Source organism: Cuculus canorus, chromosome 6, assembly GCF_017976375.1.
Source record: "Cuculus canorus isolate bCucCan1 chromosome 6, bCucCan1.pri, whole genome shotgun sequence".
NCBI classification, from domain to species: Eukaryota; Metazoa; Chordata; class Aves; order Cuculiformes; family Cuculidae; genus Cuculus; species Cuculus canorus.
This window is the reverse complement of record NC_071406.1, coordinates 19,073,413-19,361,770: the sequence shown is the minus strand read 5'-3', so window position 1 is coordinate 19,361,770 and position 288,358 is coordinate 19,073,413. Positions and strand designations below refer to the sequence as shown.

Here is a 288,358-nt window from a genome sequence, read left to right as displayed (position 1 = left end):
AAGCCCTCAGAGGAGCAACTAGAACAAGTAAGCATAATGACCCAGCTAGAAGATATAAAAAGAAAAACTGGTCTTGCGCAGATTGTACTTTGGCATAAGTACAGCAGATCAAAATGTAAGTTGACAATTTTGAACAGCAGGTTGATATGGCACAAAGCAGAAAACCATCAAAAACCTAAACGAAACAGCAGCAATACCAAACAACCTTTCCACATCTCTGTTAACACGCACAGAAATAGAATAAAGTGAGAATGGCTCCACAGTTAAGCTGAAGTCTGTTGTAACTGTTTTTAAAGCCAAAGCCCCAGATATCTTGATAAAGCCCCTTTTGGGTCAAATTGTGTTCCTATTATAAATCATATAAATTGCCTTAAATAAGGCTTTCTCAGCCTACAGTTACATGATTTTTGGATGTCTTCCATTAACCTTCTGATCTTGTTTCCTGGAATATCTTTTTGGGGATCAGATGGATCCAGACAGCATCTATTGGGTTCTTCATAGAACTAACACAAATCTCTTACAAATAAATGCATGTGAAAAAAGCAGGAAAGCTCCATCTGAGAAGCGATTCACAGACATGGGAACACAAATATCTTGATCAGGAGAAATTAAAATTGCAAAATCCCTACATGTGTAAGCATAGGTTCTAAAATCAAATACATACTACTGTTCATCTGCACTAAGAAGTAGCTTGCTGCCTCAATAGTTTGCAGCAAGACCACATCCCAGAGGAAATGGTGCCAGATAGCCTTCAGGAAAATCAAGAGCAAATCTCATGGAAATAATCCTGTGATAGACGTTGCATTTGTTAGATGACTGAACAGGTCTTCAACATCTTTGGTTTTGTGGTATAAAATAGTTAACTAAGTACATTCAAGACTATTTTAGATAGTATTTAATACATCGTCCATCATGAAGTTCCATGTGGAGAGGCAGTGAAGCTGGCACAGACGTGCCTTCTATGGCTCTGACATTTGAAGGGCCCCCTTTAAAACATAGCACAGTTCACCACACACAAACCAAAAATATCCAACTGGATGTTTTTGACACAATTTTTTGCAGTACTTCTAATCAGTTTTATTTCCTTTTTTTTGCATTTGCATCAGTTATCCATCTTTTCTCTATGACGTTTGTATAAAATGGAGAGAGTTGAGTAGAAGCCCCAGCCAGAAAAAAACAAAGCAAAATTTTACTTATTACATTTATCAACACTATTTCATAGTATTTTCACAGATATTTCTCCTTGAACAAATAACAGTTAAAGCTGTACCATGTAGGTAACAATATTAGGGGAATTTCTCTATCGCTAAAGCAAAAGGATGACTACTTTTTGTCTTGAACAATACAAGAAACTGTAAAGTAGGTGAACACAAAGTCTCAGTAATAAATCTTTTGAAAACTCTGATATTAAAATACAGTTAAAATCACCTGAAACAGCTTTCCAGAAACTGATGTTCATAAAAAATAAGGAAGAACACTTCCACTGTGCAGATTCTTGAATGACTATACATAGGGAGGGAGAGGAAGAGGTGGGACAGAGATCTAATGTGAATAATATCTATTAACAAAACTCCTTCCAGGTCTAAAAAAGTGACTCATGAAGTATATCTTGGCCCATGGGGCACATGCACACTGCCAGTCTGGGGCAGCACTCGTTTTGTTCTCCTTTCCTAATCTCTTGATTTCTGCACTGGATACCTGTTTGTGAGAATTATTTCACAGATTTCCTGTAGGTTTAATATTCACCCATCATTCAAAATAACATTGACATTAGATCTTTGCCTACAATGTATAGGATAGAGTAGAGGAAAATTGCAGCTGATGGCAATATGAAGTCCAAATGAAGACACACGTACATGTGAAATCCTGTTCTGTTGTCATGGACTCCGGTGTAAATCTGAAAGAACATAACCAAATTTCTGGATCAGAAATCATTCTCCTTTTTCTTAGCTCTACTTTGCTTTAGATGAAGGATCTCTTTATTATTTTATACCTGAAAATATACAAATTTATTCCATCATTCATTTACACAGTATGACTTTAATCATGGTATTACAAAAAAACAATCAAACAGAAAAACCCAAACAAAACCTGAACAGAACCCTCACCCAGATGCATAGCCTTAATTTGCTATTGGAGTAAATAACTATGGTCTCACTGATGCCACTGATTTACCTTATCTTGTGGTCTGTTTCTCCACCTTTATAGAAATATCATGGAGGGAGAAATAAAAGAGTGAGAAAACAGATGAGATGGTCATGTGGGCAACAAGGGTTTTCTGAGTTTAATACACTGTGTAGATGAATCGACCATTTTAAAGCTATGAAGAAATAAAATGAGGGTTGGCATGGTCTGGTTGCTTGAGATCCAGCTGAGAGCTGGATCTCTGCAGCTCAGGCAAGCCCTGCCAAACAGGTTCGCTCGAAGATTAGGAAATCAGAGAATAACTCCAGGTGCCTCCAAGCTTCATCAGACTCCTACCGTCACTCCAGTGAGAATGCAAAACAACAGATACTGCTCCACAAAGAGAGAACATTTCAAGAAATAAAATTCTGAGGTGGAAAATCTCTACCAGCTGGGAGCAATGAGGGAGCAAAGAGCAAAAGAGAAAATGTGGTTTCAAATTGCATGTGTCTGAAAATAGAGCAAACGTGTGTAAGAACAATTAGCTTACTGCAAGTTGTGTTGGAAGCACAGCTCAGGGCCAGTGCATCTCTACTCATATTTGGGCAGCTGGCCAGAGACTACAGAAGTGACTTTCCTTTAATTATTTTCTCTCTCTCATTAAACTGTTGTTTAGGGCACCACAAAATAACTCTCTACATTTTCTCTACATTTTTCTTCGGCACATACCCTTTGCTCCCAGCATAAGAATAATCTCTCCTGGCAAACAAAGCAGGTCTCCATTAATTCTCTCTCTCTCTTCCCTCCTGCAGCTTCACTTGTAGGAATACTGCCATGACTATGGGCTGTTTGCCAAGAGGCCTTACACATGCTTTTTTCATTATTAGACTACTATAAAATTTAACCATATAAGTCTCCTGCGCCGTACCCTCCTGATGATGCCAACAGCCATTCTAAAATAGACTACTTAAGAGAGTATAGAGACCAGGCCTTTTTGCAACTCATTAAACTGTGGTTTATTTTTGCCTTGTTAGTAGATGTGTTCCTGCTCCGGCTGATAGCCACTGGAGTAGGCTCATTTCTTATATGAGCATTTTAAAAAGCATCAGACCATGTCATGCTCAGTGCTTACACAAAAATTCATTTAACTAAGTGGGAATTTTGCATGTCAGTAAGGGCTACAATACAGTAAGGGATAGATTTTGACATTTGGCATTAAAGGATTTTGGTTTGAATTACTGGAAAAATAATGGTGTGCAAAGATAGAGCTTGCTTTTCATTTTCCTGTCAAGTCACAGAGCTTAATGGTTCTACAAATACAAAATTGTAAGGAAAAAATATTGATCCTGAAATAGTACATTTTATCAATAGTCACAAAGTACTTTGCAGTGGAGTGTGATACTATTTCCACTGGTAAAATAGTCTTATTCAGGCTTTGATCATTTTAGTTTAATCATAACAAGCAATCTTTTACTTGCTGTCATTCATTTCCCATCAATGGTAAAGAATCCACCTCAGAAGAAACACAGCCTGTTTTTCCAGTGTGTGAAGACAACACACATGGTAGAGACACTGGAATTTATTCTCTCAGTGCAGCAAAAGATAGAGTAAATAACACTGTCCCTAATTCAACTTTCAGGAATGTCAGCCAGAGCAGTCAGGGAAGGGCACCAGCTGCCTGTCCTCTCATTTTGATCTATTGCAGTGGAGAGGCAATAGTCTCCAACAGAAAGGGAAAACCCTAAGCTCTCACGCACGACAGTAAACACCCATCAAGATTAGGATTCAAGCTTTGCACCAATTACAAAGAAGCAACAGTAACATCGTAAACATGACTTTGATAAAATCAGGAAAAGAATGATGGTTTGCATATGCTTGCTAACATGTCACTTCATTTATTTTCATGTGTCACTTAATATCTAGGTTATACTAAATTTAACTGAACATACTGAGTTTAACAGCTTTAAAAAAATGATTAAGAGTCATCATCCTTGGCTAACATGTTTCTAGAAGCTTATGTCTATAGTAAGCTCTCAGTGCTGTTAGTGTACACACAGCCATAGCTGCTAGGGAAGAAACACAGAAACATATGCTGTTGCCCATTTAGCAAACCAGCAGTGTCTGCATTATCTCCAGCATCGTGCAGAAGTTGCACACAGGCCCCTTCATTAAAGAAAATATTTTCTGGTGGAATGGAGTAAAAAAACTTGCACAGCTATGTTAGTTTCCTGTCTTGTTGGCAGTGGTACAAAAATTCAGTAACTTTAGGTTGAAGAAGGAATAAAAATAAACTGACTACAACTGCACAAGGGCACAGACACCCTGTACCCATTGCCTGTGTTTCCCCATCATCCATGCATTGCCTAAGGATGTATAGCTCAGCACAGATGGCCTTACATGATTGTCTAAATATGCTGATAGAGTCATTATTTCAATGTCACTGGGAGTTATTTTCCTCTCTTGAATCTCTTTCTTGCTTTATCTCTCTGGAGATTCCCTGTCTTCTGTCTTGAGACAGCTGCCCACAGCTTCCCACAAATTCCAGTGCAGCTGAGCAGAGCAGGACCCAGATTTCCTGGAAACCAGTGGAGAATCATTAACACTATTGTTTTGAAATTAGGTGTTACTTTCTCCCAAGGTGTTTTACCTAGGAAGGAAGGAAGCAAGCAAGCCAGCAAGCAGAGCTGTTTTTCTCATTTCTGTTCCACAATTAAATCAATGAAACCCATGTTTTCAGCCTTACTCTCCCAAATATTTTCCTCCGGAAAATATCTGTAGAGGACCACTCCAGTGCTCAGCAGGTGAAGACACTGCACCTTGCTAAGGCTGAGCAGAAGGACTTTTCCTCCAAGAAAAGAGTGCAGCGCACTCATCCTGTTCACAGTGCAATGAAGATGTCCTTGCTGTGCTGCCAGAAGAGAGACTGCTGGCAGGTCCTCCCACCCAAACTTTTGGAGAAAAACAAAAATTTCATGAGCTACCAGACCTACCACGACTCTCCTTAAGCTTTCTTCTAAGAGAACAGCGACAAGTAGGTCCATACTCCTGCCAAAAATTAGTACTGGAAGGTTTCAGAAGATTAACAGAGGACTAAAGAGAACATGCAGAATGTTAGAAGGTCAATAGATTGACGAGACAGGCAAAGGAAGGGCCAACTCTCACACTCACCCTGGGAGCAGCCAGCAGGGCTGGGGTGTGCCTTGCTGAGCAAACAGGTCCCTTTACTGGGCCAAGCTCCATCTGAACAAACACACCTTACAGGAAAGCACAACAGCTTTAAACACTTGCTCCTGTGTTGTACCTGTCATCTGTGCATGGACAGCAGTGCCAGAGAGCAGCCCCAAGGGCTTAAGGGATGTTCAGGGCAAGGCCCCGGGCCAGCAGCCCTCCGCGATAGGCAGGGCTGTTCTCGCTGGGTGCTGGCCAGAGGCACAACACAAATTGTTCCTGTGCTGAAGTGCTGGGAAGGTAGGGACCAGTTTTTCCTTTAGGCAGCACAAATACTTTTGCAGGGCTTGTAGGAAGACAAGGGTGGCTATCTCAGCAAGATGGTCTAACAGAAAAGATTAGTGATGAAGAGCAATCCCCACAATAACATTTTGTAATTCCAAGGCCACATAACTGCAGGCAGAAACCCCTACCTAAGCGGCTACTCGGGTCCTCACCCAAAAACAGATAGACACGGACTGGACTGAATTGAACTTTTCTATTGATTTTTGGCAGTGTTCCTCAGAATCCAAGACCCTATCAGTCCCACTAACCCCAATAGCGTATTTAAATACATTATGAAAGAATTAGTCAGCTCGGATATTATCTCACAGTATGCTGCATCATCTACACACACACACTCCAAAGAAAGAAATCCGTCTTCCTTGTCGGTTTATCCACAACAGATTCTGCTGTATTAAAAAATAATGCTGTGCAGATTCAGCCACAACGTCACAAGCAGCATCTTTCAATGAGAATTTAAAGAAAAGCAATGCTATTACCCATATATCCCTTAAGCCAAATCTGTTATGTGAGTAGAACCATTCATGTCAGCAGGGATATGAAGTGAGCAGGATTTAATTCATGTTTAGTAATAAAACCTTATCAAGGAGATGAAACTGGACTTGGTGTAATGTAACAGGAGGGACTGGAAGCCACAGTGGCACTACGTGGACAATCCGTACCATACTACAGTTCGAGAACTATAAAGCAGGTAGTCTTACAGCTCTGTTGTAAGACTTTACTGGAGATGATGTTAATGAGCAATGACTGTCTGGTGCCAGTGTTACTTCAAAATGCTATTTTAATACAGCTTACATCAACAGCAGCACTGACAAACATAATCAAAATGGCAGTCCGTTCAAGTACAAGACAGAAACACTGTCCTCACTTGAAAAAGAAAAATAAAGCAAGAGAGATGGAATACTGAAAAAGGAAAAATACTGAAAGAATAAAGAACCAGTATCATTTGGAGTTAAATAAGTATACAGTGGTTACAATGTGTAGTAATCAGTACATAGACACTGTGTGCAATAGCATGGATACAGTCATTAGAATTTTATTTTCTTGATTTTTGTAGAGCAATGAGATCAATATTCACCACAATGCAGGAAAAGCACTGCCACAAATGAGTTCCTACTGTATATTTTCGGAGACTATAGTCTTGATTTTGAGCACGACATTAATTCAGCTTCCCCTTTCCCTTCCGACCCCATCAGGTTCTCATTATGCCATCTAAAACCTTGATTCAGCCAAGCACTTCTGTATGTGTTTTGTTGGAACATGTAATTACTTCCCATTAAAGTCAAGGACTAAGTAGCATGGTTAAGTGCTTTGCTGAATCGGAGCCTAAATGATGTCAGCTGTGCCAGTAAGTTACAGGTGCAAAAAGAAGACCATGTTTTTAAAAGTCTGACCTTTTAAAAGAAAACATTCATAATGGGCCGATTTGTGATTTTCTTGTGGACTTTACTTAGTTGGTGGATGATGTTATGTTAATTTTTACTTTTCATCTCTCTCAAATGTTACCACGCTAGTCTTCACTGAGTCTCTAGAAAACAGACTAATCTTTAGAGAAAAGAAAAATATGGTACTGAGATGACAAACATTACTCCAGTTTGTTAAATGTAAACAGAAGAATGCACACAGTTGTGTGACCTCGAAATTTTGTAACGTGACAGACTGAGACAAGGGAAAATGCGCATTAATCTCTGAAAAAAAAAACAAACAACCAAATACACCCCAACCACCCACAGAAGTCTTCTGAGCCAGCTTATTCAGGAAAAGCTTATGTTGCATTTGTGGCTCTCTTTTAACAGTACCAGACTTAAACACAGATGTGTGCAGCATGGGCAGTGATGAAAAGCAGCGAACTGCTCCCCATCTCAGCCAAGAACAACAAACAATTCCAATCTGTCCCAAAGTCCTCACAGGTAACCCCTAAAACTGTTTACCCAAATAACTTTCTCCCAGAGGCAGCTTCACGGTGTCATGGTACCTTAAGCAAAGGTACCTTAAACACACTAGTAAGGATGCTCTTCCTCAGTGTTCCAGCTAAAACCTTGTTTTGTGAAACTTGGCGTGATGCCTGCTTGTATTTGCAGCAGCAGTTCTGAAGTATGGCAAAAACACTGTCATAAGTTAATTAGGCAGAACTTATTTCAGATAAAATATGTGTTTAACATGCAAAATATATCACTGACAGGACCTGAAAGTCTTTGAGAAGCAGCAGGGAAAATAAATCAAAGACAAAATTCATGAATATATGTAGCTGTCGGCAAAACCACTTTTAGTTTGTTCTGTTTCAGTCCTGATGCTGTGAACACAGCTTTGGTCCCTGAATACCTAGGTATCATATTCAAGAGTCTAACACGGAAAATCTTATCTATGAGGAAGCAACGTCATGAGTTCCACATGACACGAAACTGATGGATGCACCCATATCACAGAGGTGACACAGGGGACAAACTGAAACACAAAGGAGTGGATCAATGGGATCAAAATGACATGTTTGAAAGTGGACAAATAGCTGTTGGTAAATAGCCAATAGTGGCCTAACAAGTAGGAATGCCAATAAGAAATTAACTGTCACCCCAAAATTTCAGCCACAAGCCACATAGGCACAAGACAGATATAACACAGCTGACATGGGAATGAATATCTTTAAAATATCCAGGCAAACTCAGGGGTAATATTACATGAGTTTAACCTTTAATCACTATTTCCAGACCAAAATAGGTTAAGTGGCTTTTCAAAAAACCTCCAGTTGAATAACTTAACATATATTCTATTATTTATTCTATTTATTTCTTCAGATTTCAAAATGTGCCTCTCCAAAGATCTAGGGAAAATATACAGATCATTTAAAATTACACACAAAATTCCAGCTAATCCAATGGACACAATAAAATACCTTCCCAGAACCCTGACCCTAACCCTTCTCAGAAAAGAATCCCACCTTTTGAACTCAGTCACCACCACTCAGTCTGTTTCTGAAGAAAAAGCTTGGGAAAATAGCTGGATTCTTCCACTACCAACCAAAGGTTAGCAATTGGCCCACATCTACCATCTAAGGCCACAACATGCAGTGACAAAAATTATTCCTGACAATCAACTTTCTTTTCTCATCCTCTCTCAGGCATTTCTGCTTTATCTGCAAGTTTCTTTTGACAAATGATTTTTATCAGCTGTTTGCCTTCAACCCTTGGTGCTCCTTGAGACCTGCAAAATACATCCCTGGAGGTAAGAAGACCACCATCCTCTTCCATTTCCAGTCCTTGCCTTTTTCTTCTTTGATCCCCAGGAATTCCACATGATGAACTAAGCAGAAACACTGAACATCATAGTGGTTTTCAGAGCCATAATTAAACTTGCTTGATTCCTTTCAACTAATAGTGTGCCCATTTTATAATGCATTTAGACAGAATAAGAGTTAGACAGAAATGGAGTCAGCAGAAGAACTTCAAACATAATGCGGGTCTCATTTCCCTTCCCTTTGGCTGGGGGATTGAACTAAACAATAAAAAATACACAGTATCTCCAAGACAGCCATTTTCATACCAAAGGTAAAACCGGGGGCGTATATCTGAAGAGATTTTTTGCCCCTCCTTCAGTCAGTGCAAAAGAGACAGGAACACATAAGGCATAAAATGTTAAAATGAAGGTGGAGGGTCAGTTTTCTTTCCATGCTGAGCAGCAGATACACTAGCGTTATGCTTAGATGAGTTATCATAGACTTTCTGGATGGCAGACTGCAAATAATTAGAGAATCCTGTAACTGAATGCTTATAATTCCATTACTGACTTTTAATTCATAATCCGTACCTTACTGAACTGAGCAGACATGCTATGTATTTAATACACATTTCATGACAGTCCACTCTTTCCAAAACTTCATTTGTAATGGGATCTGCAGCTCTTAGCTGCAGTAATTTATAAACATAAGAAGTAAATAGTACCTATAACTGGTGCTATTTACTGCATGTAAAACCTGAGTTGGAAATTTCACATTTTAGGCCAATATCAGACACAGTTATCACAGAGAAGGATTTCTTCTTTACCTAAGTTTGATAGATTTAGGGAGAGACTGAGGGCAGAATTTCATTGCAAAAGGCAGCAGGCAGGTCTGTGTTTCGAAGGAAGCATTAACTTACTTTAGGCAGCAGTTCACGGTCTGTACATTGCCCCAAGGAGGAAAAAAATAATTCAAGCCTTCCATACTCAATAGCTAAAGTGAAATGTTTTTTCCACTTCATTTCTCCAGATTTACTGAAACAAATTACCAGCAGGTTATTTGGACTTTTACACGCTTAGTAATTTATGCCCAATGTAGAGTTTACACTGAAGTCCATGGTGCTGCTGAGCACTTGTCCTCTGATGCCTGCTCTCAGGCCTTGTCACTTGTACTGTTCTTGAAGGACCCAGTCCTGCAGCCTTTGCATTTTCTCTTTTCACTCATCGTCCCTTTCTATTGCCTCTTCAGAAAGCCAATCTGATTCCACTCTTGATCACTTCTAAACTAACCAGTAGGAAATCTATGAATCCCCACTTTGGAAGATAGACATTCCTGCCTATGAATTAAGACTACTTTAAGCAATTTGCTATCAGGCCATATGTGTGTACTCTTTATCTCACTCCCTCTCTCTCTCTCCTCCCTGATGTACTTTGACTATTTTTCCACATGAAAATTCCCTCATTCTTATTGCCTAGAGGTCAGAACAATTTAAAGCAGATTTCCTGCTTTCTGAGGACATAATCTGACCAGTGGGCTATGGTAAAGAAAGCGGAAGAAAATTCTTTCCCATTCTCCCATGCTCGCTGCTGAAGACACAAGTAGGCACAGGCATACACAGGGAATTTGTTAGATGCTTCTGGCACATGGAAGTGTCCATTTTATCTCTATTTGCAAAAGGGCTAGCTGCATTCCTAAGTTTCTACACACGTACAGACACTTAACAAACCTTAAGTATCAAGATGGAAGGCAATGCTGATTTTGAGGCTCAGTTACAGCACTCCCAGTAACTTAGAAGCCTAAATCTTCCCCAATTCCCAAATTACACAAACTTCTGTATATGGCTCCCTGAATCTCATCCTGAGTTCTAGAATTGCAAGATCAGTAGAAGAAACAGTAATGGCTTACACTAACTGACGTCGACATAGAATCATAGAATCATAGAATAGTTAGGCTTGGAAGGGACCTTAAAGATCATCTTGTTCCAACCCCCCCTGCCATAGGCAGGGACATCCCACTAAAGCAGACTGCCCAAGGCCCCATCCAACCTCACCTTGAACACCTTCAGGGATGGGGCAGCCACAACCTCCCTGGCCAATCTATTCCAGTGTCTCACCACTATCATAGTGAAGAAATTCTTCCTAATGTCTCGTCTAAATCTGTTCCTCTCCAGTTTATAGCCATTCCTCCTGGTCCTATCCCCACAAGCCTTTACGAATAGCCCCTCTCCAGCTTTCCTCTAGGCCCCCTTCAGGTACTGGAAGGTCGCTATAAGATCTTCTCTGAGCCTTCTCTTCTCCAGGCTGAACAAGCCCAACTCTCTCAGCCTGTCCTCGAAGGGAAGGTGCTCCAGCCCTCCAATCATCTTTGTAGCCCTCCATTCCAGCAGCTCCATGTCCTTCTTATGTTGACGATTCCAGAACTGGACACAGTATCCCAGATGAGGTCTCACAAAAGAGGAATAGAGGGGCAGAATCACTTCCTTCAACCTTCTGGCCAAGCTTCTTTTGATGCAGCCCAGAATACGGTTGGCCTTCTGGGCTGCGAGCGCACATTGTCAGCTCATGTCAAGCTTCTCATCAACCAGCATCTCCAAGTCCTTCTCTGCAGGGCTGCTCTCAAGCACATCATCCCTCATCGTGTACTGAAAATGGGGATTGCCCTGACCCAGATGTCCAACCTTTAAAAAAAATTGGCTGGGTGCTTGGCAGCCAGAAGGCCGAGAGCCCCCCTAGGGGCTCGCCCCCCGCCTCACCAGGCTAATGTGAAAAAACGATCAGAGTAGTGGTATTTCACCAGGCGGCCGGGACGCCTGGCAGGGCGGGTCGCCCCGCTGCGCCAGCGCGCGCGCCCTGGCCTCCCACTTATTCTACACCTCTCATGTCTCTTCACAGCGCCTAGACTAGAGTCAAGCTCAACAGGGTCTTCTTTCCCCGCTGATTCCGCCAAGCCCGTTCCCTTGGCTGTGGTTTCGCTGGACAGTAGGTAGGGACAGTGGGAATCTCGTTCATCCATTCATGCGCGTCACTAATTAGATGACGAGGCATTTGGCTATTTATCAAATGCATATAGAAATTCATCCCTTTTCTGAGTTAAGTGAGATGGCTCATCCACCTGCAGTCGGGTCCAGAATAACTATGTCATGTTCAAGTAATCATTACGAGATCCCAATCTGTATACCTAGCTGCTCAATTAGCCGAATTATATTTATTACAAACTGTGAAGTACATGAAAAGATACAATTAAATTAGATACAATAAAGGATACACCAGCAAAAAATGAGTAACAATATCAAAGGAGAGTAGGGCCAATTTAGCTTTTTCACAATAATCTCTCTGGGAATGGGAGAATTCCATTTCGGATCTTCTCAATCATGGACTCTCCTTAGATGATCAACTCATCCCGATATTGTCACAGTCTGTGTCCCACAATATGGACAAGATGGATTTCTGTCCGGAACTTAGACCACTGCTTTAGTTCAGTGGAAAGCTCATTGTGTGAACACAGAGTAGATACAGGTGGTGTGGGACAAGAATACACCACAATCCCAGGCAATAAGTATACCTCATCTTCCCTGTCCTTAGCCACTATTGGCGAGGTCTGATGGCATTGCTCATGAGATCAGGAGTTCAGAGGGCCCCATACGTCTCGGAAAACATGGCAAATTCATCTGGACCAATGGATGGATGGTATCCCTCTTCGACCAACTGAGTTGAGAACTCCAAACTTCTTATTCTCCTTTCCTCATCCATTGATTGTTAGTGGTCAGTGTTGGAGGTCGAGACCACATTTTCATGTCAGTCATCAAGTCATGTCCAAGTGGCCACTGATAGGAAATTAATCTGTATCTGACGGCTCATTATTCCAAGTCCATGTGAGGGATGAAGTTACCTGGTCTCGACCCTCACGATAGCCAGGTATTGTCCAACTAACCACCTGTGGGTGAGGGATAGGGCTTGAAAATATTTCAAAGCCAAATTTGTGTTTCATCTAAAAAAGTACTATCGAGCAGGCAGTGAATTTGCTCTTTAGGGAGGAAGCAACCATGATTCTGTTAAATTGGGGTGGAGGTCAACTCAGTTACCCCAAAGGGCATCTGGCGGGACCACGAGGAGGTGTGACCTCTGCAACAAAGCCCAGTTGGTAACTACAGTCCTGTCTGAAGAGAGTCATAGTTACTCCCACCATTTACCTGTGCTTCATTGAATTTCTTCACTTTGACTCAGCACTGGGCAGAAATCACATCACATCAACACCTGCCGCAGGCCTTCATGGTCCCAATGGTCCAGACACCAGAGATAATAGGAATATAAAGCCTGAAAATATTTCTCTTCTTGAAAAGCAAATGTTTCCTCTCACTTCCCTCAAAATTTACAGGCACTGAAGTCTTTCCAGCATCTGCTCAATGGCTAGGTGCACTTTCAAATACCTGTAACAGTGGATGGTCTTTGGGGAAAATGCTAGATTTATCATTATAGTATGGGAACATAAGAAAAATAAATATCTATTTCTCCTCACTGTAGATGGAAATGAGAATATAACACTGGCAGACTGCTACCGTGAAAGAGCTTTCTATGGGTTCTTGACTCCCATGCCAGGTAAATAAACAAACTAAACTAAAGAGAGCAGTTGTACATAAAAGAGGATCATTTCCTATGCAGACACAGTACCTTTCTCTTTTGGAGCAAACATTGAAAGTGGAGGATGATACATAACTACACTTGTTAGAATGAAAAACTGATTAAACAGATCTGCAGCAGAAACATCTCAATATTGGTTTTGTTCTCACTCTGTCCTATGTTATTATGTGCCATAATTACTTTTTTACTAACTAATGATTTGCATATTGTTTTATCTCTCTAATTATCAAAGTAAAGCAATGCACAAAGTCCTTATGAACTACTTAATCAAAGAAGGGTGTCTCCCAAGATTTGCCATCCCTGAAGGAATACTGCAAGCTTCATGACAGTGATCATGCCATGATAGACTTAAGGTCCCTCTAGCTCAGAAATTAATTGTTTTTATTGGCCAGTAGCAGATGTCTAAGAAAGAGTGTAAAAATAGTCAATTAGTGTTTCAGAACACTGAACACAAGGACTGTATCTAAACCATGATTTTAATGGTAACTAACTACCCTTCATGAATTTGTCCAAATTCTTTTTGAACCCATTTACACTTCTGTCAAAGAGTATTCCGATTTAATTGAACATCTCATGGCGAGTACTTTATTTTTTTGTAGAGTTGCTGCTGGGCATTCTTATTCTGTTTCAGTCATAAGAAAAAATGACCTTTTTTTTCCACTCTCTTCATCTTGTCTAGGACATGCATAGTTTTACACGCCATTGTCCTCCTTCAGTCATCTATTTTCAAAGATGCAATGCTTATTTAGCCTCTCCTTACAGGCTTCATTCCCCATCTTTTTTTTTTTTTTTTTAATCTAGCTTTATTGAAGTCTTCTCAAATAAGATGATCGGAATCATTTGTAGTTATCAAATTCTCAAGATATGGGAGCACCATTGATTTATCCTGTTTCATAATGATTCTTTTCCAGTTTGTCATGATTCTCCTTCCTGATAATTCTTAGTATTCTATTTATCTTTTTCTTTCTGCTGTGAACAATGATATGTTTACTGAGAAATAACCTCATTGACACCAAAATCTTTTATGAACAGTAAGTTAGACCCCCACTATTTATTTGCATTTATAAATGTTTTTTTCCATGTGTATTGTTTTGCATTTATCAGAATTGATCTCCACCTGACAGATTATCACACAATTATGGGAAATTTCTGCAATTTACAGTCAGTGTTAGATTCTCCTATTAGACTTCTGCCCATTCTTTTCATATTATAGAAGGAATGAATGAAAAAAATTGAACTTGGGATACAAATATCAGTAGGATCATATATGTAATCTCTCCTTTAGGCAAAAACTATCACTATCCTCTATCTTCTAGTTTTTAACTCAGTATTAATCCACAAAAGGATCTTCCCTTTTATCTCATGACAGTTTAATTGCCTGAACAGCCTGTTTTTGTCAAACCTGCATGTGCCATTTTGACCAGATGATCCACAAGACAACCAATTAGGACATTAACAGGAGCTGATTCCACAAAAATAATCCTTCATTAAATAACAAGGAATTATGCAGATTTGGTTCTGAAATGCAAATTCTTCATTAATGTTGTGATAGCAGAAGAACTAAGACAGGCTTACTGGAATCAACAAGAGCCATGCAGATAACTGGAATGAGAAAAGAGGCAGCGGTGCTTTGAATCATTCTCATTAACACCCTCTTTATAGGTTCATTACATACGGGATATCAGTCTAACACTCATGGGCAATATCTAGAAAACACCTTGACAAGTTTCTGCTATGAACACATGCACACAGCTCAGCTCTGCTCTTGTTAGTCCAACAACTGGTGTCAACAAATGGTGCAAGTGTAAATGGAGCTTTACTGCCCTCCATACACAATTAAACTAAGTGTCCATTGCACTAATCAGTACAGTTTTCTTTCTTTGGGCTTCCAATAACTTGTGAGTCTGAGCCCCATTTTTGACTACAGAAGTAGAATGTCCCTAGTATGACATCAGGTGTTAGAGTTCTCCAGATTTTTTTGCCCTACATCAAGATTCCTCACTGAAAATCTCACTTTTTGCATATTCTAAATTTTTATTTATATAGGAAGGAACAGAACATCATGTTTAAGATTGTCTCTGATACCTCACAGGTTCAAGTCTTACAGCCTTCCTTATTTAGCAGCAGTTTTGTAAAAGCTTAGAGAAGACACATCATTTACAAAGCAAGGAAAGCAAAAATACAACTCTATGAAACAGCATCTTTGCCATGAACAATATCCTCTACAAACCAAAGAAATAGCACAAAATATTGAACTTCAACACAACAGTGGTCTAATTTTTGGAGATTTGTGTTTAATTTTTTTCATTGTTTGTATAATAATAGCCGCTAGGAGGCTTCTGTGTTAATTGGGAGGGAGTAAGAAATTCTCACATAAAGGTGAACTGCAAGGTGCAGTATGAAAATACACCTTGCCAAGGTTATTAATTTTATTGCAAAGAAATTCACCAACACAATAGGATCAACTACACTGGTAATTACACAAGCAAATACATTTCTTGTGGTCTTACATCTGAGTGTTTAAATACTGAAGTCTGAGGAGTCCTGGTGTTAACCATAGCTTAGACAAAGGAAATTACTAAGAAATAGCAAATTATTAAAAGTTAAATAATGTTCAAGTGCATGTTTGTAGCCCTCAGAAATTAAAAGGCAATCTTAGTTCTTGGCCCACTTTTGGTGCACCATAGGCTAATCTAAATGTGTTTAAAATTTACTGTGTGTCAGTCGGTGAAGTATTTTGTTCATGCTTCTGGGCCTTAATATGTAGATTTCTTCTTTTAGGGATACCATTTAAAATTTAAAACCAAAACAAAATCCCACCCAGCCACTAAAGATTTTCTTTAATTGTAGAGAATAAATAGCATTTTTAGTGGCTTGTTCCTTCCTTGGCATATTGAATGGAGTTCTAGCTATATTTACCACATTAGTATATAAAACTGTCCTGTCATCACTCTCCAGTCCTGCTTTTAAATAAAGCTTACATAAAGTACAGCCATTTTATAATTTTGGCAGATCAATACAGACAAGAAAACAGCAGCCACATCTTTCTGGTAGCAATTGCTAAGATTATATTACTGCTGTTTAGTGCATTTAGGCTATTAGAACATCAATTCTTATATTTTATATAGGTGGGGCTGGTAATGCCAGCTATTAGTAAGATTGCTTAACAGTTCCTATTTTAAGACCCTGTTTTTAATTTTTTAGTCGCTCATAACTTTGAAAACTTTCTTCTAGTCTAGACTGGAATTTTCCACCATAGATATTCCACAGAAATATCATAATGATTTGACTGCCTCAAAAATTGAGGTATGGTCTTTTGCCGTGTTAAAAAATGAACGCACTATCATCCAACTTGTCTCAGAAATGTGTTAGAGTATCCAAGATTTTGAACAATAATTTGAAATTTCATATGCAAAGGGCTTGATAAATTCTGCTCCAATTCAGTAGAGATTTCTTAGTTTTCAGGTGCAGTTGTTCAAGGAAGAGGTCTACCACAACACTAAAGCCAGATATAGAAACTTAAGAGCACATACCCTGTGTCTTCATGTATCTCAGTGAGCCATTGCCATATCCAGATGCAGAAAAGACAAGAGAAAGGGGAAAGAAGATGAGATAACAGGGAAATGGGGCTGGAATTCATTAAAATGAAAATAGGGACTGATGTGCAACACACAGACTGGGGCTAGCCCTGAGGAAAAGGGAGAAAAAGACCAAGAATTCAAAAAGCAGGAGGCACGAGAAGAGATATATTTGATAAGACACTAACGTGCAAAGGAAGAACTGTGAGTTACTGGGGCAAAAAAATGGTACCAGAAAAAGGACCACAGTCCCTGGGGCTGTATGAGGTTCTCCACAGGAATTTAACCAAACAGACAGAGGGAAAAACGCAAACACCAAAAACCAGATAAATGGGTGAAAAACACAAGGAGTGAGACTGGATAGTGAGAACACATGAATTAAATGTTAGACAGAAGAAAGGGGCTGGGGAGCTGGTGTTTAAAAAGTACTGAGTAATCCAATCATCAGAGCAGAGTTCAAATTGATGAAGAATGCCAGCACATGGTGGAGAGTGGGGTGGGAAAAATACCATCTAGCAGCTGTCTCCACAGGCACAGTTCTACCTGTGGTTTAATTGATGTAGGAAAACCATGGAGTTACAGGTCAGATAAAATCTGCACAGGATGTTTCCAGAGATCAGCTTTGCATCGGTATAAATGTTCTTTGAATAATACTTCTGTGAGTGTGCATGTCCATATGCTGTTAAATACACACATAAGAATATTTTTTTCTGTCTTTGAAAGCAAGTAAAACAAAACCAATCATTTTTAAGCTTTGTGATTGAAACACTCTTTCCCACACCCCTAACATCCTTGAAACCCCACTTGAAACATAAGAAACCAAAAATATACCATATTAATCTCTGACAAAGTGTCAATCCACATTTCGAATTCAAGAACCCTTCTCAGTCCATTAAATTAGTGCCACTCACTTTTCAGAGCACAAATCATCTTAAAAATCATCTAGTTCCAATCGCCCTGTCATGGACAGGGACATATTCCACTAGAAAAAGTTGGAAAACATCTGAGATTACTGTCCTGTGCAGCCCCTTTTGATGTATGCTCAAGAACACAATGGACACAAAGAGGTTAATTCATGCCCCAATGTTAATAGGCTATACAGATTGTAGCTTTACAGCAGCTGAGTAAATACTTCTGATAAATAATGTTACTGTTAGATTTGACAACGGATTAAGCCTTTCCAGTTTCAAAGCTGTTCTACTATTGAGTGAAATGTAGCAAAAGGAAAGAGACATTTACTTAAAATTTTTATTTATCATAATTTCTGCATCTCAATCTTCTCTCTGACATAACAAACAAAAGACAATTTTTTTCTAGGATTATCCTTAGTTATCTTTATCCATCCATCATGTTATCCTTAGTCCATCATACATTACACTATCAGACCTCGGGCTCAAAGTGTATGAATAAGACAGACAATTTTAAATTAATCGGAGGTTCCTTTTATAGGTTCTATACAGATCATCTGTACTACATCAGTTCTGCAAGTCAATCCATTTGCCAGTAGATCTGAATAGGATCTGTATTTTATTAGCTTCTCTATAACACAAAGTGAATAAAAAGAAAACCCTTAGATTTTGCCAGCATTTTGCTTCCCATTTCTTAGATGTGGTAACCTTTTGTTCTGGTGTTTTTATCCTTGGTTGGTCTTTTGTATATTTTCTATTCCAGGGCCAGTAAGGCAAGAGTGGGACTTGGTAAATGTGTTCTGAAACTTGACTGTCTGGCTTGACTATTGCAATTCTGATTAGGAAAAGTACATTTAGATTATATAGCAATGTCATTTGTGTTAAAGAATAAGAGAATAAGGCACTGAGGCTTAGATTTCTTAGGTTAAATACTTACACTGCTGTTAATTAACATTGTGGAAAATTGGTATGTATCAAATTCAGAACATTACCTACATGATTTATAAATAATTAAAAATCAATAGGTGCTGGAATAAGTAAAGAGTTATTAACAATTTTTTGAAATATCTAAGATTCATAAGGGATATCAACCCTTATGTTTTGAAAGTACAGACCTGTTCCTGATATCAGGGAAAAAAGGAGTTACTTCCAGTTAACTCTATGAGAGTGATTGGCAACAATCTACATTATAAAACCAGTTACACTTTCTGAGAAGGTGGTTATCTAACAGTTGCCAGTTCTGGAGAGTTAAAAAAGTGCTATTTAAAGAGAAAATAAATTAAAATAAAAAATGTAGAAGATTGAGAAAGATATACTCATCAGGTATCGAAATCTTTGCTTTCAACTTCTTGCCTTTCAGAGTAGAATCTAAAATCTTGAGTTAGTGGAGTTATCTGCTTCTGTTTAAGATTTCTGAGACAAAGCTGATATAGGGCAGCCCTACACTGTACACCATATCTACACAATGACAGTAAATCCAGACCATGCAGAGCACAAACCGTTCACAAACACCACATGCAGAAGCAGCTATTTGCCTTTGTGACCCACGTTTCTGGAGATACCAAATAAATGGACCATGTCTTCTCGTTTATGTCTGGGGAAAACTTCTGTTGGAAAGAGGATCCAGTGAGACTGACAATCCTCCAGGAAGACAATACACCCAAATATCTTCACTCAGCAGGAAAGCTGTAGAACTACTAAATCCTACTCTTTTTTTTCTCCTGTCATCATTTTTTGTTTGTTTGGTTTGGTTTGGTTTGGGGTTTTTGGTGAGTTGTTTTCTCCCTCCTCCTCTTTAAGGCAGAAGGAAATAGAGTTGAGACAGGGTTGAATTTTGAGACCAATAACCCCGTCTCTCATTCATCCACTTTATTGTATGTTGGGACTATTTGTATGCCTTGCAGAGATGCATTCTGTACATTTTCAGGAACCATTTCTAGATTTTTGAGCTATGAAATTTAGGCAGAAATGGGGGAGGTCTGTAGGGATGTGAGCATCATTAATTTAGGGAGCTTGCACTGTGAGGAAGAAAATAAGTCTAGTTTTCTTATACTAATTTTGGATTTCTCTCTTAAAGTCCATTTGTACCTTGGTTTAAGGGCCTACGTCCTTTTCAGACTATCAAGTCATTTAAATTACTCATATGTTTTCAGCATTAACAAATATGATTTCAAACCCTGGCCCTGACATGATCTTAATGGACCTAATCTAGGTTTGGAAACTCCTCCTTGACTTATGCCCTGTTCATCCTTCTCTAATTAGCAGTGCAGTCACGCTGCTGCTGCAAAGGAGGTTCTTTCTGCATGAGAAGACCATCTGGTCTTGCCAGCACACCACTATTCCTATCCCAGATGGCAACTCCTTGGTAAGGCTAAGAGCTGTGATTATTCGGTTGTTCCATAATCAGACACACACTTCACTTAGTTATTGGTGATTAAGATTCAGTAGTGTTGCTGCTATTTACTGTTTCATTTGTCAAGACATTCTATGCCATCTTTGCAATCATTGCAGTATTAAGACGCAACAAGTTTGTTGTGCTGGTTAAACATTTTAAAACACAGAGCATAAAGGGTTTTATCAACTCAGGAACTCAGGAAGTCAAATTAATTGCTGTCTAAGTATTAACTAGTCACAGTATAATGGCAGACACTTGATTGTCTATCACTACGAACAGGGCTTGAATTCTCTGTTTGAAAGTAAGGTTGTCTTGAGAAGAGAGTTCTAACAAAGCTTAGCAAACATTTGTGGGAGTCATGCAATTAATAAGAAAGGGTGAAGCAGATCCAAATGAGGTCTAGAAGGAGTAAAATTCAAACTATTTCTACTTCAAATAGATGTTTAATCCACTCTAGCATCACTCTCACACAGCCAGAGTATTAGTCAATGTATTTTTGAGAAGAGGAAAAATAGCCACTGCCTTATTACTTTTTATGTTCTCTTACATCTCCCCTCTTCACAGTTAGCCTGAGCTGCCATTTACTTTTTTCTGTGAGGTTAGGAAAGACAGCCAAATCCCTGCTCAGCGCTACAGTAGGTGGCCACAGATGCACAAGGACCCTGTAAATAATTTAAACATTCATAAGGAAAAGAAAGAAAATACCCCAGAACTATAGAAATCTACTACATTGTCACAGTTTTGAAGAAGGTTTATAGTTCAGCAGGAGTGAACAGTATTGCTGCTTGCCACCATGTGACACTGGTAAAACAGAAAGGTGAAGGATTTGAGAGATTTATAAAGTTCTTGTGGGGACAGACCCCACTACCCTCTGGGTAAGAGCTGCCACACACAGAGACACAGCTCTTGGAGGGATTTCTCTCATTCAGGTAACTTAGAGGGGTTTGTGCAATCTGCTCTATCTTCTATTTTCCCCTCTTTTAGGATTACCATTACTTCGTTCTAAAACCTGATGTTATTTCTGTTTTGAGGCTACACATGCCTCCTGTTGATTTCATTTTTGTAGAGTAATAAACAGGCTGCAACCCTGGGTGACTAATTAGGGCTCTTCATCCATGCAGTCTGCTCTCAGACAGACCTGCCAAGCTAGAATGTATTTTAGTGAGGACTGCCTGCATGTAGCTGAAGATAAAACCTGGTCATACGAACAACAGGAATGGCCTAAGATTGTTTTGTACGGATTTGTTAAGGCACAAGAGTGAAGAGCTAAGAGGGCTGAACTCTCCACCACTACTCTCATCAGCTACACAGCATGTGTTGCCATATCACATTACACAGTAGTATAGCTCATTTGTTCAGACTAGAACTGAATTTTCCCTGACGGCTAAGGGAACAGTAAATACTTGACTTTTCAAGTGTCGGCCTTCTAAATACTAAAAAAAACCCCAAAATTTTATTGTAAAATTATTTATATTTCTACTATATATTAACCTTGCCAGAGATTTACTTATAAATTACAGGTAAATTCATAACAACATAAACATTAATTTATTCAAACACTATGTGTAAAGAATATTGAGACTGAAACATAGACTCAGTTCCCCCAAAGGAAAGATTGATAAACCTGTGGCTGCCAATGTAACTTTTATTCAGGCTTCTTGTGCTACTCTTTATGATACAGTCTTTAACTGAGTGATTGTTGGTTTTACAGCTGTTTTTAAAGCAGAAATTACTTCAGTGGGCTCATTGCTATTCATCATTTGTTTTAGTTCCACCATTGGCTCTGTGTTAGTGTATACTTCCCAAATACCAGTTTGGATACAGGAGGTGGGAGTTTCTCCTTGCTTGCTGTGTGGATCTTAGTCCCCAGAAAAAAGTTTAAATCTGACAAAAAAAATATATATTTTTAGGCTTATTCTCAAAGCCCAAATGAAAAAAAAAAAACCAACCACAAATGCTACCATGCTACCGCTAGGTAAAGATCATGTTGTAAACATAACCTTAAATTTCAAAACTGGGACTCCTTAACTTTTTTAAATGCAGATGGTGGGTTATAAACAGACTTAGAAGAAATTAAACATAAAATTGAACAGAAGTTTCATCCTGCAAAAGACCTACATAAAACCCCACAAAATCCTAACTACAGACATCAATCTCTGCCTCAAACAGATACACACACAAATAATGCATCTAGATTTACAACAGTGACTTTGTGTTTTAAAACTATGTATAGACAGCTATATGATTTACACTATGAAACCCACAGATTATTCCTTAGTATTCTCTTAGAGGCTTAAATCAATAAACATTATAGCCATTTTTAGGAGCTACCAATATTTATTAAACCTCCCAGTGGGAGAGAATAGATGTTTATGATGGCTCCTATCAGTCTGTGCACTATTTATACTACTGATGGACAAGGAAGACTGGCAGAACTTGCAGTCATCCAAAGACAGTTTTCTTTCTATTATTTGTTGATAGCAGATTATTCTCACTTAACCAATTCTGTGATGCATTCTTAGCTACTAGACTTAGCTGCTGGACCAGACAGCCTCTGGGCCTGGTGTCGTTCTTTTGCTTGCTTCTTCTAAGTCATCCATTACTGTTTGTTTGAGCTATCAGTTGCAAGAGGGTTTGTCTCCCCTCTTTGCTCAAAGAGCTTGTCATGAGGACTGTCAGAAGACAAATGTCCTTGCATCCTGATACACTATTTCTGGCACAGAGGCCACACGAAGCCACTGCTTTGGGGAAAAAACAGGGAAACTGCAAGGAAAGATCACTAAATCCAAATTCCTTCTCTAGATCTTTAGGCCTCTCAAAGTTTCTGTGACCTAACTGATCCTTGTTAGTCCCATTCCAGGTTCTCTCCCTCTATCTTTTATCAGCATAAATATGGGTTTCTCTTTAGAGGTACTCACTTGCCCCACCCTTGATACATACTGGTACCCCCATATACTCAAGCACATACCATGGAGATTGCTTACAATGTTTGTCCTTTGAGCTTGGTATTAGAAAGTCGTGACCTACCCATTTGGCCAGATTCCCTGATCTCCTGTAAGAAGGAAATCTGATGCATACTTATGATAATTTACAGTTAATATTTCCTATATAGATTACTTCTTAAATCCACAAGGTAATGACAGAAGTTGTTTCATAATTTTGCAGGAAGTAATTTCTGTGGCAATTTAGAAGATAATCAGCAGTGCTTAAAGAATTGGACTTAATGGTGCTATTCAACCAATGGGAACAAGTAGTCTATCACAAAGCTGAGGGTTTTTAAAAATCATCTTTGTTTGAAGGTTTCTGAGAGCCATAATAGTAATAAAAATAAGCCCCAGAGACTGAGATCCTTCTTTCCTTCAAAAAGTAGAGTCCAAGGGAGCAGAGCCCTGCACAGCTCATGACCTCCGTTTCTGCAGGCCTGGTCATTCCAGTCACAGCATAGGTGGAACTGACTACAAAGCAGAGTAAGCAGGACAACAACAAAGCACTATTCATTGTCAGAACTCTACTAAATCATTATGGCACATAAAAGAGAGACAAGAAACCACTGTTATTCCCTTTCATAACTGTAAACACAGGGTGAAATATACCTTTAAAGTGAAGATATAATAATCACTCAGTCATCTCCTAAAGATGTGTCCCAGCAAAATGCAGAGGCTATCAGTGTCCTATCGTAGTGTGTTTACAGGGAGGAGGGGTAAAGACTCTCCTTGTTCTGTGGGTTTGGACTTAGAGATAGAAGGCACCTCCCATCCTGCTGAGCTCAGCTGCTGCAACAGCAGAAAGTTGTTCTAAACAACATGTTCTCATAATGTATTGTTTCTTTTTCCTAAATGTATTACTTGTTGCTATCTAATTTCTCCCTTTTACCATCCTTTTGAATATCAAACTTCCCTCCAACATCCATGATCTTGTGTGATCTTTCTCACTTGCATAGGGTGAGTGTAAAATGTTATTCCATGAGAACGGCAGCATTTTTCAGCGCTTACTGCCAACTACTGGAGTAAAGAGAGGGGCAGATGAAGGGATTTATCGTGCTTTTAAAGCAGGAATACAGCAAAACGCAAAACTGAGACAACACAGCAAAACTCTTGTTACCCTTAGCGTATCCTGGCTTTTAAAGGAAGGCCATGGCATTAGGACTGCCAGGAATGAGAGGTGTTACAGGAGACACTTGCTCTTGTCTGTGCCGTGCATGTCTGCTAGGCTGCACTATCAGGGTATTTTCCATGGCCAAAATACATATGAAGCTCTTGTTTTTCCCACTTAGTATTAATTCTTAATTTTCCTTCCTTTAACAGACGTTTGCAGGTTTTCTGCAAATAACTGGGCCTGACAACGTTGTATTTAAAGTATGTTTACTTAGAAGGGAAGCTAAATAACTGGGAAAAGCTGTACCTTGCCCACCTACACCTGTTCTGTTTTTGTCTCGGCATATTTATCCCTTTCATTTTTTTCCGTTTCCCAAATAAGCACTGCCAAGTGCCTGCCTCTGTAAAAGTCCTCCCTGTTCTATATTTGTCTGTCTTGAAGTGTCATTGTCTTCCATGGATTTTAGCTAATCTAAGTCTGTAAACAGTTGGTAACAGTGTTCTTCTTTATTTGCAGCTTCAACGATCTATAATATTATCTATATGTGATTCTTGGTTTTCCTTTCTTATTTTCTTTCATTTCTCCAAGCCAATTTTTTTTTTTTATTCTATAAACCTGCAGAACTCTGCTAAAATGACCCAAAGTAAAAATAGCATGATAAAATTCCCGCTCAGTCTTTGCAGTGTTCCTTATGTGCTCTCTATATTTACAGTAACTACAGAATACCTGGAATAACTTTCTCCAGTTCACATAGGGTTTTTGTTATAGGCTCCAGCCTTGTCCTGCTCTACTTGCCTGCAAGGCAGCTCTCAGCCCAAGGCTGCAACTGGCCCTGTAGCACCTGCTCTCCAGCATCGCCACAGCCTCCCCTTAAAGCAGAAAAACGAAATTACAACTGCAGAGCTGAAAATAAAAATTTTGTATATCCAAAAAGAGAATGATGGTTTCATTAGTTGGAAACTGAATAGCTTCAAAGATTTTTAATTTTTTTTAATTCCACCTCATTAGCAATAAATGTGATTCCAATGACAATTTAAATTATTTTTATTTTATTTCAATAGCTATCTTCACTTTCTTTTTACAGAAACTTTGGGTATGTTAGAATGCCTCAAAAGGAAAAAGTATACAGTTTTGCAACTTACAGATATATGAAAGCATTTCATCCCAAGCAAGGAACAAAATTGTATGCAAATCCGCTGCTGGGTGGGAAGGAAAAACAGGAAAAGAAAAGTCGAACATCTAGAAATATTCTATAGAAACATAACCAAGAAGTTAGTTGCTACAAACTGAATTTTTTTCTTAAAGGCTCAGAGGAGGAGATCCAGAGTATACCAGGAGGTCTAGCTATGCAGGAGGATTGACCCATTTACTGATTAGTTAAGTGACAACATACAAACTTTGGCCCATGCTTTCTTTCGAGGTCACCTCGTCCTTAAGGCTTCCCTGCCAGGGACACACACAGAAATACTCCGACAGGGGAACTGCAGCTAATAAAACCCACATCTCTCACCTCCTGGTTAAAATAATCCGTACCTGTATATTAGCTTTTCATCTCCTTGTGAAGACTAACACCTGAGCAATGGCACAGCGTTGAGCACAGCCTTGGCCTGTTTCCCAGGGCGGCTAAGCTGGTTTGAAAATCATGTGAAGAACAGGGGCAAAGGCATAGCACACACGGGCTTGCCAACTAGGAGTTTCATATTCAGCAACAGAAAACATTTTCGTTACCTAGCTAAAAAATGCTGGTTTGGAAGCAGAAGAAAGTCATATCATATTCTTCAGTAGAATAAATTCCTTATGATTACAGTTCAAGTAAATAGACCAATGCCTTTCACTGAATTAATAAAAATGTAAAACAAAACACCAAAATCATGCCTCACAAAATACTTTGTTCTCACTATGTGGAAAGCAGGTTAATCTCTCTCATGTATTATACAAAAGCTATAAATTTTGCCAAGTGTTCTCAAATGCTATGGAACAACATCCTGGGAACCAAATAAATTAGTCCTATCAGTACCAAATAAGTCAGTCAGTTCTCCATCATCAGGGATGGGGAGAGGAAGATGTCTCAGATCCAGGCACCTGTGGGTGCAGAGCTGGGGCAGCACAGGCCAGCTGCAGAGCTCAGAGGCTGACACATAACCCTGGCTCTCCCAAGCTGACTCCGTGCTTCACCCCATTGCCGATGAATCTCCCTGTGCTTAAACGAACGGGGAAACCTGGATCACTCTACAGCAGCTGCTCTTCGTCTGGAAGTAAGCCTTATCTATTATTCAGATAATGGATAGCTTGCTAAAGACTAGATCAACCAGAAGAAGAGGAGTGGTCCGTCAGCACTTTGAAATGTTTTTTTAACTGTTGTGCCATAACAAAAAATATTTTTGGAAGCAAGAAATTTTTTTACCCTTTGTACTGTTACTAGAAATAGATTTTTTACCGCTGTGCAGTAACAAAAAGTTATTTTTGGAAGCTGGAATTTTACTGCTTACCTTTACCTGTTAGTTATAAGGACTGTGTAATATAATTTTATTATGGTTTTACTGACCCCAAACTGTCTTCTATTTAGAAAGAAAAATATTTTAAGTATATATACATAAAATAAATAAATCAAAATGACAGTAAACTGGTAAATTATGAATGAGATTTAATCATTAATATTCACTGAACTAAATGGATCTATACCCTGAGAATGTAATAATTTGGTGTTGAGCATTTCTATATGACAGGCTTTTATTTACCTGTGTATTTGTATTTGTGCCTCCAGATCCCAGCTGAGTTGTGGGTGTTTTGCTGCTCTAGGGAATGAATAAAGACACTGTAAAAGACAGTGTCTCTTTCAGGGAGGTTACAGTCTGAAAAAATATATCAAGTGCAGAACAGAGGTGCCTAGTGTGCTCTCGTGCCTTTCCAGCATATGAAGAGTATCTAAGAATTTAGCTGGAAAACAGCATGAAGGTTTGAAAAGCATCCAGTATGCCACAGGGAGCATTTCTGCAAGACAGCTGTTCGCTGAAACTGGTAGCAACCAGAGGAACCAATGATTACAGCCACAACACCTCTGCCGATCTCTCCCTTGTCACATGTATAGGATCCGTTGCAGATGAGTGCAGGGACTCAGCTGGCTATACAACCAGATGAAAACATGGATGATGCTGTAAACACTAAATGGAGATAGAATTTCTCTTAGAAGTCTTGGTTACTAATGAAATTTGAAATATATCCATAATTATCTTGCAGGCATTTGGAGAAAGTAAATGACTCAAACAACTTTATTTTCCTGAAATGGCTTTTCTGATCCCAAGTAAATACACGTAGTTTTGTAAAAGTTATGCCTAATCAGTACTTTTAATTACACTTATTACCTCTAATTACATTCAAGATTCATACTCTGAATAAAACACTGCTTTTCCTTTCTAAGCCATAGTTTATACACTATTTATGTTTAAATCTAGTTCTTCTGGCATTCTAGTAAATGCTATGTAAAATGAACATAATAAAGTATCAATATCAAGTGGGTTTCTTAACAGTTTACACAATATTTCAAAGTAGCTTTGCCAAAATTTTTAGTAACCCTCTATTCAGTAACATTGAAGTTGTAAATGTATCATAAGGGCAGCATTATCAAAGACATAAATGGGCTCAAAAGGCACACAATAAAGGAAATCTAATTACAACCCCAAATCTCTTGATACTTGTTCATTGAAACTCTGAAAGTCCAGAACTCAAAAAGCTGTTGCTAGTATCTAGATTCAGAATGCTACCCAAGAGAATAATACTCCTCTTCAATGCTTCTATTTACACAGACATTTTGTGAATATAAACTTGTTTTCACCCTCTATGTTTTTAGCATTACTTTTTAAACAACACAAAATGGGAAGCAAAAATAAATCTGGTTCCATTATGCAGCAAATGTAGGCAGACCTTTAACTTGAGCATGACTCCATAACAAAAGCTGTCCACTGGTGCCCCTATGCAGCCCTTTTTGCACAATCAGGCTTAAATTAATAAAGACATATGATGCATTAAGTCATGCATATTACACTGCTCAGGCTTGAAAGTGCCTAATGTTGAATAAAGTTTCCCACCAGCTGTTTTTGTGTTATTTGGTTTGTGCTCTCATTTGAACTGTTACATAATGTGTTGAAATGAAAAATTGGCACAGAAAGGTACAACTTTTTTTTTCTGAAGAAAAAGCAGTGTACCATTCGATTTCATAGACACAGAATATAACAGATCTTTAATTCAAATTGAAAAACAAAGAGATGGGCCAAAATGGTAAATGGCAGTGTAGCATCATCACTTTTAGGAAGTATTCTTATACTGTGAAGACAGGTCTTTATCACACAGGTGTCATAATTAATGATGTATCTAAATCAACATTTTTCTGCCTGAATTATCATAGACCGAAGCCATTGTGTACCCTGACTTATTGCAACACATAAGAATGGAGGGCAGAAAAATGATAACTGATATGTCACATACCACTTTTTATTCCAAAGATATCCAGTGAATGGTATAAAATGTGTGAAATACTGAATCAGAGAAATTAAATGATTGTGCATGCATAACACATAGAATTTATTGCCAGAGCACTAACATTTTGCCCATTGCACACTTGTGCACACACAGAAATGCAGTCTCCTTTCAGACAGAAAAGGGAAGGATAGCAATTAGTATGCATGACAAATATCCCAGTCATTAGGCTCTCACTGAGTTATTGACAAAACAGGATGCGGTACCATCAGCTGGTTTTGAAAACCTTTGCTGGTGTTTGGGAAAAGGGCTGAACATCGCCTTTCAGGAGAAAACCTGGGACTAAGACAGCATCAGTAAGTCCATTAAGTTTCTGGGAAAGAATTCTTAAATGTCTTTCTGAAGCACTACCTCAAGTGAGTTCCTCCTCACTTCACTGCCAGATTCTGCGAATCCGCCTTCCTTCTCTGCTTTGTGAAGAGAACATCAGTGTCAAACTCCACTGTTACTAAATTCACTAGCAGCTCAGCCTTACGAGGCAGCAGACTTTCATATCAGGAAGTGTTAGCTGCACAACTAAACCATGCCATGAACTGTGCAACTGCCACACTGACCCAGTCATAAAGATGAAAACAAAGTCTTAATCTGGCATTACTTGAGCCATTTTTCAGGAAGACACGGGAGTTGTCAGCCTTTGGTCACTGCAATGGGACTTGCTCTACCATCTCCATGGCAGACAGGTCACATGCAGGATGAAAACAAAATCTGTTTTTTAATAAGAGGTAAGTCTAAGAGCTAGGTCCTTTAATAGGTAGAAAAGCCTAAGGGAACAGAGCTGCTGTGATAAATTAATCTTACCACGTGGTAAGTGAAAAAAATAACCTTTTTTTTTAATAATGCTGCCTAATCATAGCATGAATGGGTTTTGCCTAGAGGTAAATGTGGTTTGGTCTCATATTCTAATTCTTAGTGCATGTACATAACAGACTTTTTGAACAGGCAGAGGCAATGAAGTCATCCAGAAGTTACAGTGGGACACAAAGCAAGACCTTGAATGAGACCCTTGGATCTGGGCAGGAAAGATGAATTCACTGCCCACCCACATTCATCTGAAAATAAATTTTGAAGTGAAACAAAACCAGTGGTTTCATTTCATTCCCTCCCTCCCAGATAAGGTAGTAAAATGATCTATGTGGTTCGTATTTGTGTGTAGTGCTACCAATCTTCAGCTTAACTAAAACCAGTCACCAGTGGGAAGCATCTATTCAGATTCAGTGGAGAAACATTATCCAAGCAGAAACTATCTGTAACCTCATTTCCAGGGAGTTATATTTTGTTTCAAATCTTTGAGCACTGGTGGGGGTGAGAGCACTCAGAATCAGGCAGAGGGAGATGACACTTTTTTAAAATAAAGGGGTCAGAAATTCTTCAACATCATTTTCCATGTACTCAACACCCTCTTTTCTATTTTTAAGCACCAGTCAGGCAGGCACTTTTACTGGTAACACGTCCACACAGGTTTGCTTGGCATCCCTCAAATCCTGGCAGCACTACTATATGTGAATGCTGCGCTTTTCCATCAATGGACAAACTACTCTGCTTCCACTTCTTGTAATATTACACCCTCAGAAAACACTTCTGTTGACTGACAGACTTCTCTTTCTTCTTCTCCTTCCTTGAACTGCTCTGGGACTGGAAGCCTGCATCTCATGCGGGTTAATATTTCTGATTTCTCCACTTACACAATTAAAGAACAGTCCCATGGAACTGGCTTAAAAATACAAAATCCTGGGAAAGAGGAATGTGCAGAAGTACTTCAGCACCTTAGTTTAAATTCAGCCCTGTAAAAGCTCACATGAAATATTTATACTTTAATGTCCACAAAGTAGTTTAATCTGATCTGCAGAATCACAACTCTGCAGTATAATATGTCCCATGGCCATACAAAATGCTGAAGTGAGCAGAACGTGTCCATATTCCTCTGCCAGAAAAATTCTGACCTGCAGGCTCTGGTGCAAAGCACTCACTAAACACACTGTATAACTATTTAATATGTGTACCCTTTGGAAACGCTGAAGGCTTTGCTCCTTAGGTGCCCGCCTCTCATCCTAGCAACGAACACTGTTTCTTTGTTCGGTGACCTCATGAACAGAAGCACTGAGATCCAGAATAATTGCTAGCAGCATCACAGAATTCAGCGAAGGCCAATGGTTCTCCAGATATTACCCTAAACAGAATTCTGTGGAGAAATCCAACTACAGAACTTCTGAGTTTCTCAGAACACTTCGTCTGTCATTACTCCATTGAACCAACACTATTTATTTGCTTTCTAAAACAACTCTAATTGATTTATCTGTTGCTCGGAATAAGACCATGATAAATAAATTATCACTTAAACACAATGGATTACTAACATTTCCTTTTCTAATTATGTTTATGATATATTACTAGGTCTTGCCTTGTTTAAAAGCTTACATACGTTCTCCTCATCTCTGTAATCTAATCTAAGGTGAAAAGCCTGGATTTGTGCCAGTAAAGCCCTTTGCTAATATACTGCTGCACTAGAAGATTCCATCTGGAGTTACTGTTCTGCTTGATGTCACATGGCAGATCATACCTGCACGGAAGATGAAAGGGCATACAAGGCACATATCTAAGGATGACAGTTTTCTTTGTGAAGAACCACAGAGTCACAGCTTGTTAAGTAAGACTGTGACAGTGATAAAAGACAAAGCCATCATTTTATAGCAGAATATGGCCTATCTGTACACGACCAGCCATACTATCTCTGCTCACACACGCTAACATCTCATAACGCATTCTCCCAAGTGCCAGACAGAAATAGTCCCTGAAGACAGCACCACTACAAAGTAATAGTATACTGCTTATCTACGAGCACACAAATGGAAAAAAAAACTGAAGTGTACAATGTGTCCCTATTAACATCACAGATAAGGGGAGCTCTCAGTTTGAAGTGTTTTCTGTTTTCATTAGAGGTTCAGTATGTTTAAAATCAAACAATAAGGGCAATTCAGTTCCCCTAATTGTAAATTATTTTGAATCTTTCAATTTTTTTTTTTTTTTAATGTTGAGGTAAATTTACATAAATCTTTTGGGAGCCCTCCATACTGTGTGTGCAGAGTCTTTGGCTGTACTTAACATTCTTTGCACTTGACAGCTTCCCAGACCGTCCAAACATCGCTAGCTGGTATTCACAGGCTCCCAAGCTGCCCTTCAGGGTGAAAGCCCATGGGAAAGTAGGCATGACAAGTGGTTAAGTGTTGGGCACCTCCCAGAGCAGGTGGCATCGGGGAACAGGGAGAGGACACTGTTGCCAGAAGTAGCAGTGGGGAATATGACACTGGTGCCTTCCTTGGGGGCATGGGAAGGTTTCCTGTGAACAAGAGATCAGGGAAGAGCCATCATGAAGAAAATGATTTAGCATGAAAGAAGATGGGAATATGCAAAAGGGCGATAAACCAGCAGGGGAGCTTAAGGAAAGAGGAAATTCCTTTTTCCTCTAAGGGTACTTCTCAATGAAGTTGGGCCCTTCTCTTAGTTATAGCCCAAGCCTTTTTATAAGGCACACACAAAAGTCTTAATGATATATTGACTCTGCTGTTGGTGTAAAATTGCAGCCAACCTGAATCTGGGCAGAATTTAATTCATTTGATGTAGTGATCCATGTGAAAACCTCTAGCTTCCTACAATTTTCAAGGACAGAGTAGCTCTCCCACAAGTGCAGCTCACAGCAGGGAAGAACAGTGTGACATCTTAAAGAGATAGGCCAAGAGATAACCCTTGGTGGCTGCAAAATTAGTGATGATCCCATGATGTAAGAGCTGCTTATCAGCAAGATGCTGAAAATGAGGTTAGTGTGGGCATTCAGACTGAGTACCATTCACATGGGCTAACTCGAGAAGTGCGTCAAGTGCTGTTGTACATTTGAGACGCATTGGCCAGGGGTTGTAAGTTTTCAGAAGTGACAGTGAAAACCTGTCTGCCACTCTCAAGTTGCAAAGTGCCACACATCTCTCTTTCCTACCATACATGCAGTCGTCACCCTTACTGAATCCTTCCACCTCACACAGCCAAAAATCCTGTTCTCACTTTCAGCGTAACCCATACATAAATACCTGCAAAAGTCACTGGTTAATCACCTTCAAAATTTTCCTCAGTGACTACAAAATGTCGACAAGGGTCAAATAACCCATGTCTTAGGACTGCTGCCTATCATGCTGACCAGCATTGCTTTTTCAGTTTGCTTGTACCCTCCTCACCTGTTGATCATTTTTGTCTTCATACATAAACATTAAATTCTTTAGTATAGGTGTAATATAAGTAATTAAAATTTATGACAGCAACATTAATCAAAATATTCAATAGTAAGCTTTGTGATGGCCATTTATATGGCTATTATAGTTAGCTCAGCATTTCTGATTTGTGTCATAACTTTAATTATGTAGATTTATTGATTATTTTTCCCCCATAGTTGTTGACATAGTCAAATAGACACTTTTTCAAATTTTCCCTCTTCTTGGCTCTGGACTTTAAATTCTACATTGTCATTAAGATCTCAGTACCTTTATCTCCATTTAGATATTTATAGGGCCTTCCTTAATTGTCCTCCTGAATATTTCCTGAAGCATACTCTTTCCATTTTCATTTCTATGCATTTCTTTATGGGGCTTCTCAGACCTGGAACCTCTCTGCCCCTCCTCTCGTTGTTTTGCAGAAATCTCTCCCTGCTAAATGAAACAGTGAAATTATATCCAATGACAGAATGTTTCAGAAACAAACGGTCCCTAAAATGTTTCAGGCACTTCGCTTAATATTTGACCCCTTATATTTGAGTTACACAGAACATGTATACATGACATAAAGGATGTGGTACACAGAGTTGTCAAGATAACAGATTAGAAACTCACATCGTATAGCGCTGTTGCAGCTGGAGTCCTACTATCGGCTACACCTCAGTTAATAAAAGCTGTGTCTCACCTTCATATAAGCTTGGACAGGCATTTTCCAGATCTAGGCCTACCACCACTAATCGGTATTTCCACTCCTTCATCGGTGCAGTAGAGATACAGCCATAGTGTAGTCTGATGAAGGTGTCTATCCTGTAAAGTCTTAGTTATTCATTTACCTGACTATTAAGGATACACAAAGTTTTAGCTCTTCTAATTTTACTACAGGTAATGGCCATATTTTCGGAATTTTTTAATCCTCAAGTTATGTGATTATGTGAAAGTTCCAGTTTGCATTTGAAGAGAAACTCTTTAACCTTTAAAGAAAAACATTCAAATTGAATTACTACAAAGAGAATTCACTTTTTCTTGCTCTTATTTTTTCCTGATTTTCAGCCTTTCTAATGATTTTTGGCTTTTGAAGCTTTAAAATTGGAATTTGCTCTACTAAAGTACTTTTCTGACTTGAAGCAGACTGAATTTTTAGCATGTAAACTCATTACAAATATTCTTCTTATTCACACATTCTGAGTATAGGTATAAATAACAAAAGCGTCTTCCAGATATTACGTTCTCAAGAATATGAGGTTTTTGATAACTCATTTTGAAATGTTATAGATTATCTGTTGTTTTGGGTTTTTTTAGCCAAGGACCCTATGATTTTGAAATTGGAACGAACAAATTGTTTTATGAAGACATTGTTTCACCTGAATAAGAGCTTACTTCACCAAGCACAGCTAGCTTTTCCATGGAGTTTTTAAGCTTTCTGCATGTCATGGTTCCAGTCTGGATTACAGATTCTAAAATGCCACAAAGACTGTTTCCTCAGTATTCTTGTCTTCGTAAGACACAGAAACTGCTGAAGATTTTGTAAGGAAGAAAAGCTATAGTGAGAATTCTCACTTTTAAATCAAAAAAGCTGCTTAAGCAGAGTTTTGGGGAAGTTTTTCAAATTGAATTGATGCTATAAATACACTGAATTTTGCTAACTGGTTTAGTTAACTGATTGAATACTGCCTCGTGTGTGATCAATTTCGATATTTTGGGAGGCCTTTGTGTATATTTAGAATCAGCCTGAAGCCTAAACCTGCCCTCGATGACCCTTGCTGTTGGGCGAGTATAAACACAGAGAAAAAATGCCTATTGACAGTGATCCCTTCTATTGCCATTGTTGGAAGCTATATATGTTTCAAGCAGCTCCTAAAGTTACACCAGAGAGTGACAAAAGTTAGAGGTGTTTCCTATGACGGGCAGGAGCTCCAGGCCTTTTCTGTGTCTCTTAGTGAGGCAGAGGCTGCCACGGTGGCCAAGCTTTCCTCTATCCATTATAACATAGACTTGGGGGTTCTGAATTTGCCACAGCGCACCTTCTGTGGGAGGGCACAAAGAAGAAGTCTGCAATAGCAGAACGCTTTGTTTTACAGAGACATAGGATGAAAGAAAAGCTTGTAGTAGAAGCAGTAAAGGACTAGGGTCAGTTGCCCAAATCAATATAATATTTCCCACTTTTTTGTTGTTTCAGGTTCACTGCCAACCTGGAGCAGGAGCAATGCTGAATCTCAGGGAGACTTGCCGCATGCCTCGGGAGCAACCACTGAAATACATTTAAGGGGACTCTGGTTACTCCTTTATCTTGATCCTGATCACACAGACTTTCTTCCAAAACATGCCTCAGTACTTCAAAATGCACACAAGGGTTTTTTCACACAGCAACTTTGATCAGGGCTTGAGAATTTGCAACACACTAGTTACTCATGTAGGCGCTTAATGCATAGTGAATGTGTGATAACCTCCTCCATGTCAAAAGCTAAGGTGTGAATTTGCGGATGCTTTTCAGAAGTAGAGTAAATTACTTCATGTTTATGGCTAGCTAAGAGAATCCTCAAAAGGAGTTAGTATGAAGTAGCTCATAAGATTTAAATTCACTCGATTATTTTTTTTTTCCTCTGTGGTAACTTTTCATTTAGAGAAACATTCAGACATTTTGCTTTTGAGAGTCTTAGTTCAAAAATCGTTCCACCTTTACAAAAAGGTAATGTAGTGCTCCTGTATTTTTCTTCTGTAAACCCTCTCCTCCATAAACTGAATTATACACTTTGCATGTAGTTCTGATACAAGACAACAAATGCAAATAACACATAGAGGTAATAAGATGAGACTTGAAAAATACACAGTGTTAATGTGAATCGTTGGCATATATTACAGAAAAATTAAATATAAAGAAAGCTTAGTGTTAGTATATTAACAATATTGAAAGTCTTAAGTAACTTCTTATAGTTTGGATCTTGCCTCTTGGTCAGCATCCTGCCTGGCTTCCAACCTATAATAAGTTCAAAACCAAGTTCATTTAAAAAGCTCAAGTAGATAGTGAACTTACCAACCTTTTTGATCCGAAATGTGCTGAAGCACAAGGGAAGTGATGCTTACGTAGAGAAAGTGTCCTGGGCTAGAAAGGACAAGTCGTAGTAAACTAGGTAAACCAAGAATCTTTCAGGTTCTGCAGAGGATCAACAAGAAGGTACCTGTATCATTTTCCACAACATCCTAATACAGTGTGTTTTACCCAAAATTCCAGGATTTCTGGTAGCAATAATCTTCCTGTAAAAATAATTTCTATGGACACAGATATCGGTGAAAGAGGTAAATGATCAGCCAGTTCAATAGAGCTCAATGACTCTAAGTAGTATACAAGAAACAAAACACAGTAAAAAAAATTACCTTGAATTTCCTGTAGTTCTTTCAATTGCAGCGCTGTATTAGATTGCTACAGGTATGAAATCCTTTGAATATTATCACATAGAACATGATTTGAGGTGTTTAACTGAACATTTATCAACTGATATTCTTTTAAAAAACATTCTTTGTGAGTTCAGCTTTCTTACTTGATACCTGATTTTCCAAAGTGCTGAGCACCTGCAGCTTGCACTGACTTCATTTGCAGTTACCCAAGAAATCAGGTCAGATCACGCTTGTGCTCACATGGCAAGGCCACAGTTTTCAGGGTAAAACTGTACATTTTGACGACTAGGGTGTTTTTTACTTTGCTACACCTTCTGCTAAGAAGTGTCTATTTATCCACAACAGATACTGTGGACAAATTTTTAAGCTGCCAACATCCCAGGTCAGTTCCTGAGCTCATCTCATTAGAGAAGAATGAGTGTTGTTGTGCTGGGAAGTAGGGAAACAGCTTAAAAATAGGGATCTGGTGCAGGGCCTAACCCTGGCTCCCCATTTATTCCCTTCTGTAAGACCATAGCAAGAAAAAATAAAATGTGAACAGATGCTTGTTCCTGCTGTGCTCTGGCTTCTGGCCAGACAGTCTGAGAAGGTGTAATATAAGCAGCCACTCCTTTCTAGAGGTACAGGCACTTATTCACAGGAACAGGGGAATGAGAGAGAAGAGCTAAACAAATTAAGACTCTGAAAAGAACAATTTCTTAGAGCTGCCTACAAGGTGACACAACTTTTCACCTACCCATATGCAGAGACACCATCTGAAAATCTGTACTTGTGCTACATAATCAGAGGCATTTGGACAAATCAGGGTAATGCAAAGAGGTCTTTGTTTCAGTGACTCTGCAGTGCATAACTGGAGATTAGAAAAATAATTATACATTGCAAAAAGAGCATATATGGCATTAATTAAGATTATAAAAAGCTAACTACTTCTGGGGCTACAAAATGGTGTCATCACAAATTCTCATTAATAGCATCCAATTACTCTCTGTGGTTATGTAACTGTTCAACCCACTATGTGGCCACTTATTGCTGAAGTCTGTTGCAGCTCAGCATAAATTGCGCAGAGCACACTGTATAAAAGCCGTAATAGCATTTATTTTGCAGTGTAAGTATAAACAAAACCATAGTCTGAAACAAAATTAAAATGGGGGAGGAGTTATTCCAAGTGAATTTTGTCAGTGTTGTAAAATTAGCTCAGTTTTAGGTTTCTATCAAAAACTTACGACCGTCACTGATAGAAAAGAAAGTAAATGTTTTCAGGTTTAAATGTGCAGTAAAAACCAGTATGCTGTCCCATAAAACATTACACTAATTTTAGAGGTTTAGACGTTTTTTTCCCCTGAATGCAATAAAAACCAGACAACCTTACAGAGACTGAAGTGTGCATTATTAGAACACAGGAAGTTTTGCTGAGAAGTCTCTGTGTGGGCACTGACCAAACAAAATGTCAATGAGCCTCTGCTGATGAGAATGAGCAGAGAAAAAGTAGGCAGAAAGATCTGTGAGTCGGTAAATATTGCAAACAACGATCATAGCAGGTCAGGCAATTAACAGAAAAAGAAGAAAGCAGATAAGTCTGGCAAATAAAATATGATCCCCTCAAAAGCCTTGGACACGGGAGGGAATGGCAATAGACTAGTGCTGGAGTTCACAGGATATTAATCCTACTGAATGGAGGGCTGGTGATTGCTGTGATGTCAGATCCAACAAAAAAACTGTTTGTACAGCAAAATACTATTTCCTCTGTATAAAGGAAAACAGTGTTTGAGTAGTAAGTCTACTGTGAGAATCAAGGAGGCAAAATCAATGAGCCAAAACTTGAGGGAACAGTTGCAAACTGAAACAATAAACAGAAGAGTTATGAAAGACTAAAACCATAAACTGAAGCATAGGGAGAAAAAAAAAAGAATAGGCTTTAATGATTTCTGAGAGGATGTAATTTTCCTTTCCATCATGGTTAAAGGTGCGATTTCATTGACCTCTGATGGAGGAGTATCAGGCTTCTTAAGATGGAACAAAAAAATGGCTGAAAAAGGACAAAAAGTAGAACAAGTAGTGAAAGATTCAGTATGAATAAAAAGACTCAATAAATAACTAATTTTTCCTCCATTATAGGCAGAATTTCTGCCTGTGTTGGAATGGTGATTTTAATTTGCTTTATCTTCTGAAAAATAACAATGGAACAAGAAGTCACCACAAAAAAAGAACAAAAGACTCATAATAATAACAGTTCTTAATCCACAACACACTATCTGCAGTCTAAAAGTACACGGCTAATCCTCAGCCTCTTTGGAAGTGTTTGCAAAGCAGAAACTCCTTCCCAGAAGGAGTTTATGTAGTTCATAAAGCTAATCCTTAGGAAACAGACATTATAATATAATGCCGGTATCTGCCAACACTGAGCTTAACTTCTGAAGTTAGCTACATAAAGAAAAAAAACAAACACCTCCTGCTTTATGAAAATGAGCATATATCATGAGTAATAATAAACAGATAGTCAAACTGAGTTTTCTGGAAACAACCCAGACACTATCTTAATCAAAGTATTCATTTGATGAGCCCTGACAAAGTAATAACACAGCTTACTGGGATAAAAGCAGTATTCTAAAATCAGAGTTAAGCCTTGTAAATTAACTGCTACTCTGTTTTATCCAACAGAGCCCCAATGCATAAGTTCAGTCTTTTTCATCAAATCTTCAACACATGTCTTTCAAAACACTTATTAGCTTTAACAAGTACACTGTGTTGTAAGCCATATTCAACCAGTGCTTGCAAACAATGGCTTTTATCAACATTGGTTTTTCTCCTGATAGAATTACAAAATCAATAGAGGGAAGTGAGCCAGTAGATTTAATACATTTAAATTTATAATATATTTATATTTAAATGTTAGAAAGCCCTTTAAAAGCACCTCAGTTTGTATTACACAGAAAATGACTTGAGGAGGCTTGCACTAGAAGATTCTTATAGATTAAAGTCATAAGTGAGGATTATAAATAGGTGTAAATACATCAGAACAGTGTAAAAGGTTAGCTAGAAATGAAGACATTTATTAATAAAACAATTATGATTAAATTCTCAAGAAAAACAGTTTCAAAAATATTTCAGAAAAAAGAGAAATCTGTGAAGACAGATACTTATGGCAAAACTAAGTAACAACTCAAACATAAATATTTAGTGTAATACAAGGATAAAACAAACAGGTACATACTGCTCCATTTCTGTTAAAACTCAATACCAGGTAGATGTACAAAGGTAAGAAATAGCCCAGAAAAAGATGTCTAAACATGATCAAAGGCTCAAAAAGAAATAACTGATGTGAAATGCTAGCTGAAATTTTCAGAAAAAAAATAATTAAAATACAAATCCAACTAGAACTTAAAAAGAAAAGAAAGAAAATATTTCTCATATGACTTGCTCCTCAACTTACAGTTACCTTCTTAAAGTCTGAGATATTTCAAGAGGAAAAATACAATTAGTATGGGCAAGAAGCTAGACTAATTCAAGGACACAGACAAACCACATGGATATCAAATATACATTTTGGGTTCCTGAGACTTACAATAGGCCCCCAAATTCACATATTTCTTCCTTTGGCTTCTGCACGTAAAATGTCACAATGATTTGTAGATGCTCCATCTCGAATTTTGCAAGCTGCAGCATGGCATTGTCTCCTTGGCCAGAGACCCTGAAGCTCCACGCCACAGAGCAGCACACTTGCAACTGAAGGTACAAGAGTTTCTCCTCTCTTTGCTGAAGATGAGGCTAATGGCCTGAATATCGGAGAAAGCACTTTTCTTTGAGATGGAAGCTTTATGTTTAATGCTCTCTGACTGAGGAAGAAACTGAACTCAGATTCCAATTTAGGAGCTGGTGAACTCCAGGATCTGATAAAAAAAGTGAAGAGCATCGTCATTTTGTCCTTTAAATTAAACAAAAGAATACTGCAGATAGAGGCAGTCTGTGTCAGTAGAAGTGCTCTTGGCATGCTACAAAGAAATTTTTCAGATTAAGTCTCAGAGCAGATGCAAGCAAAAGAATGTCTGCTTCTGGGTTTCCAGTTATATTTAGGAGGAAAATAAGTAATAAGAGGACTACATCGATACCATCTATTCTGAGAATCCACAGAAGGTGGATCAAATTTAGACTCTCCAAAGGTTAAATAGTGGTTGAATAGATTTAGATAATAGGTATCTACCCAAATGTTGTTGTCCTTGCCTGGATCTCATCCAGGAGAGAGCAGAGTGTTGTGCAGTTATGTCGTCTGCTTTTACAGAAAATCAGTGCCTAACTTCCATATTTTCATTTAGAAGATCCTCCCCCAGTATTTGTATAGCTTGCCACTGTACAACTAATTGGAAGTATTATACATGCTTAAAGATATCAAAGGGTGTTAAAAAGGAGGAAAATGCAATTAAGTCTATAACAAGAGCGTATGAAAATCAGAAGAAAATTCAGATCTGTAGGAATTACTTGAGAGTGAGCTGCGTTCGGGTAAGGAACACTCTCCTTACTAAAATGGAAGAAGCTTCAGCATTTCTGTTATTTGAAACAAGATCAAACACAGCACTGGTAAGTAGAAGAAACATGGTACTGATCGGCAGGCTGATGTAGTGTCTCATATCTTCCTCTAATTGATGTCACTCTATGAAATCAGCTCTTTTCCATTTTGACCATATGATTTTGGAGCAATTATTGACTATCAGGGAAGCCTGGGGGAACATGACCTGGCATGGGGTTGCTTTTTGCTTGCCAATAACTTCTGAATTGCCAGTTTTTTACTCATTTGATCCAGGGTGATAAATCTCTGTCTGGGACCTCCTGAAGTTAATATTTTTCTCAAAAGTAAATAGAAGAATGAACATAGAACTAGATGAGGAAACAGCTGTTTTTGCAAAACAGTGATAAACCCTACTAGACAATCAACAGCACAAATGCTTTAAAAGGGTACATCCAGTATCCTGTCTGTAAGGTCCAAGGGAGAGGAAATGTGGAGCACCAGTGGTCTTCAGAAACATTTATTCTTATCCTGATAAGGTTTTACAATACTGCAGGTTGACTACCAAGCACAAAATTGTTCTGTGCTCTGAAGTTCTCATTACACAGCTCGGAAAGCTCTGTCCTTTCTGCAGGGACAATACTTCACCCATGGAAAGCAAATCACTGTGGTCTTGTTCACTGTGGAATTTCATTTTCTTTCTTTCTCTGTGAGATGAAGGAGAATAAGGGCTTCTGGATTGAGGCTTCTGACTCCAGGAAAGAGACGTGACAAACATAGGACAGAAAAATTATCATGTGAACAGGGAAAGTCACTCACCTCTGGAAATGCATATTATTTTCTTCAGGGTAAGTTCTTCTTAAGGAAGTTATGCTACAGTCAGTTTGTACAGCAAAGCAAATGCATTTGAGAAGAATACATTTGTATATTTAGATACAAAGACCAACAAGAATGTAAGGAAACATATAATTGGCAGCGATTAAATAGAAAGATGGCTGACCTATTTGACTCAAAATATCTTCCCTAACAAACAACATTTTTGATGAAAAATAAAAGATATTAATGTCATTAAGACTTTTCAATTCCCATTTTCCCCATATTTTCTTCAACAAATCTAACATAATTTTGAAATTTTCATTTATTAAAAGCCTCATCTTTTACTGAACTATATGGTGTTTCATTAAATGAAAACTAAAAACTTGTATTGATAATATAGAAAATGGAAAGAAAAGTGGGGAATGGGTTGATCTTGCATTCCATGAAATGAAAAGAGCTTTAAAATGCCAGAACACCAGATGTATTTTGACAGGCAAACATAGTTAACCATATTAGTACTGAAAAGTTCAATGTATAGACTTCCAAAAAGATAAGCAAATAAAAAAAATTAAACTGTTTTCCTCTTAATTTTTCTACTTTATTTTTTTAAGACAAACTTACCTTTTTGTGGATCCTGACTCAGTTTCTTTGAATGTTTGGAGATGGGCAAGCTGTAACCAGTTTTCATGTCAGATATGGAGATCACCGTAACTCTGATAATAAATTCTATAATAATAAATTATTTAAATGAAAATTAGGCACCTGGTGAATACAAGCTTACAGTCAAGCATTTAAGGTTTCTATTTATTCTATTGGAATAAAGGCTTTGAAAAACATTGAATAATAGTAGCCAAAAATATTGATTCATTGTACTTGTATATTTATAGTATCAATAGATTACTAAGCAGTAGAAAGGATGCCATTTCCTTTGTAGAGCCCACTAAAAGACATCAAATCACGTCCTGACGGCAATACAGATTCACTTTCAGACAGGGATTATTTCACTTGAAAGATACCATATTAATTTTACAGGTAATTATCAAACTTCTAGGGAAAAAAAAGATCAAATAACCTCTAGGTTTTGCACAGTCGTCTTAAATGGGATATCTGAATGCCTCCTTAGTTTTCAAACACATTTATTTTACTAATGGGAAAGAGAGACTCACAGAAACAAAAGTGTCCTTTGCTTCACTGGCTTTGAACAGTTGAATGCAGGTCTGCCAGATCCAAAGCTTACATCTTAAGAGGCCCAGACACAGCTGCAATACAAATGGAAGGGTGCACAGCAGCACAGCCACTCCCTTCACGTTATATATTGCGTGTCCTCTATCAGAAAAGTTCAGGTGTGATGACTACATCTTCTTCACCCATTCCATGCCATCTTTCTTCTAAAGGCAGTGGTTATTGTAAGCAGACTCCTTCCCCTTAGAGGTGGAAGAGCATTTGACAGCGAGGTGACTGGCAGACTGCATAGTAAATACACACTGGAGATGAGTTATATATAAAGATAATAACGCAATCTGTTTCTCGATCTCATCATGTTTCTTTTTCAAGATTAATGGGAGGAGGACCGAGGTCTGCGCCTATAAACAGTATTGTTTCCTGCTCTTGCCATGTCATTAAGTAATAAAGATTTCCCAAACAAAACATTAGATGGGTAAATAAATGCCTGGTAGCTGATTCCTCTGAAAAAAAGAATAAAAAGGAGCAAGCTGGATTTGAGACACGAGAGCATCTATGGCTGCAGAAGCTCTGCTCAGATGCTCCTGTGCTCAGAGGGCCAGTGCAGTTGGAATTAGATACGTCCCAAAGCAATGAGAACATAAACTTCCACTTGGAGAACAATCTATCTCATGAAGCTTTGTTGTTATCATAAGCACGACATGTCTGTACTTCTTTATTGCTGAATAAATGTGTTTCCTAATGAGTTTTGAATATATTACATAAATTTACATGAATTCTGGCAATTTCTAGGGGACTGAGTTCACTGTAATATCCCATATCTCATGACAGATATAAGATTCTGCATAAATCACACATTATCTGAACCAGTGCCCTACAAAAAAAAAGAGTTAAGAAAAAAAATCAGACCTCTTTGGACTGGAAACCAAATATCTTGGGGTTTATATCTATACACGTTTCTATTTTTGTCTTCATGGCTAAAGATAGCTTATTCTGCTAGTGATAACCAAGGCTATTGAAAGAGTATTCATGATCTGCCAGAACCAGTCAAATAAAAATGCCCATTAATACAATCAGTACATATATCCCCCATCAATCACTAAGTAAACTATTTGTAATTTCTCTACGTTCTCTAAATTCACTGTACATAATAGTCAGCAAACAAAAAAAAGAATTAAGATCTTTTTCTAACAATCTCAGATAAATTATCCACAAATATTTGTGTAATTAACCAACTCTACTACCTGTCATATCTCCAAGCACACATTAAGTACTCCCCTGTCTCCTTTCCTAAGCAAATGAATAACTACTTGTAGGTTTTTTTTCTGTATGCCACAGTTATATGATTTTAATCTCACTTCCTTACCTGAGGTCAGGTACTGGTTCAGAGTGGGTGATCTGCAGTGGCATTTCTTTATTCTTACCCAGATAAACTTTCTCCTGCCACAAACAGAGAATTGTTTCTATTCTTTCCTTAGTTCTCTTCTAGATTCATTCCTATTAAAAATATCAGTTGTAAGCATACCTTGCAAGGCAGAAAATACCCCAGAAACCTGATCAGTTCAACTTTCTGTCTGATGGGTTATTAACTTTCTTTGCTCAAAGGTGTTTAAGAAGTATTTTCCAACAAGTAGTATTGCTATTTTATGTGCAGTCCTTTAAAGACAATGATCTAAAATCTGTTTTCAAGCCTAAAACAGTCAGGATTAGGTTGAATTAGCTCAGGATATTCTCTGCCATATTTTTAGCTCCTAATCCAGGCAGGACCTCTTTGCCATATTGTTGTGATAAAGGCAGGGAGAATTCATCCTTTCCCATAAATGCATGGGCATTTTTATTCTTTCTAAAAGAATACAAAACCTTTTTTTTGAGGAACTGAAGGGAAGAAAGAAGCGTTTCAGGTTCTAGCAGATACAGGAGCTCAGGGAGTCAGGGAAAAAGGAGGACAGGTGAGGCTTTTCACATACTTGAAACACAACAGATAGTACCCTCCATTGGGCTGGTAATAGCAGGGCTTCCCAGTGTCTTACTCGCATTTCTTAAGTAGGATGGTTGGTTTAAGCATAACATAGCCTGGCATTCTTGCTAAATCAGAAAGTTTTGTCCTCCACCATCTCTTTTTCTAGTTTGATTTCAACCTGGACTGTGAGTATACGAACACTTGTGCTGGCATTCGGGAGTAGGGAGCACGGGAGAAAAACAAGGAAACAAAGATGGGAAAAGGCAGATTTTTTGGAAGCACATTAGTGCCATCTTCTGAAGCCATGATGTCAAAGTCAGAACCTCAAGGCCGTGGTGCCCTGGAATCATCTCTTAAAGCTACAACGTAAAAGTGTCATCCAACGTGGGACAGGTGAGAAGCATAGTCAGGACCTTAAATTTCAGGAAAGCAGACTTCCAGCTCTTTAAGGAGTTAGTCAGTAGGACCCCCCGGGAAATGGTCCCTAAGGACAAGGGAGCAGAACAGAACAAATATTTAAGAATGCTTTCTGTGGAGCGCAAGATATAGGAAATCAGGCAGGGAAGGGAAGAGACCAGTGTGGCTGAGCTGGGACCTGCTGGTCAAACTGAAGAGCAAGAGAGAACTGCACAGGCAGTGCAAGCATGAACAGGTAACCTGTGGAGAGTATAGTGATACTGCCCAGTTGTGTAGGAAGGCCAAGGTGCAGCTGAAGGTGAACTTGGCAAGAGAAGGGCTTCTATAGGTATGTCAACCAGAAAAGGAAGGTTAAAGAAAGTGTACCCCAACTGATGAATGAAAATGGTGACCTCATATCAACAGACAAGGAAAAGACTGCAGTACTCAACAACTTTTTTGCCTCAGTCTTCACTGACAACCGCTTTCCTCATCCATTCTGCATCAATGGACAACAAGATGGGATGAGAGGGATATAGCCCCTCCCACTGCAGGGGAAGATCAGGTTTGTGACCACCTGAGGCACCTGAACATATATACATCCATGGGACCTCATGAGACACATCTCAAAGTCCTGAGGGAATTGGCTGATGCAGTTGCCAAGCCACTCTCCTTGATATCTGAGAAGTCACAGCAGTCAGGGGCAGCCTCTGGTGACTGGAAGAAGGACAATATTGTGCCCATCGCTAAAAAAGGTAGAAAAGATGACACTGGGAACTACTGACCCGTCAGCCTCACCTCTGTGCCTGGGAAGATCATGGAACAGATCCCCCTAGAAGCACATGGAGGACAGGGAGGTGATTTGAGACAGCCAGCGTGGTTTCACCAAGGGCAAGTCCTGTGTACCCAACCTAGTGGCTTTTATGATGGGGTGACCACATCAGTGGACACAGGAAAAGCAATGGATTAATCTGTGTGAACTTCTCTAAAGACTTTGACACAGTCCACCAAAACATCTTTCTCTCTATATTGGAGAGATACGGATTTGATGATTGGACTGTTCAGTGGATAAGGCATTGTTTGGATGGTTGCATTCAGAGAGTAGTGGTCAACAGCTTGATATCCATAAGGAGATCCATGACTAGTGGTGTCCCTCAGAGGTCTGTACTGGGATCAGTGCTGTTTAATATTTTCATTTACGATATAGCCAGCAAGATCAAGTGCAACCTCAGCAAGTTTGCAGATGGCACCAAATTTTGTGGTGCAGTTCTGACACCAGAAGGATGGAATGGGGGATGATGTGATGAGAGCAGCCCTGCAGAGAGGGACTTGGGGGTGCTCATTGATGAGAAGCTTGATTTGCGTTGGCAATGTGCACTAGCAGCCCAGAAGGCCTACAGCATACTGGGCTACATCAAAAGAAGCGTGGTCAGCAGGTTGAAGGAGGCGGTTCTCCCACTCTATTCTGCTCTCCTAAGACACCACCTGGAGTCTTGTGTCCAGTTCTGGAATCCTCAACATAAGAAGGATATGGAACTGTTGGAGTGAGTGACCACAAAGATGATCAGAGGCTGAGAGAATGATCAGAGGAATGAGAGAGTTGGGGTAGTTCAGCCTGGAGAAGAGAAGACTCTGGGCCTTCCAGTATCTGAAGGGGGCCTAAAAGGAAACTGAGGAGGGACTTTTTACCACGGCGTGTAGTGATAGGATGAGGGAGAATTGCTATGAATTGGTAGGGGGAAGATTTAGATTAGACATTGAGAATAAATTCTTCGCAATAAGGGTGGTGAGACATTGGAACAGGTTGTTCAGGGAAGTTGTGGATGTCCCCTCCCTAGAACTGTTCAAGGCTAGGTTGGATGGGGCGTTGAGCAGCCTGATCTAGTGGGAGGTGTCCCTGCCGATGGCAGGAGAGTTGGAACCAGATGATCTTTAAGGTCCCTTCCAACCCAAACCATTCTATGATTCTATGAACTCGGTAATTAACTTTGTTTTACTATCATAAGAAATAAATGCTTAAGCTGATTTAATGAAGGATGTGACACTTAAGTACTCTTAGACTTTCCCAAATCTGATGATCATGGGAAAAATCTAGAATTCATAGAATCATAGAATCACTAGGTTGGAAGGGACCCACTGGGTCATTGAGTCCAACCATTCCTAACACTCCCTGAACCATGCCCCTCAGCACCTCTTCCACCTGTCCCTTAAACACCTCCAGAGAAGGTGATTCAACCACCTCCCTGGGCAGCCTATGCCAGTGCCCAACGACCCTTTCCGTGAAAATTTTTTCCCTGATGTCCAGCCTGAACATCCCCTGGTGGAGCTTGAGGCCATTCCCCCTTGTCCTGTCCTGTTACTTGGGAGAAAAGGCCAGCTCCCTCCTCTGCACAACCTCCTTTCAGGTAGTTGTAGGGAGCGATAAGGTCTCCCTTCAGCCTCCTGTTCTCCAGGCTAAACAACCCCAGATCTCTCAGCTGCTCCTCATAAGACTTGTTCTCCAGCCCCCTCACCAGCTTCGTTGCTCTTCTGGACACACTCCAGAGCCTCAACATCCTTCTTGTGGTGAGGGGCCCAGAAATTAACACAGTACTCAAGGTGCGGTCTCACCAGTGCTGAGTACATAGGGAGAATAACCTCCCTGCACCTGCTGGTCACACCATTTCTGATACAAGCCAAGATGCCACTGGCCTTCTTGGCCACCTGGGCACACTGCTGGCTCACGTTCAGTCGACTGTTAGCCAGCACCCCCAGGTCCTTCTCCTCCAGGCAGCTCTCTAGCCAGACTTCTCCTAGTCTGTAGCACTGCATAGGGTTGTTGTGCCCCAAGTGCAGGACCCGGCATTTGGCCTTGTTAAACTTCATGCCATTGGTCTCGGCCCAGCAGTCCAGCCTGTTCAGATCCCTTTGCAGAGCCTCCCTACCCTCCAGCAGATCCACGCTTCCACCCAGCTTAGTGTCATCTGCAAACTTGCTGAGGGTGCACTCAATGCCTTCATCCAGGTCATTGATAAAGACATTGAACAGGGCTGGAGCCAGTACCGAGCCCTGAGGAACCCCACTTGTAACTGGCCTCCAGCTGGAGTTAACTCCATTGACCACCACTCTCTGGGCCTGGCCATCCAACCAGTTTTCAACCCAGGAGAGTGTGCGCCTGTCCAGGCCAGAGGCTGAGGGTTTCTGAAGCAGAATGCTGTGAGAAACTCTGTCAAAGGCTTTACTGAAGTCCAAGAAGACTACATCCACAGCCTTTCCCCCATCCAGTAGTTGAGTCACTATTGAATTGCTTTGCCTTAATCCAAACCTGGATACAATAAAGACACTGTTGCTATGATCTGACTGGAATCACTTATATTCATTGTCAATACAGATTTTAATCTTCTGATGCTTCATATGGGAGGTGTAAGCCTATGTATCTTAGGTCACTGACTTATTCGAATGTCTTCACGAGAGTCAACACTAGTTTTCATGTGGCCACATTTATGAAGTTTTATTTTTCAACTCCGATTAAAGAATTGGATAGCATATTAGAATAATAAAAAGTGGCAAATCCCTGTTGAAATCAGCACATCCATGATCTTTTATTCCAGACAAGGATGCACTTTATAAAATTATTCTTTAAATATCCTGTGAAGTTTAGGGATGAGATGAATTTTATGTCATATTGGGTGGCCAGAGAGGAAATATATGTATAATGCTTCTAATCTCTTTAAATCCTTAATTGGTTACAGTTTTCTACTGTTTGTTACTGTCTTAGACATACAAGGAGTATCTGATGCCACTGATAGCACTGAATTGTTTAGAACTTAAGCCAGATTGATACAAAAAGTCACTTGATTTGTTACCTGCCCACACGCATGATATTCCTTCCAGCAACTTTTATTCTTTTTTCCTCATATTCTTCTCACATACCCAGGGAATTCCCATATTGTTCATTTTTATCCAGTGTGTTTCTATGCTTCCTTTGTGTGAGATGTTCTAACTGCACAGTTTAGCTTTGACTTATTCAATTGCTACACATTCATTCAAAGATCAAAGTTGAATTCTATCTATTTTGCCTATATTTTTAAACTAATGCTAGCTAATATTTAACTATACTGGTCAGATAAAACTTTCCTGTTTAATTATGGTGTGACTATAAGAAAATTCAGATGATAGGGAATATGCCTTTATGAGAAGTGTCTTAGTCATATTCCACTTTGCAGTTTACAGTAGTATTTTCATAGTTGTTAGCATGATTTAGGTGAAAGTTCCTTGAGAACTCACAGTGTTCTGATGGAAAATTGAGTATTTAATCAATGTCTTTAAGGATTTTCATAGAATAAAATATAATTAACGCCATAGAATAGCATTTTCATAGGCCTAACTCTTTGTACTCTTTACATAGTAATGTATAATTTTATCTTAAAAATAATTTTCAAGTTGTTACCTATTTGAATACCCAATGATTTTTCCATTCTAAAATAAAAAAAAAAAGAAGTTATTTTCCAATTTGCTCTATGCTGATATGAGCCAAGAACAAAGGCAGTAGTAACATATTAAAAAAAAAAAAAAAAGAGAATAAATCTGGGTCATACATAATTGCATGGTAACAAGGACCTGAAAGTTTTAATTTATGCTCATCCAAGTGAGTGGTAGATATAACCTGGCTAGCCTTACTGGCTGGCCTTTAATTTTTCTTGATTATTTAAATAATGGGAACAATGACATGAAATCTAAACTACGCACAGCCTATACAGCAGTATCCTTCTTGTTACGGCTATTTGTTTAGTGAGTCTGTTCACAAGTAAGAGGAATATAAAAATTAAATTCTTCACATTTGCTATTTATTCATTCCTGTTTATTTCTAATGCCTTTGGTGGGTAACTGACTCAATTGGCAACAGCCTTGCTTTTAAGTGCAGTTCCTATGCAATTCATTCCAAAATGTTAAATTATCGCCACTTGGTTTCTTTTTCGTTTCCTGGGTACATGCCATTTAAGAATGTAAACACCCAGCAGACATGATGTAAACACACAAGGATTTTAGCCAACACACTCTTTGGGATTCTCTTCACATTAGCAAGGACTGCACAGACAACTGCCAGCTCCAATTGTTTAGATCTTTTAAAATCTGTGACACATATGCAGGAAAACTACATTTCTCTTTAAATTAACACTTTCTGTTAGAGCTTTCTTACCCAGACTTGTATAGCACATTTATTTCCCTGGGTCATTTTCCATTTTACATTAGGAATCTGATAGCAGCTTTTCCCTCCATCAATAGTATTTCTATTTAAAGATGAGGACTTGAAATCAGTGTTGAAGGTACATGTTGTCTCTTCACAGTGGAGTCGGTGTACCTGGACATAACTCATCACCTCTGTTAGTTTAGTAAGGCTGAGTTTAAAATTAAAGGAAATCTGGCTCTGCAGGTATGGCTCCAGAGCTGCACTCAAAGCCAGCTCTGCTGTCTGACCATATGATTTGCCTAGAGGAACGCTGTTGGCACCAGCACTGTGGGTCTACCTGTGGGTCATCCTCACTGTATGTTGAGAAGACAAGGATCTTCCATGACATTCTTGAGCTTAAGTCATCATTCCAAGATAAAAATCTAACGAAAGTTGACTAAAAAAGGACACACATGGAATTGCTGCCTCTATTCAGGTTGTTTGAGCCCTAGATACCTCTGGAAGGCAAAACTGTCACACTTTTTTTGCCTCTTTCCCCCCCCTCCCCCCCATTCTTGTTCTCCAACTTTGTCTTGGACTTCTCTGTTAGAAAAACAAATCTCAGTTAAGCTCGTTAACAGGTATGGATATATGTCTGTACCTGCAGTGGTTAACAGTACAGCAGTAAATTAGTCAAGCATGAGTTGGCACCAAGATCTGAAAGTGACGGAAACTTCCTTTCTTTCTAGGAAGGTAAATTTTCAACCAGAGAAATAAAAGAACGAGTATATGAATTTGAAAATGCAACCATCATGCCTGGCTTATGTTATTGTCACTATCACCATTTTTAAAAGTTTCCAGTTTGCGGCCACTTCTCACCATCAGACCTGCTAGAGTTACTAACTACAAAATACATACAAAGTGCAATTACTATCATAAAATACATTGAAGTACAATTTAATTTCTCTGATAAAACTTCATATTCTCCTTCCTGACATTCTTGATTTATTGATCTAAATTATGTAGCCTTCACATTATTTTAGATTAGAGATTCTACTTTACTATTGTAAGAGATTGTATTTAGGTTCCAGACCTGCAAAGATTGTTGCACATATTGCATTTCAAGATATGATTTAAATTCAGGTTATTTAAAGTTAAATTTTGGCATGGGAGATTGTAGAACTCAGTGGGAACTTGTAGTGAAATCTACATGAAATATTTGAGACCTGCACTTAAATAAAAATGAACAGTTTATTTTAATACAAAAAAAAACTTTAAAAAAAAACAGCAGAGAGATGAATTGATGCAGCTGATAGGCTTTCATGGCCATGGGAAGCCCCTATAAATCAGTTATGAACTAGAGTAGTAAAAAAGGACAGAGGAATATTTATATTGCTTCTAATCTTTCTCCTTCTGTTCTGTAAATAAAGAGAAACCACCATTTTTTTTTTCACTTCTCAACCTAGAGTGATCATTTTATTAAGAAAAGGGGTATGTAGAGAAGACTATAACTATGCTGGCCAGTTACACTATAGTATAGGTATGCAAGTATTAAGCATTTATATACATATATACATTATTATAGTGTAGTATACACAGCAGATACACGTATATTTATGCATGCACTAGTATATATATAATGTAAGTGGAAGTCCATACACTCTCCTTCAGAAGGATTAGTTATTTTGTCAGTAGGATACATTAGGGCCCATCGACTTAGGCAAATGTTTTGGTGGGGGTAGAAATCTTTACTGTGGCCACATTTATATGCTTAGCATACAGCCATGTGCAAAATGTAAGAGGAAAACACAAAAAGCTGGCCAAGCTTGAATGAATAGCCTGTCTGAGCCGTGATTCGTGACCTTCAGTAGCTGCCATGGGCCTTCATGGATGATTTCTGTTGAACAGAGCTGAGAGTAATTACATTCTTGAAGATTACTTGTTCCTGTGATCAGAATTATAGGTATTCTGACATTCAAGTATTAATTACTGTGTAACTTGCAGGTTTTTCGCTTTTATGATACAGTCAGTTTGGAAGCAAATACAAATATAATATTGACATTGTAATTATGGGGACATTGAATAACCATGCAATTATTTATCCAAAAGTTGGCACAATTTACACAGAAAATACTGCCCTTGAGGCACACATCTGTATCAAGCTAAAATGTTCAATGTTTGGGTTATAGAAGTAGAGGGCTGGGACTGCTTTTAATAACCTGCTTATTTGTTTCAACTAATTACAAATGAAAATATTGAACAAATTGAATATGTAGCTAATCCAAGAAAAAATGGATCAAACCAGAACATTTAGGTCTTATTAACCTTTTTCGTCAGCCTCTCACTGCCACCTTAGATGGGTTCTTTCACTTTTTTCTCCATCTCATTTTAAAGATAGAAATAGACTTCCCTTTAGTGGAGAATCATTTCACTGCAATTGCTAAGTGTCTAATAAATAGGTATGGAATCATTGCTACCAAGACCTTTGGTAAAACTCGCTGATGCTTTAACATTAGAAGGTAAAAGCTTTAGAAACTGGGCTAGATGTCAGAAATCTTACTTTATGTAAATCCAGATGCCTAATTACTGCTTCAAGCTAGAAGAAAACATTTTTGGTATCTTTTTATTAACTTGGTATGTATAAACCTGTTAATATCTAATCTCATGGCACCTTTTCATTTCACCAGAGGGTCAGGCAACAATTGTTGCCCTTTATGACCCTAATTCTATACTGTATGGCAGCATTGAGCTCTCTAGAGAATGAGTGTAATAAGGTCCCTTAAAAATTTTTAGATGTGAGACAGTAATGTGAGCTTCTTTAAACCTGCTGATTTGCTGTATTGAGATGTTTTAGTAGCAGTAAGTTGCAGGGAAGTCTATCATCATGTACTGCTTATCTTTTAGGCATTATTCTGCTGTAAGCACATGTTTGCTGAGGATTTTTTTGACAGGGAAGTATAAATTACATTAATATAGGATAATGTTTATGAGTGAGAATGAGAAAAAAAACTGACATCAAGAAAATCATGTTAGTAGCTCCTATCTAAAAACAAATGCAGTCTGCAAAAGGCTACACAAACAAACTACCCGAAAATTGGAATGGTGCTTGTTAGAATCTGACTAATGCATCAAATGCACAACTAGAAGGATATTTATCCATGGGATGTTAAGAGTTCTGGAAAGATTTATAATTATCATATCGCTTGATCTCCCTCAACTATTTCGTGTGAACTATTTCAGTAGGATTTAAATGCTGTATACATACATAGATTCATAAATTGATAAAGTTTCCCAAGACCCACAGCTGTCCAATTTCTTGTGGGGTAAAAAATTACATGTAATTTTTTTGGCTAAGTATATATGTTCTCCTAACTGGTATTAACTGGCTTGCCTGAAATTCACCCAAGAAAGCGTGTGCATAGCAGCAGCAGCAGCTGTAAGTCTGTTAATCTAAAAGAGCATATTTATAATTCCTGTGTCCCTTTTTCTTTTCCTTTTTCACTTTCAGGGGTTCTTTCTGGCAGTAAAATGTTCACTAGAAGACCAAAAGGAAAGACTGTAACATACAAAAACACAATGCTGAGGTTAATCAGGTCTAAAGCAAGTGACACAAATAAGACATTCATGCCAGGAGGTAATGGATGACAGAAGCTGGATCTTAAATTAGTTCAAGGAAGTGATATGAATAAATTGCTCCCCTATGACTATTTAGCCTTGTAAACATGACCATTCCAATACAAATTATTGAGACGCACGCTTTGGCTATCACTTGTCCACATGCCCATCTTCTTTGAGCACTGGCTGGTGCGCTTGCCTTCACAGTCTGTCATAGAAACTGAACTAGAACTACGTTAGTTTATTGTCCTTCGTCAGAATTCATCAACAGTAGCATTTTAATTTTTTCACTTTAAGATTGGGGAAGGCCAATTAAAACTGTAGAAGGCAGACAATGCTGAATTGTTCCAGGTAATAAGATCTGCCTTATACTTGCCATCTGCACAGTGATTCTACTGCTCCCTATTAAATTACATTTCATGTAATAAAATTAAAACAAAATTAAATCAAATTCCTTGTGTCTTTATCTCTAGAGCGGTTATTCGTATTACCCTGCTCACATGGCTACTAGAAAGGAAACTATGTCAGTGATGCAGACAGAGGGACTCAGTAAAAAGGGAGAAGGAAATCTGGTAGCCAAGCAATGATACCACAAACTTCTCCCTGTGAGAAAGATCAGCAAAGTTCCTGTGTTATGCTAACACAAGGGAGCTATGGAAGAAGTCTTATCCCTGAACACAAGGAAAGAATTATAGAACTGGAAATACTTTGTGGCAGATTAATGAATAACACTGGGAAGCATCTAACTCTCATTAGTGAAAATGAGTGCTGATACAAAGTAGTTCTGAGAGCCAGGAGAAATGAAGCTTCTGTCCAGAGAGATAAGAAAGAAATACAAAGGCACAGGCTGTGTTTTTTTTATTTAATGTTTAGTCTAGAAAGGCTTCAGATATCACAGACCAGTATTCTGCTAGCACATATGTGTATGACAGCTTATTAAAATGTCAATAATGTATCATTTACAGAACATCTCAAGCCCCAGGAATTATACCATTGATAACTTCAGTTAATGGTAAAAATGGATCCACATGTTTCAGGGAGTCATACAAGGCCAGCACAAAGATATTAAAGGCAGAAAGCACGAGTAGCAGAATTTATAATTCATCTGCACATTCTGGATAATCAGAAATCAAGACTCAGTACATCTGAAAATATCAAACATAGAGTCTTAGGAGCCATACAATAATACAGTTATGAGTGTCCTCAGGAGGTATCTGGTGGAACTTCCTGCACAAAGCAGCATCAGAGATGAGTTGTGAGACCACCTTGCTTAGGGCTTGCTCCAGTTTGCTCTTAAGAACTTCCAAGGAAGGAGACCATGCTGCTTCTCCGGGCAATTATCATGTCTATGCAGGATTAGCAGAGAAAGAATAATGGCAGCACTAAACAAGATCATATTTTTAGCCTCAAAGGATGCATATACCTGGACTGGGACCTTTGACATGGTCTGATAATGCATGTTCATTTTCAAGTGAATCACAGCAGTCCTGAATTTTCAGGAGCAAGTGCAATGAAATCACTGTTTGAGATGATCACAATTTCTCCCTTAGAACAGCATTCTGATTTTGAATATTCAATTCTCCAAATGTCAGTATTCCCCAGGAAATAAAAAACCCAAAATTATGTCTCACTAAGAAAATTTTTTAAAAAAGCATTGGGAAATATTTCCTATCAATATTCAATATAAATTCACGGGTTTGGTTTTTTCATGATAAATTAGGACTGAAGATAAAAATAAAGCCTATGTTTTCAGCAGAAGAGTTTTGCATCTCAATCTGTCCTTGTATCTACCAAGATGTGGAAGTTTGGGAAGTCTATACGCTGGTTGCATAGGAAGTCGTCAGACTTGCATATTACTGTCCTAACTTGACACAAGAACATGGTGCATTTTTAAATCCCAGATGTGCTTTCTCTATAGGCATTGACCCAGCACATGAGGAAAATGGGTAAATGAATATTTATCTAGCTCAGATGGCATAAAAAATAGTGTATGTTCACACTGATCTTTTTTTTCAAGAGTTGTGAAACTAGGCTTTCAAAAACCCCAGTGAATAGCATGATTACTAAGCTAAACCATAGTTTCTGAGTGACTGCTTTGGTTGCTACATAATATACAGAAAAAATCCTCTTTCAAAAACCATACCAAAATAGTTTGGCTATGATATTGTGAAAATTAGTACTGTATAATTAGGAAAAAATGTTCATGATCATAAACAGAATGAATATCTATAATGTGATCTAATATACACCTGTGTTAAATAAATTAACAAAGAATGATAAATAGGATATATGAAAAATAAATTGAGGAAATCTTTCTATTTCTTAATATATTTTGGAGTGCAGCAGTGCTTTTATTACACTTTATAGGTAAAAATTTTGACTTTCATCGGAAATTATTATTCATCCTATTCATATTATATCATATTATTCAGCCAGACAACTTGCAATGGATGGTAGAAAAGTGCTGGAAAAAAGAAGGGGAAGACCAACAACTCATATCTAACTTGTATGGCAATGAAGTAGACAAAATGACAGAGATAGGAAATACAGGAGAGATTATTTAAATAAATTCAATTTTAGGCAGCAAAAGACCCTTTCAGAAAACAACATATGTCATTTGAGTACTTCTTTCTGTCACCATAGATTATGAGCAAAACTCTCACTTGCTAAGTACCTGCAGTTCATATTGGCTTCAGCAGGGTTGTTGAATACAGTTTGCAGCACTGATGAAAAATCTAACCATTCATTTGCAGCTGCATCAACATAATTCTGGAGAATCTAGCTTCAGAGAGGCACCTGGGGTTGAAAATGTGGCCTATATTACATGCATTTTATTTGCAGACATAGCAGATCAGCTCATACACTGCCTTTGTGGTGGTGAAAAATGCTGCTCCAGGATATGGGTATCTCTTCAAATTAATTAGACTAACACCAGTTTTTGTAATATAAATGGCCACGATCTCGTGCTATAATATTATGAAAGAAAAGTGGGAATATTGAAAGAGAAATATGTGACTTGGATATATGCACATTATCATTGACAGCAATGTGAACAATAGCACTGGTAAATGCAGTGTCAGGAATAATTATTCTACACGATGCTGGACTCTACACAGTTACAGAGAAATGTTATTACTTTGAGAATAACACTGAAAAAATAAATGTGGAAAAATACAGTTGTAAGGAGAAAATATACATGCCAGGTGGAGAAAGCTTCACCTACAGAACTGAGTGTTAGAATATGCTAATATTAAAATTGTTAATGACTAAGTGAGTGCAGCGTAGAAACTGCAGTTACCTTATTTAGACAAAGTGACTGTGTAAAATATGCTATCAGCATGCAGAAAGAGCAAAGAAGGTATAGAACACTAAAAGTGAAAAAGCGTACACTGCTTGCGAGGGCTTTCTCATTAACCTAGAAACACAAGGTACTACTACTAAGATATTTATGGGAAAAGAATATCACCTTCATCAAACCAGTATGAAGCCATCAGCACTAAAGGCTCATACTATTTTGGTGGTTTTTTTCTTCTGAGTGAAATAGGAAATTATGTGCTGTGCTGCATTCTGGGACACCATATCCAAATTTATCAAGGTTACTGCTCTCTACAAAGTCTTTGGGTATATATAGCAATCGTTCTTATGAACAGTGGAAACACCAGTCTGAGGAAACACTTAAACTGGACTAAGCATCTGAAACTGAGGTTTGTGGTGGAAGTAAAATTCTTCTGATTTTTTAAAAAAACACTGTTAGAATTTACATTTAATTTTGACTACTAAAGTTTGCTGCAAGTTATAATTTCTGACCAGTTTCTGTCTCTTCTCTTGTACTCTTTGATCCTGGCTTATAAAACCAACTCTCCACATCACTTCTTTAGATCAGGCAATTTCTGATCCATTTATACTTCCAACTACCTGTTCTCTCTCTGTCTCTGAGACTGAAAACCACAAATAAATAACTATAACCAGTAGATAAGAGACAGACAGGGAAGACAGAAAGCTGAAATAGATAGGAAACATCAGCACAAAGTGTTCTAGGTAGAAGGGAATGAAATGTATCCAAAATTGTAACAGATCAGCCCAAGAAAAGGAAGCAAAACAGAACCGATATTACTGATTAAAACAAATAATCTGCTAAGATTATTTGTACTGCCAGGCCACTGATGCCCAAAAGGAATTACTTTATATGCTTCAAAAGTGAATTTTAATGATCTTAAAGTGAACCTGTGGTGGGAATAAATTTACATGTTATTAGTCATCAAAAACCCATTTGATCCAATATTGTCCATAGAAGACCGAAGGTCTCACTGCCTTGTGGTCAGTTGCAGGAAAAATGTCTAAGATGAACCAAGCTCCTTCAGAGCAGCTGCTGTCCTTTTTGCCCCTCCAGCTGTTCAGCAATGCCTCACTGTCAGTTGCTGCATGGCAGAGGAAAGAAAATAGGAGCTCTGGCTACCTATGGCTTGCTAAGCTAGCAGCATATGGAAACACTATAGAGCAGGAATTCAGCTGCTATGGCCGGATCTAGAGAAAAAGGCTGTGGAATACAAATAACCTTTTTCATCTTGTGACCTCTCTGAAGTTAACCCCACCAGCAAAGAGGTACCATGTCTACAGAGCCAGCTAAGAACAGTGATTCCACTTTGTGAAATATTTTGATATGGCATGTTCTTATTTATTACTGCTTAGAAATGTATCAATTTCAAATTCTCTGTGAAAAGAAATTGCTACTGCACAGAATGTGGTGGAGCTATGCACTCTGAAGATCCTAGTTCAGGCTAGCTTACCTCATGTTTTTTTTCTGAGGACAAGCCCTGAAACCCTCCTGCAGTTGACTAGGAGGAACCAGAAAGCTCACTGCTGCGGGAAGGTGTGCGTTACTGCTGTACCTTTCACTGGCATTAGGATGAGAGCCAAGAACCACCAGAAACCTGCTCCAAATACAAAGTGCACTTTTTCATTATTATTGATAAAAACACATGCAGAATGTGCAGATGTAGACAAAGAAACCTTAACTGCGCAGCTTACTCAAGGGAGAAGCTAAGAAAAGGTATGAACTTCACCTGCCTAATGGCAATGCTATCACCTAATGTTTGAATACACTATGGGGCAGGCAGTGGGAACTTGGGTGCAAAGAGAACGAGTTTTATAAGCAATGAATGCAGACAGATCAGAATTTGCTCATTTTCCAGCTTGCTTCGTATTTATTAGGCATCCACTTTTGAAAAGACTAAACTTAAGATACGTGATCCAGTCATAATAATTCTTACATAAACTATTATTCTAAAATATTATCCCTGAATTTCTGTCAATGGAATGATGGAAGACATTACAGAGAATGCACGTATTTATCTTCAATTACATTCCCGATGGTACAAAATTACTCACAAATATGTGGAGAGGGGTACAAATTTTGTATACCATTAAAATTCATCTATATATAGCATGAGGAAAAGAATAAATTAATAGAAATATGTTTCATGTCTTGCCTAATTATAATCAGCATTCTTTCTGGAATGATGGCTGCCAGAATGACAGACATAGCACTGTAATCTAGCTGGAAAACCTCTGAGAGGCACTGCACATGCTGGAGTAATTTCTGTCACTCTTAATTGGCCAGAGGGGGTCAGCAAGGAGGCACTCATTACTGGCCAAGAACCCAGGGAGACAAGATGAGAGTCTAAATACTCTAAACCACCAAAACAAGAGCCCACACCAAAACTGTGGCTCAATATGAGGGAATGAAACCTGTAGTGAGACAGAGCGATATTAACAGAGTCTCTGAGAGGAAGAAGTGGAAGCCTCATTTGCCTGAATAATTTAAATCCTAAATGAATAATACAAATGCAAATATACTGACGGGAAACATCTACTGGCAGGGGCAGGACATTGAGTGGATGGATATATTGAAGGGTTTTGTAATTCTGTTTTCATGACTTGTACATACTACCTCCAAACTGATCCTAAGCTGTGAGGTTTTGAATCCCCTAAGCTTTCTAACGTAACACATAATAATGGCAAAGTAATTATAACAAATATAAATTTTTATGAAACTTTCTAGAAGAAGTTAAGTTGCCTGCTGTCTTACTGTTTTGCCATATGATCTTACCTTTATCAGCCTAGGAAGATTAGCTCACAGAAGTTCTGCTATTATAGATTTTGCATTTATAATTCATATTCCTGTCACCAAATTACAGTCCCTCAGAAAGAATTACAGGTAAAACATACACTGATCAAAACTCAAAATAAGTATAAAATAACTTTTTTTTCTTTTGCACTACTGAGGCATTATCCTAGCTGTAAATTTAACTAGAAATTTACAATTACCTTTAGAGCATAACTCGGTGTGGACACTTCTTTTGTACTTTTGTGATACTACAATATTTGATAACCTTTCTCCCACTGAGATAATCTGAAGTTCTGAATACACCCAGGCACAACAACAAAGTACACTTTAAGGCCAACAATAGTTACATCCATGCAATCTCATGGCATCAGTGATCTTGCCAGAAATAATAGCATTTTACAGAGGGCAAAACTTAAACACAAAATAACCATAACAGGACTAATTCAAGGTGAATTTTGTAACAATGATAACAAAGTATTCCCTGTTTGCTATATAGGCAACTGTGTGGCTGTAGGATTAAGAGACTTACCATCAACACAGCCCAAGCAGACAAGTTACTGCTAGAAAGAGGCAGCTCTGGCAGCAGCAATTGTCACCCTTCACACCCTCTGCTTCCCTCAGAGATTTCCCAGCAGAGATTTTCTGTTTGGCTCTTCATAATGTTCGAACAGCTGATTTCTGTCTTCTCCAAAAGAGGTAATTCGGCCGTCTGTTGACCCAGGTAACTGCATACTTTGCCTGTGCCTAAAGCCCAGCCACTCTTAATTTAATTGATGATCATCATTGTAAAGGATTAAAACAAAATCTAGAGCTATAACTGGAAATTTTGGAAAGACATTAAGGAGAAAAAAGACAAGGAAGCAAGGGTGATGAAAACCAAAACGTGATGATTAAGAGGCTGTTGAGGAATCACGAAGGCCATCTTAGCATAAAATGGGATTTGAAATAAAGTTTCAAAATTTCACTTGACAAATCTGAAGATACTCCAGCCTTATTCAAAACTGGGAGCACATATACAGCATAGATAACAGGGCACATGGTATATACATGGTAAAGAAGGAAAACCCCAAGAAATATTAAGACTTAACAGTATATTGCTCCAGTATAAAAAATCTTTATTCAAATGGGAAATCACTAGTAAACTTCTGTCTACAGGAGGGCAAACCATAGGAGCATGAAAATAATGAAATGGAAAACACAGGACCTTGAAAAGTAACAGCACATGATTAAAGATTATTTAAGCTGGAAGAAGAAAGACATTTCTCTTAGCGATAGTCGCCTGGAGCATTAAAGAGTAAAAGGCATAGTCAAGTATGATAAGAATGTTGGACTAAAACTGACTGTCTCCTATATATTTTTTTCACCAAAAACACAATGGACAATATGATTAGAGCTATTTCCTCAGAGCTATATTTTCCTAATGATAACATGTTTAATTGCTAAATGCCAAGATGTTGAAACAAATCAATAATAGATCTCCAGGCACATATTCCTCTAAATTATTTTAAGCAACCTGAGAAGGAAGTAGTTAAAATGTCAGCAAAAAAACTTGAAATCACTATTTCAAAATCAGCTGCTATCCTTGAGGCCAGGAAATGCCATATATAATTATGTTGCAGAGCACCAGGGTTCACCGGGGAGCCATTGCTGGGCTGTAGGGAGGGCAGGGCCATGAGGGGCAATACCGCAAGGGGGTAAAGGACAAGATTTCAGTTGCGCTGGATGGATTTTAGCTCCAGAGACACGCTCCCTCGATATTTTTGTTTCTTGCGGAACTGGCAACTGTACAACTTTATAGATCTCCATGGCATTCTCCCTTTCTTTCATCACACTACAGAGGCATATTTATGATGTTTTCAAACTTTTCCACTTACATGCATATTTTCCCAATCAAATGCAAATTCTCTCACATTACTTTGTGTTAATGGTAAATTGTCCAGCTTTAATATATTTTCCTCTTGCACTTCTCTCACTATTAGCTTAATAAAGAAAATTGTAAAGCATTACTCATAATGAATATTAAGCACCCTAGGAGATAAAGATCATCTGCAAGGCTGCAGGGGTGGAAATCACTGAGAAGAAAGATTTTCTGATGCCACCTATTGCTCATGTAGTTACTACACCCCAGAATTCTTGTGAATTCATCCTCTGCTAAAAAAAACACCTCTCCAAACCAGTCTTTCAGCAGCAGTTATCTTGGTTTGACTGGAGTTGTTTTGATCAAGCTCTATAGTAACCAAGGTTACTATAGAGTAAAATGGACTTTCCTTAATATATATTCACATAATCAACAGCTAATTTTTAGTTATCATCAGGAGACAGAACCAAAACCAACTTCCAGAGTCATAGAGTTCTGGCCCCTGCTTTTTCAGGATTTCAGGCAAGCATAGTGTGCCTCTCAAACTTAATATGAAAAGACAGGGCTTCGGTGAATTCTCAATATATTCTTTTTTCTAACCAGTCACCTAAAACACTGGGCTCTGGGCTCTACTCGTATACAGTTTATTTGGTTTGCTACTAACAGTTGAATACTAGAAACAAACACTGGTTGTTCGGCACAGACCACAATTTTATTGTTATTTTCTATTGCTATTATAGAAATATCAAAGTGTTGTTTTTTAATGTAAAAATGAGAATAAAGTAATTGTTGACCATTATGACTTGACTAGATGTTAGGTATTACATAAAGTGCTAAATATGCTCCTCTCACTTTATGTACATGAGTTCTACTTCCAGCTTCTATATTTTCAGGGCAATATATAGGTGGTCTTGGTGAAGAGAAAGAGCAGAAAGAGAAAAATTCAAATTGTAACCTCATCCGCTGTCCAAATGACAAGAAAAGTAAATAAAAATATTATAGGAGGTTTATTCCCCCGGGGTGATCAGTCACAATGATGTGCCTCTGCAAATATTATGATTACAAAGAATATATGGCTATTATTGCTTTGATTCCCACCATAGAGTACAGATTATACCATTTGCTTCTGTAAATAAGCAACATTCACTTCCTAAGACTGATTATGTACCTGATTACATGCCAATTAATGTAGCTGAGGTTTTGTACTTAATATACAGTCAATTACTATGCAGCCTTCTAAATATAATTTATGTCTATATAAATTATATTTTCAGACATCATTTGCAGTTGTGTAAATCCAGAATGATTCCACGGAGATTAAATTAAATTAGTCCGGAAAGGTACCCAAATATTCAACAGACTGTGTCCCTCCTCTGATAAATATAGAGGATGACACATGGTAAGAGCGAAACAAAGGCCACACCTGAGAAAAGCCCACGGGAAAAAGGAAACACCTGTTTGTGTTGAGGAAGAACAGGTGGGAGGCGGTGCTTTGCCGGCTCAATATCCTGTGCTTGTGATTACAAAGAGCTGCGAGCAGGTGCCTCTCTTTCTTTCCCCATGAGTTTATTAAGAAGCCGCCGCTGCTTTCCACTACCCAGGAGATGCCTTTCCAGCATCGCACGGCTTCCCCCCGGCATCGCTCGCCGCGCCTGTGCCGAACGCACACCGTTCTGCCCGCTGGGTAGTGCAGAAAGCCTAAATTACAGCCTGACGATAATACTCGCTTCCCCCGGGAGCTTCCCGAGTTATTCCCGTGGGGTGGGAGAATCTGAGAGGGGCGAGGCGCGGAGGAGCCCGAGCCGCCGTGCGCACGGGTGGGGCGGCTTCAGCACCACGGCCAGCTCCGCGCGGACCCCGCGCCCCGATGCCGCCCCGGCCGAGGCAGGCGCGGTGCCCGCCAGGTCCCCGCCCCGGGCCGGGCGCGGGCTGCGTGCCGGAGCTCCCCCGCGCCCTCGCGGCCCCCGAGCGGAAGCTCGCACCTGCTCGGCACCCGGAGAGCGGCTCCCGGCGCCGGGGGATCCCCCCGCCTCGGCGGGAGGGGCGCGTGGGGCGAGGGGAAGCCGCCGCCTGGGTCACGCTGCGGGAGGAGGGGGAGATCCCCTCCATCCGGGCGGGGAAGGATGCCGAGGGCGCCGGTGGTCCCTTCCCTCCCCGCTCCCCCCGTCGCTCAAAATCGACCCCCACTCGCGCCTCCCCCTCCAGACGGGGCGTGTACAAAGCTGCCTCCCTCCCTCCCTGCCTCCCTCCCTCCGTTCGCCGGCCCCGGCAGCGCCTGGGGCTCCCCGGCGGGCCACGCTCGGGCGCGGCGAAAGGGAGGGCGGAGAAGCCGCGGCGGGCGGAGGCGGCGGCTCCCCCCGCGGTGCCCGCTGCCCCCCTCGCAGCCGCAGCGGTGCGGGATGTGGCACGTCGCGGTGCTGCCGGGGTGCAGCTCCTTCCGGACGCCGCTGTTTGTCGCTGAGTTTTGAAGAGATTTATTGGCTGGCTTTTGCTAAACCACGCTTGAGTAATCCGAGCTGCTGCGCGCCGTGGTGGAGCCCGGAGCGGGGGAACGTCACACCCTCTAGCAGAGGAGCAACATTAGTCTTCCAGCCCTTTAACCATCACTACAGCGTCGGAAACCGCCGGGTCCCAGCCGTTTGCTTTGGAAAATTGGCGATGTTTGGTGCTAGGGATCGATTACCCTCGTAATCTTTCCCCGTTTCCTCCTGCTTACCCCAACCCTACCCCTGCCAGACAATAGCGGCCGCGATCCTCCAGGAAAAAAAAAAACAAAACAGAAAAGAAAACGAGGGGGGGGAAAAAAAAGAAAAAGAAAAAAGAAAGAAACTGGGGGATGGATCCGACTCCAATAGGAAAAGCGTGTATCTAGAAGTGGTGCTAATGAGAAGAGATTTCCGATCTCCAGAGGACGATGATGTGTCACAAAGGGTAGCTGGCTCGATGCTTTGGGCTGGAGCCGTGTAGGATCCTTGGAGAAGTCATTGTGCACAGAAAACCGAAGACCTGTACAAACATGCCTGTTCGCAGAGGTCATGTGGCACCACAAAATACATTTTTGGGTACAATCATACGAAAATTTGAAGGGCAAAGTAAGTTGTCTCTTTCTATCTGTTTTGCTACAGTAGTTTGATTCTGCTCGTGACTAAATGGACAGCAGCTCCAGACTATTTTAAGTTTATAGCTTGGAAAGAAACCCTCAGAGATAAGAAGAGGATCCTTGGCAGGACTAGCATTGTTTTTGATATAGAATACAGATTACTGACTTGAATTATTGCTTGTGTGGTTTTTTTTTGTCCCACTGTTTTAAGGAATAGTTTTTTACTGTATCCATATTGTATAGCTATAGAACTTATATCTCTTACCTTCTTTGGAACCGGTGAGATGGCTCTAAAAAGCTGAGTGTACAATCCTGCTGCCTGTGCAATGTCTGAAAAATAAGATAGATTTATTATTGTTATTGTTATTCATTACCGTTGTCTTTTCAAAACAGAACAGTCAGACTTTGATTTAGAGGAAAGTGGTAATCTGCAGGGGAGTTATTAAAGGGAAAATACTCTTACCTGGTTGTTGTGACTGCATTTTAATATAGCTGTCAAATATTTCTGCTTATTTTGTGGAAGCCTAAAATATCTATCAAACCATAGCAAATGCATCCTTAGGGAAAGTCGGTGATATCCAATGCAGCAGCTGACTACCTGTCAAGGAGACTGAAACTGAAGCGTTTTTCCCAGTCAGAACTCTGGTTTACTGTTAACAGTAACAAGGAACACTTGATGCTTAAAATGAGTTTAATTTAGAAACAGTAGGGTTTAGATATGTACATTTATTTAAATATTTAGCATAATTTTAGTATTGATGTGATGCAAACCCTTACAGCTAACTCTGGTTTATACACTTCCTTACAGTTAAACCCATGTTACCAATTTAGTACTTCATTATTTGAGGAAAAAAAAAAAAGTTATGTTTGTAGTCCTAATTTATCTAACTGCTAAATTAGTGTTGCTACTCAAGTAAAGTTTTAATCCAGTGAAGTGCATATATTTTGAAGAGAATAAAGCACTGTTTACTACATAAGCAACTGATAGTGAAAGTACAACGTAACTGAAGGACAGTAGAAAACGCAGGAATTAAACTATGTTTTTCTCTCCAAATATTTCACTGTGTTAAAAGACTTGTATTGCTAAAATAATTGATGTCGCATACAAAGTCTCTTATAAAGTAAGAGACCTATTAGTGTGATTAAATTAGCAGAAATTAATGTTATTAACAGTAAATGTATCAAAGCCACACATTTGTAATTCCCGTGGGGATAGTGTGTAATAGTGGTAAACAGAAACAAATGAAGTAACAGTTGAAAACTTTTGTACCTTTCTGCCAGGTGAGAGTTTGGGAAAGGATGATGGACTGAGGCACAGAACTTCAGTAGACTGTGAAAAATGTAAAAATGTTTCCAACACCAGAGTATTTGGTTTTCACCTATCTTCATATTCCTTTTTTTTTTTTTAACTAGGAAGTATTTTCTTTTGTAAATGTAAGTCCTTAAAAAGAAATCATGTACTTTTATAGATGGTTTTGTTAACATTCTGACTATAAACTTACTGTCATTCATCTCAATGAAAATCCCTGCAGAGTAGATTGAACTGGTTGGACCTTATTCCAGGAAGCCCTTTACCTGAGCTGAGCCCCCCTCCTGAGGCCCCACTTCCTCCAAGAAGGAGCTGCTAACTTTCCGTGGACTTCCCTGGAGTTATGGCTAACAGGATGGTCCTTATCACCTCTGTTTCAGTGAGGATAAGAGACAAAATTTTGAAGTCCCAAGGACTTTTGCGAAAGACTTGATTAATCTGGTTTATTTCCTTAAAATACAACTATCCTAATCATGAATGTATTCTAAATCTATAGCCATTTGTTTAAAAACTATGGATCAAATTAGCTACATTAAATGACTGAAAATCTTTGCACTTCAGGTATACCAGTGAAAAGAAGGGTTGTTTAGCATCCATCCATGCAACGGACACTTTATGAGAAGTTGAAAGAGTGCTAAAAATGCATTACTTTATTTTATTGCAGATAAAAAATTCATCATTGCTAATGCTAGAGTGCAGAACTGTGCTATCATCTACTGCAATGATGGGTTCTGTGAGATGACCGGGTTCTCCAGACCAGATGTGATGCAGAAACCTTGCACCTGTGATTTTCTTCACGGTCCAGAGACCAAAAGACATCATATTGCCCAAATTGCTCAAGCGCTGTTGGGGTCCGAAGAAAGGAAAGTAGAAGTCACCTATTATCACAAAGACGGTAAAGTCTGGTTTTCTTTTCAAGATTTTTTGTGTGTTTGGTTATTAGCTGATTGATGAAAGCGTGTATGATATTTGCTGGAGCAGTATTGTAATTTCTCTGAAGTTCAGTGAAGTACTGAACCAGTAAGGGAAGTATACCAGTAAGAGAATCTGCCCTGAAAACAGAGGGTGTATAGAGTATATCACAGTACGCTGCCTCTAACAGCTGAGTGAACACTGTGTTTACAACTGTTGAACAAAAGTTCTCCTCTCGTCTGGTTTAAAGCAGATGTAAATCTTCTAAAGTAAACAGCCCTACAACAATGGACAGGTAACACAAGCAGAGTAGAGGGGACATCCCATGAATGTTAATTTTTATCAACTGTTTTGTCTCACAGGACATGGGAATGGCATATCAATTTCAGGGAGCTTAGCTCTGCCAGTCTGATGCAGTTGGAACAGTACCTTGATTTAAATACGATATTTTACTGGAAAAAGTACAACAAGGTTAAAATAGCAAAAAAAATGGCCTGTCAGGGAGAAAGCATTAGTGTATAAAGAAAGGGACAAGTCTTTTTTCAGAGATATTTTGAAGTTGGTCTACCTACAACTAAACCACAGGAGTTGTCCTAGAATTAAATTTTGAAATGGCTAAACTATGAAGAGTTTCCCTATTATTCAGTGAAGACTCGGTATGTACCCGAGTACCTTGTTCATAGAAGGAAGAATAGCTATATCTGCTATGCTTTTTGCCTGTTAAGAGCATAAAATGAATAAATGACTGTATTTGCATATGAAAAAATACATATGCATGAAAATGAATTATGATACATAATAGCTTTATATAAGGGTTTGTTGGTTGTATTTTTTTCTGATTACCCAGGGTTATTTACAGAAACATCTGTCTTTCAAACAAATCCAAGTCATGGATAAGTGGTGTACCTTATTCTGTCTCTTGCTGTATACACCCTCGAGAGAAGGAAAAGGAAAATCATATTCAAATGCTGAGCTTAAATTAGTTCTGGAGAAGTGCCAGTGTGTTGTTTGCATCAATTTTAGAATCACATGCAATGAATGCTATCACATTTTAAAGTCATAGAATTAAACCCTGTTCTTAGTAATTCTGTTGTTATCTCGGAGGGGCTTAAGTAATATTATTTTTAGCTTAGGCTGGTATAATTCAGATAGGACTCAGGCCAACCATTCTACCCACGCTACCAATATTTAAGCATACTCTCTTAGCACATTCTCAGTTAAGTCTTTTATTCTTAGATCTGGTTCGATGGTCTGGAGCAGATTTCGGTCAAGATTTGTTGTTGAAGCTGTGCCTTGAACATAGATTTCTCAGAAGGCCTGACACTGTGTGTCTTTTGCACATCTACCCTGTATTTGTGTTAACTCGGCGTGTGTTAAAAATAATATTGCAAAAGGAGAATGTCATTGCTAACTTTCACAGCCAACAGCCTGGAGCACTGTTTTGAGATCTACTCATTTAAAAGTGCTTCATACTCCCAAGATATTAGGAGGGAGGGAAAGGCCCTTAACTGAAGTACCGCTTATCTGTCAATTATCATAAATATGTATTTCTCGTAAATGCTGGATTCTGGCATCATGCAGCACACAATCATCTGTTTTAGGCAAACCAATGTCAAACTGTCTGTAAAAACTGACATCTTTTGTAAATAGTTTTGAATTTTGAAGCACGTTATAAGTGAAAGTTATGGATTGTTCAGTGTAAACAATCTTATGCATAATGATTTTCAGTAACTTCACTTCTGTGAATAGTTTCTTGAAATTTCTTATGTTTGAAGATTAAGAAATTTTAAAAGCTACAGAAACTAATCTAGATGGATTGAATTCCTTAAAAATTTACTGGTCAAAATGTGAACAGGCCTTACCACTTGCACAATATGCACTGCTAATTTAAACAAAACCAGGTAGATTATTTTGAATTGTAAGTATAATCTTAAATATCAAGTCACCTATTACAGGCAAAAATTGACAAAATACAAGATAGGTTTGAGACTCAAATGCATAACTCTGTGACAGCTTTATCATTTGTATATAGTTTTTTTTTTTTGTTTCATTCTACATAATGCTCAGTTTCTTTATAAAATACAGTAAAAATCTCTGAAGTTTATGTGGGATCATAAAATTGAAACTACCTATATGATGGATATAATAAATGTGAGTAAAAATGTTCCACAGTTATTCTAAATTACTGAAAATACAAACTTCACTTTTAATCCTCAGTTACTTCACTTCTTCAAATTTCCAAATTTTTTATTGCAATAACATGTGTTTATATATATATACACACACACTATATATATATAATATATTCTGTATGTTATAACAATATAGGTTCTGAAGCAAATTAAAGGTAAATAATTTTGTAAAAATTTGAGAATTTAGTGCCTGCTTATTTCCCACTATGTGTCATGATGAATACCAGAATATTTTAAGAGGTCAATATTAGCAGTTAGAGCTGTAACTTTCTCCATGTGAGCAACCCAAGTTACTCCAATGAATCACACACTGCTTGGAAGTTTGATTTTATATTTTGTAGCCACCCATTGTATAACATTTAGCAAAATACTAAGCATAGGGAGGGGGAAGACAGCTCAGAAGGTGTTAACTGCTTAAGGTTCCACTGACAGGGGTTTGTGAAGACCATATTACATGCTTCTAAATAAATGTCTGATGAATTGCAAGTAAAACCTATTCCACATCACAGTATTATTTACCCTACATAAGATACTGATTGTATTTAAATATTTTAATATTTCAACGGAAAGCAAATGTCAGTGGAATCATATATCCTCTCACTTATAAAACTAATCTGTCATCAGAAGTCCAGCAATGCAGGTATCGGTAAGGGAATCACTCTGTAACTAACATTTTTTTCTTTTTAGTTCTAAATACCCCCTCACATAGTTTTAAAATGTCATAGCTTTAAAGTTCAACTTAAAAGGAAATTCTTGCACTGGAAAAATAGTATTTCACAGGGACTGGGAATTAGGATCCTGGTGTTGTGTACTGGTCTATAGTTGACTTTTCCAGATGAAAGAAATTGCCAGATTGTTTAGTTTTAAATATCTTGATGATGCCAAACAATGCTGCTGTTTGTTCACTGCATTAATCCTTAGGCCAGATCACACACTTGAAGAAAAGGGGACAGAAGGATGGGAAGAGTTTTGCAATAGGTTGGTTTTCAGAAAATAGCAGTTGTTTGAAGCTACGCTACCTTAAACAGGGCAGACAGAAGATACAGTGTATCAAAGGAGAACCCAAATTGGATCTATCATTGTTTTATGAATGCCATACCTTACCTTAGACTGACCACTGTGCAGTGTGGGGAGGGTGCAGAGGAGAGGGGGAGCATACTTGTGTTAGCTTTGTTTAGATGGTATGGGGGTGGGATGCCTGCATTACTTACGCACCCCGCAGGCCCTGTCCCAACGACACTGGTTCCCTGTCTTCACAGAAATTTTTAATGTTTGCAGCTAAAAGCCTTACTAGCTCCTCTTGCAGTATTTCTATCAGGATAAGATTGTTAATAGAGCCTACATTTGGTTTAAATTTCTCCTCGCTTCTTTTTCCTTTCTGAAGAGTATTTACACAATCCAGGTAAACTCTGTCCTGTTAGAGTGGAGCCACAGTAGGCAATTACATAGTTATCCAAAGAATTAATTACTAGTGAGAAAAATGGTTAACAGGAACAGACGGATGCTAAAAGTAAGGGTCTGAATTTATAGGTTCTCATCATACAAGAATCTCCACAAACATCACTGGATGCACTCGTGGGACTGAAGACTCAGTAGATTTCTTTTTTAATAGAAATATCCCTTTTTAAAAAAAGAACAATAGATAAATACAGACAAATCACAAGAACTGTTATTTTGAAATAGATGTTTTAAAAAAAGTCTTGCCAATTAGGCATTAATATCTGATTAATTAAAAAAGTGTGCTCTGATATCTAACTAGCAGTATAGAATATTCCTCAGTATCTCACAACTACAATTTCCACAAATCACATAGCTGTATGATTTGTAGTTGAAGGTAAGACATTGTTTATACAGAATATCAATTCTTATTTTAATTAAGTTATTTGTGGTGAAAATGTTTGACAGCTTTTTCTTTGAAGACTCCATTTTGCAGTTTAAGTCATTATTGCATAAATCATTCTTGACAGCTGTAAAATATTGCTTGAGGTGGTAAAGCTGTACAGCTTTTGACATAAAAAGTATAATTATTTTGGGATTGAGAATGGATAGATGATAATCAGAAGGGATTGTATCACACAATACTATTTTTACTACTACTGTGCTCTGTGGACAACAGTGGGCTATATCTAAGCTTAGAGAGTATATCCATTAAAGGGAGGTAAGGAGATCACTTAACCTTACCCTATATGCATCAGATAAACTAGGTATAAGAAGCACTATACAGGAGAATATAGGTCTGAGCAAAGATAAGACTAAGCAATTATTTGCAGTGTTTACAAACCTCACAAATTACTTGCCACTTACCCAGTTTGTGAAATGTGATTTGCTACAATTGACTACAAATTAAATGTATCTGTATTTTCAAAATGCATTAAGATTCCAAACTAATATTTTAAGGCCTGTTTGTGTTCTATAAATGCTGTGAATCTACCAGTCAATTAAAAATACAACTGAAAAGAGAGACCTTCACTTGTCTGTCAAGTCCCCTTAGACTAACTCTAACATGAGGGTCAGCAAATGCAGTTTTGACTATAAATTCAATACCTTAATCGGAGCTAATGAGAAAGGTCTATTAATCAAGTTGCTAATACTGTGCTGCTGTAGGAGTTCTTGGTTTCAGAGATACTATCTGACTGCATTTTGATAAAGGAAGTGTTAGCCCCATCAAAAAAAGCCATCTGAAAACCTATTTTAATGCATTTTTTTTTTCTAAACATCCTTAAAAAATGCCCATTGCATCAAAGCTCTAATGTTATGGTGCTGAACTACTAGAAATGGATGACCTTTTCCTATGTCTGTAGTGTAACGTTTCTACTTCAGGCCTTAATAGTTACCCTGAGACAAGACTGTCCCTTATCCCATTCAGTACTGCTGTTTTTGCGATAGCGAGCCGATACCTCAATGAACAGATTATCTCATTTACCTATCCCTGTTCAGTTATGGCTCCCATGCCTGCCCAGAACTATGAGTCACTTCTTATTCACATTTCACATGGGACACCTAATGGTTATGATAAAGCAGCTCTCAGATATATTAAGTTGGTTTATTTATGAACCAATTTCAACTATACTTTTTAATTCCTTGGCTTTGCACTATTTTTCCCCCTCCGATTAAGATGATTTTATTTTCTATAAGAAGGGGTTTTTTATTGGATCATTTTTTCCCATTCATGTATTTCTGCTAATGAGAGCTAGTATCTGAATAAAAGGAACAAAAACGAATTGCCTTTAAAATTATGCTCGTTGTCATTTTTAGGGTTAGAAACATATGATTAGATATAAGTAAATTTAACAAATAATGAAGAATACAACTGCTACTACTATAGCTACCACATCTTTTGAAAAGAAGATCTTGCAGTGGTAAGAAAGGTGCCATGTTCTAGAGTCAAATGGCACAAGAAGATTACAATATAATGCACATACTCAATGGTTTCCTAAGCTGTTTATAATGATAACCTATCATTATATAGAGAAAAATTTCACCTTTTACTTGGTGGATGAAAAGCTGGGCATGAGCCAGTGATGTGGCTTGCAGCCCAGAAGGCCAATTGTATCCTGGGCTGTCTCAAAAGAAGCATGGCCAGCAGGTCAAGGGAGACAATCCTGCCCCTCTGTTCCTCTCTGGTGATGCCCCACCTGGAGTGCTACATCCAGCTCTGGAGCCGTCATCACAGGAAAGACATGGAACTGTTGGGGTGGGTCCAGAGGAGAACCACTGAAATAATCAGAAGGATGGAGCACCTCTCCTATGAAGGAAGGCTGAGAGAGTTGGGGTTGTTCAGCCTGGAGAAGGGCCCAGGAGACATTATTGCGGCCTTTCAGTACTTAAACGGGGCCTGCAAGAATGATGGGGACAAACTTCTTAGCAGAACCTGTTGTGATAGGACAAAGGGTAATAGTTTTAAAATAAAAGAGGGTAGATCTAGACTAGATACAAGGAAGAACTTTTTCTACAATGAGGGTGGTGAAACACTGGAACAGGTTGCCCAGACTGGTGGTAGAAGCCCATCCCTGGAAAAAATTCAAGGTCAGTCTGGATGGCGCTCTGTGCAACCTGATCTAGATGAAGATGTCCCTGCTCCTGCAGGGCAGTTGGACTAGATGATCTTAAAGGCCCCTTCCAGCACAGGCCATTCTATAATTACCCAATAAAGTTTTTTTATCTGCATTGAATATGCTCCTTTCAGTTTTAGTGAAAGCTATTTCTGTTTTGGCTTTTTGTTCTTTTTGGCAAAAAGAACAGAAGCTGTTAGTCTATTTTTTTGGTGTGGTTTCGTGTGATCTTATTGCATCCTCTTTCCATCTTCAGCGTGCATCCTTTCTAATGTTACATTCAGATAAGAGAGTTATTCCATACTCTGAATTTGCATTATCGATTGGCTCTTTCTTTTTTTTTACCAAATTGGCTCATATATCAAAAAGAGATGCAGAGACTGAATCAGATATCACACCTGGCAAGATATATGGGGGAAGAGCAACTGCTTTTCTAACAGGAGTCTTATGTGTATTTGTTAAACAAAATTCAGAACACTGCACTTTCCAATAGTCCCAGTGTTGACGTTGATGCTGTTCTCTCTGGTTTCAAGCAATGGAAAGAGAATCGTGGTGTGGATTAGATATTATTTCAGGGGTTTCAAGTCCAGTTTTAAACTGTTTCCTATGTATCTGAGTTAGTTTATGACTCAATCTATGTGCTAGACAGTCCATATTCTTCTCAGCTTCCTAGCCTAGTACGGAAAAACTTAATCAAGCAGTGTGGGATTCAAAGCAGCAAGACCAAGCTGACTATGGAAATTGCTAACTCACTCTGGAAACTGCATGTCTCAAAAGCAGTCAGAACTGTAGCTGTGAACCTAGATCTAGGCAGAGCAGATGCATGACAATGACAGTGGGGTGATGTGGCTCTCTAGTTACAACTGGTTTCATGCAGGCTACATCTCTGACATTTCACATCTGAGGTGAGAAGTATTGCTGCTATAATTTTGTATAGGTTGAATTTATAGAATTTTCATCTTAAATGAAATTACATACATATTTGAATAATTTCTTAGAAATTATATTTCATTTGGAAAGCAGAATTACAGCCATAACTAGTTAAAAAATGCATTTTTGACCTCCAGCATTTCCACAGATACCTCGTTTTAAGCTCCCCCATTCCTGGTACAATATAACCTTTTCATTTCTGCTTTTCTAAATTCTTCAATTCTGTAATCATAGTGAAATCTCATCACTAAAGATCACCACAAAGAATACCAACATTTAGTGTAAATAATGAAGTCAAAGTAAACAGTATAAAGGGAAGGTCCTGTTGTCTTTTCCCATTTCACTAACCAGACTGTAGTTGTAGATCTCATTATACCTACTTTCAATAATGCTTTTTATTAGCATTGAAACGTTATCCTCCAAAATAATATACTCCAGTTTCATTGTTAACAGAGAGACATCATATCATCAAAACCTAAAGACAGTGTTTAAATATCAACAATAGTAACTATTTCATTGCTGACAGTTGAGTGAGTGGAAATGACCAGAAGATAGATTAGGCCAGAAATCACAACTGCCTTCAGTACATCCCTGCCTGCTGAAATGTTTTGCTTTCCTGTCCTTGTTCCTCCGTAGTACCATAGTCAATAAAAATACTTGTTTTTTTCACATTCTGTCATGAGCTCATTTAAATCCCTGATTTGCTACATTAGACTGCAGTGGAAACCAGAAAGTCTTGCCTAAATGTTCAGTTTCGTTCAGAGAAACACAACAAGAGTTTACTTCAAATACCAGGAAATTAGGATTTATCACAATAAACAAATACATTGATCTTTGACAATATGAGCTTATGAAATGCTGTCCTCTTTAGAGCAAATGCATGGGACTATCTAGTAACTGAGTGTTTCTGCTCCCAGTTTCTGCTCCCAGAAACACTCTTAAAGGACTGCGAGCAAGATATGAACACCTAGAAATACAGGACTTGGCTGGTGCACCCACAGCTTTCACAGATTTAAACTGTAAAGTTTAATTTTTGCAGCAGTAAAAATCCTGATCTTTAGGCATTAGTGCAGTGCTGGTAGAGCCATATTATGCCATTGCTATACTAGTATTGGCTGTATCTGAGTTGCTGTGTACAAAGACCACAAGTTATGAAAGAAACATGCATAACACAGACAAAACCCTCCTCCATTTTAATCTGCAGGGTAGAGAGGCAGAGATCACTTCTGAACAGGGGTGGATATATATTAGGGGTTTTGTCTTTGTATTACACCTAAGCTGCTTGAAAAGCAGTTAATCATCACGTAAATATGTTTCGTCACTAACACACATGTTATAAAATGCTTATTCCCAGCTGTTCTGAGACCTTGAAGCCTGTGCCCTTTTAGATTAGTTATTTCTTAGAGCATTCTCTGCTGATTTTCATTCAAATCAATGCAAGTGTATCTCTGAAAATAGCTTGCAAATTTCCTCCTTTCAAAACTCATTTGTGCCAATCTGCTTTAGTACTTCCTCTCTGGAAAAAATGCCAGATAATCTCATTAGTATTTTGCATGTTTATGGCTGTTGTACAGGAAAGAATTTCTTTTTCTACTTTCAAAACTCATGAGACTCAGTGGTCCATAAATCCTGTTGTCATGATATTTAAGGTAAAATACTGTGGCAGTTCTGTCTACTTGCTTGAAAACTAACTTTCAGTCCACAAATGGGAAAGAAAGAAAGAAAACCTAAAGTCCATGTCATTTTAAATAATGGTAATAGAAGAAAAGGCAATATGTTCCTTTTTTTCATCATAAGTACACAGTATTATTTTTAATAAAATATACCAGGAATCAATTTAACACCAAAGTCTATCCAACAGAAATAATAATGCTTTCGAAAAGGACTATTTCTGGAGTCATGGACAACGTACCATATTATGTGAGAGAATAACAGCCTTGAAGTACAAAACCAGACGTCTATAAATCCATACCTGCACCTTCTCTGTGGATTAACGGAGTGCCTCATGAATTGGTGTGAATATGTATAATATCAGTCCTGAGCCAATCCATGCTGGTCCACAGTACAGAGCACCTTAGTGCTTCTGTAAGTTATACTGATTGCCTTTGGCAATAAGAATGTGAGGTGGCACAGATGTGGCTTTAGTGTTTCACCCACAGAATTTCAAAGAAAAGTTTTGTAGAGTGATAAGGCAGAGTTTGAGTATTGTTTGTGGGTGACTATAGAACTGTGTTAAGACATCATTCCTCTTTCTCCTAAAACTTGCTAATCCCTTCTGTCTTGTCAAGGTTAGAAGTGGGGTCTAAGGAGTCGCTCCCAAATGCTTAAAAATTTAATTAAAAACTACTAACTACTACTGCAAGGTACAAGCAGTTAATGTGTGATATGTGTAATGTTTGTAGATCAGGCACTAGGTGCAGGTGGCATTCCCCGTCTCTGGTTACTGTTTATTTAAAGAGGGGAAAAAAGGAAGGAATACATGGTGCATAGGCAACTCTTCTTCCTGACAGCTGACAGGTACGTAATTTTATTTTATGACAACAACTTCACAAAACAAGAATATTACAGCTCAGGAAACTTTTCAATAAATTCTTCAATTCTCACTGTCTTTTGACTTATACAAAAAGACCCAGATCATGCAGAAGCAGAATTGGCAGTAGCGCCACTGTCTCTGTAGAACTTGAGTAAGCAACACATAATTATTAACCAGATAAATATATTCTTTGTAGCTGCTTGTATTTCAAACATGATTTCTCTCACATCTGAATGTGCAAGAGCATTTGTCCATGCATCATGAGAACGGAGTCAACTCTTTCCCTTTTAAGTAATATTTTGGTCTTAATCCCTTTTCCTTTCACCTTGGTATCATTTTTCCTGTATATAAATAAATTGTGAATAAAGCACTTAATTTCCATTTTCTGAGAAATTTAAGGAACTATATGAACTGGGTTTGGAAATTATGGAGAAACAATTCTACATGTTTAACCTGGATTGTTACCTAGAATGTAGATTATCCTAATTTGCCTTTGCCCCTTAGGGGCCACGGACACTAAAATATCAGACATAACTGAAGTACTATCGTTAGGAGGTTCAGTTACTCCAAGGGAAGTGACTGATCTGCAATTTTGCATATAAAAGCAAATTTAGAACTAGATTTTCAAATATATGTATTGTGTCACATAAATATATAATGACAGGACATTTCTCCCTCTCATGAGGTCTAACAACCAGTTTGAGGAGCTGCGAAAATTACCTCCTACTCCATCATAGAATACAAGCTGATATTCTATAGTTCACAATAATTTACTAATAAAGCAATATTCATATTAAATACATTCAATCACAGGAAGTCTGACCTGAACAGCAATTTAAACTTATTCCTAATGCGCTGATTGACTAATGCAGTGAGTGTCTCACCTTGAAAGACAGATTTTTCTCAAAAACCTCACACTTCCAAACCATCAGTCTCTCCTTATTTTTGCACTATGCTTCCTCTCTTTTCTAAGACAGTACACCAAGGCTGCATTGTAACATTTCCCAGAAGAGACAAAAGCATTGTGCATATATAAATAAATGCCTCAAAAAGCCCACAACCCCAACATGAACCAGTCCAACAAATGGAAAACAGAGCGAGAGTGTGGAATTGTAGTCTCTAATAGTCTAGACAATCTTTATAGGAATTGTGCTGAATAGGACTTATTCTTAAATAAGTATCTCATACCACAGGCCAGGTCTGATAAAAGAGACATCCTAGGATGATGCAGCTGTAAGCATATCTCTGTCCTGTCTGTAATAAAGGATAATTACTAGAGAAATTACATCTTCTGTTAGAGAGGATGCACACTACTGATCCTGAAGTGCTAGAACGAGGTTAGAGACAGCTGGAGTTATTCTGAACAGCAGGCGGGGCCAAACTGTTTCCTTCTCTTGCCACAGGGTTAAAGAAAGTGTAGTGGAATCAAGTGCTGTTCAGTTTTTTCAAATGTAAGCCTGGTATCAAGTTCAGCCCTCAGGGTTTCCAAATTTTATACAGAAAATAGAACTGCCAAAGAAATGACAAAGAAAAAATATAGGAGGTGTGGTTAAGAAATTTCAGTGGCTGCTAAGCTCACAATTTTTCCAAACAAGAAAAAATTACCATTTGCAAGTCTCACATTGGATCTTGTTGTAATAGTTGTAGCACTTTTTCAGGAGAAACATAAAGAGACTATGCATTATTCTTAAATTTTAAATTACAAGAAAGCTAAACTGTATCTTATCTGAGCATTATCTGTCTTTAACTGGTGCTGCATGTATCATATAATGACCAAAGCTTTATTTGCTCCCCAAAATAAAAAAAACCTCTCACTCTCCAGACATTCAGATAACTGAAATGTCATCAGACTCTTAACTTGATTCAGCTTTTTAGGTGTGTATAATGGAATCTGTCCTCCATTATCCTGAATATTTGTGAGAGTTACATAAACTTTCTAATGGGAAAACGCAAATTTCTGCAGGATATAGTGCATCTGTTCAGATTCAACTAGCTCATCTCTAAACTTGACATATCAACCAGGGATATTCTCATAACATAGTTTAGATTGTAACTTTTTCTTCTCTTGGATTTCACCCTTTGTTTGTATCTTGTTTTTTAGAAACTGGCACAATCTGTATAACAAGTAATGCTTTGTTTCACATGGGAATCTTTAAATAGCAATCACTCAGTCTTGTTTGCTTTTGGAATGCATTCTGTTAGCATGGTACATATTCTAACTAATATATAACATTTTACCATTCCAGTATAACAAAGAAGTCCTTTTGTTAGATCTTATAGACATCATATTTTCAGAGAATGAAAATAATTTAGGTCAGGAGGAGGCTCAGGAGATTGTCCAGTCAAGCCTCATGCTGAAAACGGGAGCAGCACAGTATTTGGTTACTTAAGGTTAGACCAGTTGGGAGCCAGGATGAAGACCACACAGTCTCTCTGAGAAACATCTTCCAGTGTTCAGTTATGCTCATACTGGAACTGGTTTCTCCTTATACCATGTCAGGACCTCTCCCATTTTTAATTAAAGCATTATTTATCATTCTTCTGCCATGATTCTCAGTAAAGAAACTCCCTCCATCTCCGGGTAGTTTCCTTACAGCTTCTGAAAGGCTGTTATTATATCCCTTGGCCTCTCCTCAAAGGATAAATGCTCTAAGATCATATCCATCTTGGTGGTCTCTGCTGCTGTCTCTTGTACTAGAGATACAAAGCTGGATGCAGTATTCCAGGTGTAACCTAATGAGCACTGAGGAAAGTATTACTTTCTTCAATCTACTGACTACGCTTCTGATGGTACAATCCAGTATGCTTTATCCTTGTCACAGTTGGACTCAAATGTCTCAAGAGAACCCTGACTCAACCTTCTTCCACTACCTTGAGCCCCGTCTTCCTTGAGCCTTGTCTCAAGATTCAGATGTTTCCCAGACTGAGGTAGTGAATGTTTAGTGTACCTCAGCTTTATCTGCATCCACTGCCACAAGATCACCCTCCTCACTCAGCAGCAACCTCACATTGTATTTGTTTATTCTTTTACTAACATAGCCAGCAACACAAGCTCTCCTTGTTGCCTTTGATATCCCTGGATTTTCAAGTCTAGCTCAGCTTTTCCGTTCCCAAGACCATCCCAGTGTGCCTGGGCAGTGTTTCTGTATTCTTTTGTAGCCTGCTCTTGTTCCCATTTCCTTTATGTGTCTTTTTTTGCACTGGAGCTCAGTTGTGAAAGCTCCCTGCCAAGCCAGCTGGTATTCAGATACATCTACTCATTTTTCTGAGTATTTGGGTGGACAGCTAATGCGCTTGAGGGAGCGTGTTTGAGCTATATCTTCTGGAAAGTCTGAAGAACTAATGAGTTAATTACTAATTTTTTTCTTTTTTTTTTTTTTTCTTAGTTTGGTAGCCCATTTGTAGGTACTTTACACAATTGGCATTCTGTACTACTTTTATAGATTTCTTTTCCTTGTATGTTCAATATTCTGTTGAGTTTTATACACCACGTTTTATGTAACTTAAGCATAGTTATACATGTATTAGGAAATCGTGGTTACATTATACATTAAAGATGGTTGAAATTGCAACCTAGATATTGTTTGCCAGATCTTTTCCAAATGTCATTACTAATGTGCAGCGTAGTATAAATTTCATGTTGCTACCCACTTTACTATGAGGAACTACATGCTCACTGTTTTCTTGTAGTGCATGTCAGTCTGCCTGGCCGGTTAGGCATCTGCCTTGTTTTCTTTGGGAGATCTTTTATGTAAACATGTGTTTGAGTTAAGAAGAAAACAGACATTCTGATGCTTATTTTGCCATGGATTACAGTCATCTGAACAGCTTAACACTAAAGATAATGACAATGGGGGTCATCTTGTAAGTTTTAGAAGCAGACAGTAGTCTTATACTGGGAGATAAATGCAACTGCCACTGGCAAACAACTAGGACATCCCCGGCACACATAATTCCGCACTTCTTTCCCATCATTAAAGATGTGCAGAAAACAGATCTTCTAAGATAGAAATATTTTTAACATCACGTGGAATTCTTGTAGCGGCTTTTAGTAGTGAGGTAATCTCATTGAAATGCTGTCTCATGTCAGAAGAAAAAGTTTGTTGCTAACATTTCCTTATATAGGTCATGGCAAAAGACAGCACTTTCTTCTCCATTTCTCTTCTACCACTTTTTAATTCATATTTTCTTCAGAAGATGATAGATACAGTAAATTGCCCTATGCTCTTTCTTCTAGGTTAGTGACTAGGGGAGATAGAAATCTGCTGTTTCCCTCAAGGGTTAATACTGCCCTTTTTCATTAGGCCAATGCCAACTACCCTTCCCCAGCCCATCAAATACCATGATCAATATCAGAAGGGTGCCGACTACCTCCTGACAGGAGCTCAGCACATCTGGCTGCCAGTACCCTGGTGCACTCAGCACCCTGCTGGGGCTGGTCCCTAATACACGGAGCATTGGGAATCCTGCAGCTTTTGTGGTACTGCAGTAATGTCAGATCCATGGTTTTAGGTAATGCCCCTTCAAATACCCATCATTTAGGGATGTGATTCCATCTGAGGATATTAAAAAAGATAACTGAGACATGGTATCACTTGTTTAAGTCAACCCAGTTGAGTGGCCTGACAGCGTATTCGGATTTGTAACCCATTCCATGTTTTCTTTCAGTTCTTTCTATATAGACAAAGGCTGTTAAACAAACACAGTGTGGCAATTAAAGCATATTTAAAGAATATTATTAATGATTAGTTCAGCTGCTGTTTGAAGGTGTTGATAAGCTTCATTAAATATATTTCTAATGACTAAACCAGCAAGGGTAATATTTTAAACATTATTAAAAAAAAACAAAAATACTTTTGTTATTAAAATAGTTTTTCTCCCTACTGCTTGCATATTTGACACTTACAAATCTGTTTCATGCTGAATTTTATTTTTAATCATCCTAATGCAATGTTTAAAAGTTCATCAATAAAACCTGCTTTCCTGACTGTCTAAAAGAAACTGTCTTTTATTCTCTTCCTATGTGACAGATAAAAGTATCTTGGTGGTGTAGAACAACAGTTCCTGGCTTTACGTAATGCATGCTGGTTGTCCCTACAATTAATTAATTTGATGATGCAGAAGAGAACATATCTAGCATATGCAATAGAATGTGGTATTATAAGGATTTCTGATTTGGTAATTTCTTTTTTTGTGTGTTTTTTTATTTCAAGTCAGATGCATATTGACAGTATTATTGCAGTTATTTCTTAATGTAAAGATATAGTGTAGTATTCATGGTAGCCACTTGTTTGTGCTTCATTTCTGCATAGGGTTAATTCAGCATGCACAGCACTGTGGCATATGTCTTATTTTTAATTTAAAGGAATGAGAATATGCAAATCATTTCTCATTCTTGGACTGGTCCAATTGTCATTGTCAGATTGCCCATTAATAGCCAACTGCAAATGTTGACTTGTTTTTGTCAAGAATGGTTAAAGTCCTAGCAGGCTCATGTAAGGTCAGAATATGACCAAGAACCAAAGCTTTTCTAAGCTGTTTTTCTGATACTGTGCTTTGCAGAGAAATACAGTTATCTTTACAAACAGGTACTACAAAACAACTTACCCTTACAACTAACACAAGTTAAAAACTGGTGTTTACTTATGGTCTTCATCTGTAAGACTGTAAACCCAATCTCCCAAACCAGGTTTCATTTCTAAGAAGGTTTTTGAATAACTGAAAAGCTTATCTGTTTTTAATTGGATTTTAAAGGCTTGAAAATATTTCATAGTTACATATTTGATGTTTAGGTATTTAATAAAGGTTTGACAAGTATATGCTTTTTTTGAGACCTTGTTGAACATATGCTCCCTTCTTTCATTCTTTTTTTGGATATACAATATATTATACTGTACAATTTGCCAGCAATTATGAGAGCAAACTAACTTAATGGTATTTCAAAACTGAAGTAATTTCATACTAACTACAGCCCTAATCTGTAGGGTTATGGCATTTTTATTCTTTGATATTACCATTTTCTCCCTGGAACCCAAGATAATCAAAGGGAATATAATAGGAAATTTCAGACATCAGGGCAACGAGTTCAACTATGGAACTGCCCAGGTCTGGTTACTGGGAAAAAGAAGTACATTATTTTAAAGTGGTAATGCTAAATATAAACCTTTTTTTGAGTACAGGATTGACAATTCCATTAAGCCTACCTAATCGGCCTCTCTGAAGTGCAGCAAAAAGGGTAAGCAAAATGTCTGGCTAAAGGGTACTTTGCATCACCCCAAATTGCTCTTTCCAAAGCCTGCAAGGATAAATTCAGCTTTCCTTTCAATATTTTAGGCAGTATAGAGGCCTTCATGCATACCTGTGTTGGAGGTTGATAATATCTTACTTTGTTATCAGAGTAAAATACCAGAACTGTAATGCTGAACCCAGATCAGGGATCAAAGTTAACATGCTATCTTTTAGATATTATCTGCAAAGGAAACTTTCCAAAAGGGGTTGAAGAATCATAAAGGTAGTTCATTGTTACCTGCCATGCACATACCAGCTATATATTGTAGAAGAAAAAAAAATACTAAAGAAAAATAAACAGAAAACAATAAAAAAAAAAGTTTCTTGAGTCTGTCCTCTTCTGCAGTGCTACCAATACTTAGAGGAAGCTGACAATGTTCTTATGCAACAGCAGTGTACAAAGGAAAAATGTAGTAGGATTGAATGAAGTTGAGATCTGGTTTAATTCTGCAAAGTGTATCAGCCTTAGGTCAGCGGTGGTCAAATAAATTCTATTTTGAGAAATTTTAGGATCTCAAGGCTACAGTCTTAGAGTCATTGAGAAGTTTATCTATTTAAGCAAGTGGAAGAAAAGATGCAGAAACCTGCTGGAGAAGTTCCTAGTTAGCTCTATCCATAAAGCTCGTTTCACCTTTAATATTACTACAGCGTTCAGTGGAGAGAGTAAAAGAAATGTGGATTCCCAAGTATACATGGAATTACTTTTTTTTTTTCTTTTGTTTAAATTCTCTTTCAATCCCACGTTAAGTAAAACAGATTGCATTGTCATATGCTGAACATGAATCAGCTGAGCACACCTGGAAAGTGGCTGTTTACTCAATTCTGTAGTTTGCCACTTAGTGGGAATAGTGGGAATGCCAGTGTCTTTCTTTACAACGGTGCCCACAGTTCTTTCAGATTACTGTATATTCATATTTCCTTCAGGCCAGGCATTACAATGTATGACCAGATTTTCAAGAAAAGTTTACTGAATTAGAATACTCAGCTCTTTGTTCTGTGAGATTTGATTTTCATTGATTATGGAGTATGAAAATAAAGGCCTGCATTCTGTGCTTAAGTGAGAGCTGGTCTTTTCTGAAAATCCACCCTGAGCTGCAAATTTAGGGAAGTTGTAAATCTGATTTCCTGAATACTTAACTGTTGTTTTTATCTTCATTATGTCAAAGAGAATCTATGTTTTGCAATTTTAAAGCTCAGTGTTAATACTGCATCCAGTAATATCTACAAATGATAATAGATATAACTATAGTATTCATATCGTCTTTTTCTTGCACATCTTTTTCATGTTACCATGAAAATAAATATCATAGGTATAGTAGAACAGATGGAAAAAACTACAGATTCACTACTATTCTACAAATTATTTCTTCAGAGCAATGGGCAATATCCAGCAGTAAATGCTTATTGGGTTTGGTATCAATGTTGATTTTGATCTTTAGTACAGTTTATGGGAAATATAGTAAATAGCTTAAGATATATATTTACTGTGGTGGTTATAATTACTCATAATTATATAATTATACTTAACTTGGATACCTTACACAGTTTATGAAACAAGGATATAGTCAATACTATTATATGAAATTGGCTTGGCTCTGCATTAAAATGCAAAACTCAAACAGAAAGCTTGATGTAGCACTTGAATTGTTCAGACTTCAAGAGTGAGGATCCTCTGCAGAAGCCATGTATTACAGACAATTCCAGAACGGGAAGAAAGCAAATATAAGCATTGTTAGAAATATATAAGCACAAGGAGAAAGCATGTGCATAAATGACTGTTTGAGACGGCATGAAATGTTTTAGTACTTGGCAGAACTGTGGGGATAGCAACAACAGAAATATTTCCCTTTGGGCTCTACCCTACTACTAACTTTTCATGTCATGTTTCAACTGAGTCATTTCTGCAAATGATGAATTTCTCTGTACCCAGCTTTAAAATAGCTGAATTCGAAAACAGGAAGACTGGCTTGGACATTTTTACTCTACCATAGGAAATTTAGATCTGAGGTCTGTTGGAAATCCAAATACTAATATCTTCAAAATTAAACTTTCAGGGTTTTTGAGGGCTTGTGCCAGTAAACAGCATCTTCATTGCAATCATTATCCCAAACATACAAGACTTGTAACCTACTTACAAAATAGTGTAAAGCAGGCAGAAAGTATACAAAATGGCCACACCAGCAAATCCCATGGCATGTATCCACTAGGTGGAAAAAGAGCAGGAACAGGGAGCACAGACTTTATGGTAAAATTAACACATAGATTCCATGGGAATTGTTGCAAATACCATCATCTAGGTTGGAGCTGGTTTTGTCTTTATCTAGGCTTAGAAGAAAAGTAGGAAGGTGAGCTAACATCCTTGTCCTTCATCTACCTTAAATGAAACAAACATACACTAGGCAGAGCAGAGGATAAAGTCAAGACTCCTTCTTGGAAGCATTTTAAACAGTTTTTCTTTGAACCTTGACAGAAGTATGGTTATTTACAGGGTAGAAAAATATCAGATTAATTATTTTTTCTGTAGTAAAGATATAAGATGTGAAGCAGTGTGGTGAGATGATGTATGTAGAGTTTTCTCTAGCAACAATGCTAGGTTTTCTTGATGTGCTTTAGTTTCGCTGTATTTAATCTGTCTTCTAACGTAACCAGTCAGAAAAAATAATGTGATTAAAATAACTGGAGAGAAATTACACAGGTTTTTTTGATGCTAGCTAGTTCTGTATTTCTGAAGGTCTGATTTATGACACATACAGTGCAGAGAGACTGTAATTTCAGGCAGGGGTTTTATTTACTCAGTTTAACTACACTATACTAAATTACCAGGTCAGTACTGTTTTTGTTGAATGCTCAGACATCTCTTTCTGTATGAAAAGATCATGTAACAATAACAAACACTTCTGCAGGAAGCCAGGGAATGGTCTCTGTGGACAACTATACTTTCCCAGCCATAAAAAAATACTCACCAAACAAGGTCCAAGGTTTTCTAGGGCCAAGAATGAAAGGCAGCATAGCGAGTAATGCCTGAAAATTCAGTTCCATTCAGAGGACACTTCTTGATCTTCTCTTTCCTGCTCCTTCTTCTTAATCACGAGAAGGACACTGTTCATCATCTTTGGTACAGGACAGGGACTACCAGGAGAGGCTAAAGCAAGGTGCGTTGGAGAGCATGCTAACAGCTGGTTTGGGAATGTGCTGTAAATTTCACAGCTGGTTTTTTGAACCAGCCTGAACTACTTTGAGTTGTGCCTTTGGCTGTGCAGCTGTATCCACCGCACACAGGTGCTAATATGACCCAAATCCCCAGCACAAATTCATACACATAGATGTGAACGTGAAGGACTATATCTGAGTTAACACAGCTGCAGTAAACTTAAATCCTAACCACTCACATTACTGTTTAGAAAATTATAGTTTCCAGTTTGTGGCACTGGAAAGAGGAACTTGCAGCAGCCTGTGCCCAAGGAAACTCAGAGATTTCAAGAGTCTCAGACCCAGTGTTAAACCTCAGGTCTTCTGAAAGAAGGTCTTCTAGAAGATGGTCAGAGCCTCACAGTGCTCCTAAGAGAAAAAGCAGTCTTGCTTCACTATTCCTGTCAGCACAACCTGAGAACAAGTCCGTGGAAAATCTCCAAAAGAGCTTTTAACCCTTCTCACCATACTCACCTCAAGGGTATTCTGTTAGGGAAGATCTTTCACTAAGATATCATTTTAATTCTTCATATTAAAAACAAACTATATTTTCCTATCATCCCTCTGATAAAGATGTTCATTTGATGTAGATTGAAGAGTACCTCTTCTTTTGGATTGCTTGTAAGTGCAAAATAGCTATTCTTACAGTCACCAACATAACCAAATTATTTCCAGATACTTGTTAAAATAAAGTTTTGACTGTTCCTATTTAGAGGACTTATTTCTTCCTGTTTGTTAATGGTACACCTTCATTGGCCATACGTTATTTACAAACTTCCTTCAAGTACAGGTATTACCTAACTGAGGTACATAATTCCATACGGTACCTAAGGCAGGTCCTGCAAAGAGAGCTGTATCTGCCTTTCTTCCCCAGAGATACCTTTCTGGTTTTATAATTCCTCAATGCCTAGGCTGTATTTAAAAATTCGTTTATCTAAGTGAAGGTACTGATACTCACTATTTCTAAAGGCATTGTTAGTGCTGCAAACAGGAGATCAATTTCTGACTACCTTTCCTAGTTCACTGTGCTCTGTTTAACATTCGTCCCTCCAGTCTGTCTTTTATTCTTGTCATTTGGTTAGCTGTGTTTTGTTTTAATCCCAGATGGAAATGCCAGGATTTTCCTAACTGTACAACTATACAGGCTAGCACAGGGCAAAATTAAAATATTTGAATTTCATGGAAAACTGGACTACAATTCCCATTGTAAAAGTATTTTTTACTGCTTAAAGTGGTATTTCTTCCACTGCTCCTTAAGTGTATCCTCCCAGGAGCAGTATAAATTAGTCTATCATGTAAGCAGAAGCTCCAGACAAATCTCTGATTTTTCAATTGATACCAAAGATATCAATTGGTCCTTGCACAGCTTTTCCCTATGAGCTGTGGAAACCAAACATATCAAGACAAACAGTTAAGTTATGATCAGCTGTCACACTTGTTTCAAGGTTATGTACAGAAACCAAAGACTGATCACAGATTCCTATGGAGAAGCTTTTCTTCCAAACTTAAAAAAAAAAAAGTAAATTAAAAAAAAACAACAGTTTTTGCACATATCCTTCTTATTACAAAATTTCAGAAACAATTGTTCAGTAACAACTAAAAAGAGGTAAAGTGTAGTTCCAACAAATTTATTTAGAAATCAAGTTACCCATTATGCCCTAAATTATTTCATGTCATAGTTAGGCAAGCAGGTTGTGGAAGTTGAGCAAACAGCAGATTAAGAAGCAAGGTCCCTATGAAGCATTCAGATACTTCATGGATCAGAGCGAAATCTAACTAGGTACCTCTATACATGTTAATTGCTTTTTCCAGTCTTCCACTCATGTAAAATGAGTAGATGGAAAATTCAAGAATCTTTATCCTTTGTAGTTCTTTATGCAAAGAGTTTGTGGATGGTAATACAAGCTTGCCTATTTATCGTGACAGTGTTACGTGTTGTACCCATTTAAAAGATGGGAAAGCTTTTATTGCAGTGCCCCAGATCACCAGAACTCTTTTTAACAGTTGCTTCAGTGCACATTTTGTCTTAAAAACTCTACAGCCCAAAGAGAGTGTTAGAAGTGCAAAACTAGAATGTGACCTGATACATTCATGCTCATCTCTAAGTAGTTCCCAAAATAGTGACGTACCTATCTGATGTGTAAAAGAACAACTACTATGTGCTCACTAACAGCTTGTAAGAGAATTTTTAAATATTGAGTAGGAGGAGAAATGACAGCTGACCAGGGAATAAGGTTATGATACGTTCTTTTATAAAAAGCATCATTCTGAACCAGTTCCACAAAAGTCAAGGTTAATGAAGCAAACACAAGCTTAACATTTTATCCTAAATAATGAACACCTAATGCAGTATTATTGCTAATACTGCATTGCAGTGTCACTTCTGGGTTTCTGTCAAAGTCATGGTGTGGGACTTGAACTCGTGGCTTCCTGGACAGCTTAGAAACTTTTTATGAACGTAACTATAAAGGCTTTCACTGTGCTTTGAATTATGCAGCAAAATACATACTACTAAAACGCAAGTAATAGAGATGTTTTATAAGTAATCAAGGGCCTAAATAGTACAGAGAGACAATTAAAGACTGAGATATACTGCATTAAGTATTTTCTTTTTCTCTTAAAAATATTTGTGGTATTCCTGCAACAATATAAATATATACTAAATTACAGTGGACCAGATTCTTATTTATCCTGTTTTCAGATTAGTATAACACTTAGGCAATTTTTTCCTGCCTATTCCAGAAATAGGACTAGACCCATTAAGCTTAAGTTACTAATCGTGTTATTGAAATTGTATTACTAATACTTAATTTAATGCTTCTTTTAAAATGCAGCAGCTCTCCTTCAAGAGCTAAATACTGGTGTGGATAGCATAACTAACATGTTGCCCTAGGATTTCAATTGTGTGTGTGGCTAATAATGCTCTATTTGTAGTAAAGGTAACTATTTTGAATTCTACAGATGCTGTTATGACTGCTAACAGCTACTTAAATCTGGAGGTATAATTTGGCTCTGCATCCCAGCATCTAGATGAAAATGAGAGAGAAATCTGAGGAATCCATTTTTTTACAAAGGTTACAGATATCATAGTGGCTCTGTTGAGCATGGTCTGGGAACACAGAGGGCCCGGAATAGCTGACGAAGCAGCAGCACAAACTAATGCCAGCTTAGTGTGCCATTTCTCACAACAGCTAGCGTTGGCAACTCTCATCATTAGTCCTATTTGGAAGCTGTCCCAGATGTGGAAGCTGTCCCAGATGTGGAAGCCACAACCAAAAGCTTCTTCACATGGAAATGTCAGAGAAACACCCTACTTCTACTGGATACCATTTAAGTGCCAGTCACTCAAAATAAATGGAGTAAAGGTCACAAGGTACAAAGGCATTGTAGCAGCAGAAGAAATCAATTGCTAAACAGGTAAAAAGAGAGCTTGGGAAGTTTTTATCTTGAAACCTTCTCTCCTTTTCCGAAGCTTTCTCAGGTAGAAGGATATGGTGTAGTTTGCTTTCATTTGCATTCCTGCCTGGTTTCAGACTCATGCACACAAGAATGGAAAGCATTTGTTGGCTTTCACTGTGAATGAGTGTGAAGAATGATGTGAGCCACTATTTGGTGTTTCTTCTACTTGGTGAACTGAAAACTGGAGAGAAAAAAAAAGCTGCTTAGAGGCATAAGGTTCAGTACAGTGAATATGACAAAAAAAAATCCAAAACTACTGCCTCAAGGTGGGGAAGTGGAAAACCTTTTGGCCACAAAACACCTCATCAGTGGTGCAATTCACAATTGCACACCACGAAGCTGTCTAAAGAAAATTTACTAACTTTTTTAAATTCACATCCACTCTCTTTGGATGAAAATTTCCCCAAATCAATCCAAAGTCATAAATAGTTTCTGGTTTGCTTTTGCTTCCATTGCAAATTTACTGTTTCTTTTGAAAAGAATAGATATCTTGAGTTTAGTTTAAAAGATATTTACATTGAACCTTAGAAATATCTTTGGCTTAAGTGCTACAATTACTGTTGGTAATTATATATCTATATTTTTATAATACCAAAACAAACAACTTGATAGTTTTTCCTCGTTTGAAGGTCTGGGAGCTCTAGGTGCAACAAATATGAATGCAGTAGGCCTCTCTTCCAATGTATTTGGCAAAAATTGAAATTACAGAGCTACTTGTAATGTTGTTATAATTGACAGGAGCAGTTTGGACAAGACAGTATGAATGCCTTGTATTATGCACATAGAAAGTGCTGGACATGAAAGAGAAGTGGAACAGCTGGATACCAGGTTTCTGGCAGCTCCGAGAGTCAGAGCAGTCCCCGATATAACCCTGATATAAGATTAAAGCAGTGCTTGAGGAATCTGTAGGGATAATACATTTGTACAAATGCACAAATTCCCATAGTTAAACTCCTGACTTAACTGTCTGTTTTCTTGCTAATTCTGACCAATGTTTTTTAACTAGGTCTTTAGATATGAGGATTGTAAATGCAAAGTGTTAGGGCTGTTACGTCAGCAGGCAGTCAGGAAGATCAGAGGAATAACAGCCAAACTACTTCCATGTAGAAGTTTTGTTCTTTACTCACTAACTACAACTGTGATTGAAATTACTTGTCTTGAACAAATCTCTTCACATTTCTTCTTTTTGATTTTCCTGGAAGAACTGTTTCATAACAGACTTTGTTAGGTGAAGGAACACACGCAACTGGAGTCTAATTTCTAGGCTTACGAAAGGATTAGCCTCATCCAACACAGATTCAAGTCACTTAGGCGAGAGGCCTTTCACTATGACAGGATAAACTCAGAATACAACTTCAAATGCCTTCCAAGCTTTTAAGCAGGAGTTCAAAAGCAGCTTCTATCTGTTCCAGTCCAAGCCTGCAAAGTCCTGTTTATTTTATTTCAAATGATAGAACATATTTTAAATAGTCGTCTGCGATCTAACCCCAAACCTAAAGATATCCAAGTGTAGGCCTATTTCAGTCAGCATTTCTCTGATTTGAATGTACCTCTGCAGTAACTCCACTTCACTTGTTCCAGTTATGTGCATCAATTTAACTGGAATTAGCGCTTGGGCTGAAAACTGCATACAAGTACATTTTAAGTTAACCCAGATGGGTATTTAAAGTCAGAGATATGGCTCAGGAGAGGGCTTGCCACAATGGAGGCTGATACATTTCTTCTTTGCTTTTAAGTCCGGGATTTGAAAAATAAAGGAGATGCTTTGGTTTGAAATTGCCATATTTGCTTTTGCTTATCAAAAAGGAAAAGTGTAACTAATTAAAAAGAAAATAAACTCTTACAGTATCTACACTTCTTTCCTTTGCTGATGTTGCTGGTTAATTTTAAGCTAGAATAGTAATTACTTGAACCTTTGTATAAGTTTATGGTACAGTGCACTGATGAAATACATTCCCTGTATTCAGATTTTTAAAATAATTCTGGTTTACTTTGTAGTGAAGGATTTGGGGGCAATGAAAATAAATTGCTGTGGTAATCTTTAAGCATCTAAAAATATGACAGGAAATAAACATGTTGATGGAATATTTAAATATTCAAGACAGTTTGAATTCAAGGAAATTGTAGCAAGAAACTCATGTTATACCTTCTATTTTAATGGTATAGGTTCCTAGTTACATCATCTATAATAGTTTCTTGTGCTGTTATAATAACCATAGCTATATGTTTTCCTTTATGTTGCCCAGTTACAGAAAAGTTACTTTTTTAACTGCAGCATAATTGTATTGCCTAATGAATAAATTATATAACACATTTAATCCTGATTGATATTGCAGTAAAGCACAAATTATTCCTGCTACTAATTAATGAGCACTTCTGTATCTACAAAAGATGATTTAACTAATCCAATGTATAGATTTTCTGGAGGCTAATTGTTCAGTTTAATGAACCAGATATCTCCCACTAAAGCAAGTGTCATGTGCCCTTAGAGAAGCTAAAAGAGTTGTAAATCCTCTTGCACAATAGCAGTAGTTACGGGTTAAAGTCTGTTCTGAACTGTCTTCTCCTTTTGCAGTCTCCTTGACTTTAATGGGAATGTGCATGCAGAAAAAAGCCGAGTTTTCTACTATATTTTGACTTGAGATTTGATTTTTTTTCTTAATTTGTGTTCTGTTCAACTTTACATCACTTCAAGTACCAAAACTAAAATAAATAGAATGAGAAAGCTCAGCTATGAAAGAGTCTGTCTGAAAAAAACCAAACCCAAATAGATAGGAAGGCACTAGTGAGGATCTGTTAGAGTGAACACATGGATCACTGGCTAGCAAGCAGAATCACAATAAAAGCCTTTTGGATACAGAATATCTGTGGATCTTTCACATTTGGAGCCACTAACAAATTTAGCAGGAAAGAAATCCACTAGAAAAAACAAAATTCAGCAAAGCAATTGAATACAACTGCAGTCTCAGACACACTTAATTTCAGTTGCCCTTATTGACACGTGGGACAGGATGAGTTAAAGATAGTGAATTGTAATGACATTGTGGAATGGGGTAGAGGAGCTCATCCACGAACAGCAGAGCGAATGCAAGATCAAAAGAGCAGTTATTTGCTTAGTCATTTTTTGCTTCTCATTACTCACTGGAGTGTCAGATCATCCTCTTACAGATGTTAGTTATGACATTCAGTTTTTTTCTAGATCTTAAATCAAAATGTCAGACATCTGATGGAGGGGAAAGGGAGGGGAGAACCCCTAAAAAACCAAAATCAAACCAAATAAAAAAATCACACAACCAAAAAGCAAAAATACCTCCCCAAAAGTAAGCAGACTAATTTGAAATAAAATATCATGCCTGGAAAAGTGACAAGTTAAAAATCTAAGGTTACAAATTAGTGATTTATTATGACAGTTATGTTTGGAGGATTCCCTGTCATCTGTTTGCCTCTCATCTCGTAAAGATGCCACATAACTTCTCATCTGTGCCACCATCATTAGCAACAGTGTTAATCAGAAGGGAATATAATGAATCTTTTTACTTAAGTCTTTGGCTAAAAACCCTGTTGAAATTTACAGATTTTTTCTCTTGGCATCAACAGAGTCTTAACTTGGGGAATTTGTACTTTCTAGACTATAATTTGTTGTTGGATACATTTTTATTTAGATTCACTGCTTCTAATTTTTTAAAAGCATTCCAGGTACATTCAAAAGACGTTTCTGCAACTATGAAATTCTTCCTTATGTCTAGTCTAAATCCACACTCTCCAGTTCATACCCACTGCCCCTCGTTCTATCGCCACAAGCCTTTGTAAACAGTCCCTCCCCTGCTTTCTTGTAGCCCCTTCAGGTACTGGAAGGTCACTATAAGGTCTCCTCAGAGCCTTCTCCAGGCTGAACAACCCCAACTCTCTCAGCCTGTCCTCATACAGGAGATGCTCCAGCCCTCTGATCATCTTTGTAGCCCTCCTCTGGACCGGTTCCAACAGCTCCATATCCTTCTTATGTTGAGGATTTTAGAACTGGACACAACACTTCAGATAAGGCTCTCCTGCCATCCAAGAATCTCTGCTAATTTTGGTATATTACCCTGATATATCTGACTCCTCTGAACCACCTGGAAAAAAATGACAGCATTCTTACTCTTCCCAAAGTCTTCTCTCTTGCCTGTGTTAAAGATGTTCCCTGGTTATCCAATAGTAGCTTTACATATGTATAAAACTTGTCTTTCTAGTAAGTGTGAAGTCAAGATCTTTCCTTAAATTTGTGTACTTTCATTGATAGATTTTCTCATCTCTACCTCCTCTGGATTACAGACCTTTAATAAATTATTAAAAATGGATAAAGTGTTTGATATTAAACAACTGGCGTAGCAGCCTGTGGTCTTTGCTAGACCTTGGAAAGTAAGTCACAAGTTTGTGGCAATCTAAGCACAATGAAATGCAAAATCTAACTTTATATCCAAAAGCTTTTATTTAGTGGACAGAAAGTCAACCAAACACATTTTCTCAATAACAGCTGATGAATTTTGATATTCACATACTGCGTCTGCAGTGCTTTCCCTCTCATCCACGTATTGTTACATGAGATAGTTTACCTTTGCCTTAATGTAGAGCTTAACATTGATGAACTCAGCCCATGTACCTTCTTCATCCTGAGTAATAGCACTCTTGCATCATAGTCCAACTTCCCAAAAACTTGCCATATGATATAGTAAACTGAGATATCACAATGTTAATGAAAGCTTTGAGCTCTGCCAGCACTATGGTTACTACTGACTTACTAGAACAATATAGGGCCAGCAGGCTGGATCCTTCAAAGACCTTAACTAGATTATCTTCATTCAATTCAGAAGGCCATTCTGACCTACCTGATCTGCTAACCTTTTATTTCTGTTTAGCTGTACTACTAACAGATTTGTAATGCAACCTGGCAGTGTGGCAATGTGACTTTTCTTTAGCAAAATATACATTTCCCGTGTACTCTGTTACATTCAAATAACCATATTGCAGTGGGTGAATTGCTTGTAAATAGCATTTTAGGGTGGGCGTGATAAGATTGGTTCCAGGCTGTCATGCCATACTGTTTCCTTGTGAACAGCTTTTCAGTATCTATGTGCAGCAGACTTCACCTTTCAGATCCCAACGGCTTCACAGCAATTGACTTTTCATAAACGAAGTGGTATCAGAGCTATTCCTATGGCTCACTGCTTGTCATTGCCTTCCTGTCTATGATGCACACATTTCACTTCAAAACTGTGTTGCTTTTCCTACAATTTCTCCTGTATGTTTGCTGCTCCTGCATTACTGTTCCTTTTTGTGTACCACTCATTCTCACTTAGCAGGATCATAGATATTCCTCCCACTGTCTCAATATTATCTTCTCTAAATTGAAAAAAGTAAATTCTTGACCAATCATACTTATAGTTAAACTACTAAGCAAGGGTCATTTGGAAGATGTTTAGAAATGTTTTGAATACTTATGCCCAAGTTCAGCATTAGTGGATGTTATTTTTGGTCACAGAGGCTATTTTTCTTTCTCTTTCCCTCTCCCATGTATTCTTCCCTGAACCTGCAGTAACGGTGTCAGCAGTTTCTGTTTTAGCTCCATTTTCAGTACATTTGATTTTTGAGCCAAGTGGAAAATAGGAGAGTAGGAGGAGTTTTATTTAAAAATATGTAAGACATGATCTTTTCAATGAGCCACTAGTTTCTTTTACAACTACTACAGTGAAGTATACTTCCATGCATAAAAATAAATTTATTCAGAGAATTATGGCAGCACTTATAAATGTTTAATGAAACTCTAGGTTGCTCTTTCTTCTATGTCTTCCAGTTTATGTTTGATAAAGTATGAAGCAAGAGAGTTCTTTTAGTGATCTTGTTTGTTCACAAATGTCTGTCACTCTGGAATTAGGATCAGGTGTAAAACACAGTAAATTTTCAAGTTCAAAAAAAATCTGTCTGGGATATATCAGGGGGAGAGGAAAGAATGTTATAATTATGTTTTGAAGTATTCTCTTCTCTACAATCTCAGTGCCTTAAAACGTAGTGACACAAAAGATAAGATCAAGCTTGGTACCTCGCCCAAATTTTTTTCATGCATTTCCTTATTTACCCTGGGAGCAGCTTTTCAGACAGAGGTTGCTCTGCAGGCAGAGTCAGGAAAAAAAAAAAGTGTTTTGACAGATTGTCGAAGGGTGATATATTTGGCATTCTTATCTGAAGTCTGCACTTAGAAGAAAGGCAGCAAGAGCAGGTGGTTTCCCCACACTGCTTCAAACACAGGCGATACAAGTTAAATAGGTCAAAATACATTCAATACTCACATCTAGGTACACTAAAAGTTTTTTTTAAGCAAACATCTAGTCTCCATCCCCCACTGTCCTTTTTAAGGATTGCTAGGACCACAACCTAGTTACAGTCAGCTGAGTAAAACAAACTGTGTACTGACTATGCTAAGTGTTATTTAAGATAGTGTTCACTGCAGGTGGAAATAACAGCTGTATCTTCTGGGAACTGTACAGCAAATTATGTACGCAAGAAATTGGTTGGGTCCCTAGCTAATTGTATCAAATCCCAAATCAATTAGTGATTGTGGCATTCACACACTTAAAGTCAAAATTGGGCAGAAAATTGAGACATTGGCAATGTGAGTTTTCTTTGCTATCTGTGGTGATATACTAGCTGATTTTTTCCATCCAGGCACTAATTAGCATTACCTTAGCACATAAAGTAAGGAGATAAAAGCAAGAGAAATAACAGAGTCCTGATGTTCCTTCAGGATAAGACAGTCAGCCTTTTAACCAATGAAATATGTATAAAATGGTCTTTGAACATTGTAACCTTCCCCTTGTGACATGACCTGCATCTGATCCATTGCCACTTTTTCCAGTCATCAAACCATTCAGAAAATTAGTCAGAACTAGCCTCGTTTAGCAGAGGAGAAGCCAAGTGGATTTCTAGAAGGTCACAGTACCCAGCACTGCCCTCTCTTCATACTACACTAGAACCGCAAACATCTTCACAACAGAGGCATAACCCAACATGCTATTTCAAGCATGTGCGCATGGGCTGCAGCACTCAGGGCAATTGTGTGCTTTATATGTCCTCATAATCTATTTTTGGATCTTTGTATGATTACTGCAAAGACCTCACTGTTTTCCCGTGTTAAATATTTGTTTATGCAACCTTCCCCCTGCAGGCAATTGGGTTCATATGATCCTTACTTTATATGGAATTTCAGTCCCATATGTTGCTCCTGGCACTTTTTGCTGCTTTACTGGCACCTCCGCTACTTGCCCTTTAACTGAAGTGACAATTAAATCATAGAGAAACAAATCTTAAGCTGTAATAGAAATATCTCCAAGCCGGAGGCTAAAGAAACGAAGACCCCTTGTAGATAGTATTTAAAAGTTACAGACTGCATCTGGCCACATGACAATAATGCTATAATTCCCTAAATTCCATCAGAATTTCAATACTGACTTCCCACAGTTCAAGGAAAGCAGGTTTTTCGTGATGTACAGAATTGCTTTGATGTTAACACAAGTGCAAAACCTTCAAGATTAATTAGAGCTCAAAGTATAAATGCAACAAAGGGAATTCCCTTCCCTTCTGTTCTTTCCCCATGGAAGGAGGGAATTCCCTTCCCCTTCTGTCTTGTCTCTGTGCAGTGAGGGAATCCCTTTGCTATTCTTACTCATGATGACGCTACTTTTCTGTTCCCTAGAGCAACAGGAAGTTCATTTTTTTCCTTGTTCCCCTTTTCCCAAAAGAGGATTGAAGACTCCCCTTTCTTCCCATCATCTCTCTCCCAGAGGTGAAGAGGGATTCCTTTGCCTGCTATTTTCTGCCCTCACTGTACCAGTTTTCTGCTTTAATGTTTCAGTATGAGAAGTACTTTATTTCCATTTTTTTTTCCTCTCTGAGTGCAGCATTTTATCCTACAAAATTATGAAACCAGACACCCGCTTTAAATTTGGTTACTGGCAACTGTTATCTAAATATAACCATAACCACTTAGTACTGCTCTCTCCACATTTAAATGCTAATTAATAATTAATATAGGGAATGGAGTTTAAAAGCAAAGCAGAAATGTAGAATCCATATTTCATTAAAGGGCTTTCTCTTCAGTCTAAAGGACACCCTTTACAGTTTTTAGGGCAAGAATTTGCATTTGCACTAGAACTAACTGGGATAATTTGCCCCCCCAGGAATTACCGTATACCATGAAATAGCAAATTATTTTAAATTCACTTTGGTCAAGGGTGATGGCCCAAAGACATCACCAGTAAGGAAAGGATTAAGCTCCATTTCAGTTGTTTGCCTCTGAAGCAACCTTTGTGTTTCCTTTCACAGCGTAATGAGTTTCACCTGTGTGATTAAAAACAAAGAATAATGGATGATGGTGTGAACTTAGTTCACTTACTATAGTACTTGTTGTTGGGTTTAAATAATGTAGAATATTGCAGATAATCACTGTTCTGTGATACCTTTGGTAAAAAATAATGAGGTATTATTAATGTGAAACCTTATTGTAACATATGCCCTGGGTTAATCTTTCTTTGGTAGGATGTGGCAGGTACATTCTCATGAGTTATCCTTTCCAAAAAATTAAGTGAGCTGCTAAAGAACTAGTGATAGTAGAATGCATTTTCTCTGGTTTTAACTTTTTTTTCCTAACTAGTTTTCAATATCAAGGGCGCACTCAATACATTTTAAGGGGGGATTTCTAAAACCGAAGCAAAGTAATAATTGAAAGTAAAAGGAGTAATTAAGGAAAATAACTTTAAACCCATAGATAATCAGAAGTAAGAGACAGCTTTTTTTTCCTCAAAGTTTTCTTCTCCTGACTGACTCTTCCCTGTTTCTTTCTGTAGCCATGGAAAAGCCTGTGATATTACTAAAAATATCATTAATATTTCACTCTAAATATTTATAGGAGAAGATAGTCTCTTAGGAGCAAATCCTTATTTAACTAAAATTAAAAGCCTGTTGATTCTATCCACTTTCTGCCTGGATTAGTTGATTAGGGTGTCCAGTCTCATAGATGAAGCACCACTAGTGTCACAAAACCTCTGCTATATAGTCCTTATGCTTTAAGGACTTTTAACAGAAACAAACAAAAAACCGTGACAATGTTGTCTTTGGATATGTTGACATCAGCTACTCTTTCATCTGATATCTTCAGAAAGGCACTATAGGAGGGGTATCACAAATACAGCAAGAGCAGGTTAATGAAACAAGTAGAGTAAATGTAACCAGACTATTTTGAACAGTCTCATCTTAAAAATATGTCATATTCTAATTTAATTTAAGGTAAATAGATATAAATCTTGCACAGATTGGTCAATTGTCCAGGTTCAGCAAAACCAGTGATCTCAAAATGACAGCAAGCACCATCAAAGAGAGCAAGACAGGAGCCACGTAAGTCTGAGTGGTAGCTTTTCCTCTGGCAGCTTACTGATTTTGACTTTCACGGTTTCAGTTCTTCCACCTGAGACAGAGATCAATATGAACTCCTCAGTACATTTTAAGCATCTGCCTCAGCCAGTCTCAGCTGGCTAGAATTTAAAGTTCAAATGATTTCATTTGTGAGTAGGCTATCTGAGTCAATGTATTACTCAAAGAAGTTAGGATTGTGCAGTAAAACCTTGGATAAATTACCATCTTTCACTGCACTGTTACCTTCACATTTATGAGATCTCAAGCATTTGTACAGCTGGAACAGTATCGCTTCAGTAAAGTCATAGTCTATCCTTCTCTACCATAATTGATTATAATGAAGTCATACTAGGGAATATTTAATGCAATTTTAACTTGGCTTACTAGTTTTGTTCTTGAAAATGAGAAGAATCCCAAATGTTATTATTTGGGCTTTCTATTTAATGCTAAGATTCCATGGCTTTAAAAGGCTTTTATTTAAACAAACATTCATAATCTGTATTTCTTTTGTAAAGTCCACAGAGTTTCCCATTGCTGTCTCCAGCCCTTAAAACTCAGCAAAATCAAGGATCATTCTTTTTTTTTTTTTTTTTCTTTTCTTCTGGTGCTTCATACACTGAAGAAAAGGTGAAAATATGGGAAGGTCACATGGATGTTGCGTCTCTAGAGAAACCTGGTTAAAGTTGTGCAAATATTGTACATGCAAATATTGTACATGCAAATATACCATAAATTTTCAGTCTGACTGTTCAGCAAAATAAGTATCATTATCAGCCCTTTACAGGCTGCTTTAGAGCTTTTAGGGCTGCAGAACTAACTGCAATGCTTTGTTTTCAAAGACTATTACAAGAAAAAGACCATCTCAGCTAAAAACTAATTTGATATGCATTTGTTTGCTTCTTTTAATCATCTGTTTATATATCCAGATTTTCTTAGGAAAGCACTCTGGCAACTGATACAGGTAGAAGTTATGACAGGGCACTCAACCTGTGATGACCATCCTCAACTCCGCCTTCAAGAACAGCTCTGCAAGGCCTGTACCAATGTAAATTAGCTGAATAGTCATGTTTTTATGAACAAATATTTGTGGGTTTTTTCTTACTATTCAGCTGTTCTTAAATTATGTGGATGGTAGGATGAAACAGGCTGAAATAAAGACATGGTGTTTTCAGAGACATTCACAGAATGAGGAGATGTCATATTACATTCTGTCGCTAACCCAAAAGGTGAGCAGCATCTGTAACAGTGCCCGAAGAGAGAGTGATCCTTGAGCATAGGTTCTGGTTCTCAAAGTCAGATGAGCGATGACTGGACGTTAGGAAGATTTTCTTCACCATGAGAGTGGTGAGGCTCTGCCTCACGTTGCCCAGGGAGGTTGTGGCTGCCCCATCCCTAGGGGTGTTCAAGGCCAGGCTGGATGGGGCCTTGGGCAGCCTGATCCGGTGGAAGGTGACCGTGCCCACGGCAGGGGGGTTGGAGGTGGATGATCTCTGAGGTCCCTTCCAACCCAAACTGTTCTATGATTCCACGATTCTATGAACCCAAACCATCTGGCACGCAAACAGACAAACCCAGAAAGAGCACTACTGTTTCAGACTGCATTCTGTTTCTTATAACAAAGACTCGCTATCTCGTATCAGAGGTATCCTTAGGAACTGATCTCCAGCAATCACACCTCCAAGAGAAAACCCACCCCGCGAAGGCCGCAGAGCGCCCAGAGCGGCCGCGGGTGAGCTCAGCCCCCCCTCCCGCAGCCCGCCAAGGAGGCAGCTGCTCTCACTATGTACAAACAACAGCGCCGGTTCCCGTAGCAACACGGCACCTCACGGAGGCTCCCGGCTCGCCGCGCTCCTCCCCCCGGGCCCCTTCGCCCCCGCCTCCCGCGGGGCTCGCTGAGCGCCGCATCCCCTTTTGGACAACGGGCTCCGGGACGTGCACCGATATAGCCCGGCACGGGGAGCCCGCGGGGATGATGGATGCGCGCGGCCGGCCAAGCGGCGGCCCAGAGCTGCTGCTCCGAACGTGCCCAGCGGCGGGGGGCGCCGGGATAGGGAGATTTTGCATGAACAGTAGTGAAGCAAATAGCAATTTACTTGGTGATGCAGAATTATAGCAATTAAACTAAATAATAAACTATATACTAAAGCTAAATAATAGAACTAATAAAGGGAGATGAACTGCAGACAACAGCGCGTGTGAGTTTTAAAGACAACACCGTGTGCGAGTTTTAAAGACAACAAACGAGTTTTAATCTTTTCCTTTTTTTTTTTTTATATCCAGTGTCTGCCAGTTAGGTTTTGTCCACAAGCTTGTTTCTTTCCTGAGTGGAAATAAACTATCAGCACAGCGTTCCTCAATCCATGAGAGCTAATATTTGTGTCAGCTTTTATTGGCAAGAAGCCACAAAGAGAGAAACGTTTCATTTATTGACATTGACAGATATGTACAACCAACAAAAAAGATCCTCTCAGACTGAAAATTCAAAAAAGTTTTTTTTTAATTTGAATTATTATAAGCAGATTATTCAGATGGTTATTGTAGTTAGCATTAGGGATTTCATACGTGAAATGTATATTTGCATGAATCACGTTAAAAACCAGAAGAATGTGCTTAATTTTTATAAACTTGGAGGACAATGTTTTGAACAAGATAATCGAGACCGATTTCATGTGCAGAATTGGATTCTCACAGCTAAGCGGAAATCCCACAATATACTCTTCGTTCATTGCAAACAGATAATGTTTTGATGTCCCTGACAAGAAATATTTTAATTGATTTTCTCCTTTAAACTGATAGTTCTTATCAGCGACAACCTCACGTAAAAATATTCAGAATCAGGGTTCACCATATATTACTTCATTATGCTAGTGTTACCACACGGGACAGATTGTAGGTTTTACTGAACAATTTTTTTCACAACATATCAAGACAGAAATATTGCACAAAAAGAAAAAGATGATAACACTTTCGCTGACATTTAAAAGTTTGTCCAGACCATCATGAGAGACCATTTTGTAGGAAAGACTGCTAATACCATATGAAAACTTGGCATATAGGAAAACCGATACTCTGGGCAATGTACACATTTTCATTGTGCTACTTTAGACTGGCCTCGGACTGGCTGGCTCTGCTTATCAGCAAGAACTGAAGGAAAAATGGGTATTATCAATGGAGTATTAGTGAGTCCTTCTCTGTACCAGCATTGTTCAAGAACTCATGTTCTCATGTACTCAGTCATGATATTCTTTTAGACTTTCATTGTGTCTGACATCTTGAGCAAGAAATTAGATGCTTAGCCTCTAATGAAAGACAACAATAGATGTATGTCTTACTTTTTAAGTACCAGCCTTTGCTTATAAAATACATCCTCAAATGTAGTTAGTTCCAATTTGGTTAAACAGTATACTACTACAGCAAGTGCTTCCACAGAATTTTTTCACATTGCTTAGCCATCCAAACTTCCTTCAACCCTTTGACTTTCTTCTCAACACAGAGCAAGATAAAATTTAGATCATTAATTATCCTTACCATCAGGATCAGTTTCAGCAATTTGTCCTCAATTGTGTAACAAACAACATCCTAGCCTGTCTCTCTACATCACTAGAAAGCTTTTAGCTCTACTATTGCCTTATGTTTAACCCTAAAATCAAGATATATGACATACAACCTGGCTGCCCATATTAAGTACAAGGCACCATAAATGCTTCATTTTATTATGCATCAGTACATTTAATCTAAGGGGTCATTGACCTATTTCCTTTAGACATAAATTACAGTGCTCACGGAAAATTACACTGAATTCATATCCTTTCAGTGCATTTGAAGACCTGAATGTAATGGATCTGCAGGAACAGAGAAACCTTTTAATTGTTTCATATAGACCATGAACTAATCACCAGACTGGAAGAGAATTCGGTTACTACCATCCTGGCTAGATGTAAACCAATGAACTAGAACTGAATGCTCCAATTTTTCCATTGCTGTTCTCCTGAGTTATGTAACCACTCTGCTAGGGATCTGATGAAATTAATTTCATTCTCATACTTTCCAATAGTCCCTTTCCTGAGAAATCTTTGTAGGCTGAAAAACTCTTCTAAAATTTCAGAGCAGGATTCAATGCCTTCAAGTGGAATCAGAGCTAGTTTGCATTCAGCTTTCAGCTGCCACTCTTAACGTTTTCTTGGATAGTTTTTTCATCAGCTAAACGCCACAACAGAGTAGCTTCACTAGAAATAAAATGATAAAGGTTGACTTTATACTTAGCTATGCTTCATAAGTAAATTACATATATATACTATATTGAAAAAAAAGAAAGAAGAGAGACCATGATTTTAATAACCCTATTAATTAGACAGCATTAGCTTCTCTATCACCTTCTTGAGTTTAGAACAGATCTGGGTCATGGAACTGTAATTTTAGAGAGCATGAAGGTTATGGAGAGCACTAAGGCTATGCAGCCTCCTGAGCCTTTAAAATATATTTATAAGATTCATAGATGCAGATTCAGCTTTGTGATCTGTGAATATACAGCCACCAGACACCTTTTCTAAGCATGACATCAGTGATGGCATCTCTAGCTAGATATCAAAGCTTGCTTTTCAGTGAGATGCATTTCTAACTTTAGACTCTATATCAGTAAGTTCTCTAAAAATATGACATATTCCAAACACACATAGAATGAATACAGAAATATGGAATGCATATGGAGAATAGCATAAGCATACTGGAGAAACCTTAAACTTTGCATTGCTACTTTGGGTACTGTAAACTGTAACTAATTTAGGGGTCTTATGGTGCCTAAACTGAACTTCTCCCAAAATAGACCATCATGTCATTTATTCTTATTCATAATACCACCTTGTCAAGACTTACAAAGTACACATCAGCTTCCTACAGTGAAGCTTACAGTGGATCAGTGACCACACTTTCCCACTCGTGCTCTGTAAGTGGCCAACCAAAGAGGTGAGAGATGCTTCGATGGTGCGTTGGCTAGATCAGGATGTTTGACTGTGGCCAAGGATTTGCTTAAAGTCAAATATAAAACAGTGTTCACCCAAACAAATAAGAGATGAATATAATTCCAATCTGGAAAAATCTCATAATCATCTAGATTAACAGAGCTTCAGAAGAGCTTCCTAACATTTGTCCTGTTGTATTATCGCAGACTACTACCAAGGAAACATTTTTAAAAAGTGAAAGATGTAGTACTTTTTACAATTTACTTTCACATGTTTAAATTCTGTGGTAATTATCATAAAGGATCACCTCAGCTGAAAAGACAGGGTGTTCCCTTGATATAATGATGTTCAGAAAGAATGGCTTGACTTTGTGCTTACTCCTGTGGGCTCAGGGGAACATTGCTCACAAGGAAGCCTCTCATTACATTAGAAAGAATATCACCCATTTCTGGTTTTAGAACATATTAATGCTCTAAATCGGGAGAAATCAGGAGCCTCATTCTGCCCTTATACTCTACAGTTCCTTTTGGTGCTAGGCTTATGTTACAGTCATGGTGAGCTCCATTTCTCTTGTTAAGGTAAATCAAATATTTTTAGTGAGTCTTGTAATGCCATGTGCTAATCCCTCTATGGAAGCTTCTCTCTCTGGAGACATTTTAAATGTGTTTATTAGGAAGACCATATTTATATCTTCAGGGAAGCCTGTATATAAAAGGAAAAACCTTGTAGGGCAGATGTTGCAGTTGGCTAAAAGATTGAAACTGAGCTTTGTTTTATGCAAACTAGAGCGTGAACATTTATCATGTAACTAGAATTTAAAGGAGCAGGATGAAATAATAAAAGGATAAAATTTGAACACCTCTTTATGCCCTAGTACTACATTATGAAAGCGTTGAGGATGTAACAGTTGATTATTTCCCAATACATTTTATTCTTGCTGGTCAATGACAGCTTTTAAATGCTTCTCCAAAAGCTGGGTCAGCAAACTATATTTAAACTTATTATTCAACAGCACACATGAACATTTCACCTACGTTAAATGTCATGAAACTGTACTTTGTCCAATATGACTAGAATAATCAATCACATTCATTCAGCTAGTGTGGCCTGCAGGACAATGGTCACTCTGTTGTTGGAACTTAATGTACACATAGATAAAATGTAAAATGCTAGCATGTCACTAATATATTCTCTAGATAACCTAATGTTATATCCCACGTTGTGTGAAAGACTTTTGAGCCTTCACTTTGGAAACAGGGGTGGCCCAATAAATTTTAAAGCCCTGGCAAAAAAATTAATTCCTTTTTATAGTTTAACATAGCAGGACTTTCTAAATTTCAACTATCATTTTCCAGGTATGGTGGACCCACCCATTTGTAATGGCTACGAAGCTAACAGCTTTCTGGTGTGGGAGAAGAGCGAAGACAAAACAAGTGAATATAAGTGTTTCACACAAAACTGACCCCTTTGATGGCATCAGCAAGATTTTGCAGAATTGCAGCCACCCAGCTTTCACTTCAGTGAAAGGAAGGGTGAAAGTAAAATAGAGGGTTCTCTGAATCTACAAGACCTAAGACAATAAGGCCCACACAGCCACTACTAGCTCAGAGTGAGTTTCTTGTTTATCCAGTGGAGGAAAACTGTTAAACATTACTGCCAATCAGCATAATATATTTATCACTGTAAACTATATGCAGCTGTGTAGCTTCATACTAAGGTTAGAAATGCACCTGCTCTTAACTTCATATCCCTGTTGCAGGCCTTTTCTTCATCGGTGAGACAGAGGGAAAGGAGATTGTTTTTATTATTCTGTCATCATTCATCACACCCTAGCTGTGTAGTGAGCTGATGCTTTATTCCTTTAGTAATGTAAGCAAAAAAAAAAAAAAAAATCTGGTGTTTCTGCTTTTGATTTGCCCACAGGTGGAATACAGAGGACCAAACTGACACTCAACATTTATGTCATAGTTATATTGCAAGAGTGTTTACAGTGGCAATGACAGCAGTGACTGCCAGCACTCAAAATCACAGCACTGATGATAACGGAGTGAACAGTTTTAGGAACACTAGGTCATCCAAATGTCATTATTTGGCATATCAATATATCTCATTATCTCTCATGTACTACTTCAACTAGACATGAAGACAAGTGTAGAATACATAGTTTTAATACATAAACAATGCAAATAGTTCAGATCACGGGCACACTATTCATTATTCAAGAAAGTTTAAACTGTTCTATCAAAATGTCTTACCTACTTTTCAGAATGGAAGTCACTCGTGATATTGCTATGATACAGCATGCGACATAAGATTTTTTTTTCCCCCTCTAAATGTCAATGACAAGTAAGGAAATTGTTTGCAATTGGTTGCTTTAGCACAATGCTAAATGGTAGTTTGGTTTTGTTGGCTGGCATACGGCTAAAATTTTACACAGTACTGTTTATTCAGGAGCAGGGTATGCGACACTGACAAAAATGTGAAAAGGTAGTGCTAAGTTTCACAGTCAGGATGTGAAAGATGTCAGTGAAAGAAAAGAACATTTATAATATAGTCATCATTATGTTGTATTTTACAATGTACTAAATGGAAAGATTAATAGCTGGAGATAGACATTCTCAGTATTTATATCTCAATAAAAGGATCATAATAAAGTCATTTCTGTTTCCAGTCAAAAATCATAAATATTAGATTAGAAACATAGATGACAGCAAAATGACTTTTGTTGGCCCATGAGGGGATTTTGGTGGTGCATATTCAAGTGACACATCATCTTTTAGCATGACTGTTGACCGTTTTTGATCATAGAATCCCAGGTTGGAAGGGACCTTTAGGACCATTTGGCTCAACCTTTTTGGGTGATATATAGTTTAAATGAGATGGCCCAGCACCCTGGGACTGAGCCTTAAAAGTGTCCAGCATAGAGGAATCTACCATTTCCCAGGGGAGATTATTCCAATGTTTAACTGTTCTCATGGTGAAAAATTTTCTTCTTGAATCCAGTTGAATCTCTGCAGGAGCAACATATACCCATTATTGCTTGCCCTTCCCATGTGACTCCTCATAAAAAGGGAGTCTCCAGTCTCTTGGTAGACACCCTTTATGTACTGATACATGGGTCTCCCCTAAGCCTTCCTCTCTCGAGGCTGAACAAACCCAGTACTCTCGGCCTTACTTCATGTGATAGGTTTCCTAGTGGTCTGATCATCTTAGTGGCCCTTCTCTGGACCCTATCCAGCCTGTCTGCATCTTTTCTGCACAGCGAGGACCAAAACTAAACAGAGTACTCCAGGTGCAGCCTGACAAGTGCTGAGTAGAGTGAGATAATGACTTCTTTATCTCTGCTGGTGAGACCCTTCTTGATGCACACCAGAATCCTGTTCGCCTCCTTTGCTGCTGCAGGACACTGTTCACTCATATTCAGCTTGTTGTCCACCGAGGCTCCCAGATCCTTCTCCACAAAGCTGCTCTCCAGCCAGGTGGAACCCAGTCTGACCTGCACTAGAGGGTGATGTATTCCCAGGTGCAAGACCTTACTCTTATCTCCATTGAACTTCATAAGGTTCCTGCTAGCCTACTCTTCCAGCCTGGGTCTTCGTAGAGGATGGCTCTTCCCTCTAGAGTGTCAACCTTCCCACACAACTTGGCATCATCTGCAAAATTCATCAGAGTGCTCTTGGTCCCAACATCCAGGTCTCTGGCAAAAATAATAAAAAGCATCAGGCCCAATATCAGTCCCTGGGGGACCCTGCTTGTGACTGTTGGCCAGTTTGAGAAAGAACTATTAACCACCAACCTCTGGGTATTGCCTGTCAGCTAGCTCCTCACCCACAAATCACATACCAAACAATGAAAAGGGTACTGCAGATGAATATTGAGGGACAAGGTCCAAGTTTTATGACACTGACATTTTCAAGTCTGTACTGCAGCTGTTTATATTGGAAGTCCTCTATGGAGAGTCAAAGCTGCCAAGCTCCACCAGTTCAGCAGGTAGTACTCAGAAGCAAATAAGAAAATAATGCAAAGAATATGCAATCAGAAGAAGTATACAAAACAGTGCAAGTAGAGCGCTATGTTTTCCAGCCTTCTTGGTTTTGAAATTCTGAAGCACATGTAAAGGATCTTTCACTTCAGTCTGATTTCTCTGTGACTATCACCTTTAACCCTAACATTACGAATATCTTGCAGAAAGTTTAGGATATCCAGTAAGCACCACATAAATTAAATTTTTCTACCATTGTACATTAGAAATAGGTCTTCAAGCAGACAAAACCTTTGGGAAGAAAGAGAGGATGCACTTATTTGGCCTTTGACATTTTAATGCACTGAGTTGGACAGATGAGGGAGCTGTATTCCATAACTTAAAGCTGGGCAGTGCTTTTAACATATAGTTTATATGAGCTGAGCAGAGAGCTTTGAGTGGATCTCACAAAACTGAGGAAAGTATATGAGCTTTGGATAAGGGGCACACATCTCAGGAGGACTAGAAGGATGAAGTGAGATCATGCAGAGAGAAAATCAGAAGGGCTAAAGCCCAACTAGAACTTAAATTGGCCAATTCTGTGAAAGATAATAAAAAATGTTTATACAAATATATTACTAACAAAAAGAGGGCCAAGGAGAATCTCCATCCTTTACTGGATGCAGGTGGAACACTAGTGGCAAAGGATGAGAATAAGGTTGACGTACAGTTCTGCTAGCCTGCACAGGAGTAGAAAATGGTAGACGTTAGCCGGCTGGCCACTATTACTTGACTTGTTCCTGAAAGAACATAATGGCATGCTAGACTCGGAACAAAAGGCACAGAAGAGCAGGCAGAATACTCTACAGGGCACTACTCTGGATCTTGAAGCCAAACTGTAGTTATCTATGGAATGACCACTATAAAAAGTCATCTTGGTTCACCTTTGCTAGCAGATGCCGCCTAGATTTTCCTCTTATAGGTATATATGTTTGCATATTTGGCCTCCCCTAAAACTCTGTATCCATCAACAACTCAAATTATTCATTTTTGCATTCAATCATAATTAACTGAAGTTGCCTCTTCATTAATCAAATTACTGTTTCTCACTTGATCAAATACTTACATTAATCTCTCTTCAAAAAAACAAAATAAAGCTATTTGCTAGATTGCCAGTGAAAGTTCCTCTAAAACTTATTTAATTCTACCTGTAGAAAGGGGGGTTTGGTTGGCTATAGGTTCACACGACACACACACTCCATTTTGAACAGGTATCAGATGCTGTTTTCAGTCCAAGTCGGTATGCTCTAACCCTTCCTTTCACTGATGGAGTAGCAGCTAAGCAGTTCTGGCACTAAAAGCTCCAGCTTCTTAGCTGAAATATTCTTTAGAGAAATACTCTAGCAGAAATATTTTAGCAGAAAATTATCTAGATCAGCCAATACTGCAGAGACTGACTTCATTATTTTCTCTGAGACTGTGTTCCTCTGCATTTGTGCTATAAGACCCATGATCCTACATGGACAAGGAGTTTGTCTGCCTTTAGAGCTAAGTCTATCCATTCACTGTAGCAGGACTAATAGTCAGAACATGTATTGATTTTTTTTTCTGTCCAATTAAAAAAGTAAAAGAAGAAAACACATTGTTAATAGTTTAGGTGAGTGATAAATGCACTTTTTTGTGTCTTTTTTCCCTTGCCTTTCATTCAAATTTATAATCTGAGCACTCAGGTCGTACTGCAATTACCGTTACTTTGGGAAGGACTTCAAAGCAAAGGGAAAATCAGGTACTTGCCTCATTATGAGTCATTAATCCATACATTATTTCAATCTCAAATATTTTTATCTGCACACTGATTTTTTTTTTTCCATTGTAATGAAATAGGATGTCAGCTTTTTAAATGATACCTCAAGGGAACCCTAACCCTTGAATTTAATGTGTCTCTACCTATCAAGACCTTTAAACTTAGCAGACCTTAAAAAATCCCTCAGTGTACACAGGGGGGAAGTGAAATATTTAAAACGGACTATTTTTTTATAATGAAAAAATTCTCATAATACCGAAGTCAAACAGCAATTGAATAACTTTCAGAAAATGTACCCTTCCCTGTATATTGACATTCTGACATTTGTAGGAACGCTACTCTCTCTGTGACTATCTGGACCCATGTGTAGTCAGTGTCCTAAAGATTTCCTTCAGAGGTCACATTTTTCGGTCACTGACAGATTTCTACTTCATCTCATTCTCAACTCGGATGTATCCCTGAGATCCAGTTAAAACCTTACCCATTACAGCAGATGCCATCTGAACTCTCCATCAGTCTGTGATAGTCAGTATTCTTTATTCTAGGTTTCAGGTCTTCATTTAAGGAGTATGAGACAATTCTGGGGACTTACACAGCAAACTGCAAACCATATTTTAAAGTGGCCTCAGTCTGCATTTCCAAGTTATGTAGCTAACTGACTTTTCTCCAAGTCATCTTATTTACCTTTCTTTGAATCATTTCAATAATCCAGTGTTTTGATTCCAAATAGCTGTTAGTTTTCTGTATTTGTTTTATTTTCATTATCAACTCCACTTGTGTTTTAAATGTGAATAAATACAACAGAATGCAATTCAGAGGAAAAATGGTGATTTCATGAGTTTCTTCTGCAGTATCATGATATGCATATGATTGTCATCATCTTTAAAAGCTTTTCCCAAAAAAGCTAAGCCAAATCTTCCAAGCTGCATATCGTAGATACTAATTCCTGTCTTATTGGATGTACAAAGCAGTTTATTCCTTTCTTTTGTTCCATCATAGTTCACATATGTAAACAGTTTGGTTCCCTGTTAGTCCTTTAGATTAACAAACTCATTTTGCTACTTCTTCAGAAGTCATTCTTCTCTACCCCTAATTACCTTTAACCTGTCTCATGTAGACTATGTACTACTGACCCGCAACTTTCTTGAAGTATCTGAATTTGAACAGTGCTTTGCACAGCAGACCTATAGCATTGCAAGAAAGACTGTGAGAGCCTTATAGAGAGCAGGCAAATCTGCGCCTGTTTTACAGTGATGCTCCTGTTTGGGATGCACTGCTCTGTAGTCACCTTTTCCTTAGCTGCGTGTCCCTACCTAGGTATCGACCTCTGTACTTGTCCCCACTGAACCACGCCCTCTTTGGTTAAACCATTTTATCTAATTTTACCAGGATAATTTTAAATTCTAATCTTGGCATCCTGCAGACCGTAACAACCTGGTATCATCTGCAAATTGAAGTGAGATTTTCAAACCATTAGTGAATAAATTTGGATAGATTATTCACATATTATTAACCATAAGGCATTTTAACTTCTGGACTGACTAGATTATGCATATGACGTTATGTATCTAACCAAAATTTTTCCCTGTAATTAGTGTCATTTTCGATGAACTCTGTGTTGTGTGAATTCTAATGTTCTGTTGCAGTTTAGAAGGCTGCGTGTGGGCAGAATCTACCATAATGAGGTCTGGTTTTTTCACCTTCTTCAGCCCTTGGGTGTCAGTTTCCACATAAATGAACATTAATCAAAGTTTCTGAGATTTAGTAGTGTTTCCTCTGTACTTAAACACCTACATGTGCACTTCTGAGTTTCCAAATAACATACATACGTACTTCCCTCTCTTAAGACAATACATGTGTTTTTTAGAGAAATCATGCTCCCAGTGACACGCAAACAATTAGACAGATTTTAAGCATTTTTCTATATGCATTTTACTGTCTGTAAATGCATCTTGGCTATTTATGTACTTCAGTTGGGTTTCATTGTTTGTTTCATAGTCTCATCAGTCACATGGCATAGCTTTTAGCTGCATGTTTTAATGGCTGCAACATTGAAAGTAGGCAAGTAATGAATAATCAGTAGTGAATGCTGATGAATGAAGACCTGCTGAATCATTGCATAAATATTCTGCATTTGAGGTAAATATGGGATTTCCTAAGGGCTAGCTATTCTTGAAGCATTGCTACAAACAAATTTTTTGGTGAATAATTGAAAATATTCAAACCCAGGGGTACAATATCATGACTGAGCCACCCAGCTGTTTGGAATTTGAATTCATACTTGCAAATATGAACCTTCAAACAGTTTTCCCCATCTCTAAAACATATAATCTGTGCTACTAACATTAAAAAATACTAGAAAGTATTGTAGCTACTTTAGTAAATGAACAAGTTAATTAAAAAATATAATAATTTAAAAAGATTCATCAATAAAAGCATAATTAATCAGGAGTGTACTACTTCCAGCCTTGAGTTTATGATCAATAGAAATCTGGTTCTTTATGTCTGGACAATTCAAAGGTTAATAGGGGCATTTACTACTTAGCTATACAAATTATACTTTAGTAGGAACAAGAGGCCTGGATGAAAAAAAACCATAAAGGTACATTTACCCAGTAGGGGGGCCTAAATTCCAAGTACATTTTTCTCATTAGCCATTGGAGATGAGTTTAAAGTGAATATTTTAGCATTCCAGACAAGTATAATAAAGGAGTTCACATCTTTTTTCTCCTACACCTTTGCTTGCATCTACTCACTTCAGTGAGAGTGACAAAACTCTTGTTGACTTTTACAGGTACGTTTTTGCAAATGTCAGTTAGATCAACTGGAGGGGGGGGGGGGAACCTACACAAAACCCCCATCAGAATACTATCAGACACATATTGAAAAATACCAGAATAAGTGATTTTTAGCTGGGGATTAAGTTGTAATTTTTGTCCCATTATAAGCTTCTTTATTTCATGCCCTGTACAGTGCAGGTGAGCGAGACATTTTGTATTTCAGTCTTTGCTGGCAGGCACACAATATAGTGATATCTAAGGACAGAGGTGTACTGAACAAACCCTCAAAAAAAATAGCTAGCCTTTTCTTCTAGTTCCATACCCAGAAAAAAAAAAAAGAAAAAACCAAACAAACAAAGCAGAGATCTATAACAGAATAATTAAATCTTCCTCTTTGCTACAACCCTGCTCCAGTGGCTCAATGAGTCACTCAAAAATTAACCAAGAAGAGTCATGGTTTGAAAGGGTTTTCAAAGTTCTCAGATTTAGACCTTGCCAATACAGGTGCTGCTCCATACATGCTGGTTGTTTGCTTCATCTTGTTTTAGATTTCTCAAGTAATGGGAATTCCAGTTTGCCTAATGCTGTCATTCTGTGGTCTAGCAGATGCCAAAGAAGTCTTCTAACTATGGGTACTGTTGGAATAAAGTGATGGGAACAGAACTTCCTAGAGCATGAGAGCTGAGTAAAGCAGTTTAGAGTGAAGAGGAAAAGTGAGAAAATATACTGGATATTGGAAATATGACAGAAACATGTACCAGGAAGAATGAAGATTAATGAAGTATGCCCATAAACAAATGTAATCAGTATAAACTGTAAAATCCCATAAGGGAGAACCTACATGTGGGAAACAAGAAATCTGTTCTTATCTTATGAAATCTTTGTTAAATATGAAATTCAATAGAAAGTTCCAGGCATTTATGAATATCAAAGCATATAATTTTTTGCAATGTTGCTTGGCTGTTTAGACAGAAACTGTATAGTGAGCTCCAGGCAATACAGTCAGGGGGTGGGGAGGAGTAGCAACCAATTCACAGTTGCTTGGATTTCTCTTTGCTCCAGATATGAACAGTTATCATTTTCCTTTCTGTTACACAACTTATGTCCTTTACAAATGAAGAAGAGATGACCCAGTGCAAAGTAGAAATTGATCCTTTTTTTCCAACAGATTTTACTTGGCTTTCCTTATCATGAGGCTGATTATCTGAGGAGTGGAGTGTTTAAAACTTTTGCTATATAGAAAAGCTCTCTTCACAGTTGGGTAATTCTTGACATTCAATGCAAACTGGTACATTTTTCTTAAAATTTAAGTTTCAGTAATGTGTGAAATCATGTTTTAAATACAAAACAGACTTTATGACTATATTTTCTCATCAAATACAGCAAGAATGCAATTCTATGCCTGCATGTTATTTTTATGGTATGTATGTTTGCTTTATTGAAAAAATATCTGAAAAATGATGTCTATAAGAGGTAGCATAGAGAGATGTAAATATGTTAATAGAAAGGCAAAAAGAATGCATGTATTTAGTTTAAGTAGTACATTGTCATAGATACTTCACTATTGTAGTAATATATTCCAAAATACCACTTTCATTGTGCAGTGTATTAGTTATTACAGAACTATAAAGGCATCCTTAATCCATTTTAGCAGGGCTCTGTTGGAGAACTGGATTTGTAAAAAGGAACCTAAGGTCAAAATACATGACATTCTGAAAGGAAAAAAAAAAAAACAAACAAACAAAACATAAGACAGCTGTGGTGATGTAATTTTAGCTGCTTTTGGGAATGGACCAGAAATGAGTTTCAAGTGGGATTATGTGAGCGTCGTGGGGCAGAGGGAAGGTTGGCTCAAAGATTAGTCATTAGTTCAAATGGCTTTCAGGAAGCTGGTGATGAAAAACTGTGCTTGCCTGGCAGTCTGGATCATTCAGCTTCTTAACGTGACTTAATTACCCAATGGACAGCGATCCCCAAGAAAAAATAAACTGTACTGCTGTCTGTGTTAAGAATTTGTAGCTTTTCTCAGAAAAAGGACAAAAGATCAATGAGGATTATGAACTTCCCCAGCCCTTAAAATTAAATGACAGTATTAAAGAAAGGAGATCTGATATTCTTGTGTACACAACACTTATGCATCACTTAATCTTTTTAATGTAGAATTACTATGTCTGTCCCTGCAGTACTGTACAGGTCTAATTCCACATCTCTATCAGCCTCTGGGGGAGGATCACTACTTTGCCAAGAGGAAAGAAAGTAAGATCTAAAATAATACAAAACAACACCTACTTGTTTTCAAAATTAAGGGATACATTCTGTCTTTCTTTCCCTTCCGTTTTCTCCAACTACTAAAACAAATTTAGATTATTTTTAAAAAGGGAATTTGAATTTCTGTCCATATTTTGGAATGGAGAAAATATTTTCGCCTTAAGCACTTTGTCAGGAAAATATCGGGAACATATGCTGATAACTTTAAATTGGTTGTAATTTAGTTTCACTTGTACACTGAGGTAGAGCCAGTTCACATCGGCTGTCTTCATGATCTGTACTTCAGAAAACCTTGATTTCTGGCACATTTGAGAGCTCTAGTTTGTCTAGAATTGAGATGTGTCACAAACTGAATGTTGCAGAATAAGCTACAGTAATTTATTATAACTTTAGCACAGTTCCCATTGATCTCGGGAGGAGGAAAGAATGTGTTAGTGAGACACAGAAGGCACTGGAAACAACTACTGCTAGCTACATAATGTACTGCAGTTGCACGTGTAAGTTTATAGCACATGTTCAAACTTATACTTGAAACCCTAAACTTAAGCACTATAAAGACATGCATTAACATTTTCATCCAATAAAAGCACAGTGTTTTGTGCTTAAATTCTATGATACTACTTATCCACGGGGAGCATTTCTTAAAATAAAATGGATTAAGAACTTGAAAGTGGATCCTAGGCAGAGAAGTCACTATTTGTTAGACAGCTTGAAACAATGAAATGCTGTTCAGATGCTTATGTAAGTGAGTACACAGGCAGGCTAGAAAAGGTCAAATGCAGAGTACAATCCAAAAATCGTAGTTTCTTTCAGTAAGATTTGATGTGTTTAACTCAAATATTTGACTGGATTGTTAGCATTACCACAAATGCAAGGACAAACCTTTGTGTTTAAATAACTGAGGAAGATGCGCTGCCTAGTTTCATATGTATTTTCCTGATTTATATCATTATCCTAGACTTTCTGGTGCATTTTCTCAACTAATAGGCTCACTTGATTTGATCTCAAATCTAAACACATACTGGAAGCACTTGAGCATATAATTTTCTTACATGATAATAAGGCAAATATTGTTCTAGTGAAACCATATATTGTTACATCCTTGTATGCCTAAAAAATGGAGTGATTTGCCACACTTTTCAACTACAGGTTTTAACCTATGCCCTGTAAAGAAAAATTTTAAATCAAGCAGAAGGCCTCAACTAAAAGTAGATAAGAAATGTGAAGGGCAAATATCTTGACAGTCTGGACATCACTACAGAAGGCTGAAGTTTTCCACTGAGGACTTCAAGTACAAATACTAGTCACATGAACACAGTTTCATACTCTATTTTTGACAACTTATTTTCCATCATAAAAAGGAACGTTTTGACCATCCTTGCAGGAAATTCAATGTATAGTGTCATTTTAAACTTGATGCTGTCATATGATACATTTTAGTTCCCCTAGTCAGGGTACACCCCTCTTAAGAGAATTCCCATGGCAATCCACACCTTAGTTAAGCAACAAACTATGGTATATTTTAAAAAACTTAGCTCTTAAAGGTAGTGGCTTCAGAAGTACAGAATTTAACCTTTTAACTCCTGTAAAGATCAAGAAATATGTGACTTTGTTTTACTGAACAGAAAGTTAGTTGTAGTGAACTTGAGTGAAATGCAAAAGGAAAAATCTAAGATGCATTGACTAAGATTAAATTCAAACCACATACCCATTCACAAACAAGTTAAATTTTCTATGGAAATGATCTCAAATTTGTTTGTAAAGTTACTACAACAGAAACAAATTCAGTAACCATCTATAACATCTTACTTTTTGCTCTCCTACAGTCTCCATAAACCTAGAAGAAAATATTTTTAAGCTCTTTTTCTCCTTGATTTTATAATCCCACTGATTCCTTCAGAATTAACTCCTAACTTACATGAGTAAAACAAAAAAATTAATCGAGAGAATCAAAATCTTCACTAAAGCATTTGAGAATTATCTGACAAGGACCATTTTTGACCACTAGATCCCATGGTGATCCTGTAGTGATCTAACAGGTTATTTTCAGGTTCCCCTTCCTCCTTGTTCCCTCTTCCCACATTAGCCAAAGTGCTCACTTTGTCGAGGGCAAACCAAGGCTTCCAATATCTGTGAATATCTTAGTGAATATCTTAACTACTGTTATTAGTTGTTCTGCAAAGGGTTTATCTTGCTTCATTTTGCTTGAAGCCTTCCTCCACATTTTCTTTCAGAAGCATAAACAGCTTTCCGGCTCCTACTCTATAAAGACCCTCCAAAGGGTGCTTTCTGAAATACGAACATTGCAGGACAACTACATTCTTTTCTTCTCTAAGCAAACTGTGTTTTTCCCAAGAATACTTTCACTGGATTTTTGTTTTCCTCCTGGTAATGCCTTGCATTGTAGCAGCTCTTCAGAGACTAGGTTTTTGTCAGCTTGACCTTTCAGGCTTACTGGGCCCAACTGTTTTTGTAACAAATCACTTTGCTTTTTAACAGCTTCCTTATTTCTCAGGCCTTTCTCTGGCTTTATTAAAAGTTGCAGAAGGTCAGTCTGAGCCACAGGTTCTCAGTACTAAGTCACACAACATAAAAGACTCAAGTATTTTACAATCAGTATTTGTGAGAAAAGAAAGTTTAGTTACAAGTTTGTTTTCAAATTTCCATGTAACTCTAAAAGTACCAAAATTTGAAAACCTATAATCAAATCATAAACTTGATCAAAACGGGGAAAACAAAATTTAAAAGGTTATAACTGTTAGTGACAGCATTGCTAAAAATCAAGTTTTCCCTACCTGATTGAGAGAGACTCTACAAGTCCTTTGGGTTCTTACCACCATGTATATGCTGATATATCACCAATAGAGCTAGTGATAAGTATCTCAGCCTGCAGCTTTTAAACAGTCACTGAGTCACTGTGTATTTACTGAAGTGAATTAATCTTTGATGTACCTTTAGAGGTTACAGCAGTATTCCAGCTTTTGATGCTCCTGCTTGTCAGCAGGTCTTCTCAACCTCAGGTGCTATACTAGAGGATTCTGCTTCCCAGCAGAAGATATCTACAAGTACAGCTTTAGATCCTGAAGTGCAAATACCCTTTGTACCCCCAAACAGTGTTTCCCTCAAAGTGGTTTTAACCAGTGCCACAAGTAAACAAAAGTTATCACAGCAAAGCTCTTTTCAGCTTCTGTAGGTACAGCTATACTAGGCCTTCCTGCCAGTATGCAATTATATAAGCAAAAGCTTAACCTAAAATTCTCCTGGCAAAGATCTAACACAGGTTTGACCTAAGAAAACGATCAAGTTCCTGTTCTCAAGAACAGAAAGCACAAGGCTTTGAAGTTTCTATAAAAAGGAAGATCAGATTCCAATAAAGGGAGTCCCAGAGTCTCAGCCAGGAAAATTGGTGCACAAAGGCAGGTTAAGGAAAAAAAGATTCTTCCCCAAAATCTTCTATATACGTATCACAGTATAACTCCCCAAACATGCATGAGAGTAGAAGACCAGTCAGCACAGGCTTGGACCACTTACCTGTGGTCCAAAGAGGGAGAAGCAAGCAGGAGACCTAAGCTACCATTCACTGCCTCCACCACTCATTTTGCCAGTTCTTGGCATGCAGAGGAGTAATGGGCAGATGACACATTTCTTTAGGGATTAACTTACTAAAAAAATTGTACAACAAGGAAGACAGAATAGATTTGGCCCAGTGTCCTTCCACATAGACTCAGAAACACAAGAATGAAAAATTTCACACCAGTAGATTGTCACTTAGCTGGGGACTTGACTTTGCTGCTGGATTAGCTGGGCTCCGTTATCAGCTTCTGTCTGCTAGTTTATGAATGACAGTTTGAAGAGTCTACATTGCAAATATGAGATTAGCATACACAAGCCTCAGATTTATTTCAAGCTATTTAGCTTAACATCCATGTGCCCTAGATGTAGGATTTCAGAACGGCTAGCTGATCTAAACCAGATTTCTCCTTGTCCCCCAATGTAAAATGTAAATCTGGATCTGCAAAAAAAAAAAAAAAAAAAGAAAATAGAAAATGCATGTCAGTGCAGGGTGCTTGAAAAATGCATACTTTTCCTTAGGGGAATTGCAGAATCAAGAAATGTAGAAAATTAAAATGCCAAAACATTTATGTAAAAAGCCCACAAAAGCCATTGAAATGATGAATAATTCTTAGATGCGCTGAAACTATATTGCATGCTATATCTGAAGAGTTATGTTTGCAGTTATTTCAACATAGCATGTAAATATTAAAATCATTTTAGTAGAGGCCGAAACAGAGAAAGCTCTTAAAACTTAAATGTGTGCTAGGTTTAGCAAGAAGACTTGACAAAAGAGAGAAGATAATTAACGTGCTGTGAAATTCAGAATAAATGCCTCGTAAGGGAGCGCCGCTGACCTAGAGAGAACTTAATTACAAAGCATGGGAAAACCAGGACAACAAGAAATGCATTCCCATGGAAATATTAGAGAAAGCAGAGTTGTTTCCTGTAACTGTAATGCTACAGCTATTCTCTGTTGGATCTTTCTTCTCACCTGTTTTAAAGGTACAATGACAATTTGGTTGGAGTCTGAAGTATATTGCCTGCAAACAAAGGCAATATAAATCCCAATCAGTTACCGTTTTGGGATGATGCTTTATATACTAGAACAGAACCAAACTGTAAACTGAATGCCAGTGTTAACTCTCAGTTCATGGGTATTCAAATTGGTATTAAGGACTTGCAGAACGTAGCTATTTGGGGGTTCTATCCAATTTGATTGTATTGCCAGTGATGCAGGCTACGTGTATTTGAGATGATTGTTCACATCTTTTCAAGAATTGGAAACATTACAACATACCCTACAATATTCTATTACTGTCAGAAACATGGTAGGATACAAAGAAATTAGATTCAGACATGAAGAATGACACATGTAATATTTAAGATAGTTGCCATGTAACGGAGTCCAATTGTTTGGCAGTATTTCATTAACTTTCCAACTAGAAGTGTATCCACTTCTAAATAAATCCAGTTGTAATACTTACACAAAACAACAGCTACAATCAGTATTTGTGGATCACAAGGTCCAGCTGGAAGATTTGGCCCTAAGGTCAAATTAGATGATGGCCCTACTCCTTCATCTTCATTTCAAGATTTCAGTTATAGTTTGATAGAAAGTCCATATGATCTTCAAAAAAAAACCCCAAAAATATTAAATAGGGCATACACTAAAAGGCAGACATACAACCCCTCTCACAAATGTTAGAGTTTAAGAGAAGCAAATATTTAACTGAACAGGCAGATAGTTCGATGAGAGCAGGCACTCTGCAGATGGCTGAACAGCTGCAGGTCTATTTAATTCATGGCATACAGAGGTTTGATTACATGTTTGTTATATAGAGGACCATTGCACAGCCAGGTGTTCACAGGGTCAGGTAATAAAGAATTGTTTGATTATGAAGATATAGCCACAGTAGTGATAGCACCGATCCAAAGATTTATCAGCTTTTCAATAGACCTGCATTTTCTTAGCATTCATTCTTCTCTAAGAGGTTTGTGGATGCTATCTCAAGCAACAACGTTCAGGATTTTCTCCACAGCAAAACTGAAAAAAAAAATTGTTGTAAACATTGATGAACCTTGATGAACCTTAACATGAAATATATAGATTTTTTCCTTATTCTATATTCAATTTTACCTTGAATCATAGAATCATAGAATCATAGAATCACCAGGTTGGAATGCATCCACTGGGTCATTGAGTCCAACCATTCCTAACACTCCCTAAACCATGCCCCTCAGCACTTCATCCACCCGTCCCTTAAACACCTCCAGGGAAGGTGACTCCACCACCTCCCTGGGCAGCCTGTTCCAGTGCCCGATGACCCTTTCCGTGAAAAATTTTTTTCCTGATGTCAAGCCTGAACCTTCCCTGGTGGAGCTTGAGGCCATTCCCCCTTGTCCTGTCCCCTGTCACTTGGGAGAAGAGGCCAGTTCCCTCCTCTCCACAACCGGCTTCGTTGTTCTTCTCTGGACACGCTCCAGAGCCTCAACATCCTTCTTGTGGTGGGGGGCCCAGAACTGAACACAGTACTCAAGGTGCGGTCTCACCAGTGCCGAGTACAGAGGGAGAATAACCTCCCTGAACCTGCTGGTCACACCGTTTCTGATACAAGCCAAGATGCCGTTGGCCTTCTTGGCCACCTGGGCACACTGCTGGCTCATGTTCAGTCAGCTGTCAACCAGCACCCCCAGGTCCTTTTCTTCTAGGCAGCTTTCTAGCCAGACTTCTCCTGGTCTGTAGCACTGCATAGGGTTGTTATGCCCCAAGTGCAGGACCTGGCATTTGGCCTTGTTAAACCTCATACCATTGGTCTCAGCCCAGGGGTCCAGCCTGTTCAGATCCCTTTGCAGAGCCTCCCTACCCTCCATCAGATCTACACTTCCACCCAGCTTAGTGTCATCTGCAAACTTCCTAAGGGTTGAAATCTCTTATGATCTGGTTTCACTAAAAAATGAGTTATAAAGACACTTTTTCTCGACAGAACTGTTTTGTATTTTCCTGTCAGTATATGGACCAAAATTAGGAGTGAAAATTTAGCAGATATACACAGCACTGAAAGGTTTGATGTTCAGATGTTTTAAGAAAATAAATAGAAGTGATTCTAGGGACCCTAAAACGGCAGTACTTTATAGTATTCTGTTTTCCCCTGTCGCTAGTTCTATTTTTGTACTACAATGCATTTTTGCTATTATTATCAAAAGGCATTTGCTTTCAGATCTCTTTAACTTTGCAGATTATAGTCATGCTTAGCTAATGAAAGTAACTAATTAACTGATTTGAAGTTAGCTAGTTGCAGCCAGGTATTTTATATACTTCGTGGACTAGGATGGTCTGAAAGCCAACTGTTTCCGTGTGGTTACTATACATTCTCGATGTGGATGAAGGCTTGTCAGAATGTCTGCTTATGTTACTCATAAGAAAAGCTTTTGTCAGCTTGTCAAGATCAGTGAAATGCTTGTAGGATGTGAATGACTTGGTTTTGTGAACTAATTACTTTGTAATTTCTGAACTCTGTCTAAGGTCTATTGGTCTATCAAAGGGGAGATTAGATTCATTCACAGTTTATCACTCCAATACAGCAATTCTGTGCATCACAGAGAATTACTAGTTTACTGCTCACTTTTTCATTCACATCTTATGAACTAGAAAAAGAAACGGTTCTTGCAGTTACTTTCCTATCTATGAGCTTGAAGTTTAAGCTCTAGGTCCATTTCATTATGTTCTGTTTGCTGATATTCAGTCTGCTTCCAGTTATAATAAACGGTACTAACAGCCTTCAAATCAGTGAAACATCACCTGCACACCACTGTTTTAGATTGTATTCTTCCGTGGAGACTTTGGAAACTTTCTTCTTCTGCAGCAACTCTGTTAGGCAGAACTGGACTCCATGGGGAAACACTGAAGACAGAATGGGATATGCTGTGCTGTCACTCTAAATATGAGCAGCATATGCCTCTGGCAAGTTTGTGCTGCCAGTTGTGGGAGTGGATAGGTCTCATGGCCAAGAAAGCTGCTGAGTGTTAGGTTTTATTTTTGAACACAGAGTGTTTTCCCTACAAGACAAAGGGAAATATTCTATACAGGCATAACTCTTGAGTAAGCAATAGCTTCAACTGCTCTAGGCTAAGTATGATTTTAAATTGGAAGTTGTAATAAGCAGAAAACTGAGCAGGATAATCTCTTCCATTTTTGGGACCATGATAATGGTCTTATTACTACAGTTATTGATACCCATTTCTAATATCAGTAGTACTGTTTCTAGAGTAGTTATATGTTCACCGTTCAGTAGTTTGTTTATGTTTGGATAAGTGTAGAAAAGATTTCATAGCCTTACATATGAGTTTTCCTGAAAAGCCCAAAGGTTATGATTAGTGCAAAAGGCTTTGAATAATGAATCTTCATTTTTTTTTCTTTTTTTATGCAAGTATCTAGACTATGCAACAACCCTCAAAAGAGTTGTCAAAAGTAGAAGTGAGGCCCTGTCAATCAGTACATGACTTGTGACTGTTTTCTAAGCAACAACAGACAAAGCAAACCCTACAGTGACAGTATTCTCTGCTTGCCTATCTTGGCAGTAGCCAACAGCTCTTAGTATTTTAAACATGACTAAAAATATCTACCAATTCAGAGAATGATATAAGTGGCCTTGCAATAGACTACATTATTTATCACCAACAGGTATAGAGAGGGGAAGTACTGAAAGCAAATTCAGGTAGGTTGTATCTGAAAGCTTAGTTACCAATACCAAATAATTAAGCAGGGTAGGCTACCTTAAAGTTTTGTTATTAAGTGACTAACCCCCAGATTTGTATTTAAAAATAAACCCTGCAAGCATTTGGTTAATGGCTATCCTCTGGACAATTCTGCTTGTATCTTTCAGGCATATGCTTAGCTATAATTGTCATGAAAGATTTATTCTGAAAACCTGTACTACACCTTTATATTCTGTAAATTAGAAAGAATTTATCCTTTGGTATAAATCAGAAAGAAAGCGTAGTCATATTCACCTCATTTGAAGATTTTACAAGGAAACAGAAAAAAGTTCCACAGTACCCGTAACAGATTTCACACCACAGTTAACATTTTGCTTTCTGAAACCAGTCTTAGGTTACAGCATCTTGTTCACAGAGGCATCCCAGGAGCTTGCAATTAGGACAAGAAAGAAACAAGTCTAATTTATGTTCTTGAAAACGTGCTGCTTAGGAAGACTAAAATAGCAATATTGCAGTGTATATAATGCAATCAGGTGTAAAGTATGTAAGATTGGTATTGTACAAATATGTGAGAATATGGGGACAAAGCTCAGCAAAAAAACTAGTTTTACTTCAGCCTCCCAGAAAAGAAGAGTAGTAAAGGCAGTTAATGTGAAATTTTCCTGTAAAGCAAAAGTAGGAATAAGGAGATATTTGGAAAAAGATATGAAGAAAAGGTTCTGTTTTCTTTATTGTTTTTAATTTATTCTCCACATACTTTTTAATTGTCCCAGAACATTGAAGTATTTCATCAAAGTCAAATCACTTTATGGTCATGCCTTTCAAACTGTATACAGATACATTAATATCGGCCCAAATTTGGAGATGAAGAAATGAGACTGAAGGGTGAAATTGGGCATAGTTATTTGAAAAACATCCTGACTTTTTAAAAGGACTGGCACTGTATTTTGTCACCAGCATTTATTAGGTTGCTTCATAAAAATCTCTCTGGCTTTCAAACTGCTCTGAAATTTTATCTCTTGTCTGGTGATAAAATGAGAGAAGAGTTTTGTAAGAAGCTTGGCTTCACTCTGGACACTTTTTAGGACACCACAGAAGGCTTGATTTCAAGCAACTGATCAAGTCTCCTGTGAGAAACATACTGCAGTGACAGGAACCTCCCGTCACTGATTGCAGAAAGGTAACCACAAGATCATCTGCCTGTTTTTCTGTAATAACTACCAGGGAGAGATCAAGTTACTTTCTTGCTATGTATGGCTTACATAGTAGAATACTGACTATTCTCTGCCTCACCTAAAGAACTTTCTAGGAGAAAAATAGAGCAAGAACACACATAAAACTGTAATGCTATAAAATATTACTTTTGCAAAGCTAAATTAAGTGCAGTAGAAAACTGTTTATTAATCATCGTGCACATTCTTAATATTATTACCCTGACTTTTCAGAGTAAAAGGGAGTTCTGTCCTACATCACTTTAAAATAAAGAACTCCCACTTTCAAGCTACTGTTTCAATTATATTCAAAGGTTGGAGAGTTGGAGGTTGGAAATTTGCTCTGTTTATTGCTTTGAAAACAGAAGATATAAGAGGAACACAGCATACTTTTAATACTGGCAACATTACTGCTTGGTGCAGTTTGCTTTGCTTGTTGAATGAACTGCAGATTTTATTATAAAGAATCAGAATCTCCCAGTAATCTGACAGTTTCTCACTCCAGTCCTAGACGCAAATCAAAGTCTTAGCAGAGACTTGGTTAGCTTTTTCTTCAAAGTGTACAAAGTCATTTTCATTTTGTATGCTCAGAAAATTAGGATAATGAGGTATATTGTCTCTTGTGTATTCTCATTTTATGCAGAATGTGTTTTATAACAATATAAGTTCACAGTTATCTCCCATGCCCAGACTAATTGAAAAACATGAAACTCATTAAACTCAATTACAAACTAAGACAATCCTCAGTTTTTCTGGTACATGCTGTCTGCAAATAGAGAATGAAAGGACTGTCTGAATCTCTTTCCAGAGGTGTCCCATATCTAGAGTTTAAATTTAATCTCCCATACTTGGAGTTTCTTGCTGTTTTCAGCTCTTGCATTATTTCTCTCAGCTTATTTTCTTCAGCTTGGTTTTATCCCTGGTACTATGCGCTCTTCAGTGATCAGGTTGCACCAAAGAGCATGAAAGAAAGAAGCAGCTCTGATTGCTTCACCTTCCTATGATCTTTGCAGTGTTCTTCTTGAGCGTGCCTGGATATTAAACCACCTGCAGGTTCAATACCGTATGTACGGAATCACTCTTACCATGACATGTGTAGAAGACACTTGCCTGACTATATTCCTGTATGGCCTACTTCAGTATTCCTAAGATCACTAGAAAAGGTAAACTCATGGAACTCTATTCCATGACTTGAATGAGACTCAATTAGACCATGGCTGGGCTCACAGGGTATGTTGTCAGTTTCTTTTGTCAGTGTACTAGTAAAATAGAAGGGGAAGTTCTCATCTGCAAGATAAAGCAAAGCTGCTGACTGAGTTATCAAAAATGAACTTGGGCAACAAACTGCTACTTTTAAACAAAATGAATGCTCAAAAGCATCCTGCTAAGTTTCCCGCAGGGAATCATATCAGAAATAGTCAGTGTGCTATTAGATACTTTGTGGATTTGCAATGTTAATTAGAGAAGTACAAATAATGAGCAAATCCCAAGCTCAGTATAAGATCTGAGAAACTAAGCTGAGAGCATCTTCAAGGTTGAAGAACAGTGAGAAAGGACATAGCATTAAGAACTCTGCATTTAAACACTGTCATTCCCAGGGCGTGAAGTGAATCACACATCCAACCTGTCTACCTATCACCAGCTAACAAATACGGCATCATAGAATCAGGCAAGTGCAGCATGTGCCTCCTGTTCTCAAATATAAAAGCTAAGTCAATAATTACTCTTCCTCTATATGTATATTTTTTCTTTCGCAGCAGACTGAATCCATGCAGCTGCATTGATGTCAGTCCCACCACTAAACTCTTAATCTCTGTGTACTCACTTTTTTTTATGCAACGCCAAAGAGACCAACCCTGCAGCCCGTTCTTAGGTGTACAGGTGGTACACATTTCTGGTTAGGATCCTGGCCTCGGCCTTTGCCCTTCCCTCTTTTTCTGACAGAGCTGTACTCATTTGGTAGCTGTCAAAATTGTCTGCATTCCCATCCAAAAAAGCTGGGTTGGCACATTTCAAGATACTCATGGTCTCTCTAAGGAATGTTCTGCAGATCAGCAGGTAAGATTTACTTTTTTTCCATCAGGGACTCTCTCTCAAAAGTGGTAGGTATCATTGTCACCCTGAAAACTCTTGTTCTCCATTTCTAAAAGCAGCTGTGTAGTAAGTCAACATTGGTCTCCATTCAGCATGTACTTGGACTCAGGGTGTGGCAGACGCCAGGGAAATTTGCAGAGGGAGAACAGAGTGTCAAAAGAATAATCCTCCTTCCCTTGTATCTAGTTTTTCAAGAGCCTGAACAAGTGCCAAAGCCAGCAAAAATGCCATGGTGTTAGAGAATGTTCCATTTGATCTGTAGGAGGGCTGTACTTAAAGGCATTTTGTCTTTATCAACATTCTATAAATGTTAGAAATGTTTTGGTCAAAACCAGTTCTATCAGGAATATGTGATCTGTTCCTGCTTTTGTACTCAAAATAGTAAATATGCTATGAAGCACCTGGAAAGGAATAACCCCATACATCAGTACATCCTGGGGACTGATCAGCTTGAAAGCAGATCTGCAGAGAAAGACCTTAGGGTCCTTGTGGAGAACAAAGTGAACATGAGCCAGTAATACATCCTCCTCGCAGCAAAAATGTCCAACTGCTTTAGGAAGATCATTGCTAACAGGTCGAGGCAGGCTGGCCTTCCCCTCCACTCAGCACTAATGAGACACATGTGAAGTCCTGTGTTCATTTCTAGGGTAGCCAATACAAGGAATATATGGGCTTACTGGAGTGAGTCCAGCAAAGGGTTATAAAGATAATTAAGGGACTGGGGCATGGGACTGGAGCATCTGATATACAAGGAGAGGCTGAGAAATTGATTGTTTAGCCTTGAAGAGAGAAGGCTCAGGTGTATCTTACAGATGCATATAAATACCTTGTTGGAGGCAGTAAAGAAATGTTACCCAGACTCTTCACAATGGTGCCCAGTGACAGGATGAGGCAATGAGCACCATTCAAACAGATTTATATCCCACCCAAGCAGAGGATAAAAGGTTTTTTGATGTGAGGGGAGTTAGACAGATTGCTCAGAGAATTTCCATCCATGGAGGTATTCAAAATGTGCCTGAACACTGTCATTGGCAACACGCACTACCTGATTCTGCTTAAGCAGAGGGCTAGGACTAATTAATCATAGAATCACTAGGTTGGAAGGCACCCACTGGGTCATCGAGTCCAACCATTCCTAACACTCCCTAAACCATGCCCCTCAGCACTTCATCCACCCATCCCTTAAACACCTCCAGGGAAGGTGACTTGACCACCTCCCTGGGCAGCCTACTCCAGTGCCTGATCACTCCTTCCGTGAATTTTTTTTTTCTGATATCCAGCCTGAACATCCCCTGGTGGAACTTGAGGCCATTCCCCCTTGTCCTGTCCCCTGTCACTTGGGAGAAGAGGCCAGCTCCCTCCTCTCCACAACCTCCTTTCAAGTATTTGTAGAGAGCAATAAGGTCTCCCCTCAGCCTCCTCTTCTCCAGGCTAAACAACCCCAGCTCTCTCAGCCGCTCCTCGTAAGACTTGTTCTCCTGCCCCCTCACCGGCTTCGTTGCTCTTCTCTGGACACGCTCCAGAGCCTCAACATCCTTCATGTGGTGACCTTATGAGGTCCCTTTCAACTTCCACAATTCTGTGGCTCCATAAACCCCATAAAGCACATGAGGTTCTCTTCAAAGTCACATGTTACTGGATAGTGCCATCTACACCAGAATTCAGGAGGCAGTGGGAGCTTTGTTAAGCTCTCATGAAGCAGCTTTGCTTCCATATTGTTTTCCCAACTCCAGCCACAAGATCTGAATGTTAAGAAGGCTAAACATCATCCATAGGTGATGAGAGTAGATCTCTTGACAAACATAGCTATAATCTGTTGCTAAAGCAAGTGTTCCACTCGTCAGCCAAGTCTTAACTTATAGTACTGTTATCTGACTTGTGGGTCCACTTGTCCAAGTAGAAATATCCACTTTACTAGGTGTCACTGAGAGCAGGATTTTATTGTATCCCAAATATTTGGAATTTTAGGAAATATACAAATGCTGTCGTAGACAACAACAGAAATAAATTCTTAAACACAAATGGTGAATCTTACTAGAATGTGGATTTTTTTTCTTTTCCTTCCTGTATTCCTGTTAAACTCTTTTCAGTAGTCATTCCAATTCCATTTTCTAACAAAGATTTAAAGAAACTACGCTTATATCCAAGCATATAAATATCCATTCTGAAATAGATAACAATGCAGTTAAAGGAAGTCTTTAGAAACATAGATGCATACATAATAGAGACTAAATTAAAAGGAAAGACAAGAAAAGTGGTAAAGAACTCAATTTCACAACAGAAATTAAAAAGTCTTTAGAATTGTTTTCTTTTAGGTGTTTTGTTTAATCTGTTTTTGAGACCCTCAGGGTTGTTGCCTAAGAAACCTTCCTTGGAAGATTATTTCACTCTAATTGTTCCACATGTTTTTCTTATATCTCTGTTTTCTGCGTGTACTGCTTATAGTTTGATGGCCTTTATTCACATACAATAATTCATATCTCAACTCTGTTATTATCAACTAGTGTTTAATTTCCAACCTATCTTTAAAATTTATATCAGCATAATCATTTTCTAACCAAAGTCCATTACCACATTGTTTGTCTGTTTAAAGGAAATTGCATTAATTTAAATACAGCAGCAAATCTTTACAGATTTGTAGATTGATTTAGGTTCTGTGAGCTGTAGCATGAATCTTTATGCAAAATTTTAAATGGTCGTGTTGAAATTGTCATCTAGTTTCTTTTTTTTATATTTAATTTGGCTGCAAACCCATCTTTGGTACCTTAGAATGTGATTCTTTTCTTTCTGTGAAAGGGATGACCTCTTCCTCCTCTGCATTTGCGATGTTAAATATAGTTTTCTTAAAAGTCACAGAGTCTGACATTATGCTGGAACAGCACAATATACTTTCTTGAATAATATTCTTGTCTTACAACTTACAGCACAATGAATAGTTTGTTTCCATCTAGATCTGTGAGTTTATGGCTTTTTGAGACCTCTTTTACTCTAGTCCATCCATAAATGTACCCACACTTCTTTAAAGAACCGCAACAGCCTTGCATGAAAAGTTGCTAAATGGAAAGATTAGGTGAGGGAGAGTCTTCAAGATGGCATTGTGTTTTTTCTTTTGGAAGTGGCAGAGTCTGCAGATAAGACTCTGTTATACTAACAGGGTACTTTTTAATGAATGGTAAAACTTCCCTGCTGAGATGGTAGAAATCCAATCTACAAAACAAAGTACAGATTAGAATGTTCCCAAGCTCAGAAACCATTCCAGATTCATGGTGCAGAAATTTTTATTACTGGTCAAGTCATTTAATTTGAGGATTCATTTTGCCTTATCCCAGCTGTCCTCAATGGCAGTACATACTGATTCTGTTAGTGGTGAATAGAACAGAATAAGTGGTTTTTTTTTTTTTTAAAGTAGTCCTGAACAAATAGTGTGTAAATAACTCATTATTCCAGTAATCTCAGTCCAAGACCAATGTCTGGTTCTTTGAGAGATTCTAAGACAAACTGCAGAATCTTCTTTCTGTGTGGAGATTTCTTATCAATGACTATTGTCTGTACTCAGAACTGCAGACCCAGACAGATATACCAGAGTCTGTCTTCTCACACTGAACATGTGCATGACTGCCGAGAAAAAAAGACACGAAAATTTTCATAATTTGAAAGCATTTTGACACAACTTTTTTGTTTATTTTTTAAATTGCAGGATAGATTATGCAACACAGGTAGACACTGGACGGTCATAGCAAACAGCATTCCTAGGAAACACCACAATAAAATCTCAAGATTCAGAACTATTTAAGCCCTCAAATCCAGCATAAATACTGTCCTTAAAAATTTTTATGGGAACCTTAGCTGAGCAGGCCTACAATTATTCTTTTCTGAGTTTAAAATAAAATAAAATAAAATTTCCTCAAATCAACTGTCAGACATTGCTTCCAGCTGGAGCATTCATGATGTGATAAAATTAGAATGCTAAGAAAACACACTCAACACAAATGGGATTGACTTGAAAGTCAGACTTCAAATTTCAGCATCTCTGATAATTATCAGCTGTGCTTCTGGTGTGTGATATCTCCATGCAGCAAAGCACATTTTCCATAGTGGAACTGTACACTAAGCAGAACTTTTGTGGAGCAGGACAGGCTGAAGGATGTATGCCTAAAGGTGAGTAAGCCTGGTGATTCCTTAAGTTCTTTCAGTGTTCACTAGATGTACACTAGGCTACAGGACTTTTGGCAAATGTCCGTGGTGAAGCTTCCACAAAAAGAAAAATGAAAGCAATGAGAAAAACAAACATTGAAATTAAACCATTAAATTATAACAAATTGAAGCCCTCCTTGAGAAAGAGGAGAAGGGCTGATTTGTCTTCCCACTAACTCAAGATCAATTATTGCAGTCTTCAAATATGTAACAGATTGTTACAAAGAGAAATATAATGAACTATTTCTTATGTAGATGGGGAATAGCATAAGATGTAGTAGTCGAAGATATAATAGACCTCAGTAGTAGTAAGGAAGATCTAGGTTAGACAATAAAAAAAAAAAAAGTCTAACAGTACAGTTTGTGCTAGATTACCATGGGAAAGAAATTCCTTGAGAGACTGTAAATCCCTCAGCACTGGAGAATCTCACAAACAGGTTGTACAAACAATTGTCAGGAATTATTTGATACAGCTGATTTGATACAGAGAGCTGGGCGGGACTCTTTATCAGTGAATGCGGGAATAGGATGAAGGATAACATTTTTAAGCTGAAAGAAGGGAGGTTTAGATTAGATATCAGGAAGAAATATTTGACTGTGAAGGTGGTGAGACACTGGCACAGGTAGTCCAGAGAAATCGTGGAAACCCCATCCCTGAAGGTATTCAAGGCCAGGTGGGATGGGGCTTTGAACAACCTGATCCAGTGGGAGATGTCTCTGCCTATGGCAAGAAGGCTGCAACTGGATGATCTTTAAGGTCCCCTCCAACCCAAACCATTCTAGGATTCTATGATAAAGAAGCTCTTAAATACCTCAGACTGTGCTTTTATGAATAATATATGGAAAAGATGGATAAACAAAAGTATTTGCCTAACATCTGCTGATCTAGTTTATTGCCATATAGGCAAATGGGGCGAGTTTGTCAGAATACTTATTTCTCCTAGTAGAAACATATAAACAGCTGGAATTTGGTAGAACATAGCACACTGAGCAATGAACTTTCTGCAGATCTGAAGTTAGTTAATCAGTTATGAGACCTTGAAAAATATGATCACTAAAGACTAGCTCCATTCCAATGGAGTGCAGGAGATTTAATTTCCTGGACAAATACTTGCCAACAGGAGGCTTGAGCATAGCAGGATTTTAGCAATGCTTATAAGGGTAAGTAACACAAGTAATTTTAATTTCACAGGGTATGATTCTCAGTAATGTGTCTTAAATAATTTCAGGGGAAATCTCTGGGTCACTGTCACGTCAGTGGATGAACAGATCAAAATTTATCACCTTCCATGAACAATCAAGTTGAATTCAATAAAAAAAATCACTGAATCCCAAAATAAGCTAAATTCTTACTCAGTACTGAGCAGACAGGGACACAACTGGGACAAGGAGAAAAGAGAGTGTAAAAGTTTAGTTTAGATTTTTTTAGAGAATAAGGTATACTTCTCATAGTAGGCCAGTAAGGTAGAATACTGAAGATTTAGTGTCTGTGGGCAGCCCTAAAACACGCTTATCTGAGTCTATATATATTTGAAGTTCCTCTGTTCTGGGCTTTTGCCATAATTACTTGCTTATTAACAAAACTTCTAAATGAGACTACAGGAATAATCAAATCCTTTTGTTAGAGTGGTTGTAAAAATATTTGACAACTAGTTAGTGATATATTAAAAATGAAATCCCATCACTGAAAGGCATCCAGGGCAATGAGACCCTGGTCCATGGCTAGATCTTCTATTATACAACTTGTAGAGTACAGCACTGTCAAAACTCTCACAGTCTTCAGCATGGCTGGTATTTAAATGTGGCTTCTTATATTCTTCCTCTCAAGCCCACTTTTCATTTCATTATTCCTCATAACAACGAAACGCTGCTCCAGGTAACAGACGTGGCAGGCGGTTGGCAGGCAGTGAGAATGGACTAGCTTGTACACTGTGGTCTTTGCCACTACTGCAGCCCATCTTCAATTCTGTCTCAGTAAGAAATAGGAGATGCTCATTCAGTTCCCTGTCTGGAAGTCAAAGTTTCTTGTATAATAACTTATTCTGAGACCTGAAATACAGATGAGCTCCTTTAGCTACATGACGCACTCCTAACCAAACATATTCTGAAAGCATATTTTCTAGCCACCCTGTCTAGGTTTCCCCAGTGCATCACACACACATAAGAAAGTCAGGTACCCAATTCGGCACATTTTAAAATAAACATTAGAACCAAATATATAAGATTATTTTTTTTTTATTTAGAAAGTCAACTGGTAACTTGCACACTTTATTCTTTACAAAGAGAGGAATTCTGAGCCTAAAATAATTACCATGTGCACTAGCCAGTAAAGTTGATCTTTTTATAGATGCTTTAATGTATTTATGAAATATATATTAAATAAATATATATATTAAATATATATTATTAAGAAATATTGTTAAAAATCACTTCATAGCACTTTAAAAACAAGTTTTACATTTATATTACTGTACTGGATTATTATCACACAAATGCACTGAGTGGTTTGCACTTTAAAAATACGTTTTATTGAAACAATTGATGAGATTTTCCTAAGAATTTTCTTAGTTATTTTGGCTGATGAAGGAAGCTGTAATGCCTTAGACCTCAAATTATAAGATTCATGTACCTTAGAAAAAATGCATGTACTAATATACGATTACAGGGGTTTAAATCTCTTAAGCAGCTTTCTCATTGAGATTAAAGAGAGCAATATATCTTATAGCATTTATTCAAGAAAACCTACCCTTCTCAAAAAGAGGAACAGAAATGTTTGAATGTATACAACTCATAAAAAATGAAACCTACTTAGATGAGCAAGAGCTTAATTTATTTTTTTCCTCCCAAGATCTTTGATTGAGTCAAAAAAGAAACAGACTTTCAAATGTTAGGAAAACATGTTGAGAGCAACAGTTTTCTGTTTCATATTTAAATACTTCAGATACAACCACTAAGAAACAGAATTTGTTAGCTTAAAAAGAGAAGCTGGAAAGGTTTGTTTTCTCTCTCACACAGATACACAAATTGACACTAGCAATCAAAAAAGCCGTACTTCGTGTTTAATTTTTCAAGTTCCCTAGCCAAATTCTTTTATTTCTTAATTCAGCAACAACTAAATCCTCCCTGATCTTCAGAAGTAGAAAGTGACACTGGATCTGGACTGGGCTGACATCTTCTAGAGCTGGAGGCACAAGAGCCTTCTCTGTTTCATGCATGCTTTGTAACCACTCGGTACCCACTACAGCCACAAACCAAGGGATAGCTATTATAAAATAAGAGCCCCGTTGTGTCTCTCCCATGTGACCTTGACTAAAGATAATCAGCAACCAGGTACCTCTTAAATTTGTCTGTGAAGTGACTCTATATCTGTATCTTTCTTCCGAAAGTATTCTACACTCTCCACTGTGTGCAGGCGAGGCCAAAAACCTCAGAGAGGAGCTCGGCTTACGGGTCCACTTTCTTTAACAGTCATTTTAGAAAATGTCCAAATCAATTCAAGGGGCCGAGTAGACTTCTGTCCTCTCTGAGTAGTGAGGGCAGTTCATTGGCTATGATTTTATTCATATTCGCAGAGTTTTCTGGTGCACTTATACAAGACCCAGGCATTTTAAGAACTTGAGGTAGGTTACCCTGATTTAACTTTTGGCAAAACACTCAGACACAGTAGGTTTGAAAGCACTACCCACTCAAACATGCTATTATTAGAACCAGGTGGGAAATAATTTTCCCAATTTGGGAACACTTTTGAAATTAAAAAAAGAAAAACTCTTTCTATGGTAAATTGGGACAAAAAGTCAAAATTTCCACAAAAGCTGCAAACTGTAAATGTGTGTAAAGCAGTGGAAGCATTTCAGCCACTTTGGTTTAACCTCAGGCTTTTGATTTATGTATTTTTTACTGTAATTCATTAAAACTTTGTGATGAAAAGTCATTCTGGAATAATAAGATGGAAGTTGTAATTTAGAAAAATGTTGAGAAATTTTTTAGTGGATAATTTAGCTAAATTTGCCTCATCCCAATTGAAGGAAATGTTGATTCCTATTAATAATTCTTTCATATAAAAGTTTTGCATCTCTAAACTCAATCCATGTATAGTTAATATTGTTTTAATCTGTTGAGGATGGAATGCCAAAAAATGGGGCACAATGAAGTGATTGAATTGGGAAAAGGATTCAGAAGATACATATGTGGTAGGAAACACACTGCAAGACAAAGGCTTGGTGAAATTTTCGTCCTTATAATGATACTAATAATTAATAATTATTCCCAAGGATAAATAAATATATTGGTGAAGACCTTCTACGTTATTTGCAAGCATAAGACTCATTAAGTTCTTATTTCCTTTTTCTTTTATCATTCACATGCTCGCTTACAGAAATTGATCATAAGTGTATATTCTTACAACATGGTGTAGATTCGATTGTAGAAGTAGTGACAGCTGAGTCTTCAGTGTTTTGGAAGCAAATTGTTTCATAAAACTCTGAACAAAAAGGTTTAAATCATATATGTTCATATGCCTACTTTTCATTTTCAAAAGGAAGTACAATATATCACAAAGCCTATGACAGCGGAGAGAAATGTGACCTTTGAAATGTGTGTATAAATGCATGAATGTGAAGGAGAATTTCAGTTCAGAGTATCAGATGTGTTGTTAATTCCATGCTGCTGGGGAATATACACAGGAGCTTTCCCCATAACCACCACTTTCTGCATGCACAACTTGACAAAGTTAAGAATGATACAAATAAAACAACTTCCACAAAGACAGCTTCTGAAAGTTGTCTAACAAAAACTCAGCATGGCTGTCTATGTGCATTTAATGACGATATGTTTTGCTGCACAATGTCACATGCTGAGTAAAAGTTCAAATTCGCCTGTGACACAGGAGGAAAAAGTTGACTGTGATCAATAGATTAAGATCATCTATGTTAGTGGTAAAACTACACTCCCTGTTGATGCACTTTCTTATTAATAGAAAAGACACAGAGTCTGTAAGAAACAAGTTTTGTAGCTCCTTCAGGTTTTATGTTCTTTTTTCAAATAGTCCTACAAATATTAACATGAAGTATATTTAACTACTTAACGAGGCAATGAGGTTCTATTGCTAGGACAGGATGTCCTTAATGGTAGAAATCGTAGCATGTTTTCAAGTCTAGTAGTCTGGTTTTTACACTTCTGTGATGAACCTTGTTCACATTTTTCTAGTTCTTAGTAACATCACTACAACAGCAGCAGAACAAGATACCCTAACTCAACTTTCAGTGGTACAAGGATCTAGCAGATGCATACTCCAGTATTAAATCCCACAAATGCCAAGGTAGGTATTAACTAAACTAGCTGAAGTTAAACGTGCTATGATTCTTAATACTTTTTTTTTTTTTTCATGTTGAGAAAAGAAAGACAGATTAGAATAAATCAGGGTAAGAAATCCGGATTTTAAAAATAATTTTCTGAACATTTTGCCATCAGACGTTTCTAAGATGACAAAAGGTTTCACAACAGCAGATGATAAATAGGAGTAGATATTCTTCAGCATAATTATTTTAAAAACTGACTGTTGTAAATATATCTAAAAAAAGACAAATGAATCTGATATGCTGTAAGAAATATAAATATTTCTGTATTTACATCTTAAAATATTTTCTGGGCAGCCACCTCAGTGTTTTGGAAAGTCCATGTCCTTTTAAGCAACAGAAGACTCTGGTTTTATATGCATTAACTCTAATGTGTTTCTTTACTGTTATTCTGCTAACATCCTGATTTTTATATGCTGCAATAATCAATCATCCCATGCTAGATAGAAACGTGCTATTTCTAACGTTTTATTTTTAACAGCATGTTTCATAATAGATCACGTTCAATTCCATTTGTGAGCTCCCTAAAGCCCAAAATAGCTGTAAAAGATGGACAGTTTCTGGGTAAGAAAAATACTTCGGCTGAGCATGTTTACAACTTGGAAATACTTAATCCCTATTAAAATAAAGGCTAACTGCTGCGAAACTGGTAATTAGAGTACAGAAACACTGAGGCTGCCTACAGAATACTGGAATATCGCTACTAAAGTTCTGCCTATTTTTTGATAAATTTTATTCAATTCTCCAAATGCTTATTTAAACCAGGAAGCTAGGAGTGAAAGCATGGAAAGCTGGTTTTAGCTTTCATTCCCTGGGTGAGGATCAAAGCAGGAGCTACACAGGCGCCAGTAAATATGCTTCATAAAAAGTTAAGATGGGGATAGTCATGATAGTTAAAAGTACATATCTAGCATGGAAATCTCTGCTTAGTAGTCACGTGGTTTTCTAATTGTCCTAAGTAGCTTAGATAGCTACTGCAACAACCCTAAATTACACTAAATATATTGTGAGTGTAAGGAAAAAGATAAAATACTATTTGAGATTGCTGAAAGTTCAGTAACAGGACAGGCAATATTCATATTGTATACGTGTTTAATAATGCCGCAGAGATGATCCAATATACATTGATTTTCTTGGATTCAATGACCCCTTGATTTGTGAGGTCATCCTGTATTTCAGCATATTTTCTGACAAAATACAGAGGCAAAGAAACAATTCACTACTAGAACTGTAAAATCTGTTTCTAGTCTTCATATTTGGGTTCATGAATCAGGTTCAGGTTTTTAAAGAGGCTCGCTCTCTCAAGGATCTGAATACTTTTGTATTTTGATCCCTTAATCTGGTGCTAAAAGTGAGTTGATTTTTATTGGTATGTTATGATCTATTCATTGGAGACTGAATCAGAAAAAGAAAAATGAGAATGTATGTGGAAAATTATACATATGTTCTGGTAGTCTAAAGGTCTGAAGTTTCCAGAGTAACATGTCCTTCCACAAGACCGTATTATGAATAAACAAGAGGTGTTAATTATGTAGAAACACTGCAATTAACAGATTGACCCACTGTCTTCATTTACCATTGAAACATTTAACAAAATGTGTTAGATGGATGCACATATTTGATAAAAGTTTTGGAATTTACAGCACTCTTAAGTGTGGCTCCCTGTTTTGTATGTGGCTTTACTGATCGAGAAATCCTCCTGGAAAAGTGAGATTAGAGTAGTTTAATGAAACAGAAAAACTAGATTTTTTATTTCTGTCTCACATAGGAAAAAAAAGTGTCCATGTGTCTGTGTTTCACATGTATCAGATGAAATAAGTTGTATATATCAAACCAGGCAAGACTGACAGAGCACAGAGTGGGTTTATATGTGCTATGTGTGAATTCTGGGATATGATGACCAGCCAAAAGCTCAGTGTATTCTCAGAACAAGAATATTTCAATTGGAGGTGATTGAAATGAGTCTTAGAGTAGACTACCACCTCCTTTTTGCCCTTCTAACCATTGTGGGAGATAGGTTAGATGGGAGCTTGCATTATTCTACCAGTGATGCAATTGAAATTACACAGTCAATATATGATTTGGTTGGAAACTCCTACATTCTGTTCCACTGATTTCAAACACATGACAACACTGCAGGAACTCATATGTCTATTTGAAAGTCAAGACAATGTACATTTCATTGAGTATGAATATGTGTTTATGGCATGTTTCCCTTGCAGGAAAACACACTGGTCTCTTTTGATGAGCACCCAACTCACAACTCCCAATTCCAATATTTTGATGGTGGTGGCCATACAGACTATATGTCTTCCTCATACTGAGTCTGCATAATTTTATTTTTACATTTCCATGAATCCATGGTTACTGTTTCTGGATTTCTCTTAGGGTACCTTCAGATAATCTAATGAAATTACTTTTTTTTTCTGGCATTTTCTTTCCAATGACCATAGTTCAGGTCCTTGTAAGTTTTCAGAGTGATACAAAACATTAGGGAACTTTTCTATCATTTAACATTTCTTGTTTACATTTACATGGGCGTAATATAAATCTTATGTATAAGTAATATGCATAGAATATAAATTTAACGTGACTTTCGTAGGTTACGTAAGCATTCTTTTATTACAGCATTGCTGGAAGGAGGACATCAAATATTTTCATTTAATTTGTTTTACCTTTTCATTAATAACATTGGCCATAGGGAATTGATTTAATTGAGCTGCTTCTGTAATGAATCCAGGACTCCTCACAACACCAGGATTGCAGACCTTTATTCCAATGAGTTCTCTCTGGCTTCCTGGTGTTATCCTGTGTGATATGTGTTAACATATCAATAGTTTAAGATCTAAAAAAATCTTAGTACTGACTCCTCCTTCCTGGACCATCTGTTGTCCTTAAATCACATACGCAGTTTACTTTTTCCTCCAGCTCTACATCATTTCCACAGTCAACTTGGGCAGCAAATTCAGAAGGAAGTGGTAGGATATAGGTACCTAAATATTTGTTCTTTTGAAATTTCTCTTGAAATAATTATATGATTCTATTTCCCCAATGATGCAAAAAGTAATTTTCAACTACAGCACACTGTTGCAATGCTACTTTTTTTAAAAAGCTGTATAATGCTATTAGCACAGACTTAAGGAAAATATTTTTAAGCTCATTAAAGATAAATTATTAAATCATGCATTAGAATTGTGTTTATACTCCCACAACACTGCAATCTCTATATACACAAGAGCAGTGTGTAGGTAAAAGCACAGTCATTATACACTTTGTAATCTTTTCTCAGTTTAGAAAATATAGATTAGCAAGTAAGGAAAAGAGCAAGCACAGCAGTTTCCTTTTCCGTTGATTCACTGTCATTACTGTGTCAGGTGCTTTGTTTTTCAAGGCTGCTTTTTTCCAGCAAAGTGAAATGCCAGATCACTCAAACCATGAGAAATAATCAGAAAGAAGCACATTAATTTTAGAGCACTGAGTCAATTTGTAGTAGAAAGTGAGAAAAAAGGGCAACCTCTTCCCTCTCCAGCATAAATAACATGACGGATTTTTATCTCAACCGTGTCACTAAGAGAAAGGATAAGTTCTGGAGTCTTCCACATCATGAGTAATGTGTCACTTTCCTGGGACTAAGAAAAGATGCAAACACATTTTACTCTTACTTTTACCATAGTAAAGTCGTCTTCATTATTTGATATGTAGCAGTAATCCAAAACTAAAGCATATCTTTATTGCTACCAAAGTTTCTATGAGAGAAATGTCTTGATGTCTTATACAGCAAACCATTAGGCACCCTCAGTGAATACATAGCACACACTATGCACAATGTTACTAGTGAGAAGTTTAATTATTAGAAATTATTTCTAAATCTTCATTTTGAAAATGACAAGAGAAGACAAGTGCAGTAATACACTCGACACTCAATCAGTATATTCTTTTTTTTCCAGGTTAGTTCATCAATACTCTTAAAGTTGCTAGAGTAAAGAGGTTATATGGGAAAGTTAGGATATCATTCTCTGTAAAGTGCAGGGATAAAATATAATTTAAGTTCTTCCTCATAATGTGAGCAACAACAATAGTGACCACATGTCATTACATCTCATGTAAATTGTGTGAAGCTGTTTCTAACCAAGATTTTAGTGTAAGACCTTACTTCTATTAGTTGATTTAGTTCAAGAAAACAAAGAAAAAAAATGAAAAAAAAAGCTACAAAGAATCAACCAATCTAAAAAGCCCAAATATGTAATTTTTAATTTAAGACTCTTTTAGAAGGAAACCAGCACTGGTTTAAAAGGCAGAAAAGATAAATCCTTTTTGTGAGAAGACTGTATTAAGGCTGCAAACTACAATCCCACCTCCCATCCATTCTTAAATTTCTTTTTACAGCAACCCTACTTTATTGCTGATAGGATGTCTTTAAAATAAGAATTTTTTTCTCATTATAGATTTCTCTGTTTCGTAAGGGAAATCACTTTTTGAACTCCTGCTTTGCCTATATGTCATAACTCAAGGCTTTCCAGCAGGGCAACTGAGCTTCTGCAAAGTAGAAACCGAGCATGGATCTATAAAGTGGCAGGGCAAACAGTCAAATCTAAAGCTTTTTATTTTTCCACTCTAGCAAATCTGCATTTGTTTACAACCTAGTTAAAAATCAGTCTTATGAAATATGAGCATGTCAATGACTCAGATGAACACAACCTACATAACCTTGTCTGGAATGCTTACGTTGTTAAATTTTCAGCTAAAGTATGTGATGTAAAAATTTGAGAAATTAAGAGCTTAGCTAAATATATATGGCTTTTAATGTCAATAAATTCTGTACCTTTATTATTTACTTAAACTAAAATGTCTCCATTATCTCTCAAGCATACATCAATTAACCATAAGGATGAAATTTAGAATAAAATCTTATTGCAAGTGAGTGCAGTCCTGCCTAATATCACTTCTTCATTAAAGCTATTTTCTGGACTTGCCACTGTGCAAACAAAGTCTTAATCAATATCACAAGAAATCTTAGCCAGAGAAGTCAACCTGCCACAGAGAAAACACAGCACTAATTAGTGCTGCAAACACGTTTCCTTTAAATGCTTTATTTCCATTCGACCTTGAAAAGAATGTGATCCAAAGTTAAAGTTAATTTAGATAAATTACTGCTTACATCCCCAAAGCATTACTATATTTTTTTGAAAATTGTATTAGCAGAAAGAAGTTATGAGATAAAAATATTTTAGATGTTCATGGAAGAGAAATTTCCTCCCATTTAGACAGAGGTGAAACTCAAGAGCTGTATGTGAAACGCCATATCACTGCTCTATGATTCTCTTTTACTCACAATATTCAGGCTGCTGATTTCACCATGCAACATAAAATGTATATTTTTTTCATATTAATTGCTTAGAAATTAAACTAGAATCTAAATTTTCAAAGTGTTACTCATGGCCTACTATTTTACTGCACGGTGCTGATACGAGCTCAGACAGATTAATCCCAAAGGTTTAAAAAATAGACTTTTGGGCTTTGCTATCCACAAAATTTCAGTGTAGACGCTGCATGCTGAACAGTACTAATGTTTTAGGCGATCCAAAATACAGATGAATTGTGTGATTATGTCTCCCTTGTGGGAAACTTTAACCTACCAGATGTCCGCTGGGAGTACAATACAGCAGAGTGGAAGTAGTCTAGGAGGTTCCTGGAGTGTGTGGAAGAGAACTTCCCCACACAACTGGTGAGTGAGCCAACAAGGGAAGGTGCCATCCTGGACCTGCTGTTTGTGAACAGAGAAGGCCTTGTGGGAGATGTGACTGTTGGAGCAAAAATGATCATGACATGGTAGAATTGTCAATTCTAGGCAAGGTGAGGAGGAGGGTTAGTGGAACGGCTACCTTAGGCTTCCAAAGGGCAGACTTTGGCCTCTTTGGAAGGCTGGTTGATAAAGTCCTTTGGGAGACAATCCTTAAGGGCAAGGGAGCCCAAGAAAGCTGTGGGCTCTTCAAGAAGGAAATCCTGGCTGCACGAGAGCAAGCTGTCCCCATGTGCTGGAAAATGAGCTGACCGGGTAAAAAAAACGGCTTAGTGGAGCAGGAAGATGTGAGTGGATATCAAAAAAAAGAGAAAAGTCTATGAGCTTTGGAAGAAGGGACAGACATCTTGGAAGGACTGCAGGCGTGAAGTGAGATCATGCAGAGAGAAAATGAGAAGGGCCAAAGCCCAACTGGAACTCAAACTGGCCAGTTCTGTGAAAGAAGTAAAAAATCTTTCTACAAATACATCAACAGTAAAAGGAGGACCAGGGAAAATATCCAGTCTTTATTGGATGCTATGGGAACAACTGTGACAAAGCATAAGGACTATTTAAACTGATTTATCAATGGTGAAAAATTGGTAGCTGAAATAGAAGTATTTTTTCCAACCTGTCTAGCAGTAAGTAACATTCCCATGTACTACCACTAACCATCTTGATTGTCTTCCTTCAGGTGAAATTAATATGCAGGGTGGGAGTTCATATTCACGTACTTAGTTTTAATGTCCGTGATTGTTATTTGAAGAATTTTTGCCTCTGGAAATCATACTGTGTCATTACATGTAATAGTTGGCTATATCTTCATTAATTCTCACAATGTATTATATTTGTGCTGCTCTTTTCCCAGCAGCTCCATCCACTCAGTTTTCTCACGCAACTTTTTTTTCTCTCTGGCAGCAAAGGAACAGGAGAACATCCGTCTCAAGATATTGCAGATAGCCTGCTTATGTATTCCAAATGCACTGATGTAGTCAATGAATGAGAGGGAGCAAATAGGTATCTTCCCGAGTAATCAAGTTCAGTGATGGTGTCCTGTTGGGTGTTAGGTCCAAAGGACTGAGCCAAACCAGTAGACAACTGTTTTGTGGTTGCTTTTTTTAATCTAATAAGATAACCATTAGTTAACTAAGGCAAAATCAATTCTTGAATTGCCCATAAATCTCCAGAGAACAGATATCCAAGTATTTCAGTATTTCACAGCCATATTCTGCCCTCAGAGTATGTGGGCAGCTCTATGTGATTACAAAGGATGCAGATGGAGGGTAAAAATTGTCCTGAAGTGATGGCAATTTAATCATTATTGTGTTTGATTTGTAACTCTACCCACATCATAGAACTTAGGTTTCTTTAAGAAGGCCTATTTTAATGTGGATAGAGAAACCTTTATCTCATTTTACTCACAGCAGAAAAACTTACAAGCAGTATTTCTCTTTTTTTCCACACAAATAGAGACAGATCATAAGAAAGGACAAACATGGCTATAATGGGTCCTCCATTTCCTATTAAGTACTTATGTTCTGAGATATTGAGTGCATTTTAGTAGATCAGGAAATGAATATCCTGATGTGATTCTTTTCAGCCTGGAAAGATACTTCATGAAGGCAGATGATTTTTCACATAAATGTTTTGTCAGCAAAATATTTTAAATTAACCTATGAGGGAACAATTTATACCAATTTGCAGAAAATCTATTAATGTGAGGAAGGAGAGAAATATCCTTCCCTTTCCCTCCAAATCTGAACATTTTATTTTCAGCTTTGAATGCAAATATTCTATTTGGTTCCTCCAGTTTGAAAGATCATTTTATTTCAGATTTTTCATTTATTTAACTTTAATAACTGAAATAGCCCCAAAATTCTTTCTTAGGTTCAACAAGAAAATTTTGTTTCACATCTCATATGAGACAATGATTCCTACCTGAATATTTTAGTAGTTTATAGTAAAATTTATACATCACACAAAACAATCAATTGGCAATTCCCATGAAAATAAAATGTAATTTAAACTAAATCAAAAGCTATAGTTGATTTTCTGGCATGAATAAATGATATTGAAGTACATTTTGAAAGAAACCACATAAAACCCATAAAATAAAGTAGCTGTAAAATTCAATCTTATCAGCAGTGACTTATAAAATTAATTTCTTTCATTAAATTATGAGATAAATTTTGGATAACTGACCTTTGCAAGTTTTGTAGACAAAAACATTGCAGTAAAAACAGAAAAGCTAGACACTACAGACTTTACAGAAGTCTTCTGATTTCATAGCCAAGTTTGAGACTTTTCTGTGTCGTGTAGTCTCATTACATACAACAGACATGATATTTTTAAAGGTATACAAACATTAAAAAATAAACTGAGCAGACAGTACAATTTGAGCAATATTCGCTAAGCTTCAATATAAATATACTGATCTTATTTACCTCAGCAAAATTTTACACAGATTTGAAGTCTAGAAAATTCCACCTTCCCTTTAGGTAAGAAGTATCTTTCATAGGTAAGCAGTGCTTTTTAATAGAATTCACCATTCAAGCAGTGATTTAACGGGAGGATTACATAAAATAGTAAACTTCCATGGGTACGTGTAGGAAGAGTTGAAAGGAGAACCCTCTTCTTCACATATTTACAAACTCAAGAACTTGCCAATTAGGGACATGTTTTCTGAAGGAACTAGCCGTTTAGGATACTTCATTTTTTTTGAATGTTCAATTTCAGGAACTTAAAAGCTTATTAAATCCCACAAAGCAGCAAGTGCTTATCTTGTTAAAATCCTTTCCTGGGATACTGAAAATTTCATGTACTTATAAGAAGTAGTTCCTCTATAAATTTTAAGTGATAAATTACAGGATATTCAGGGTTTTTTTTACAGACTCAGGGAATTTTTTCAGGTCTTTAAGTTTCGCTAGTCTTTTCTTCCCATATGTGGTTGCATAGCTACAGGGAAATGTCCAATTATTTCATAGGTTTACCTGCAGAACAGAAAATTGCTTGCATTTTGGTTTGGGTTTTTTTGCATTTCCTTGAGCATTCATTTGACACTATTGCCTTGTCCTTGTAATCTGTTTAAATTTTCTTTAACGTAGGTAATAATTCTGTTGCTGGATAACTAGCTTTATTCAGTAGGTTCTCTGAATGCATTGTAATGTGCTTTTCATTTGCTTCCAATTTTTATTCTGGCTATTGATCTTCAAGGTTTTCCACATTGTGCAAATAATTTGCCACTTCACAGTGGAAGTTCAGCATCTGATCTTTCCTTATTTTCCTACAAAGGAATCATTCTTGCTAGTCAAAACTGCCTTGCAGTTATTAGAAACTGAAGTTATGATTGCACTCAGAGACACGAGGATAAAAAATTGCAGACTAAAATGAGAGTTAAATTCCAGCTTAATGAATCATTTAGAAACAATACATCTTTCCCAAATAATCAGCAATCTTCACTGTCAAAACATAACTTTGCCAGGCTTTTCATCTGACACACTGTTTAAAATAAGACAAAAATTGTATCATCTCATTTTCTAGGTCATTTTGAGGGATGAAAATAAGTCATTCACAATTTTCTCATGCATAAGTGCATAGACAAGTGGAAATGAAAATAGGAACTGAATATATTGCTTGGTTATGGCAATCACCAAGCTTTGCTCAGTGGCTAAGTGGCCGCTCTCCTGTTTTCACTTGGTATGTAGGGAATTTTACATAAGGGAGCAGGCCAATTCTGCCATCATCGTCTTTATAAACTGAAGGCAGTTGCATTAAAAGTGCAATAAACAGTGTCCTCGTTTGATCTGTATTATCTTATTTTCTCTAACATGTAACATAGCCTGTTGAGATAAATTCAGAGTTGAGCTCTTCTTCATAAGCAGTTAAGGTTAACCAATGGGCTGCAGAGAACAAAGGTTATTATTTTTTGACAAAACCTGGTGAGCTAAGTTTCTCAAAGAGTGTTAAAAGAGTTCAGATTATCTCAATTAGAAGTCATTTTCCTCGAGCAGTTGCTCTTTGTTTTCCCTTATGTAAGTGCTCTATTTGGCAATGCTCGCGTCTTTCCCCTACAATGATGAGGGTACACTGTTTTCCTCACATTTTACTGAAGGAAGTAAAACTACAGAAAATAACCAGCTCAGGTTTCTTCCAAGACTGACTCTTTACTCAGAGAAACCTGGATGGAGGATAAATCCAGAACAGGAGAACAGATCTGACAGATGACAATCATGCTCTGCTATGTGGCACTAACAAGACATAATGGTGATGAAATGGGAGAAGAAGCATGATAATTCACATCTAGTCAAATAATCTGAAATGCACCCATTGTCTTCTGAGGTAGCTACAGTCATGAACTGTCTGATGCCTGTAATATTACATCGAACAGAAAAGAGATTAGATGAGATAAAAAACTTCAGATGGTTTTGAGTCCATTCCACCATATTCCAGCACCTCAAAATAATGTTGTTGTAACGGGTGGTGTTATGGAGGAAACTGAACAGTGGATGCATAATGAGACTGTAAACTGATGAATGCTAGGAGGGATGCTGTTACTGAATACATGGCTTTACCCATTTGGAAGACAGGGATTTGTGTTTTGTGGTTGAAGATATAAAAACATGGATCTCTGAACATTACTTTATCATAGAATCATAGAATGGTTTGGGTTGGAAAGGACCTTAAAGATCATCTAATTTCACCTCCTCCTGCCATAGGCAGTGACACGTCCTACTAGATCAGGCTGCTCAAGCCCCCATCCAACTTGTCCTTGAACAGTTCCAGGGATGGGGCATCCACAGCTTCCCTGAGCAACCTGTGCCAGTGCCTCACCACTCCCATGGTGAAGAATTTCTTCCTAACGTCTAATCTAAACATTCCCCCTTCCAATTTAAAGCCATTCTCCCTCATCCTATCACTACATGCCCTTGTAAGAAGTCCCCCCCAAGCTTTCCTGTAGGTCCCCTTCACGTACTGGAAGGCCACTATAAGGTCTCCCTGGTGCCTTCTCTTCTCCAGGCTGAACAACCCCAATCACAACTCAAGGATCAGCTGTAGCAATTGATTATACTTCCCATACATCAGAAAACTTCAAAGTGCTCCTAGCTTATTTCACGTTAAAATTGAAAACAGTAGATTACAATGGAATTCTTCAAAAAGACATAGGCACTGTAGGGCCTGCGTATCAGTCTGGACAGTTCAGACAGAAATATGTGATTAATGTTGCAATAGAGAAAAATCCTAAAATGGAAGTACCATCCGTGTTGCTTCCAGCAGAGCAGATCCTCGGTGTGCCTAGTGAAACTTTGCCACTGTAGCTCTCCATCTATTGACATGAACATTTTTTTAAACAGCACAGATAGCTCAAAGGTTATAGTGTCACTGGATTTCCCAGTACCTATTGTAAGATCTGTTTAGTCCAGACAGTCAGAACAAAGTAAGTGGAGTGCTGAAGGACAGAAGTGAATGTATGAGCAGAACTGTGTTCAGTTCCTCACCTCAAATCAAGCTATGCCTGGCTCTAGTCAATATGCAGTGCCACTGGTTTCTGCTGGTATCAGCCAATTGCTGTTCTAAGAAGAGAGAGAGGAAAGAAAGATCACCAGTGAAAGGTATGTAGTGTCATAAGCACATGTACAATATGTCAGGGAAGGAACAGCAAACTGGACATTTCTTTTCCCATCTATGGCTATTTCTTTAGATTGCCACTTAAAACTCCATTCCCAAATAGCAACAGTCTCAGTAGTATTAGTGACCTTTGGCAACAGCATTTCTATCTTTTGGGGCTACATCGATTTTCTCTGGCTTCTGTGTAGCAATCTGGTGTCTTACTGACCCAGAGCCACAAAGTGGGCAGTATCACTAGCAGCAGGGGACTCTGAGAGATTTTTTTAGGACAACAAACTAGAACATGAGCTGGTGCAGGCTGCAGTTAAAAAAACATCCATGCAGTCTCTAGATTCAGGCAGTTGTACTGGACTGACAACCATATTGGGCAGATAGTAGCATTGGATGATTTGTCTCAAGGTTTATTTGTTAGCCACAGGCAGCATTTGCTTGCTTGTCTTCAAGTGTGTCTGGGTTCCAAGGGCTTTTGTTTCAGCTTGCAAAAATCCAATTGACTAAACTTTTAGGGGTTTGTAGAGTGTATTAACACATTAACACATAAGAGTACAGAAAGTACGACAACTCTCTCAGCTTATCTTGTTTTCCAGTAGTTGCTGAAAGATTTCATGGTATTCTTAGGGATCTTGCTTATACATGGACTATGTATATCCTGCTGATTTGTTAGGGGTTTTTTTTTCAGTGAAGATTAATGCATATTCCGTTTTCCCTGTGGAGCTCAATAATTTTGACAGCAGTAAATGTTTGGAACCCTTGCACAGGCTTACTCTCAGAGTGAAATTCTGTTGTATTCTTATTTAAAATTCTGTGCAATGTACCAGCTTGCTAGAGGTTCAAAATGGATTGAATTGAATTACATCCTGTGAAGGAGAGTCTACAGCTATCCAGCCTAGTGCCTCAGCCTCAATGATTTTAATCCTGTTAATCACTATTACCCAGTAATTACAAATTAAGCTGGTCTAAAACTGAATGTTTCTATAGCCTTCAGAAGACCTACACTGATGCTTCCCAGGTGAATACTGTTCCCTTAGTACTGTTTAAAAGTTCTTTTATTATTATGTTAAAAGAAACCAAAGCTGCAGTATCCGAAGACTATTTGTGAGAAAACTTTTGAACTGTTTACCTTTGCAGTCTTGTAAAGAACAGCGTGAGTCATGAGCAAATCACAGCCTTGAGATTACTCCCCTAGACTCTTACATCACAGCGGGAAATTGGTTCAGTCTTAGAGTACCCTTTCTTTCTTTCATGGCTGTTTTTTTACAGTCATATTTGCTATACAACTACTTTAGTTGATTGCATTAAGGGTTATAGCTAAGCATAATATTGAAACAACTGTATTGGAAAAGAAAATTAAGAATTGACTAGCTTCAATGAGAAAATAACATGGAACAGGATGAGCCCTCTTTCAAAAGAATGCCTTATTCCAACTACAAATTCCTGGGTATGTGCATTCCAGTTTCCAGTTGAGGATAAATTTTTGTCCAGAACTTAAATTATCATATAAAGTTCAGTTCTGTATGGATGCAGCTAAAGGAAGAAAGAAAGAAAAGTACATAGGTCCCGAGGATTACACAGAAAGAGTCTGAAAGGTATTAATATTCTCCTTTCAATTAGGCAGTAAAATTGCTTTTACACCCAATATCTGAGACTGCTATATTTTTAAACCCTCAACCTCAAACTCTTTACTGCCTGCACTTCTCTTGAATGTCTGCCTGAGGGTTTAAGAATTTGCTACTCCCCACTACCCGTTCTGCAACTTCTCTTCAGATATATAATACAGCTTTGGACTCCTTTGACATCAGTTCATTCCTGAAAAGCACAAACACACATCTGACACAGAATTTTAGTGAGGCACTCCAGGAAATCCCCAGAGCACGAAAAGGATATAATACCTCTTATTTCCAAATCTGCTCATGCATAGCAAGGGTTAGCACACACTTCCTCAGAGTATATTTGTCTTCAGTAAGGCAAGAAAGGAAAAGACTCCAGTGAATTTATTTAATAATTGATAGTGGAAATAGACTCTAATGAAATTTCCATCTCCCAGAAACATGAACTCTACTTTATATATACTGTCATTCATTTGTCTGCTAATAGCTGACTTGGCAGCTTCCTTGAATTCCCTACTTGGATACAAACAGCCAATCTACTCCTCCTATGATAAAGCCCAGCAAATCGCAAGGGAACAAGAGAAGTGCTAGGGCTGTATGCAGAGAGGCTGTATAACTCCACAGTGGCAGAAGGAAGCAGCTGGTAGGGAAGCCCCATTAGAGATGAACCCCGCTGAGGAAGAAAAATCAGAATGTTTCAAAGTGTATTTATCTTTATTTTTTTTGTGTGTGTGTAAATCCTTTACGGGTTGGAGCTACACAGGACTTAGAAACCCTCTGGGTAAGAACAGAACGTAGGTCTTACTTCTGTCCAAGCTTCCCACAGTCCTTTTACTCCCTACCACTTACACTTAGAGGATATGTGGGCTGGAAAAAGTGGATATGTTGAGACTGAAACTCCCAACATATGACGGCAAACTAATTTCTCTCTAGTACCCATCCTTTATTCTTGCAAGTGGGAAGTGCTCTGTAGCTGTTGTGTCTTCCTAAGGTATTGATGTGTACTGTGTAAGGCACTAAGCAGTATATTTTCATATAGTTTGTATGCTTATATAACTTACCTTGAAATGTATTGTGTACATGCCATGAAAATATGAAAAATGTATGATGTTGACTGTAAAAGAATCAATTCTTTGGAGATAATGATTGTAACTGATACTGGGCTGCTTAATGAAATATATTTTACCAGAAACACTGCTCGTGAATCTCCTATTTGACCATTTACAAAATTATAGGACTCCACTGCTTCTGTAGGTGAAAGAGCAGAGGACTATACAAAAGGCCATACTTGATTAACATAAAAAAATATTTTCATTACCACTATAGTAACTGTTCATCTGAATCAGATATTTGCTATCTCAACATTGCACTAATGTCCCATCTTTCTAGAAATAAGTTAACTGAGGACAAAGGCGAAAATCAAATCTGTTGTTTCCTAAGAACGTATTTGTTGTCTAATTTTGGATCTTACACATGTCATCATCTTACTACATATACAGATTTTCTCTTTGATATCAGTAGGTTTAATATCATGCAGGTGTCTCCAGAACCTGGATCTTTTAAAGCAGTCACATCAAATACTTTCAGAAGACTTAGTGGAATGATGACTTTTTTATCAGCTTTGTCATACAAAAAGAAATTTCATGTGGTTTACAAGAGTGCAGCTGTGAGTACAGATACCCAATTTATGGTGAATATTTTATTCTTTAACAGCAGGTGTTCAATCCAAACTTTATACATCTCCTTAAGCAGAGAGATCTCAGGGCTCTCTTTAATTTTCCATGACAGCTAAGCCCTTCCATGGCTGACTACACAAGGTTGCTATTGAAATAATTCTTCACCTGTTACCCTCAGTAATCAATAGTCTACTCTAATATTTATAATAAGTTAAACACCTCAGCCAGTTGTTGTAGCTTTTCTATTACCTGTATGTCAACAACATGTACATGTGCATGGATAAATGTCATAAAATAATACCTTTTTATAATCTCCAATCACTCAGTCCTTTTAAATAATTTATATGCCAAACTAAGCAGCAGGGTTTTTTCAGTATCTCTTGTTGCTTCTAAAGTTCTTGTAGAAACTCCTGAGATCAGAAGGCACTGGGGAATATAAAGATTTCTTAAGCTAGAATTAAAACACTGGAGGGGCATTCCATGTGGAAAACGCACTGTGCGGCACTTGCATCTATTGCAATACTGTAATGCAACACATTCCTCTTATGAATAAGGTACAAATTTCTCCTATATAATAGTCACTGTTGTTTTCCATAAACCCAGTAGGAATAATGCAATCTTAACTAGCACTTGCACCTCAGGAGCCTCCGCAGCTTTGTACAATAAGACTGATGGTTCAAATAACCCCCCTATTATAATAGTTTTCCCAGTGGTAGGTAGACATCATGGCTGTAGTACAGTGTTATATCAGATAACAAGAACTGCACTTGTGCTGTATAAACATAACTCCTAGGCTTATTAGCAAAGAGTTGATATTAAAATACCTTTGCACTGTAATTTGTGTAGTGTGTGCACAGAAAATGCCCACTATTTTCAAGCCTTTCATTTGAAGGCTACATGCCATACTAGATCCTTAATACAAAATCACACTAAGTGCATTGGTGATTTAACTCTCAAAACAAAACTAAGGAAGCTGAAATCACACACTTTCCAGCAACTGGAAAACAGTTAACCATTTTATGTTTCCTGTGAAAGTTACTATGTCTATTTTATCAGTAGGTCAAAATACAGTGAAATAATTTACCCATACTTCAGAACAAAATAAGACTCCCCACTGCCATTCACAGAACTCACTTACTGCGTTCAGTGTGTCCATGGCATTTCATCAGAAGCTGGAAAAGTGTTTGCAGTGAGTTGAAACAGGGCTCAGATTTGTAGGATAAGAAATATCACTGAAATGAAGTAAAATTATTGTGAGTTAATATCTGCATCTGAAAGACACAGGTACTTTACTGCGTAGCTATTTCTGAAAGAATGAATATCTAAAAGCTAAGTTCCAAGAAGAAACAGGCGACATTTGCCTTATGTACTATCTCTATATACAGCCTAATTGCAATAAAATATTAATTAATTTTAATTGTAAATTTCATACTTTATTTCAATTTTATTTAACATTAGTTATGGCTGTAAATTAAAATTTTAATGTGAATTATGAATTGTAACAGGAAGGCACGGAGCCCAAATTAGAAAGTGTATCTGGAAATCTTTTGAGTTCTTTAGCGGTAACAACATAATGAGAAAGTTTATTATTGCCTAAACCAAATTCTGTGGCATTTCAAATTTTTTTTAATATGGAAATTAGGTAAAAGAGGTTTTTTAATTTAAAAAAGTAAAGTTCAAAATCCTGGTCTTGTATGTAAAAAGTATTAAAAATTTAAATATACATAATAAAAGCTATGATGCAATCAAATAACAAATGACATTTTTTGCCTTTGAAAATCTTGAAAATTATTTCGAGAGAATTTGTCAGTTTATTTCCCTTACCTATTTAAGTAGTATGGCAGAGTGAGTGAGTAGTGAGAGTACTACACGATTCAGCGAAGGTAATTATCTGCACGGAAGTAATATCAGCCTAAGCGGTTAAGGACCTTAAATTCTTCTGTGTTTATTATTTATTTATTATAAGCTTTGAAGGATGATCTTGAGATTCAGATTTCATAATCATTCTTCAAAGACAGTGGTTAAGCAGCAGTAACATTCAAACATACATGGAATCCTAACAGTAGGCTTTTCATTTCCTAATAATAAGGAAATGGGCTTTATTCACAACTGACTCGGAAAATTTATATTCTTTTACAAATGATTGCATCCACATAAGCCAGAACTGATATGTAGTTTCAAGTAAGGACATTTATTATTAATTGTTCATTAATCTTTATTTGTTGCTTATAATTCCATTAGTCTCTGAAACTAATTATTATTTTCATCTGAGCAGGAAGGGAAAAAAGTAATGCCATGCAGCATCATTCTTTCATGAGAAATAATGGATTAAAAAAGTAGTTCATCATCTATTAATTTACAGATTTTTTGTTAATATTGAGGCATCACATAAAAATATTAAAAAAATAAAACTGGAATGAAATTAAAATCAGAAGTTTATGTACTGAAAAAAAGAGGGAAGTTAATTTTTTGACTAGATCAGTGATAACAACAGAGATGGCAAGCTGAGAAATAGGTTTCTGTATCACTGCCAAAATCTAGAAGTATAAAATGAAGGATTAAAAAATTATTTGAGTGACAGAAATAACATTCTGGTTGAAGAAGGATATTCCCTAACTTTTTAAAATTTGTTTTGAATAGATTAATTTAAACATAATTTCTCTCAGTATTTTAAAACTCAGTTAGTTTAAACTCTATTCCAAATGGTTTAAAAAAAAAATGCAGAAAATGTTGTTTCATTTTATGGCTTCTATTCCAGATAGTGTCAAAAATCTAGCACTGGAACTGTTAACTTGAAAGTATTTAAAATAGAGTTCTAGTTTTAAATCCTGCTTTATCTGCCCAATAAAGAGATATATATTTTATGTATGCATTTGCCTATATCAAATCCTTTTCAGCAAATCAGAACATAAGCCAGTACAATGGAAAGAAAAACACAAATAATAAATTTTCTACTCAACACTTCTCTGATTCCTCCTAGTCCACTCCTACTAAATATTTTTATCTTAGTTTCGCTAGTATCCATGTGCCACTCAGCCAGGACTGACTGTCTTCCATGAGTATTTTGCTTATGAATTAACAGCAAAGAGACTCTCTTTGTGGAGACATGACTGATTGTACAGAATAGTTCTGTAAGTAGAGGCAAATTAGACAACTACATTGGTTTGTGTTTGTGATGCTCCATCTGTTCAGATCTGTTTATTTTGCCAAAAGCAAAAAACAATTTCCACCAGCAAAAGTGCTGAAACTTCAAGAAAAAAACTTGGAAAACCACAGTGGTAGGCAAAAGCAGTACATTTAACTGCCTCTGCAGGACACAGGCCCAGGCATCATATTAATCAGCTCTTAAGCTTCTGCTGTGAAAACACAATCTCCCATTGCTGGAACTTAAATATTTTTTTCTATGAGCTTTACATCCATAGTAAAAAATAGCTTTTCTTCAGCATTCCAACATGACTGGAGAGAATTACACTGCAGCACATCCTCTCTTTCACATGTGATTCCCCACTGGAGCAAGAGTCTTCCTGAATTCTAATACGAATTGCAGAGACTGTCCATGTTATTTTTGATTCTTTAGGATAACTCTGGACCAGGAAAAGTCTTTTTAGTAGTTCCCATGGCAAAAACCTTTCAGTTACCAATCCTGAACATGTGGTTAGAGTAAAAGGATGTTTCAGGGAGATGCAGTATTTGTTACAGGAAGTCAAGCTAACCTTGGGGATGGCCTTATAAAACTTCTCCAAACAATGGAGAGACCCTAAGGCAAGGGGGCGTCTTCAAGCCTATTAATTGCTGTGAAAATTTCTCCCATTCAGTACAGTAGAGAGATTACTCAAAAGCTATTCTCTGTGTGCAAGAAATTCATGTTGCTTTGACTGTCTTCCAGGATAAGTACAGCAGAGAGTCCAGTGCTAGGTATTTTTGAGAAGAGGTTGGCAAAGAAAACATGTTTCAAGAAAGACTAATAAAATTGTTGTCACAGACAACTTCATCTACAGACACAAGCAAATCATGAGTTTGCGTGGAAAGGAAATATGATGTATTAGACCAACCACTATAGCTGGAAAAAGAGGAAGTAAGCCTTTGGGGCACAAAATCTTCTAGAAGATGAAATTAAGAAGTCTCTCCTAAGTATGCAAAAAGTGTTCTAGCCCTGTGATTCACTACTGCTTTATGAATGTATAACTCCGCAGTTTGTGTGCCTTAAGAAAATACTTCATAAATTTATACCTCTCTCATCATGGTATAGCAGCTGTCACCTGCACTGCAAGGCTGAACAAGACAATTAATAAAATGTAAAGTCATAAGCTTGAAATAAAAAAATCTTAGTTTTTAGTCAAGAATTGTAGCAGACCAGCACAATCAATGATTCAGGTATCTGACGTTGATCAACTAGTTACATAACTTTATAGAGAGAGACTGGATTTGATGATTTAATGTGTGGGTGAAAGGGGATATGAAGTTGAATTTTCCCCAAAATACAGTGCTCTTCTGAAAACATTCCATCCAGTCTTTAAAGGTGCACTGAGGAAACATTTTCTTTTCCCCCATTACTGTCAGGTTATTTTGTAATTAGTGATCAGACCTTGTAATTCACAGTGAAATTGTTGTCAATAAAAAAGTTTAGTATCTCAGGACTTAGCTCTGAAGTAGTGGAAGATCTGAAATGTTATTGAATTAAATTATTGTCCTGGATACGTTATGATCCTCCAGCATCCCATTCTGATGGTGTACCCGAACACAAAACACATTCCTGCAATCAGCATTGCATTAAATCTTTCAAACAGCAGACACAAAAGAGTTGCATATAGAAAACTTTGACTGAGAATACAAGTAACTCTACTAGTTAATTTGTGCCTCTTATATTTTTTCTTTCTGAGCAGGCATAAAGCACAATAGTCTTGCTCTATGTTTTTGTTGCAGAAATAAAACTGTAACACAGTTTTCTGCAAAAATTTTAGAACCTGATTTGCAGATGAGCATAAGCAATGAAAAAAAAATCATAGTGCATGACTGCCTACATAGCAAGAAACTAGCCATGATGATGCAAGATGCTCTTCCAAGTCTGTTTTAAATGTGTTTATCCTTACTGAAACATCTTAATTACATAAAATTACCTCTATTTCATTAAAAATAGGAAATAATGAGTAGTTATCTGCATTACTGTGATCTGTGCATATAAAACATAAAATATTTTATCCTATTGCTTTAATTTTTGCTTTGCTTAAAGACAATGGAAGCTTCTTTTGTCATCTTTGAATGTAGTATACTCAGTCTACAAGTTTAAAGAGCTAGGGCCAGTGGTAGAGAGTTAATAGTCCTGTTAAGTTATACTAGCCTATCCCAGAATATTTTCATGTTGAATTTCTGTGTAATATTATGCCTATGAACTAACTCTGTTCTAACATTTTTATTTAATCATCCCTGGCTACAGGCAGGTTAGGTGTTATGGGTTATCCATGCTAGCTGGGTAGAACTGAAGAAAGGTAGAAGGTCTCTGTTGGCATACAAAGGCAGTGAATGTATGTCTGCATCTGCATGAGTTTCCTATGCCTGACTTTCATTGCAAATCTATGTTTAGTTGAACCATGACTATATCCTTGATATAATTACCATTGAACGAATCTCTTTTTTACAAGCAAGCCTGGGATTAGATAATTAGAAACGTAATTTATTTGTATACGAGCCTTTTGAAGTTAATTAATCTACAAGAAAATCTTGAGAACCTTATTCTGTGCAATGTCAGTTCTGAAGTTTGAAGAACAGAGGACTATACAGTTGAGTAGGATTGAAATAAATAGTCAATCCTTTGCTTCACAAAGCTTCTTTTTTGTGGTTTTTGGGGTATGTTTGGTAGCCTTTAACACTTCAGATTTCATAGAAAATTTTTAATATACCCTGACTCTAAATTATGCAGTTATGTCTTCCTGAATCCACAGAAAGAATAAAGCAATAGCCAACAGAGTAATCTACTCCCAATTATTTCAACAGATGCTGACAGAAACCAGTGATGATAATTTAAATGCAACTGTTCATTCAAGTTCATACTGCGAAAAAAAAAGAAAATATTGCAGAGAACTACAGTAAAGAACTACATAAAAGCTAAAGATCATCCTAGGTTAAAACACAGAGAGCATCAGATTTGTCAGCCTGAATATTGATTAATCTTATTCAGTCACATTAAGCTAACTCAGATGAGCTGTTATTGAAAAATACATCCAACTCTTGACTGTCAACGCGAGAATACAGAAAAGTCCTTTGTGAGTGTTGATTTTGAGTAACTTCGTAATATCAGCTAATACATCACACAGGCATGAAAGGGGAACAATGGGTTTGTTTTCCTGAATGACAAAGCAAGTTGCCAGATTTGGGGAATAAGTGCTGAACAGAAATGAACTAATAAAACCTCACATTTGTTACTGTAAATGCCTTTGATGGAGCAGTTTTTTACATTCCAGAATAAAAATTTGAACAATTTGCACCGTATCCCATTGGGCAATAGTGCCGAAATGTTTTTGCTTTCAAGTTATCACAAAGTCCATACAAAGACAAGATTTGTCAAAACAGTTTGAAAAGTGTAATGATGTCATTAATGCTATCACAAACAAAGTTAAAAAACATGGGCACTGTTTGATGTCATAAACCACTGCATACATAGCTATACCAATCTTTCTTTTAAGCTAATTCTCTGCATGACTGTCACAATTAAATATAACATTAATAGCAGTTATAAAAAAAGTCTTTAAAAATAACAAAACCCAAGGTTTGTTGCTAACTAAATTAGAATGTTGGGATTTAAAAATATCATCTCTTTTTTTTTTCAGTCACTAAGATTTCCCTTTGTAAACATTTACAGTGAATAAAAATTGTAGTTTACATAGTTAATTTGGAAACTGATGACATCATCTTTGTCATTTATTTAACATTTCCCTACTCATAGTGTTGTCTTTTTGAGGTGACAAGATATGGTAACTGTTCTCTGAATGTGTTGTCATTTACATCTAGTCTTGAGATACAGTTACAGATAGTATCCTATGTCTATTTTAAAAGTGTGCATTTGGCATGTTTGACTAATATTTTTCATCCTTGTATCTGGTCAGAAAGGTCGTAACTGTCTAAAATTGTCTTTTTTTCCTACCATGAAGATAGGAAGCACTTGGAAGTGTTACAGTTTTATATTTTCTTCTGGGACTAAAAAAATACATTTGATTGCAGATTATTTCTTTCTGTGATGAAGAATTTAGACTGTTTACTACATGCAAACAGTGAATCAAGAATATTAATATATGATATATCAGAGAAAATGTTATACTTTATACGATACTTCAAGAAATTTAGCAGTCTACAGAGAACCAAGTCCTTGGGGATATAATTCTAATTTTTCAATGGAAAAAGGATAAAAAAAAAATTGACTCAGCACTGACTTGCATATGAAGACTAATGATCAAAGTAGGAATATATTCATAAATCTTCATAAAAATAGACTTGAACCTATTGCTGAATAACTGGAGAAACATACTGAGGTTACATTGCTAAAAAGACCCTATAGGAGCAATGGTATCTGTGATATCTCAGTGTCAGTCCTCAGACCCAAGGAGAGTGTTCTGCTGGCTCTGTCCTAACATTATAAAAACATGATATAAATTATTATTTTCCTGAAGATATTCACTCCCTATGCATACTCTGGGCTAGGCTGAACTGTGATCTGCTATTTTATGATTATTTCATACTGTCTTCCTTATGTTCTCTATTTATGCATCTCTCTTGTATGCATCCTAGCATAATACTGCATCATGAATTCTTGGGGGCAGATCCTCAGCCATGTAACATCTTTCTTCTGCTCTTGCAGCTTGGAGGAAGTAGATCCTTCTAGCAGGGAAGCTATAGCTTCCTCTTGTACAAGAATTCTTGGGTAATGTAAAAGCCAGGCAAGTAGCCATCCTACATGAATTTGAAATAAAACACATAGAAAGACCATTCCAAGTGCAACTGGAACTAGTTGCACTTGCCAAAGAAAGTGTACATATGACTTTCAACACACAGCTGGTTTTCCACACTATGTGCATGAGGGCTCCGTATACTGATTAGAGCTGTATTACCTATTACAGACATGATTGACTGAACCCAGAGAAGAAACTAAGATTTGTAGTCTAAAGTAAAAATTTTATTCCAAATGTATCATTCTTTCTGGGATGTCACTGGTGCATATACACTGCACTGAAGTTCTGGTATTGACAGTGACTCATAATTCACTTTTAATCACTCCACTGAAGCATGATTTCATAGATAACAGACAGAAGACTTTCTTATGAGCTGAAATGTTTCCTCATATCTGTTAGCATGAAAATTTATCCTTGCAGAAAATCTTAATTCAAAATTTCATGTAATTTACTTTTAATTTAATTTTACTCGCATTTCATTTCATTTTCAACTGAAAGTGACAATGAAATGTCACAATGTCACTGGATTTTTGGTTCATATATACACATCAGTTTTTCAAATACTGTCAGTATAGAAGGCATTTGGAACTGAGTCTTTCTTCACTCTGCCTTTTCAGCCTAAAAAGCAGAGACCAAGTTGAAATTCAACGAAAAAAAAAAGCCCAACAGAACTGCAAAGAGAAATCTGGTCCCACTAAGAAAAAGTCTTAAAATGTCTACACACCTGAATGAAGGCAGAATTTCCTGTTTTCTATCTTGCATATTCTATTTTTGAAACTTGTTGGTCAAATACATAGCAAGCATATATGGTTCCCTGTTAATGTCTTATCAAGTTATGAACGGGAATGTGACAGATAGTAGAAGCAGATTTTAAATTCTAGAAAAGTTAACCACCATACTCCTTAGTGAATAAGACTTGCTATATCTTTCTAGAATAAATATTTCGTCAGTCATTAGGACTGATTTTGAATGAAGTGAACCAAAGTTATGTATAATTTGGGCAGTTATTTGCTCAGGCTTGTCTACAGCATTGCTGGAGAACCTTTAATTAAAACAAGGAAGTCTCCTGTTGAATCCTTGATATTACCTCTAGGAATATTGGAAAATCTTTAATGCTAATATCATTTTAATAATAGGATTCTTTAGGGGCAGGGTGTTACTGACTGTTCCTATTATCAATCAGAAGAGCAGTCAGACATCTCTATTGTTGGCATGGAGCTTCAAGAAACAGGTACTTCTGATTAAGCTATCTCCGTCTCTTGGAGGGGCTGGAGCAAAAGACCCTGCCCCAAAACATGTTTCTGTGTTAGTCAAATTGTTTATATATTCATATATATTAATGTTAATCTACTGTGATATTTTGAAGATGACGAGGAATTTCTTTGAAAACAAGTCTACATTTGGTTAGATCATTAAAGTCTTTAATCACCTGTAAGCATTTTCATTTCAAACTGCACTAGAATCTGGCCATAATTATATAATTATATGATTCTCCTTAAAGTACAATTGGAACATTGTACTGAACCTGCCTGAAACCATTTGAGAACCACTGTAAATTATTAACAAAAGAAGGAGCTGCCAAAGAACACACAAACCAGGTTGGCCATAGAAGCAAATCCTCAGGCTTTGAAGGTGGCTATGCTTGTTAGCTGAGTCCCCCAAGTTACATAGTTTTAATGGAAATGCAAAATTCCTTTTATGCATGGGGTCAGGAAAGTGCAGTGTCCATCCATCATATTTACAAGTAACATCTTTTGTAATAAAGAGGTTTTGCTTCGATAAGAGGTAGCATTTTCCAAAGATAGAGCAAATCTTAATAGTCTGTATTTTCTGTTTATTTATCTTTTCCACATGTAAATATATGTGAGCAATGGCTCTGTGTAATGTAAATATGTTTCTAGTCCTATAAAATACATGATCACAGCATAATTCATATTTGGAATTGGCTTTCAAACCTTGGAAAGATGATGAGTGTTTATTTTTAATTTAAAAATAATTAAATACTTCTATCTTATAATTTATTTGGCTAAATTTATAAACTCTGCATCTGGAACCTGGCATAAGACTATCTTGTGTTGCTTCTTTGTCACTCATTCCAGTCAAAATGGTACATTCTACACAGCCATAGACAAAAGAGCAATAATGTGAGATAGGTGTCCTTACTAGAAACTTTTGCAACGCTTGTAAACCAAGTATATTCTGTATTAACTCACTGATAAAAGTTTTAAAGGCTGTCGTGAAATGATAGTCATGTGATGAAACTACAGCTAGGCAAAGAGCATTCTTGAAAATATGTATAACACTAACACAGAACTTTGTTTCTATTTTTTCTAAAGTTTTAAACAGTTGTGGAGGTGTGACACATTTACAACAAGCAAGCTTAGCACATAGGTCATGTCAGCCCTAGAGGCAAGTACGTGTTGCCGTTTATGATGTACTAAATCTAAGAAAGTGAAGATGTTCAGAGCTTTTTGAAGATTAATGATCCTTGCTTTTCTCAATTAGAACAGTCCTACATAGCTGAAGGAGAGTAGTGTATTTTTATTTTCTCGGGTCCTTCCAGTAAGAATAAGGTTTTTCCCTTTCAAAAGGGGAGAAGCAATGAAGTAGCAGCAGCTAAAATACAGCCAGATACAAACTGCAAATGTTTCATGTACTGTAGAAAGAATATGCAAAAAGGTATACAGCCAAGCAGGCATATACCATTTTGAGAGAACAAGAAGAATAGGCACTTCAGTGAAGATGCCGCCTTCTTAATCCAGGAAATGTATGGAGCATGAGATGAGGAATGGATTCCTTTTAGAATAACATTAACCACGTCTACTTGCAAGCAAAGTAGCCTTTTCAATAACTGAAACCTTTTACTATGGTAAGCAGAATAGGGAGACCAAAGACCTGGAGCTCTTTTATTATTTCTGTCTGGTAAATCACTATAAATAGATCTGATTATTGAGGAGTAAAGGTCAGGCTTTGAACTACCTTTTGGCTTTTCTCCCAAAGCTAAAAATACAATCTATCCCAAGTGACAGAAAAGATTTTCAATCACGATACTCACTTATCTCTTCTAAACCTGTGATATTTTCATCAAATCAATAGATTTGTATTTAGTATTCTGACAGTAGAGAACAAAATGTATGTTTACTGAAAAATAGTTACCTTTAAATGCTCAACAAAAAGTGGCAACTAGATCCATTTGAACTAGCATAAAGATAAGAAATGTACAGGAACATGAGCCTATTTCTGTGCCGAACGACCTTACTAGCTTCGCCTAGCATTACAGGTAATTTAGGATATGACACTATGACTCTAATGACACATAGGTACTGTTACAGTTCTTGACAAATTTCCAATATGAGATAGCTAACAGTTAATGACTGTCTATCCCTTGCCCAGTAGCACCCACTGCTAGCAAATATTCTTAGTGTATAATGTAAAATGCAAAGGAAACAATTTTTTTTAATTTAACAGTACTGTTTGTGACAGATTTATTAATAATTTAGACTGCAGCGGTTCTCAAGTACTGTATTACACACTTGTTCAAAGATTCTTTATTTTTAATATCTACATGTTCCATAGGTATGATTAGTTGACTGAGAAATCACTTATTAATTAAAAAGAGCAATTTAAAAATTCATAAGACATCACTAGAAATTTAGAATATACAATTCTGAGGGAAAAGAAATATAAAAAATCTACAATAATTGTCTATATTCTAAAATTTCTAAGCATATCCACTTTAGAGATCCCACAAATCAAAAGCTTCATAGCATTTTCTCTTACAGTTCTGCAGACTGAGAGTTCCCTTTAAGCTTCAAAAAGGAAATGTACGGTTCCTTGCTGTGATTCGGGGTAATTAATCTATAACTAGTTTGTGTTAGGAGTAGCTCACTTCTATTTATTTCGTGCTGCTGTGGCCTTGGATACTTCTATGCTCCCATATGTAGAAAGAGTAACTCTGGACTTACAGAGGCTGCCCTTCTGATGCTATGCAACGTAGTTTCTAAATAACAGCAGATTTTTCACAGCACTGTCAAAGACGGTAGACATGAAAAGAACTTTCTGCTAGTTTTTCGATTATTTTCATTTTTTATAGTCAAGTTGTTGCAGCAGAAAGAATAGTCTGAACAGCAGTGATATTGCATAATGCAATGCAGATACATTTAATCATCGTTGACACACTCAGTGACGAGATAGAAGAAAATAACCATTGACTTGCTATTTATACCATAGCAAAGGATAAAAATAATCCTTGAGTTTACAAGAAGTGTTGGAAGGGATGGGAAAGCTGACCAAAAAGCAGATTCTAGAAGGTAATTCAGTTGCAATAATAATATTAAAGTTTAAAGAACTTTGATGCCATCAAGTCACATCTGCTTCTATTGCAGAGAATCACACAAAATAATCTGTTTACTAAACTTACTAAGTTCCAACTTAAATATAATCAGGGGTTTTGGACCAACTGCTTGAAAGGCTGTTTCAGAACTTGATTATTTTAATGATTATGTACCTTTATCTGATTTCCAGCTGAGATGTGTGCTCGAGCCATTAATAACCATTTCTTCCACTGCTGATGTTGACTTTGGCTCAAATATTTCTTATCTCATCCCCATATGTTTCTATATAGGACTTTTCTGCTCCCTTTGTCTTCACTTTGTAAGGCTATGTATCAGTTTTTCTTAGCAAGATAATCCTCTCATTCTCTGGACTACCCTTCTCTGCACCTAGGCTGATTTCAGTTCAATTTTCTTAAACTTGAGTATCTAGAATAGTACTTAGTGTTTCAGATGAACTATCAAGAGTGTCTTGTAAAGTGGCGTTTGTATGTACCTGGTGAAATGCATCACGGGATCTCATTTGTATTTTACACAACTTTTTACCTAGTTAGCTGCTAGATTTGACTATCACCATCATCAGTTTGTGGTGATATGAATAATAACATTCATTATGGAGGATCTGAGCAAAATACTTTATGGATTTAAAAGCTGTTCCAAAGTCACAAAATCCACTTCCATGCACCATTTATTCCTTAGGTTCCAACAGTGTAAATTTGTGAGGAGTTCCCCAGTGCCATTTAGGTAACTATTTCACTGAGATTTTAGGAATTGCAGTGCCCCTTTCTACACTGTCGTATCTACTTCACTGATCATAGAATCATAGAATCACTAGGTTGGAAGGGACCCACCAGGTCATCGAGTCCAACCATTCCTAACACTCCCTAAACCATGCCCCTCAGCACCTCATCCACCCGTCCCTTAAACACCTCCAGGGAAGGTGACTCAACCACCTCCCTGAGCAGCCTGTTCCAGTACCCAATGACACTTTCTGTGAAAAATATTTTCCTGATGTCAAGCCTGAACCTCCCCTGGTGGAGCTTGAGGCCATTCCCCCTTGTCCTGTCCCCTGTCACTTGGGAGAAGAGGCCAGCTCCCTCCTCTCCACAACCTCCTCTCAGGTAGTTGTAGAGAGCAATAAAGTTTCCCCTCAGCCTCCTCTTCTCCAGGCAATGCAAGAAGCTTCATAAATGTAGATAAGGTATTTTCCAGACATTTTGTAATTAGCATCATAAGATGAGCTGTCATAATTGCTTGCCTGACAGTACTTTCTCATAATTTATAATGCCTTAATATATAATGCATATACTGTAATGCATTTTAACCAATCTGTAACTACCACAGTCAATCACCTTTGAACAGTGTCACAGTATAATCTGCTTTTAGGTCTATAGCAAGTGTTCTGTTTCTAAAATTTGTCCTGTTGCAGTAGGTAGTATTGTTTTACAATCAGGCCTGCATAAACCCTACAGGATTTCACTGGGTATCTTGTTTGTCCCTGCCAGGTTTCAGTTCTTAAAGACTAGGCATCAATGAAGGAACAAAGATTAATTCAAATATATACTTTTCTCCTATTAGTGAAGCATGACTGATGCCAACAGCTTTTCTTCTCAAAATGAATGTCTTAACACTTGCCTAGAAAGCACTCGGGTTTTCATCTGAAACTTTCTGACACCTGTTAATGTTATTGTTTAAGGAATAATCAACACAGCCTTGGCCAAAACAAAGATAATCATATTGTAGCACAACAGATATACATAGATGACGTAAAATTTAAGCTGGAGCTTTGTATTGCTTGATGCTGTCAAAGAAATGTCCTGTGCTGGCAAAAGTGTTGACCCTGTATAATCTATTTAATAAGGTAATTAGGACTAACTGTTTCTGAAAATGAATCTGTAAATGAGTCTTGTCCTCAATCTTCTTCAAGTGCATATTCTTGGCCCTATTTTACCTCCACACACAGTGGGATGTGTGTGCCTCTAGTGATCTTGAATGCAGAATACAATTGAGTTAATATCAGCCAACAAAAACCAGTTTAATTTTAGTCCACTATGATTCACATAACCAAACAATCGTCTGTACCTGCACAAAGAAAGGGGTTGCATAGAGTGAAAATTAGCAGTCCAAGACAGGCTAGAACTGCTTCTGTTTGCAGAAACTTTGGCTTACGCTGATGTAAATCTCCTGCAAAATTTAACCTTTAATTGCACTGCCTGAAACTGCTGCTCATGTGGATTGTGACTACTCTTTGAAATTGTTAACACTGTAAAGTAGTTAAGGAAATACGTATTGAAAACCTTTTAGTAATGATGCTTCTTCTGAAGATGAGAAACTATTAACTACAAGCAATTTCTAATCAAGTACTCACATATAATTGTAATTGTGTGTAATACTTTAATTTTTTAATATCATTTATAAAAAATCTCACAAATGTGCAGAGCTTTCACACTTCACCAAACATAATTCCTTTCCTGTCAAATATTGTATAAATATGACAAAAGAAATTATCTTACACAAAACAATAGAAAAAGCACGTGATAAAAGTATAATTTATGTTCTGAGAAGCAGCAACCTAAAGAACTCAGTACTCACTTTCCTAGTCCAAAGGAAACACAACACTCTCATGCTGCATCCCCCTGGAAAACGTATACTATCTTTTTCTCATTACTAGAACTGCTGGGGACAGAAATTCCATTCCAATCAGGACTGTGAAAGTTTGGAATGTATCTTTATTCCAGAAAAAAAAAAAGAAGCTGGAAAACTTATACTTTCTGGGAAAAAAATCTCACTCAAAACTTTCAATACTCTAAAACTCTTTCTTTGCATTTTAATGGGGTTTTATGGTGTATTCTCTTGTGTTTGGAGTATGGTCCTCTTCCTTCTGATCATAAAAATTTTAGTCATAGGCTCACAATACCCGCCTGTCACCAGAGAAAAAGAGCTTTGTAATCTGATGTAGAAGAATCTGGAAGGGAAATTTCCCTCACTGCCTCACTGAAATTGATTGGGCCAAGGTGTTCTATAGAGCTGTAACTCCAAAGAATTACAGGGAGTCTTGAATTCCTAATAACCTAGATGGCTCTGTGAATCTGAGGTTTATCTGAGAAGAACAATTACAACTGTTGTGACCCATTTCTCTGAAATCTTTTTATTACGTCTTTATCCTACGCAATTCAATGTACTTTCAATGTTTAACACCTTTTCAAAGTGTAAACACACTTGGAAAAAAAATATGGGATTGATCAAACTTTCAAAAATTTGCTACTGTCTTTAAATTTCCCAAACTTGCACTGAAAATAAACAATTCTGTACAGCTTTTACATGAAGATGTAAATTATTCCAGCCCAGAATGTTTCACATACAGACTCATGCATTTGTAAGTTAATTTGGTAGCAGGTTACTCCTATGCTTTGTCATTGCATATGAATGGCTTGTGCATACAGGCAGCCTGAAGTTTCTCTCCTCCTCCTTTCACAGTCAGTAGTCTGCCTACTCCTGAATGGCTGCAGTTTGTACTGGCTGATCCTAAGTGCTGGTTTGTCTCATCCATCTGTACCTAGAATCTTCCCTTCACTTTTAAATGCAGCAGAGGAGACAAACTGAATATCTAAGAGTGCCCCTGGAGTTTCACAGTATGAAATTGAAATCAAAACATATTTCAAGAAAGCAAACGCAACCCTAGATAGGGAAAAAAATGGGAATATAGGCTAAAGTGTGGTGGCAATAACATGAGATAAAACTATTAGCTAAGGCATAAAAGTTGTGATAAAAAAAAATAAATCCTTACAGCCATTTTGTGCAAGTTTGCGTCTGTTTGTCTTGCTGACAGACATCTCTCTCTCAGCCCTGCAGCATCAGTTTCAGCAGTGGCTCCTTCAGTCATAATTTTTTCTCTGAAAATTCCCACCAACCCAGCACTTTGTCAGCTTTAGCTGGTGTAGCAGTCGTAGCCATGGGGTTTCTCGGTTTGCTGTACAGCATGGTTCTGAGCACTGAGATAAATCACAGTGATAAGATGAAGGCTGCTACTCTTCAGTAGTATCGCATTGAGGGAGCTGCTCCAGCATTAGAGCAAAGGTTAAATAGAGAGAAAAAAGCTAAAGAAACATCTTTCTCTCTACTATGCAGCTTGGATTATTTTGAGATTTTAGCAGAAAAATGATTTATTTCCATTCCACAAAGGAAATTACTATACTTCATACTAAAACAGAAAAAAAAAAACCCAAAAAAAAATATTTTCAATTTCAATGACTTTCAGTGACTTTATTCTCTCTTGCACAATATACACTATGTGTACTTTGAAATAAGAATATTTTAGTTGGGTAGTTATTTTTTATTATCCTTCATTTGACAGGAGAATAAATGCTCTTACTCTGGTTTTGTACAGCATTTAAATAAAATAAAGTCCATTTACATTCATTTTCTTGTGGCAATCTACAGTATTCATCTCTTCAGTATTGTGCTGCATTTTGTAAGCCTCTTTCCCCCAAGCATCTCTATAATTGTTTGCTGTTGGAAATATTTTTAGTTTTATTTGAAGATGTAATAACCAATAGTCTGTATATTGAATTAAGTAATCTTATGGGTAATAAAATCTTATGACAATAGCCTTTGCAACACCAGTATGTACTAAAGGAAATCTAGTGAAAGTGTGCCATTTAATTTGTTAGTCTTACTGAGTATGGGTTTTCACTGGAGCAGTATACTAATAGGCAAGAAAGCTAGAAATACATAATAGTTTGGTGTCTCATTTCTTCAACTTCACCAGCACAATAATTGAGAATCAGATACCTAATTGCTGTTCCTGTCATTTAATTCCTCCTCCAATATGCCTTTTGGGGTATTATTCAGGTACTAGGGTAGGTGCGCAGGTGGACAGGGACAGGAAGATCTTAAATCGGAGGTTTCCTTCTGTCATTCAGCACCAATGGCTTTTAAGTAGTTATATGGACAGCCTAAAAGGATTATAAATTTCATTTAGTTTACTAACACTACTAAAGTGGGGTTTATAAGAAAAAAAAAACTCTTCTAGTGTATTTCTCTTTCTGTACAGGCTTTTACAATTAATGAATGTAAAATGAGTCAGATATATTTCATAAAATGCTTCACAAAGCATTTTTGAAAGGCAGAGGCTACCAGATGCAAGCAGCCGAACATGCTGCTACTAAAAAATCTTTTCTGTTGAAAAAAACATTTCCTCTCTGGCTACACTGCATCCGTGATCAGTACTTCAGGGGCTAAAGGTGATTGCTTTGGTAAAAGCTTTGTATACTTTAACTATATTACAAACCTAATATTGAGCAAATAGTTATTACTTCCGCAAATATCATAAAGAACACTAGCTAATAAAAAAAATAGTTAGAGAAAATATGTGTTGGAAATTAATTGCTGTATGTACAAAAATGAACAGAGAAGGTCATTATGCATGCCATATGAAATAACACAAGTCTTCCAGTGGGTTACTGCAAGTCTGAGCAGTTGTATTTGAAGACAAGTCAAATAGAAGTGCATATTTCTCCACGCAAAACATTTTAGAAATGTTTTCAAGCTGCAAGCTTCCTGAGAGAGGCAGAAAGCAGATGCATATAAACTTATGTTTCTATTGCTAAGCAGTCAGCCTAGCCCATCTAAGTCATGACTGGCTTTTTTCTGACATTTTAAATAATTACCTGAGACATGAAGCAATGTCAAAACCATACCAAGTATTTTGGTAAGAAGAATGTAGAACACTTCTATATTTCTAAGCAAAATTACTCCGCACAAAAACCCATTTACTAGTTTATGAACAACTAGAACAGCAGTTCTTGTTATTGCATAGAACAGAAAGAGAAAATAATAATGGATTAAAGTGGGACACTATCCGACAAATGAATAATATGGTGGTTGGTAGCAGTGACTGGAAGGACTGTCTCGCAAATGACGGCTTGTGATTTTTACCAAATCGTACTTTCCTGTGCCTGCTGATAAAGAGAGGAGCTGTAAGCAGCTGGAAACGAGACAGACTTTCCCATCAAATGACTAGTCAAGAAGGTTATTCTTAACTATTACAATAATATTAAAAAAAAAAAAATGCCACTACAAGAAGGAAAAAATATTCGTGCTTTCACAATCTGAATTTCTTCCCATTTCCAAATAAGACAGTTAAACGGCAAAGGCAAAGAACTGCTGAAGGGTTAAACAGAACGGAAGGATGGTGACATACAGTCGCATGTGCTTATGTATATTCAGCTCAAACCATCTGCTGTTCATATGGGGAAGCTGCTAAATATGATACTGCATCATAGCAGAAAGTCTCGGGGGCAGAATATTTATTGTTCCAAGACTAACCTGTTAGAAGAGGGCCAAGTTATATAGAATAGAATCATAGAATCACAGAATGATTTGAGTTGGAAGGGACCTTAAAGATCACCTAATTCAAACCCTCCTGACATGGGCAGGGACACCTCCTGCTGGATCAGGCTGCTGCATCCAACACCTCCAGGGGTGGGGCATTTACAGCTTCCCTGGGCAACCTGTTCCAGTGCCTCACCACCCTCATTGAGTAGAATTTCCTCCTAATGTCTAATCTAAATCATCCCCTCTCCCCAAGCCATCACCCCTAGTCCTGTCACTACATATCTTTATGAGAAGTCCCTCCCAGCTTTCTTGTAGGCCCCCTTCAGGTACTGGAAGGTCACTATAAGGTCTCCTTGGAGCCTTCTCTAGGCTGAACAAGTCCAACTCTTTCAGCCTGTCCTTGTATAGGAGGTGCTCCAGCCCTCTGATCATATTTTTAGCCCTCCTCTAGACCTGTTTGAACTGTTTCATATCCTTCTTATGTTGAGGATTCCGGAACCAGACACAATACTCCAGGTGGGGTCTCACAAGAGAGGAATAGAGGGCCAGAATCACCTCCCTTGGCCTCTTGGCCACACTTCTTTTGATGCAGCTCAGGATACGGTTGCCTTCTGAGCTGCGAGCGTGTGTTGCTGGCTCATGTCAAGCAACCCCAAGTCCTTCTTCTCAGGGCCGCTCTCAATAATATAATCCCCCATCCTGTATTGAAACCGCGGGGAAACACCCCGACCCAGGTGTAGGACCTCGCACTTGGCCTTGTTGAACCTCATGAGATTCACACAGGCCCACTTCTCCAGCTTGCCCAGGTCCCTCTGAATGACAACCCATCCTTCGGTGTGGCAAGTGCACCACTCATCTTAGTGTCATCTGCAAACTTGCTGAGGGTGCGCTTAATCTCACTGTCTGTATCATTGATGAAGGTATTAAACAGCACTGGTCCCAGTACGGACCCCTGAGGGACACCACTTGTCACAGATCTCCATCTGGACATCGAGCTGTTGGCCGCTATTCTCTGAATGTGACCATCCAACCAATTCCTTATCCACTGAACAGTCCACCTATCAAATCCGTATCTCTTCAATTTAGAGAAAAGGATGTTGTGGAGGACCGTATCAAAAGCTTTACAGAAATCCAGATAGAGCACATCCATTGCTTTTCCCATGTCCGCTGATGCGGTTAGCCCATCATAGAAAGCCACTGGGTTGGTTAGGCACGACTTGTCCCTGGTGAAGCCATGCTGGCTTCCACTATTCACTTCCCATCATCCGTGTGCTTTGGCATTAGCTTCTAGGAGGATCTATTCCATTATCTCCCCAGACACAGAGGTGAGTCTGACAGGTCAGTAGTTCCCAGTATAGTCTTTTTTACCTTTTTTACCTCTTCTTCCAGTCACCAGGGACTTCTTCTGACTGCCATGACTTTTCAAATATCATGGATAGTAGCTTGGCAACCACATCAGCCAATTGCCTCAGGACTCTGGGATGCATCTCATCAGGTCCCATAGACTCATATATGTTCAGGTTTCTCAGGTGGTCACAAACCTGATCGTCCCCTACAGTGGGAGGGCCTTTATCCCTCTGGTCCCCATCTTGTTGTCCATTGACAATTGTCCATTGAGGAGAGCAGCTGTCAGTGAAGACTGAGAAAAGAACTTGTAGAGTACCTCAAACTTCTCCTCTTCTGTCGATACGAGGTCACCGTTTTCATCCAACAGCATGCTTTCTTTAACCTTCCTTTTCTGATTAACGTACTATAGAAGCCCTTCTTGTTAGTCTTCACTTCCCTGCCAAGTTCAGCTCCAGCTGCACCTTGGCCTTCCTGACCCCGTCCCTACACAACCAGGCAACATCCCTATACTCTTCCCAGGTTCCCTGTCCCACTCCTGTTTGCAGCGCTCCAGTCGCTGTACTTCTAGGGGGGCATTTAAATCTCCTGCAGCTGCTTCTGATAGCAGCCCCACACACACACGTCAGCGGCCACATGGAAACTGCTGGGACCAAGAGTCAGGAGCCACCAGCCCCTCTGTCCCCGTCACTCCACGGAGAGCATTTTCTGCCTCAATCTAGTGCCCAGCTGCAGCACTTACTGTGTCTGCTGCCGTCTTTCATGATTGAGCATTGCTCTGGCTTTGCCACGTTTAAATAAGGAAACAAATAAGGAAAAAAATAATCCACAACATATTTAAAAATTTAAGAGAGCAGAATGATGCAAGAGCAGTCAGATTATTTTACCAATTAACTGCCAGTCACTGAACTGCCATTACTCAATTGTAATATGTTCAGGCAAATTCTCCTTAGCTATCTACACCATTCATGAAAATACCACTTCTAAATAATTTCTAAGGTTTTGACACCATACTGTGAGCACTTTCCAATGAAGTGGTGTATTTTAACTTTCAAAATTATCTATAGAGGTAGTAGGTATCTGATTCTAAAGCTTTAGCCAGTAGCTTGTAATTTGTACTGGCGTATGTAGGATTTTGAGAGGCTGAGAACTGTTATTAGTTCTATGATTTTTTTATTTCCTAACATTCCTCCAACTTCTCAAGGAGAAGGACCAGTATATACTTTTGTTACAAAATTCTCCCTCTAGTCAAGTTTTAGGACCTAGTCTGGCAGCTGGTGAACTATCAACATCTAACAGATGAGAAAATTTATTAGTGCAACTGATTTGCAAGATAATTTTCATTTCTTGGTTCAGCAGCAGGAAAGAGATTGGAGGACAAGGTAAATTGCCTGTGCCACCATTGTTGCTTTTAAGTAGCATGACCAGTTTTCTCACATTGGCAGAAAGCACAGATGTTGTGCCATCCCTTAGGGGATATTCTGTCTGTATATGAGGCAAAATTTCAATGTAGCTTGACTGTGTAGAAGAGTCTCCTTGTGTTTCCTGAGGTGTGAATGAAGCTGAATATTTCTGGCAGATGAGTGCTGCAAAGGAAAAATAATAAATGATGATATATTAAATAGTGTTGGACAGCATAAAACAGCCCTCTGTGAATTTGAAAAGGAATGTAGAAGGTTGTTCATATTTTGTACTTTATTGCATGATAATCACAGATATGCAGTATCGTGCTTGAATGCAGGCACAAAGGTATGAAGATCTCTGGGCTACAAGGAATTATACAGAATTAAATGTTTCCTATGAAAGTGTAAATTTCTGCTTCTCTGAAGTAAGTATCACATCTGCTCTCATAAAACTCAGTATCTGCCTAGGCCATTTCAAGGTTTCATTTTAATTTTTAACCCACAGCATTCTAAAAAACTAGAAAGAATTCTGTCATATGAAAAGAAATACGCATCAGATGATACAAGTCCAAAGCATTCTAGCTGCAAACTGGAAAGAAAACATACACTGGACTTGACCTCTGACAATAACATTTTAGTTATAAATTAAAAACAGTGATACTGGCTCTTCATGTGCATAGGAAATGTAGACAACGACAAAACAGAAACAAAAAGTTATGAATTTTGCTCTAGACAGTAGAGTAGAATTAGTGAAAAAGGTAGAATGCAAAAGCCCTTTAGCAAAGTATTGTATTACTACCTACTTTTCTCCACCTTCTAGAGTATTGCATCAAGACATAACACAATATTTCTAGCAAAAAATTAATCCTCAAGTTTTACAGACTATTCTCAGCATTTCTGAACAGCAACAGCAGTGTATATCAGATTTACAGAGCTCCTAAATCAGTTCAGATTAATGTTTTCTAAATAATAGAATATTAATTGAATACACAATTTCACTAATAAATTCTTGCCAGAGATACTACAGAATGCTGTATACATGACCTCCATAACAAAGTTTTTAGATTCCAGTTTATGTATACTTATTTATGAAATAATCTTTAGTACACTACACTGATAGCAACTTATAAAATATTAGAATAAGCAATCTCTATTATGTCTTTTTAAGTTATTCATAAATACTTCCTTTATTTACATTTTTAATGGATTTTCAAAATTTGCACTGACAATATATGCAGGTATATTTTTTTAGACAACCTAAATTAATTTAGATTGTGTGAGCAAGCTCCTAATTTTTTAATTTATAGGTTTCTAATACTAGTCTTTGGCTTATGTCATCTGTTTTTACCAACTTCAGTATTTTTAGGTATGCTTTCAACTGCAAGTGTATTAAAACAGTGTAGTTCAGATAGGAAAAGAATGGAAATAAAGACTTTCTTCATTCCATCCCCTCACTCAAGATGAGCGTAGCTTTAGTCTACACTGCGGGCAGCATACAGTGGTTTTTGTCTTCTGACATACTTCAGCCTCAAGTGTTAAATATCATTGTCTTTGCAAGATATAAATACACACTCCCATCGAGTCAGGTAGACAGGTGGAAAGAATGAAGATCTATTGTATGTAGTTGTGAGCTTATGCTACTCAAGGGCTTGCATAGTTCTGCTGCTGAAGGCCAACTGTTTCAGGAATGCATTAAATGCAGAATTCAGCTGTAGTTCCGCATCTGTAATATCACTGACATTAGCAGAATTTAATCTTTGTCAAAGCTTAGTGCAGACTAGCACTTCAGATACCACTTGTGGTGGTAAAAAATCAAAGCGATATATGTATTATATACTGTAATAAAACTTAGAGAGTAACATGAACTGAGTTTTGTATACTATTATTACTATCACCAAATGACAGAAGTTGTTAAAAATAAAATTGTCCATCTGAGGGCAGTATATGGAAACTTAATTTTGTCAAATAAGAGTTGAATCACTGAAAACTGGGCCAATCAACTACAGCCTGAAGTCCTCTAAGCAAAGGAGAATCTTTATGCTTCAGATCACTACCACAGAGGTTAGTGGGCAGAAATAACACAGACAGATCTCTAGCGTTGAGGACAAGGAAAACATCCTCTCTCACTGCTAAGTGTTAAGTAGTATTTTCATCCGTCTTTCTGATGAAGCATTCTGTGTAAACTTCTAATTGCTCAACACCAACCACACTGCACCTCCTGGAACAGGAATGTGTGCTCTGGTAAGGATGGTTTCCTGAACGTTATGACAGGATTTAGTTACAGAAAATTTTCCCTGCAGACAATTACATTTTTTTTTTAATTCTTGTGTCTTACAAGACTTCTGTAAATGCTCGACAAAAAAATAAACGAGCTTTATTTCAATTACTTGAGTAAGATTTAAGATTTCACCTCAAAAATCAAAGCAGCTTATGCAGGACACTTTGTTACATGTGCCCTTACTATGAAAAATAACCCAGCTGCTGAAATTACCTTCATATTCTTCCAAAGAGTATCATTACTTGGTGTGATAACTCTGAGGTGGCAAAAGCAGAGCCATTCATCTAGGACTTCAGTAGACTTGTGTAACGGGGTCTAAGGGTCCACCTGCACGTCGTTACAGTTTGAATGCTAAAAATTTGCCTCCAATTTGCTCACTCTGCATATGAAATTCATCCCTGTCCAACTGTTCCAAACACAGGTATCTCATGCTAGTTATCTGTACAGAGATGAATTTCACTTGTGATTTATACTGTTATGGCTGAGAGAAGAATTTCCCCCTACCTGAGTAAGAAAGCCAAAAGGAAAATCGGGCAGAAGGCAACTAAAGACCTCTATTGTAAATCAATGGAACAGAACAACTGTATAACACAGTCTAACATGCTAAAAGTTAAAAATTTGCTATTAAACAAGAAAATTATTCTTTTGAAACACAGTTTAACAATAAGCGAATAGTAGTGAATGTCTAAGTAAGGATTTTACTACATGCTTTCTAACATATTAAAGGAAGCCTCATGGGTAACTAATATCCTTTTCAGATTCTTTAGGAAGAAATAACCATGAAGGCATTCCTATGGTCGATTACACCATCCTTCAAATATTTCTCTAATGTGATTTTAAACAAGGAAAAAAGTAACCTACAAAATGATTCATTAAAGTAACATTAGTTTGCAAGAGTGAATTCCAGCAAAGCATATAAATTGAGAGTTGGAAGTGCTAACATGCTAACATGAGTCATGGATGGATTAGCAGAATATATTCCTAGCTGGACCTGAACTGATTTTTCTTTTTATTTTTCAGACACACTTTAATCTTGATTAATGCTTTCAGTGTTTTAGGCAATAGGCTTTGGCAGGGAAGAGAGAGGAATTTCTTTTGTTTCCCATTGACTTTTACAAACATCTCAATTTGGAATGTTTGCTAGACTTCCCTTAGAGTCTGAACATTGCTGGTTTACAGGACGTGGTGTTTCTACTCTTTTTTTCTCATGTCAGAAATAGTCCTGCTTCCATATACCTCTTCGGTTCCCTTGCAAGTTGCAGTTTAGTGAGATCAACCTCTCTGTTTTTCTTGGGTATCAAATGGCAAAACAGATTGAGAGGGAGTTTCAGAAGTCCATTGCAGTAATAGCACAAGATTAGCCAGAACACACGACAAACAATAAGGAACGAAAATATTGCACGATTTCAACTATGTGAACCTCATGATGTTCAACAAGGCCAAGTGCAAGGTCTTGCACCTGGGTTGGGGCAACCCCAAGCACAATTACAGGCTGGGAAGAGAGTGGACTGGGAGAAGCCCTGAAGAGAAGGAGTTTGGGATGCTGGTGGATGGGAAGCTAAACATGAACCAGAAATATGTGCTTCGAGCCCAGAAAGCCAATCATATCCTGGGCTGCATCAAAAGAAGTGTGATCAGCAGACTCAGGGAAGTAATTCTGCCTCTCTATTCTGCTGTCTTGAGACCTCACCTGGAGTACTGCATTCAGTTCTGGAGTTCTCAGCACAGGAAGGACGTGGATCTGTTAAAGCGAGTTCAGAGGAGGGCCGTGAAGATGATCAAAGGTCGGAGTACTTCGCCTATGAGGACAGGCTGAGAGAGTTGGGCTTGTGTAGCCTAGGGAAGAGAAAGCCTGGGGGACACCTTATAGCAGCCTTCCAGTACTGGAAGGGTAGGGAAGGGGCTCTTTATGAAGGCGTGCAGTGAGAGCATAAGGGTAATGGTTTTAAGCTGAAAGAGGGGAGATTTAGATTAGATATTAAGAATAAAATTTTTAATGTGAGAGTGGTGAAGCACTGGCAGAGTCATGGAAGTCATGGAAGCCCCATCTCTGGAGGTATTCGAGGCCAGGTTGGATGAGGCTTTGAGCAGTCTGATCTAGTGGAAAGTGTCTCTACCCATGGCATGGGGTTGGAACTGGATGATGCTTAAGGTACCTTCCAACCCGAACCATTCTATAATTCTGTGATTCGAAATTACAGAGGCAAAGAGAATTCTCTGAAGTGAAAATAATTGGTTCCTTCCAAAGGGTATGTGTACTCATTCTAGAATAATACTGTGGTGGACCTGAGTCTTTCTGACTTCAGAGTTGCCCAAGAAAAAGGAACACCTGCGAGTTTTACAGTGAAAGAATTTTCACCTCTGCAAAAACTGTTTCCCTAATTGAGAGATGTGAATTTAGACACATTGTTTACAAATGTATAGCAGAGGAACAATCTATTAAAATTTCGCAGCTAGTCTCAGCTATGCAAGCTTAATAAACCTGGTGGAGGCCTAAAAGCTCAGTGCAACTCTAAAATATAGTTTATCTAACACAATCTAATTTAAAGCTTTTTGGAGAGGAGAAAATTAATGGAAAAATTTTACTGGTAAAAAAGAAATTCCAAAGTAATATATTTCCATTTAGAAGAAAAGAAAACTAATCTTTAGATTTATACCAAATCAATGTAGATTGAATTATTTTAATCTTCTCAGCCATTGGAAGCTCAGTTGGTTTGGGAGTTTTTTAAACACTTCCTCAGTACTTTGCCTTTTCTAAGAATTGCTCATAAGATATCATGGGAGGTGCAGCGTGGCCAGCAAATCTAGCAATATTGTACTGTGAATGAACTACAACTTACATCTGCCACTGTAGCAGTTTGGTATTTCCCATTTGAAAGAATAAATTTGGACAAAAAATAATATATATTTATTTCTTTCATTTGGTTCTTTTTACAAGAAAAAGTCAAAATTTCTCCCTAGATAATTTTATGAAAATTCTGTGTTGCGCAAAACTCTCACAGGAAGTATTTCTGTACAATTCTTCAACTAGTCCTTGCCTTAATTTGGAGCTCAAAAGTGAGATACAGAGCAATTGCGAAACTGATTTTGAGAATGCACAGTTTGGACATGAAATCCATTCTCATATCTGCATAGATCACAAACAACTCATTCAAGATCTGTGTTAGTGAAAAGAAAATCAAGCTCATCTTTTGGACACTGAAATTAATTTCAAAAGACCTTGAACTGAATTACTTTTTCTGCCACATAGACAGCAACAGACTTGGTTTGATGTCTTTTTGCCTAAGGGCACAATGCCTGATTTGCTTCTGAGCTAAGGGAGCATTACAGTTTCCTTATACCCAGATTCATAGGGACATATGGAATGTCCTGTAAGATAAGCAAAGTGAACAGAGTAAGCACATACAGCTGTATGCCAAAATTCAGGTGCTCTCCTGACCAGCACGGCACAAGGACATTCAGGATCGGTATAGCCATGATGCCAACTTGGAGAGTATGCCTCACAGGTCTGTGGTGCTGCAACAGAAAGCAGGAAGGCTTCCAATACCATTCTCTGCCTCTCTGAAAGTCAATGTCTGATGTAAGTAGAGTGAAATATTAGGAGATAACTCCTAAGTTTTCAAAAGGAGAAAAAAGCCAAGGCAGGAACTCAGATCTGAATTCAAATTACATGTTTCCTAAATATTTTTTTTAAGTCCTAGTTAATTTCTCTCACACATGTGGGGCTTAGTAAGTTATTTCAGTCCTTTCAGTGATATCTTTCTTTCAGATATCTGCATAAAACACAAGATTTTAACTGCAATGTCTAAACAATATAAAGATAGAATGCAAAGTACACATTACTGACAACATTCAGCAGGGCACTTAAGTCAATAGGACTCCTCACAAGCTAAAAAATTGTCATCTACTTAAGTGTCTACTTGAATCCCAGCCAATGGACTTCATTAGAGCCTTTACGGGTTTTATCATTTTGACCTTTACCGCACAGTAAATTTTGCCCTTCTTGTGATATTTATAACATATTCTATGCCATACTTGCAAAGGAGATTAGTGCAGATTTATCTGTTGCAATTAGAAAAGGATGAGCTTACAGTGAACTGTAGTGGTTGCACTCCACAAAAAATGCGTATCATATATATTAAGAAATTATTATCTTTAAATAGACCATTTTGAATTTTGTGGTATTAATGTCAGAAATTAAATGAATAGAATGCAATTTTAACTTTTAAATTTGTTGAAGTAAAGATGATTCAATCAGCATATAAAATGTGTAAGATTCATTAAATCTTTCACAAGAATAATATAATCTCAGGCATTTAAGAAAATCTAAAGGATCTGATCAGTCATTTTCCCATCCCAAACTTTAATGTTGCGATGAAGCTACAGTGTGAAGTTTTGAGTGTTATTTTCTACACTCAGGTTTCTCATTCTGATTTTACTAGTCTTCATTTTTTTAACTGCTCAGTCCCGCATGTCATGAAGGAATTATTCAAGAAACCATATAGGGTATTTAACTATTGCCTATTAGGACCAATTTCCCTAAGTTGCATCTATAACTTGTATAAGATGCATCTATAACCTGTAAAAGAAGTCAGACTATCTGAAGGTAATTTTAATTTAGAGTCCCTTTCCAGAAATGCCCACTTATCTTATTTTCATTAATAACCTACTGATTCTACGCAAAACTCACATAATGTTATAGCTTTGGAAGAAAATAACCAATATAAAAATTCAAGTTGAACAATTCAACTGTAAACAATACAGTTTTAGAATAAAAGTTGTCAGACAGTCTTGACTATTGATTACAGTGTTTTATGTATAGAACTCATACATACATGCATGTGTGTGTGCGCACTACGAGTATTTTTGGCATGTGTTAAGTTAAAAGGGACTGCATAGCTAAGACACAGACGGACTTTAATTTGTCACCAGTTTACATGATCTCACTAGCTACATGCTGTCAGACATCCATATTTTGTACAAAGTTCCACAGAAGCAACAAATCTAAAATGAGCTGCTTGGATAATACTACCCAGTTGCTGAAGGTCATCAATTTAGCAAATTGAAAGATAATCAGTGCCTGGAGTTATTAAACTTCAGCATCAACAAGGAGTGGATGCAGCATACAGACACTTATGAGAGAAATATACTTTGACTTATATTTGACAGGATTCTGCTAAGGGATATTTTCAAGACTGGATACATAATGACTTAGCATCAAACCTTTTTATTCTTGATTATTAGCCAGGATTTGCATTGCAATTCAGCCCATACAAACAGAGCAAGATTATAGGCAGAGTTCATTTCCCATATAGATACTTAAAAGAGTTATGAAAGTTGTATTAAGAACAAGCACATGGAAGATGCAGTTTGGCAGAGTGGTCTGTGGCTATGAACACTGTATCATTTGGTATTATGAATTCCATTTTGCACTATGCCTGAAGCAGGTTATGTTTCAAACAGGTTACTGTCATGTATTTGAAACATATGTCCAAGGAAGGCTGATGGATTATTACAGGAAATTAAAAGCCAAGGTGGCAAATAAAAGGCCTTAAACTCAGAACCTCATTCACTAGCTTTAATACAAAAGGTTTCATGAGTGGGGTGAATATACCAGAGCCTCCCAGAAGAGCCCATGAGCCAGAACAGAGTCTTTCTCTGAGTAGCAGCAAATTTTCATCTTTCAGGAGACATTAGGAAACATATTTCAGGAACAACTTGATCAATTTGCAAAACTATTATTTGTTTTTTAAGTGGTTTTGCCTCAGAAATTCCTCTACTCTGTCTGTATTTCTTCCTTTCCTATGTTGTCCCCAAGGAGTGAATCAGAAGCCAAAAGTGTGAGTGTGTACTGTACAGTAATGTTTGCCAAGAGATGCTAAGGGATCTACAGTCTAATAGGAGCTCTGAGGAAGCGTGCATAAGTGATACAAAGGGAAAGCAGCAGGCAAAGAATCTCATGGGGAAGAGCCTGAGTCACTAGCTGTAGGGTCTGCAGTGACAGGACTCTGGAATCACTCATTTTGATGAAGCATATTGAGCCTGGATGTATGCTCTGAACTAAATGGCACCCAGAAGCAGTTGATAAGAGAAGCAAAATTTTATTTAGGTATTAAGTCAATAATTGTGTTCAGCTTGAAAAGCAAAGCTGGCAAAATAAAATCATGCCAAGCAAACTGGAACACTATGTGAAGACTTTCTAAAATCCAGCCCTCTAGATAAGATAACTTTCCAAGCCTTTTCCATTTAGTTTTAGCACATGAAAACTTTGTTCTAGGGTCTGCCAGTGGTCTTTCTCATTAATATTATTCAGCATTGACCTTTTTTTTGTAGTATTTGCACTTCTTCCTAATAAAAAACCACAATGCTTTGCTATTAAACTGTTTAGATTTATATACTCAGCTTAGGAAATGCAACTCGCTCCATGGGATGCTTACCATTTTTCTAGCAAAAGTCCCCTATCTAAAGATGTTCTGAATTGCATTTAGATTATTTTGCCCGAAGCAAATTGGGCAAATATCTTCCATCCTGTCCATTAAAAACAGGAGAGTTACAGCACTCACGCACGCATCCACACAGACAGGAAGTCACATGAAGTATTAAGTAAGCATTCAGCCCTCAGCCGTGTCCTAGGGCAAGAGTCCAGCAACTTGTGGGAGGGCACCATGCCAGTCTAACAGATGGACATACATATGGGTGCTCAGGACATCATGGGAAGCCATCAAGTATAGATACTAAGGGCATGATTCCAAACCTACTAGCATGAGCTTTCTGTGAAGGTTAAGGGGATGTTAAGCTGGATTTACTTTCAAAAATAAAGAATAAATTCCACTGCCATATCCGGTATCAGTTATGCTCTTAGTTAATCAGGTGTAGTTGTCAGTGGCTTTTTAGAGCTTTTTCCAACAGAATTATTGTGAGGTAAAGTTTTCACATTTCACAAGGGAAATCTCATTCTGACAAATAAACATGTATTATTTGTGGGGAGAGGTAGTACGTGATAATGATTCTGCACTGGCAATTCTTTGACCCTGCATCACCATCTGGTCTGTGCCTTTTCCCTAAGAGAGACAGAAAATAGCTATTTGAGCAGGAAATACAACCCAGAGAGCCAAATGCATCCTCTAGCAACCATTACTGTTAGGGTCAGGGTTGGGAACCACTGCCCTTCCCCGATGAGGAGAGAATGAGAACAACAGAGGCACAACACCCCCACACATATTTCCCTGGAGAGTACTGAGCTAGCATTGCTGATGTGTATGAGTGAAAAACAGGCATGCACATCCCACAGCTGTGTTCATCAGCAGGAGAGAAAGAAAAAGGTTAGGAGTCATGCCTTGGGAATGTAATCCACTGATAAACCACCATAACCCAAGGATGGGCCGAAGCCTGCTGCTGAAAAGGTATCCCACTTCTGCTAAAGTCACAACATAGAAAGCTGACTAGATCATAAAGAGCTTTTGAAATTGAACCAATTGATTAAGTAGAGCACATGAAATTTTGTTCCCAAGTACAGGGAAGAGGAAGCATGTTGGTTTGTGGAGCACTGTGTATTAGAGCAACATTGGGCCAGAAAGCACTGAATACTTTCAACTGAAATGAGACATTCAGAAGAAACATTAGAGCTTCATGAAGATGAATAGTACTCAGATCTGTTGATTAAGAGGGCTGTTTCTTCCAGTCTTGATCTAAAAACATAAAGAGAGGAAGAACCACTGCTTTCTCTGGTGGTTCCTTCCAGAGAATGTAGTTTGAGTTATCTGCTTTTGTTTTCCAGACATTTAGGTTCTTTCAGCTAGACTCAACAACTTCCTAAAAGTCAGCACTCTTTCTATGAACTTATGGATTGCATTGTAGGTCACTTCTTAAACTACTTTTCACTAAACAACAAAGACTGACATCTTTAAGGAATTTTCTGAAGAACACTATTCCTCTGCTCTTTTTTGTACCCTCTCCAATTTTTCAATGTCCTTGAAGAATTCAGATAGCAGAAAATGCATACAGTAATCCATTTTTAGTCCATAGTGCTATATACATACAGAAAGGCTGACCTCTTATTCTGCCTCTTTATGCAGGCTACATTGGCCATTCTTGCATGCTATCCTATTATTTCTTTTGTGCAAGAGTACATTCCAGGATACAGGTACCATTTTTTAGTTTCAGCATATGTGTCCTTGTTCTACAACTATATGATTAAATTTACCATTTCAGAATGCATTTGTTTGCATCTAATGTCCTTACAGAATAAGGACAATTCTTCTATATTGAATCCTTGCCGTGTAGTTAGCCACTTCACAACTATTTTTTAAATCATCTGTACATTTCATGGGAGTAATGTTATATTTTCTCCAGATCTTTTCAAAGCAAATTAATGCTATTGTGGTCATTTCTGTGGACTTTGACTAGAAATTCTGTCACTGAATTGTGATCCTCCATTAATGTCTTTTTGGAAGCTTTCAGTCAATTTGTAAACTATGTAGTTAGCTTTTTATAAGTGTAGTGCTATTACTTTATTTACAGTCATCGTTAGAACACCTTACAAAAGCATCTGTTCACAATGGCTACTTGGTTGTTTTTTTAATACAAAGAATATAATCATCAAATCAGATTTCTTGTCTAGTAATAATGTCTACATTGCCATACTGAGTGACATTAATTATATTCCTGTCAGATATTCTTTATTAAATTAATCTAACATCACAAGTTTCATTTTTCTTGGGGATTTTTATGGAATTTTCACTATTTGAATTATTTTTTGCTTAACGTGGTTACATACCAACTTACTCTCCTTAGTCTTGCTCTGATGTTGTCACATTGCTCTATTAACTTCCTGTATTTTATACCTCTTTTTCTAGTGATACACTATTTACTTTCTGCTTTCTCCATTCACTGCATGTCTCTTAATTTCTATTGGCTAGCTTAACTTTTACAGTAAGTGTAGATGGACTTGCAGGTAAGATTTTCAGCCTCTTTGAATCATTGCTTTTTTGTTATCTAACATTTTCATTAAGAATTCCAGTTTTTCATTCATATATTTGTCTAATTTCTTCTCCCAGTTAGTTCCACTTACATTTTTCTCAACCATACAAAATTACCCATCTAGAACATAAACTATTTTATGCTTGGGATTGTTTTTTGCCTACACTGATTGCAATCAGGTCACCAAAACCACCCATAAGACAGTCATGAACTAGTCTAGTCCAGTAAGTTATTTGAATTTATCAATTCTAATGAGACCTTCAAAAATATATTATGTTAAGCATGGAGACTTTGCATTAGAAACATTTTTTTTCCTTTTTACAAAACTATATTTTGCTACTGTGTTTGATAAACCTCCAGTACACAGACCTCCCACCATCCTTAGCAATATGCATTAAAAAATTCCACAATTTTCTCTTACCAAGAACTACAGAATACCAATGTGGTATTTTAGCTCCTTTGTTTGTCCTGGGAAGTTAGATCCACTTGTTTTAAGTTGCTCGACTGCTCACATCAGGTTTCAGGATTGGCTGTATCCCTGAGGAGGGTTTCCAGGTCATCTTTGTTACAAAGACCTCATAATAGCCGTTTCACATAACAAGAATCCTTCATTTTCTTCCTGTTCTCTCCCTTCAGACACATTTTGTTGGATTACAGTTAAATACTATAATGCATATACTATGGCTTTACAGCCATCGCTGTATACAAGGACTCAATTCTTTCCAGCAAGTTTGGGGTTTGTGTATTTCTAACCACTCATGATTACTCTCTTATAAAGCAAGAAGGGTATCAGCCAGATGCACATTGCACTTGTGAAAGTTCATAGCAATGACAGTGTTTCTCCTTTGCCTCAGGGGACTTGCTGTTGATCTGTTTTTCTGCACTACTCTTGATACTGTATGGCCATTTAATTTCTTCTTTTTGATATCTATTAAGAACTGTATCACAGAAAAGCCCTTCAATCTCCCTGAAATGGCAAGTGTAAGTGAGAACAGAATCTGGATCACTCTTTTACTTCATAGGATATCCTGGACCTACACTTTGGACAACTGAAACAAATTACTGAAATAGAGTTCTAGCTTTTTTTTTTCCTCAGCTTTTTTCCCCCCTTTCCATTCTGCTTTGTAAGCTTATTCAATTAGTTCTTGAAATAGTTTATGTAGTTTAATTTGGGGAAATAAATGAGGATACTTTCACAAAAATGTCTTAACTGCACTTTTTCTGCAAGATGGACAATATTCAACAAACCTGAGCTCCCTTTTCTCATGAACATAATAAGACATTTCTCAGTTGAATGCCTAGAGGTGCATAGCTTCTAATGAGGATTTAGAAAAGAATAGCTACAGGGGGAAAAAAAGAGAAAGAAAAAGAGAGAGAAAGAAAGAAAAAGAGAGAGAAAGAAAGAAAGAAAGAAAGAAAGAAAGAAAGAAAGAAAGAAAGAAAGAAAGAAAGAAAGAAAGAAAGAAAGAAAGAAAGAAAGAAAGAAAGAAAAAATAACAAAAAAAGGCATCTTCAATTTTAGCACATGCAATTAAATACATGCTAACTCTTAGCCAACCAGGTAGAAAATAATAAATTAGAACCATTACTTGTCAGCTAGTTGTTTGTTCGTAAGGATTTATGTTTAAGGTATATTTAACTTTAAATCATCACATGGTTTTTGTAAACAGACACTAAAGCTCTGTAGTTCTTAGTTTTTCTGTTAAAAACATGTGAGGAAAAATGTCCTATGATTGTTTTTCACCTTGATCTACACATCTGGTGTGCATTAAATAAGCTTACTGAAAATGTGAATTAAAAAAGTCAAAGCATTTTCACAAGGAAATCCAGTTGTTATCACAACTATTCTAATTACATGTAATTCCACTGAATTAATGTAATCCCTATTGCTATGACCTTTCCAGGTTAAAAATGTTTTGACACAAAAAATGTTTTGACACAGACTGAAAGATGAATGAAAATTACTTAAACTAATATGTAGATGTCTGTTGATACAACTGAAAACAATCTACCAAACTGATTTTCATAACAGTTCATTATTATTACTTAGGCTAAGTAATTTCATCACTGACCTTTCTCAAGTGGTACTGATATATATCCAATGACACTGAACATTTTTTACTGTCTACTGTCACATATTGCGATGCTCTGTATTTTACTGCATTAAGTTCCAGGTTCTCTTTTGTTAATAGATATGAAACTGCAGTCAAGTATATCCACATTTTAGTACCTAACAAAAAGCACTTATCAAAATATGTTCTCAGCTCAAGTGTATCATGTAGCTGAGGAAACAGTAGGTTTTCTATTCACTGTCTTGAAAATTTATTTTTGTATATTTTCAGTGAAAAGAACATTGCAGAATATTAATGTTGTCATGTCGTCTCACAGGAATATATTGTGCAATGCAGAAAAATGTCACTTTTCAATATTGTCCTTTAAAAATAATAAATATTTCATATTTTAAATGCCTACGGGAAACCTTTCAGTTTCTCTCTTTTTAAAACAGGACTGTTGTTTGCAATGCTTACCTGTAAAAAAGTTCAGTTATGAAATTCATCAAGTGCATATATCTTGCATTCACTACAATTATATTACAAGTGTCCATAAAATCAAGCATTTATACTAAGAAAACAAGATGAAAACAATTGGGTCTGCCTCTTTCACAGTCTGTAATATCTATAACAGAAAGAACGAAAAATTCTACCATTATTCAACAGACAACTTGCAAAGAGTTTACAGCCTTAACAGTTAATTTTTTTTTCCAGTGTAGCCCTTTGCACAATCCACCCTGACCTTCCCTGTCTGACTGCTCAGCAGCTGGAACTGCGCTGTGTGTGGTGCTCTCAGGCTTTGCATAGGTGCGAGGAGCCAGGCACAAGATACAGAACTGCATACGCAGAGACCGAAATATGAATCAGTGAGAGATATTGCTTTTCATAAGAGGCGCTACTTCCTATGCTATTTTGAAAGAAAAGACAATGTGTAATACAGATTTTAGACTAATTTTAGGGCCTAAATGATTCCAAGTAACACTTCTGAACTTACCAGCTTTGCAAACTGACACGAATGAGGACCCATCCGAAAAACAATGTCAGACCCAGCTTTTACCTGACTATGCATGTACCAGCATGCATCTCTGAGAGGAATCAGAGTATTCAAGACTAAATGTAGAAACTGGGTCTCTTGACTTCAAAATGTGCTCTAGAGAAACCCCCTCGCACAAAACCCAAACATAGTTTTAATGTGAACTGAGACAGAAAGAAAAAGACATATCTTGCAATTTCTGAACAAGGTGTGGTTTCCTAAAAATTATTCTACATGCAGCCTGGAAGCTAAATAAATCTTTACCCTTCCATGTACATCTTTCAACATTTTTCACTCTATGCTCTCTTCTTGGTCTGTACTTTATAGACATATAGTATCACTGCTTGTTTATTTTTAATTTTAATGGTTTTCCTTGTCAACTATGTAATTGCTTTATATATTCTGTATGTTTATATATGCTTAAACAATAATGCACTAAGAAACTGTCCTCCCATATAAAATGTGTAGATATTATAATTAGGTGTAGATATTATAATTAGAAGGTTAGCAATAATTGTGTCAATGCAGTAGCACATGCAATGCTGGAGTGAGCAGCTGAACAGTATTTATCTAGTTACCAAATTATATTATAAATCGGATTAAAGAAGAGAGATTCATATCAGCCAGTTCAATTATGAACTTGTCCACAGGTCCAGAGGGTCATTTTTTTCTTAGTTGGTAAGTTTAAAACTTCTTCCCTTACTTCTAAACACTGTAAGTTGATACCTTACAAAACCTACATCAGTTCTATATATCAAATCTTAGTATAAGTAACCATTACAGGGACAGAATGAATATATATTTCATATGGAGGATGGAGTGAAATTTCAAAGGCAACAGGTCCTATTTAATCACTGTAAGCTCCTAATAAATATCAGTCAAATACACTCTTCTTGTCTCTACCCAACCCCCTTAAAAACAGCTGTGAAATTTAAAAGAGATATAATACATTTCAACCTGACATCTATATTCAGTTGTTCTCTGTAATGAATCTTTTACAAAAGACAGTTGTACTGATACATCTGCAGCATTTTTAATGAGAAGCTTGTGAATTCCCCCTTCTTGCCACACAAGGTAGCTTGTTTTCATTCAGATGCAACATGACATAAAGACAAAGCTCAGAAGATACAGATAAAAGATAAAGAGAATTGTACAACCCATTACCCAAAGTTCTGTGCGGAAATATGCTAGACACATTATAATAGTGTGGGGCCATTATCTACTAATTCAATTGTGAAAATAGGATGAAGCATTTCTTTGTGTTACCCATAATTTCTTCCTTCGTTTTTGATGCAACTTTGGATAAAACACTTTTCTTTTTATGCCTCAGACCCACCACCTTTAGAAGAAAGACAAATAATACCCGTATTCTTTGAAGGCCAGCAACCAGCAATGTTTGCAATGCAGCCTGGGATTCCTAGTACATATGCTCTTTATTGGTACAATATTATCATCTTTAATCTTAGCATCAAGTTTCCTCCTATTCCTCATGTGTGCGGCTATGTAACGAATGGAGTGTGGGGAGGGAATGAACATCTAAAGTTAATTCTTTCTTTTAGAGCCAAAGTTTTAAGAAAATTTAAATGGGATACTAACAGTTCAGATGTCTCCAGAGATCTGAAAAAATTACATGAAGTGCAAAGATAATAAGAGCTACAAGTAAAAACAGATGGAAGTATTTGTCTGATATTTCTTTCATGGAGTTGTTACTGAATTGAGCAAGTAGCTATGTTATATTTGTCTCCAATGATCTGATTCTGTGTCTCTCAGACATGGGCAATTTTCTCAGGGCAAATTCAGTCACTCCTCCAGTCTATTTTTAATATAAGCAGACAGACTAAGTTGTGAAAATCTATTAGTAAATAGTTTTAATTGACACAGAAATGGGCTTGCAAAGGCATTTGGAGGCCTTTAACATAACATTATGTGAAATTCCACAGGATCTTCACAGGACTATTTTTAGCATAACACTACAGGAATAGAGTTCTTAGTATGATTTAAGAAAGAAAACAAACCTTTCCAGCAAGTCCACTGAAAAGAAGATTCTGTGTGATATGCTGCGTTGTTCCTGGCTTGTGCTTGAAGAGAAACACAAAGGAACAAATTTTCAGCCCTTGATTGGTTACAGCAAGTCCTCACATTATAATCACATCATCCCTCAATATCTGACCAATTGGCTTTCGCTTAAGTATTCAATACACATCTTCATGGCAATTGCCCCTAAATGCCAATAAAAGCTCAACCACTTACCTTTTTGCTTACAGTGGACCTCAAACTGAGGTAAACAGGCTTCTGAATATTAAACATAAAAGAAAAGGACTTTCTTCAATGATAAGTCACAGAAATTACACAAGACGAAGCAAATATTCACTGAATACTGTTTATCTTCCAATTTCCTCTTCTTAGTTTATAACTCTTCAAGAATACAAGGTGCTTTGCTTTATTGGTTTCATTACTCATTAGTAAATTACAACCAGTCATTTTCAGGTGTCATTCTTCTGTACCACTCACAGCTTGATGAGAGCACTTGCTTTTAGTTTTTAACCGAGTTGATACCAGAATCGTGACATCATAAAAAAAAAAAAAAACCCAAAAAAACCCCACGTGTTTGGCTTGCTTCCATTTGTTTTTATAAGGTTGACTGAAAGTAGATAAGGAGCAGCAGGGAACAAAGTCACAATTCCAGAGGATCACACATGAAGCAACTTCAACTAAGGTTATTCTGCTTGCCCCCAGGGTATTTCAAGAATAGAAAAGTCTTATCAGCAGTGTGCAAGAGACAGCCTTGTTTAAAAAGATTTTGCATCAGCTTTCCCACCTTGCCTTCCACCTTATTCATCTACCACACAGCCCCTGTGACTCTACCACACTAGTCCTTATACACAGCATGTCCAGACTCACTCCTTTGTCTGCCAACGTTTGGCAACAAAACAGATTATAAACCGCAGTCTGGACCAGAGAACAAAACTTGAGTTTTCAGCATCTCGTATGCGTCTGAGGGGCCTGTTACTACTCGTATTTGCCATACTGGGCATGGTGTACACAGTCTCACTCTTCCTGGATGCCCACATAAAGCAGGACAGACTTTCCCAACACCAGAGCATAAATTTCATTTCTTAAATTCCCTTTACTTTCTGCTTGGGCAAATATTGCCGTGAACTTGAATAAACAGAGTAACCAACTTTCTGAGACCTGCCCCAACCTGGAAGGAGTAGATAGAGAGATTTCTTTAGTCCTTTGGGGAGGAAGAGTATACTGGATTGGGGAAGTTAAGGAGATAGTAGAAAGCCATGTCTTGGCTTCCCATCCCAAAGAGAAAGACTCTACAAAAATAAGCAAAGTCAAGAGGTTTTCTGATCTTCCACTGTAATTATCCCTCCAATTATCTCTCTTTTCTTTCCCCAAAGAAGTTCTTACTAACACTGGGTGATCCCCATGAGCCATGCTATGATGAAAGGACGAATAAGGCTGTAAATATGAACACAAGATAACAAATGTCATTTGTTATGTTTTATTCCATTATGTTATTTGTTCTTTGTATTTATGGAAGTCAACTCTTTCTTAACAGAGGAATTTTAAGTTTCTACTTAAATAATGTCGGAGTAACTAGTCAAAAATGAACCTATTAAAACAACACGTTTCATCTCATTACTTATAAGTTGGGAACTATGCACGATTTCCTGTGCTCCTTTTCAGCAAAATGCTGATAGAGTGAAGCTTAGTACACAATATTATATGAAATTTATTTTGTTGCATTTCTACTATAATTGATAGTTTAAGAATTTAAATTAAAATGTAGGATATAAACTATGTTTGTAACTAATATGTTCTATGTATGTAATTAACAAGTCTTTGCCTCTATGTGAAGGCACTTTGAGCGTTTATTTTTATGACGAAATGTGAATCATATTGGGGGAAGTAGAGGGTAGTTGTTTCACAATAAACATGCTGATTATTTAATAAAAGTGCAAAAGAATACCTAGCTTTCTTCTCTTATCCCTGTATTACCATAAAGCTGTCAAATTGCAGAATCATTTCAAAGAGAACACAGGGCTGCCAAGGTCTGGAAACATGTACAGTATCTCTGCTTCTAATTTTAACTCTTTGGCCTTGTTCTAGTAGGCAAGCTGTTGTTGGCTCTTCCTTTGCTCTAATCTGATTTGTTCCTTCTCACTTTCGATTTTAAATGAGCAGAAATGGCTATGTATTGTACAGGTACCTACACTGGGCTACTTGTAGGCTGCAGCAGTAAAAAGCTATCATAATAGTAGAAAACTCTTGTATGAGATCAGCCTGTCTAGAAATCTATGTATGCACACAGAAGATATTCTCAACATATTTCTTTCTATAGCTTTTGTCCACAGCAGCTGTAGTAATGAAAAATATCTGAGAAGTCATAAATGCTTTGGTGCAGGGAGCCAAGACTTTTTCCAAAATATGTTGGAACTGGTCTCAGCCTCAGTGAAGGAAGTTCTCAGATTTGTACTGTGCCGGGAGAGATGGAATTTTTTAATAGTGAAATGCACTGTCAGACTCATTCAGGGCAACAGCTCTGCGGAACCATCCTGTAGAACCAAGCTGGATTTTCAAGGGTCCTTATGTGAAACATGGTGCTTCTGCAGAATTAGGCCAATTAACTCAGTGCCATGGTGTTTAATTTTTCACAGATCCTTCAAGCTTGGTATATGTAATGGCCTGTGAAAATTTTGTTCTCAGGAAGGCTGAATCAAAATAGTTGTTTGGGATGTGTCATTTTTCAGTGTGTTTGTCAGAGTTCTGTATATGAGAATGGAGGCTCTTGTAATATGAAATGCTTTCACTGTTGTATTAATTGCATTGTCCTCTTGCAATTGCTCATAAAGAGAGCTATTATGATTCAAACAAATGACTGCAGTTGTATCTAGAAGATGCAGCCTGATAAAAATCTGTCCTAAAATCTTCTATAGAAAATCACTGGAGAGGTAAATAGATTTTATGAACCAGATTAATTGCTTTGATATGCCTGCTTTGTACTGCTTTCATGAAGCAAGTCAACTTTAAACACTATGCAGCCAGATTTTAAAAAGGCTTTGATTCATCAGAATTGCTCAAATGGTGCAATATATCCTTCTGTAATCCTAACACATCTCAAATCTTTATTTCTTAAATATTTATTGTCATTTATGTATAGATTTTGGCTGCTATTTGTTTCACAACAGCCTATCTAGTCTTGTGAATTCACACTATTGAAAACATAACTACAGAATCATGCATACATCATATTCACATAGCATGTAGGAGAGCAGAATTTTTTCTTCACATATGGATATTTTGCCTCTAATTTAACTACATGAAAGAATCAGCTTTAAACTGTCGTAGACAAAAGAAAACAAGCCCTTACAACCACAGAATTCAAGCTGACAAGAAAATATTCACCTATTTGTCACCTCCAGCGATGATAACAAGACAGCACAACAGGTATAATTCATGATTACTCCTCAACAGTAATCCTTAGGAAATCCAAATGTATTGCTGGCTATTAAATATATTAATTATAAAGGTATAATTTTCATAATTATATATTATTATATTATCCACTTGCCCTTTGCCATTAGATGAGAAATGAAAATTCCAGAAACTTCATTACATTTTTTATTACTCATCAGAAGCATTTCATACTCTGAAAATATTCAGTATAGAGACAAACAGGGAAAACATGCTGAGCACAATGAAATGCTGTGGGAGGCAATGCAAATACTAAATAAGGTTTTTTATGTGTAAGCTGCTTCTTAATATTTCTTTATTGCCATCAACGCCAGCAACTCAAAGCTTATCTTTTGAATTTGCTAGTCCTCTTTCTTTGTATTAAACTCTTATTTTTCCGCCACATGAGGTTCTTCCTTGTCATTTTTTATTTGGCATTTCCTTATTGCCATTTCAGTCGAGACAGCTTCTGCTAAGTGTATAGCAGATAACACTTTCTGTACTCAAGAAAAACAGTAACAGTGACTGCAACAGGCATTGTATTTTGGTTAAGTTGTGAAATTCCAATTTCAGACATTTGCCTAAAGTAAATATTCTTTGCTTCTTAAAAAGTCCAAGTGTCTTGAAAAAACTTCAGATTAATAAACTACCCTGGACTCATTAGCCCACTGGTCTTCAAAGGAAGTGTGCTGAATTATACCAGATATGCATCTTTCCCATTTTTTGTTCCCAAAATATTTCTACATACAGCTTAAATTTTAAACTTTGTGCTCTTTTTCCATGTTCTTAAGTTGTGAACTGTTCAACAGCTTCTGCATCTCCCCAGAGGTGTAAGTCCCTAGCTCCAGTACAAATGAGGACTGTAAATGCTTGAGGGCGGAATGTTCTACATAAACGGGAGATAGTGTCGATTACTTAGTACTGTGGGAAGCATTTCAAAAGCTGGAACACCCTTGCCTTCAAAAGCAGTAAAGTTTTTAAAGAAGTCAGAGGCTTCTCGTCATCCTTGTTTGCAAAAACTGATAAGCACTTGATCCACTGGATCAAATATTCTTCAAATATTCTCAAAGCTATGCACTCCTCAGCCTAGCCCCTCTCCAATCCTTTGTGTTAAAGGTGTCTGACTGGGGGATATCTATTCAACCTATAAATCTGCTTGTCAAAACGTAGTCTATATCCTGAAATAGTATTTCCTTCCAAGCAAATCAATATATATAATTTTGACTGCTTACACTCAATATGTATTCTTAATCATTAGCCAAAATCACAAAGATTTTTTCTAATTTCTCTTCAGACCCTCTGTTTAACCAGTCTATGTTGCAATGCTTGGCCTGCAGCACTTCTATTTTTAGCTCTAATGGAACAGTCTTAAATTGCTTATTTTCTGTTTACTAAAGTCATTGAGCTTGTAACCATGGCAACTCTGGCAAGTGCCACAGCTTAACTGTATTATTAAGTGCATTGAAGGTACAGCTGCAAAACTTGAAAGGCCAGCACGTCAATTTTATACATAGCTCCAACTGCCATGTATACCACATTATAGGAAGTACTACATTAAAAATGAGAAGCCAGAGTCTGATCTTGGTTATAATGATATAAATCTTTACTATATCTCTCCAAAATAAGAAGAAAAAAAAATTCTTGTGTAACCCAGATCAGGATCTGTTTTTGTGAATTTGCACAGCCTGTCAAGTTTCAGTGGTTACTGCATTTGAATGCATAAATTGCAGATGATGTACATTAAACCAGTCCATAGTTATCATGGAAAGATACTATCTCACAGTTGTGTTTGCATAAGCTTTTAGTACATTATTGTATTGCTTGCAGCGATCATATTTTTGGAACCATTATATTCTGTTAGGTTAATAGAAGGAATTAAATCAAAACTAGTGATCCTGTCAAATTAAACATCTTAAAGAGTTATACTGGAAGAATTAACAGAAAGAATTCTTTAAATCTGTAATCAGGCATTTGAAAAAGAACACCCTGAGTACCAGAGGTGTCAAGAAATTACACCTTCTGTTCATTCCAGTATAAGCTTCATGTGTTTATGAAAACTAGGATAATTTTAAATTCATACTTCAAATTGTATGTAACAGACAGAATGTAGAACTCCATAGGATGAGAAAAGAAATATCACTTTTAACACATACCTAAACATTATACTGCCCCCAAAAGAGTGTAAGCTAAAATAAGAATAGTGATATATTTATACCTAAAAATATTTAATGCATGATTCATCCGGTTGTCACAGAACCAAAAGCTTGAGGAATGTTTGACATTTAGAAGAATGAAGTTCTGCTTTCTCCATTAGTGTTGTGGTTGGAACACTATTCGCATTGCTACTTGTGGTGCTAAATGTCTCCATATTGCAAGTCTATCTATATGGGTACATCTATTTAATTAAACAAACAAACAAACAAACAGAAACAACCAACATAAAATTGGCATTTTAAAGGAGAGATCTTTTGGAAGAGGTAATCTAATAAATTATCAAAAGACATGTTTATTTCTATGAAAATGTTCTTGTTTAAATTAAAATATAGTCTGTTTGATGTTCAATCATTAAATTCAAGGAAATATTCTTCACTATCTGTTGTTGTAACTGGAATTACTGGAGTGAAAAAATAGTGGTTTCCTTTAATTTATGTTTTTTGGTTTGTTATTTTTTTCTCTCCATCTGCAGGATCTACCTTCATTTGCAACACCCACATAATTCCAGTGAAAAATCAAGAGGGAGTAGCAATGATGTTTATTATTAACTTTGAGTATGTAACAGATGAAGAGAATGTAGCATCTCCTGAGAAGTGCAAGCCAATATTGCCATCCAAACTTGTAAATCGTAAGTTACACGTTGCGAGTTCTCTGCTTACCTCACCCTTAGCTGAGAAAGTAACTAACCTAGGCAATAATGATACCAAAGAAATCCCCATTGCCTGACTCACTTACAATAGAATTCAAACCTATAAGAAGTTAAATATAGCAAACCTTTCATAAAGTTGGTAAGGTAATCTATCAGATCTTTGGTAGTACAAATAGCATGGAACTTGTGAGTACTACTAGGAAATATAAATTCATTAAAAGTAGAACATTTTACAGAAGTGCATTATCCTTGACAAAAATTGATTATGAATGGAAAACTGAAAAAAATAAAGCATTATGACATAGCCCAAGTATTTCACGTTAGCCTATTCAAAACCTAGTATTTCTATTTTCCTTTCCAAATGAAAATAGTTGGAGGAAGATTGATTAAATTAGACTAGAAAATATAAAACATTTGGAAAAAAAGGTAAAAGCATAATTAAGCATCCTGATTTTATCAGATTGAAGTACTTAAATTGGCTTGAAGAATGCCCAGGTATTTGGATATACGGGAAATACTAATTTTTCATTCCAGTCTGGAACATGTGTTGTCAAAATCAGAAAACTCTACACAAAGCAACACTCAACTCCTTATGCAGCATGACTGTGCAGCTTTCTATCCCACTATCTGTAGAATGCGTGTTCTTTTGCTGACCTTCACTGTGCAGCAGCACCACGATTCTCCTGCTTTGTATCTGCACTAACGTTATCTGCTTTCACTACAAGATTTCCCAGAACACATCCCCATTTGTACAAGGTATTAGTAAAGCAGAGCACACTTTAACAGAGAGCATTAACACTCTCCCCAGCTGGCTCAGCAACAGTTGGAAAATACTTTTTCACAATGTAATAATCTTTAACGTTAGTAAGATAAAGGGACCTTGAATCCAAGTTTTCTGATTGTTAAATCAACACTTAGCTTTCTCTAGATAGGAGACAAAGACCAGTATGATCTTCACTGCAAGAAGTGAGGGGAGAATTTTCCTAAAGTAAGCACTATGCAATATGAAGTGATGACATGCTGTGTTATTTTTTCTCCTAGTTGTGTTGAGAAGATTGTAAGAAGTGGGCCTGTAGCTGTTACTAGGTTCCTTCTGATGAAAGCGGTCTTTGCCATCCTTCATAATCTAGACTTTCTGCACTCCATCGTCTGGACAAAATGCATAGGATCTCACTCAAATCTCTGTGACTATCACAAAGTACATAAAGAAAAACCTCCCCATAATATCTCCAAGTCATTCACACTTCTAAGAGATGGAAATTTATTTGTATAACTAATTGGGATATAAAAAATACTGTTTTCATTAAGCACGGAGAAAGCTCTGACAAATCACTCCAGTTGGGCCAAAGTCTTTCCACTTATGTCCATATAACCCTACAGTAGCAGAAGATGTAAAACTGTGGAAGAACCTTTGTAAATATTCTTAACAATACATGTTTAAAATCTTGGGCAGAGTGCTGGAAGCTGTTAAATAACTAATACAGCAATATTTTTCATTTTTACTGAGATATCAGGAAAACACTTATTTTTCCATTAATATGGTAAAAATTCCATTAAGGAGTACTAGAGAAAATAGTAAAATTGCATGAAGCAAATTGTAAAAATTTCGTCAAGGAAACCCCAGTCAACTTCTGTTGCTATTTCAGGCTTCTTTGAATTTTGAACACTTTATTTCCTGGTTTGAAAAAAAAAAAAAGTTTTATATCATAAATAAAATTGTTCAATGGGTCTACGCTTAATATGGTTTTATTGAAAAAATGCAAGGTAAAATACCAATTGCAGGAGCTGGGGGAAACAGCTTCTTGTCCTGAAAAAGAGCTTTTTGTTCTGCAATCTGCAATACATCACTGTACATTTTCAAGTGTTGTCACTTGCCGTATTTTAAAGTGAAAAGCCGCAGAAGAAGACATCCATAAAAGAAAGCTCTTAGTCAAAACATCATTCTCTTGTTTTACAGTAGCTAACTACACTTGACATACACAAAGGATTTCCTTGCTGAGACTTCTTGAAAAATGAATGGGTGGGACTCCAAGCTTAGTATTTCATGGAGAAAGACCAAAGTGCAAAAGATGCAAGAAAAGGTGTCTTGAACCATTTTCCTGCTAGTGGTACAGCCAGATGCCAGAAACTGGCAGAAACTAGAGCAGGCACATGGCTGTTCTTACTCCTACCTAGTTGCTTGTGGTTTCAGAGCAGAGTGTTATGTGGGAAGGATGGGAAGTAAGGTGATACAAAGTGAGCTACGTAGCCAAAAATTCCTCATGGCACATAGAATTCTCAAGAAAGAGGCCAACCGGTGCCAAACATCCAGAAATAACCACAAGATATTGTGTACAGTCAAATGGTGAGGTTGAATTAGATAAAACAAAAGCCTTGAAATTTAGAAAAGGCAGAGAGAGACCAATAAGCAACAAAAGATGTCACAAAAAAGGTATAATATTTACCAGTAAAAATACCTTTTTTTAAAGTAATTTCCTCACCATAAGGAAGGCAAACAGCAGGTTTCCTAGGAGGAAGTTAGTTTTTCATCATCTTACTCGATTCAGAAAATACATCGATAGGTAAAGCAGGTGATCTGTTTTCATTGGAACAAACACAACATGGACAGTACTGGGTACTGGTTCAAGAAAAAAAAAGACAAATAAAAAAGATCCCTTCAAATCTATTAAGCAATTTAGAGAATAAAAATAGAGAGGGAACCAGCCACGTAACAAGTGCAATACATCTTTGAGAAACAACCAAGATGAGCAACAGCTAATGACAAAAGAAAAAAGATTTCAGATTGCATTAACATCTACTACCCAGAAGTATACAGATCATGAAAGATTTCTTTCCAGAGCTCCTTAGATTGAGTTTTCTCATATTGGAATGTCTTTTCAGCATGAGAGCAAATAAAAATGACTGTATCAGGTTGCAGGAGAGAAGGACTAGAAGTGAAAAGAGAACAAAAAGATTACAGTTATTTTCCTGACCCTAGAAAATAAGATAACTCTTCCATACTATCATTCTTCCTCTAATTGATTTATTAAGAGTTGACATCAAATTTATCAACTGAAACCTTGAAAAATCTTTCCTGCTTTTTCCATCTATCCTGCTAACTGGAGCCAACAGTTTTGAACGAAACTACTTGCCGCAGTGCTCCTCATAACTGAAATATTACACAATGTAAGAAAAAGGCATTTCACACTGTACATAAAGTGCATTCTGTTTTCAAAGGCTCTAACAGAAAAGAGGAAATCCAATCTTTTAAAGGGCTGAGGGACCTCTGAACAAATTAAAGATCTTTGGAAGGAAACTGACATTTGCAAGGTTGAGCTCAGAGATTACATTTAGTCCTGGATAAGCAGAAAATTAAAAATTTACCAGTTGAATACTGACAGATATTTAAAAGAGTGTTTTTAAGCTCTTTGGGATAGGTATACTGCCTTTTGTTATGTACCATTATGATGGCTAACACAGCTAAGTTCTGATTCAGCACTGGGTTTGGCAGGTTATGATAATAATAGATTATAAAAAAAAAAAACAAAGAACGGTATGTTGCCACGAGTTTTATGATCACATTTAAGTATAAATAGAATTCTTTCTAGTCTGGTGCTCAAGAGCTCCTATCTCCTATGCAGCAAAAAGCTGAATAAGCAGTAATGTGAAAAATGAAGACACTGGCTTCACAATAGCAGTGTAAAAATCCTTTCAGATGATCCTTTTGTTCCTTTTATTCTTCCTTGCAAGAATTTGTCATTAGATCTCCAGTCGGTCTGCCCAGTTTTTGTATAATCAAACAGCTAAATTTTGGAAAATCCTAGCATGCATCATATCTGCAAAGAACTACTAAATCACAGCAAACTTATTTTTCGCTTTTTTTCTGTTTAATGGCTTTCACATTTTGCCACAATTTTATTTTTCAATATAAGCCATTTCACTACTGAAACAAGGCAAGTCTTTTGGAGGTGGGAAACCAGAACATGTCATATCTTTTTGATGAGGATTCTAGTAAAATTTATGTAATACCATACCTGTCCCATCTTTATATTCAGAGAGGTGAGAAAATATCTACTGTAAGCACTTATTCCATAACTGGGTAATATCCTCTTCTCTAGTTCAGGTGTAGTTTTACAATGTGCAGTTGAAGTGAGCCTTATAGATACTGATTTCTGCCATAGATATCCATTCATCATCCAATCACTCTTTCTAGATTTTGTCTCATTTCCAGATGTACTTCTGTTTCTTTCTAATAAGTCTGCTTTTTGCATTGCCTTTTCTTAAACGATGTCAATATTTTATGGCATAAGCCCTACAAATGGCTTTTATTAATACTGTAACAGTTCTGTCACATCTGATACTAACATTTCCTTGATTGTCACTACAAAGATAAAAAATTATTGCCAAAAGTGTTGTTCATAAATTTTCATTAATCCAATCATTTGCCAAAGTTGTAAAAAATTTTCAACTCCAATTGCACTTTTAGTAAAAGAGTACTCCTTCCTGTTAGACTCACAAAAAAAAAAAAATGCTTTCTGCAGCTTCTCTACAATGAAGAAAATTAACAAGAGATGTGATTTTATACCAGTTTAGCAAAAATCTATGTGAATACTATTAAGTTACCATTTCAATTTGTCTGCTAGTAACAGTTGTTAACCAAAATAAGATAAGAATTCCTGGACATTATGTTGTACAGACTTCATTGCACTCTTTATAATAAGTGTTAACCTACTATAACTTTTGTGTATGAATATGGCTTCTAAATCATCTGTTGAGGAAAGGGAACATAACTCTCCAGTTTTATTCCCAAATCTCTCAAACATTTCAATCTGGCATGTTCATCCATTCTACCAACTTGATGAGGATTTTTTACAGAAATTTACAGAACTAGTGGTATAAATTAATATTTGCTCCTAGCATGTGGTTCTGTTCTTCAAAGTGGTCAAATGCTTTATGCCTGTAAAGCTAGAAACTGCAAAATATCAAAATCTGTAATGACACAGATAGAATACAGAGAGAATAAGCCCCCAGAAAGTCATAGATTTGAGGATACTGACTTCAATATGAATAGTGTAACTATAATCTTTCTACTCAAAGTAGACCATTTGTGGGATCGTAATGGACAAACATGCATAAGATGAAAAAACCCTCTTGGAACTCTAGTTCTGGGTTGTCTTCATTGTCTGCCCAACCTAGAGCATGCTGCTTTTTTACTGACCCAGAAGCACTTCTTCTAAAATTTGCACCAGTACCATCTAAAGTAAAAAATCCCGGTAATATGTAGACTAAAATAGCTAAAGTCAGATGAGGTGACTTTATCATTAAGTTTCATTCGTTTAACTTCAAAACATTTTGACTAGCTGGAAGTACTAACTTACAAGCTAATACTGATTCCCAAACACAGTGTTCATTACCTCATGGGAGAAAGCCCAGAAAGCTATTTGAGTGAGCATATAATTGCATTCTGGCAATAATTTCTTGGGTTTCATCCTCTAAAGGAGATGAGATGATCTGTTACACGTCTCATAAATGCATACGGGTTTTGTGTAAGATTCAAATAAAATTAACAGGCTAATAATATTCTTCAAACAGCCAAAACCATAATCTGAAAATCTTTCAAGCAAGGAGATTCTTCAAGGTGCTTGCACTTAATCAAGTTTTGCTCTGTCCTCATCCTAGCAATGGAGTTACATCTCAGGAGTAAAGCATATATGGGTTTTTTCTAAACATATCTGAACAACATTTTCATGACATATTTTATACCATTTGATGCATTCAGTTTACCATATAGGACATAGTATATATAAGCAATAGTAACTGATTTTGTCCAAAATGTAATGAGAAATTTGTCAGGGTCTTATTTTCAGCTGCACTAGTAGGAGCAGATTCATTGTAAGTGCAGGCTAGTGAAGAATATTTTTTCCCAGGAGGACAAAGGTTTCCATCTAGCCAGCCAGCAGCATAGTTCTGACAACCCCAGTGTCAATACATCTATTTGTCTCCAAGGTAAATTACAGTGAATTGCAGGTGAACTGAGATAGTGTTGAACTCTTAGCAAAGGAATATAGTCAAACAGCAAACACCAGTAAAAGACAGAAGGACCTTTGGTACTTTCACCCTTAGTGCTCCACAAGAACCTAACTGCCCATCTAACAGAACAGCCATTAAGATAAATGAATTCTATTAGTCTTCTTTTACAGACAAAGAAATATAAGTAGGGTGGCAATATTTCTGTTTCCTCATGATAGTTACTGTGGGGGATTAGATTAGAAAGGAAGCCTTCCTAGATTCTAGCCACTGTAATTAGCTCTTTGCATTACAGCCTCTCCCAGTGAGGATCACAGAGCTATTGCGCTATATCTCATACAAGCATTCAGTTATAAAAAAAAAAAAATAAAAAAAAAAAAGGAATCTCTGCTTAATGAGATTGCAAGCCAAAAAGGGGGAATGACACTGCTCTCAGTGGTTTTCAGTGGAGATGGCTTGTGCACACTGGACAGGAAAAGGTACACAAGCTGACAACACTCTGGCCATGTAGACACTCTGCAAATTTTTCTTTTGCTATTCAAATAAATACATAGTAAGTACAAGAAATAAGTAAGAAAGGATTCTTGGACTGAACTAGATCCAGGAGGTAACTTCAGTCCTCTATTTTTAATAATTTTTAAAAGGTGGGTTCTGTAGGTAACTTGGAGGCTAGGATAATGATTTTGCAAAGTCATCCCACACTATTATACATACCCTCAGGAAAGTATAAAGACAGCGAGATTTGCATCATTCTGTGATGGAAAAGAAAGATATATTTATATTATTCATAACAAGAAATAGCACAGAGAACTGAACACATCTGTGCATTTGTTAAATTTGATCTGAGATTTTAACCTTGAAGAGAGAGAAATCAGAACTATCAGGGTATCTCAAGCTTAGATGAAAAGGACTCTCCTAGATGGCAGAAAAAAATATTGAAATTAATTTGAGAAGCTTTCAGATGGACACTGGTCATAAGGAATATGCTTTTTTATTTATATTATTCACCATGCGGTAGACATTATCTTAAGGTAAGCAAACAAATTAGATCTATAGATAAAAATAAGGGGGTTTACCACCACTGTGTCTTATTTCTTGGGCATAAAATCCTGTCATTATTACTTACCTGTATTAAGTAGCATAGCAGCCAGACAAGTTGGGCATTTTGAAGACCTAAAAGCAACTGGCAAAGACACATCGTCTGAGGAGTTCTTCCCATGAAGGCATGATATAAGTGAGATCTATCAGGAACATGAAACTTCTCTAAGGTCGTAGTCTGAACAAATGTCAGTGAATAAATTCTACTCTTCCTAAGGAGAATATGAATTCTTCAACTTTTCAATAACTTTCTTCCAAGCAAAGAGATGATCACTAAGAAATTAGAAGAGGTTCCATTTAAGGAGAAATAGCACATTAGACGATACACCTCCTAAGTTTTCTATCTGAAACGGTAGCCAACTTTAAAACTTGGTAACTGGAAACATACATAGATCTATGTGACAAACTTAGTAATTATCTTAATGGAATAGTTCTTAAATTTTCCAAATAAAAAGGCAATGTACTTCTGGAACAGTTCTTCTGCAGATTACTTATATTGTATGCGAATTCTAGCTACCTGAATTTGCTTCTGAAATGTGTGAAAATTTGATATTCTACCTTCTTTTCTTAATAGTCTGTTTATTTTCTGAATCTGTTTCTTTTTAAGATAAAGCTTAAATCTAGTTTAATTGTATTTCAGATGGTAACAACCTTTCAAGTGGCTCCTCTTCAGGTAAATCTATCATCTAAAGTTCTATCTACCGAAGTCCTTTTATTGCTTTATTCTGGTTCTGTTATTTCAAGATCTCATTACATTTAATACAATTCTAGGAGAGTGGAAGTCAAAATATGGCTCTTGTTCCCACTGCCTGAATACTTATTTCTGCAAAAGTATAGATATAACAGCTAAACTATTAAATTTAGTATAATTATATGACATATAAAATACAAATGTAGTGTACTTTTCAGCTTATTATCACTTGAAAGTTCTTGCATGCGGAGCATAAAAAAATTTCAATTGTTATTTGAGACAAAACACACTGTGGAATTTGGTAGTGGTATATAAATTCATTGTTAAAACATAAAGAGAACTTCTTAAAGCTTCCTGTCTCAGACAAAAGTAATAATTTTTGTTTTATGAAGACTGGTAACTAGGTTGATGAAATGTTGAGGATTTCTTGAGAGCTTGTTTTAATAGAAAGAATGAATTCCTTCTTCTAGCTACCAAAAATATCACTCTATTCTCAGCATGACAGAAAAATATTGTGCTAACAGATGAATTCTTTGCGTATGTTTGATGTGATATTTGCAGTTTTGTTTCATTGTAGCTATTTTTTTTCTTCTTTTCCATTTTAATTATGTCTAAGGAATAAAAATGGAAGAAATAACATGTCTTTCTGAGAGGACAAAAAAACCTTTCCTATTGCTTTTTCACAAAAACAGTTATACCTATAATCGTAACATAATTAATCAGATCTAATAAAATGACATCTTTATGAAGAAAGGGGAAGAAAACCAGATAGGTAAATGTACAGTTTCATATTAATATTCAAGGTTATAATCTTTTCAGGGAGACTCTGAGAACATTGTTCAAACTAAATTCACCAGTCAACCACACACACCATAGCCCTACATGTAGCCAATGACTTCACTCTCTTCCTTGCGTGTTTTGACAGGCTAACTCAGAGGTCTGTGTGCAGGAGGATCAGGAGCCATATTATTCTCTTAGCCCTTCTCAAGAGTAGTTTTTAGGAGAAATACAGTCTGAAGAAAAATGTGCCATCACCAGCAGAGATAAAACAACTTTCTCACTTAGAAAGGAACATAAAGAAGACTGCTGTTACTAATACTGATAGAACTCAAGCACAATCTTAAATATTAGAGAAAATTAACAGAAGAACTGAAGTGCCAAAATTAGAGTAGATCATAACAGATGATAAAAAGGATGTGTGCATGCAGTATGTGGGAATTATAAATTTAAGCTTCTAAAGTTAATAATTAGATACACCTTCCTTTTCCTGCCTAAAAAGAAATTAAGATTGTTTAATGAACAGAGCAAGAAAATGATCCACTTATGTATGCTTCTTTACATCTGGTGGAAAAGAACTGAAAAAAACATAATTGGTTCTTGCTGTAATTCCCTGTCCTAAAGCCTGCTGAGCCCAGACAAAAAAACAAAGCAGTATCACATGCCTCAGCCTTTGCATAGAGTATATTCAAGGATTTACTGCTAATTTAGACTGACAATATTTAGGAATTCAATTTCTCAAAAGCAATTGTTTCTTTCAGTCTGTTGCATGAGTGGTTATATGTTATTTCCAAGACTTTGAGAAGCAATTCACTAATGGCCTGCATCTGTTTTTTCTGATAATCTAGATCCTGAAAATTCCTTAGCAGTGGGCATTCAAGAATTCAGTTATCAGGAAATCTTTCAGTAGAGAGCTTGCTTGTGCTCTTTTTGTGAAAGTAGTTCTGCTCATTGTTTGGAGAATACAAAAGTATTGTTGAATTATCCTGTGCTCTGGAGGACAGTCTGAAGTGTGTCCAGAGGAGGGCAATGAAGCTGGTGAAGGGTCTTGAGAACAAGTCTTATGAGGAGCAGCTGAGGGGACTGGGATTGTTTAGCATAGAAGAGGTTCAGGGGAGACCTTATTGCTCTCTATAACTACCTCAAAGTAGGAAGATGTGTGTTGTTGAAACTTTTTGTGCATTTGAGCTCCTTTGCTTTGATTTTGGAAAGTCTAAATCTAGAGAAGGTTGAGAGTCTAATAGATTAAATCTAGCTCCCATCTAGGGAGCCTGAGACCAGCTACCACTTCTTTTTCCACTAGTTGACTTATCTTGACTGGTTTCTGCATAACTACTTCCCTGCATCAGCGTGAATGTAACGACACTACTAGAGATGCTACGAAACCTGGCTGAGCAATTCTTTGAGGAGCTAGCATGACCTTCCGGCTGCTGTCTCCTAGGGTTACCTTTCTGCAGTGCTCAGGACAGGAAACCAGGAAACCCACACGCATTGCTACAGGTTAAGCAGTCTTTGGGACAGTGCATAGCAACCATCAGTAATCCTAAAAACACTGAAAAAACTATAGTGAAAGTAAAGCTCTCAGTTGTAGGTGTTTCTCTCACTTTGCCGTTGTGCCTAGCATGTAAGTATACATTTTCATCACTAGAAGTCTGAGGAGTATCTTCACTGTAGTAAGGCGATATTCAAGCCAGATATCATTTCCTAGTCTTCTTACAGAAGGGTGGCACAGAACAGGTAGGGGAATTACTTGCCACACAAGTGTATTGGGATACTAAAAAAAAAAATCCGTATTCTGATATGTTCTTGCTGAAGTACTCTGTTTTCAAAACGAAATTTATATTAATGGGGCAGGATATTTGAACATAACTGTTAATACGGACTTTTTTGAAACAATTTTCATTCTCTCCCCCACCTCCCCAAAATGATGGTATTTGGTGTTTAAGAATGGAAATTTTCCATTAATGCTAACATTCCCTATTTCAACATTTAAGGAAAAGCAAGGCTATTAAGTTTTCTTATCAAGATAGCTTTTTCCCTACACTTTTTTCTCAAAACTATTAATCTAAAGATTTTATTTCCATGAATTCTAAATATCTTCACCTTTGATCTCCCAAAATATGAGACAGAATTTAAAAAGGCTCTCAGAAAGCAAGAAAAGTCTATTTGAGTTTGGGACTTTGGAGATAACTACGTCTGCCAACAGTTTAGAAGTGTCCTTTCCTATCTGTAGTATATTTTTGGACTGATTTCTACTATTTAGAAATTCTAAGGGTTAGCTTAGATGACGTAGAGAATAAATACAACCAACAGATTAACTCATTTGCAAATTACTTATTCAGTGAAGCAAGGCTTGAAAGGAGGAGGTGGAATGTAAGCCTGGAATTGTGACTCAGAATCAACGCGTTCCTCAATTGCTCTTAGCAAGCCACAATTATGCAAATCTCTGACTCAGCATTAAGAAGAATTTGGCAATCTAGTCTTCAACTTAAGTAAAGGATAAGGCTTTTAATGTAACATCATCTGTACATTTGTGGTAAATAGCTAGTTGCGTCTCAAAAATGTTTTAGTATTGTAAGCCAAGATAAATCCACTCTGACATCATACGTACACAAAGCACAGAGTGTCCACCTTCAAACAAAAGATTTTACCCCATAGACAGTGTGCTATGAAAGTTTCCACTGACCCTTCTAGACTTTATTGGGACAGCGGGCATGGGCCATGTATTTTCTTTCATGGCAAACTGTATTATTAGTGTACTGACCAAGGAATTGTAATGTAAATCAGACTAAGTCTGAATGGGCCTCCTGACAGCTTTAGCAGCGAGTACTGCAGGAGATAACTGAATGTCCAACACATATAGCTCATTATCTATATACTGAAGAAGAATAACAATAGTCCTTTTCTAAAGAATATTCAAATTAAAAAGCAGGGAATAGGAATTTTAACTTTGAGACCATTTATTACAGCTTATAGAAGAATAGCAAAGAGCTACTCATTTAAGTTTTCTATTTCGTGCCCAAGAGTCTTAGCAAGAAGCAAAATTCTCACTGAGTATTCTTTCCAGCTGAACTGCAGTTAGACAGCTAAATCAGTAATGCAGTGTAACATGGTCATATTAACTTGGTGAAGCAGAAAAGACCATCTGCACCACCATGAATATGACTAAAATGGAGTGCCAGCAAAAAGCCTTTTACAGTGTCTAATGCCAGAAAATCTTGTGAATGGTATTTTTAAGAAGTTCAATATAATTGATAGATAAAAGAATTGTAGTATTTGTTTCACTTTTGATGTGAATCAAAGTGATAAGATTTCAAAAATGATTTATAAACTGATTTATAACTTAATTCTATGTGCATTTAAAAATAGAAAAATTATTTTTATGAACTTCACTAATTTCAGCTGTAAGCAATTTGTTCAAGTATACTTAAGAAGTTAGAAGAAATATGCAAGCTCCGCGCTGTACTCTGCTGAATATCACTGCGCAGATTGAAAATTGGCACCTCTGGCTGCTGTTTAAAACAAACATGCATGACTCCGGTGTTATGTAATAGAGTTTTCTGTCAACTGTACTGTTGTGTGCATATATGCACTAGAGTAATATATTAAATGCTAAATAACTGGAATTCTCAAGCTTTTTCAGAAATTGTCCAAGAAGAAAAAAAAAAAAAAGGAAGATTGTTACATGGATGTGTGTCTTAAAGTAGGTCAAAAGGGGTGGAAATAAATGTCAGATTTCTAAATACTGAGATGCCATAAGTAGTCTCACAAGTTCTTTCTTATATAATACATTTTCAATAAAAAAGTTGCAAACAGCGAGGTGAGAATGTTTGCAGATGTCACAAAATAATTCAGACTATGATGTGAGAGTTCCAGATATATCCTATGATACTGAGTGATTAAACAGCAAATGAAGTTTTTTACAGACATAGTAATAGAGGCTTAATTATCTGTCACCAATCACGAAAGAAATCTCTCAGCTGTTGTGAAAATATCTTAAATTAGCACAGACTAGAAAGATAACTGAAAAATGCAAATAAATATCAGAATTTATAAGGGAAGGAACTAAGATCAAAACAAAAAGCTGTTATGTCACTGCATTGATCCTTGAGTCAGGGAGTAGCTCAGACCACTGTCAAAAATTATTACATTAGATATGAAAAGGAAATGAGAAGAGTGGGAAGGATGATCAGAGGTAGACAATACACTTACACTAGCCCACTTCAGCTTGGAAAACAGGTATACAAAGAGGAATTCAACAGATGTATGGCAAGCTATAAGCGTTATTGAAATTATAAAAAGTAAGAAATTATTAGCTATTTTCATATCATAAGAACTAGCACACTTCCCAAGGCAATCGGTTTATAGCAGGCAATGGGAAGTACTTTTTCACAAAGGTATGCTAAAATTTATGGAACTGTTAATTATAGGATGCTTTGCAGATCGAAGTACAACTCTGTTTCAAAAGCACTGAGACAAACTCATGGAAGATATGTACAGCAAACATTCATTTTGTGGTTTGAACACAATCTCTGGCTCAGAAAGTTTCTGAACTGCAGATAGACAGAAACTGAGTAAATTTATTGGGAGAAATAACACAGTGTAGTGGTTCTTAAACTCCTTCTCCATGTGTTCACTACTGGAAAATATTGGCCTGTCCTAACATGTAGTATAGCAACTTTAGGTCTTACATAGGTTTTCCTTTAAGAAGGGCAGGACACTCTCACTTGCATTCATTTAAAATTCAAAATAAATTCAATACTAAACCTATAGGACATTGATTTTAATATATTAAATTATTAAGCTGTGTCATCCATTGCTCTGTACTTACTCACTCATGGCATTGGCACCAATGAAATACTGTTTCAGTATGTGACGATAAATTTCAGTGCTGAATTTTAGTGATTGCTATTGATTCACTGTGGAAAACACTCATGTAGCAAAGTGATGAGTGACAAGAAGCTACTAGATAAGTCAGGCTGTTCCTGCAATAACATCTGCTCATTTCACTGATCTCAACTATTTTCTTTTGTTAATTTTTTTTAGCATTTCTTTTCCTAAACTGTTTACTATGCTTTCTGTACATCAGAAGTCCATGTGCCTCCATCTGTGAGTTGCATAACACAATACTTTAAAATATTTGCAGTCTATGCTTGGGTTTTTTTAGAGGCACAGTCTGTAGGTTTTTCAGTTCTCCCTCTATATTTTCTTTATTTGCACCATATTTTACACTTCCTCTCAGCTACTGATATTTCTTGACATTACACAAAGTTGTTAGTTTCCACACAGTCAGAATAACCTATGCTGCCATTCAATACATCAAGCCCAACTAAGCGCATAGCCATGCAAGAGCACAAGAGATAATTGCATTGTATAGGTGCAACTCAGGCTTCAGAGATGTGTCACAGTTTTATCTCCTGTGTGTTCCTTTATTTTTTATGTTAAACTCATTCAAAATAAGTATTTAATTTAATCCTAAATTGTAAGTTTTGGAAAGGATTGTGACAAAACTGATAACTTATTTTTCTTTCCTGAAGGCTTATCAGTGGTATCTTCTTGGTTACTTTGTAGCAAATAAATCAATAAATCAGCAATATACTTTTAAGCACAGGGAATTCAACTAATAATAGAATTCACAAATACCTCTTTAAGGATAACAGCAACCAAGTGAAGTAGTTTGATGTTTTCTAGATGTCTTTTATAGATGCATAGGTTTTTACTTTAGAAAGGAACATCAGAACAGATAACTTTATCTCTTTTCAAGCAGACTGTAGAATCAATGCTACTATCTCTATTCTGAGATCAATAACTTAGATCTGACTGAAGTGTGAAATCCTTTAACACCATAACAAACTTGGAATCATAAAATATTTCCATATTTACCTATTCCATTGCTAATTTATTAAGACTAGGTTAATTACTTATAGCTATTACTATGCACTCTGAGTATGTGAAAAAAAAGCAGATTTTCATGACAAGAAACTAATATGCAATATTTTCATTTTTTGTATCTATTTACATGTAGGCAGACTTTTTGGGTTCCGGTTACCTGGATTGAGGCTTTTAACATACAGAAAGCAGTCCTTACCACAGGAAGACCCTGATGCGGTTATAATCGACTCATCTAAGCACAGCGATGACTCAGTGGCTATGAAGCACTTTAAATCACCTACAAAAGAAAGCTGTAGTCCTTCAGAAGTGGATGATACAAAAGCACTGATTCAACCCAGTAAATGCTCGCCTTTGGTTAATATATCAGGACCTCTTGACCATTCATCACCTAAACAGCAATGGGACAGACTTTACCCTGATATGATACACACAAGCAATCCAATAACCCATTCCAGATCAAAGGAAAGCATTTGTAGTATACGGAGAGCATCTTCAGTACATGACATAGAAGGCTTTACCATCCATCCCAAGAACATTTTTAGGGACCGTCACGCAAGCGAAGGTATGGTTGAAACTTAGACAGTATTCCCTGGTGTACTAAGAAAGGGATTATGGAATTTTTTCATAGCAATTACCATCTCTTTATAAACAAAACTAAATATAATCCACTGTACATATACAAAAGCACTAAATGCTGCTTTTCATGTCTAAGGAAATCAATGAAATTGCGGAGTTGCTTTTAGAGTAACATCCACCTTCTGCGTAGGGATATAGAAAAATCAGGCCCAACATTCCTAAAGCCAAAATTGGTTACTGGGGGAGGAGGGAATCAGGTGATCAAGTTAAAATCACTTGCAGAGTTCTGTCCCATACTTGAATATATTAGATTGTCTCTGACTGTATGAAATCCTACTTCAGAGACTGATCATTTTTCTTAAATGTGTAGTTTGTACATCGTATATTCACTGATCCAACGTTGAGATATGCTTTTTTCTCACAGTGGAGAAAATATCCTCAGCAACTCCTTTGAAATACTTTGTGTAATGCTTAGTGAAATAGTGAAATGGTGGAGTGCTTAGTGTAAAATTCATGTGAGTTTTTCCTTTGTGTTAGCATATTCTTGCAACCAGCAACATTTACAAAGATGTTTTTTCTGTCTTTTCTACTGCCTCTCCTAATTACATACAGTTGTGGGGTGTGGTCTGTGATCTCTTGTTGGAGACAGAGATTGAGGAACTTGATTAACAGCTTAGGAGACACAGGCTTGAAAGCACATTTTAAACCGCGTTTTCCAGAGAAGTGCCACATATACGGTGTTTTTTGGGCTACTGATGGTCTAATGAATCGAATTGCATACTTATTGTTCAAGACAGATGACAAGGAATGTATGTGGAATATTTTAAGAATACAAAACGTGTCATGAAAGAGTGTGCACAGATTCATGAAATAGCGAGAAAATGAATTTTCATTTTCAGTTATTGACTAGTTTTCTCCTATTCATTGACAAGCGTAAAATTCCTTTAAGTTCTCCTGCCTTTTGGAAGGTCCTCATCAAGGACTCTTTGCTTCTGTACATATCCTAAGCTATAAAACTGATTGCTCCTCTTCCATTCATATTAACTCCTAGAATAGTAGAACTAATTATTCCTTCCAGTTTCTCTTCCTGTATTAAGTATCGTGGGTAAACACTTCTTTTCTATTCCTGTTTCTTTTGGATTTTGATTTTTTTCAACTCAAGTGAAACTGAAAATTCAATTAAGTCCATCCTAAACCATACCATTTTGCTATGTTTCCTGTTCATATTCAAGCCAAGATTTCAAGATCAGGACGTGGAGGCAAAAATCTCCAAGTTTGAACCTTGGCATATCTTTTGAACCATTGCATAGGCTTTGATTTCGTTTCAGCTTCACTAGATATTTAAACTAAACTTTTAAATAAAATACATTTAAAGATAGCTGTTTCATCAATTTCTATTTTCAGAACTTACTCTCATACTTCCCAATTGGTTATTCTTCATGTATTTATATGATGGAAATGTGTAAAAACCAGATTGAATGTAAGTTTCTTTGTATGAAAAGCTCATGCAGAAATCACCACACAATTTAATACTTGCTGCGTGGAGAATCAAAAATTTCTAGCTCTATTTCATTGAACAATATTTTCCAAATGTTAATTACTGAGGAAAATAAATTTTTCTTTGAGGAGTTAATAATCCATTTGAATTCCTATTGTCTTTCATGTGATGTGATCATTTACAGTTTAAAGAGATAAAACGCTGCCACTCTGAGTTCGCTCTGCATAAGCTACAAAGCAGTAGAGAAACTGGCCCTAAGTTTAGGTCATATATACAGATTCTAAAAAGGTACAGTGGAACAGAGGATGGCTCTCAAACTGCATTAGAATTAGTAACCATCCTTGATGCCATCTGCTTCCAAGCATATTAGAATTTGGCACCTTATGCTTAAAATATGTTTAAATTTAGTTAGCAAGTCCTGTTTGCCTTAAAACAACAGTGAGCCATAACACCCTATTGTTGCTATAAAATTATCTATGCAAGTTAAGCAATCGGGTTTAAGACTAAATCATCTCACATATTCTGAGCAGAAACTGTAGATACTGTACTGGACAATGTAAAGCCCTACGTAAAAGTAAAGTACAATAAATAAAGCTAAGTTATGGGGCCTTTGTTGTATTAACTAAGGAAGGTTATGGTTTAGTACATTTCCTATTCCGTTTTTGTTTTGTTTATTGATTCTAACAATTCTGGATTTTCCTGAATCCACTGAAAATTGCTACTTTGAAAATGCAAGACTGTATTCAGATTTAACTTTTTTCCACCTCTTCCAGTTCAAATAGTATTAATTGACTCAGCATAACAGAATTCTGAGAGACAAGAACAGCATTATTTAACTTACTACTGACTACAGTAATTTCATCTGCAGTCAATTTATTTTTTCAGAGATAACACAATGTACTAAATTAATTTATGTAGCCTAGTTGCCTATCACTTTGAAATTACCCCAGCTGTGGCCACTATATCCTGAAAGGTCTTAAAGCAAAAATGGAGATTTAGGATTCTAAAATCATTTGAGTGTACTCAATTGAACTCCATTCTAAATTTGTCTATTTGACAGCAAAAGCAGCAGGGCAGGAACTGTGTCTTTCATCCACTGCCCAAGCTCCAGCCAAGCCCTTTTCACCTAAAGTGCAGGCAATCCAGATTTTGCAGGCAGGTACATGTTCACAGGGAGTCTTGGGTAATTTTATTGTCTTAAAAAAGCGACCTCAGTAACATCCCTGCAATCTTCTGAAAAAAACCCAGCAGGTTTATGAGGCTAACTTAGAGTTCAAAATCTGTATTACTGCTCCAGACACACTGAGAGGAGCTACACCTGGTCTAGAGGGCTCAGCTCAATGTCCCATGCTCCCAGTCCTCGGGAAGCTGAGGAAAAGCCAGAGAGGCAGGAGGTGTGACATGATGCCACAGCCAAGGCCCAACATCACCCTTGACTCCCCTCACAGGAGAAGACCCCAGCCTTTGTCTGGAGATGAGCTGGGGCAGGGACAGGGCTGCTGCTGGGGCAGGCTGGGACACAGCCGCCTCAGCCCCCAGAGGTGCCCGTCAGTGGAGGACCACCGTAAGCGAGCGTCAGCTTGAGCCCAGCGCACCTTTGAATGCTGGTCGGCCCGTGGGCAGAGGTGCAGGGGGACAGGGCTGCATCCTGGCCCCTCACTCCCTGCCAGCCCCACGCCCTCACCCACCCTCACGGCCTGCCTCCCAGCTGCCGCAGCCGGGCAGGAGCACCATGCGGAGGAAGGGCAGCCTGCCAGTCGTTTTGTACACCCGTGAACAGGAGTGGCATGCACCCATCCACCTGTGCCGCTTCTTTAATGCAACAATTAATGATAACAACAAAACCAATAATATTCTCACCAAAGGACGTTTGATCTCATTAGAGGATTTAGGGCTGGGTGTGCCTGTGAGGACAGAGAGCTTGGCCCCTGCTACCTCACAGAAAGCTTAAAGGTATATCTTTTGCTTCAGTGTTTCTCCAGTATTTACTTGGAAAGGCACTGCTCGGCTTGCTGCCACGGTAAAAACTTTTCCTCCTGTGAGCCCTGGGCAGGCGCGGGCCCTGGAGGTCCTGTGCAGGGCAGCCCATGCAGCCCCACAGCCCACACAGCCAGCCTGTGCCACCCACAGCTGTAGACGCATCAGCCTCATTTAATTATCTGTGACTAATTATCACTTCATGGGTTAGCACTTTTAACCTCCAGCCTAGTGCCAAACTTGTGCAGAAACAATTTTATCATGTTACTATTAAGGCAAGTTAAATAGAGCCAGTCCTACCACCCGCTGACCAACTCCAGTTTTACAGATTATCCCTCGATTGTCAAAGTGACTTCATCTTGACTAGAAGTCTACATAATATAGCCAAGGAGGTGCAAAAATATTTCAATTCAAAGGACATACATATTTTGAAGCAATTTATGTTTGGCTTTTTCTGATGTAGATTTTAGTTGTCTTTTTTTCTCTCTTTTTCTTCACTTTTATTGTGCTGAAAACCAGACAATGGTCGCAATGTCAAAGGTAAAGTATACATCTAGATTGTACCTTACAATGTTTCAAACAGCCACACTTTTTAGCATGTTACTTTGCCTGCTGTATGGAATGTTCAAATGCAACATTCTCATGCTGACCTCTTGAGGGCCAAGTGCACTAATTAAATCGTTTTTGTTAAACACGTAGTTATTCCCTTAACTATTGTCTGAAAGCACTAACTCCCAAGTCCTGGAAAAAGTGAAGGCATAGTTAAATGGTCATTTCACTTAATTATCTATTAATTTGAAAAAGGAAGGGACGGGGGTAGAACATACCATAGTTATTTAACTCCATGCTGTTGTCCTTAAGCAGGCAAAACATCTGTTGAAGCTACTAGAAGTTTTACCTGTGAAAGGATGTATAATCAGGCCACTAACAAACAAACTATTGTTATGAGATGCTTAGTTTTCCATTAACTATCTCAAAAATTAAATTATTGGTAATCAGAAGCTTTGTGGAAGTATCTTCACTTATTCCTGTTTTGTCTCCTTAAAAATAGTTTCACGTTCCTGGATGGCAGGGGGTATGGTTTCAAGCTTCCTGTAGTATTGAAATGTACATGCATGAACTTCATTGCCAATTTCATGTTTAAATAATATTTAGTGCAGTTACAAAATTGTTTCTATTCACCAGCACTGAGCTACATCTTCTAGAGGCAATTTGAACGTAATTCTTAAGTGATATCCTCCTTTTCTAGAAAACGATTACTAACATGTTCAGTTTAATTGCAATATTTGTAGCTATGTCTTAAAACTAGTTTGTGACTCCATGCATGATGCAAAAAGTGTGTGTATCTGGTCTTCTCTCTAAACTGCATGCAGTGCATGATGTTATGTTCTGTAAAGTGACTCATGGACTACGAAATCATTGCATTTGCTTCATGTGTATGTTGGCAAGATCTTGGAGGAGAAAATGCAGTCACTGTAGCGTAAAACAACTTTTATAAATGTATTGGGTGCTGGTGAAGGACAACAGATTGACAACTCAGGAGAGTAAAATCATTTCTCAGTGCATTGTGTAAGCAGGAACAATGAAATCCTACCATAAAACTGGTGAGATCAAACTTAAAGAATCTCCTTTGTATGGTAGGCAGAAGCATGTCGTTCTCCCTGCTTATTCAGTTCTTGGCTGGTCTGCTGAAACTGTCAATCAGGGTGCCAATTAGTGTCAGTTGTGATTATGGCCCTCTTTTTCTGCTTCTTGCTATGAGAGTATAGCCAAGGTCCACTAGCTGTCAAGTATCGGCTCAGTTGCTGCCAACCTGAGCTGTACTTAACCTAGTAATATCTTTCATTTAATTACCATTATCAATGAGGTACATATATACCTTTCACTGCTCTCTAAAGCAAAAGTAGGTGGATAGAAAGCAACATTTTATTCCCATGTGCAATTAACTTAAGTCTAATGTTACATGCTAGGACATAAATCTTAGGAAGAAACTAATTCCCTTTGGAATAGAAGCAATATAAGATTTAAATCCCAGAAAGCAACACTTCAATGCAATTTAAGCATCTATAAAGTAACTTTTAAAAAAATCAAATGACCTACTTCTAACTTACGATTTGCCTAAGCTCCCTTAGTTTCCTCTTACCTTCGGTATAAAGAATCTTATTCACCTGACAAATGGCTCCAACTTTATTCCCCATTCATGTCTAAGTCTACTCAATATTCAAAACTATTAATTGCTACAACTCTGTAGGAAAGCAAAGCTGAAAAACTGCAGTTTGACTATGCATACATAGCACACACCAGACATTAACCACTTCGGTGAATTGTAAGGAGATTGTGAGCGCTAATTTATTTTGAAGACTACTTTTTATAGACTGATGTAGATGATGTGAAAGACAGATTCAGGTCCTAGTTGGGCCAAAAAGTGTTCAAGCACAATATTCCAGTTCCATGGTACCTTCCTCAGAACCAGACATTTTAGCATTCCTTGTGGAAGAAAGCTAGTGCTTTCTTCCTTTTTCCAGTGAAGCTGTTCCACATATATACTAGATTCATGGCGCTTAAGGAGAGAAAGAAGGACTGATTTTGTAGTTTAGTAATGAGAACACTCACCCACAAATCTTCATTTAGTTTGCCTCAAATGATCATTGGTCAAAATACAGAAAGTCTTGAGAGCTGAACCACAGGCCTGATCTCTCCTAGGGGAAGTACCAAACTGTTAGTCTAGATCATCATCCCTTGTCATCTTCAATTCCTTTCTGCACAGTGGCACAATTTGAAACAGAGTAGTAAAGGATTTCTATCTCTGGCTTAGAGTGATGTATAATTACCATTAATTTAGGAGGTAAAAAGCATGTATATAAATCCTTTTAATCTAGTAAAGCAAATTGAAAGTCTGGTTCTTCAAAGCCAGTTGTGAGGGAAGATTAGCCCTCACCCCTCACAAAAAGAATTTGTAAAAAAAAAAAAAAAAAGGAGTAAAAAGAAATCAGTGGTGCCTGAAGGATTTCTGCACAGCTATCTCCAGGACGGTGGATGCTCTGACTTTCACTTGTTCACACATTGCATTATTATCTTACATGTAAGCATATATTAAATACTCCTTTTATATTCTACATGAGTATCCCTATTTTTTTTCAATATTTTATTAGTAATGACAATTGAATAAATATATTTTTTTGAGTTTGTGATACTTTGAAAAGAAAGGCTTTTAGCACAATGCTAGGTTAGTATTTCCATTGATTAAGTATGGAGTTACTTCATGAGTCAATAGGGCTAGAGCAGTGTCCTACTCAATTTTCCAGTTTACCAAAAGGCAGTTTCAAACTAACTATCATGTAAGTGGGAGCAGCAGTACGGATGTGATAGTAGAGCCTTTGCTCTGTCCAAACACTCTTTTATAATCACATGTCCTGTTTCTGATTTTAGAAACAAATGAATATATAATCTTTATATTCAGCCAGGATTACAATGGAGCATACCAGCATATCCAATACCATGAAAACAAGTAAAGATGGATGCATTATGTACTTCAAAATGCATTGAGTTTCTAACAAATATTGGGGGCTATAGGTAAAGGAATTTTCATATTTACAACACTAAATTTGATTCTCATTAGCAATAGAGTTATATATTAAAAGTAGGTATTGTTTACTCTTAACATGTAGTGTAGTGGAAAATAGTTTTTAACAACACTATTAACATATCCCACTTAAACATTAATGATAACTTATTTCTCTGTATTTGTCAAATACTAAATATTTGTTCTGATTTTTCAGGACCTTTTAATCATATCAAGTCAAGTCTGCTGGGATCCACATCGGATTCAAATCTCAACAAATACAGTACAATCAACAAAATTCCTCAGCTCACACTGAACTTTTCAGATATCAAAGGTGAAAAAAAATCTTCATCTCCTCCTTCTTCGGAGAAAGCAATTATTGCACCTAAGGTGAAAGACCGAACGCACAATGTAACAGAGAAGGTTACCCAGGTAAGGTAATATCCATTATTTTAGTTCCTTTTCAGTGTTGTGGAGCCAATTATCAGTGTATTCAATAGATTGTTACTCTTTTCATAAACAGTTTGGATATCTCCAGGATAATTCCAAGGATCTAAGCCATTGCTTACGTTACCTCCAATTCCGTCGTACATGAGGTAGTTTCCAAAATTAGATGATACTGCAAACAAACAAAAATTTTGAGGTCTATTTTGCAATGGAAAAAAACAGTAGCATGCATCAAATGCCCAAAATAAGTCCACTAATTTCAGTGATTACTGTCAGTCATAAATGTTAGTTTCATTCTTTTTTCTTTACCTCAGCTTTATGACTTGCTGATTAGTGCAAGGCACAACATCATAAAAAATGGTAGACGATTGTGCCACTGGTATAGCTATCAGAGTTATGTCTTGTAATTTCTGCCCCAGAATTTCTGCTTTTCATAATGCTCTTTCCTGTACTTATCTTCCCCATATGTATCCATCAAAAATGCTGTCAAAATGAAAAGCAGGTACTTTTGGACTGGCTGTAATGATGTATTCTGTCATACTTGAGAATGAGGCATACAATAGATACAAAACTGAAAACATTTCAAGACAGCATATTTCTTCACTCTAAGACAGATACAGTGTACTCTGAAGGCAGCAGAAATTTTCAGCTAAATTCAGTGTCAATATTACATTTGTATTGTAACAACATAAGGAGAATAGCAAGGACAGACTACTGATGTGCAACATACTGAAAAAAATATTGAGACATGACAGTATCCCAAATAACTTTTATAGTCTTAGTAAGCAGAGAGAAGACCCTTGAATGCCATTCCACTGACAAACTGAAAGAGGTTAGAAGTGCTTTGCATTAGAATGGGTACGGGGATTCCATAAGGAAGATCTTGCCAAGAGTAGCTTTTGACTTGCTGCTGACCTGCCTTCCACAGACCAGACTGCAGGTTCTCTACATTGGTACTATGCCAGATATTTTCTATACTCTACTGCTTTGAATGGATATAAAAAGGAAGGTATTGTACACCCTCCTAGAGAAACAGAGATAAAATTTCTATCAGTTCTATCTTGAGGTCAGTTAGTGCCTAAAAAGTGATTGGATTTTTATCTTTCATATATTTTGTCTTTGATACCTAACTTGAATCTGTAACCACTGTACTTTCTTCCCTGGTCAGTTGTGAAAGATTTAATCTCTTCTGGATAAATTTTGATATGTTTTAAATTATTCATAGTAGTTATGCATAGAAATCTTTTCACAGATATTAAGACAAAAACTCAAGTTACGTTAAAAAGACTAATTTCTGTAAGTTATGTAAGCATAAGTCAAACTTGACTGTTTTTTTTTAAATTCTGACTGGCTAATTAGTGCCCAAGTGTTATGTTTCTATGTACTAATGACACTCTTATGGGGGATTTTTTTTTAAAAAAAAAGCTTTGTTTATTCTCCAAACTGCTTAGATTAGAAATAGCTTAGAACAGCTAAAACTTCCAGGAACATTGATAGCAACTAAATATAAAGCTAAATTGTAAATGCTCTATAAAATCTTTACACATCACAAAAGATTTCCAATTTAATTTGACATTGCTTTATTTCCTTTTCTAGAACAGTGTCAACCCATGTGTAATATATGTGGCAAACTTTGATAATACACCATTCATTGTAACTGGAAAGCATTCCCCACAGCTGTTCCTTTCTCTCTTACTATATTCAGTTAACAATGCTTTTAGTTGCTGCTGCAGTCTAAACTCTAGAATTAGGTACAGGTTGAAACTCCAAGGAGGTATAAATCTATCCTCTGTCTGCCTGGCAATGGAATGGAGATCCAGGTGGCGGCAAAGACCCAAGGATTATTCATGTATTAGAAATCACGGAAGAACCTGAGAATGGTGACATAGGAATTAGAGCTTATCCCCCTAAAAAGGTGGAGTCATCATTAGCCCAACTGAAGTGAAGCACCATGGGCAACAAACAGGAGGAGTGGAAGCCACTATGCAGCAAGAAAACTATTATATAGTTGCCATCACAGGAACATGGTAGGGTGACTTGGAGTGCTGCAGTGGATGGCTGTAAACTCTTCAGGAAGGACAGGCAAGGAAGGATAGGTGATAAGGTAGCCCTGCATATTAGGGAGTGTTTTTATTGTCTAGAGATTACTGACAGTGATGGTAGAGTTGAATTTTTATTGGTAAGAACCAGGGGAAGGCCAACAAGGCAGATATCATCGTAGGAGCCTGTTACAGACCACCCAACCAGGGTGAGGAGGCAGATGAAATATTCTGTAAGCAGCTGGCAGAAGTGTCACAATTGCTAACCCTTGTTCTCACAGGGAACTTCAGTCTACGAGGTGTCTGCTGGAAATACAATACAGCAGAGGGGAAACAATTTAGGATGATTCTGGAGTGTGAGGAACATAATGTCGTGACACAGCTGGTGAGTGAGCCAGATAGGGAAGGCGCTCCACTAGACCTGTTTTTCATGAGCAGAGAAGGAATTATGCGTTATGTGATGGTTGGAGGCCAATTTGGGCATAGCAATCACAAAATGCTATTAGATTCTTGGAGAAGCGAGCAAGGAGGTCAGTAGAACCGTCACCTTCAACTTCTGGAGGGCAGACCTTGGCCTATTTAGGGGACTGGTTGACAGAGTCCCTTGGGAGGCAGTCCTGAAGGGTGAAGGAGTCCAGGAAGACTGGACATGCTTCAAGAAGGAAAATCTTAAAAGATATAGGAACAGGCCATCCCCATGTGACAAAAGATAAGCCAGAGGGGAAGAAGACTGACCTGGCTGAACAGAGAGCTTTGGCTGAAACTCAGGAAAGAAAAGAGAGTTTACAACCTTTGGAAAAAGGGGCAGGCATCTGAGGAGGACTGCAAGGGTGTTGTAAGTTTAGGCAGGGAGAGACCAGGATGGGCTAAAGCCCAGCTAGAATTTAATCTGGCTGCTGCCATAGAAGACAATAAAATATGTTTTTATAAACACCTTAGCAGCAAAAGAAGGGCTAAGGAGAAACTCCATCCTTTATTGAAGGTGAGGGGAAACATATTGGCAAAGGATGAGGAAAAGGATGAAGTACTGAGTGCCTTCTTTGCCTCTGTCTTTGATGGTAAGACCAGTTGTTCCCTAAGTACCCAGACCCCCTTGAGCTGAAAGACAGGGATAGGGAGCAGAATGGACCCCCCATAATCCAAGAGGAAACAGGTAGCAACCTCCTACACCACTTAGAAAGTCTATGGGGCTGGATGGGATCCACCCAAGGATACTGAGGGAGCTGGCAGAGGTGCTCACCAAGTCACTTTCCATCATTTATCAAAGTCCTGGCCAACCGAGAAGGTCCCAGTTGACTGGAGCTTAAGAAATGTGACACTCTCTACAAGAAAGGCTGGAAAAAGGATCCAGGTCAGCCTGACCTTGGTGCTGGGGAAGGTTATGGAATAGATCATTTTGAGTGCCATCATGTGGCACGTACAGGACAACCAGGTGATTAGGCCCAGTTAGTGCGTGTCTATGAAAGGTGGCGGGACCTTCTTGACTAACCTGATCTCCTTCTACAACGACATGGCCTGATTAGCAGATAAGGGAAAGGCTGTGAATTTTGTCTACCTTTGGTCAATAGCCAACAGTGTGCCTGGGTGGCCGAGGCAGCCAATATCATCCTGGCTTGTATCAGAAATCATGTGGCCTGCAGAACTAGGGAAGGGATCATCCCCCTGTACTAGGCACTGCTATGACTGCGCCTTGAATACTGTCTTCAGTTTTGGGCCCCTAATTACAGAAAAGACATTGAGGTGTCAGAGTGTATACAGAGAAGGACAACAAATGTGAGGGGGCTGGAGAACAAGTCTTATGAGGAGCAGCAGAGGGAACTGGAGCTGTTTAATCTGGAGAAAAGGAGGCTGAGGGGAGTCCTTATAGCTCCGTACAACTACCTGAAAGGAGGTTGTAGTGAGGTGGGTGCGGCTCGCTTCTCCTAAGTAACCAGAAATAGGAGAAGAGAAAATCATCTTAAATTGCACCAGGGGAGGTTTAGGCTGGATAGCAGGAAATATTACTTCACTGGATGGTTGTCAAGCATTGAAACAGGCTGCCCACAGAAGTAGTTGAGTCACCATCCCTGGGGGTGCTTAAAAGACATGTAGATATGGCACTTAGGGACATAGTTTAATGGTGGACTTGGTAGTGTTAGGCTGGATGTAATAATCTTGAAGGTCTTTTCCAACCTAAATGATTCTATGATTCTATGGTTCTGTAAAATTAATTTAGTTCTACTGAATTTGATAGTCAAAGATAGACTTTCAGAAGGTGAAAGTGTCTAGTTTTATTCCTGATGATGTTTCTAATGCCCAGTGATTTCAATATGTGTTGTAAGAGTCTGCGCTTTAAAGGTTCTACTGCATGTCTGCCTGTGTCTTTAAAATCAAAATCTCTTTGTAAGACATGTCATAGGCCCATAAATCCATTTTGTATCTGCAGGATAGTAGAAAAGTGAATTTGGAAGGTTTGAGCACAGTGTTAAGAATAGAATAAGGCAGAAATGTCAGGTGAGATAATTAGGATGTGCTCATGCTGGAACAGTCTTCTGATACATAAATGTGTGAAACAGCATCAAAAATGTACAGAGGGCAATATGACCTATTTAATCCATGGGACAATATCAGTAAAAGAGAAAATGAGTGTAAAATGGCCACGATAAGTCAAAAGGTTATCCTTAATTAGAGTAGTGGAATTTCAAAATAGTCTTCTAATAAAAGAAGTTAGGGCAGGAATTCCGAATGTCTTTAGATAGAGCCTGAGAAATGCAATAAAGGCATTGTGCTTTTCTGGAATTGCAGGACTTGGTGACATGGAAAACCACTTCAAGTCTTATATTGCACCATTCAAACATTCAAACTCTCTTTGTACTCCTCATTTTGCATCTCTTCCTTTCCTTTCCTCAGCTTTTCTGAGGAATTTGGTCCTGCTGCTGTAACATTTCCACTAGCGTGGCTCCTCTCGCTGTGCAGCTCAAAATACAGAAACACGGACTCTGGTATATACCACACCAAAATATTAGTGAGCTTTGCAGTTTGATCGTTGTACTCTGGTTGTCTCTTGTGCATCACTAATATCAAACTGAGTATCAGCGTCACAGGATACAAGAACAAGTTATTCCGTCCAGAGATAACCAGTGTGTAACTTCTATCATATCCAGAAGCTGGGGAAGTAATTCAGCCAGTGAAGACAGTGAAAAGGGAGGGGATGGCACATTGCTACTTTCACAAGAGAGAGGAAAAATAGTGAATAAGATAAATAGAGTCATGGCCATTGTGTTTAGAGGAAGTAATACACATTTAGAAAGCATTTAAAGAGGAGTGAGATGCTTCAGCATAGGATTTTAGTGGAATAAATTAGGACCAGACAGGAGAATAAAGTTGAAAAATAATTTCAGAAGGAACCAGAGATGTTGTGGGACAGTGGTTGATACCATAAGTGAAAAATATGAACTTCAAAATGCAGGTGGAGAAAACAAGATTTCACTACAGACTTTAATAAGCAAACAAGCAATCAAACAAGTAAAGTCCTCAGCAGCTTACCTTTTAAGTAATACAAAGAAATTAACCTCTTCAAAAAGAGCTATTTTACAAATTCTACTGCAAAGACCCTTAAAATATTGTCTTACTACTTAACAGGAGCATTCAGAATGCTATGTAGAGGTGGATATTGTCTTAAGATATACAGATAACACTGGCAACAAACAATGGCTTGCCTAGTTAATAAATATGTGTTGCTGATCTCTTTAGTGCACCATCTAAGAAAAACTGTCTTGTGGCCCCGGGTCAATAATGTTCAGAGGTTATTGATCCTCTTGCAATTCATCAGTCTGTTGAGATATAACCTGTAGTTGAAAGACCAAATATGTATCTGTTGTTTACGATTGTCTCAATTACTGACTTACATGAGTTAAAACTCTATGATCTTTAAACTTTTTGTAAATAATACTTTTCAAAACAGTTTCATCATTCACTCACCTGTAGGAAATATTTATATATCCAAACTGATTATATGTCTGATCAAATGATAAATATATACCTTGATGGGCTACACAGTTGATCGCAAAACTGTAATCTGATTTGCAGACATGCTGAACACCCACAGCTCTTGTGAACATGGAGCTCTCAGTGAATGGGGGGTCATATATGAAGTGATAGACCTTGTAGTTTCACTATGTTTTTGTAATCCAACCAGACCATATTCTGTCAACCCCAAAAGATTAAGAAATAAGTAACAAAATCCCCCAAGGCCAGTCTCAGCTGCTGATATAAAAAGAACTATTATATGATCATGACTTCAAACTGACCTTCAGGTTTTCAGGCTAAAAGAAGACTAGCAGTATCTAGGACAGAGAGAAGCAATATAATACCTAAAAATAAACCAAATTATTGAGCTATACATTTCCAGCAGTTTGATTCAGCTGACACGCTGCGCTGTTTACAACATCGTGCAATAACTCACAAACAAACAACATTTCAGGGCTATTCATTTTGGAGCACAAGCTGACATAAAGCAGAAAATTCTCAATTAAAGGGAAACAATTTAGATATGTCTTCCAATTACACAGCAAGGGATAGATATAATAATAAAATTGTGGAGTAAGCAGAGCCAAAATTCCCTAGATTCTGTACGGAAAGTTTAAATTACTGGTTTCTGCTGAAGTGAAAATCTTTTCTCTCTTATTTGCTATTCCTGTTCTCAATGATCAATCGACATAGCTTATACAGGAATAATTCCTTTTGTTTGCAATCATACTTATCACCCTCATGCAATAAAATATCATCTTTTATTGTCATTTTATAAATAAGCTTCATAATTACTACTGATTTAATTATAGAAAGAGTATAAATGTGTGTAATTTCATTATCATTTAGAAAGTGTCACACACTTGTGTGTGAAAAGAAGAAAAGTAGAGATGATGGTGATGGCAAAACCAATAAAAATACTCCAGTCTCAGGATAGGACAGTTATTTATACTTGTGCAACAATGTTACCAAAACTGGAAAGTAAGCTCTTTTGCACCACAACAAGTAGCTATGCAAAGTGCATGGAAGCAGAAAGCAAAGCCCATTATTTTGATCAATTTCAAAAGAAAACATAGCATTTTCATTGGAATTACATACTACTGCATCAAATAATAAAATGGCCAATATAGTTGCAGATTCACAGCAATTGTGAAAGATACAATATTGCATCCTTCCAATAGAGCCTCTTCTAACAGCTCAGTAAGTTAAGGCATGCTGCAGTGTTTCTAGAAGATTTCACAACATATGGTAGAAATGGAGCAGTCAGAAAGCCCAGCTGCTTTGGAGCATGTAACCTGGATACATCCTTAATTAGTCCATATCTTGGACTAATCCAAGATCTACTTTGCTGAGAAAAGGATTGCTGAATTTTGCTGAGTTGGGAAAAAATATCCGGTAACTTCTATGAATTACAGTTTTGAGTAATCAATGTTTTTTGTGATCTCTTTCTTGTTACTGCCTTGATCCAAATGCTCAGTGATCTGTGCTGTGACACTAACATGGAACAAAGTGTATTATTTTTTTTCATACTAGATCATTTTACAAAGCATCGTTTGTCTTTTGATGTGAATATGTGGGGGCAAATAGGCAGACCTGGGCTTTCAGACTGCATTGTATTTTGTTAGGAAAATAATGAATTTGATGAATACATTTACAAAGCAAGTAAAACTGCTCAAAACCAAGGTGTAGGCAGCATTTGGGCAAACCTCATTTCTCTAGGCTATAGCTCTAAACCCCTAAACTCCTATTTAATGGTGGATTAACCTTGGAAGTTTCTAAACTTGGTAGTTTACTCATTTAAAACTAGTAGTTTTAGTTTAGTTTTAGTTAAAACTAGTAGTTTTAACACCTACCAGAGCTATCCCACTATAGACTGCAGGAAGTCAAGCCCCTGCTTAATCCCTGTCAAGCCCCACCGAGATCCAGAGAACTGAGAGTCCTCCAATCCACTTGGCAGGAACAGTCTGCTGTAATACCTTTCACACATGCAGTTAGAGCTGACTTAAAACAGCTATGAAAGTTGTCACAGTCTTGTCTTTTATGTAACCTTAGAACTGTACAAAAAGGTAGTGTGGAAGAGACCTCTAGAGGCCATCTAATCCAACCTCCTACACAAAACAGAGTAATTTCAAAGTTAGCTCAGTGCCAGGTGGTTACCATGTTAATTCAGGGAACTGTTTTGGTCAGCATAAGCGTGTATTTTCCCAGAGACAATCACCCAGTGTTAGACAGCAAAGCAGCTGGTGTGTGGAAAGAGGGAAGGAAGAAGGCAGAAAGCTGTGGCTCTCATGGGCCAGTAAGAGCTTGTGTTTTACAAGGAACATTGCTGATACTTAGAGTATGTTTAGGGTACGCACTTAGAATAAGACAGTCCTGGGTTGTAGTCCCTGGCTATTTTGCCTGCTACTTATTTTGCATAAATGATTGCCTGTTAAAAAATCCACAGAAATAACCCTGCCCTCTAGGGACTTGAACTCAGAACTCCCTCCTTCCCTTACCTGCCCTTATCCTCAAGTGGTCCAGATTCCAAACTCTGTTCTAGTGCCAGGCACCTCACGTGTACACACTGTCGTACCAATGTTGGGATCTATCCACAAAATGCCATAAACTAGGCAGGCAATATTTAGCATTTATCTGAAATTACATATTCACCTATATATATATTAATTCCATTAGCAGTCATCTTAATCAGAAAAAAAATGTAGGTATGTACAGCTAACAATTTAACATAAATAACTTGCAAGTATCAAGTTTCCCTTTCAGTGTAATACTAGCTAATACAAAAAGTGAAAAACTGGTGAGTAATTTGAAAGATTAACTTTTTCAAGGAAATAATTAAGTTTCCACACATTGCTAATGAGAAAAAATGGTGAATAAACTAAATGTGAGAGCAGAAAGTTACTGCAACTTGCAGCTAATAAAGTGATAAGTGGTGATAATTATAAAGGAGTTATCCTCCACTATTGATTAGAAACCAGTGCCCTTAAATTAGAAACTGTTAAGAACTTCAACTACAGTTTAGAAACCATATGGCCTTAAGTATATAAAGGATAAACAGCAGCAAAGGTTATTGTTCCTTTGTCTTGAGCAGGGGGTTGGAGAGAAGCACATGGATTGGTTTGTTTTGATGTATTGGCAGCTGAGGAAAATATTTTCTGCTTAGGGTATGGGAGTTTTTTTTCATAGAAGTAAAAACAGTAAGAAAAAAGCAAAGACCGTTAACCTCAGTCAGCCCAATATGTTGTTTGATGAATTCTGAAATACTGCAAAATTAATGACCTAAATGAGAAGATCGTTCTTCTCATCTATTAGCCGGCATGTGTTAGAACTTAGATAATGCTTCTAGATTGTTAGGATCAATAGAGAAGTGTGTACCCAGGATAGTTCGGAGATAATGCTTTTATGCTTTTCAAAAAAAAGAAAAGGAGGAACACTCTTTAAATTATATTGAAACAGCAATAAAATCACAGTAAGGGAAAAAAAACAAGAACCAGCTGCATGAATCTAAAATCAAAGGGTCATTGTATGCTAAACATTATGTTACTGAAATAGTGTGCTAATCAATGAGATAACAGGTAGTTGTAAAGCATTTACTGAGCTTTATATGTCACATAGGCGGTACTGAGCATAAAATTAATGAGCATAGCACAATAAAAATCTCTAGAAAATGTTGGATGAAAGTGGCTTTTTCAGTTCATCTAGAGTGTAGAAATATACTATAAAGTTCAAATCTGTCTGAAATAATATCTAAATTGCATGAATATTTAGTTGATATTCATAGCACACAGAGAAGTCAAAGAGTTTCTTCTTCCGGATTTCAGGGTGGCCTTGTATTAGATTTCTCTTATATAAGTCTGTTTTCCTTTCATGGTTGAATAAATCTTTCATTGTAGCACATTGGAATTGTCTCTAAGGTACTTTAGGTGTATTTTAAAGCATAAGGGTGGGGTTTTTTCTGAAGAATTGCCAATTTTACACGCGGCTGTATTTTTAAGTATGAAAATTACAGTAACTAATTTTCATTTAATATCTGACACGAGAAGGTATGTTCAGCTCCAGGCAGCCTGTTCAGTATACTACTACTAATAAATGAGAAACATATATTAAATGGGAAGAAAAGTTCTTAATTTCATGGCTTTGCATTTTTTTCTAATCTAAGTATCCATCATCTTTGAAAATGTTCCATTTTCTAAATGACTTCTATTAATTATGAAGAAACCTGCTCTTTTTTGAAACAAAAGAGCTGCTGTATGGTATGGTCTCACATCTGCATCAGTCTGTTCTGTTCAGAGAAGTTTAATTCCACGGAGTTTGTAGATGGGTTAACAATAGAATACTATAACTGAAGGCAAGTAACGCCTTTTGATGCAGCTTAGTCTGTAATGATGTGTCTTGATTTCAGCTTAGATAGTTAAATTTCTCTCTGGTAGCTGGTATAGTGCTGTGTTTTGGATTTGAGATGACAATAATCTTGATGACACACTGATGTTTTTAGTTGTTGTTAAGCAGTCAAAGACTTTTCATGTTCTCACACTGGCCTGCCAGAAGGAAGACAGGGCTGCACGGGGAGCTGGGAGGAAGCACAGCCAGGATAGCTGACCCAAACAGGCTAAAGGGGTGTTCCATACCATGTGACATCATGCTCAGTATATAAACTAGGGGAGTTGGCCAGGGACCAGTGATCACTGCTCAGGGATGGTTGCTGGTCAGTGAGCAATTGTATTATGCATCACTTCGTTTGTATATTCTATTATTTTTATTACTGTTGTTATTATCATCACTATCATCATCTCTCCCTTTTGTTGTTCTATTAAACTATCATTATCTTAATCTATGAGTTTTACTTTGTTTTCATTCTCCTCCCCATCCCACTGAGCGGGGTGGTAGGTGAGTGAGTGGCTGTGCGGTACTTAGTTGTCAGTTAGTTGCTGGGTTTGGAAGCGAGCAAGGAAGCAGTACCTGCTGCTCATGGTCATCCTGTTGAACTCATTAGAGTCCTGTTGAACTCATTAGCTAATTTATTTTGATTAATTTTGTTAGGACAGCATGTAGACCTCAGCCTCCTTACAGATTTTGAAACAAAGCTTGAAAAATAAGTTTTGGTTAGGATCATAATTTCCAGATATGTTACGCTGTCTGTTTTCTCTCTTCTTTACATCTACAATATCAAGTAAGCTAAGGAACTGCAATAGTGAATGACCCATTATGAAGTTTACATAGTGTGATACATTAGTCAGTGTATCTAGGAAAAAAAAAAGAATGTTAAGAGCATGAAAGTGTACAGTCAGGCTTATATTCTAGACATTTTTCCTACTGGATTGAGCTTTGATGCCTACAATCGTGCATGCAATCAGCCAAAGTACCAAAAATATTTCCATACCTTCCTGGTTAAATCCACAAATAAAAGGCCTCCTGTTCTCTCCTGAGCAGGAGCTTCGTTTAACATAACACAGGTGATGGAGAGCTTCTCAAAGCGTTATTTTTGGCTTACCAATGCTGTGCTATCACACTTTTTATTAGAGTATCCGAGTAGCTAGTGAAGTGTTGTCATCAAGGTCCTACCATGTCTTGCTGCAATTCCCCAAACCCAAAACATTGGAAAGAAAGGAAAATGTCTGAAGTAAGATCCAGCTGAAGAAACCTGCCTGCTTAGTTCTCCATGATCACATTTCTACCCTTTTTTCTCTACCTGATCAGTATGAATTGAATGGATAGTTCCAGAAATCTGAATCATGTTTTTATAAGTTCATTTTGTTAGTGAAATGTGATTTGCGTCATCACATTGTGTGTACATGTGTATGTAATCTGTTCCATCTCCCCCTGCCAAATGACTTTTTGGTTGGAATGTTACTGACCAACTTTGTGAAAGGTTGCACTAAACTTTCCTGCAAGTGATGCGAAGAGAGGAGCCTGGGTAGAATGTGAAGACTATATGTCTCCTTTAAGTGAATCAGGCTGGCATATGCCTGTTAGGCATAAACATTACAGAGCCACAGGGGAGATGGCTATTTCTAAATTAAGCTTTTCCCCAGCTACCAGAGCAGTTTCAATTGCAGTTCACACCTTTTTAAATACTAAGGGATTTAATTGCAAAATGTAAATTATCTAGAAATGAAAGTTTGCTTATTTTGCTGATTATGGAAAAGATATTTACCATTAAACTTAAATAGGAATGTATGCATAAGGATCTTGTCTCCTTTTCTCCTTAGCTCCTGACAGTCAGTAGGCACTGTAATCATAAAACCAAACTATACTTGTAGCTGCTTTGTTTTCTCTCTGTTCACCTCAGATAGTCTCCTGCAGCTTTTAGCTGCATCAAGATTTTTGTCAGCTAGCAAACCAGTCTAAATGTATAATAGCAAAAGATTTTTTTCATAAATACTGTGAGGAAGACAAGGTAACATCAACAAGCACAAAATCTACTTTGGTTGTCACACCATGAACAAATGATACAAAATATCTTTTGGGTGACTAAAAACCATAGCAATAATTTAAGCGCTTATTGCAATTGTGACCCTTGATGTTTTGTTGTCAGATATAGAATCATAGAATCACAGAATCATAGAATCATAGAATAGTTAGGGTTGGAAGGGACCTTAAGGATCATCTAGTTCCAATCCCCCTGCCATGGGTGGGGACATCCCACTAAATCAGGTTGCCCGAGGCTCCACATCTCGAACACCTCCTGGCCTTGAACACCTCCAGGGATGGGGCAGCCACAACTTCCCTGGGCAACCTGTAAATAAATGCTTCTTAACAGTTTAGCGTTGCGAGAAGAGCATTGGATAGCTCAGAAACTCTTTAGCCTTTTGTTGGATAGCATTTTCTGTCTTCTAGAATAACACCTCATAGTGAATTTCTAAAGAGGGCTAAACAACTTTAAATACATATTCTGGCATTAACATTTGCTAAAAATAGTCAGTTGTTAATATCACCTTCTTTATATCTGCATATCACTAATTTAAGATTTAAAGTTCATTAAAGCATACTCAATATATCTGCGTGCTTCTAAGTGTTGCTCTGATGATGCATTAGCCATTAATACGAAAATAATTGCATACTGACTGTCAGGAAGAGGCTCCTGAGATTTAATATCTATAAGCCATTTCTTAATTTTTTCATGGAAAATAATGGATGGAAAATGAGCCATAAAAATATGTCCTCTCTTTTTATATCTGTCTTCATGAGAAAATAAATTATAGGTTAGAGAAAGTGATTTTTCTAAATTAGTACACGTATTCAGGTTTAGTGAAGCCATTGTGTTTGACAGTGAAGTCCACAGAAATATTATTTTCATGAAACCTGCACAATTTTACTGAACGAACATGAGAAAAAGGCTGTTCTACAGCTTTAATCTCACAGCACATGTAACTTTCATTGAGAATTTGAAGATTTTGAGTTACTGTGTATTTAAATATCTTTAGCTGAATAGCTTTACCTAATTATTGGAAAATGTTATGAAAACGTGGCATTTCATAGGCTCAGTCCTGTAAGGTTCTCACCACTCCCAGGAAGTCCCAGTGCTCTCAAATCCAAGCTGCACTTGAAAGTTTTTGTCATCAATAAGGAAGAATGCCACTCTATCAAAAGGAAAATAATTGGGCAACGTTTCTGGAGGAATCTGTAAATCTTTACGACCAAGAATAGTTTTGTCGTTCTCTTCACATGGAGGGTCAAATTACTTGATAATAAAGCCTACCTCTTTGCTCTGTATGATGGTATTTGTTGTACTATTTCTGGAGATTTCGGTGTTCATGGATATCATATTTATATAGTGCAAGCACTAGAGAGATACCAGTAATTGTTCAGCATGGCTGCTATAATTTCAAGGCTGCTATAATTTCAAGGCATCAAGTCAATCACTGTATGCAGATAAGCTATGTCACTGACAGATACATACACTGTGTGGGTGTGGCCATAGGATCAGACCTTAAATTTGTTCTCTGTTTCAACATATGTTTTAAATGACATGATGCAAAATATCATTATTACTTATCTGAACATCATAGTCATGACTGTCACGAAATGTATTTCAGTGACAGCCCCAAACATAAAATACGGAAAGCAGGGGAGAAAGATAGACAGAGAGATCATTTTTAATTCTAAAAATACTAAAATATAAATTTATGGTACACAGAAGGAAAAACATGAAGTAAAAGCTTTGCTGCTGTTCAGGCTGAACCTTATGTATCTACACCCTTTTACACTTATACACTCCAATTTATATATTTGTATCATTTTTAAAAAGTTTCTTCTAAAAGATGTTCCTTTTCCAGCTCAAATGCAACTTGCTATCACAGTGCCATTAAATTAAGGTTGCAGAACACTTAGAAGTTAAAACTTCAGCCAACAGGGACAGCAAAGAGCTGTGCAAAACCCCACTGGTAACATACTGCTTGCTCAGTGGTGTTTCCTAGAAGCCTTCCCAGCAAATGCTGGAAAACTGTTTCTCTCCTCTCGTAGAGGAAACAAAGCATGTGTTTTGAGACAGGCTTGAGATGACTGTCTTCCCATGGGGTAAGGCTTGCACACAAGTTTTACACATTAAAGTGCAGGAGATTAAAGAGGAATTAAAGTACCAGAAAGCAGGCATACAGGAAGCAAAATATTCATGTGTACCAGTGAATCCATATTAAAAAACAAAAAAAAAATCCATATCAAAAACCTCAAAGATAGAATTGTAACTAAATTACCTAAGGCAGAGATAGAACAATTCAACCCATGTAACCTGAACAATCACGGCAGCAGTGTTATACATGTAGGTACACAAGGCCATGGTGCACCAGTGTTGGTGTATTCCTTGTGGATTTTGTGATATTGAATCAGCAGTTTTTATGGCAATACATTAAGAGCTTATGTCTAGGTCTCAGTCAGAATTTTTCTTTTTCTTAAATTTTAATACCACCAAACAGTGTTGACGTTCACTGATAATTTTTTGAAATTTATTATAAAATTTACTTAACATCAAATTAGGTGAATCCCACATACAGCTTAAAACTTTACTGAATACCCAAAAACCTTTCCGATGTTCCAATGTTTCTGCATTTCAGTTAGTTCGAGAATGCCATAAATTCTATCTCTGTCTAACTCAAAATGTTTTATTTAGTGGCAGATTGGCTTCTGGAAGAAAAATTATTTGAATATGCTTAGATACACTTTGAGTTTTGCAGGTTACGATATTAATAACAAAAGTGCTCTTTCAATGCCTACCTAAAATTACACTTGGTGAATATGTGGACACAGTCCAAAAAAAAAACAAACTAGTGTGCTATTTCTGATCCTGCAAACAAAGAAATATTGAATCTATTGTTTAAATAAGAAAGGTTTACACCTCTTGTATGTGAAGTCCCAAACGGGAAACATATAGCACAAGCAAGAGCAAGTCATATTTTCACACAGCAGCAGGTTTTCTTTAACAAAAACTTACTTTAAAAGAGATGGAGGTCATTAAAACTTTGATCATAATTCAAACTGATACAGAAAGTTAAGTATTAGCATTATATGCAAATTATCATGCTATAAATTTTAAAGCATTTAATACAGACAAGAGTAAAACAGGAAGACAAGCATTAACACTCCTGACCATTAGTGTTTCTTGGTTAAGATGTCCTTTCAGAAACATATTAAAGTATCTTTCACATGTGAAGATACCTTTTAATGCTGATATGTAAAAGCTGTATATAATGCTGTGTTTGGAGGGCGTACTGAAGTAAAAGCACTTCGCCTTACTTACTGGTGTAATCTTATTAGCTGTTCATGTCAGCATCAAGGAAGACGAACATCAAGATGACTGAAATATGAAAGACTGTTATAGCCTTAGGGAGCATTTAATTTACTTTCGCTCGGTAATAATTGTATAATATTTATTTTTAGGTCTTTTTAGATTCAGAGATCTCTTTAGGAGGTCCAGTCTGTATGGGTATCATGGTAATGATATGAATAGAGAAGAAAAGGGAAGAGACATCCTTGCTATTTATAGCTTGGTAGCTTTAGTAGAACAAATAGGCAGGAGAAAAGAGCCAGGAGAGATTACATTGAAAGAAGAGGGTTCCAAAAATATAAAAAAGTCTCCAATACAAAATCATACCCTCCTTTAAAGCTGAAGTAATACAGCTTCATATTTTGAACTGCACTATCATTTGGATTTAAGTTTTATGGTCATGATAAAGAGGGTTAATTATTACAGGAATATGGCCCTAGTTTCCATATCCGCTTCATGTTTCTTGCTTTGTTTTCCCAGTTTTTTCTGTTCGATAGTGTTATTTGTTCTCTTAATAAAGATCTGAAAATTAGTTCAAAACTACCTGTTAAAAGGAAGAGTTTGTATTCATGATCTAAGGTCTTTTGGGTAATATTGGCAGTGTTCATTCAAACCTTTTATATGTATGAGTTGGTGTTTCTGATTCAACTTTGAAACATGTTTGGATTAGAAGATTTGAAAAGTCAAAAGTTCTAAATTACTTCCCTTATTTTTTATCAGCTACAATAACGTCTATAATAGGATTATCCTGGTTCCCTTAACATCTTGCTAATATTTTCATGTAAATTTCATATCTTGGAAGCTGTATACACTTTATATAATGAACAATTTTAAAGTTTCTTGGACCTCTACTCATGATACAGATATTCAAGTTTCTCAGCATACAAGGAGTTGACATTGCTAGATTTGCTACAGCTTCCCTGACATAAAAATGCAGGAGTGATCGTCCACTCAACTGTCAGTGCTGCACACGTAGCATTAAACTGAGCCCAGCAGGATATTGGCAAAATAAGATTCTTTCATTTTATGTAGTATTTCCTAGAAATAAATCATTTTAACATTATATTTCAATGAGTGGTCTGGCAGCATGTTCCGCAGTTTTACGCAAGATATTTTATGGGTGAGATAAATTTTTATTTCAAAGTCTCCAAGTAATTTGGGACTATATTTATAGTTCAGGCTCTATTAAATGGTTATGAAATTCTCTTAAAGAAAGGTGCTATGAAAGAGCTAACCTTGTCAGTACAAGTTTTACTTTAATTCCTCTGTGGCAAAAGCAGCAGTGACAAAACAGTATTTAGCACTGAGTATAACTGCATTATTTAAATTTAAAGTTCCTATGAGTCACACTTTGCCATGAGACTTAGGAAAGTATTTTTCTTAAAAGCTAATTTATCAAGCTTTGCATGCATCAAATATCCACATTTACCTTTTGCATAGATACACTCATTATCCATCTACTTTACAACTAATAAGTTTCCCCTCACCCATCTCTTACTTCACCACCTATAAACGTTATTCTTTGTTCAGATTTTCCAGACATGCAGCAGTTCTGTCGATGATAAAAGGTCTTTCTTACCTAAATTGTGAATATGTTACATATTGTTTGTGTGAGTGTACTTTAATCACGTATCTGCTGTCTGCTTGGAACTCTCCAGCACAAAAATATGAATTTGTAACAGAAGCGCAAGACCAAATGCTTTCTGAATAAGTTGCTTATAGCTTCTGGTCCATGCAATCACAATATGCTGACAGAATGAGTTCCCTGATTTTTGAAAGCAGAAGGCACACTTTATCCTTGTTCTCCATGTTCATGTGCTTTACACAGCTCTACAATTGCTTGAAGAGCCATGGTCTAACATATAATAACCCTACCCCACACTTACTCTCATGCAGTGCTAGAATAGCAAGAAAAGCATGCTGTAAATCCATGCAGTGGTTTGACAGAATATGTCTTTAAAAATTCATGGTGGTACTCATAACAAATGGCTTAACATTTATTGTTTCTGTTATGATTTACTAATACACTATTATTCTTTTTAACTTTGTTTCTGGTTCTTTGGTTTTTACTGTATGCATTTGCATTCTTTAACAAATTTGGATTGAAAATGCCTCAGAACAAAACTTATGAATATACATGTTTTACATATCAATATGGGTCTCTCAGATTCTCTTGACACTGTACAGTTTGCATAATAGATAATAAAAATAAACTGTTTTCATGCAGGAAATAAAAATAAACTGGAAAGTGTCCCCATTAAGTTATATGTTCAAAAATAAAAGGAGAACAGGACAAATATTTCTGTGAATTAATCTTAAAAATAAAAAGTATCACCTATATTTGGAAAAATAAGAATGATGATAACTCATTGCTATTGCATAACAGCTTCTGTGAATTCTTTCCACTCCTCCTTTGCAAGACGCTTTCATTTTAGTAGCTAAATATTATTCTCTCCACTTGAAAGAACTTAGAGAAGTTAAATGTCAGCTTAGAATCATAGAATGGTTTGGGCTGGAAGGGATCTTAAAGATCACTCAGTTCCGAATCCCCTGCCATGAGCAGAGACATCTTCTAGTTGACCAGGATGCTCAAAGCCCCATTCAACCTGGCCTTAAACACTTCCAGGGATGGAGCATACACAGCTTCTCTGGGCAACCTGTGCCAGTGCCTCACCCCCCTCAAAGAATTTCTTCATTATACGTAATCTAAATCTACACTCCTTCAGTTTAAAATCATTAGACCTTGTTGTATTACTAGACGTCCTTGTAAAAAGTCCTTCTCCAGCTTTATTTTAGGCCCTCTTCAGGTACTGGAAGGTCCCTATAAGGTCTCCCTGGAGCCTTCTCTTCTCCAGGCTGGACAACCCCAACTCTCTCAGCCTTTCTTCATGGGAGAGGTACTCCAGCCCTCTGATCATCTTCATGGCCCTCCTCTGGACTCACTCCAACAGGTCCAGGTTCTTTCTATGTTGTGGACCCCAGAGCTGGATACAGTAGTCCAGGTGAGGTCTCATAAGAGCAGAGAAGAGGGGCAGAATCAACTCCCTCAGCCTACTGGTCACACTTCTCTTGATGCAGCCCAGGTAACAGTTGGCTTTCTGTTCTGCAAACACATATTGTTGGGTCATGTTGAGCTTCTCATCCACCAGTATTCCCAAGTCCTTCTCTTCAGGGCTGCTCTCAATACATTCTCTACTCACCTTGTAATTGTGCTCAGGGTTGCCCCAACTCAGGTGCAGGACCTTGCACTTGGCCTTGTTGAACTGCATAACATTCACACAGGCCTCCCCTCTCAAGCCTGTCAAGGTCCTTCTGGATAGCATCCCTTCCCTCCAGCATGTTGACTGTACCACACATCTTGGTTTTGTCACAAACTGAGGTTGTACTCAATCCCACTGTCCATGTCTGCAAGAAAGATATTAAACAACTGAGCCCAGTGCTGACCCCTGAGGAACACCATTCATCACTGGTCTCCTCTTGGACGTGGAGCAATCATCCATTACTCTTTCAGTGTGACCATCCATCCAATCCATGTCTCTTCAATTTGGAGGCAAGGACGTCATGCAGGACAGTGTGAAATGCTTTGCACAGGTGAAATCAGTTGCTCTTCCCTTAGCTACCAATGCTGTAGCCTCATCATAGAAGGTCACCAAATTTGTTAAGTACAGTTTGCCCTTAGTGAAACCATGTGGAGTGTCACCAATCACCTCCTTATTTTCCATGTGCTTTAGCATAGTTAACTGGAGGGTCTGGTCCATGAGAAACTCAGTGGCAAAGACCAGAGTACAATTCCTAGATCATCCAGCATCTCGTCTAGCATGTTTCCTACATATCCTATTCTACAAAAGAAATTGTACAGGGAGGAATCTTTGTGTTTCTCCAAAAAGTGTCAAACACTTGCTGCATGGGGTACTGCAGAGCCTATAACAAGAGTCTCCTACTTAACCAGTTATCCAGGGAAGCCTATGGCCAATATGCTGCAAAGCACATCAACCCAGTTTGCCTCCCTGACACTTCACCAAGAAATATTAAGCAAAACAAGGTCTTTTGAGTACAACACAGGGCAGAAACGTCACCCAGTACCAGGCAGGTTTTCTTGAGGTGGAAGATGTTAGAATTGTCAGAAAAAAAAAAAGATAACATTACAAACAGTGTAACCCAATGCAAAGTGAGAAAGGCTTACTGAATTTTTTTTAATTACTTGTCACTTGATAGTACCTCTGATACACACACTTCCTCCCTCCTTCCTCCAGCAAATTGGCAGCCATTAATAAAATTTCATTCTTCTGAAATATCTTTTCTTTCCATTTCAGTGGACTACTGTTATCTGAGAAACTAAAAGCTACCAAACACTTCAGAAAGATAAATCTGTCTAAAACTGCATGAATTTATTGCAGTTACTTTGATCTCTCTCCATATTTTTCTGACTATCCGATTGAAGCGCTTCTATAAGTGCCATCTTGAGATTGTGATCTTAGAAAGGCATTGCATGAACCTGAGAAGAGAAAAAGATGTTCACCAGCTCTATCCTTGTGACACACCTGCAGCAAGATTCTCAGAGTCAAAAAGTGTGTTTGAATGAAAAGTCTTCTAACTTGCAGTATCACTGGTTTAAAAGTGAGTGGGATAATAGGAACACATGAGAAATGCTGAATTTTATGTCAGGTTTCTCTACTTAAAGGCAAAATGCAACACAGATTTTTTTTTGAAGTTTTCTCGTTATAAATAGAATAAATCTTATCACTTAATGCTGCTTGTAAAATACACCAGTTATAAATACATTCATGCTTTCACTAGGAAAATCAACGTGAGATGATTTTTCATCAAAGTTGAATACCACTAACATTTTTTAACAGAAAATCCATTGCAACTAGTATGACTTTTGCTTACATCATAGTGTTCTCTAGTAAGGTGCCATAAAGCTTGGCTTTCTCACCATATCATGTTCCAAGGTTAGAGACTTCTAACATTGCGATATTTTAGTCTTGTTTGAGTGCTCCTCCATTCCTTACTCTTAGAAACATTTCATTCCCTAAGCCACCTGGTTTACAATCGAAACTATAAGGAAAATTTCACAGTACAGAAGAGACAGATTAATGAAATGTCTTTGCACTAACAATAAATTTGTCAACATCTATTTTAAGCAACTGAAAATAGTAAATCTCTTTTGAGTGGATTCCTAAGTATGTGTCCTGGTTTAGCCCTGGCCCATCCAATTTCAGCAGCTAAAATCAAGCAGCTGGGCTCCCAAATCCTTCCCACCACCTCTAGGGAAAGGGGAAAGGAAGATGAGAGGAAAAAGACTTGCGGGTTGGAAACTAAAACTACAGTTCTAATGAAATAACAATAATAATAATAATGAAAATAATTAGAAAGTAATAACATATATACAAATATATGAGATCACGCGCCCACTCATCGATGACCATACATCACCACAAATACTATAGAGGAAAGACAAGGGAATGGGTCCACAACTACGAGGGAGCTGGACTCAGAAACAGGATCCAAGAACACCTAGATGTGGGATCAGAAGCAAGCAGACAGACAACATCCTCACTGGATGTCAGCCATTGCAGAAAAGGGCAAGACCCTTGTGATGTCTCTGTTTTATACCAAGTATGACATATATGGGATGGAATAATCTGTTGATCAGTTTGGGGTCACCTGTCCTGTCCACCTCTCCCTGCAGATGCAGCCTTTTTTTTGCCAGCTCGAGGATGGCTTTGGTTGCTATAGGAATAAGTATGAGCATTATCCTTTCTGCACACCATGTCCCATGTTATCGATTCTAGAGAGAAACTGTCTGAAAAACATACAGTAAGCTTTCAGAAAATGAAGTCACTTAGACTAGACAACTGACTCTAATTTAGCTTAAATCACAACCGTACACTGAATCTTCCATGTATCCAAGATGACCAAGACTGGCGAACACCAGTACCCAAGGCTTGCAAGGATGTAACACAACAGCAAAATGATAAATTGATCTCATATTCAGTCAGCCTTTATTGAAACTGCCAACATGAAACCAAATAAAGTGTTTTCTCTTTTTTATGTACGTACAACTGTGATTTTTTTTAATTTGAGAAACAAAGTGCCATCCTCTTTCTCTATATCCAACAAACAAAAATAGTTACATAATGAGTATTTGTTTCCATTTCCCATAGTGTGGGAGTAAGCAATGCAGAAATGTAAACTTCGATATTACATTATGAATATGAAACCAACAACCATCAGTCAGACTCTCCTGTTTCGCGTGTCTAAAAAACTAACTTGAAAAAGTTGGATTCGTTTCTGTTATGATCACTGTTATACTGCTGTTCCCTCATTTTGCCCAATTCTTCTTTTGTTGTTTTTTTTTTTTTTTTTACTCTTCAGTTTCACCTAATTCAGTCTAAACCAACCTAAAATGTATAGGAATAAATGTAACTAAAATGAGAACAGGAGCCAGGTTTCAGGGATATAAGTCCAATTTACATTATGTGTTGCTCTGAAGTGAAGCACTGGCTGGAATTTTCAAGGAACTGCAAGAAACGTGAAGTAAGCTTTAAGCTTTATTGTTCTTGTTGTCTAATAAATTTCCCTCATTGTCTGAAAATCCAGCAGGAGAATAGTGATATTAATTTTTTAAATAGCGGTTCCCTTGCCATATATAGTCACACTGCTCTCAGATACTAGGAAAACATTCTTGTCAACTCACTAGGTGGGGGTCTGAAAGTATTAAAACTGCTTAGGAGACAAAGTAATGCCTATGCTTCAGCTTGCTGTCAGCTACTGTGTTTAATGTATTAAAATATAGCTAACACCGTTAGTTAAGTGAAAGTCCTAGTTCCAATATAAAAAATAGATGAACAGCCTCTACCATCACTTCAGTGTAGTGCTTAATGTCTGCTTGAAGGTACCATATAATCTTTTGGATGGCTTAATCGTTTCTTTCTTCATCGTTCAAAGGAGAAGAGCAGTTATTAACCCTGGTATTCTCACAACATTTTCTGAGTAGAACTTCACTGAAAAAGTGCCACTTAGATTACCAAGGATAGGTCCTAAGTTTTGTACAACATTTGCTGTTGGAAAGCCAAACAGAAAGGAGTGTGCTAATCCTTGTAATCTTATAAATTTATATTTAAGGAGCATGAAATTCCTCGATCTTGAAAAACCTGAAATCTCAAATCCCAAACTACTTACTGCTAAACGAAATGCAAAAAAAAAAACAAGCACATAATGTTGCTGACAAGGTATTTCTCCTCCTAGTCTTCATTTCAGTATAATTATTCATTTTAATTACTTCAGAAAGATCTGTTTTTCTAAACAACATTGGTTTTAATTAGCAGGGGATAAGGAATAAGTAGAAGTAACTGGTGGAAAATGTGTATAAGACTTCTTAAACATGTCATTTACCCAAATGGTAGTAGCTGAGGGTTGTCACCATCTGATGTTTGTTTACTGGTCTGTGTAAAAAGAAGTGGTGATCTGAGTCCTGTCGGATTTGGATAGCACTTGCAGCAGAGAAGGCAATAATTAACATCATTGCTGACAGTCTCTAAAACTACATCAAGCATTGAAAAGAGACCAAAAATAATTTACCTTCTTATCCTTAAAGATTTTGTTCCTTCATGTCAGGGTTTGGATAGACTGAAGGAGCAGCCAGAGGAAATCTCTTTTATCTCGTGCCCACACTATGCTTGTTCTTTGCAACATAGCAAACATTTCAGCTTCTAGAGCCAGCAAAACAAGCAGTGCATACAAACATAATCCCTTCCAAATAAAATTGAAATCCAACATAGATAACTCTAACAGATAAAAAATCTGTACTTTTAAAGGAATGATTACACGCTTTAGGCATTTAGAAAGGTAGAAATGAAGCAAAATGAATACTTCTCTGGTACCCTTCTTTGTCACAGCTGTAACTGTACTAGAATATAGCCTCAGTGAAATTTGTTAGAGTGTGAAGGTTTTACACACACAAACCTAGAAGTGGACATAGCTGTCAGGGACTCTCGCAGGTCTTTCTCTAACTTTTTTATTTCTGGTTGCCTATATGTTTTATAATGACTGTGGACTCTTTTGTAGTGAATTTAAGCCCATGAAAATAGTTTTGCTTTGGGAGAAAAACACTGCATCACTGCAAGAAAAGCAGTTCACTGGCCATAAACAGGCTGGCAAGGTTACCATGTAGTGATGAATGAATTTGATTATACATCTAATTATGCAGATTTTATGGACCAGATATGCTACTTAATGGTTGCTACAAGGAACAAGAACTAATCTACTGCATAAAATTGTTAATCAATTTGTTGGACCAGCAGAGATGACGAATTCCACAGAACTTTAGTTTGCCAAAACACCAAGCAATTGAAGCTTAATCCTCAAAACTATGATAAAGTACTTTTTAAGTTTGTCCTGTATTTGCTAAGGTTACTGAAAACAGGAAAGGATACACTGCCTGATTATTGACATGGTATATTTCTTATTCTAGGTCCTGTCCTTAGGAGCTGATGTTCTACCAGAATATAAACTCCAGACACCTCGCATCAACAAGTTTACTATATTGCACTATAGTCCTTTCAAAGCTGTCTGGGACTGGCTCATTTTGCTGCTGGTGATATACACCGCCATATTCACCCCTTACTCTGCTGCCTTCCTTCTGAATGATAGTGAGGAACGGAAGAGGAGAGAGTGTGGATATTCTTGCAGCCCACTGAATGTCGTAGACTTAATTGTGGATATTATGTTTATCATTGACATTCTAATAAACTTCAGAACTACATATGTAAACCAGAATGAAGAAGTGGTAAGTGACCCAGCAAAAATAGCAATTCACTACTTCAAAGGCTGGTTCCTAATTGACATGGTTGCTGCAATACCTTTTGATCTGCTGATTTTTGGCTCTGGCTCTGAAGAGGTAAGCTTAAATAAATAAGAAATCTTAAGTTTTGACTTTACTACAATATTCTGTATATCCTAATTTTTTTTTTGAGAGACTGTTTAGAAGTTCTGCCCCATGTTTTAAAGTTAAACCATAATTAAGTCTTCCTTAGTAGAATAACATAGAATATTAGCTTTCGTTCACTACAGAATAAGTTTAACAATTCAGCTAGTATTTTTCAGTTATACCATATTTGATACTGTCTTTACAAATAATGAAATAAAGATATCATGTCTGAAGGATTTGCTCAAATGCTTTTATTTAAGAACTGCTCCTTTTATTTGCTGCTTGCTTTTTAAAAACCGCTTATTATACATTTAAGTATTGTGTTGGCATTAGAGTATTAAAATAAATATTCTCTGTTCAAAATCTTTTAGATCAGATAGTTACAGTGTAAAACAAATTAGCTGTAGTGTAAATTATATCACTTAACAAAAAGATTTGGTTGTTGTCTATTTTATCAAGAATATGGACTACCGATAGAAAGAAAGAAAAGATTATAAGGGGTTAACCTTGCCAGACATGACTAATCTCCTCACCCTATCTGTACAATAGGTTAAAAATGTGTTCAATATATGCATCCTAAAATTGCCCAAAGGTGTATAGAATGTACGTGATGTTCTGTATGCTTGACCCAATTCTGCCTCCTTCCAAAGAATTTTATTTAATTTAAGGAGACCTAAAGTTATAATACATTTTTTGATGAAAAGTGAACTGACAAGTAGAGAACTGGGGGCTTTTGTGATACGTGGAATACAACAGTTAAAAAAAAAAAAAAAAAGAAAAAAAAAAAAACAGCAAACCAAGCAAATCCATTTCTTAAAAATACTGTTTTGCACATATTGACATAAGGGAAACAGGCAGTTTTGTTGACCACATGTGCATCTCCTTAACTGAGAAGAGAAAGGTGAAAACTGCAAACTAGTCAGCAACCTTTAGTGTGAAAATGCACTAATTTAATTGTATGCCTCCATATCACTAGGCAGAGAATACAAAAACATTTTCATTTTAAAATTCTTTTTTATTAAACACATTTTCTACGACAGAACATCTTTTTATGTCCAATCCAAAAGCCTGAGCATATCCTAACTATTGCCACAAATTACCTGTAAACTTAATGAAGTATGCCTTTAAGGTTCAGTATAAAACAACTGGCACATACCACATATACACATGTTGAGAGTCTTGTGAGCGTATGCAATCTTAAAAGTTTCAGAGGTGGGATGAATATCAGTCGTGCTTTCCTTAAACTCGTCTTATTTTTTATATAATGAGAATGTTTTCCTGTCTCCTGTACTTCTGAAAAATTATTATAATAATGTGGTCTTATTCAGCAGTCATAGAAATCAAAAGTAACATTCTTAGTCAGTGGTGATATTCACACTAATTTAATCGTGAGCATACACACACGAGGTAAATGAGGAATATACAGAAACATGTAGGTAGTAGTATACAGTAGAAATAAATTTTATTAGGAGAATGTAGCAGGAAGAGAGAGAGAGAGCAACATAAAGGTCAGAGGGAACATGCTAATAGTTCTCTTACCAAAAGAGAACTTTTCTATTCAGAAGGTGACTAGTCTTAGAGATTAAAGAGAAATTTATTACCTTTTGCATTCATTGTCTATGGTAGGTCTCAGTCTTACTGCAGATTATTTTTTGTGATTTTGATAGCACAGACATATGAAAGACAATGGCACTCCTTCTAACTTGGACTACATCATTCCCCTTCGGGTGTGGTCTGCATTCCTTTCTGATCACTGAGCACTCATCACTGCCAAAAACTATGTTCAGTGATTGGAAGTGTGGAAATTCAAGAATTACAACAGGGACAGATTCCAAAGTTCAGTGGAGGAGTGCTCTTTGGATTTGACCCTGAATATCATTCTTCCACTCCTACCCTGTTACAGATGTCCTTAAGCTTAAAGTACCAGGTGCTAAGGTGATGCTAAAGGGATAACTTGAATATAAGATGTTACAGATTAGAAGCAAACGTGTATGCTGGCAGGTGAGTACACAAATACAAAAAAGTTAAACTTGAAACAGAAATTATTGAACAATGTAATGACTTTTTCAGTACTGCAGATATGAGTAAATTAATTCTTGATTTCCTTGAAACTCAGTAATTGAATAGTTTCACTCTCTGGAAAAACTAGTTTGTTACCTAAGGAGCAATGGAACTATATAGGTTATGACCAGTTCACCATGGCATTGTGACTTCTCTCTCTCATGCATGGTATTGCATATGTCAATCATTTTTTCTAATCTGACACTTACTGCAGTTTTTTTCCTAGATTGCTAACTATAATATTTTCCCAATGACACCATTGTGATAGTTTAGCAAGATGAAGCAAACATAAAACTGTTAGAATGGAGCATTTTTCATGTAATATATTTTTTCAGTCGTAAGGGTCATCTTTTTTATGAAATAGCTCTTTTTGTTATCTAGAGGTTCTTCAAACAAGATCTCCTATGAACAATTGTATTGAATGTTCTTTCTATTAAACAACTTAAGCTCCAAAGGGAGCTCCATGTGTGCTCACTCAGCATTTAGACACATTGATAACAAACCAAGTGTAGGAAGGGCAGGACATAATAATCCAAATATCACATGCAGTACTATCTGAATGCTTCTATTTGAGCCATAGTTTGTCAACCATAAGAAAGCAACAGAGTAAGACAGTTAACTTTCTAATTTCTAAAACACGGAACTAATATGTATATATTTTTTTTCTGTTTAAGCAGACTCAACACAAAATTATTACAGCTGGTAGTAAACCATTCTCTTTTTTTGTCTGTATTGTAAATGTAAATTGTAGATAACGAGTAGATGTAGTTTTTACTTTTTTCTGGTATTTAAAAATCAAGCTCCAGAAACATCTCAGGAAGAGTGTGATATATTTTACTGGGCTCATTTTAGCAATTTACTTGAAAAACCTATTCCAATGGATTTCAAGTTTTTTAAAGATCTTCAACAATGAGACAGTTCTCAGAAGAGTCTGTTAAGATAATGGAGCATAGACTGAATGGCCAAGTTCTCACAGGAATTAGACATTTTTCTAAGAGAGAGAAGAGAGTTAACTATGCTTGATGTTATATTACTTACATTTAATAGATTTATTCACAGGCTGCAAAAAAAAAAAGGATAGAAGGTTGATGACAGTTTTAAAAGGAAATGCAGGCATCAGAAAATTATTGAGAAACTGAGGACCTTACAATACCAAGAGGCTGGAAAGGACCCTACAGCAGATGAAATGCTGCGTAAGAAGGTGCACATTAATAGGCATTGGAAGAGATAGTTTGAGCTACTCATACACATCAGTGGATTATTTGGTTTAAAAAAGAGACAACTAATAACATTCCAGATTTACACGTTAATGATAATGGAAGTCATGAAGAAATTAAAAATTAAACCCACAAATTCTAGAGGAAACCTAAGGATTTGGCCACCAGTGAGAAAGTCATGAGTTGTAAATGAGCTACCATTTTTTCGTTAATTAATCAGGTGATACCAGCTCCCTTTTCCAGTCTGATACAATATTACCTTCTGAATTATACCTTCTGCAATCAGATAGACTGATGCCTTCCTCTGTAATCATCCTGCAATCAACTGCTGTCCATCAAAACAGCCCCCTGCTGTGGTCATTTCAGCATCAAGGCTTAAGAAATTTAGGATATAAGCTAATCTTACTGTTAAAAAAGAAGACTAATAACTGTTAAGGTTACCCTCTTGTAATGCATTCAATTTTTTAAAATAAATTCAGTGACCTATACTTAAAAAAATTAGTATCTATGAACTCCTGTTTTCAGAAGGTCATGTCTTTCCCCCAGAGAGAAAATAATTGGCAGACTCTAACATTTCTCAAGCTTCATATTACCTGAACTGAATAATTATTGCAAAACAACTAAAGGTGTCTTCTGTGTGATTACTTAGCTTGTGGACCGAACCATGTAGACATGAAAGAACCATTGTAGGAATAATGTATTATTTATTTTTTGTGCTATTACTAAAGCCAGAACAGAAGAAACACAATAAACTTTTAATCCAGGCCTCTCTCTTGTACTATAGCCAGAAAAAATCGAGACATTTTAGAAGGCCAAACAGCACAATAACCAAACAAGGCAAAAGTATCAAAATTATGTTGGCTACACTGGTTAAAGAAATGTTAGATTGGCAGATTGCAACATATAAATAGTGAATGGACAAATCTAAGCTGATCTTTTACATCTTTCTCTAGAATTCTTTTTATTTGCAATGAAAAAGTAAATTTGAGGAAACGGAACATCTGTTTTGGCAATATTAAAATTTGTATTACATTAAAACCTTTATCTTTTTAAAAAATCTCACCAATTAAGAAAATGTTTCTTCGATGTATTGTAAGGGGTGTTTTCGTTAGGAAAATTCTTAAATATTAATTTCTTTTAGGCAAACTGTTAAGTGCCTTTCATAAATGGAATACTATTTGCAAGGAGTATACTATACAGGGGTGAAAATGAACCTGTAACCATCTTCTACCAATCTAGATTCAGTTTCAGTAGCTACGAAATTCCTGTGTACTTCTGGCTCACTGTAAATGTGGCTCCTTGAAAAACAATCTAAATAAAAACACTTATGTGGGTATCCAACAGCTCTTGAAGTTGTAGTCCAGCTGATAAAGCTAGGTATGACAAAAACAGAGGAGCAAACAATTCAGAGAAATAAGTAGCTTCTATCACATTGCTATCTGCAGACATTGATTGTTGGCACCAGATGGAATAAGGTGGGTAACTGACACAGTAGGACTTCTACCTCCTTGAGTGCCATGCTGAGCAAAGGATTCCAGTAGACCAAGGAAATTACATTGCACGGGACACGGTTCTGGCACCAAGTACTTCTGTCCCTGGTCAAACAACACATGGGAGTTGGGCTGTTGCTGCGTGAAGGCCACATCTACACTGGAAGGTAGACAGCATGTAAAGGCATACCAAAACCTATGGAATGTGATTTCCACACCTACTGCCAGCTGCATTTTTTTTTGTCAAAGCCACTCCACCATGTTAATAAAAATTCAATCTCAGAGTGAGTTGTTTGATGCTTCAAAGCATATCTGATCTCACTAGTGCTGATTTCACCCTGATAAGATGGAGATTGCTTGCATTATACACCTCCTGCATACTCCAGAGCTCACATTGATGCAGCATCTAAACATGAGATTGACACATAATATTAACAAGTCTTATCTTGAAAGTTCACAACCTCCCTTCTGATCTCTGTAAGGGGCACCGTAAGAATATTTTGCCTCTTCGATGTTGTAGAGATATGACTACATCTGCAAGAGAATGGTGCCAACACCCCACTAAAAACACAAGTTAGTTTTTCTTAGGATTGTTCTTTTCCTTAAGGGATCGTAAATATTTAAGCCTGATCTACCTTACAAAAAAAATGTGCCTAATGGCAATATTCACACACTGAAGTTCAGCCTAGGCATAGCTTTTTGAAGGACATTGTTACCCAGTGTTACCCTACATTATCTTCTTGCTCATTTACTCAGAAATTATGAACAATATATTGAGTTGTCCAGTGAAAAGAGCAGCCAAGTAAGCCTCTTTTCTTATTCCAAGGGCTCCAGGATTTTACTCAGAAACACGTAAATTCAAAGATTTAATAAAACATAAAAATTAGTTTAGTTGTTGAAAGAAAGCTTTAATGTGACACATGCTGTCATCAGGGTGGTTTGTAAGGCTCAGAAAACTTTTTCACTTAAGTGTTGTGTAATGTAAATGCATGTTAAGAAACGGAAGAAACACTTTACTGTATGCTTTAATATACACTCAGACTTAATGGAGGGAAAACCACAGCTGAGTTCTTTCTGAAACTGAGTAGTTTCTGTGTACAACGTTGTCAGTCTCCTTTACAAGGAACTAATAAGTAAGAAAGCAATTTACTGATTGAAAATTATAAATTTATGTTAATAAACTTTAGGTCCCTTTAAAAAGATCAGAGATGCAGGTCTGCACTAAAAAGCTTGAAATATATTCCTAGTCTATAACTGACCCTTTTTTTAATGACATAGTACTTTTATTAGTGGCTTGTACCACTAAACCTGCAACCTTCAGGATGAAAGATGCAAAAAGGTTAATCTAGAGTTTGGCGATGGTAACTTTTCCATGATTTTCATTCACAGTGGTTCATCTTCTGTTACCTGTATAGCGTGTTCTGACCATTACAAACCGGAAGAATATTTGCCAAACAAGATATTTACTCTTTAGGAAATTTCTGTCTTATTCATTTTCTCTTCTAGACCATGTGTGCCAGAGCATTGCAACGAGTGTAGAAGTTAGGAACAAATATAGTCATAAAGTTTGTTCAAATATCATAAATACTTATTGCCTGGAAGGCCAGTCATATGAGTATGAGTAGTTCCAATAACTTACAGACTTTATGATGCCAAAGCATCATGAATCTAATGGATCTTTTAAGTCCATTAGGGTGGATTGAAGAGTTCAGTTCAAGAATAACATTCAAAACAAAAGAGCATTCAGCAGAAAATGACAACTTGAATATGTCCAATTTGAAATGTGCATTTCTTATTGTTCTCATCACTGCTGTTATGATAAAATTGATAGTTTAAAGAATATGAATTTAAGATTACATTGAAATGGGTTCATTTACTGCTTTTGTTGATTCTTCAAAGTAATGGAATCTGCACTGGTTTATTCATGCTGACAATTCATGAGACTACATTTGCTAACAGAGAAAATCAATTTCTGTCTTATTTTTACAGACAACAACATTAATAGGTCTTCTGAAGACAGCTAGACTGCTGCGTTTGGTGAGGGTAGCACGGAAATTGGACAGATATTCAGAATATGGTGCTGCAGTTCTGATGCTCCTTATGTGCATATTTGCACTAATTGCACACTGGCTTGCTTGCATTTGGTATGCCATTGGAAATGTAGAAAGACCTTACTTGTCTCACAAGATTGGCTGGTTGGATTCTTTAGGAGAACAATTAGGAAAGCATTACAATAAGAGTGATGCAAGCTCTGGACCATCCATCAAGGACAAATATGTTACAGCACTTTATTTTACCTTCAGCAGTCTGACAAGTGTAGGATTTGGAAATGTGTCTCCAAACACCAACTCAGAGAAAATTTTTTCCATCTGTGTCATGTTGATTGGCTGTAAGTAGTTTTATCTTATTAATTATTTTTAATTTCTTTTTCTCAGTGTTTGAGCAAATGTCTTAAGAGCCTAAGCTAATAAGACTATAAGCATGCCAGAAGGGCAAATTCCCAAGGAAAGCAACATTATATGCAAAAATATGCTGTGACTTACACAGTGTCAGAAAGTAGTGAAGTTGCTTGACTACTCAAAATCTGTTATCCAAACTGTCAAAAGTTTTTTGTTGTGTATGTCTGTAAGCAAATCCTGTATGGGGTAGGAAGCTGAGTTTTGAGTGGATTGAGGAAACCATACTGCATCAATTTTGGATAAACATAATTATATTTTATTTGTTGATTTAAACCCCGAACCTATAAATTCATGTCCACCTCCTAAACTCTGCCCTTTGTTCTTAACTTGTACTTAAACTTAGTTTCCAGTTCCTAGTTCTACCAAAGTCAGTAAAATTGGACAAACCTAACTTAAAACACTAAATTTAGGACTACAAATCTCCAAAGATAAATATTACCAACTCGATTATGTTGTAATATTTCAGTATGATCTGCTAACTGAGTTGGTACTGATACGATCAAATCAATAAAAAGCTTCAGGTAAATCAATTCTACATCTCTGAAAATGTTATTAGTTTCATCTGAGCTGCTTTACATACAAAGTACATTATAAGATCTGCTGCATCATCTGCAAAACCCAACAATATGACCTAAGTTTTGTTTCTATTTAATCCAGCATTAATGTACGCTAGCATTTTTGGAAACGTATCTGCAATAATCCAAAGACTCTACTCGGGAACTGCTCGGTATCACATGCAGATGCTGCGAGTTAAGGAGTTTATACGCTTTCATCAAATCCCCAACCCTCTGCGGCAGCGACTTGAGGAATACTTCCAGCATGCATGGACATATACCAATGGCATTGACATGAACATGGTATGTTGTTCTGGTTTTCAGGCATGAATGATGAGGAATAGATAAATGCATGATCATTTAGGAAAAAAGTTTTCATTATTTATGAGCTGTAAAAATACAAGCTTAACAAATGTAATAGATAGCAATTACTGAAAACCAAGCCATCACAAGTTTGGCATACAAACATTTAACTGCCTAGATTACTACAAGCTCTATCAGAATTCTGAATTCTCACTGTGCATAGGAAAGCCTGAGAACTGTAGTTGACCATTATAAACTTAAAATAAAAAAAAAATAAGCACAGGTTTCTTATTTCAGACATGGCTGTTACAGAATTTTTTTTGTTATTTGGCTTGGTTTTCCACTTCTAGAATCAAACGAGTACTCTTATTGGTGTCTACAGAGTTACTCTTCTATGAAACCTGTGGAGATCAATTATTTTCCAAAATCCTTTCCTGTACTCTAGAGCAGGTATATTTGGGTTGGATAGACGGGAGAAGCAGGCAGGTAGATTAGCAGCTCTTTTCGGAATGAAATATTCTAATCATATGATAGTCTGAACAGTAGTTCTCTTGCATTCACATCCACATAATTCTGCATTGAAAGTCAATACATTACTACTAATCATGTAAGAATCCACGGAATCTCATTCTAGGAAGTGGCAAGGTACAACACTAATGTTTTCTGTTCTTGGTAAAAAAATGTAAATGCTCCTTATATATAAATGTATTTTCTGGCCAGCTAAGAAGAAATAACAATCGGCTAATGAGCAAAAGTAAACATCTAAATTTCTGGTTTATTATCTGGATACAGCAACATTTTTTCTGAAAAGTTGATGTAAATCTGAAGACACTGAGGGCATTGTGCATCCTAAGGACCTGTGAATCTGTGCCTCTAGAGGGATTCTTACCAGAGCTATTCTGAGTTACAGATTAGAAACTTTGCAGAGCTCTCCATGTTGACAAGAACAAGAAACTCTATATATTTTTGTAACAATTTAACTAGAAATCAACCTCCATAATTTTGACATAAATTCAAATAGTTTCTGTGTGGTATCTATATGTATGTCTGTGAACGACTATAAGAATGGTACACTTTTATGCAGTAAGCAGAAACAATGGTACTGATTAAAAGCTTTCTAAAGCTGAATCATGATGGCGTGACTTTATGGTTACCATTAAGTAAAGCAGATCTTAAAAGTAAGACAACAAATTAAATATATTGAGCTTCACCTCCCACTTCCATGAGTGTCCCCTACAGAGGGATATTATGTCCAGTGCAGGACCTCTGCTGGGATTATTGCAGTGGAAATCACCATCAGTAGCTTCATCCTGCATGGCACTGAATGGCCCTAATTCCCTCTGATGGCAATGGGATTGTGGGGTGCTCAGCACTTTGCAGGATCAGGCTTTTAAGCTGCAGGTGGGTGCCACCTAAGCCTGATGTAGCTCATTGAATTATTTCTGAAGATATTGCAAAATCATGTATACCTTAAATAATTCATTACCACTAATGGATGTACTAAGAACACCTGTTTCACATGAAATAGTAATGAAAACTGGATGTTGTCAGGTTAAACTTTGTGTAATGGAGGAATTGGTGTACTGGAATTAGTCTTGGCTTTGTCATTAGTGTGAAATGCTGACTAAATGGACTAAACAGCCCATATTCTGCAATATGATTGTGAGGCAGTATGGAGGCTTTGGTTTTAATAAAATGTGAAAAAAATCAAGCTTAGCATCTTATTTTGTTACATTGTAATTCTTATCCTGCTCACAATTCTGTTCCTCAAGTTTTATGGCAGTCACTTAATTTTCTTAAAAAGTGAGTTTGAATATTTTGCACTTAGTACAACGATAATTTTAAGAATTGTGTGATTTATATTGTACTTATGAAAGATTTATCTCTTTCTTGTCTGCTTCATACCTAAATACATGGAATAACACCACCCACTGGTAAGAGCAGGAGGTATTTATATCAAATTTAATTCCAGTATAAAGTGTGGAGAATATCCATGTTATCTGTCGGGTTTAGAGCTTGTTCAATGCTTTCTAATTTTAATTGTAACTTTTTGCATGATGAAGGGGTAGATAGCAAAAACAAATAATCCAAGCAGAATCAGATGTGGGGCAAAATGGTTACTAAAAATTAGACATTAAGAAATGCTAATCTAATCACTGTTTTACCCCACAACTTAAATCATGCTTCTCTGCCCAGAAAAGGTCATGTACATATTGGTTTGCATTAGATAGATGCTCTGTAGGAATGTCACTCAGACAAAGTTGCCATGCTGATCATTCTGCATTTTCCTTTCTGTGAATGCTCTTATTTCAAACCATGTATGCATGTCAGCACAAGCATCAATGAAGTTTTCTTGTCTATAAGCCATGTGCATATGAGGTGTATTTGCATGTGGCATTAACTTACTTTTGCATGAAATATTTGCATTTACACACCATAGGGCTAATAGTGTCTGTCCTCAGACAAATGTGTTTGACTCCTTCAATATTTACTGGGAGTTTCTTGCAAAAATCTGAAGGCAGAATTTAATCTAGTGTCTTTCTTTTTCATTTCATGACTAAAAACTCAATAAAATTAAAAAACTCTGTCCTCTAACTCCTTTGAAATATGAAATGCATGAATTACATTATATATATATGTATGTGCAATATATACACAGACACATACCCATATATATATATATATATAAAAATAATATTAGAGAATATGTTTCAAAAGATGCTTTTAATTTTCACCAGTAATATACTGTGATACTTCAGTAAAAACTAAAAACAACCCCTAAGTTTTAACCTCAGGAATAACACTACACTAAGACTACATAAACTTGATTACTTAAACAAAATGCTACACTTTATATTGAAAACCAGAAGATAATACTTTATGTTCATTTCAAATGTCTAAATTTAAAATTGGGTTTAAAGATCTGCAGGTGAAATATGCTGAGAACATTGATTATTTGTTTATTTGTTCCTCTGCTTCATTTCTCCATCTCTCTGACTACGTTTCATTGTAAAAGGTATTTTTATAAAAACAGCTCCACTAATTATGCATGGGCTGGATAAGCAGGATTTGGGATTTATTTTAATCTGGATAAAATCTTGAGTCTATAGAATAAGCATAAATTAAATCATATCCCTGTGGTATACACTGGCAAAGTTAAATTATGATAACAAATTGTCTACAGTGTATATTGTTTTGTGTAAGATGTCACCAGTCCCAAAGATCCAAAGATATTATTTTTAACTTTTAAACTATCTTGTTCTGTTTTTCCTAAATTCCTTGCCTTCTTCTCCCTGCTTCATTCCAATGTTATCAGTCCAGCACTGATAAAAGCATGCCTGTGATGCTTGCCCTAAAAAGACAACATATTTAGTGTTTGAGATCCTTTTTTAAGTTATGCATGTATTGTTTACAGTTCTCCCTCCCTGCTTTCCATGGATCTTCTGTGCATCTGAATAGCTTTGCTAGTTTATTTTGCCTTTAAAAAGAGTTAAAAAAAAAAAAAGTGGGACAAGCTTTGGAAAGTGTTTAGCCAAATGCAGATATTAATTAAAATTTTGGATGTGGGACAGATGCCTTTTTATTATGGGTTTTACCCAGTACCATGAAAGGAGAGAGGAAGTAAGAATTTTTATGCTTAAATTTATGGAAACTTCTGCAAGTATCCAAACAAATGTTCAATTTTACACTTGTGTTCAAAAGTTTTCTTGGCCATGGTGATCAGCAAGTCCAGCAGAGCACACATCTTTCTTAAAGGTTCCCAACAAGCAGTGCTACTGTACCAAATAAAGGGCAGGTTGACCATTGCTTTGGTAAGGCTTCTTTTGTGATGTTGGCCACTGATCACTAAATGACACTGCAACAGTTGTTATTCTTGCTTTTCCTCCCACTGTGTTCACTCCTTACGATATATACAATTCTACCAACAGAACTATTCTAAGTAATATCCTTGAATCTGAGAACTAGAGAAGTAAATTTAAATTTAAAAAATTGCAAGGAAACGTTCCTTATAGCATCAGAAGGGTAAATCAAATTAGAAGTATTTGGAACAAAAGCTAGTACTAATTGGTTAAACAGAGGGAATATGTAACTGTGGCGGGAAGTGGTACTGCTGTTTGTCTATATGTTGTAATGGAAATCATAAGACCCATAAGCCTATCAGAAAGTACCTCAGATTTCATTAACTGTAAACAGCTGTGCTTTCATTTTATGTAAGACCACTTAAAAACCACAAATGCCTACATCTGATCAAGTTACAGAAAAGGAGACCTCATAGAAAAAAAAATAATTTCACAAATGTTAATCTATTTGCAAAGTGATCTTTTATCACTTTCTCACTGCATTCTACTTTGTAGCCCAACATCTCAAAAACAAGAGCAATTAACAATATTCCAAATATCATTACTGATATTCTGGCAAGACATGGATCTGGTCAGCTTCTACCTTCTGCAAACTTTAAACTTCTCTATTGATGAACGAGTCGACAGTGGAGTCAACAGTCTAAGAAACTAAAATTATTTTCTATCTTCCTCACTGAGCAATGTATCATATCTCAGAGATCACCTTTCAGATGTGCTCAGAAACAGTAATAAGATTATAGATGAAGAATGATCCACTGCAGCTCCAATGATTTCAACATTAAAATGTCACACAAATCTGTGTCATGGCAATGACTGAAAGCAAAGGATCCCAATTCTTGATAAGGTTGTCAGACTTCAAATCTCATTAGAAAGCAAATTAGTTCATCAGCACACACTGCTACTTTTCTCTCTCAACTGGCATAAGGGCCTCCTTCATATCCTGGGGCTGGAGGGGGGGGGGGCGGAAATTCTGACTGCAACATTTTCCTACATGAAGAAGAGGAATCATCAGAAATAATCCTTATTCTGTGTGGAGCCCAAGACCTGCTGAAGGAGAATTATCACCATCTGTGACCTTGTTCATTCTTTTCTAAATGTTGTGAAAGCCCTTGGAAATGTTTTGGCCTATAAAAATAGTTAATTTCTGTAATTAACTATCACAGAGGCAGTAAATTCTTACTTCTTTCCAGAAATAGAAATAGGTTGAATTACAGAAATGTTCAGCCTAGATGAGCATGTTGCTAAAATCTGAGAGTCAAATGCTTGCAACAGAACTGAATGGTGCACTACTCTTTTCAACAGAGGGAACAGTTACTGGAAAAGAGAGATCCCAATTCACAATCTAAGCAGCATGATTTATGCAGCCAGAGAGTTAAGATTAGTGCAAAAATTAGGTGATGGAAAGATAAAAATTAAAGATATAGGTTATTTCACAAGATATATTAATTACTATTAATTCATTTCACTCATTCTTACAGGACAAAGACAGACACAACATAAATTTTTAATATAAATCCTCACTAGAGTGAACCCTCTAAGGCATGGGGTTTGCTCCCTGTAATTAGTATGAAATTTATTATTCGATGGCAAAGTCAACATATCCTGAGATCTACATTATGCAGATGAGATCTAAACAGCATGGTCTATGACACAAAGTATGTTTGTTCCTGCTTCCTTATGCCTTCAGCCACTCAATATTTTTGCTAGGTTAGTTTTTGTGTGGATTGGTTTCTCAAACCATTTCACAGGAGATACCAATAGAGGGCAGGAATAAACACATAACACAGGGAGGTACCAGAATTCCTCTTTCGGTTTATGACAGCTTATATTGACAGATGAATTTGAGAGTCTACCTTTATATTTCCCTTTATACGCTGGCTACTTGCCATTTATAAATAAGCCTGACTGATTCTAGAACAAGAAATCCTTAGTCAAAATGAGTTTCAACACATCCCAAACAGACCCACAACACAAGACCACTCCTGTACTTTCTTCAGCTGCTGCCTGGCATTTAATTTCTGATCCCACCTACATTTCAGCAGAGAAAATGTGTGATGAAAGATTATATTCAGAATTAAAGGCACATCTCTGGCAGGCAGACTGCCGAGAGTGGAGCATCTCTCATACTAGGAAAGGGTGAGAAAGTTGGGACTGTTCAGCCTAGAGAAGTGAAGCCTTGCAGGGGAATCTCAGGAATGAAGAGAGGATGTAAAGAAGATGGAACCAGGCTCTTTTCTGTGATGCCCAGTGACAGGACCAGAGGCAATGGGCACAAACTGAAACAGAAGGTTCTGTCCAGACTTCAGGAAACACTTCTTTACTGTGAGGATACTAACTAGTGGCACATGTTGCCCAGAGAGATTGTGGAGTCTCCATGAGTTTGTACCATGTGATATTTCCATGTTTAATTACAATTATTGTAGCTAATAATTTGTTTTGTCTTGGATGCCGTCTAAATACTTTCTTGGGAACCTTTTTTAATATCTGTTCCAGAACTGAGGTTAGAAAATCTAAAAATTGTCATGAATTCTATAATATGTCCAAACAAAACAAAGTTGTCTTTGCCCCAAATATTTCCTAGTTGTCAGAGGTTAGGGCACATAGATTTCTCCAATTCTATTGTCATAAGGGTATCTGATACGTGTATGAGTGACATTTTGTTGCTATCTTGAAAAAGAGAAGTTGATGAAGCTGGACTCTCCACTTACAGAAGATCATGGTCTTCAAGGCAATATGAATCGCGTCCCTACTATCCTCATCAAACTTCAGTCACTAAACTTTATTCTACTTAAAACGTTTTATTTCTCTCTGAATTACACTTTCCTCCTTTCTAAGCATGCCAAGTAGGTAAACCAACATTATTTGACATGGAATAAGTTTTATTCCGGGCAGGAGGAGATAACTGAACATGAACTTAATAATTATCAATGTGTGACACTTGGAATCTATGGTCACAGTAGCATAATTGATTTTGTTTTTTTCAGGGGGGAAGTTGAGTCTGATTTTGTCTTGTTACTTTTTTTTTTTTTTAGCAGATCTGTGTCTCTCCAATTATACATGAATTCTGATTCTAAACATGATTCTAACTATGACAATCCAAGGTTTTTCTCACCAGGGCCCAGCAGAAACACTGTTAAGAAGGCACTGAGTGTAACAATAGAAACCTGTCAAGAAAGAAAGGAGCTATTGATACTCGAACTTGTATTCAAATGATTTACTGATTTTGGATTTCTCATTGAGAATTATGCTATTTTAAGAACAATTCTTATTTTATTATTTTCAAAATTTGATATTTAAAATTATTTTACTTTTGCATTACCTAGTTCTGCTTTCACATAGTTTGAAGATTTAGCTGGCTTTTAGTTGTTTAGAAAAGTGTTTTCATTTTTTTTTTTGCCACATGGGACTGTAACATAAATATGATTTTCTAATATTTAGAACTGTCAGCATATGTACACAAAATGTATTGATGTTGATTGCCACATTATAAGAACATAATTTTCAATATAAATGTTCCTGCTTTACACACACAATCAAAGATATCTGTGAGAATCAGATAATTCCTTACTAACATGAGCTAAAAGTTGATGAATAAAAGATGTTTTCTCTAAGTAATGAAAATCTAAATATTAGAAATGTACATGGAGGCTTGGGTTGGCAAGATGTTGTCTGTACTGTATAACATAAAATTTAGTTTGGAAACTCCAAATTCTGTATAGCATGAACTTCTAGACTTGGATAAAATACCTCACTACATACAATGTGTACAATATGGTAAGCTCCTTTTATTAATGTAGTATATAGCAATGTTTTAACAAATTTATCTTCAAATCAGTATTTTCCTTGCATTTCTAAACTTGTGTTAGCAATCTCCAGAACTCCATTGGAAATCAGTATTATTTGGGCACCTGTCTTCCTTCTAGATATCTGACAACTGTTGTGTTAAAGAGTAAATGTTCTTTCTCTCCAATGTATATTGTCTATTTTAGAATGTAAGCTCCATGGGGCAGGGACACATACTTGCTTAGGGTCTAGTATCCTTCAGATGTTATTGGCATATAAATAATAATTAACTAATATTCAATGATTTCAGAATAGTTTCATGTTAAGTATAAATTAATTGTCAAAATAGTTGTTTCTTTAAATACCAAACATATCTTCAGAAATATAAATCAACACACCTGGTCTGCATGGTTTTTGCTTAATGGTAAAGTAAAATCCCTTGATAAGTGAGATAAACAGAAAGTGATGTGAAAAATAAATACAATTTATCCTAAGGCTGTGCTCCTTACTTTATAACAATTCAAATAATTTTCCTGTACCTCTGACTTGAAAATATATTCCTAGTTTTCCATCCTATAAAAAACTGAGCTCTTCTACATTACATTCAGACAGATGTATAGCAAAAGAGTTAATCCAAAATAGGAGTTTTTTTTACTCCCATGATTAGAAGATATTTTCAAAGTAAGCACCTGCAATTTTTCTCCACCTGTATTATTGACTAATGTATTTGGTTAACAGTTTCTCAGTATCGTTCAGTAAATAAGTTGCTATAATCCACTATATTTTTATTTCAATAGAATTACATTAAAATAAAAATAGCAATTGCACACTAAGCAACTCTAGTGGTGTGATAGATACTGAAAACGAAGTGGCACCACAGAAGCTTTTCATTTATCATGTTTTCTTTTGCTTATTGTTGTTGAATGCTGGCTTTTTCTGAGGATATATAAATTTTGTGTGGTAATGCCCTACAGCTCATAAAATTTTTGTATGTTTATGTGTTAAAACATTCTGTTTGTTACTTCACAGCATTGATTTCCATTAGAAATCATAGAAACATTTCAACTCAGTTACAGGTACTGATATTGCATTTGTAAATCATAGCTTGGCTTGTGTGGGCAGAAGCCTTATATCAGAAACGTGTTCGTCTTCTTTATTAGCAAGGGATACGAGTTGTGAGTATCTTTATGCAGTAAGAGTGAGTGCACAGACTTTTGTTGTGCTTAAGTAAAAATTAATATAGCAACAAATGAATGCATTTTGTATGTCGGGGGTGCAGTCTGTGCAGGAATATTTATGTTTTTGAAGAAAAACAGTGCAAGGATAAACAGGAATGAATTAATAGACTGCTCTAATAACAAAAAAGCCGGTCTCAGGCAAAGCATATGACCTATTAGCATCATTGACAGAAGCTAACAGGAATTAGTGGAAAGAAAGAGTATTGCGTAGTAATGAGTCAGGCTGATTCCTTAACACAGTGGGCAGAATCACAAGGCAGGCAGTACTCCCATAGAAGGAATCGGAGGTAGTAAGATCCTAGACAATTTAGAAAGGTTCACACATAATGATCACGTTGTAAGTAGCTACCTTTTTTTTCCTCTAAACAAAATTAACATGTTACCATGGTATCCAAGAGAAATCCTGTGGTTCTACTTCAGGCAAACTCCCATTGTTCTGAGTAAGAGATGAGCGAGGACCATAGCGACTAGCCCTGTGGTTCACTGAACTAATCATCTATCTATGTAACTCTGCATAACATCATTATTTCAGTGGCACACGTTGCTTTTTCTGATAAAAATCTGGTCCTACAATTAGAAGCAGAATATATTTAACATGAAAAACTCATTAAAATGCTCTCTCTCTGAAGAATATCTAATCTTGTTCATAGAGCTCCCATTTTAAAAATGTCATGGTTGTTTCAGAAAATAAAACCTCTCATATTAAATGCAGTAGTTTTATAATTGATAAAAAGGAAATAGACATATTAGTCCAAATAGGTGAAATTCAGTCAAGACTCTCCCTTTGGTTGTTGTATTCGTTATTTTACTGCAGTATATTCATTCATGTACCTTGATATCATTTCTTGCAATGAAAGAAATCTTAATAATGAACTTCGTAACTACTATGTACATTAGTATGTACTCTATTATTCCCATTCTATAAGCTTTGCAATATAGATTGCACGACTCACTTGTTGAACTGTAATACTCTGTCAGCTCTTAAGGCCACCTCTATTTGTATGTCACTTCTTTCTTTATGTCCAGGAAGAAAACATGGAAATTATATAAGGCAACGTTCATATCATTCATATGAAATCTTTACGCTTGTCTTTCCAGGTCCTGAAGGGGTTTCCAGAATGCTTACAAGCTGATATTTGTCTGCATCTCAACCAAAATTTGCTTCAGAATTGCAAAGCTTTCCGGGGAGCCAGTAAAGGCTGTCTCCGAGCTTTGGCTATGAAATTTAAGACAACACATGCACCTCCTGGAGACACTTTAGTGCACTGTGGAGATGTTCTCACTGCTCTTTATTTTGTGTCAAGAGGCTCCATTGAAATCCTTAAAAGTGACATTGTTGTAGCCATTCTTGGTAAGTAGATTAGTACAAGGCATGTTAAGAGTCAAGGGGTTCAAAAAAAGAATATCCGTTGTTGTTTCTGGGGAAGGAAATTCATAAGTGTTTTGCTCACTCCTTATATGCTAACTGAAAAAAAAAAAAAAAAAAAACAAACATGTATCTACTTTAGGCACTCAAAATGCCTTCTAGAGATTTTCAGAAATTAATTTCATCCTGGACAAAAGATGCAGACTGGTTGAGTTTCGCATGTTTCGCACATCAGATCCCTGTAGTCTCACACTGCAGCAGAAGCCTAGATATTTGCAGGGTAATGTCACTGTATCTCTTCCAGCCTACAGCTCCTCACAGTAGGGGCTGCTGATTGAAGCCCCCGTGTCCCAGAGAATGACAAGACAGAAAGAGGAACAGCTGTGCACAATTGCAGCTAAAAGGAATTGCTCTGTGGACCCACATCTGTTGTGCAGGAACTGCCTGATGGCTGACTCCAGTCAAGGAGTCTGTGATATCTTGAAGAATCTGCTAAAAAGGAATAGAAATTATATCAAAATTACATTGCAATGAAATCACACAGAAACCTAACGAAGTTTATCAATACCTCCCAAAAGATTTGTAGTTAATTCCTCTTTCTGACAAACATATACATAGGAACGGACATAAAAAAACAATCAATGCTTTCTCTTCTGGGTAAAAAAAAGACTTCAGTCCAACAGAGGTACCATGGATGAAGTTTTTACCCTCGACAAGTATTGCAACTTCATCACAGAAATCAAAGAGTTCTGAGAAATGTTGGGTTTGTCCCATAGTTTTCCTCAACTCATCAGCACTGTTTGATGCTACTGACTAAGGTCTGACCACTACTGACCTGAAGAAAGTAATTCTTGCCAAATGCTTAGAAAATACAATGGCTGTGAACCTCACAGAATCTACCACCTCTTTCAGGCTTTGCAAACAAGAAATAAAAGTACTGTGCTCATATCAATAGTCATATTGCAGCAAGGGCATTATATGCCTTGAATAGAGACCTCTGCATTCATAAATATTATGGCCAGAAAGACTATTAGATTATATTGCTAACTTCTACTGTATCACTGTCTCCTGTTACATTTCATACCTTTAGCTCTCTGTTGTGTCTAATGAATTGTGTTCGCAACAGGATTTGATCTGAAGACAATGAGATGAATAAGCAATCACTTTTCTCGGAAGTTTATTTCCATAGTTAATAACTTTTATTGTTAAAATTTGTGCATTATTTCCAGTTTAAAATTATCTTGCTTCATTTCCATTGGTTCTTGCTACGCATTCCTTATTATATTCTAGAGGTATTTAACACCAGGTAATTTTTCCTCCCTGTAAGGGTATATGCAATACAACCATGTTACCTCTTGACTTTCCTGTTAATAAGTTAAACAGACTGTGCTTTTTAAGAACCTCATTGCAAATCAGCCCTTAAATTATTTTTTTCCATTTTCAGCTGCATTGCTCATCCAGTTTTCAGCTTCATTTTCAGAAAACAGAGAAACCAGATCTACTTACAGTAACCTAATAAAAGCCACAAATGCTTAACAGACAGGCAAAATCACCCCTGTATTCTTTTCTACCAGTCTACCATTTCACAGTGGCCACAACCACTATTCTTTTCCAAAGTGTTTTCCTAGGTTTCCAGCTGCCCAAAACCCAGTTTGCGGGTACCCCTACAACCCTTAGGATAGAACATATTTTCACTGGTCTATGGCTGCGGCTGATCTGAGTTGATGAAGGTTAGGTGCAGATTTGAGGAAAACATGCAATTAAACAGAGTTGACAATTGTAGCAAACAGGTACTATGAATGTGTCAACATTGATGCAGAGAGTTGTAATAGTGTCAAAACAGAGACAGCTATGTTTAAAGACCTTCTTCAAAACAACTTCTGCATCTTGAAAGTTTTGCTTTCCCTCTGAAAAATACAAAAAAATACTAAGTCATTTTCTACTAAAATATATTTGAAGTATGGTCTGTTTATTGATGTAATTCTTAAGAAAATGAGATCCCAGGACAGATAGGTCCTGGCCTTTACTGAACAACAGAAATTACATCTTTGTCATCATAAAAATATGATTTAAATCAGCAAATAAGGTTTTTACAACAAAGGACAAAGGAACCTGGAACTGAAGAAAAACTGTAATGAAACCAGATTTTCCTTTCACTTAGTCCAACTATATGCCCATGTAATTTCATTTATTCTAATAATTTTATTTTTAATATTTAATAATAATACTTTTTATTTACAACAAAATATGTGCAATGGTAATCTGATTTTATCACTTCATGTAAAATCAAGTACTTTATGCCATTATCATGATGAAGTATATCACTCAGTTTAAAAGCTTATTCATGTTTAAAACAATAACCTCAATCTAGCTTTCTTTCTGCAGGGAAAAATGATATTTTTGGAGAGATGGTACATCTTTATGCAAAACCAGGAAAGTCAAATGCAGATGTGAGAGCTTTAACTTACTGTGACTTACATAAAATCCAACGAGAAGATCTACTAGAAGTTTTGGATATGTACCCTGAATTTTCTGATCTCTTCCTCACCAATCTAGAACTGACTTTTAACCTGAGAGATGAAACTGCAAAGGTACATACAATAAGTGATTTATTTTTTTAGTATTGAGCCAATTCTGTCCCACAGTAACAAAACTTGAAAATAGCAATTGAAAAACCAAGGTTAGCAAAATTACAAACTAAATGCCTGAGGCCAAATCCTATTTTTAAAAAAATATGCTCACCTGATTGTTTCTACTGAAGTCAGTTAAACTCAGCAGAAGTCAATGAAATTATTCAGATGACGTTAATCTAACAGGATTTTGTTCTATATTTAAAGAGTATTAAAGTTTCAGCCAGGGGGATTTCCGATGTTTTGTTAAAGCCATAGAAAATATGTGTTTTTCAGATGACTGTTGCCTTGGTCAACACAAGGGGAACTTTTGGCACTAAATATAATTGTACGGACATAAAATAAAGATAAATCAGATTAACCAGATTCATTCTGTGTCTAGCAACAGAAAGTATTTAATTGCCTTTCAAACATGAATTATTAGTTCTTTTATCTTGGAGTGCACCCTACCTCCTAGGAGACTAAAAGCACACGAGGAATTTCTCAAATTTCACTCATTCTGCAGATTTGCAGGGATTTCTTGGTCTCTTTTTCCCACACTAACTGTACCCCTTTGCTCCTTCATGAAAGTAGAAAAATTACCAGTGTTTCCTTATTTCAGACTGCCAGGGTCAGTCTGGATTGAGAAAGAAAGGGAAGGTTTGGCCAGAAATGAGGAGGCGAAAGGGTATTTATTGCCCAGCTAATGCTACTCTAACACTTTCCCTAGAAAGTTGCAGGGTACACCAGCACTGGCCACTGTGTATCTGAATAAACTGAATCAAATAGAGAGGAAGGGAGGGTCTAGAAAATAATAATGGGTAAAGTGTCTGATGTTTGTCAGCCATATATTTATTGTTGTAAAATGTAGCTTTAGTAATCATTACCATATAGTCAAACATAAATCTAATTACAATTAATTATCACAGTACTTCTTGCAATGGTATATATTTGCTATTAGAGATTATTTAATCTTTTCTCACTAATTTAATTTTTCTATGATTGCTTAAACCATATCTTTGCAAGTTCAGGAAACAGAACACATGTTTTTCCATGTACGCTTATTATCAGGATACTTTTGTTTCACCATCAGGTGGTAACGTTGCTGGTTTTTGCTCAATCTGCATGTTTTAACATTAGCATTGAGCAATACTATTAGCTGGGGATAGAGAGGTTGATGCAGACTGACTTGTGTGATATTGCCTTTCTTAAAGCTTGAACATGATTAACAGTCAATCACCTATTGAAAACCCGCTCTCTTTAGATGGGACTAATCTGTCATTATGTTTCATATTTCATTAATCAAGTCTGACCTCGTAATAAGATCACAAACTACTAATGATATGGATGGAGATAACTGCAAACTACGAAGACGGAAATTGTCCTTTCAAAGTGAAATAGAGAAAGGTAATTAACTTCATTTCTTACATTAGACAGCACTGCTTCATTACTCATTGGTATTTCACTTGGTAATGCTGGATACATTAGGGTCCCATGTTGGCTGTTTCTGTAGCAGCTGAGCTCCAGCTGAGCAGCCAAAACAGTCTGTGCATTGTCCCCTAGGTGCTTATATGTGACTAGAGGATATCAGTTTCACCTTTCCATCACTTCACACCTTTCAGTGCAGAGCTGTTTGAACACTAAGCTACCTTATTGCCCTTGAGAGATATATGTATATATGTCTACTATCTCTTAAACCATATATTTTTTCAGACACTAAGTTTTAAACTGTTTAGAGAAGTTAGTCTATTGGATAATTTATTAGCAATGTTTATTTTATTTCCTCAGCAAAGTGCTTTGCTCAACTTGATGCTAGGTACTGTTTCTCCCAGGAATTAAAATATTTTGTTTTCAGGACACAGTAGATTCACCATAGTCAGAATTTGATTCATACGGTAATGTGTAAATGGTTGTCCTGGCAAGAGTTCAGGTAATGTTTGCTGTGGCTACATTCACCTTAGAAGCTTTTGGAAGTAATTTCAATCAAGGAAAAAGCAGTGAAATATTAAAATATGCCACCAGTAATCCACACTGCTAAATATCAGGAACTGTAGATAGTAGCTGTGATCAGACAGCAACAGTAATGAAGACAGCTAAACTGATACTCAGAGAAATTCCATTTTTATGTAGGAAAAGTATAATTCCTTAAATAACATGACACTTTTATGGTCCAGTCATTTGTCTGACAAATTACTGTTTCTGGTATGCCTGTCTTTCATACTCCACAATTAAACCCCTATCCTAAATGCAGCAAATACCAATTTTAGAGTTGCAGAGTAGCTGATAATAGAACGGCATACTTTAAACCTACATAGCAGATACAATGCTTAAAGAAGAAAGACTAATACAGAGTGTGGCTACTCAGGACAATGACACTGCCGTTTGATCAAAGAAGCATCTTTAGGGCAGGAAGCCAAGACTGACAACAAATCTGTCAGGAAAATGTCCCCATGAAATATTTAATCTGCTCTTCACAAAGAATCTGTTGACAGAGGAGCTTTGCCTGAATAGCCTTCACATTTCTTATGAGAAAACATATGCTGCCACCTAGACAAGATAGAAATGATCTTTCATGTTTGTGCCTGCTTTAGAATTACAAATAGGCTCCTCAGGTGTCAATGCAGTACCAAGACCCCTAGGCTTTTTTGGTTCTTGCCTAGGAGATCACACTGAACATCCTCTTGGACATATTTATTTGTGTTACTTTTGAAAGAATATAATTTCTCACAGTTTTGTCTCTTGAAAAAAAAATTGTACCATTGGGGAATAAGAGACAAGACTGGCCATAGGATCCCTAGTCCCGGTAAAGACTATAGTATCTGGAAATGTCTAAGTTAGACAGAAGCATGGCATGTTGGAAGTCTATCTGAGGAGACAATGAAATCATAAGAGTCCTTTGCCAAGAACTGAGCATACTTTTAGCCCACCGGCTTACTGCCCCTCTCTGGTCCCTGTTCAGATTCTCTATATGTTGCCATAGCTGCAGCAGACACCTTTTAGTCATAAACCTTCAATGCTACTTTTCTATGGCCCATCCTCCATCCTGTATGAGGTTAGTGGCTTGTAAAGTAGCATTCTATTAATTTAAACACTTTACATATAGGAGGGATTTGCATCATGTTTTGATCTAGCATAATTAGTTGATAATGATAAATATTGAGGATGATCCTGGAGGGTGCCTCAGAAGAACTAAAGTAGAAAAGACAGAGTTCCTGCACACACAGCTGGCAAATGCATTTCTGGTAACAGTATTCTTACAGATAAAACAATGGGTTGTATGATGACTTCAAACAACCATATTTCGTCTTCGGAATTGCACTTTGAACAGGATGGAGACAAAACAGCATTCTCACTTTTATATTCTGATATTTTATATCTCACTAAAATCTTACTAATTTGCAATTGGAGGTGGGGGGGAAGGAATGTGCTCGTGAATTGGTCTTCTTGCTGGAATTCTGTATTTTCAGCTGTTGACCTACTAGCATATTATGCAACTTGAAATTGCATTGTTTCCATCTTTAGTGTGATCATCAGTGATTTTCTCCCTTTTGGCGTGCTAAAAAAGGGATTATGTTATCTCAGCCTTTAGTTCATGCTAGCCTGATTTGGACCTTGTTGCCATGGTAACTCTTGCTGCACAAGTTTTATCAGGGGTTAAACAAAATCAACACAGCTCTATTATGCATCTGCAGTTAGTATCACTACTTTTCCAGTTCCACACAAGGCCTTCTCGCTCCACCTATACATATTTCCACTATTTCTTGCCTGTGTCAACAAAAATTTGTCTTAGCTAGTACACTGGGCTCTGTCATAAAGTGATTTTTAAAGGATACAAGGCTACTTGAAGGAGCAGCTCATTCTCTAGTTTCCAGAAGGGACTGCAATAGCACGAGAGGTACCCTGCAAAAAGTAACTCCTACACGACACAGCAGGTTATTCTTGCTCTCACCCAAAGGAAATTCACTGCAGGCCTTTCAGAATAATAGATGATATTCCTTGTACAGGTGCAGGTGCAGCCTTAGCCAGTTGCCATAAGTGCTTGACAGTCAGCCAAGAAGTTCACTCCATGACTGCTTAAAATAAGCAGTATTCCTGCCTGACAGTTCCAAACAAAGCCCTCAGCTGGGCTGGCAATTTAGTCTCCTGCTGAAAACTGAGAACAAGCTGCTCTGTCTACATTCAGTTATCTCTTTCAGCAGTGCAGAACACAGTCCTTTCTTGCCCATTGCTCATTTTCATTTAGTAGTTTTGTGGGAGTTTAAGTTCAAGGGAAGTACCATCAAAATTCTGGTCACGGGTGGTGTTCCCCAGGGCTTAGTGCTGGGTCCAGTTCTGTTCAGTATCTTTATCAATGATCTGGATGAGACGATATAATGTACCCTTAAGTTTGCAAATGACACTAATCTGGGAGGAAGTGTTGGTCTGCTTGAGGGTAGAGATGCTCTACAGAGGCATCTGAATAGGCTCACACATAATTTTCTTGAGACCCTAGAAGCAATCAGGTATGAAATCCTTTTCAAGGAGAAAACTGATTTGGAGCTAAAACTGCACTTGTTATGTACACAAATCACAGGCACTTTTTGTTCTTTTGACAGGGCTTATAAAAATCTTTCCAGAATGTCCAGGGTGATTAAAATATGAGCTAAATAACCCAGCATGGCCATTCAAACTGGGAATGTAATTATGACCTCAATGAAATAAATCCTTATTCTGGAATTTTAGCTGTGATCAAAAACCAAGAACATCATCCCAAAGACTCTAGCTGAAAGGATGATAAGAACTCCAATGAAGTTATAATGTTAACTTAATAACCAGAAACTCAGGTATCTAGCAGTGCTTAATCTTAAAATTTTGTAAGCTGGCCTAGGGAGCTCATAATAAGGAAATATTATTTCCATTTATGTCATTTTAAAAGACCACGAAAGAAAGTTTTTCTGAAATCTTGTTACATGATTATTGTAGGCACTTTCTCATGTTGACACAGGCTTTAACTATCAAGTGGGATATAAAATGCATTTTGCAATGTTTCATTTTTAGCATATTGTTAACCAAGTAAACTTACAGAGTACTTAATTTTAATTTGAAGAGATATGCTTCTTGACTAGACTTTTCCAAAAGTATCTACTGATCTGCTCTCAAAGTCAGTAGAGAAGCCAGAGCTTCTCTTCAATTGAGCCTTGATTACTATAGCTACCTTAAGTGTGCAGTGTTTGTAGGTACTATCCAGGCTAAGAAACCAAACCATATTAACATAGCTTTATTACACAAGGTATCCGAGGCTGTGGCTGGCAATATAGAAGACAAGCAAATCTTTCAGGAACTGATTCTCTGCCTAAAAGTATGAGGTGAAGCAGTACCAAGAGAATGGGAAAACACCCTACTGCCCCTGCTCTCTCCTATTCTTGTCCCCCTTCCCCAGCTAATTTATATGCTTACTTTATGAATACATGACTCAGCCAAGCACTGTGCCGCATTCCTAGCAAGAAAGGGTAAGAATCTGGGCAAAAATTGAAGCTCTTACTCAACTGTCCTAAATTGTTAGGATTATGTTGATGAAATTCACTTGGGATTAATTAGAAAAGAGTTTCTAACATTTAGCCAAAGCATCAGGTGGTTAAATGACCAGGGAACAACTAATACCTTGGCAGGCAGCATATGGCTTGAAACAAGACCTCATGTCCCCGAAATCTTGCCTTCAGCCTGAAAACCTAACAAAAAGTGTGTGGTCATCAGAGAGCCCATCACTGCAGTTTTCCATCTGCTCCTATTACTGTTATTGTTATTGTCGTTACCACAGTACCAAGGAGCCACCTCAGGGAGCTGCCACATAAGAGTCTTGTTTCTAGGAGTTGCTCCCAGAGAGGCTGTTTCCAGAGGCCAAATCTGATCCAAATGTTGCATGCAGTCACAAATACCATTTACGAAGGAAAAAAAAAAAAAAAGTAATAATAGTACTGCAGTGAAAGCTGAATTCTTGTAAAAGAAGAGAATTCTCAGCTTGATGGGAGAACTGCTTTGGCCTCTGCTCTGAATCTGTTCTGAGACGCATGTTCATAATTCTTCACTTCTGATCTTTTAAGTATAGTAGTATTTCCTGAAGTATAAATTAAGAGTTGTCTTTCCTTTTTTATCTGATTAACATTAAAGCTGATACAAAGGCAAACAGAGCAAAGAAAATTCAGAGATAAGGCTGTCACTCTATCCCTAATTTATCTCATTGTACTAAAAATGGCACAAAAGAATAAATGAAGGACTGCATGCTCACTTCATAGTGTTTAATGTCTTTATCAATGATGAAGTGCATCCTCAGTAAGTTTGCAGATGAAACCAAGTTGAGCAGGAATGTTGATCTGCTGGAGGGAAGGCAGGCTCTACAACAGGATCCGCACAGGCTGGATCAATGGGCTGAGGCCAATGGTATGGAGTTTAACAAGGATAAACATTGGGTCCTGCACTTGGGTCACAACAACCCCACGTAACGCTACAGGCATCGGGATGAATGGCTGGAAAGCTGCCCAGTCGAAAAGGACCTGGAGGTGTTCATCGACAGCTGGCTGAATGTGAGCCAACAATGTGCCCAGGTGGCCAAGAAGGCCAACAGCATCCTGGCTTATATCAGAAAGAGTGTGGCCAACAGGAGGAGGGAAGGGATCATCCCCCTGTGCTTGGCACTGTGAGGCCACACCTCAAATATTGTGCTCTGCTTTGGGCTCCTCACTACAAGAAGTACATTGTTCTACTGGAGCATGTCCAGAGAAGGGCAATGAAGCTGGTGAAGGGTCTGGAGGACAAGTGTTATGAAGAGTGGCTAAGGGAACTGGGTCTGTGTAGTCTGGATAACAGGAGGCTGAGTGGCAACCTTATTGCTCTTTAAAACTACCTGAAAGGAGGTTGTAGTGAGGCAAGCGTCCCTTCTCCCAAGTAGCAATAGGATGAGAGGAAATGGCCTCAAGATTTGCCAGGTGAGATTTAGGCCAGATATCAGGAAATTACTTCACTGAAAGGGCTGTCAAGCATTGGAACAGGCTGCCCGTGGAAGTGGTGGAGTTGTGTCTCTGGAGGTATTTAAAATACGCGTAGATGTGCCACTTACTTAGGGACATGGCTTAGTGGTGGACTTGGCAGTGTTAGGTTAAGGATTGGACTTGATGATCTTAAAGGAGAAAAAGAGAGTAAAAACTTGCCACCTTCTGAAATGCAAGGCTACATAGGTAGCCTGATGAAGTATCAGAAATTCCAGTTCATGAAATTACAGTAGTATTAAACAATGCTACTCCACATGTAATATTTTACTGACACTTTCAGCAATATTGTTTGCAGCAGACTCATGAATTAAGAGAAAATATGTCTAGATCATGCAGACTGCCACTGTCTGAATAATGCAAAACATCAATGCTACAGGCTGACTGTAGCACACTGAAAATAACTTTTTTAATCTCTGATAACCATTCCCCCAAGCTGGATATTATGCCAGTATTTCTTTGAGTCTATCTCATAGATATATTATGATGCTTTCATGATAACCCTATTTTTTTTTCCCTTCCTTTGCCAGTGCAAGTGCAAAAAAGCAAGACACAAACCTTCTGATAATGACTATGAAGATTTTGGAATTTCCAGACAGCAAATGTCAGAGTACATTGCCTGTAAACCTGGCAGGCACCCAAAACATATAACAGACTAAAACAAGTGCCATAAAGAGTGTAAATTATGTTTCTATATGTTTAGTAAAGCAGGAAGTTACAACATCTTCATCAAAACATACTTTCTAGCAACCAGAATAAGAGAATGAAACATGTCTTACTGGAAAAAGAAAGACAAAGCACTAGGATGAGGCGGGCAGGGTTAATAATTTCATTTATTTTGCAAACAGAAGAGAAAAGAGAAACCTTTTGAAGCCTCGAGTCTGTGGAATAGAAAGTGAACTCACCCACTGACATACCTAAACAGATATAAAACTCTTTTCTTCTGGCAAATTCATTCCAAACTAATGACTGGATTTCATTAAAAAAGAAAAGAGAAAATGGAGAAATTCACACTCCAAAGAAAGCACTACCTACATATGACTTGAGCATATTTCCATTGAGCTACAGAGGCACTGCTAAGCTGAGGTAGAGAGTTTGCACTATCATCAGGTCCTGACGAGCCAAATAAAAAATGCAGTTTCCATTTTAACTCCTACTCTAGGTTCAGAGTATCATAGGATGATTCTCCAGACAAAAGTATCTTTAGCTGTAAAAAGAGTCTTTTAAAAGGAAAACAACTTTTGACTCTCTGAATGTAGCCAGATGGCTAGCAGATAAAGCAACAGCAGTCAAGCCAAAGATGCATATTTTTAAATAGATCGGCTGATGAACAAATCTTGCCTGATTTCAAAAGGCAGGACCCTACATTCAGCAGATCTCCACATTCCTTCTGATGGCAGTGAGCTGATTATAGCTGGACAGCATTTAGAAAAGAATATGTTCTGTTGTTCTGATATATGCAGAGACTAAATGCAGGGATATCAATTGAATTACCCTGGTTTTACAGCAGTGCAATTGTTAGCAGAATCTGGCTTCTTGTTTCTAGATATTTAGTATTCTATGAATATGACAGATAAGACAGTCTGCTACACTTTAGCTTCATGCACTTTTTTTCATTAGAGTCTTAATGACTTCGTCTTAAAATTAATCCATTGATTGATTTGTATTCCACAGGGTTCTCATTAAAGCCACTGTTAGTGCGCAAAGTCCCATAAATATAAAAAATTACCCTAAAAATGGCAATTGCAAGCTTTCACTATAGAGTCATGTTTTTTGCAGGTTGAAGTCAGTCAAGCAGTAAGTAATTAAGACAATTTACTGTAGTAAATCTATTCCCACAAGAAAAGCCATAGGAGACATCTACATTAGAATTGTCTTATGAATCTTTATTTTGGGTTTGTACTATTTTGGAGATGGGATTACAGAGAATAAAGTACTTGACTCTCCACCCTAAGCAGCCCCTAAGAGCTTTAAACTGCCAGTCCAGTGTTGATGCCTTCACAGTACCAGAGAATCACAAGTTTCACTTGTAGCTAGTAATGCCGCTTAGCAGAAGCCAAATAAAGTCACTTCACTCCAGGGCTGTGTTAATTGCCTCTAGATACTCTAGAGGATATAGATACAGGAGGCATGCTTTAGTACTGGTTTTATTTTGTTCACCATTATCTGCCCCCACTGCTCACAGATGTCCGGATTCCTGCAGAGTGCTCTGTGCAGGAATCACATTCTCTTTATGTGCAGATAATGAGGATTAGATAAGGCCACAGTTTCATTTCCTTATAGTGACCAGAAAACAGAGAAGAAATCTAGGGGATATCCTAAATGTTGTGATAACCACCACAGTAGGCTGTAAAGACTACACATTCCAGAGCTATGTTGATTAGTATTTAGCACAAAGCAGATGGGAAATCATGCTGTCTCCCTAGGAAGTTAACACAAACTAGTTACAGTATTTATATGTTGTTGAGACTACCCTGCTAAAATGTGTTTTAAATAAATAGCAGAACTGTAATTATCTTGACATTTCAGTTAAAAGTAGGTAAGACCAAATATTGAATTGGAAATTAGCTTCAAATTTATTATGAAAAGATATTGGGAGTTCTCTATAGTCATAAATTATAAATAATTTTACAATATGATTTTAAAGGCATCGTCTTTAAATCTAGTTTTATTTTCCACTTCTTAAGAGAACTGAATCTGCTGTTCCTCACTAAAGACCTTAAATGTGATTAATGAAAGATTTATTCTCAACTTGCTTGGTACTCTGCTGCCATATATATCACAGCATGTTGTATACTTTTCATATTCAAAAGATTGGATGTTCAGAGAATTGCAATTAATTCTAAAGTCTAAAGAATTTGGGCTACTTTGGGAAGTTGTTTTGAGATGATCCCACACAGACAGACAAGGTACTCCATTCGCGTTGAACCGATAGGGTTTCATTCTACTCTGTCAATCCTCAATATAGGTTTGACAGTAATGATCACAGAGAAATATGCTCTCTGTTTAGGCATGCCTAGACATTTTGAAGTTGAGTCATTGATGACGACATTTGCCTTGTCTTGGAAGACAATTATCAGCAAAGATGCTTTTATGAGAGCATAACTTAAATGAGTAGCTCTGAGTCTGACATCCATGACTGTCAGCCTGTCAAGACTGTGAGAAATGCCCAGGAACGTGAGAAATGCCCAAGAATGTGAAAAATTGGAAGAGGGAATGAAATAATATTTTTTTTTTTTTTATATTTGTAATGTAAGGCTTTTTCACATCTCATCCTCATCTGGTAAAAATAGTGAGTAAAGAGGGCTGTGTTGGACAAAACCTTTGCTATTTTGATATAAGCAACATTTTGCATAATGAGTTATGTTTTAGGAACTACAAATCCTTACTGTGTATATGCAAATGTCTTCTAGAACTTCAAAAGAAATATAAATATCCTCTGATACAGGAATTTTTAAAAAAAGTCTTTTAAGTAATTTATTCTAATAGACAGTTAATTTCCTAACTGATACAATAATCATCACTGTCCTCAGACCAGAATAAACTAGAACATAATTTTATGGACTACATATTATTGTACACAATTATTTCTATTTAACAGATTATTTCAAAGAGAATGATCACAGTGATCCTGAACCCTCAGGGGACACCACCAGATACTATCAATCTATTAAGAAACAATTTGAAGAGAAAAAAAGTGGATCATCATCTTTTGTGTCCTCCATTGAAGATGAGCAAAAGCCCCTGTTCTCTGGGATAGCCGATTATCCGTCTGTTACAGAGAAAACCACAGAGGTGGACTTTGAACAAATGGTTCATCCCACAGAAGAAGTTCTTATTGAAAAAAGAAGCAATTCTTGCAAAGGTAATCTGGTTGATGCTATTTTGTAAAGCTTGAGTAGGTAACTTTTTTGGTCTAATTGTCAAAAATAATCTTCTGAATGGTTCTATTGATTCTTTACATAATATTTAGTATTGCGTTTCTAGAAATGTTAACAAGAAAAAATATTTTAGATCAAAAATTATTACTTCTCAAGAGGTTTATTGTAGTTTAATACACTGGCTGTGGGACTGGATTATAGAACCTCCAAAAGCGTATTCCAGGCTTTGTTAAGAAATCATTTTATAACCAAACTGTCTTAGGAAAGTCATTTAAACAAAATCTTTAAAATTTTCAGCTGGTGCTCGACTTCACTGAGAGCCCACCAATAAAAACTACACCCAAAGCAGTAAAGAATCCCTCAAAGGGTGTTTGATATGCCAGGGTTGGGTGACAGTAGGAAATCCTAGATAATGAAGGTTAGATAAACCTAGTGATGGTTGCACATGCACAAAAAAAAAAAAAATGTTTTCAGGTATCTGGTTTCGTTCTCTGTATTGACAAGGCGCAACTAAAACTAAGTGAAAAAATTATAATACCTTAAAAGAATGCTATCCCATTTTGCCACACATTTTGGTTAAAAGGAGTGCCATTACAGCACACAGACCAAATCCTAACTTCCATAATTAAAATACAAGGACAAAGATTTGGCCTTTCATATGTGACAAATGATCAAAAACTGTTAAGCAATCTCATTTAATTTTACATAGAGTTAAATCACATAATTAAAATTACATCTAATATATTAAAATATTAATTCTCTCGTGATATGAAGGGAAATTAATAAAAAGTTCTGGATTAATATACAATTTAAGTATTGCTGAAAGTTCATTTGTAATTGTTTCAGTCTGAAGGTAAGAATTACATATTTACTGTTCAATGCTGTTTTCCTCAGCTGTTTGTTTCCATCAAGGCAATTTAATAATTTAACCATCATTCAATAAACTTTAGGATTTTTTGCTATAATTTTAAATTAATGTAACCATTAATCATGCCAAACAACGTAATTTTTACATTTCAAAGGTATGATTATGTAACATACATGATTATGTATGTTTGTTCTAACCAGGTTAGGGCTATATAAATTTGCACCACCTAGACTTGCTGAATACGTACTGCAATTTGAAAGCTTACCTTTCCCCTACCAATAGCCAGAAAAGTGTCCTTGCAGCTATAGCAACGTTTTCCAAGGCAACCTATTGCAGTTTTTATTTGAGCTAAATTTAGCATGTCTAAAGGTTACATATTTTGATTAAGACCAGATTCCTTTTTTTGCTTTGTAATCTAGCACTTCTGATAATGTCTGTGAGAGCTCATTATTGTTCTTGCAACATCCATAAAAACTTTTCAAGGTCAATACAATAATATCAGCTTTGATATGTTTTAAACTAAATTCTTACTCTTGCTATCAATTAGATACTGATTATAATTTACCATAAGAGTAGTTATAAACATAATGAAATTTTGAACTATACTCTGCTTGTATGTATGTATGTATGTTTATAAGCCACATATATTATGGTACCTTATAAATCTTGAATACAAATGCACTCACATAAAGCTACTGCAATTCATTGCCACTGTGACTGATACATATGTAATCATCTTTGTTTAGTTTTAAGCTTTGGTCATCACTGTCAGTGAATGGAAAGACTATTAATAGTTTGTTGGATAATGTGGCCAGAAACTGCATAAACTTCTCTCTCATAATCTTAAAATGCAATTCAATGTTAAAACACATGGCTCTTTTGAGAAGACCTGATAATTCTTCTGTAGCTGGTAATCTATATGTTACAGAAAAATGTCATTTTCTATTTTTGCTTGGTCATTATTTGGGCTTATAAGACTGATACTTGCGTTTTTCAAGTGAACTAAATTATAGATATATTGATTTAATTCTCAGTCTAGGATTCTGCAAACTCTGGAAGACTGCAGTCGTTATAAAGTCATAACCACTGCGCCACTTTTCTGAGGTTACTCATGTATGTGAAAGTACCTGAAAAGATGTTTAGAATAGCACAACACTGCATTTTACAGTATATTGACTTGCTTATTGTGCATGAACTTATTTTATAATTTGAGTGCAAATTCATTTGCTTTGTCATAATTTAAATGTTTACTGTGATAGTCTACAAATACATATTCTGGGACAAAAACCAGCTGCGATTTTCCCCCAGATAATCCATTATGTTGAAAAATATGTGATTTTATTGAATGATTTATTGTGTAAAATAACCAACAACTTGGTTTTTACATGACATTTAAAAGCAGTGAAATGTATTTTTAGTTTCTACTCCTGAAATCCACTGCTTAATATTGTCTATTGGATTTACAACATCTCACACCCATAGTTTAAAATTTTACCCTTGAATTTGTTGTAGTCTGCTCCCTTCACTTTGCTGAGAGCTTTCTAATTTCTTTGGACACTGCAAAGTGTGCCATGTGTGCCTGCTAAAACCAGATGACATGGTTCTCTGACACTGTTTGCCTCTTTCCTACTGTTGGCTTAAGTGGCTGAGAAGCTGAACAGGTTTCTGTGTAGCCAAGATGAAATCTGTTTCCACTTTCTTCTTCTCAGTGCACAAAATCAGTTATAGGTCATGTCACATGAAATTCAAACATCCTCTGCAGCTCTGGGAAACCTCCTACCACTGCTAACCACAGATCAGATAATTCAGTAAGCACCTTTTTCTGATACAGAAGAGAAACAAGTCTCCTCCTCCACTTGAAGTCATGTAGTGAGAGCTCCCCTTCCTGGCTAAATGTTTGAAATATAAGCAGGAATTCTTTTTTTCTTTTTTCTTTTTTTAAAATTTCTTTACTTAGAGCAACACTGCTCAAAGATGTGTTTGAAAAGGATTAGCTAATAGCATTTGGACAAACCTCTCACATGTCACCCACACTGTGGGTTTTTTCCTCTTTTCTTTGTAACTTGGCTCTGGCTGCCATGGTTGCTTAGAAAAATTCCACAAGTGTGAAATGAATGTAACCTATGCCGAGTTATCAGCATGCAGTGCCAAGAGCAGTGTTAGGAGAAGCTCTGAGCAAACCATTCAGGAACTACTGAGGGATGTGGGATTCAAGTCCAAGCACTCACACAACAGAGGCTGACGCGTGATAAGCAGTCAAGGATTTTGTCCGGCTGTATATTGAAGCAGCAGCCTGAGTGCAGTAAGAACTTTTAATACATTCTGTAACTTCGTGTAGTTAAATAATTACAAATGCAGCCCTACTGGGAGTTGTACTGAACAGATGTTAAAGTGGTAACAGCCTGTTTTTATCACAACAGAGGAGAATCTGAGTGGTACTGAGAAATTTTTCTGTCTACACGACAACAGATTCACTCAAAGTAACAAAGGCTCGAGGCAGGTGGGGATAGATGTAGAAAAAGCACTGTTCATCCTAAATATGTCACCTGTAGGCCCTGTAAAGGTCACAGCGGGATCTTCATTCTGTATCAGATAAGGGTATGTGCAACTAGTATATCGCATTATAAATTATTTGTAATCTTTCATCAGCTTGGTGAACAGGATAAGGCCTAGAGCTAGGAATGTGAACTAATTAATAAATGCACAGAGGTGTAAATTAAGCAAACTGACAGAGGAAGGAGAAATAGCTCAAACAAAAAGTCTAAGCAAAAGGAAGGAGTGCTCTCAAATTCTGTTTGGGTGATAAGGTGCAATGCCTGATCACAGAGATCTAAGAACTGAGAGGGACAAGAGAGATGGAATTTGGGCACAGTAGGTACATGGTGGGACTTGGAGTAGTCATCTTTTTCTTTTACAAAGGGCTGGAGATAAATAAATAAATATAAATAACTCATATAAACAGTATCTTTTTACATACTTCATATATTGTATACACAATATATAAGAATTAGAAGGGGAAATAAATACAGCAAGCTAGCTGAAACTCTGAAGTAAGATCATAATTATACAATTAGGTCTTCTCTAGCTTGAAATAAATTTATTTTTTCTATCTTAATCAAAAAAATTACCTGTAGTTCAAACAGGAAAAAAGAAAAAGAAAAAATATTATTTACCTTGAAGCATCATGTAATATTAAAATGATATCTTACTGACCCAGCAGTTTTGAATATTTCATTCTTTCAGGATTCACAAATTATTAAACAAAATGAATGGGCACCTTTCACCCCACAGTACTGTAAGAGTCTCTGAGACATGCTTTACGCTATGATGTAAGGGTTGGATTAGAGACTAGTGATGCTAAAACCAGATCAATGAAAATCAATTTCCTTTTTGAAATCTAACGAGTAGCCCTTCGCAAGCAGTATGAGCTGCATTAAATGGCATCTGTCTCAGAGAAAACATATTAGATTCTACCAACCTTGTTAAGATAAGCTGTGCTACAATTGTAAAAGCAGCTAGCTAAGGTTTGGTAACTTTCTCTAGAGGGAGCGTTTCCAATGCACAGTAATGCATGCCCAGAGCTGTAATGCAGTGTAGCAAGCTCTCCTTTTAAATAAAAAAAAATTAAACAGTAAATATACTTCAATAGCACATTCAAGGGCAAGAGATGAGGTTTTAGACAGGTCTCTGAAAGATGCAATTAAAGACATTCAAGTACATAATTTAATGCACTTGAATTAGAACAAATATTTCCAATTTCTATGAACAATGAATTGCTAAAAAAAAAACTAAAAATGGGGCTTCCTTAGTAAAATAATAGAAAGAAAATTAAAGAAATAGTAGTCATTCAGTGGCAGAACTCTAATGTTGCTGAGTAGACAAAGCTGCTTGTTTATCTACAGCTTTAAAATGTGAGCATGTTGCTATTGTTAGAATTTTGTAATTTTTGGATGTGATCACTTTAATTTTTCCTTAAATAGTAGTAAGGAACAAAGAGTATTGCTCAGGCAGTGTGCTAGCATAACAAATTGACTTTTAAATCTTTAAGAAACACTAGTAAGTGGGGTGTTTAAGGGATGTCAGCTTCTCTCTAAGAGCATGTATATGAAAATATATTTTCATATGGTTTGTATTTCATCAGATATCACTGATAAAAGAGACTGGGAGCAAGAGAACATCCAAGAGCACCAAGATTCCCCAATTCAGTCAGCATTACCCCATCTTACATGGGGCATCTGTGAAACTGAAAGTGACTTTCTGTATGGGGAAGTGGAGAATCGATTAGATTTACTTCAAGAACAACTCAACAGGTAAAAACAGAAATATGACCCAAAAAAAAAAAATATGTGTGAAAGAGTACATAATGCAACTAATACTAACGATCCTACAAGAGGAATGAATTTGTGCAGGAAGTTTCCAAAAACATTCATATCTTCAGAAGCTCTAAAGTACAAATCTATGACTGAAGGGAATATCACTTTGTTGTCTCCAGTTACCCACATTAGCTACTCTGAATTGCCTTGCAGAAGAGTCTTTGTCCTCAACTGATTGTTTAGGAGACCATCATTTTAATGAAGAAGCTGTAGTGAGGCACCTAAACCTGTTGAATTTAAATTTCACCTCACCCAGAATACTGTTCACTTAACAGTGATTCCTAGATATTTAAATGTCCACAAAATCATAATTTTCACTATCTTCAATATCAAAAATACCTTTTTCTTTCCTGGAGACCCAAAGTAAACCAGCTGCCCTGTTTAAACAAGACAAAATCTCTTTTTGATGCATTAACTCATTTTGCCTCTGTCTCTATAAGACATGGGAGTATGCAAAAGCAAAATACTTACACAATGGGAAACATACGCTTTCTTTGTCAGAATCTGTTATTACCTTTGCTTAATAAAATATTTCTTCTTCCTCTCTTTTGCTCTCTGATATACTACTCTCTGCTGGCAGCAAAGCAGCATAGCTTATAGTGTCTTAAAAATATGGTTACAAATTTTGATACATCCAACACTATAATTTACCATGTAATTTCATTTAATTTGAAATTGCCCTATGCTCAGCTCTGTGGCTTTTTTGTTATTTTCACTCTGCAATTCCATTATTTTCAGTATTTTTCCATGCCAAATACTATGACACACACTCAGCCCTAATTATACTTTAGTAGCTCTTCACTGGCATTCTGTGCTATATATTTTAGCAATCAGCTTAAAGACAGGTTAACTGCATATTGCTTCCTTCATCTACCATAAGCCAATCAAAACACAGTATTTTTTAATGCACTATGTAGTGTTACTGATAAACTAAGATTTAAGTTATTATAGATTTTATTAAATCATTTTATTCATTAAGCCTTCTTATGTTTTTAAAGCTATTCATGCTTTCAGGATTTTGGATCTTTTTATGAATGTAAAAGACTATATCCTATGCTGCTTATGTCAGATCTGACCCGCTGGACTAAAAAGCAGGATCACTTCTTCCTGACCTTTTCCATGCCAAGTAAGAGGTGTGGCAGAGGGCTCAAATTATTAAATGAATAGAAAGGCTGGAAAGCCTTTGTATGAGGAATATGTCCCTCTTTCACGGTGGAGAATTTCATGGAGTCTATGGGCCAAGCATCTAATGTTCCATTTGTTCATCCCTGGGTGGCATACACAGACTTGTTTTAAATTTTGGAGAAAGGAGGAAGAATTTATATATGCAATGATGGCAAATGAAGACTACCAGGGGTACTCTTTCATTTGAAATACCAGGAAACTCTCATCAAGTGCTAACAAAGTAAGAAAAGAGCAATCAATTTTAGAGTTAACTCAAAGGCCAAAACAATTGTTGATGCAAGTTCTCCAATGCTAAATCGCTTTCATTCACTGAGATGTTACGGCCCAGGTTTAGCAGAGGGAAGCTCTCTAGACTGTGGCATCCTGCTGCTTCAGTATTTTCCACTGTGGCATCAGTATCATGCTTGTTATTAGATCCACCCATTTGCAAGTAGCAAAGACCCCAAGGGAGCTGAACAAGAGGGCCAGTAGGGCATGACTGACGATAATCTCCAGCTTTGTGCCTTTCATTATGAAAGCTGGTGCCAGAAAACCAGCTTCTCCCAATAAAGGAAGAAAAAGCATCCTTTGGGCATACGTTTTGGATTAATTTAATAGATGTGTTTATAAATAAATGACACAGGCAATGGACAACTCTGACATGATAAAAAAAAATATTGAACAGTGAAGCATCGGATGAAAGCAAAAATTTGTCAGCACAAGATTAATGCAGCTGCTTAAGAAGTCCAGGTAATAACATTCACAACATTAAAGGCTGCTGACAAAAGATTTGTTTACACTGTCAGAAGATGTGTTGTAATACAGAAGGCTATATATCTGGATTACAGTCTGTCGTAGCATGTTCCATAGTCTTCCAGCAGCTCGGGAGGCACAATAGACATTACCTATGGTTTAGTTTGTCATGGATCTTGGCAGAAATCGTGTCAGTGCTATGAAATTGTTAGTATGAACAACATAAGCAGCTAAAGTGCTTCAGAAGTCATAAACAAATTTATGAGGAAGGGAAAAAAAGAGAAAAAAAATACTGAATTTGAACATCAGAAATGTTTACATTAATTCTGAGGCCTGGATGAGCCTGAATGAATTTTCACAGAAAGGATACTTGAGCTGTTGGGTTTTCTTTTCGTGATCTTGAAAGCATCTTTCATTTTCTAAATGTGGAAAACCACAAATGTGGTGTTCTACTTATTTCAGTACATTATATTAACACTGGGAATGTCAGAATTAATTGTCAGATGCATTAGAAATAGCGTCCCATCCTCAGCCAGTAAAATCAATTTAGCTACAATGAAGAGAGTACATTTATTCCAGTTAATTTCAACCATAGACCCAGTCTCCCGTGTTACTTTTGTTGCAAACATAAGGGACAGTAATGAACTCATTGTTAATGTAGCAAAGGATCAGAGACAAGCATGCAGATACATTCTGCAAAGGAAAGGGAGAGCCAGCAAGCTTTGGAAGGGCTCAGTACTCCCTCTTCTGTTCTTTCCTAGTCAAGACATAGTCATGTCATATCAAGTAATAGTTTGTTTTATTAATAAGCTGCAGGTCCTTCTTGAATGCATCTGTAACCAGTATGTTAAAATAAACTTATTCCTGACCATGAGTTAACTGTTTCTCTAGGCTTGAATCCCAAATGACTGCTGATATCCAAACCATCCTGCAGCTTCTGCAAAGGCAAGCAACACTCATTCCACCTGCTTACAGCATGGTGACTGCGGGTGCAGAGTATCAACAGCCAGCAATGCGGATGGTACGAAAGCTTCAGCCTGCGGCATCAATTAAAACAGACAGAAGTTTCAGTCCTTCATCTCAGGTATTACATGTTGAATAAAATCAAAAGAGGTTTGCTAATCATTTTAGCTTATGATGGAAGAAACACATACTAGGTTGTTGTTCACTAGTTTAAGGAGTATGAAATTATTTTTTTGACCTAGCACCTACACAGTGAACTTAGAACACAGCTTCATAGGCCACATTTTCTGGGAGGGTTACAGATTCATACAATGATCAGACTGATTTAATTAATTATCATGCTCATCACAAAAGTTAGCAGAAATGACAAATATGAGACACAGATGTAAATCACAAACACTTTCCAAGTAATAGACATGCTTGCATGGGTGCATCTGCAATAGATGCCATTCATGAACTCATGAGATGCACCATGACTATGTTTTCCTCAATGTACAGGACAGACAATGTTTATACACATATGGAAGTGGGAGAGGCTAACACCATTCTTATGTCCATTCCATTGCTATTACTGGAAATATGAGTGTACAAAGCTGTGACACACCTGCATTTCCCAATATGTGTTTTCCATCCCAGTTCTATCCAGGCAAAATTTGATAGTTTTCCAAATTTGTTTGGGATTTTTGGCAGAGATGTAGCATATCATTTCCAAACAGGCCCCTGCATTCTAGAAATCCCAAATCAGTAATAGAATCATGAGGTTGGAAAAGACCTTTGAGATCATCAAGTCCAAGTGTACCTGTCCGCTCCTAAATCATATCCCTAAGTACTCCGTCTACCTGTCTTTTAAATATCTCCAGGGATGGTGACTCAACCACCTCCCTGGGCAGCCTGTTCCAGTGCTTGATAATCCTTTCAGTGAAGAAGTTTTTCCAAGTGTCCCATCTGAACCTCCCCTTGTGCAGCTTGAGGCCATCTCCTCTTGTCCTATTGACTATCACCTGGGAGAAGAGACCAACACCCACCTGTCTACAACCTCTTTTCAGGTAGTTGCAGACAGTGATGAGGTCCCTCCTCAGCCTCCTTTTCCCTAGGCTAAACAAATTCAGTTCCTTCAGCTGCCTCTCATAAGACTTGTTCTCCAGCCCCTTCAACAGCTTCATCGCTTTTCTCTGGATACGCTCCAGGACATCATTGTCTTTCTTGTAGCGATGGGCGCAAAACTGAACACAGTATTCAAGGTGCAGCCTCACCAGTGCTGAGTACAGGAGGAGAATCACTTCCCTGTTTTAGCTGGCCACACCGTTTCTGATACAAGCCAAGATGCTATTGGCCTTCTTGGCCAACTGGGCACACTACTGGCTCATGTTGAGCTGGCTGTCAACCAACACTCCCAGGTCCTTCTCTGCCAGGCAGCTTTCTAGTTACTCTTCCTCAAGCCTTTAGGACTGCACGGGGTTGTCGTGTCCCAAGTGCAGGACTCGGCACTTGGCCTTGTTAAACCTCATCCCTTTGGCCTCAGATGTTCCAGACTGTTCAGTTGCCTCTGTAGAGCCTCCCTACCCTCAAGCAGACCAACACTTCCTTCAGCTTAGTGTCATCTGCAAACTTATTAAGGGTAAATACAATCCCTTTATTCAGGTCAATATCTTGATAAAGATATTGAACAGGACTGGACTCAGCACTGAATCGTGGGGAACCATTTTCTCATGTATCATGGAAGCTTTGTTCTGCCCTTCCTCCCTGTCTTCTGTCTGAATACCCAGGGAACACCTTACCTCACTATTAAAGACTGAGGCGAAGAAGTACCTCAGTCTTATCCTCATCCTTTGTCACTATTGTCCCCCGTATATCCAGTAAAGGATGGAGATTCTCCTTGGCCCTCCTATTGTTGGTAATACATTTTTAGAAAAAAAAATATTATCTTTCACAGAATTGGCCAATCTAAGTTCTAACTGGGCTTTAGCCCTTCTAATTTTCTCTCTCCATGATCTCACTTCATCCTTGTAGTCCTCACAAGATGCCTGCCCCTTCTTCATATACTCATATACTTTCCTCATTTTTCTGCTATCCACTCAGACCTCTCTGCTAGTCCAAGCAGGTTTTCTCCTCCGATGGCTCATTTTCTGGCACACGGGAATAGCCTGCTCCTGTGCCAGCAGGATATCCTTCTTAAAGAGCATCCAGTCCTCTTGGGCTCCTTTGCCCTTAGGGACTGATTCCCACGGAATTGATAAATCAGCCTTCTGAACAGTCCAAAGCCTGCCCTTTAGAAGTCCAAGGCGGCCATTCTACTGACCCCACTTCCTTACTTCTCCTAGAACAGAGAATTCCGTCATCTCATGATCCCATGACCCAGGCATCCTCCAACCGTCACATCTCCCACAAGGCCTTCTCTGTTCACAAACAGCAGACCCAGTGGGACACCCTCCCTACTTGGCTCACTCACCAGTTGTGTGAGGAAGTTGTCTTCCACACGCTCCAGGAACCCCCTAAACTGTTTCCTCTCCGCTGTATTATACTTCCAGCATACATTTCTTAAGTTGAAGTCTCCCACAAGGAACAGCTAAAGATCACGAGACTTTTCGCAGTTGTTTGTAGAATAACTCATCAGCTTCTTCTTGCTGGCGGGGTGGTCTATAGCAGACTCACACCACAATATCTGCCTTGTTAGGAGTTATGCCAATTTTTACCCATAGATACTAAACCCTATCATCACCATCATTAAGCTCAAGGCTATCAAAATACTCTCTAACATAGAGGGTTACTCCACCGCCTCTCCTTCCTCACCTATCCCGCCTGAAGAGTTTATAGCCAGTCATGTTGCATATGATCAGTAAACCCCATGTGGTTGGCTGTTTTAGATTCCTCATGCATATGCTGAAACACATCCAGGCACAAGTCAAACAGATCCAGAAGGCATCAGTTTCCATGCATTAAGATTATCCGGGCAGCAAATGCACAGTGTAGTTTCCAGAAGTGTAAACCCACCATGCAGATACCTGCACAAAACATATACACAGATCTTTGTTTGAACAGAAACATGACCACCCACTGCAAACATCAGCAGGGGCATTGTACGCCTCACACAAATTCTGAGTTTAAAAGTGAAGGACCACTGAGTGCTTAGACTGGAATCCAAATGCTTTCAATGTTCAGAATGATGCAATTCCAGCATTAAGTTATGAAACAAAACTGCAAATTCAAGAACGTTGAATCCACACTTAGACCAAGTCTTAAAAATATTCAGAAAGGGCTTTTCATATGTGTATCTTGATGTCATATAAGCAAGTCTGAGGAGAGGACAAGATATCCAATCTTCTACAATTAATCAACAGAACTGCTTTCAATTACATTAAATCAAATGCAGTACCACATACTAATATATCAGTATACTCCTTAATTTTCAAACACAGATTTCCCGCAACCATCTGAATGTACTAATTTTGAGCAGAACAAGAGCCTGGAAATGACAAATTTAATTATTACCGTCTTGTTTCTTCTTTTCCCTTCCAGTGTCCTGAATTTCTAGACCTTGAAAAATCGAAACTTAAATCCAAAGAATCCCTCTCAAGTGGAGTGCATCTTAACACAGCTTCAGAAGACAATTTGGTTACTTTTTTAGATAAAGAACGTGACCAGTCTGTAGAGTGTCCTCCACAACATTGTAAAACTTATCTCCAGCCAATTAGGCATCCTTCCTTGCCAGAATCTTCACGAAGCACTGTAGGAATCTTGAGTCTTCATAGGCATGTTTCTGATCCTGGTCTTCCTGGGAAATAATACTTTTATACTATTACTTCACATAAAATTGTAAGTGCTTTTAATGGCTGTTTTTCTTTTCCTTTTTTTTTTTTTTTTTTTTGGTATTTAAATCCTCTATACTTGACTCAGGGGCTACAAGGAATCTACCATTATATGCAAAAGTACTGTATATTTTCCTAAATCTGAAGCTTGTAAGGTAAAGTTGAGCAGTTCTGATGTAAATATCTATATACACACACACTAACTGTATGTTCCAAATGTAAAACTGCCAGCATTCTCAAGGCACCTTATATTTGTATTTTTTTTAAATAACATGCATGTCCTGAAGTTACAGTTTACATTGCATGGAGATTACCATTTACTGCTGTCATGGAAATAGTATTTTCTTGTGGATATGTCTTCAGAGCAAATAGGAGACCAATAACAATAATTCACATAGAAAAAAATCCTACCTGACCAAGCTAAAATTCAAGCAAAATCTTCTTCTAGCTCACTTTTGAAAACTGCTTTCTCTTTCTTCTAGTGAGCTTTTTCCAATAAATCACAGTGATTCTGAACTTTGAGAAAGAATAAGATAATCAAGTCTTCTGGGTTTCAAACAATCAGGACAGAGAAACCAGCTTCCTTCCAAGCCAGTTGAAGTAGGGCAGTATTTTTAAAGATAGAAAAACTCTGCCACATGCTGGAAAGTATCACCATAGGCCACATCCACAAAACTGCATTAAGTGAATCATTTTTTTCCAGTACTTAAAAAAAAAAAATCAAATACTTGCACCATAGAAGTTAGCTGTCATGAGCAGCAGGTACTCTTCATCTGTCACACAAACATAATCAAATGCAATAAATCTAATTTCTATGTAATACAGAAGACTGTGTTCCTTTTGTTCAATACAAATTGGTAACGATTTGTTTAATTAAAAAAGTACTTTACACAGTTTTTGTTTGTAATTATTAGGGCAGTTGTTTGCAGTTATCTGTCTTTACTGACTGGCCCCTCTACAATGATCTTAGATAGGGTATGTATGTATGTGGACACACATGCACATATTTCTGCATGTGTGCATGTGTGTATTTTATATATGTACATATGTGTACGTATGTGTGTATATATTTATTTATATACATGCATACACACAAGTGTGTGTATATACCTACACTTACATGTAGGAGTATAGATACAGAGATATATATATATATATATGTATATATGTAAAATCACTTTCAGGAACAATTGTAAACTTTCTTATTGCAAAACAAGTAAGCTTAGCTTGTGTCCAAAGCTGACTACATTAGAATAAAACTATTTAAGGTCCTTAGGCTTTAAATACAGTATATACTGTATGTGCATAATGCTTTGTGAATACCTAATTTTATTAAAATATTATTCTGCTTCAAACGTTGTGTTTATTTTAGAAGGAACTGACCTTTTTATTACTGTTTTTAAATGTTTTAAAATGTTCACATGATTTTCTAATCTTAAAGCTTTAATGTGAAATTCCTCTAAGAAGAGAACTGGTTTCAGAAAAGCATGTAACCCAGTTAGTAGGGAAGCAGTTAGATTTTACCTAAAATCAAATTAAACCCTCTGTTCTAAACCAGTGCTACAGAGTACTGCAATAGTGGTCAGCCCTCCTATTAATAGATACATGTATGATATGTTTGGCTCAGAATGATACATAACATTTTTAGTCATATATGGCCAGTAAATAAACTCAAGGAGGCTGAATACTCTGTTATTTAAAATCAGAGTGCATGTTGAACCACTGAGCAGGGTTCTCCTTTACCTTTGCCTATAAAGACACAAAAATGAATTAATTGATTACTTTTGTAATTGAAAAGAGACCATCCCTTCCCATACAAGATCAAATTTTTTTCTGTCTCATACTATTGATTGTTGAAAGGTCCAAATGCTACAACATGCTGACTGCTCTTACTTTTACCATGATGGCAGGAGGTCTGCACTGCTTAGTGCCTTGCAGGATCAGATCCTAGGTGACAGCATCATCGGGCCAGTCAGAATCTCTGCCAGCATTGAAACAGGAGTGAAATAGATTCTGCTTTTGTATTAAAAAAAAAAAAATAGCAAGCATTAACAACTTCTGCTCTATCTCAATCTAGCA

At 37.2% G+C, this 288,358-nt stretch overlaps 1 protein-coding gene across 2 annotated transcripts; it reads left to right on the top strand.

Annotated features, from left to right (window-relative positions):
- The first annotated feature begins 65,063 nt into the window (after positions 1-65,063).
- On the top strand, positions 65,064-286,849 carry KCNH7 (potassium voltage-gated channel subfamily H member 7). 2 transcript variants are annotated; one of them, XM_054070058.1, is made up of 18 exons: positions 65,064-65,330; positions 67,312-67,542; positions 195,070-195,225; positions 202,991-203,023; positions 209,844-210,272; positions 214,281-214,301; positions 214,813-214,836; positions 217,541-217,755; positions 242,054-242,479; positions 249,267-249,666; positions 250,394-250,593; positions 260,573-260,825; positions 263,226-263,431; positions 264,757-264,856; positions 274,073-274,336; positions 279,362-279,530; positions 282,402-282,594; positions 285,990-286,849. In XM_054070058.1, exons 1-18 carry the CDS (start codon positions 65,255-65,257, stop codon positions 286,254-286,256), a joined length of 3,663 nt encoding a protein of 1,220 aa, XP_053926033.1. In that variant the 5' UTR covers positions 65,064-65,254; the 3' UTR covers positions 286,257-286,849. The 2 variants fall into 2 exon arrangements, with proteins under 2 accessions (XP_053926033.1, XP_053926034.1); XM_054070059.1 differs by lacking the exon at positions 214,813-214,836 and having other exon boundaries at positions 65,065-65,330.
- Positions 286,850-288,358: the final 1,509 nt, after the last annotated feature.

Bases quoted from the DNA above. Each gene is read 5' to 3' on its own strand.
- KCNH7 (XM_054070058.1), top strand. From the start codon at position 65,255: ATGCCTGTTCGCAGAGGTCATGTGGCACCACAAAATACATTTTTGGGT. The intron at 203,024-209,843 runs GTAAATCTATCA...ATTTACATGTAG, and splicing joins TTCAAGTGGCTCCTCTTCAG to GCAGACTTTTTGGGTTCCGG. The intron at 214,837-217,540 runs GTATGGTTTCAA...CTGATTTTTCAG, and splicing joins ACGTTCCTGGATGGCAGGGG to GACCTTTTAATCATATCAAG.